The sequence below is a fragment of the Cupressus sempervirens genome, chromosome 10 (genome assembly GCF_028749045.1).
Source record: "Cupressus sempervirens isolate cs-2001-9-10 chromosome 10, ASM2874904v1, whole genome shotgun sequence".
Lineage (NCBI taxonomy): Eukaryota > Viridiplantae > Streptophyta > Pinopsida > Cupressales > Cupressaceae > Cupressus > Cupressus sempervirens.
Genome location: NC_143127.1, coordinates 477,919,888 through 478,208,245, shown reverse-complemented (window position 1 = coordinate 478,208,245; position 288,358 = coordinate 477,919,888). Strand labels below are relative to the sequence as shown.

Sequence of the window (288,358 nt, the reverse complement as noted above, 5' to 3'; positions counted from 1 at the left end):
CATGTCAATTAAAGGTATGATGCTATAATTTCTTCCCTTTTTTCATATTTTTGGTGGAACATGCTACTTTATGCTAAAACCTTCATACCATATAATAATCCACTATTTAGTACTGATCTTTATATCTATATCATCTAACATATTTCAAACTTTTCATAGGTTGCAAGACACATCAAAGGCAACAAAGGTGAGGCTGGAAAAGGTTGGGCAGCACAGACTTGGCTCTGGGGGATATTCAAAAATCAAAGCACGTATTGTAAGTAGCAATAAATGAATTAAAAAGAAAAATGATTTATAAAATGCAAATAATTTTGTTAATTAATAAAAAAATGCAGGGCGCTGATTTTAATCTAGAGGCCACAGAAGAACACAAAAAAATTGCCTTCAAGCAAGGCTATGCAGCGGTGGCTGAATGCCTACAACAAACTTCCATTGCCCCAACCAACAATCTCCTACATCATGTGCACAGGTAAATATGCCAACATTTATATTATAAATTGAATACTTGAGCAACAATTTATTTGATAATAATGTGCATGACATTGCAATGTAGCATGTTAATCGTGACACAGATCATACGCAGCATCATGAAGCCCCTGATGTGCATTGTACTATTGATGGAGGTGCTCATTTGTTATTTAAAACTAATTATATAATTATTAATAAAATTTAACATCTTTAATTGAACTTGGTGTAACCTTTTTGTGTTGAGGATATAGAATCATGTCGTTCTGAACGAGTGCCGGAGGATGGTCAGACTGATCAACAGGTAGATCATGTCGCACATTCAAGTAAAGAAAATCTATGTTTTGTTCTTTTAAATTAATTTATTGATTTATAGTTCCTTTACTTAAATAAAAACTTGTAATTCACTAATATAAAATGGTGTGAATTTAACTCATGGAGTACTTGTTATTGCAGCGGACCCCCCTTTGGTGCAACGGCCTCATGATGTTCCTGAATGGATGAGAAGGAGACATGTGTTAGAACCAGTACAGGAGGGGGATGACGAGGACGTTGATATTCCTCTTAGAAATTTTATGAAAAAAAGAAACGACAAGAGAGAAAAAAAGAAATGATTATTCATGAATGACTTACTCTTGAATATTGTTAATGAATATTGTGTTAATGAATATTATTCATTAATGTTGGGTGTTAATGAATTATTTAGGAATGACTTACTCTTGAATGTTGCGTGTTAATGAATTATTCACGAATGTTGTGTGTTTATGAATTTTATGTGTTAATGAATGTTATCATGTGATTATAATGATTGAATGCTATATTTCAAAAATGGATGAATTGAATGTTATTAAATGTTAATGGGGATGACGAGGACATTGATATTCCTCTTAGAAATTTTATGAAAAAAAGATATGACAAGAAAGCAAAAAAGATTTGATTATTCATGAATGACTTACTCTTGAATATTGTTAATGAATATTGTGTTAATGAATATTATTCATTAATATTGGGTGTTAATGAATATTGTGTTGATGAATTATTCATGAATGACTTAGTTTTGAATTATTCATGAATGTTGTGTGTTTATTAATTTTACGTGTTAATGAATGTTATCATGTGATTATAATGATTGAATGTTATATTTAAAAATGGATGAATTGAATGTTATTAAATGTTAATAGGAAATTTAGAGTGATGTTGGGGGGGGGAGAAGCCAAATGAGCTTCCACCTTCACGTGGTTGGCCCTGTTAAGTAGAGAATATTTAACTATTCTCGAAACCAAGTGAAGCTCAAAATTTAAAGATAAGCTTATAGTTAATAGTGAAAACCAATTAGCAAGTCGAAATGAAGTTATTCGTTACAGGTACCTTTTTAGTTTTTAAAGCACAATATCATGTTTTAATATTGTATAGTTTTTTTTCTTAAGTTAAAGTATTCTTTTACTATAACAACATAATTTATGACCATTTTAGTAACTATTCTAACATCGCTTTATGAAAAATCTTGTTTTGGAAAAGATGGCGATACGTGGTGCTGTCTATTCCTTGGGAGATTGGATTGCACAGGTCTGTATCTCAACATCAACATGGAAAATGGTGTGAAATTGCACTTTCCTTAGTCATGGTTGCATACCTACTACACTCTTTCGTTTGAAAAATGAATAGAAATACCATATCTAGTAGCTTCTCTATGTTGTATTCATTTATTGGTAATGATTCAATGTCATGCCATTTGATGGTAGCTTCTAGAGTTTCATTTAGTTGTAAGGTGTGTCTTATCTTTTCAAGTTTGTATACTCCATTTGGTAGTTTGGTATTAATTGATGATGTCTAGGATCTTCTACCTTCACTGTAGTCTTCATCATCATCCAACTTGTTGTTTGGTATTTTCCATGTTATCCTCTATTTCCATGGTCTTCAGCATGGTTGTGTATTTTATCTATCTAGTTCAAAGACTCTATGCGCCTAAGGTGGAAGCCATTTAGAACTAACAGTTGGAGAGATCATATTTCCCCATGTAAAACTAGAAAATGTCACGAGTTTAAGGTCAAGAAGGAAGAAGTCGTAACATTTTGAGTAGCAAAATATGCTTAAAATTACATATTTAGTTGATTCTTTGGTGAAGTTTCTTATTTCAATTCAATTGATTTTGGTTGTCAACCAAATTCCTAACTCCAATGTATATTGTATTTTAGTGCTACATTTTCATAGGGATCTAAGTAAAATGATAGTTGACTATTATTTATATTTGAGAATTTGTGTTGTGCCTTACTATGATCCTTTGATAATAGAGGACAAATCAATCTGAATTCGTTTCTCATGTCCCATGTTCGATGCTTCTTCTTGTGTAACTAACCACTTTTGATGTGGGTTATGAACTCTAATGCTAGTATGCTATTACACTTCCATTTATTATAGAGTAGATATAATAATTATCTCTGAATATACTGTAAGGGTCTCTAAACATGAGTAAAGCAGTATTACATAACATAGATTTGAACTCAAAATTCATGATGTTTTCCACTCTGGAGAAAGAGGGGAACTTAATATACTCGTAACACACCCCATCAGAAGAGATCCATTGGATGGTTTTTGTTGGGGTTTGACTCTCTTGGTGTAGCGCTAAGCTACGCTTCTAGGTGCTAGGATATTTGCTCTTGTTGGTGGTTCTAGACCTGTTGAATGCTCTAGATAATTGTCTGTCAAATTTTGGTTGAAGGACATATGCTTGGGCTGTCAAGTCTTATGCAAAGTTTGCCCTATTTTGTGGTGATAACATGAACTTTTATCAGTGTAGAAGTATGGTCTATAAATTCTTAGAGTCTCTAGTGCCTCTAAGATTTACACCGTTGGGTGATTAATTCTTTGAAGTCCCTAATGTTTGGTGACATTGAGCTATACCTATGTGAGTTATGTTTGGGTTTTCCTTCCTCATCTTCATTTCACTTTTGTGAGTTGTTTTGCCTAAGGCCATTGGAAATTCCCTTTGCTAGTTCCTAAAATTGGATGGATCTAGTACAATTTTGGGCTATTCTATGTTTGTGTTCTAGTTGAAATAGAGATCTCTCCACTTCAATCGTGGTTGATGAGAGGCCACGGGTGAAGAATTGAATATGAGGGTTTTCCATTTTGTTGTAGAGATTGCATCTCTATAGGATACATGCCTAATGATTTCCATTTTGTGTTGGATAGGTGCTGTCACTTAATGGAGGGCCGTGGAAAATGACCATTTGCAATTAGAGCTTCTGATTTTGTTTTAGATTTTCCTTTTGAGGACTTTTTTTCTAATGAAGAAGAAACTTTTTTTGATTATATTGATGCTTCTCATGTTGTTGGTCTGAGCTAGACTTCTATCGCTTCCATTCTTGTCACAATTTTGGATGTTAGATCGTATTTTAGGTGTGATGCTCGCTAGCCTTGTGGCCTATGTTGTTGAAGTTACTTCTCCCACTTCTATTTTGAACAAACTTCTACTGATAATGTTGACTCTTAAATAATCACTCTTGGGCCTTGTTGACAGGTTGTAGTGGGGTTTCCTTTGTTGCAATCCTAACAATAGCGTTGCTTAGACTTTTGTTCAAGTACATAGGAAAAAGGTTTATTTTGTTGTGTTGTTGATGCCCTATGTTTATGCTTTCATCCCTTGTTTGTGTAAAGGTTAACAACAACTCCTTGTTTTGGTTATTATAGAAAAACAACATATCAATATCATCCTTTCAGATTGAACAACACTAGACAAGTAATGATACTATCTTGAAAAATACAAGAAGCCAAGACTACAATATACACTCGTTTGATGAAGCAAATAAAATCCTTCCAACAATAATTAGTCAGAACTATCAAAGTGAATTTTAGGATTGTATAAACACAATTGGAAAATGGATCAAGAAGATTTCATGTCTTTCTCATGGGTGGCAACTTTGGTTATTATGTGTAAAATTGGCCTCATTCTTTTAACAATTATTTTCATGTTTTCCGTAGAATTTTTTTTTTATCATTTAAGTTTCTTGTTCTTGCAAGATGAACTACGAGATGCAGTGTTACTGGTGTTTGCAAATAAGTAGGATATTCCCAATGCAATGAATGCTGCAAAGATCATGAAAAACTTGGGTTGCATTCTCTTAGGCAGTGACACTTGTGAGTATTACATTCTTTATAATTTTTAGTATTAAAAATTGTAGATACTAATCATCTATTATGCTACACTATTTCTACTTTGCATATAGTTTATCATCACTCTAGTAAACGAGAAAAAAATTGGAATGTTTAGTGTTGCTTGTGAAACAACTTGTATCATGTCCTAAGGTATATACAAAGCATATGTGATTGTTTTTTAGAAATAAATCCTTTTATTTTAGTTCTTATGGCTTTTGTTTTATTTTGTAGGTTTGAAAGATTACAGTTGAATAGGGTTCAAGAATTTTGTATTACAAAAATGTCTTATTTCTTTATTGATACAAATAGATTGAGGAGGTAAAAATTCAGTTTTGATGCATACTCATATGTAGGATGCAAACTTATTTTGATGTGACATTATGTGTGTTCTCTTTCAAATTTTACTATCAATTTTCTATCCAATTTAATGACCCAAAACTATTGAGAAAAATTGTGAAGGTCATAGTTGCTATTAAAATCTTGTATGACCTTTTTATGTTTATTGCTTACCTATCTGCAACTCCACAATCAATATTGACAGTCTCTTGCCCTCACTGTACAATTGAATTACTTTAGTTTTATTGATGCAGCTGAATTGTGAGTGCCTTTTGTGTTCTTGACAAATCATAAGCTTTCAACTTTTGTGAAGCCATTACAAATGCAAATGAACAACTGGTGAGGTGTCAATTTTAAGGCAATTTTTTGTTTCTATAATGTACAGTTCAATTGCTATAAATATTTCATCTAGATTTTTAATTGATAGATTGTTAACTTTTCATGTCATTTTATACTTTGGTTGGGTAGTTCTCCTTGCATTTGTAAATCATAAATCTTGCTGCAGTCTTTAGCCTAATGACAGTTTGGTATTACATCCAAGGCGATAACATAGTTGACTTAAAACTTTGCATTAAAGAAAACATCAAAGGATAATATTTGAATTATGGATATTTGTAAATTATTTTGGTTTTAGACATAGTTATAGTTATATATGCGCTCTTATGATGATGTGATTGGGACTATAAGTTTTTTTTGTCACGTTTATCTGCTTGAAAAATAGATGAAATTATTGGCTTTCATTCCTGATAAATAATTCTTTCCTAATTTTATTCTTCCCTGTAGGGACCAAAATTTAGACTTGCTGTGCCAATTATTGCAAAGGCTTTGCTCTCATAGGAGCCTTTTAAATTGCACAAAATTTGAGTTGTAAAGCATAATTGCTCAGTGGAGACTCAGGATATTGTGCACATTTCTTCCTCCTTCTCATTGTTTTGTATGAAATAAATCATGTGACAAATGAAGCAATGGTGTGGAGGTAGAAATGTGCATGATACCCCGACTCTCATGCAGCGACCAATTATGCTTTAGAATCAAGTTTTGTGTGGTTTAGAAGGCTCCTATGAGAGAAAAGCTTTTACAATAAATGGGATAGCTTTCAAAATTTCTACATATCTTGGTCTCAATTTTGACATAAATGCAATATTTTGGTCAAAATTTTGACGCAAAACTGGTTCGCTTTGGCATCGCTAGTATGGCACCGGCGAAAAAATGTAAAGCGCTTTCGTCGCAATTTTGACAAAAATGCAATATTTTGGTCAATATTTTGATGCAAAACTGGTCCACTTTTGCATCACGTGTATGCCATTGGAGGAGAAATGTAAATTGGATTCATCACAATTTTGACGCACAACTATGAAGGTTTACATCAAAATTTTGACGAGCACCATTGGCAAATGAGGTAATATCACTTCAGCTTGGACCAGGGAAAGCGACGAAATTCGTGTTGGTAAGTCGACCTTTACATAGTCAAAATTTTGACGCAAAATGTATGTGGCGAAAAACCAACCAAAAAAGACTGACGACAAGCTTGGTCACCTTATCGACCTACTCTTGTCAAAATTTTGACCTTTTTACGTCAAAATTTAAGCCTAAATTTACTAGTGTTTAACAATCAAAGTGTATTTTTTTTAATGGGAAGAAGGAATACCGTATTCACATTTGATTTCCTCCCATGTCCCAAACCTATTGTCAATCAGAATAATACTAATATAAGAGATACCTTTTTCAATGTCATTGTTTAGCTGAGCAACATTATGTAAGAGCCAAAGGTTTCTTATTGAGTTTAATAAACCACTAGATGGACATGATTGTAACTAAAAAATATGGAGGGGATCCAAGTGCTACTTTGGATTATAACACCCTCCTTACATGAGTCTATGCACTCCATAAAGAGTTAAACAAATTAGAGCCAAACACTTTTACATAAAAAAATCCCATTGCAAAATTACAAATAGATAGACCCTTCCACTATTTTCCTTTCTTAGCAATATATCTAAAGATGTTATTTTAGATGAGCACTTTCCTTGGTTCATTACCTATGAGGGCCTTTAATATCCATTATAAGGCCAATGCTATGCAACGAGCCTTGAGATCTTTCAATCCTAGGCCCCCAATTGTCTAGGCATACAAAACTAGTCTTAATTTGATAATTAGAAAATAACCATGTAGATGAGAAATAAATAATTGAGAAGCCGATTCTATTTGGACTATATGCACTCTATCGACAAGAGAGTGAGAGAAGGAGAATGTGTTTGCCACTTGTGATGTTTTTGCTCCACTTTAGCAAGTACCCAAGCCCACATTTCTTTGGTAGAGGGGGATACAACAAAAGGTATGTCCAAATATATATTTAACTTAAAAGGAGAAATCTTTACCCGTGAAGCTAAAAAAAAAAAGAGTCTTGTCTTGTAATAACATTATCAAAATTTTGTTTAAATAAATTCCACAAACATAGGTGTATCATCAACAAAAAAAAATTGAGTGTTTAAGAGCTCCTCGTAATTGGGTAAGGTGATTTATTTGACACTAGGACCCAAAGAATTATTCATTTTGGAGATCCTAATTTATCTAGCCTTTCATTAATAGTGGCCAAGGCTATCTATTGGGCATTTAATATCCTAGAAAAATTTGGTCCATTAGTATGACAATTTGACTGGTAATGGGGTAGGGATGTAAAAGTTATAACTATGTTCTTTCCATTAGCAATGACCTCATATTCATCTTTTAATAGAGTATTAGATAGAGAAATAAAATTACTACCCACATCTTCCTTCTACAAAGCTTGAATCTTAGTTAAGAAGATCTCAATATGTTGCATTTATTGTTCAAAGAAGGAATCTTTTCAACATAGTATTTCACTGATGAATTAGGGTTAGGAATTTTACTTATTCCAACATTAATTCATCCTTGTGATTTTTTTAAGAGATGAGAATTCTTTTCAAGTTTTCCCATCTAGCTTGTAGTGAAAGCAAGCATTTAAATTGACTAAGATGGACAATTCATAAGAAAAAAATTTATTGTATATGTATAGCAAAATCTGGTCTAGAATATCAATTTCAAGTGTTAGGGATATTAAAACACTAGCATTGAGGTGATGGAGTCACCCTAGACTGGTCCACCTACCAAATTGTGCCCAACGACTTGAGAATCTGAGAAATAAAAGGCCTAAATTTTGGCTAAATGTTTTTTAACTTGACCCATTGAGTTGAGGAATGAGAAAATATATTTTTTGAGATTGCCTCTAGGAAACCATGGGAAAGCCCTAAAAAGGGACTTGTCGACATTCAAGATTCTATCTTGTATACTATGATTTTTAAAGATAATAACAAATAACCCTACATGTATCATTTTGCAAAAACTAACAAACATGCCCATCTTTTTGCCCCACAAATTTGATAAAATAGTGATCAAATAATTTTGTAGATAACAAAGCCTCATTATTCATGCACACAAAATATAGCCACATTCTTCAACCTTAAGTGTTCATTTTTTATGGCTCTTACCATGTCATTGTTAAGAGAGTCTATCAATGTTTTCAAGGGCAAGGGAGGGGACTTACATTTCCTCTCCCTGTAAGAACTTTGGAACTTGCCTCTCCCTTGATTTCCATCATCTCTGACCCTCACAAATCATTCGGGCTCCAAACTAGAGGTGTTGAAGGAAAACAATCCATTAAATTCCACAAAGGGAGGGGAACATCGACAAATTCTTCAACCAACTTTGTTTTATTAGACAATTCTTCGACCAACCCCATTTTTATCCCCACACACAATAGATACATTGTCATTAATATGTCCCATTAGCACAATAAATGCACCAAATAAGAAAAAGGGCTATAGAGAGCCAAACTCAAAGGGTAATAAGGTAGGGTTTACACATTTAATGACAAAAAATTGAAACAAACTTAATCACACCAATATTAGTGTAACTCACCAAGATGTCTATTATGTTATTTTATTTACAAGTGGTTACGGTCAAGGAAAATTTAAAGAAGCCCCTTTCGTGGAAAAGGGGTAAAATTCCAATGAATCCTACATTATTATGGGCAGAAAAATTTAATTTATATTGATGAAATTTTTTAGTTTGAAAAGGAAAAAAATTATTTGTACAGACAAATTTTTTCAATTAAATGAGAATTCTATAAAATTGTGGTGAATATTTCATTATTGAAGAAAATTGTGGCCTTGTTCAATTTTATTATTGTGATTTCCCCCAATATGATTGAATAGGGGTTTAGGGGTAACACCCCCATGATGGGGTCAAGGGGCAACCATAGTCAAATTTACATCATCTGACATATAATAACCATTTTTTCTATAATTGCTAGATGAACTTAAATCGATAACATGAATCCTATTTTGGCCAAAATGTCAAAAGGATGCCAAATTTTAGATAAATTCTCCAGAATAAAGGCTCATGTCCACAATGAATTCTATTTCGGGCCAAATTTTGAAAGGATAAAAAGTTCCCCAAAAAGTCTCTGGAATAGAGACACATGTCAAATCTATGTACTTAACCTCTAACCTAATTTACATGTTTACCACATATTGGAAAATATAACCATTGATTAAGAAAAGCTTTGGAAACTGTAAGAAAAAATATTTAATTTATTGTGTGGAAATATTAGATTATATTTTGTATCACTATTGGCAATTGGACTATTTGTGGGACTGATGCAAGAGCATCCTAGGCTTTGTTGCAATCCTGCATGTTTGGAGGGATTTTGGTCAAGTGTTGAGGAGCATCGAGCTTGGATTTTGGTGGAGTTATGTTTTCATGGTTAGGGATGTGTTGGAGACACATTGGGGAACCTTTTCTCATGACTTCATAGAGATTGGATGGATTGAGTTGAAGTTTGAGCTGTTTGAACCTTGCTACTTAAATTGTGTTTTTTTCTAGTTTATGGGTGCCTATTTCAAGGCATGTAACTAATTATCCTTAATGAATGAGAGGTTTTGCACTTAATTATTGAAGAGGGCCTAGATTACTTCCTTGTGTCAAGAGCACAAGTCCTAATTCATTATAATTTGGGAGATATGACAATTCTCCTAGAGTATCAATTTCTTGCAATTTCACGCAACAATCTGTTATATGTGATGTTTAGGATGGATGCACACTTTTCCTTGGGGAATCAGCCTTTGTGCATCTACGGTTTTGTAGAGGACATATATTTCTACCTATGGTTTGAAGCACGAGTTCTAATTCAATCAGAGCTAGGAGATATCATGATTTTACTCGGATATCAATTTTTGGACATTTAATTATTGTTGCACACCAACTTGTGACATTTAATTTTTGTATTTGTATTTAATTTGTGTTCTAGGATGACTTGTGGCTTAGATTGGTATAAGTAGGGGTCTTGTGGAGTCTTTTAGTCATTATTGAGTTGGGATGAAAGAAGAAGAGATGCAAATTTGAGGAGCTAGAGCTGTGGCTTAAGAACTAGAGGATCTCTTGGTGGACCTGTGAGTACAAGTGTGGATTCTTCTTGGTGTTCTTATCTAGTTGTGTATCTGGAATAACTAAGATTGGTTGTAAGTTGGATCTTGTTAGATCTTTTAGAATTGATTATATTTTGTAATTGATTTTTGTATTTGGCCCTAACCTGGAAGGCCTTACAATCAGGCATATTGCATGTAATTAGTTATTTATGTATGAATCAAGAATTGTAATTTGGTATCAGATCTTGCATTTTTATTTCTCGGTGTTGTGTTTCCACTGTGTGGTTGTATAGCTGGGGGCTAGGACATCTCCTATGGGGATTCTCTTGCATTGCACTGCATTAGGGACCCAATTTTTATAAAGTGTGGGCAAAATGGCCACCCCTAAAGAATAATTTTTTACCCACTAAAGTTATCCTTGGTTCTGGTCCCATCAATAAAGGGTTTGGGTTGCTCAATATCAAGAAGGGACTTTGGAGTTTGATTTAGTGCTCTTTTTTTTCCATCCTCTTTATTGAGGATATGGATAACTACTTAAATTTCCCTTAATTTGAGATTATTTTATTTCATACTTTGGCCTCTAGACACATCGACCTAGGCAAGTTTTCCAACAAAATTATATATTAGACATTCAACATTCAATTGAAGAAATTGTTTTTGTTTTAAAAAATATAGAAATATACGTCAATTATTTTTTTTGAAACAATACCACTTCTTTATTTCAAGATATGGAAGTTCTCTTATCCTTGGCTTTCTTGGTTGTATTCTATATACCACTCTTGCACATTAGATGCTTCAATACATTCTTAATTGTACAACTAAGTATATCACTTTCCTTAAGCAAAAGCTTCTAAATCCACTTTTTTGTCTTGGTCCAAGTTAAGAGAAACTATTTGATGTAGCATGCTTCTTTCCCCCAATTTGATTTGTCCACATGGAAAACCTAAATTTACTGCCACAATTTCTTTATTTAGTTATTAGTGATAGGAGGTTCATGTAAATTTATATTTCAATTGTACGATAGAATATTGCTCCACTTCATATGATTTTCTTCTTTTGGCCTAATTTCTCCTCAACAACTATTTTGGGTTATCGATGTTTTATCCATGTTTTCAACCTTCTTTAATATTGACACCTCAAAAGAAAAGATCCTACTTCAGCTAGATGAATTTTCATAAAGGATTATTAGTTTGTCTTTGATATTGGTTGTGATTAGATGCTTATATATTTTTTGTAATTATCTTCAGTTGGAATTCAGCATGATACTTCCCCAAATTTTGAAGTAAAAAGGGATAACCAGCTAGTGTGGCTAGCAAAAAAAAAAAAGCATTCTTGGTGTTTGTGTTTGTGGCCACTCTCTTGGCATGATATCATGAGATTGTATGTGTGCATGTAAAGGTTAGCAAACTATTGGAATTGATAAATTGTTACAAGCATGAAAACTTGCCCAATTAGTTTCTTTGTGTCCTATTTATTATTTAGGAATACATAATATGTTCTACACTAGTTTTTCTAGCATACTTTTCATGTGTGCCAGGATTGGATCTTCGAGAGTGTTGTCAGATATGGTGTGTGAAAAGAACATCATAAATAGAGTATGAATTATTCAAATTCCAAAAATAAAAATAATGTTAAGGATATGAGGTGTATATGGAAAATGTGGAAAAAATCACTTTGTGGTTGAAATAGTGCCAAGTTAATGGAAGGTATGTGATGCAATTGATTGATATAGAGGTGGAAATATATTCATAAAAGAGTACAAATTTATGCAAATAGACAATTATTTTTCACTAGATAATGGATCAAGAATATGAAACAAACTTGTGAAATAAAACATTTTCACATAAGGAGTGCAAGTACAATTGCAAGAGAATGTAAGAGAAGAATATTTGCAATCAACATATTAGCTATGGAAATATATAATTATTTTAAGCCTCGAAGCATTTAGGCACATAATTACATTTGATAAACATACAATTGTGCATTTTCATAATAGGGTACCTCATTGTAACTATTAGCATGAATGTTGATGGTATTCCTTTCAAGGAGTTTCCTAAGCATTGCTAGAGCACTTGGGGAGATTGTTAGCATGATTTACATGTTGCATTCATGACTGTGTTTGTCATTGATGTCAACATAGCATTACTTCTATGAAGATTGGTAGAGCAATAGATAGAGATTGAGGTTGTACGGACGAAGCATTGATGATCAAGTCAAGTGCAGTTAGGTATGTGTTCTACATTGTGTCTTGATGAAGTGGTTAAGTCTACATGGAATAAGTCAAAGACATGCATAAGCTATGACTTATTTACAAATGACAATATATAGACAAAGTACTTGATAAACAATTTTTGATGTTTGGATTGTATCTCTTAATAGAGATATGATCATGATAAGCACAATTAGACAGTGATAGAAGACAACCTGACAATAACATCAACGAGTGTGCAAGGTCAAAGGTTGCACATGTGAGAAGTTGTAAAGACTGTGAATCGACAATAATTTGTAATTACAAAAAGATGTAAAGTTTTGTAATATCTTAATGAGGTCCTATTATAATTATTTAGGAAAGCCTCTAAGCCAAATCAAGGAATAATTTTAAGGATATGGTATAAAGGAAGGTATTTTCCTTATTTTTAATGATGTATTCAGGTTGAGATTAAGTGAGAAAGAGCAGAGTTTTTGGTAAATGTGAGTAAGCGATCCAAGGGATTATTGGATGCGATGTTAGTGATCTAGTATCAAGATTAGAAGAGGTTTGGTCTAGTCAGAGGAAAAATAAGAGCTATACATTTCTATTATTCTATAAGGAATAATACAAAGATCACTTGGACAGTGAGTTCAGTGGTCTTTTCCTTGAAGTTGTTTTGAGAGTGGGTCCATCTGCCTTTTACAACTCCTAACAGGGATTCAAGTCTCCTAGCAAGGAATGATATGTATTGAATATATTTCATTAGCTCCTAACAGAGTCCATCCTCCAACAAGGAACTTTTATATTATTACATTTTGTGGGTACCATCCCCACTGGGGTTTTCCTAGTTAACATATATGGTGTTATTGTGTATGAGTATCTTCTTATGGTTGTTGATTATATTATTCACATGCTTAAGGAATAATACGGTTAATAAGTGTTTTGATAGTTGGATAATTGATTCACCCCCCATAGTTATCTTGGTGGAATTTACTTTCTAATAGTAACTTAGGCCTGAAGCTATCGTTTTGCCTCCATTTTATAGTAAGGAAAATCAAGACCAAAAAACGAAGAGAGATTCATTGTAATATATCTTAACATAATGGTGTCTCATTATTTTATAGAGAGCCGAAAGGCTAGCAAACTATTGGAATTGATAAATTGACACAAACATGACCATTTTCCCTATTGGTTGCTTTATTTCCTATTTTATTCTTTATGAATACATCATATGTTCTACACTAGTTTTGCTAGCATACTTTTCGTGTGTGCCATGATTGTGACTTCAAGAGTCCCATCAGTGTGAAAATAACACCATAAATAGAGTGTATGAATTATTCAAATTCCACAAATAATATAATGTTAAGGATATTAATGTATATGAAAAATGTGGAAAAAATCACTTCGTGGTTGAAATTAACAAAAAAAAGATAAAAGCCATAAGTGTTACAACTTTAAATAATTAAAATATTGCGAGAACGTAACATGTGCAAGGGAATATATATATATATATATATATATATATATATATATATATATATATATATTTCCACCGTTATAAGGATTTTACTTTATTAATGAAAATATCATTTGGTGAATCTCTCTCTCTCTCTCTCTATATATATATATATATATATATATATATATATATATATGTATGTATGTATGTATGTATGTATGTATGTATGTATGTATGTATGTATGTATATACATATATGTAAATACATACATACATACATACATAAAAAAAATTCAAGAAGTATAATATTTTCACATAAGGGGTGAAAGTACAATTGAAAGAACATCTAAGAGAAGAATATTTGCAATAAACATATTAGTCGTGAAAATATATAATTATTTTAAGCCTTGAAACATAAATTTGATAAACATATAATTATGTATTTTCATAATAGGGTACCTCACTGTAACTTAGGTTTGAATCAATTGTTACCCCTTCATTGTATATAAGAAGGGAAATCAAGACCCCCAAAAAGAAGAGATATTCATTGTAATATCTTAACATAATGCTGCCTCATTATTTTCTAAAGTGCCTAAAAGAGATGTATATAATGAATTTTGTTCAAATGATATTTTCAATTATTTATTGATTCAATTATAAATATCATTAACATAATATTCAAACTCTATTCTTCTCAATTGTATGAATCAAAGTATCAATGATATGTTAGATTTGTTGTGTGTTTCATTTAATGGGTCTTTTCAAGGAAGATTTAAATCCTATTAAAAGAACATAATGATTTGGAGGGACAAAGTTAAATAAATAAATATGATTATGTAATTGGCATACCTATATGTTTATGTAAGGCATAGAAATATTATTTTCCTATTTTTAAATGCATAAATAGGGGCTAATAATGCTAAGAAAATAGTTTTTCTAAACATTTGACGAGAAAGAAAGCATTTTGACTTTGTAGCCCATGAAAAGGGATGGATATAAGTATAAGGTATTTTTTTAATACAAAATATTTCATTGTATTATCATTCAAGCATTAAGTGGATATGGAAGAGAAAACTATTTAAAGGCCACAAGTATTCCATGGAAATGAAGAGACTCATCTATCACAGTCAGGTGATCACTTTACTTCAACAATCACAATTTCATATTAGAGATCAATCCACCAATTCATCCTAACAAGTGCGTCAATCCCAAATCCTTTAATTGGGTGAACCTAATAGTCCTTTGTAGAAACTCCTAACAGAGTACATACTTGACTATACTGTATAAATCCTTTCACAAGGTGGACCTAACAATCATTATTGCTCTTAACCAAGTAAGATAATTAGAAGTGATTATTTGTAAGCCTTAATAGGCCAATTTTATTACTGCAGTAGTGAAGCATTGTGGGTATCATCCCTACCTCAATTTTACCTTCTACTTGGAGGGTTCTTGGATTACCAATATTGTTTTGTGGTGTTGTTACTTTACTTTTTTATGTTTCATGCATACAAGTAGATTAGACAACTTAACAAAGTGGTTTAGTTGAAAAAGTTTAAGTGGTTCCTGATTCACACCCCCTCGCAAGTTACCTAGCTTGCATTACATTTCCAACATTGATATCATTCATTGGACAAACAACAAGTAGACATTGGTCATAGAGGTTTGGATAACCTTAGAGATTTATAATCTATTATTTGAGAACCAATAGATAATAAAATTTACACATTGACATTGTCTCAGAGTGATAATATAGAAAAGTTGTTTGAAATTTCATATGCAAGATGCAAAACCAGTCTATACACCTTTTCCTATTCATTTAAAATTTTCCAAAGAGATGAACCCCAAGACACATAAGGAGATGAATTACATTTCTAAGTTTCCATACTCCTTAATAGTAGGTAGTTTGATGTATATCATGGTATGTAGAAGGCTATATATTGTACATATAGTAGGAGTTGTAAGAAAGTATATGCTTAATCCTGAAAAAGGGCATTGAGATATAATAAAGTGACTTCTCATGTATTTGAGAGGTATAACAACTCGATTCTTATGTTTTTGAGGTTCTTATTCCACTTTACAAGACTATGTTAATCAAGAATTAGTAGAAGATATTGATAGAAAAAGGGTCATTACAGGGTATATTCTTAATGTAGATTGTATGTAGTAGTTAGATGAATTTCCCAATTGTAAAAAGTTGTAGAACTTTCAACCACATAATCAAAATATGTTGTTTCTATGAAGGCTAGTAACAAGATGATTTGGTTACAAAGTTTTATGGAGGAATCAATCAAGACACAAGAGAAAGTGTGCACTAATAGTTAGAGTATGATTTTCCTTGTAAATAACTCGCTTCTTCAGAGCTAATACCAAAGAACATCCATCTTTGGTATCATTTCACATGTTGGGTTTTAATGATAGCTAGTTGAAGTTGGAGAAGATACATGCTAGCAAGAATCTTGTAGATATGTTTACCAAGGAATTACAACATGAGCTAAATTGAATTGGAACTCAATTTTTATTAGTCTTCAAGCTTAAGCATAGTCAAAATGAGGAAAATTCAAGTTTGGGTGCATCATGTATGCGTTAGAAACTAGTATGCTAAGGATATGAAGAACAAGATAAGTATTCACAAAGATCCAAACAAACAAATGTGATTAATCGAAAGGAAACCCAAATCATAGAATGTAAACCTTGATATCTTTGAAGCTTCTTGATACATAGATGTGGTCGTGATTATGGATGTGTGCTCAATGGTGTGCTCAATGCTTCAACAATGAATGGAAATTGATGGATGTGTGAGAATCTAAATACAGTAATAACACTTTGATAGTATTTAGATCTCAAAATGGTTTAGTAATTCTACTCAAAAGGTGGATGATTTTATAGAAGAAAAGGGTTAAATTTATAGGAAATTAGGCAAGGATGAGAGGATAATTCATAATGGATAGTTAACTAAGTGAGGTGTGAGATTGGCTTCAATTCACTGGGATAGGTGTAGTAGATGGACTTCTATGTTTAGAGATGGAAGAGGTAGATGTGGCATGGCATTGGACTTTGGCTTGAGTCAAGAAGAATAAATCATGCCTTGATTCATACAAGTGATGTGGAGAGGGATTTCAGGCATGGAAGAGGGGATGATGTGTTTCGGTTAAGGTGGGTGAGGTGGCTCAATTAAGGTGGGTAAGGGGGATCAGTTAACTAGATGATGTGGCTGGTGGGTGGATTTGTTAGAAAAAAAGGTTGGTGGGTGAGTTTAATTAAATATATTATTGGTGCATGGGTTGAGTTTGGCTAACTATTGGGTTGAAAGTGAGTTTGTAGTTGGAGGGATTTAATTAATTTAATTAATTAAATGGAGATGGAATTTGGGATTAAATTAAATGGGTTATGCATTTATTGAGTTTAATAGAGAAAGGGGGATTTGATCAATAAATTAGACTTTTGTTTGTCATTTAATTTATAAATCAGACTATAATTAATTAATTAGGGGATAGCGCTAAAATGATTAAATGTTTAATTACAGTTTGCCTTAGAATATGACTAAATATGATTACCTATTTATGCATCAGTTTTAGATGTCTACATTTTCCCCATCTTTGACATAGTGTTGGTACAACACTATTTCAAAGATATTTTTAAATAATAGATGATGCAAATAAGATTTTTAAAACAACTAGGTTGCCTCAGTCTTGAAAAGGGGATAAAATGACCTGACTATGTGATACCCCCTCGAGAAGGTGGTAGGTAGAGAAAATGAGGCCTAACAACATCTTGAAAAGTAAGAAAATAAGGTTGAGAAGGATGCATAAAGGATGAAAGAGGTGTGTATAGTAGTTGATGAAATCCAACTCCACAGCTTGCCAAGATCACCTGCATGCAAATAGCTTGCTAAAGAGAAACCTACGAAAGAGGAAGAGCTTGGAGCAAACAATGGAAGAGAAAATATTTCACAATAGAGAAAATGAAATTACTATGTGAATGGATGAATTTACAATGAGAGAGAGACTGAATATAAAGGCCTCGAAGAAGCTTGTAGAACAAGTTGGAAAGTGGTAGAAGACAAGGTTGACAACTAAGCATCCACAAAAGGGTGGAGCATGCTAGAAGGGAACAAACTCTTGTATTTTCAACAACTCATCACTACAACTATTAACTACTACATATTAAATAAATGCTTAAACCTAAGTAAGCTTAAGTCATAGAATAAATAATTAATAAATAATTAATTATTTACTCTAACACCCCCCCTTAAGTGTAACATAGGGGAATGCCTTAAGCTCACAAAACTAAGATGAAATGCAAAATGGGTTCCAGAAATGAGGCCATGTTAGGTACCCATGTACAATGCAAAGAGATGCAACCTCTGAAAATGGGGAAAGAGGAAAAACCTCATGGGAAAAACCCTCCCCCAAAAAGAGGTAAGTACAAACATGCTAAAAAAATGAAGGAAGGAAGGCCTCAACAAGACCCCCCAAGGACAACTTCCACCAAAAATTGCTCAAGAGACTCTATCAAAATCATAAGTACAAGTAGCCCCCCCATAAGAATAGACACCAAAGCCCCCCTAGAATGATGGAGCTCCTGTAGAAATGATCAAACTAATGAAACTCCAATGCAAAAGGAATAAGGGCACATAACAAGGGAACCCCTGAATGAGGGGAAAAAATGGAAGGCCTAGATGATGCCCAAAGGAAAAAGTATGAGGATCTAGAAATGGAATCCCCAAGGCAGGTGTGACAACACTGTCATGAACGTCTATTGTAGTATCCATAACAAGTGCTCCTGGAGTCTTAATGAATGAAGCTGGAGGATCAGGTAGAGCAGAAGAAGAATCCTGTAGAGGAGAAAAGCCCTCAATTGGATGTGGTGTGGCAATCAAAACATGGATCTTAGGAATAATACAAAGGTTCAAGTATCTGAACTGCACCACATGATGCTCCTACGAAAGGGAAGAGGTGTGCTCTGAAAATGGAGATGGTGGGCAAAAGTGCGAGAAGGTATAGAGATGGGTGGAAGAATCAACTATTCCTGTAGCTATAAGGCCTCCTATGGCACAATCTCAAATGAAAATTGAATCAGCAGTGAACTCAACTGTCTTCCCTAATCCACTGCATGTAATCTAAGAAATCGAGAGAAGGTTGGCAGAGAAAGATGGAACATACAATACATCATTGAATATACCATCCTGGATATGAACTAAACCTTTCCCATAGACTGGTAGGGTAGTGTTATTCCCCATCAGAATATGAGGAATAGGAGAAGCCTCAAGAGTAGAGAAGACACCTTGAGAAGATGTCATATGGTGAGAAGCACCTGAATCTAGTATCTACAAAACCTATGAAGGAGGAAGAGCTTGGAGCAAACAATGGAAGAGAAAATATTTCATAGTAGAGAAAATGAAATTGCTATGTGAATGGATGAATTTACAATGAGAGAGATACTGAATATAAAGGCCTCAAAGAAGCTTGTAGAAAAAGCTAGAAAGTGGTAGAAGATAAGGTTGACAACTAAGCATCCACAAAAGGGTGGAACATGCTAGAAGGGAACAAACTCCTGTGTTGTCAACAACTCATCACTACAACTATTAACTAGTAAATATTAAATAAATGCATTAACCTAAGTAAGCTTAAGTAATAGAATAATTAATTAATTATTTACTCTAATAGTATGAAAGTGGCTCACACTCTCAATGTTGGAGTACGATTCAAGGGGAGATCGGTTGCACAACTTAGATAGATTTGTGAGGTAGGAAGGAGTACATGAGGGGTGTATGGGGGATTTTTCTTTTAAATTGAACCCTTAATATAGGAGTGGGTGAATGGATGAAATTATGGAAATTTGTAGGATCTTTTTAAGATTTTTGAATAGGATTCAAGATAGGATAAGGATGTAGGATTGGTGTTGATAGGATAATTTTGATAGGGCTAAAACACTCTTTTTGTTGTTTCCATTTTGTAAATGGGGCATGAGATATAATCCATTTAAAGCTTGAGTTTGCTTGTATCCATAGGGAGAACCATCATGTAGTTTAGCACTTAATGTAATATATAAATGTTCGAGCCCTGCCAAGGTTACCAAGAGCATCAAGGCCTTGTAACCATCATTACATAGCGTTGACATGTTGTAGCTTCACTTGAATAAATGGTTGCGCGCGCACACACACACATATAGTAGAGATATTGTATATATAATTAATTATAAGATTTTGATTATGTTACTGAAACATGTCTTTTCTTTACTCACTCTCTTATATATATAAGAGGTTGCTGCCATTTGGAAAACACATACCATACACCGATAGTTCTTAGTACATTTACATCGATCCTTCATGAAAATCAACATGGTATGAGAGCCTATTTGTAAATGTATTATAAAAGATTGAATATATTAATAAATCAATATAAATATAAAAATATGCATCATAAAGCATAGGCTAAAGTAATTATTCATAAAATTCGTAGTCAAATTAATAAATTTTCCTTTGAAGATAAATTTATAAGGAGTTGTATTTTTGGTATGAGAACCAAGTGTGGCCACTTAATCTCCAAGGGTAAAGGAAAATTAAAGAAAAAATTGTGTGTGTCAAGAATTGTGGGTTTGGAAATGAATTTGGTTGACAATTCATATAATATGGTAGAAATTTATGAAGAGGAACATTTTGTCATTAGTGGTTGTCATAAATACTAAAACCCATGATCCTTGGGGTCATTAATTCAAAGTGTCATATTTGGCCTTGATGAAATACTAGGAGGATTTCTTGTACCAATCATTTAAGTGGGAGATTTTTAATTTTGTCTAAACCTTGCTACTAAAGATTATTGACCTGATGATTATGCATATGTAAATCAAGTTGGTGGAGATAGAGACACTTGAACTGGAGTTCTATTTTGACCAAATAACATCAACAAATATAGAATGTTAAAACAAGAACCTCATCTACATATGTCAGTTTTGAGTTGGTAGTAACACCAAATTTGTCAAAGGGAAAAGAGGGGTCCTTTCACTCTGATCGAAGGCCATAAGAAAGTGATAGAGAAAAGATTGGAAGGTGCAAGGAGAACAATGTACAACCTCCAACATAATAGTAAACAAGGTGGGTACAAACCCTAACACGTCACCCCCACTAATTGTGACATCCATTTCATTCAAGGAAAGAGATGCCCACCATTCAATTGGTTGGGGGAGGCATGACTTAAGTGAGAGCAGTCCCACCTATAAGGAGAGTGAATTTTTTTGAATGAATATAGAATTGGTGAGAGTGAAACCTAAGGCATGTTCAATGGAATACACATACTAAACATTTTGATCACATTTTGGTGAGTATAAAAGATATACTGAGTTCTATTTATTCACATTATTTTATGACATATAAGATTATTTCATGAGGTTATATATAGATATACAGATTTTCTTATATAAATATAAAGTGTCATTATATACAATAAGATGTAAACTAAAATATATATAGAAGATGATATGTGTGTGTGTGTGTGTGTAGGTATGTATGTATGTATATATATGAATCTCATCAAATGCATATAGAAATGCTTTAATTATCTTGGAACTAGAGGTACTTTCTATATTAAGAAATTGATTTGATTATTATCATGCATTTATGTTTAAAGCATAATTAGTATTTCTCTTATTTGTTTTTCAATACGTACTATAAAAGAGTAATGTACCTTGATCTTTTCCTCAGAGAATGTTATTGCAGGAAGGAGACTAAAATTCAAAGGGAGCCTAACATTTTATTAGATGCAACCTTGAAAAATAGGGAGCAAATAGAGGATATGATTCAGTCAACCTTCGGTTATCTTGATCATAGTGACTCAAAGGGAGTAAACCATGTTGTGATGGATTCTCCAATGATCAATAAATTATAGCAATCAAGAGGATTGTGATTCATGAATATACCTCATGATTTTTTAATTTTAATGGGCCTACCCCTTGTGTACATCACGAGGAAGTGACAACTTACAAATGATTATCACTTGTATTTGTAGAAGTTATACTTTGCATGGTAGATTTTATATGGTAAGCATCATGAGAATGTGTGTGCATGTACCTTATAAACATTTTTTGAGTCCATGGTGAATGTTATGCAAATTGATGTTTAGGGAGGCCATTTGCACAAAGTACTTGGTGAATGTCATGTGACTTGATATTCTAGAAGGCCATTACTCACAATGTACTTGGTGAATATCATGCAACTTGATATTATAGAAGGACATTACTCAAAGAGTATTTGGTGAATATCACTGATATTCAGGGAGACCAATACTCATGCTATCATATGTGATATCAAACATTTTTGAGTAATTGGTGAATATCATGTATTCTCTGAGACCAATACTCATGACATCAAATGTGATATCAAGATCTTTTTTAGTACTTAGTGGATATCAAATGTTAATATTCTAGGAGACCAATGCTCATGATATCAGATGTAATATCAAACCTTATTTGAGTATTTGGTGAATATCATGTGTTGATATTCTAGAAGATTAATACTCTTGATGTCAAATGTGATATCAAAATGTTGAATATCTTCTTATCAAAGATATTCATATATTGCAACGAGGTAAAATGTGGTCATGTGTTTATCCTCCTTAGCTAAGAGGGAGTGTTGATTTTTTGTAGCTTCACTCATTTAAACTGTAGCATGCATGCATGCATACATACATACATACATACATATATGTGTGTATATGTATATGTCTATATTTATGTATCTATATACATATATACACATACATATATACATATACATACATACATACATACATACATAAGAGGTCACTGTCATTTGGAAAATACATACCATACATCGATAGTGCTTAGTACATTTGCAGTGATCCTTCATGAAAATCAACACAAAGGACTAACTAGAAATAGACACACACAGATTGACCCATCACACATGAATCCCAATGGGAGTTAGAGTCGAAATGATACTAGATAACCTACAAGCAAGAGATATTTCCCTAGTGCACCATGTAACCTTAAATGATCACATGTTTGGATACAAAATGGTTATACCCGACTGACTCACAAGCAAAAAAAGATAAACAATAAAAGATTGATCAAGACATTTCTCTCTGATTGCCCCATTTGAAACCCACCATTATATGAATGATTGTGGTGGTCTTAAGGAGGGGATAATATTTTTTTTTGAGAAAAGATAATCAAGAAACAAAATTGAAATCCAACATCAAAATAAAGAGTAAATCTAAAAAAATATAATCGTTTGCTAGAGAGATCAGTATGACTAGATAGTGATGAACCAAAGTCTGATAAGAGGGTAGTTAATCTTGCAAGGAATTTTTAGCAGTACCTAGTGCTTAGATTAAATAGTAGTAGAAAATATTAAGGACAACAATTTAATGACCAATGATCTCACATAATAAAATTTTGGAGTGCAGAGTAGTGAGAACTAGAATTGTGGTTAGACGCAAATGACTGACTGACACAAAGAATGAAACCTAAAGACACATATATAAAAATGAACCCAGGTGGAGACATGAATAACACTATGTAAATGGCACTAGTTACAAGATGGACAAGGGCTTGGCGTTATTGATGGTGGTGCAAAGAAATGCATGATGGTGTCCCAATCAAGTTAAAAATCCAAGATGGAATGATGTTGGATAGGGTGATGTAGATAAGAGGGTCCTAAACATCATAGCAATGCAAGGATCAAGAATGATGCATCCCAATGATGATGATTCAATTTTGATCAAGGCTGGAAACAAGACTAAACTAAGAGTGTGATTGGATGGGTTGATTGATGTAAAATTTTAGATAGCTAGAAAGGAAGGATGGGATGGTGCATGTGATGGTAGATTTCTAGGAGTTTTAGGATATGAATGGATTGAATTGGGTTACATGGGGATATCCTAGAGATAGATATCAATGACAAGGGATATATTAGGTGATGAAAAGACAAAGGAAATATTGGGAGACTGAAGGATGGAAGAAAAATGTATGGTGGATAGAAATATTTGGGTGGAGGAATGTGAGAATATAGGGATTGGAAGATGAAGATGGAAATGGAAAAATAAAAGGGAGCAGGAAGGTGGATAGGATAGGGTCTCCAAGGAATACAATACCCCCAATTATAATATGTCATTCATGAGGAGGACTTAAGATGGGTATGATAGGATGGAAGATATGGCAACAAGATGAGGGAGGTAGATAGAGGATAACTAAGATGGATGGATGGAGCTAAAGGAAAGGAGGAGGTTGGATTATATGGAAGGAAGAATAGGTGGATAAAGGATACGTGTATACATGTTGTGATGGAAGAATGAGTTTCAAAAGGTGACCAAAAGCATGTATGTATGGCGATGGCCTTTTATTTTTGTTTATTTTTAATCAACATCCAAAGGGTGGAGGAGGTGAAATGGATAAGATGTGGTGGACATGGTAGGAAGATGAGATGTGTATGGTACACAGAAGAACTTTGCCCCAAGTGTGTAGAGAATTTGGCTAGAGAGATTACACATGATGCTTTTTTGCAAATTTTTTATCATGGTAGTTATCCAAGGCGCTTGTTTGCCATGTTTTTAGCATTGGATGATTTTTTTTCTCTGCTTTGACTTTTTTTGACATTTTCATTTTTTTGTACTTTTTATGATGTCTTTTATACTTTTTTTTAGGACTCCTAGGATACATTGAGTGGCTTAGACCCAAAAAATCTTGAGGTGAATGATATTTGTGGGATCATTAAGAAGATTTTCTTCTAGAGTAGATAACTGATATGCTCCTGAGCCAAAAGATGTGATGAAAACATATGGACTTGGCCATGTAGGCTCTAATTTTCCTTTATTCTCTCTATCTAATTGGACCTTGATGTTCTCTTTTAGATCCATTTCACCCACTTGGAACTAATGGGGTGAACCTTTTTGTTGAAGTTTCTCTTGAGTCTATTTTGATAAACCACAAGGTTGTCGTAGGCCTGCTGCCTTTTTTCATCAAGTAGATCTAGCTGGGTGAGTCTAGAAACTCTGTGGTCATCATCATATATTTTTTCTTGAAAGGATATACACAAGGATGAGATTTCAACCTCTACTGGTAAGACTTCTTTGGCACCACAAACTAGGGAGTATGCGGTTGTGCTATTGGATGTATAGAATGTAGTGTGGTATGCCCAAAGGGAAGAGTTGATTTGCATATGCCAATCACAACTGAAATTATTGACATCCTTCTTTAGGATTTTCAATAGGGTTTTATTGGTTGTCTCTACCTGGATATTTTTTTGGGGAAGTATGGATTGGAAAAGAAATGATGGATGTGTAAATAGGAGCACTTTCCTCCATATTAAGGTTTTCGAAATTCCCCTCGTTGTCTATGAAAATAGTGGTTGGGATACTGAAGGGAAAAATGATGTGGTAAAGGATGAATTTAGAAACTTGGACACGTGTGGCATTAACTAGTAGTACTGCTTCAACCCACTTGGTGAAATAATTAGCAGTTGTGATGATTCCATTTATATCAATAAGAAGATGAGGGTGTGATTACCCCAACAACGTCAAACCCCCAACATGCAAAGGGCCATGGTGGTGCAATGGGTTGCAAATCTTGTGCTGATGGGTGTATCAAATTGGCGTGTTTCTCACATGGAAGACACTTCTTGAAAAACTCACAAACATCATGTTCTAATGTGGGCCAATAATATCCAATCCTTAATATTTTCCTATCTAGGAATATTCCACTTGTGTGAGCACTACAAAGTCTAGCATGTACTTCCTTTAGAGGCATAGAAGCCTTGTTTAAGTCTAGACATCGAAAAAAAGTATCATGATAACCCTAATGATATAAGGTGTTTTCCAAAATAGTGTGGCATTGGTGTTTTGTAAGATGGGGGGAGATGATACTGTCTTTGAAGTAAGCATGAATTTCATAGCACCAAGGGGATTAGGGACCAAGAAGAATGCAAACCATCATTGATTCATTATTTTTGTAAGCAAGAACATGTAATTTCTCAACTAAGAACTGGTATTGTGAAGCTTCTTGTGGAATGTCAATGAGTGAATGAATAGTAGCCATAGCGTTGACAACCTTGTTTTGAATCCATGGGATTTGGGTGTGCTAGATCTTGGTAAAGTGTTATTTCATCTTGTCTACCATCTCTTTACATGACAAACAATTATCATCCTTTGTCTGATGCTCATCTAAGAATTTTTTGATGATGAGTTGGGAATCAACAAAATTTTATGATTCTATGATGTTCCATTGAATGAGTGTTCAAAGTTCTGTGATCAAAGCCTCAATTTATGCAATATTGTTGGTCTAAAAAAATCTTAGTTTGAAGGATTTGGGGATGTATTCTCCTTAAGGGGTGACCACAAAAATCCCTGCTTCTAATCTGTTAGATGTGTAAGATCTGTCAAAGTAAAATTTCCATGGAGGTTGTTCTTCTATCATGCAAAGATATTCTTCAAGAAATTTTGTAATCAAAGGATGGTCATCTTCTAGAGGTGCATTTATAAAATAATCTACAATAACTTGCCCTTTCACTATTTTTTGGTCTACATACTAGATGCCGAACTCACTAATAAACATGACCCACTTTGCTAGATGCCCTACGAGAGTTATTTGTGAAAGCATGTATTTGAATGGGTTGATCTTTGAGATGAGCTTTAGTATGTGGCTAAGCATGTGATGGAAAAAAAATTTAGTGGAAAAGACCACTACCAAGCATGTAAGAGTATGACTTATGTAGTATACAACTCTCTCTTTTCCATCATCATCTAGTTGATCTAAGAGAACCCTTAGGGCTATTTGTGTAGCTATTAAGTACAAGATCAATAGTTTTCCTACAACTGGTGGCACTAAGATTGGTGGATTTGCTAGATATTATTTGAGTGTTTTGAAGCTACGTTGAAAGATAGGATCCCCCACTTGAATCTTTGATCCCTTTTTAGTATATATGTGAATGGATGACATTTGTCTTCAAGTTGTGAGATGAATTTATGCATTGATTATAACTTTCCTTGTATGATTCTCAGTTGTCTTAGTATCTTGGGAGGAGGCATGTCCATTATAGCTTTGACCTTCATGGGATTAATCTCTATATCTCTCCTTGAAATGATGAATCCTAGAAGTTTTTTTGATGTGACACTAAGGATAATTTTTTTGATTTGACATGAGATGATATTGTACTAGATAGTTGATGGCCTCTTCTAAGTGAAATAGATTATCCAAGTTGTCTAGTGATTTGACCAAGATATCATCTACATAGTTCTCAAGAGTTTTATGGATTAGGTTATGGAAGATAACTGTCAAAGCTCTATGATTGTAGCTCTTGCATACTTTAGTCCAAATGACATCATATTGTAATAGAAGGTACCTCATGTGGTTGTGATTGTTATCTTGTGATGATTGATGAGACTAGAATATGGTCTATTTTATCATTTCATTTTCAGTTGAATTTGCAAAATTTCTAAAAACTTTGATGTTTAAGAACATGATGTTTATGATGATTTCAGATAAATGTGTGCATAGTTACTTTCTAGGACCAAAATGACTATGCTATGAAATAATATGTCATTTGATTACAAAATAGTGAGAATGATGTTTTTCTTCGTTAGCTAGGTTGGGTAGTTCTCTTGCAACAATGTGGCATAGGATAAACTAATTTAGATGACATATTTTGAATTAGTTTTGATGTATGCTATTACTTTGGGGGCACTACTATTTTGCAGATTCAAAGGTAAAGTCAACTAAGCTAAGTAGAGTCAGTAGCCCAAGCAAACAGTGGTGAATTTCATTAATGATCATCCACATCACCAACTATTTCGTCCATAACAGCCAGTGCCCATTTTCAGGAAAGTAGGAGTCAAAGCAGGAAATCCAGGGGTCATGAACTCCTAAATTCATGTTTCATTTGGCGCCAAAGTTAATACATCTCTTGTAATATTCAATGTTGTCCATTGTTTCAATAGTTGATGAAGTCTAAAATCTAGGAATTCTATTCCTAGTTTGTGTTTAAATAACTGGAAGTCTGTGTTCCAGAAAAAGGCATTTAATTAGTAATTTTTAGTAGAAGGAAGAATTTTTCTAAGTTTGAGTACTGAATGTAACCTTTTTTTTTATTAGTATGTATGTTTATTATTGTTATGAATAAAAAGATCATTTCAAGTTTCCATCTGAGTAGTGCTATTTCACTTCTCTCTGGGGGCCCACACAGGAAGTGAACTAATTAATTAGCATAGGATTTACCTTCAATTCATAAAACTAGAATAAAATTTGGTGTTCTTGCAGCCATTAATGGCATAATTAGTGGATTGTTCTTGCAACATAGTTAGTTGAAGTAGTTCTTAGTTGTATTGTCATAATTTGTTAAAATAGATTTGATTCTCAACTTTAGTGTAGATTTCTTGTAGCATAATCTTCTTTAGAATAATTCTTAAGTTGAGAGAAGTTTGAAGCATATACTTTACAGAGACCATTTCAAGTTTATGTCCCTAGTTGATAAATTAAATGAGTCCAAATGAGTTGGGTTAGAAACATTCAGCATGTCCAATCTTGGATTAAGCAGTCCATTGATGTGGTATTTTGATCCCTTTCTTTGGCCAAGCATTTTTGGTGCCATTTTTGGGGATAGTGTTAATTCAAACCAATCTTTGTAGTTGCACTTTTATTCTCGATAGAATAGAATTTAGTATTAAAGAAGCATGTTATGCATAGAAGAAGAGACCACCTTGGAAGATTCCTTCCTCATGATGATTAGGAAGAACCATCCAATTATGTTCATCCTGAACTAGATGAACCCCAAAGAGAGAACGATGAGGAAAAACCCTTTGAAAATTTATTTTCTGATATTCAAGCTGAAATACCTTCTTCATCTTTAGAAGAATCACTCCACTTGAATGAACTTTTTGCTAAGCCTGCATATCAAGCACCACCTTTTCCTCTAGGCATGGCTATGCCTACCTTTCCTTTTCATATTCTACCTCAGCAAGGGAATCAAAATTTGAAGAACATACCTACTGCTGCTCTTAAAAAATTCCATGGCTTTATTACAAAAGACCCTGAAACCTTTCTTTTTGAGTTTGACATTCTTTATAGGAGCAATGACTACACATCTGATGCCCATCAATTGAAATTATTTCCCTATACTTTGAAGAAGGCTGCTCTAAGATGGTTCATGGGGTTGGGTGCAAATGCTAGAGCAAACTAGACTAAAATGAGTAATTTGTTGCTTCAAAAATATAAAGAATATTGCACGGGTCAAGATATGAAGGGGGGTGACATTTTTAAAATGTCATAGAAGGACGGTGAAACCTTGGAAGACTATGTTTCCAGATTCTTGTTCAATGTGTAGCGAAACACACAGCATAACTTAAATGAAGAATCTAAGAAGCATCTTTTTTTGAGAGGTGTGCAAGAAGAAAACATGGAAGCCTTGGACCTAATGGCAAGAGGAGATTTTAGACCAAGGACTTGGAATGATATCAAGGAGATATGTTAGAACTATTCAAGAGCTACTGTGAAGAAAGATAGAGGACTAAGGAGCCTACCACATAAGACCAATGGTTGGTCAAGAGTATCTAAGTTGGAGTTATCTAACCTACTGTCTGACTTTAAGCAAGATATCATTAACGATGTTGCTACTCAGTTGGATATCATGCAAGCCTAGAGTAAAAAGGATGAAGTTGGTACTGTAATAACAGAATTCTGCCCTCGTTGGAAAGAAAGGAAGAAGAATTGTACAACCAATGCCCATTGAGTTCAAAGGAATTGATGATGATATAGGAGAAGTGATCTATATTTCTCAAAGGTGACCATGGGCTTAGAGAAAAGGTATGCCTAAAGACCCTTTGAATAATTTTGGTTATAATAATAATCAGTGACAAGGCACTATTCCTCCAAATTCTGCCCCTCAAGGAAAAAATTGGAACAATAATTGGCCCAACCAATAGCCACAGTATAACCAAGCCTACCAAAAACCACCTCAGTATCCACATCAAAATAATTAATGGCCTCAACAAAATAACCAGTATCCTCAGTGGGGCCCTAACTAGCAACCTATCTACCAGGGGAATTGGTAGCAACCACCTTAGTGGGGGCCTAACCAAATGTCTCAGCAGCAAGCCCTGATGCCTCTACCTCAGTAGCAAGCCATGATGCCTCCACCTCCTTTAGCCATTGTTAGCCCATAGAAGCAACCAAAACTTCCTTCTCAACGAGTATCGAATCCCAACAATAAGCAACACGCTTATTCTTTGTGGATAAATGATATTCATCTAAGGCTTGGAACCAAGTTGCCTCCACCTAAACGACTTATAATAACTAAGGTCATTGATACTGAAAATGTTCCAACAAATCAACCAACTGATGCCTCAATTCCCCCATAAGCATCTACTCCCCCATATCTGCAAATGTTAGTTCCTATAGCTCCATCTAAACCAAATCCTATAGCAACTAATCTCCTAAACTAGCTTAAACAAATGATTATCCAGATTCCCTTATTGAATGCACTTAATGAGATTCCCCTTTACAATAAAGTTTTAAAAGAAGTATGTGTCAAGAAATCTGGTAGAAAGAAAAAAGGATTCTCCTACTATCCATGTGTTGAGACAACTTTCTAATTTGATGTTGAGCAAAGCCCTGATGCCTAAGTATTCTGACCTAGGAAGTCTTGTGGTTATGATACACATAAATGACATCCAAATTTAGAATGTTTTGATTGATCTGGGAGTGTCAATTAATTTCATGACTAGAGAAGTCTTGTTAAAACTTAGCATTATTGGATTAAGCGACACTCCTACAATAATTCAGTTAGCAGACAACTCAATTGTCAAGCATGATGGTATGATAGAAAATATCATTGTAACCTTGGATTCCCTAAATTTTCCTTTAGACTTTGTTGTTCTATTACCTGGAGGTACCCTTGGAGGATATCTATTAATCTTAGGAAGACCTTGGTTGGCCACTACAGATGCATGCATTGCATGTTGAGCAAGAAAAATGACAATATTAGATGGTGCCAAGACTAAAAATTTAACTCTATACTCTCTTACACAACCACAACTAGATATTGACCAAGTTTCTTGGCCAGAACTTGGTGATGATCCTTCAGAAGTTAATCATGTTCAAAATCTCATGATGCTTGACAGAAACCCATTTGTTGTATCCCAGGAAGAAGATGATGTATTGGCTACAATCCTTACTAATCAGTATGATTTTGAAGAGTCCACTTCTGCAAATCCTACTAGATTCTTACAAATTGTATTGCCTAAATGTGACGCATCTCAATCTCTTGTAGCACTTGATTACCTTCATACATTATTACCCCATGAAATTAAATCTCCATCAATAGTAGAGGTTTTGAAGATGGATGAGGTAAAGAGAGCTAAGATTATTGTAGGAAAAGAGTTGAATATCAATAATGACATTACTGCATCTTAGATGACAAGTCTCATTAAACTATTGCAAGATAGTCAAAAATCCTTTGCATGGTACTATACTAACATGAAGGGCTTAGATCCTAGTCTTTGTACACATAAAATATTTATTAACTTAGAATTTAATGAGACAACCCCAGAGGAGAGTAAACCCAACATTAAAAGATATAGTTAAAGTAGAGTTACAAGAACTTCTTAGTGCTAGATTTATCTATCCTATTTCTGATAGCTAGTTGGTGTCACCTCTATTTATTGTTCCAAAGAAGGGATTAAAATGGAGAGTATGTGTAGACTATAGGGAGCTTAATAAAGCCACTAAAAAGGATCACTTTCCTTTACCATTTATTGATCAAGTACTAGATAACCTAGCAAGAAGGAGATATTTTTCATTTTTAGATGGTTTCAATGGATACAATCAAATCCAAATCTCTCTAGAAGATTAGGATAAGAAAACATTCACTGATCCATGGGGAACATTTTCTTACTCTATCTTACCATTTGGATTATGTAATGAACCTGCAACTTTTCAACAAGTTGTACTTAGCATATTTTTTGACATAGCTACTGATTGTGTTGAAATCTATATGAATGATTTCACCACTTATGGTAACACATTTGAACAAGTTCATTCCAACTTGAAGAAGGTATTAAAAAGGTGTCAAGAATACAACCTTTCTCTTAATAGTGAGAAGTATTATTTCATGATGGAAGAAGGAGTTGTTCTTGGGCACTACCTTTCCTCTTGTAGAATTCAAGTGGACCCTGCAAAGATCATTGTAATTACTAATCTAGCAACACCAACCAAGCAAACAGATGTTAGAAGCTTTCTTGGACATGTCAATTACTAAAGGAGGTTCATCAAAAAATTTAGTAAGCTTGCTACCCCCTTGTACAACTTACTCAAGAAGATAGCTGAATTTGAGTGGATAGAAGACTATGAAGAAACATTCCAACAATTGAAAGATGTTTTGACTACAACACCTATTCTTATAGGACCTAATTGGAAGGTACCTTTTGATGTAAGAGCATCTAGTGGTATAAGGGCAATCCTGTATCACCCAAATATATGCGTAGAGATAGTTTTTGTTTAATGTGTTTTTATTTTTGGATACCCATTTGGGTCAAATAAAGGTTCCAACTCTCACAGTTCCATTATTAGTATTTTGGGTTAGATTTTTTAAGCAACTTAGGCACCTTGGGATATGTGTAAATGTAAAAAATAAATTATTTTATAATTAAGCCAAAATTATGATGAGTTAGAGGGTGTAAGTTGGAGGGATGATTATACTTGTAATTTAAAATGCTCTAGAAAAAGAATCAAGTCAAAAGGCTTTACGGTTAGAAAGTTATTGCAATTTTAATTTTCCTGGAGACCTCCTAAGAGCACTTCAAAGTCAGATTCAGGGCACAAAATGGAATTTTATGGGGCCAAAAAATGGGGGGAAAGTGAAGCTTCTCCATATGGCTATAGAGCACTTCAAGAGCTTTCTAAAAATGTAAACGGTTCATCAATTGGAGTCACGGTTCAAAAGTTATGCCTCCCAAAAGTTGGACTACCATTTTTGGATTCTTCTAATTTTATACCAACTTCTAACCCAACTTTTGGAATCTTTTATTTCGGCAGTGGATGCCAACTGGCATATTCTAGAATGTATTCCTAACCCTAAACCATTTGGGGCTTATTTAAGAACACTTCTGGCATTGTAAAGGTAGTTCTCGGTGGAGTTTGAGATAAGGTACTATGTGGAGGATTTATTTCTCCAGAATCATACTATTGTAAGCCCATAGGGAATTTTTCATTCCCTTTCCTATGTGTTCATTCTCGTCTTTGTTTGTGTCTCCATCAAGTGGTATCAGAGTGAGTTTTTCTAAGTGTGTAGACAGAGCACTGACTGTGAGGTAGTTTGCACCAGGATTGTGAGGTTGTGGGTTTGAGACAAGAAGATGCCTCCATGAAGGGAACATGGTGGAAGGGCCAAAGTTGTTACTCCTAAGGTTAGAGCCCTCCAAAGAAAAGTTTAAACATTGTGGGGGGAGATCCGCAGAGGATTGAATGTTGCTGCAGGCAACGAAAGTGAGGAAGATAATGAAGAAGAAGAAAATATTTGATAGGAAGGGGAAGACAAAGGGGAAGTCCTAAATCAAGAAGAGGAGAGGCTTTTTAGGTCCATTTATAAGCTTGGAAAAAGACCTAAAATTGATGTGGATATGTTTTCGAGGAATCTAAACCCAGATGAGTTGATTGACTGGATCAATGAACTAGAGGAGTATTTTGAGTATAAGGATATTAGGAATCTAGATAGGGTTAAGTTTGTGAAGGCCAAAATGAAAGGCCATGCCAAAATCTAGTGGTAAGAGATTTAGATGGAAAGGAATAGAAGAGGAAAGGAGAAAATCACAAGGTGGGATCGCATGTTGGACAAACTAAAGAAGCAATTCATTCCTGTTGATTATGAGCTTGATTTGTTCAAGAAAATGCAAGGATTAAAGCAAGTAGGAAAATCTATCCAGGAATATACGGAGGAATTTTATTGACTTCTTATTAGGGAAAGGCATGCAAAAGAAAATAAGGAGAAGGTTTCTTGTTACCTCAGTGGGTTATGACCTAACATTCAGGAGGAGTTAAGTTTGGTTAGAATGACTAGCATTGAAGAGGCATACCAGTTTGCCCTGTGAGTTGAAGAGAAGCTAAATAAAAGGTTTGAAGGAAGGAAAAGAAGGCACAGTCAAGGAGGAAGGGGTGGTAGTAGGTCATCTAGAGGCCAAAATGAGACCCAAAAGAAAAATGAAGATGTGGGTACTAGCAGAAACCAAAGAAATGAGGGTTTCAACTGCTCTCGTGATCAAAACTTTGGAGACCAAAGAGAAAGAGGTAGAGGACATGGGAAAGGATTAGGAAGAGGAAGCTTCCATGGTACCTATTTTCATTGCAATGAAGGTCATCATGCCTTTGAATTCCCTTAATGACAAGGATATATAGGAGAGCTAATGGTCAAGTAAGGGTTGCTCATGTTGATGAGAATGCACAATCATCGTATTCAAACGATGCAAAAAGAGGAGAGGTTCTTGTAAATGAAAGGGTCTTATTAAGTAGTGAGACTAAACTTGGAAAAAGGAGGAGTTTGTTTCGTACCAGGTGCAAGTGCAAGGGTCAGTGTTGTGATGTGATTTTTGATGGTGGCAACACTAACAACATGGTGTTTGAGGAGATGGTCTCTAAGCTAAAGCTCAAGAGGGAGAAACACCCCCAACCCTATCGAATTTCTTGGGTGAAGGATGATCATAAGGTCCTGGTCAGTGAACAATGTTTGGTGAAGTTCAACTTTTGGAGTTACCATGATGAAGTTCTTTGTGACATCATTCCAATGGATGTCTACCATTTATTGTTGGGAAGACCATGATAATTTGATAGGGATGTTGTACATGATGGTCATGCAAATACATAATCTCTAACAAAGGATGGAGTTCACCACAAAATGAAGCCCTTGATAAAGGAAGGTGAAAAGGTATGCAGTAGTGCTAGGATATGTCTTGTTGATGGAAGAAATTTTTTGGATGGTATGAAACATCAACGAATGTGTTATGCTTTGATTCCTAGAAAAGATAAGGAAGGTATTAGTGAAATTTCACCTAAAGTTTTAGGCCTATTAAGTGAGTATGGAGATGTCATCTCTGATAATGTTTGAGAAGGGTTGCCACTAGTAAGGAAAATCAGTCATCAAATAGATTTAATCCCCAAAGCTAGTTTTCCTAACAAGGCTGCTCATAGGATGACTCCTACTAAAACTGAGGAGCTAAATAGACAAGTTCAAGAGCTATTGAGGAAGGGTTTGATTCGAGAGAGCCTAAGTCCATGTGCAGTACTTGTAGTACTAGCACCAAAGAAGGATGGAGAGTTGAGAATGTGCATAGACTCTTGAGCTATAAACATAATAACCATCAAGTATTTGCCAAAAATGGATGATCTTATGGACTACCTAAGTGGGGCTTAGTACTTCACAAAGATAGATCTCAAGAGTGGCTATCACCGGATATGGATATGAGAGGGAGATGAGTAGAATATTGCATTCAAGACCAAGGAGGGTCTATATGAGTGGTTAGTCATGTCTACCAAGCACCTTCATGCGGCTTATGAATGAGGTACTAAAGAAATTCTTGGAAAAATTTGTTATTGTCTATTTGGATGATATTTTAATTTTCAGCAAGACTTTGGATGAAATTTTTTTGCACATTCGTAGAGTCCATGAAAGGTTGAGAGAAGAGAAAATGTTGATTAATTTGAGGAAATGTAGCTTTGTAAAAAAAGAGTTAGTCTATTTGGGGTTTTTTGTATCATCTGAAGGTCTCAAAATGGATCTAGAGAAGGTAAAAGCCATCTTGGAATGGCCTATTCCAAGGTCTGCTATTGAGGTGAGATCATTTCATGGTCTAGTTAGTTTTTACAAGAAGTTCATTAAGAATTTTAGTGGCATATGTGCACTCTTGACTGAAATAATAAGGAGGGATAGGAAAGAGTTCAAGTGGACTACAATAGCTGCAAGGAGTTTTGAATTGTCGAAGAAGAAGGTGACAGAACAACCTGTGTTGGCACTTCTTGATTTTAGTAAAGTGTTCCAAGTAGATTGTGATGCTAGTGACAGTGCTATTGGGGCTGTATTGAGCCAAGAAGGTAAGCCTAATGCATATTTTAGCAAAAAATTGAATGATGCAAAGAAAAAGTATTCTATTTATGATTAGGAGTTCTATGCAATTGTTCCAGCCTTAAAGAAATGGAGGCATTATTTATTGCCAAAAGAATTTGTCTTGTATACTGATCACCAACCATTGAAATACCTAAATAGCCAAGGTAAATTGAACCAGAGACATTTGAAGTGGGTAAAGTTCATGCAAAGCTATACATTTGTGTTGAAACACAGAAGTGGAAGGTCTAATAGGGTTGTAGATGCATTGAGTAGGAGACAGTTATTGCTGGCAGTAATGTAGATTGAAGTGGTTGGGTTTGATGAACTCAAGAATCTGTACCCAAGGATCCTAATTTTGCTAAAGCATGGAAGGCTTGTAAAAACTTGTTACTGTAGACAAAACCAGGTGGCTAGATTATTTGATTTAGGATGGTATGTTGTTCAAGGGTAGTCAGTTATGCATTCCAAGGAGTTCCATAATGGAAAATTTGATCAAGGAGAAACACAGTGGGGGAATGGTAGGACACTTTGGTTGAGATAAGACCATTTCCATTCTTAGAGAACATTATTTTTGGCCTCAAATGTCATAGGATGTGAAGAAGTTTGTATAGAGTTGTTAAGTATGTCAAGTAGCCAAGGGTTTCAGTCATAATACTAGACTCTATAAGCCATTGCATGTTCCATTGAAGCCATGGGAGGACATAAGTATGGATTTTGTTCTTGGATTACCAAGGACACAAAGGGGTAATGACTCAATATTTGTGGTGGTTGATAGGTTCTCCAAGATGGCACATTTCATTCCATGCACAAGACACATGGTGTTGTACATATTGCAAATTTTTTTTTTTAGAGAGGTGGTGAGACTACATGGTCTCCCAAAAAGTATTGTTTCCGATAGAGATACTAAATTTTTGGGGTATTTCTAGAAGACTTTATGGAAGAAGTTGAGGACAAAATTGAAGTTTAGTTCTACACATTATCCACAAATTGATGGATAGATAGAAGTGGTAAATAGAAGTCTAGGCAATTTTCTGAGGTGTTTAGTGGGAGATAAGCCTAAGGGATGGGATTTGATTCTACCATAGGAAGAATTTTCTTATAATAATTTTTTAAATCAGAGTATTGGTAGGTCACCATTCCAAATTGTGTATGGTAGTATCCCAAGGACTGCACTAGAATTAAGGAAGATGGAGCAAGGGGAGAGGACAAGTGCCAAGGCTAAAGAATTTTCTAAACATGTCAAGAGCCTACATGAGGAGGTCCATGCACACATTACCAAGATGAATCAATAGTATAAAGCTAGGGCAGATCAAAGGAGGAGACATAAGGAATTCCAAGTAGGGGATTTGGTTATGGTACACTTACGAAAGGAACGGTTTCCATTGGGTACTTACAACAAGCTGAAGATGAAGAAATTTGGCCCTTGCAAAATTTTGAAGAAACATGACTTGGGAAATGCATATGAGGTGGAGTTTCCAGATGGGATTCACATTTCTCCTATCTTCAACATTGTAGAATTAACCAAATATCATGATGATGGTGTAGATGAGGGGTTGATGGTGGAGCCATGTCCAATTCCTACTTTTCATAAGGAGGAGTTAAAAGAGATTCTGGATAGTCGTGTGGGTAGGAGTACCAGAAATAGGCAATATGAAGAGTACTTGGTGAAGAGGAAAGGATGACCAATAGAGGCCTCAACTTGGATATCAATAGTGAAGGTTGTCCATTTGGGTTTTCCTCTACCATAAAGTGACAGGGTCACTTTTCAATCTACCCTAGGTGTCTGATGTAGGAGCATCCAGTGGTGTAAGGGCAATCCTATATCACCCAAAAATATGCTTAGAGATAGTTTCTGTTTAATGTGTTTTTATTTTTGGATACCCATTTGGGTCAAATAAAGGTTCCAACTCTCACAGTTCCACTATTAGTTTTTTGGGTTAGAGTTTTTAAGCACCTTGGGATACATGTAAATGCAAAAAAAGAGTTATTTTGTAATTAAGCCAAAATTATGATCATTTAGAGGGTGTAAGTTTGAGGGATGATTATACTTGTAATTTAAAATACACCAAAAAAAGAATTAGGTCAAAAGGCTTTACGGTTAGAAAGTTATTGTTGTTTTAATTTTCTTGGAGACCTCCTAAGAGCGATTCAAAGTCAGATTTGGGGTACTAAATGACATCCTATAGGGTTAAAAAATGGGGGACAAGTGAAGCTAGTCCATATGGCTATAGAGCACTTTTAGAGCTTTTCAAAAATATAAATAATTTGTCAATCAGAGTCACAGTTCAAAAGTTATGCCTCCCAAAAGTTGGACTACTGTTTCTGGATTCTTCTAATTTTACACCAACTTCTAACACAACTTTTGGAACCTTCTATTTTGGTAGTGGATGCCAACTGAAATATTCTAGAATTTATTCCTAACCCTAAACCATTTGGGGCTTATTTAAGAACACTTCTGGCATTGTAAAGGCAGTTCTCTGTGGAGTTTGAGAGAAGGTACTATGTGGAGGATTTCTTTCTCCAGAATCATACTATAGTAAGCCCATAGGGAATTTTTCAATGATAATAATATTTCCCCTTTCTTGTGTGTTCATTCTGGTCTTTGGTTGTGTCTCCATCACCTTTTGACATTCACATAGATGCATTTGATACTGCTTTAGGAGCAGTTTGGGGACAAAAAGAAGGTACTATTGAGCATGTCATTTACTATATTAGTAAGAATTTGTAGGATACTGACCTAAATATACTATCACTGAAAAATAATTGCTTTCTTTTGTGTATGCACTTAATAAATTTTGGAATTATATCACAATCTATGATGTTTTTGTCTACACTGATCACTTTGCTATAAAATATTTGATGAACAAATCTGTTATTTCTGATAGATTAGCACATTGGCTACTCCTCATGCAGGAGTTTAATGTGAAGATAATAGATAAACTAGGGTGAGCCAATGTAGTAACATATTTTCTATCATAACTTCAAGTACCTAATGATCTTGTAGCCATAGATGACAACTTCCTTGATGAGCATCTATTTTCAATAGAAAGTTATAACCCATGGTTCACAATATAGAAAATTACCTTGCTATAGGAAGAACACCATCACACTTTTCACCCAGGCAATACCGTCTCTTGGCGGAAAAGAGTTTCAATTTCTTATGGATAGCTAGGTTGATGTTCTACACTGGACTAGATCAAGTAACTCGCCAGTGTGTGAGGGAAGATAAAACCTATGACATCCTGCAGGCATGTCATGATGAACCATGTGGGGGTCATTTTGCAACAAAGAGAACAACCTACAAGATTTTAACAATTGGATACTACTGGCCTACTCTCTACAAAGATGCAACAAAGTATACAAGGCAATGCGATCGATGGCAATGCATAGGAAGGCCCACTAAATATGATGAAATGCCTCTACAGCCACAAGTGGTGGTCACACCTTTTGACAAGTGGAGTATTGACTTTGTTGAACCAATAGAACCCTCTTCTCATGGAAAATCATACATCTTAGTATGTACTGATTATGAAACCAAATGAGTTGAAGCACAAGCAATGACACATGCTAGAGATCACAAAATAGTAGATTTTCTATATGAATGCATATTCACAAATTTGGAGTATCTAGAGAAATTGTCACAAATCAAGGAGCTCAATTCACATCCAACCTGATTGTAGAACTCATGAAGAAGTACATGATCCATCATGGTACATCTTCCCCATACCATCATCAAGCTAATGGTTAGGTAGAAATCACAAACAAAGAGATAGAAGCAATCCTCACCAAGACAATTTCTATTCACAAACAAGACTGGGTTACCCAGCTTCCTAAAGAAATTTTGGCTTATAGAACTACATGGAAGAGCACCACTGGATTTACCCCATTTGAATTACTTTATCATAAATCTACTTCCATGCCTATAGAATTTTAGCACAAGACTTTAAAAACTACTTTGGAATTGGATGTTGATCTTTCAAAGGCTCAAGAAGATAGGTTACTACAACTGAATGCCCTCGATGAATATCACAAATCTACCCTGCATAATACTAAGATAATTCAATAGTAGCAAAAGAAATGGCATGATAAGTTCATCTATGACAAGAAGTTTTCTATTGGAAACTAGGCCCTGCTATATGATTCCTCTTATCATCAAACTCCAGGAAAATTCCAAACCCATTTGCTTGGACTATATGAAGTCATTTTTGTGTTTGAGAATGGTGCAGTGAAGCTCACTACTATTGATCATGTTCGCTTCAAACTTCTTGTTAATGGGCACTACTTAAAACTCTACCATAAGTCATCTAGTTGTGAAGAGTTTCTGCAACAATTCTAGCCATCTATTGATCCTGCAATTCTTGTAGAAACTATAGATGAGTTTCCTACTCATTTTTTGTCCTCTCTCTAAAAGCATTTCACTCATCATAATAAACTACTTTCTTTGTGAAAGTATTTTCTTTGTAATAATTCTACCTTACTCCATTTTTTCTCATCTTCCACCTCACCTCACCCTTCATCAAATTGCATGATGATATCATGTAACAACATGAATTACAAGGTTCATACACATACTCAAGTTCAAACTTTTTCTTAATGTGTTGTTTTATTTTTAGTTACCTTTGTCACTAGCAATTGCAGGAGCTATTGCCTAATTTAGTTGGGGGGAGGGGTATTATATCTCATTCATTTCTTTTGTGATCATTAAATGTTCATGTTATTCTTTATATGCCACCACATGATAAAAAGAATGATGTGATGTGACTATTACCTTTATGTTACACATTTTTGCAAACTAGTAAGTATGAGTTCCAGTTGAGATACTTAATACAAAATTAAGTGATCTTAAATGCTAAAAACATTAGTTGCTTAAAATAAGTACTATCACTTGTCTTCTCGTCTTGTTACAAGTTTTTCCATTTTTGAAATTACTCCTGTAATCACTTTGGAGGAACAATTGGGGGTGGTTTGAAAAGAAGAAAACTAGCTGACCATACAACATTGTTGGGAGACCTAGTTTGCCTACCTATATTTCAAGCCAAGGGGTAGATGAATTACATGTTCAAACTGTCTGCATGGGAAGAGGAGCTTACCTTAGAATTTTTGTAGATGCTGAGGGATGGTTTTACCATAGTCAGAGGAATAAGGTTTCAATTTTTACCCAAAATTATAGCTAATATAATGAAATTTCCTCTAGCAGGGGATGAGTTTTCAAACACATTGGATGCAGTATCGATCGGCCAGAGCCTAATTTATAGTACACACAAACCCACGGCTTCAGATACACCAAAAATAAGGTATAATACGCACATCTTTACCAAAACCATTTAACAATTGTGCTATCTATATTGTGAGATATTTTACTTGTGAGGGGAGACATTCATATTTGCATGCTACACATTTCAAATTTTTAAGTTGCCTAAGATGTGATGACTACCCTTTGAATGGTCCTCATTTTATGTATCACATTTTGTTAAAAAGAGCCATTATAGTGCAAAAAGGAACCCAAAAAGATGTTTCACACCACTATTTTATTAAGCTCGTCATAGAAAAAGCCCTTAGGGAACAAATTGGGATATCTTGGGATGATTTAATTGAAAACAAAGTGCAAAATCATGTTAGGAAACCTACAGAGAAAGTTGGAGAGGAAGGAGAACCTCAGGAAAATCCTGTAAACCAAACACCAAGCTCTTCCTTGTCTAGACCTAGGAGGTCACAAAGAACCCCAATTTCTACTCTTGTAGCTTCTACCTCTGGGTCAGACCCAACATTTGATAAGGGTAAAAGGAAAATTAAAATTTCCCCAAATATTCGCTCTCCTACAGTTCCTAGGGTTTATAAGAAGAAGAAAGGGAATGTATAGGAAACATCTTTAGAACTTCCTATAGCTTCAAAGGTAATAGAAGTACCCCTCAGGCATAGAAAACAAAGGAGCCAATCATCTATAAAACCTAATGAGGGCATGTCTTTTCAATCCCCTATGTTCGAAAATGTAACTATTGAAAGAGAGCAATCCTCTTCTTCTGATAAGATCATCATTGAAGATGGTTCAAAAGAAGAAAGTGCAAAATGTGTACCTATAGTAGTAGAAACATTCTCTGTCTAACTGCCCATCATTTCCATAGATTTAGAGAATGAAGACAGTGTACCTATTTAAGTTGTAGACTTTCCACCTATTCTTCAGAGAAGATAATTTCATGGAAAAAATATTAGAATAAATCTAGAAATAGTTAATACTATTGCAGAATAGATTCTTTCACGGGCTTGATGTTTTAGCCTCTGTAGCCCAGCAAGTTGTTCCTCTTGGTCCTTCACTCGCATCACATGTTACTTACCATCCTAGTTCCATTGTTTCATTTTTAAGCATTATTTTACAGTTATCTAATTAGTTAATTTAGGTGAGGAAAGAATGGAAAATAGAGAGAGAGCTTAGACACAACTATCTTCAACCAAACTCAAGAATTGATTGAAAAGGATGTGGAGATTGAAAAATTAAGTGGAAAACTTACAAAAGTCACTACCATGATTCTTGAATTGATGTCTTGTTGCTGTCCTCCTATTTATGCTCTCTTTTTGAAAGAACAATTTATCAATTATCAGATGACTTGTATAATGCAAGGTAAAATTTTAACATTGAATACTCCTTAGGAATTCTTCCAAGCTTTTCATTTAGCCCCTGTAGCAATCATAAATTTACTTTGTGAACTTGCTTTACATAATTTAGTAGTCCCTAACAATAGAGATTGGAACCCTCTACTTTATGTGGGTGATATTCAACTTAGGGAATTAATGTCTTGGATCCAAAATGAAGTTAGTAGACAAAATCAAGCCCACCGGTATAGAGAATTAGAGTATGAGATTTCACTTTTTCTTAGGCCTGAAGCCAAAGATGCCAGAACAATGTACTATGATTGGTTAAAAGTTGCTCAATCAAAATTCAAAAATTGGATTATTTCTCCTTTAAGGGAGGCAACCTATCAAAAATATAAAGCTATGGTACAAATAAATCTTCTTGTAGCAAAGTAGGGAAATCAATGACATTGGATAGGATTGGGGGAAGACCTGTAGAAGAAGGAACCTCATTCTCCATTGAATCTTATCATGGACACTCGATAAGCACTCTGGTACATTAAGCTAGGGGAAGAAAGGAAAGGTGATTGGATCCATTTAACTTTTTAACCTCCATTGTTATTGTCCACATTGCTTGCTAATAAGCAAGATTTAGAGAAATTTGATATGATAGAAGAGCTCCGCAGATGGGAAGGGTACATGAAGAGTAAAGACTTTTATTGGAACTATGCTATAGGAGGTAAAGGATAAAGTATTCTCTTGGATTTCAAGATGGCCATGAGGGTCAAAAATTTCATGTTTCCTTGAGGACAAGTGAAAGTTTCAGCTGGGAGGAACGATGAGAGCAAAATATGGTCTATTTTATCATTTCATTTTCAGTTGAATTTGCAAAATTTCTAAAAACTTTTATGTTTAAGAACATGATGTTTATGATGATTTTAGACAAATGTGTACATAATTACTTTCTAGGACTAAATGAATATGCTACGAAATGATGTCATTTGATTAATAAATAGTGAGAATGATGTTTTTCTTCCTTAGCTAGGTTGGGTAGCTCTCTTGCAACAATGTGACAGGGTAAAATAATTTAGATGACATATTTTGAATTAGTCTTGATGTATGTTATTACTTTGGAGGCACTAATATTTTGCAGATTCAAAGGTAAAGGAAACTCAGCTAAGAAGAGTTAGCAGCCCGAGCAAAAATGGTAAATTTCATTAACGACCATTCACATCACCAATCATTTCATCCATAACAGCCAGTGCCCATTTTTAGGAAAGTGGGAGTCACAGAAGGAAATACAGGGGTCATGAGCTCCTAAATTCACATTTCATTGGGTGCCAAAGTTAATACATATCTTGTAATATTCAATGTCATCCATTGTTTTGGTAGTTGATGAAGTCTAAAATCTAGGAATTTTGTTCCTAGTTTGTGTTTAAATAACTAGAAGTTTGTGTTCTAGAAAAAGGGATTTAATTAGTAATTTTTAGTAGAAGGAAGAAGTTTTCTGAGTTTGAGTATTGAATGTAATCTTGTTGTTTATCAGTATGTATGTTTATTGTTGTTATGAATAAAAATATCATTTTAGGTTCCCATCTTTGAGTAGTTCTACTTCACTTCTCTGTGGGGGCCCACATAGGAAGGAAGTGAACTAATTAATTAGCATAGGATTTACCTTTAGTTCATAGAACTAGAATAGACTCTATTTTTCCTATAGCCATTGATAGTAGAATTAGTGAATTGTTCCTAAATCATAGGCAATTGAAGTAGTTCTCAAATGTATTGTCATACTTTGTTAAGATAGATTTGATTCTTGGCTTTAGCATAGATTTCTTGTAGCATAATCATTTGAATTTCTGTAGAATAATTCTTAAGTTTAGAGATGTTTGAAGCATATACTTTGTAGACACCACTTCAAGTTTATGTCCTTGGTTGATAAATTAAATGAGTCCAAATGAGTTGGGTTAAAAACATTTGGGATGTCCAATCCTAGCTTAAGTAGTCCATTGTTGTGGTATTTTGATCCCTTTCTTTGGCCAAGCAATGATCTTCTTCTATAATGTGGATCTAATTATATCTTGAAAATTCATCCATGAGTAACAAAATCTCATGTCTGACTGTAAGGTCTACAACATGTCTATATTTGGTAAAGGAAAGTCATCTTTAGGAAAATATTTTTTGATATACCTAAATTTGGTGTAGACTCTGATGTCACATGATGGTTTCATAATAGGTACCATGTTCAAGATATATTCTGAATCATTAATAAGTCTAATAAATTTTGCAATGAGTATTTTCTCCAATTCTTCTTTTACTAAAAAAGCTACCTTAGGATGCATATTTCACAACTTTTTTTTGACTAGTTTTGTCATTGGATCTACTGCCAAATGATGCACAACTAGCTCTAGATATAATCTTGGCATGTCTTGATATGACCATGCAAATTGACCAATGTTTTCTCTAAGTTTCTCAATAAGTGCTTCCTCTTGTGGCACTGGAAAATATGTTGAGATATGAACAAGCCTTGGGATCTTTGTTGTACCAATGTTGATCAATTTTGTTTTTGTAGTGATGATAGAGGACACATCTGGTCTATTATCCTATAAGGAAAGGATGAAATCTCCATCTTCAAGTGACTCTAGGAGGTTTTCATTGTTAGCTACATCCTTGATTTCTATTTCTTTTTTGATTGAGTCTACTGGTAGAGAGTTTTCACCAAGAGACCCTTTGGTTTTCTATTTTTTTCTTTTATTGTCATTTGTATGACTACAGATTTCCTAGTTTATAGACATATGTTGATGGTATTTTGACCTCCTTATGCGATGTTTTAGCTCCCATAAATCTTAGGAGTGCAGTCTTTCTTGGAAATTCATAAATATGGATTGCTCTTGGTTGGCCCCAATCAATGAGTTTAGGATGTTAAGTGGGAGGTCAATAAGGTTAATGGATAACTTGGAAAGCATAGAGTATCCTAGAAAGATGTCATCAGGGGTATCACTATAGGCTCTCTTTTCTACTTCTTTCAGGATATCTTCAATTCCATAAGTTCATTTTGGATATTAAGGAAAGTGTGGCCATTCTTAGTATAAATTCCCCCAGTTGTGGGCAGTCCAAAAATAACGCCTTTCTTCTTTACATTTTCATATTCTTCTATAGGTTGTGTGATTCCTATTTCTTTTTGACCTAGGCCACCTCTTTAATAGTCTCATTATTTTGTTGCAAGTTTATGTGAATGGGGATATTTATCTTTTGGATAGTTCAAAAGGCCTTGTTCCTTAGAGGTGGTTCTTTGTATAATCAGGTGCTTATGTCTGGTACTATTTATTTTCCATTTAATATGTTATTGGAGACAAATGTGTACTTGCCAACATTTTTGAGTGGAGGGTGGGGTTCTTCTTTTTGCCTTGATGTGATGGGTGCCCTTGTGTATGTGGATTAAGGGACAAGACACCAACTACAAATGCATCTTTAAGGCTATATTTACCACAACCATTGTGGTTGATCTTAATGGTGGATAAAGTGGATGTGAGGATTGTGTGTGGATCATGGAAAGTTTTGGAAGAGCTAGTGACATAAGTGTCAATTATAATTCCAAGACAATAATTGCTATAGGGTTCTTCTATTTCATTGAAATAAAAGGGTTTTGGATCAACATGAATGGTTACCTGAGTGCCCTAATGTATAAATTTAATGTACTAATGATATGTAGATGGAATGAACTTCATTAGATTAATCCAAGTTCATCTGAGGAGGATGTTAAATGATAGGTTTAGATCAACAACATGGCACATTGTTTCTTGAATAACTGGACCAACTTTGATAGGCAATAGGATGGTTCCCTCTGATGTTGTTTCAAGGTTTTTGTGTGCCCGTGTTTCTTTCTTGACATCACCTCATCTATGATGTCAGCATTGATAAACCATGCATGTTTAATGAATCTCAAAGTGCATATGTTTAGGGTTGAACCATTATCTATCATGCCTCTTTTGATGATGAAGTTGGAAACCATGATGACTATGCAAAGTGGGTGGTTTTGATTTAGCTCAATTATGGGAATGTCAGATGGCTTGAAAGATAGTACACATGGTGCAAAAAGGTGTCCCACAAGATTTTTGAATTTATTGGCATTTATGTCTATAGGGATACGAGATTCATAGAGGGTGTTATTTAGGATCTTTTGATGGAGTGGGCTTGTGTGAAGAATATCGAGGATGGAGATTTGGAACGGTATGTTCCTAAGGTGTTCCAATATATTGTATTGGGCTCTTGAGGTAACAGATCTAGATGGACCTTGGGCTCATGAGGTAGTAGTTGTGGTTGGTTCTACAATATGTACCAAAGATTACTTTAACAGTGAATCTTTGCCATTTGGTGATCATGTATCATGGGTCGATCATCATTTGGTGAATAGTGCATGTAATGTAGGTCAATTGTGTCGCTAGATGTTTATTAGATTTGGGTCCAACACCTATGGTAGTTGCCCATTAGTTATCACATGATTGGTCAAAAATATCAGTCCAATCGCCAATGTAATATGCATTTTGGATACATTTATTTTTAAAAAAATTCCATCCTTTTCATATTGTTTCTTATTAGACAACGTTCTTTTTCCATTACTACAACCAAATAATTTTCCCTTGGGTTGGGTGTCACTTACCATTTTCTTGATGTGTGTCAACCACCAGCCCCATTTAGCCAACTCTTTCCTATTGTGGGCTTGCATAGGAAGGTGCATTTTGCCTACATTTGACATTCCTACTTGTTAATCCCGTGTAATTCACTAACCTAGGTTGGACTATAATATATTATTATTCTACAATTCACTCTTTTTTGGTTTGGAGACAGGCATTTCTTATTGCCGCCGAAGTTTCAAAGTGCTGAATGCATTGCCCATTGACTCGTGGACCGTGGTTTTCATAAAAGGCAAGTGATTTTTAATTAATTTTTTGTGGATAGTGGTACTCATACTAGTTATTTTTTTAGTTTTACTATCTAGTGTCCACTGGTGATTGGACATCTCACATGCTAAGATAGCCTATATGATGCAGAGATAAATGCAATGGAAGCAAACACAATAGAAATAGGGACCAACACTAGCAAGAGATAGATTATAAAATTCTTCTATTTAATTTATCAAATGGACAGAACATACATTAGCTCTTCCTATAGATTTCTTCTCTTCGTAACTTTGTATCTAGAAACTTTGCTCTCCAACTTGACCTAAACCTAAACCTAAAACTCTATTTATACTTGCTAAGATAATCTATGAAACCTTCTAGATTATTACAATATAGAAAATTCTAGATCAATATAGATTATTAAAAAATAGGAAAAACAACTTATAGAATACTCTAGATCAATATAGAATAGGGAAGAATGACTCCACAATGGTCTGAACAAATCCCAAGAAAATATCTTATCATAATGACAAAATCGAGATAATTTCTTCAAGTCGGCTCATGCATAAATTATGTCCAAAATTCTTTATGTGGGTGCTCCTACACCATACTCCCTAGGACAATAGAATCCAAGTCCCTTGAAATTTCCTTCCTCTTTCTTGTCTTCCAATTCTGTGGTATTTGTTGTTTGTACTCTTGCCAAGTACCCAAGTCAACTTTCATATTTTCATAAACCTCTTCCACATAAGAAATTAGATAGAACTCCTATAAACTTGTAATAAATGGATTAGAAAAAGAAAATGGGACCTCATCATATATGAATTCATCAATTTTATCAATGCCCTTATGCTGCAATATCTCCATGCTTGGAGAAAAATTCATCACTATTTGATCCTTATCTATCCTCATAGCTTCATCACAAGACTTCTTCCTTGCTACAACTATTATCTTTTTGATAGGCCATACCACTTTCTTTCTTAACCTCAAATGCTATCTCTTGGTTCCATCAAGATCCAACACATCCACCTCTTTTTCATCTTTATGAACCTTTTCGTCACAAGGCTCATCAACCATTTCAACCTCTTTTCTATCTTCAAGAACTTCTGTATCATAAGTTTCATCAAAAACATGTTTTTGCTCACCTTGTATATCTGCTTCACTATGTTCATTTGGTATGTCAGCATCGATCTGTTTATCTGGTATATCAACATCAATGTGATTAGGTTGCTCTTTCAGCAAACAACTCTTCTCTTCCAATGTCTCAGTACAAAATTTTGTAATCTAAATTGGTTGATGATCTAGATCTATATTTTCTTTTTTCATATTTTTCTACAATTCCTCTTTTAGTTGCACTAAATTTTTTTCATTCTTTCTTAGTTCCTGCATTATGAATTCCATTTGTTCTTCTATCTCTTGATCTATTATGGCTTCCTCTTCTCTTTTCTTCCTTCTATCTTATGTTCTTTTCCTTGCTTCTTCCTTCCTCTTGTTTTGAAAATCCCAATATGAATCCCATGCATCGAATAGTATCTTCTGATCACGAGATAAATCTCCTCTTGTGACCATTGTCTCCTATCTAGGTTCTCTCCACTCAACCTAGTCTTTTGACCACACTTACAGGTTCTTTTCTCAACCTGTCACAAAATCCAATTCACCTTAGAAGCTAAAAGCTTTTCCCAAGCTTTTTCCAAGCACCTTAGGATCTTTCCCCAAGCTCTGCTACCAAAAAATAATGCAAAGGTAAAACACAACGGAAGAAAACACAATAGCAATAGGAACCAGCACCAACAAGAGATAGATTATTAAATTCTTCTATTTAATTTATCAAATGGACAGTACATACATTAGCTCTTCCTATAGATTTCTTCTCTTCATAACTTTGTATCCAAAAAAAATTCTCTCCAACTTGACCTAAACCTAAACCTAAAACTCTATTTATACTTGCTAAGATAATCTATGAAACCTTCTAGATGATTACAAAATAGAAAATTCTAGATCAATATAGATTATTACAAAATAGGAAAAACAACTTATAGAATACTCTAGATCAATATAGAATAGGGAAGAATGACCCCATAATGGTCTGAACAAATCTCAAGAAAATATCTTATCATAATGACAAAATCGAGATAATTTCTTCAAGTCGGCTCATGCATAAATTATGTCCAAAATTCTTCATGTGGATGCTCCTGCACCACTATAGGTTTGCAAATTTTATTTGGTAGTACCGTAGATTGTAGTACTATAGCAGTAGTACCCTTTTTATGAAAATGAATCATATTATTGTTATTATATGTAGTTTAAGTAGTCTACTGTCACTGTTCACAATCTTTTGCTTGTCACTATTTGAGTCTTTTATTCAACCACTAAGTTGATTTATTTTTGTAGCCTTTGTCAGTTTGCAATGTTGAATAAGAGGGGTAACAAGGGTTTTGGTAGGATCCCTAAAAGTCAAGAGAGGCCAACATTACCAAAATGTAGAACCATATTCATATATTTTGGTGGTGGAAATGTTGGCAACCTACAAGATTCACAAGTTAGATCTCCAGTGCTTATTGAAAAAAGAGATTCATCACAAGTTGGAGACCATATTGAAGAAGTTCAAGTTGGTGAACCTAATATCTCAGTCGAGGATAAACTTGAACACAATTTGGAGAGACTTCCCCTAAGTAGGGAGTCACAAACTAATATTATAGACTTGGAGTCAATTAATGACCAGTCAGGTGAGAAAACCAAAAGTGATTCTGTTGGTGTAAATAAGTATTTTACTATTTACACTTACTTAAGTTTACTTAGACTAATGCATTATTTAATTATATTGCATTATTTTATTATTTATTTAGGTGAGACACTTAGGAGTTTGTGTACTCTCACAACAATACACAACTCTAATTATGCACATGGTGTCTACACCACTAATTTGTGTGATACACCATTGTAGGCTTATCCTCATATCATCACACTTAATGTTGTGCTTAATGGAGGATAACCCATATCTAGTGGACATGTGCCTAGTTGTATGACTTATCATGATGCTAAATTCTATGCATTCTAGAAGCTCTCTAGAGGCCTTTGTATATAGGCACTCCTAGTGTACTCTTGATGTGGCTAATATGGCATATATGACATATTAAATGAATATATCATCATTCTGATCATACTCTCTCTTTGGTCTACTATTGTGCTTGTGTTTGAGTTCTTTGGTCTTGGGTGAATTCTAGCCTAAGCCAAATTTTTACATGGTATCAGAGCTAAGGGAGATTCTCATCACATAGTCGTTCGATACTTTTCATGCTTCAACACCTCGACCCAAATCTAGAGAAACTGCAAAAATTGGGAGTGTCTAGAGCTAGATCTGACCTCACTATTGCATCTAGAATATCAATTTGGTGAAGATTGACTATAAATTTGCCTAGACTAGGCTAAAGTTGATCGTGAGGCAAATTTTTTTTGCAAATCAGAACTTAGAGGCCCTGATTTGCAGTTCGGGTATGGTCATTTAATTGATTTGATTATTTAATTTTTGGATCTGAATTATTTTTGTTCTCTATATTTTTCAAAATTATTTTTTGAATTTTTTGCCCAATCGAGCTAGTTGTAGAGAATTTTTTTTTTTTTCAGATCTCGACTGTCAGATCTTGGCTTTGCAATTTTAGGTATTTATTATTGCAGGGTATTATTAGTGGCCACCTCTACATATTTTCAGAAATTTTTTTTGCAAATCAGAACTTAGAGGCCCTGATTTGCAGTTCGGATATGCTCATTTAATTGATTTGATTATTTAATTTTTGAATCTGAATTTGGTCATTTAATTGATTTGATTATTTAATTTTTGAATCTGAATTATTTTTGTTCTCTATTTTTTCAGAATTATTTTTTGAATTGCCCAATCGAGCTAGTTGTAGAGAATTTTTTTGTTTTTTCAGATCTGGGCTGTCAGATCTTGGCTTTGCAATTTCAGGTATTTATTATTGCAGGGTATTATTAGTGGCCACCTCTACATATTTTCAGCCTCATAAATCCACGACCAAGGCCTTATCATCAAAGTCCCTACTAAATCCGATAAAGAGCCCATCGGACCAGACGAGCTCCAACACAATCGGTGCTCTTTAGCTTTTGCACATGCATCACGGGTTATTCTATTTATAAACCTGCAAGCTCTTTCCACACATGAATGTGGGATAAACCTTTATAAACTCCTGGTGGTGTCGTTAAACAAAATTTGATGGTCATTGTTATATTTTTGGCGACGACAATGCGCAACTCCAAAATTTTGGCGTGATGTGAATTTGGTGATCGACATAGTCACTGTTTGAAGTCTCCCACGCACAAAGTTTCTGAGCCCATGAGTTTAATAACTTGGCACTGCTGCAACACACAAATCTAGTATTTGTTGTGCTTCCAACCAACCGCAGAGTTCTTTTTCGATGAATAAAAACAAGTGTCTCGGGCCTCACCAGAGCATATTCCAGTGTTGATGAAGGATTTTTGGAAATTTTTAAAATTGGCCACCAAAAACTCCAATCTAGCCTTTGAGCAGTCTCCCACAGCTGACACGTAATCAGCCATGTATTCTACCTGCGCAGACAACCTGCCACGTCATATTGTGACTTAGCAATCCATGTCACACACCTCGTTATATCCGTACAAGACAAGTCAGCTGCCACATATATAGACATGTCATCATATAGATTTTTTGCCACTTGCATCCATACGATACGTACAGGTGATGTCATGCCGATGTCATAACAAGGGTGGAGGATGTTGACATCATCATTTCACGTGCCTAAATTTGAAAGTTGTCTAACCATCCTTCCAGGCCAAATTAGAACTCCTATGACAGTTGTATGACCCTCAAATTCAATCATGTCTTTTGCTAATGCATCCCCTTTCCAGATTGATTTTTGATTTTGCAGTCTAACTTCAAGAGGCCATATCTCAGTCATCCAGACTCTAAAATATGTGTAATTTTTTTTTGAAATTGGGTAGAATTTTCTTAAAAATTTAATGGTGTAGTGTTTTTCTAGTTTTGGTGCACAGATTTGTCAAAATTTGCATTTTTTGGTGACTATCCCTACACAATCCTATATTTTGCAACTTCAAATGCTTCGTACGGGCACATTTGGAGACAAAAACAGGTTCTATTTTTTTTGAAACTGTGTTATTTTTCATCTACTTTCTAGATCCGTAGTCAAATTGTAGGGTTGTGTGGACAAAATTGTCACTTTCAAAAATATGGACTTTATTTGCTTTGTATTGCTTCAGAATTGGAGCAAATTGTAAAGTTTCAGATTTGTAATCCATTAAGAAGTTGTAACAAGAAAAATTAGAAGTCCATGAAGGCCAAAACTGGCAAGTGGCCCATTGTAATTGCACTATTGATAAAGTGCCAAAAGCATCTATTTTGTGGGGGTTCTTGATTTAGTGAAAAGGGGGGGGGGGGGGGTGTTCTTGGTGTTGTGTTCTCTCTTTTTTGTACTTTTTTTAAAAAAAAATCTCATTATGAAAAATTTTAAGTTTTGAAAATTAGCTCAACATAACTATGCTACATGGTCCGTCAAAATGTGGTATCACTTAATGCATAATGGAGTTTCACAGCATGTAGATGGTACTCTTCCTAAACCAACAAGTGATATTTCAGCTTGGGTAGAAATGGATAGGAAAGCCCTAGGTGATATATATTTGGGGGTAGATGATAAGATCATGTATCAAATCAAGAAGTGTTCTACATACAAGGAAGCTTGGAATACCCCCGAAAACCTTTATGGTAAAAGTGTCTGAAGATGATGTTTTCAAAATTAAAAATGAGCTTGTCTCCTTAGATCCCAATACATGATTTCATCATCAAGGTGAATGAACTAAGGACAAAGCTTACTAATTGTAGAAGTCCTATCAAAGATGACAGATTAATCTATCTCATACATAACAAGCTACCATCAGAGTATTCCACATTTATCTTCTTTTAACACCTCAAAAATTACCTTAGGGTCTGCCTATAAGAAAGTCACTTTTCATAAATATGCTAATATGTTCGATACTAAAGAAAAAAAGTTGAAATCAATGGGGATTCTCAAATCACCTACACCCAAAGCATTGGTGGCCAACAATGAGGGTTCTCAAAATTTAGCTGGATAGTCTTCAAATAAATGAAAGGGTAAGAAGAAATGGAAGAACAAATCAGAGGATGTAGAAAATACAACACCACAATCTAATCAACAAGGCAAGTCCTCGAATTCAAATAAGAAGGGTAACAACAATAATGATAAGAAAAAATGCACTTATTGCAAGAAATTGGGTCATGAAGAACATGAGTGTTATCTTAAGAAGATTGATGAGTTGACCAGCATCATGAAGAAACATAATGTTCCATTGCCTAATTCTTACAAGGAGAAAGGATCTTCTTCAGATTCAAAGGGAAAAGAGCAAGCACTCATGGCTAATTCAAATTCTTCAAACAAATGGATATTTGGCTCAGGTGCCTCCTATCACATGGGTTCTTCAAAGGAGGATTTTTCTTCAGTGAAGCAATCAAAGGTACCACACATCTTCGTGGGAGATGATACTAAAATGGAAGTTGAAGGGAAAGGAAATATGGAAATGGAAAATGGAGAGTTTCAAGATGTTCTCTATGTTCCAAACCTAAGTTCAAATCTCCTATCAATCTACCAAATCACTCACCTCAAAGATGGAACCTTCCAGACTTAGTATAGGTGCACAGTCTTAAAGATGACTTATTGGTTTTTGTGGGGAAAGTGAATCATAATAAAATGTTGTACTCTTTCTCCCATTTTGTGCCCAACCCTCCTTCAAAGGCCTTGTTATCTCAATCCAATTCCCAAATCCAATTATGGCATCAATAGTTTGGTCATCTTGCCTTCCGCTATCTTCAACAACTTTGCCCTCAAATCAACTTTTCCCACACTGAAAGTTTAACAGAATCACTGGATATGCATCTAGAGGGAAAGTTACAAGAGGGAAGTCTTCAAGAGCTCCAGGTGTTCTACAGATGGTTCACATGGTATTAGCGGGTCTTTTTGCATTCAGCCAGGGTCACTACATATTGACTTTTGTTGATGACTTTTCAAGATAGACTTGGGTCTATTTTCTTCATAATAAGAATGAAGTGTTGGACAAGTTTCTAGCCTTCAAGACTCATGTAGAATGGAAATCTAGGAAAGCCATCAAAGTTCTTAGAATGGACAATGGAAGCAGATACATGAATAGAATACTTACAAACTTTTGCAGACTCGAGGGAATTGATCTTCAGACTCCACCAACATTCAGTCCACATAAGACAGATATTGCAGCTTTGAGGATATGAACTCTTAAGTCTATGACAAGTTGCATGATACAAGCCAAGTCTCTAGATCCATCACTAGAAGTCAAAGAAACCAGTAGTGCCACTCACATTCTAAATAGGTCTCCTCATCCAGCCTTAGATGGCAAGACTCCTTTTGAGGCATGGTGTGGCAGAAAACCTATTGTGACACACTTCAAAGTCTTCGGTTGTCCTACATGTGCAAAGATATCTTCTAGGCGATGCAAGGCATAGTCACCTCAGCCTTGTACTTTCATTGGTTATGAAGATAGTGTGAAGGCATATAGACTTCTAGATCTAGAGAAACATCAGATTATTGTGGAGAAGGATGTACACTTTCAGTAAAGTTCACCCAGCTTGTCCTCTAATCCTCTCCACGCATCATACCATGTGAAAACTGATAGTGACACCAAGGATAGTGCTTCAATAGATTCAAACACATGGGGTTCTATTGACAATTGTAGCAAGAGGTCACTACATTAGTTCATTCCACATGCATACATAGCCATAATGATAGGTCTAGCACAATAGGGTACATCCAATCTTCCAAGTCCAGCTTCAATGACTGATTTGGGGGACAGTATTGATGATCTAACTCTTCTTCTTGATGTAGAAACACCTTCTTTAGTTGTCATGAGAGCTCCATCCAACTTTCTTGTTCATTCTCTACATGATCAATCATCACAGGTTGAAGTGATTGTGGATACTTATGATCAACACTTGCAGCAGGGTTCTTCATCAATTGCTGAGACAGACAGTTCAGACAGGTTCTTCAGCCAGTTGAGGAAATTTTAGATACATCACTTATCCATGAGATTCTTTCCACTCATGGTGGAAGGATCTGATTTTTACCCTTGGCCTTTTTCTTCCTAAAGGGAGGAACATAATTCTGCAATCTTGGATCAGCTTCTTCATCAAAGCAGTCATTGGTAGACATTCTTCTTTGTGGGGGGTGAGCCTATTATGTCTCTCTTCCTCTTCTCATCATTCTCTTATGTATATACTAGATGTATGTCATAATGGGGGGGTCTTGATTACTCGATCCATCCATACATCGTTTTATCTCTCTTTTGGGGGGAGGGTTTTTCCCATGAGGTTTTCCCTCTTTCTCTGCTTTATGAGAGATTGCATATCATTATGTACATGGGTACCTAACATGGCCTAGTAGCCGAGACCCATTTTGCATTTCATCCTAGATTATGTAAGCTTAAGGGTATTCCCTTAAGTTGCACTTAAGGGGGGTGTTGGTGTAAATAAGTATTTTACTATTTACACTTACTTAAGTTTACTTAGGTTAATGCATTATTTTATTTTATTGCATTATTTTATTATTTATTTAGGTGAGACACTCAGGAGTTTGTGTACTCTCATATAAGTATGCAACTCTAATTATGAAAATGGTGTTTACAACATTGGAGTTTGCATCATTCATTGAGTTGTCATGTAGACAACACAACTATTTGTACTCCTAATTTAGCACATGTTTTCTACACCATTGATTTGCGTGATACACCATTGTAGGCTTATCCTCACATCATTGCACTTAATTCCCTGCTTAATGGGGGATAACCCATTTTTGGTGGACATGTGCCTGGTTGTATGACTTATCATGATGCTGACTTCTATGCATTCTAGAAGATCTCTAGAGGCCTTTATATACATGCACTCCTAGTGTACTCTTGATATGGTTGATATGACATATATGGCATATTGAATGAATATATCATCATTCTGATCATACTCTCTCTTTGGTCTACTGTTGTGCTTGTGTTTGAGTTCCTTGGTCTTGGGTGAATTTTGGCCTTAGCCAAATTCTTACAGATTCCATAAATCATGTTCATACACAAAAGGGAAAAAAAAAAATTGGAATTAAAAAAAGATTGATCTTGCTGGGATTTGTCCAAAAAGAATTTTCAATTAGAATGGGTCAAAAATTACTAGTACATTGAACTAGTGGCCAATCCAATTGATGGTGAGCCTCTTGTAGAATGCAGATGTAAGATTTTCACAGAGATAACAAAGAGGGAGAAGAGGTTGCAACTTAAACTTGATACCATAGAAAAACATGTTGGTAAAGTTTACAAAAAGGAAACTATAGATGGAGTTGAAAAATCCATGCTAACATGGAAAACAAAGGATAACTAGATGCATATTAGAAATGCCAAAATATATGAGTTACACAAGCAATTACGAGAGAATTGTTTTGAGGCAAAAGGTTCCATTGGAGATTTCATTGGGAAAGAAATGGAAGTGCAAAATATGGGAAAAGTAGTTCAATTAAGTGTGATCTTTTATATTTTGAGTAAAGGACATCCTATGATAGACTACCCTTCAATTACTGCCTTATTGTGCTTTTTTTAATTTTGAAACTATCTGAACAGTCACTGGCTAGTAAACAACAAGTGGGAATGAGCTATTTGTCTTGCACAGGTTGAAAAAGAAGATATGCAAGAAAAAATAAAACACTCAAATTTTATTGCATTGTCTCTAGATGAAGTTACAACAATTGATAATACTTCTTGGGTGTGCATGCATGTTTATATTGTAAACGATCTTTCTTGTCAACTCTTTCTACTATCTGTTGCTAAAGTGAATTATAGTGCGACAGCTGAAAATTTATATGATATATTAAAGTACTCTAATTAAATGTGGAGGTTTGGATAACATGGAGATTTCCAAAAAGTTTATGTGTGTTGGAGCGGATGGAGCTTCGGTTATGCAAGATCATAAAGGAGGTCTTTGCAAAAAGATCAAGAATGATTTGACACCCTATGCTATTCCTATTCAATGCATGGCCCATCGAATGAATCTAACTTTATGAATTGTCAACGATTTTGGTCATGTAAGTAAAGTGGAATCTCTAATCAAAGAGATTTACCAATCTTTTTGTCAAAGTCCAAAATGAGTCCGAGAATTTCAACACCTTGCTCAAGGACCTACTGATGGGAGGAAGCTTCTTAAAGACAATGATACTAGATGGATCTCTTTGGATGGACCAGTGCATTGAGTATTCTCTAAATATCCCTCATTACTTGGACTAATCCACTATGTGCGAGACAGATTCCCTTGGCTATATTCAAGTCTAACTAATGTTAAGACAGTCTTAACTTTAGTATCTATTCTCCCCATGCTACAAGACATGAGAAATATTATAAAAAAGGTTCAACAAAGAGCTATGTACATTGCAGAATATAATAAGCTACATAAAATGACATATAATAGCCCGAATATTCTGTATTGATTACTACCATTAGATGAATTAATGTTTGCAAAATGGATAGAAATTACAGATTTGAATGATCCTGAGAACTTTTTACATATTAGTACAAACGATGAGGTATGTGCCAAGGTATGTGGAGTTAACATACCAATGCAGTATTATGCCTATGTCAACCCCAACTCTAACCCCAATGAAGTAGGAAGCAAAGTAGAATCAGAACTAGAGAAGGTATTTTCACATGTTACAAGTGAAGACTTCAAGAAGATCAAATACTTTGTGCTTGACTCTGTCAAGTGAGTTTGCTACAATCTTTCATCACAAATTAGATTTAGATTCCCTTTAGAGGAACTACTCAAAGAAATGCCTATTATTTTTCCTCAATATTGGTCTCTAAACTGTCTGATTGATTGTCGAAGAAGGATGATGAATTTGATTCAACATTTTTACAAACCTAAAGTAATCAATGGAGCAACTATAAATAGAATTTTAGATGAATCTTGATTGAGAGATCAATCATATTCTTTTGTAAACATAATGAAAGAACAATATGATCTTATGGAGAATCCAAATGAAGAGGGAGTGGTAACAAAGCTTTGGAAAAATTTTGGTTAGAGAAATCAATTGAGAAAGTCAATACTAGAATTTTTCAAGCTTACCAATTTATGTTTGACAATGATATTGTGTTCAGTGGAGGATGAGAGAGTTTTTAGTACTTTGGGCTTCTTGAAGTCAAAGTTTAGAAATAAATTAGACAAAAATTTAAATAATTTTTTGAGGTTCTATAATTCTAAGTATGAGGTAGATAGTTTCCCTTATGATAGAGCTCTCACCATTTGGAGAAACAAATGTGGAAAAAGAGGGATGGCCAACATTTCAAACCCAAGTGGCAATGGCAATGGCAGTGGCTGTGGGAGTGGCAGTGGTTTATGTCCTGATATTGGAAGCAATGAAGATGATGTTGATTTTGGGTGCATACTAACCCTAACAATGAATCTAAAGAAAACACAATGAATAATGAAATGTTATATGCAATAAATGAGGAGGATTGTGATGATAGTGATGCTGAGTCAGTCTAGGAGTGACAACTACAGCAACTTCTCAACTTCAAGTTCTAACTTCTACATGAGTCAAGTAGTAGGCTAGTAGCTTTGATTTGAGACTCTATCTACTAATTAATTATGTTTCTAGAAGTTAATTTATAGCCTTCATTCACTGTCCTTTTATAATTGATTAAATTTATTTTTTCAACATGTTGATGTTACAAACTTACATGTTGAGATTTTCATTGAAACTAGTTTTTAATTTTAGAGTCTACACATATTGAGATTTTCATTGATTCTAGTATTAATACAATAATACATGTTGAACTTGAGATTTTCATTCATTCTAGTTTTTACACATTTTTACTTTTAGATTTTCATTGATTCTAGTTTCTTTAAGAAATTTTAATATAATGCATTTAATAGAATAAGCTTTATTTTTAAAAAATTGTATTATAATTTATCATTATAAATCAGCCTGTAACATAATACATTTAACAATTACAACCCTTTGCAAATGACTCAATGTCAAATGACCCTGAATTTCCTTTTACAGATACAAAGGAGCAATAATAGTTGTAGGTTGGTTTGTAATTGTATATATAATCAGATTATTACTACATAATACATTATGTGTGTACAATCACATTGCCAATTCGCCACATTTCCAATTGTACAATTTTTTCAAGTAAGAGTAGGAAAAAAATTTCCATCTACTTTGTGTAGTAATAGTATGCCAATGCCTGGTTGTCCAACTATCTTGATATGCTAGCTCTTGATTCTTGTAACAATAAACAAAGTTGAAAATAAATCCAAAATCTGAAATTAAAGAGCAACAAGTAACAAAATGATTATAGTACTATAACTTACTAAGTTGTTACTTCTTAGTGCTATCAGCTATGACTATCACTGATAGTAATATTAATAATTTAAGAAGATGACCAAGCTTCAATGATGTTCTTTAGGGCACTCCATTCTGCATCATTTGGAAGCTCTATTGTTTTGAGGTTGTATCTAAATAGTTGTAACCTCATCAACAATGAGTACTTTGAAGAGATATTTTTACATGAATCGAGAAATTTATCTATAACTGCATTCATTGTTGATAGTGATTTGATGCAACTTTCAATTCTTTTGGGAGGGGTTTCCTCAGGTAGGTTGCCTAAATCAGAATTCATGGTGTTGTGCAACTTTTTCATGTAATCTTCTTTTTTAATGAATTTGCCATCTGAGTAGGTTGGATTTGGTAATCTAACATTTAGCGAGTTCAGTATGTTGTGATTCATCTTCATTAAGTCTCTAGAAGAAAATTTTAGAGCTTCATCTATTTCCATTACTTGTTCACAATTGTGATAGACAATAAAGGTCATTACAAAGGCATCCAAGTGGTTATTTATTCCTTGGTTTGCCAAATCCCTGTCAATAGATCTTTGTACTTTACTCAAAAAAAAAATAGCAAGATTTTTTAACGAATTGGTGAAGATACTTTTTTTACCCTCAACATATTTTTTTACATTTTCAAAGACAAGTCTAAGATTACTATTTAAATCAAGCCATTCAAACAAACTATCACTATTCTTCATTATTTTGTCTAAATTTTCTTGTTTGATAAGCTTAACCATGTTTATTATAGTATCTTTGACATGATGGTCTTTGAAAGATGTCATTATATTTTGTGCAATTACATTCTCCATCTTTTTATTCATTTTAGACATTTGTATTTCCTCTAGTTGCCCTTGCCAATCAGTTGCTCTCTTCCTTTCATCCTCTAATTTCTTCTTTAAATCTTGGATTGTCTTTGCAATAGTTACCTCTTTTTTCTTCTCATCCTCGAGTTCCCTTTTCAAATCATGGATTATATTTGTAGTAGACACCTCCTTTTTCTTTGCATTGTCCAATTCCTTCTTCAAATCATGGAGTGTTTGAGTAGACTCCTCTTTCTTTGCGTTCTCCATTTCCTTCTTCAAATCTCGGATTTTCTTTGCAGTTGACTCCTCTTTTTTCTTTGCATTCTCCAATTTCTTCTTCATATGGTGGATTGTGTTACTATATGTACTAGCACTAGACTCCATTTTCTTTGCATTTTCCAAGTCCTTCTTCAAATCAAGGATTTTTTTTGCAATTGACTCCTCTTTTTTCTTCATATTCTCCAATTGTTTCTTCAAATTTGGATTGTGTTTGCACTAGGCTCCTCTTTTTTCTTCTCATTCACCAATTCCTTCTGCAAATTATCAATTATCCTTGCCTTAGACTCCTTTTTTTCTTTTCATTATCTGATTCAACCTTCAAATTATTATTTTCCTTGACAATAGAGTCTAGGTTAGTTTTCAATTTATTGTTGACCTGTGCACTACTCTCTATAGACTTGAACAACTATGTAGGAGAAGCCTTTTCAGGTTGAATTATTTTTTTTGCACTCATCCAATCTCAAATTTTTTAGTTGTTCATTCATCTTTTCTTGCTAGACAATTTCCTTTGTAGGAGAAGAATTCTTTATCCTATTTTTCAATTCTTTGAACCTATTGTGTGTTGCTTTCTCCTTGGCCTTCACATTATCAAGGTTTGCCTGTAACTTTTCTATTTTTTTTGTAAGCCTTTTGTTTTCCCTCTTTTCTTTTAGATGTGTAGAGTAGACCATTTTTTTACTCTCTTTTGATATACTAATTTTGTCAATTTTTTTAACTTTTGAGAAATCCATTTGAAGACTAGTAACTTGTACATTGTAATGATTTATTACATTTTCTAGTGGATTATTATCTCTAGCCAGGGGAATAACAGACACAAAGTTCATTATTTTGGTGTTTGGATCATATGTAGAAATATATTGTTAGTAGATCCTTGACATTCAACAACTGCATCACTTCTCAAAGTCTTCATAATTTGCATATTGCTTTTTCTTGTTTGATCAAACTTTGGTGCAAACTCCTTCAAACTAAAATCTAGATTTGTTGACACAATTGAGTGTTTGAAAGGTGAATTATCAGTTGTATTATTGTATGCTCTTCCAACTCCCGTTAAACTTATTCCACCTACAATTGTATTTTGAGGATTGCCAACATACTGAAGATGGTCCATTCCAAATCTTGATACTTTAGGACCATTTTCAAGGTTTTATATAGAAGCTACTGGTGCATACATTGGTGAAATAACTGCTAGCATTGCTTGCAGTGTAATTGTTATAACTTTTTTCTTTTTTGCACAAAGTTCATCCATGCTAGTGCCAGTGGGATCAACTACAATTGATTTTGAAGATCTAACAAATAATGTGTTGGGATGACCTTCAAAATCAAAAGTATAATATTTTTTTCCCTTTCTAGATGAATCGTCTTCAATCTCATCAGAGAGTCCAATGATTGGTTTACTTCCTCTTTTGGGTGGGTCTAGTATTGGAACTAGATTCTAAATCCCTTCACCACTTGCACCAATGGGCCCTATACCTGCATAACCCATTTTTTGTATCACAGTTGCCCTTTCACTATACATTGTTTTAATAGAATCACTCATTTGAAGATTGACAATATTTCTACCCCTAGTTGACCTAGAATCCTGAATACCTCGAATGTCTACATCAGACTTGAGTTCCTTTTGTCTTTAAATATGACTGTCACTACAACTGCCAAAATCATATAGTATAGTAGGATGCTCTTTATTCCAATAATTTCCAAAAGGTTCATCCTCCTCAATTTCCTCAAAATCTGTTGATGTCTTTAGTTCACCCAAATTTAAGATGATCAAACCAAAAATATTCTTCGTTACTTTTTAATCAGCTCTCTCATTTGGTATTAGAGAGGAGATAAAAGGAATGAATATGTGAGGTGATAAATAATTGCATTATATGGTTGTTGAGTTGTTTCATGTTGTCATGGAAAAACAAGGCAAAACTGGAGGAGCTCATACTTCACTCAAGTCAAGTTGCATTGTTGATCAAATGCAGAGGATAAATGTCAGTCCAAAAGGTTAAAATTTTAGATGTCATAAACAACTTAAGGTTAGTAAAGGCATCTGAATTACCCTAGTGATAAACTATGCAAAAATATATTGTTCATGAATTTGAAGGAAAATAAAGAATTATATATATTGTTGCTCGCTCCATCTTGAAGGTGCAAGGATAATATTTGGACAAGAGATGTTGTTTGGCATTTTAAAGAACACTAATTTGTTAACATATTCTTTTGACATTTGTGTCTATCTTTTGTTTTTGATTAAGGAAAATAGGTTTTGAAGGGTGCTTGAAACCCTTTACACAACAAAAAAAATTCAATGGAGCCCGAATAAAAGATATAATAGATTAAAGGAGAAACAAGTCACCAACCAACAAAAGGTGACCAGGATGGCCTGACAAATAACATAGTATGCTTCTGCCACCAATTAAAACTCAAAACAACTAAGACCTCCTACTCCCAAAAGAGTGAGATCTAAGAAGACGGTTAGAGGACTATTGGGAATGTTTGTATTTTTTACCTTTAACCTTTCTCCAACCTTCCTCCACCTAAGAAACCTCCTTCTCCCAAACCAAAATCTGACCCAATTGGAGAAACAAGAAAGATCAAATCTGAAACTTTTTCCATCAGAACCTTACCCAAAAAGGGAGGGACAACTGCAACAACCATATCCAATAACAGATCAAAATCTAGATCAATTGGTGCAAGGCTACTAGAAGCATCGACAACAACAGACATGGGGGCATCCTTAAGGGCAACGTCTTTAAGGATAGGGTAAAATTGACCAGTCCTGGAGCAGACCCTACAATGGAAAGGAATCCCTTCATAATCTAGAGTCTAAAACTAGGAACCATTAGAGACCTCAAGTTTGATCTTCTTAGGTAGTCCCTTTGATGTATCAACCACCACAGAATGCGAGCATAAGTAGTATGCAAGATATCAGATGATTTAGAGTCCACCATTTGGAAGTCATCAATGGCATCTCCCACATCTTTAAGGACCGAATCTAGCCATAGGTGAAGGGAAAGATTAGGGAACCTAACCTAAAGAGGCATATGAGAAAAAGATTCTGTAGCAAGACCAAAACCCTCATGCCAAGGTTGGGCCAATTGAGGGTAACAATCTTCCCAAATGAAGTGACTACACAAAATAGCCCTCCTATTATAAGAAACATCAAATTTTACTATGAAAAAACCCCTAGCCACAAGGTAAATTTTGATAGATTCAAAAATCAACAGGACCCAATGCTTAGATATTGAAGCATGAAGAGCCTTTAGGGAAGGCAAAAAGTCAGTAAATCTAAAAATAGTAAGGCCCACATGGTTGATGGGATGCTTGTGGGGAGAGCCATGTGGGAGTTTAGGGAGGGGCCATGTGCATGGATTAATTAGCAGTTAGAGGTTAGGGGTTAGCGCGTTAGTTAGTGTAAGAGTTATACTATTAGTTAGTAAATTATTAAATGTTAGTAATAACGAAAAGGAAGTTAGTAGTAGTAGGTAGTACAAAATTATTTGTTGGTAGTTAATTTTGATAGTTTAGTTAGTACGTAATGTTATAAGATAGTTATTAGTTGTAGTGTTGTACTAAGTAAGGATGGTAAATGCTATAAGCCATGGAATGACGTGATAATATAATTTGATTAGTAGATTGTAAAAAAAAAAAAATCTAAAGATTAGAATGTATAATAATAATCTTTAGTAATGAATATTATACAATATAATCTATATATTGTCAAAAGGACATACACAAATATATTATATGAAAGAATATTAGTTATAATGGTTATATTAAGTGGTATACATAATTCAGATCAATAGCAATATGATGTTGTAGGCTAATACATAGTTAGTAAGTCCATCACTTCATATTTTGAATATTTAAGAATAAGCAATTAGTAGGTTCTCATAATTATGTGGTAATATATAAATGTATCAATTAATGAATATGGCTGAGATAGTAGATGTCGATTTGGAAAATCAGAAGATTGAGGCAAGTAAAGTTTATACATAAGAATACGAAGTGAATAAAGGGAGAAGGAATTCGTAGGGTGGTATAGCTAGGGTTTAGGAATACTAACGGATAATTCATTTTAGTGAAGGATAGCTAAAGGAAAAATAGTAAATTAGAAATGACTGAGAAATTTATATATGGTGAAGTTACTTTTAGGAAATATATCAAAATTATTGTATTGAGTTTGGATATCAAGTTTAGAAGATAGTTAGGGGTTATGTTAGACAAATAAGAAAGTTTTGAGATAGTTAGTGGTTAGGATATATATGAAAGTCTAGTATTATTAATATGTTGCAAACATTTAATGAGGTATATAGATTTTATATTTAATGATGATGTGGATATGTATTAAAAAAAATGTAGTTGTGTTTTGGCCTATAATTCTGGGCATGACAATAATCAACCTATAAAAAAGGGGGCTAACTATTTATAAAACCTTCTAGGACAGCTAAACCTCCCAATAGAAAGAAAACAAATAGTAAATACTAAGAACAATTTTGATAGGGCATATGATGGCTTCTTGCATATTATGGTATTAAAATACTCATGCAGTTGTGGCATTTTATTTTTCTAAATTTTGTATATTAAGATAGTTCAAAAACAAACAAAGAAGTACATATAGTCATATGGGAGTCAGCAATAGCATAATACAAGGCTGACCAACATACTATATATTAATATAAAAACCTTTTCAATCAAAATTTTGATGCAAGTATTTTATCCATCATTATCATAATTATAAGTGTATTCTCATCCTTCTAAAGTGTCCTAACCATCAGATTGCCTTCTCCCATTGTTGGTAGGATCAATATTGTTATCATATGTATTGATGACATTGTTATTTGGTGAAGGATTAAAGCAACTAGGAGTTACCAAAGTTCTCTAGCATATCAATCCATGTGTAAGTCATGTGTTTGGTCACCTTCCATTGAAATGATTCTTTGGATCTTGAGAATTATCATAGCCCCTTCTTTAAGAAGATCTATAAATATGTCTTTAGGAACTTCAATGATAGTAATAACTTGAGAGACAATGTAAAAATATGTGAATTTGAAGTTAAACTTGGTATGGTCCTGTTTGGTGTTTTGGATAATCTCCTCATTCCTTTTTTTTCCAAATGATCCACATGATTTCATATGTCAACACAAACCAAAATCTATTCAAATTGACATCAAAATTAGGAACATACCTTGCAAGGATTTCATAACAAGAGAGACCATTCTTGTAATCCATGATAATGGGATGACCAAGAAACATAGACCACAACCTTTTAGTAAACAAACAATTAAGAATAGATGCTCAAATGTTTTTGGACACATACATAGAGAACAAATAATGGGTTGAACACCATAGGAAGAAAGAACATATCCAATGGCGAGCTTTTTAAGAAGCAACATCAATCTAAAGAATACAACTTTAGACTCAATAGGAGATTAAAAAAATAAATCAAAGATAAAGTGACGTCTACTATTCGCCCAATTAAAACCCCAAACATGGTTAATTGTAGCAATAATTTCTTCATTATGTTTAAGTATATTATTAAATGCTTACAAGAACAAGTATTCAAACTACTGCCATAAACCCATTTTACTTGTTCCAGCCACTAATGAGAATTCATAGGTTTACTAGGAAAGAATTTTCCCACTGCCTTGGAGATAAGAGTGAAGGTCTTCTTCTGAGAATTTGGAATGTTAAATTTAGAATTGATTTTATCCCAAGACCCCAGACGCTTGTCAATCAGTATGTCTTGAATAAACAAAATACCTAAATTTTGTCATCTTCTAGAAAAGCAACATTGAATTAATACAAGAGGCTTGTTATTAAGGAAAATACCCCACCAAATCGATCTATCTAGCACATCATTGTTGAGTAACATGGATTGGTTTCTACAAATGTAATTATATTGCCATTGTTATAGGTATGTTCCAAATCTAAATCCCAATCTCTTATAAATATGAGAGTAGGGGACATGTCTCTAAGATTAATCATTATTAGTTAATATATATTAACAATATAAATCACAATATAATAGTTGTATTATATATATATATATATATATATATATATATATATATATATATATATATATATATATATATATATATATATATATATATATATATATATATATATATATATATATATAAACATTGTATCTTACAATTAAATCAATCTGACTATAGCTATAATCTTAACACTCCCTCTTAGCTAGGGAGGATTGTTATGGAACACAATATGCTCTCAAGCATATGGAGATATATAATCTCAATGTGATATTCCTAGAATGGTATATTAGTGGATATCAATGTAAATCCATCAACACACACACACACACACACACACACACACACACACACACACACACACACACACACACACACACACACACACACACACACACACACACACACACACACACACACACACACACACACACACATTACATATGGAATTTTCTTCAATTCACTATTAGGCTAAATTTCTCAACACTCCCATTTTAGCAATGAGAGAATTAAAGCATAAATGATACAAGATTTGAAGACCACCTTAAGTGTGGTCTATGATAGATTTAAGTTATGGTGTCCAACAATATCCAACCTGAAGAACCATAAGAAATTGATTTTCGTGGTGTTAGAAAAAATCTGGCCTGAAGAACTGTGATGAATTAATTATCAAGGTGTCTAGCAAAATCGGACCCAAAGAACCATGATAAGTTGGTTATCAAGGCGTTTGGAAAAATATGGCCCAAAGAACCATGATAACACTTGCTCCAACACATTTTGGTGTTAGGAGATAGATCAATTATTGATAAAGTCATCACCTTACAATAGTTACCTTTTGGTTGATACATTTGTTATCATGACTCGCAACACTCTAGGACAACAACTTAATGAAGTCTGATATGATAACAAGTCTACCATTTATAAGATTGTCACCTTACAATGGTTACCTTCTATTTCTATATGCCAATTAAAGATCATCACCTTTCAGTTACTATCATATGTGAAATAGTAACCACCATGAACCCAGTCAGAGGGTTGGTAGATAGGCTTTCACCTTAATTTTCTCTCATCGAGAGGAATGCATTACAAGGAGTCTCACTTAGAACTTCTCCCCATAAAGAATATATCATTCACAAAGGATTGCACCTCAAAAATTCTCCCTCTGAACAATGATCCTGGGAAGTCAAGTATAATAGTTACTCCCTTAGAGGCTCTCTTCCCCAAAGATTCTTATCAGACTCACTGTGAATTTGATAGCTAATCTTCTGGTGATAATTCATTACTTCCTCATGATATACATAAGAGTAAGCCCATCAAAATAATGTAGTCACACACGTGTATTTCTAGACTTGCTCTGAGTATCAAACTTCTAAGCTCTTGTGTTACTTTAGGAGAAGTGTCACACTCCCTCTTAATGTAGAAGAATCTCATAATCTCAATCATAAAAAATGCTTGCTTCAAGAGCCTCATTTTATCCATATTGATCACCAGGGTCTTTGGAGTTGACATCACTAGATTGAGTCTACACAATATTAGGTAGCATATGTAAAATACCAACCTTCTTTTCCTATAAGAATATCCTCAAAGGAAAAGATCAAGGCAAATAACCCTTATAGTATGTATAGAATTACAAATAAGAGAGAGACTACAAAGAGTGGATAAATGTAAAAGATAAAAATACTTATCTGCACATGAAGATTCAAAAATTGTCTTTTTAGATTATTTGAGAATGGAACACTTCCCCTATAAATAAGGTTCAAGTGGGAATGAAACATTGACTATCATTCCCCCTATAATGTAAAATTTTCACTCATTCTTATATTGTTGAACAATTTTCTATCAAATATGAAAACTCCTTTCTAAGTTCCAACTGGCTCTTTTCGTCCATTAAAGGTCCAAACATTCATTTAGTTTAACAATAGAAGCAAACATGTCCTTCCCTTTTCTCAAACTCGTCCACAATACACCAATATCTTGATTTAGTATGATTGTGCCACATGTATGAATCTACAACTCATATGTCGAGTTTCATTCATCAAAGCGAGACTCGTAGATTGTTTAAATGATTTCTTAAAAATTTCATTAACATCTCACAACTCAAATTTCCTTTGTTCATGCAAAGGTATTTGTTTGATCTTTTGATTGAATTTATATTACACACATCTTGTAATCTGTGTATTCCAAATCTATATCATTAGTGAGTCTATCAAAACATGATTTACTCCCTCTTAATTAATAAGACCAAGTTCATTGAAAGTTTAACTAAACGACATCCTCATTCTTCTCCCTCTCTTTCAAGGTTGCCTCTATTGTTAGTCACCCTCAGAATTTCAATCTTTCTCTTCCTGTAATAACATTCTCAAAGAAAAGATCAAGGCACGTAGCTTTTATAGTATGTATAGAGATAAGGGAAAGACTACAAAAAGTAAATAATGGTAATTCTCAAGATATAATAATATTAATTACTTATCTCAATATTTTGGAACTATATAATCCGCTTAAGTCTACACTGATTTGATTTTTGTATTCTTGTAACAATAATAGTGTCATTTTTATGAATAAATAAAGTCCCATGGGTTCTTATGGAGTTTTTTTTTTTTTTTCTGAATTTAGTTTCCTTGGTCAATGTTATGCAATTCCTATTGTGTTCCCTATGGAGTGGGTATGAAAATTGGTATCCAAAATGATGATCTTTTGAAGAGATCATGACTCTTCAATTCCACAAATTATTTGTTTAGCTCACTTATTAATTATTACTATTAATGCCTATGTATTCTCCTCTATTTCTGGTAGGATGCAATTGACATTATAGTGGCCCGAGCTCCACATACAAGCACAGCCACATCAAATGGATTGTATATACAACATGGATGATAGTTTATGCTTTAGAACTACACTCAGCCCCAATAAAAATCATCAAGTAACTATTGTTATTAGTTCAATATTTCGCTTTGCTTTGAATATGACCACCATCCGTTTGCATATAAATTACTGTTTATTAATCACTGGTCTTTAATATGCGTAATACTTCATATATCCTCATCTCTTACTCTTATCATGTGCAATAAAGGATATGATTCTGCAATCTGTAGGAATGAGTCTTAATTATTTCCAAGTTTTGCCAACCACGGATATAGAAACTTGAAGTGGAGTCTTTGAATTGATCAACATACATGTTCTCACTAAGAGTAATTCCATTGATAACATCTTTCCAATTTGTAACATCTCTTCTTTATTACTACTTAAGATCCTTATTGTCAAGCACTAGAACCACTTGTATCAGCTGCCACTCAACTGCCTACATCGTCAAGTGCTGAAGTTTTTGTTGACCATAGAAATCTCCATATTTAATTGCTCTCTCGTCGGCGCTCGCCTGTCCTCCTTCATGCTAGCGCTCTCTCTTTATAATATACTCCCTTATATAGACTTCAATCTTTATCTCTTTTATGAACTGCAAGGTATATGTGATAAATTGCATTCTTTTTTCGTGATTCCGGTTTCAATGTTCTTTTTAATTCCTTTCTCAAATGTTCCGTTGTCGTGAATGGTTCTTATCTGCTTCTGACGTGATGTTCCACATCTTAAGAAACTTATAGAATGTTTGTGGTTTGTGTGCTATTGTACAGGTGCTTGTTTGGATTGCCCGCACTAACTTCTTTAACTCTTTGTCTGCATTCCTTTACTAATTTAGTATATTCGTCATGCCTCTGTCTTTTTGGTGTCATGATTTGTAGTGAGACTTATGCTTTTGTGCAATGATATCTTGTCGTTACAATGATGGATCCTGAATGCTCTGGCTTTATTCAAACTCTTTCACGATGACCCACGAACTTTGAAATGAATAGTGCAGTTACCGTTAATACTTGGTCGGCCTTTCCAAAATGAATAGGTATGCCAAGATCAAGCCCGATAACATAAAACCCCTGATAGTATTTCTGATGGTGTCAAGGAACTCAAAGGCTTGTACCATTTTCCTCCTTCGGCTTGAGCTCTTAGAATAACTTCAACATGGAAGTATAACAGTTGTGATTTTCAAATTATATGTAATAGAGGAACTTGAAGCCATGACACGTGTGACACACACACATATTAACATATATTACATATGGAACTTGTTTTAATTAATTACGAGGTTAAATTTCTCATCTAAGGGTGCAACACCAAGATTTACCGAGAGGGCACCCATCTCAGTACTACTCCGGCCCAAACGTGCTTAACTGTGGAGTTCTAATGGGATCCGATACAATCATAAGATGGGTTTTCCCCAATAGAAAATCTATTGTAAATCAAAGATCTAACTTGACTCAGAGCCTTCCATATGGTAGAGAAGACATTGGACCCAAAAACTTTAATAGCAAAGTCTCTAAAAACAATATCAACTAGAAGTGTATTTTTTCAATCTTTTCCTTTTTTAATGCAAGACATGTTAATATTGTTTCTTATTAGAACCTTCTGGAGTTCATTTCCATTTAAAGCCTTAATGATCCATTTGGGTGCAAGAGCTATGCCTTATATTTTAAGATCTTTAAGACCTAAGCCCCCCTTGTGTTTTGGAGAACAACACCAATCCCATTTAATACAATGTCTCTTCATGTTTCCAATAACATCAGACAAAGGAAGTCCTCCAATGTTTTCTCCAAATTATTAATTTGGTCGTTGGCTAACATCTATGTTGATGCATAATAAACAACATGAGTAGAGGATAAAACCTTTTAAACAATTTGAGCCCTCGCTGCAATGGATAACATGTGAGTTTTCCATTTGATATGTTTTCTTTTAGTCTTTTTAAATATCTAGTTCCACATTTCCTTGGTTAAAGGATTTAAAGAAAAAGGAATTCCCAAATATCTCACAATATTATTAGGGCCTTGCCAGTACCATCTGTTATTAATAGACCAATCTAGAGGACACTCTAACCGTCCCAAAACAATGGATTTCATTGGTGAAATCTTACCTCCTGAAGCTAAGCAAAACAATTGAATTATGTCAATAATGTTATCAAAGGTTTCCTCATTCAATTCAACAAAAATGGTTATATCATCAACAAACTGTTCAATCGAGAGATCTTCCCTATTTGGCAAGATGATACCTTTGACAAGGGTACTAATTTGAGTACTTTTTAGAATGTAAGATAAAGCATCAACAACATTCACAAATAGGGTTGGTGCTACAAGAAAGCCTTGTTTGGTAGATCTACCAAGGGGTATAGGATCTAAAAGTTCTCCATTGACCTCAATGATGGTTGAAGAATCCTCGAAAATAATTTTGACCCAATCACAAAAGTAGGGTGGGAAACCAAAGGCCTTCAACATTTCTAGAACAAATCTTCATTCGATTCTTTCATAGGCCTTTTCAAAGTCAAGCAAGATCGTTGCAACAAATTGACCATCCATCTTAGCCCGATGCATTGTCTTCCAGCTAGTCAAGAAATTGTCAAGGATGTATTTTCCCTTAGTGAAGCCAATTTGGGTTTTAGAGTTAATATCTTTGAGAATATCATATATTCTTCTTGCTAGAATTTTAGCAGTGGTTTTATAAGACAAATTTAACTGGGCTATAGGTCTCTAGTTCTGAACAAGAGAGACATCACCAACTTTTGGTAGCGGCTTAGTGACCCCCTCTATTAATATTTTCCCCCAAGATACCTAATTCTAAAGGTACTTAATTCTAAAGGATACTCATACAATTCAAGAATTCCTGGGCAATCCAATCCTATTGACTTTGTAAAATTATGTAGGAAATCCATCAAGACCTAGAGATTTCCCATTGGCCATTGAGGCAATGACACCTTCAGTTCCTTTAACATCAATATTTCTTTGGAGCAGATTAGCTTGATCTTGGTTTACTCTTTTAGGAATTAGTTGGACACATTGCTCCATAGAAGTAATGTTATTATTATTGAATTCAGAGGCAAGCAAATTTTGGTAGAACTAAACAAAGGTTTTAAGGATTTCCTTGGTGTCCTTAGTGAAGTCATTCTCTCTTTTAATCCCATTAATTTCTTCTTTGTTGTGTTATGCTCTTATAAGGTTAAAGAAGTATTTAGTCCCTCTTTCTCCCTCCTTTATCCATTTAGCCTTGGCTTTGATCTTTTCACTATGAATCTTGTGATTTTGAATTCTTCTAAGCTGAGATTTCTTATGAATGAGATTCTAGACCAAAATTTGATCATCTCTTTTATCTTGAAGGTGTTTTTCTATAGAATTGAGTTTTCTTTGGTGGAAATTCTCTTTCTGGTTCCTATCAATAGTTTCTTCGGTGCTTAACATTTGAAACATCTTCCACATATCCACTAATTGGTCTCATTTATGTCAGGGAGTTCCCTCAGAGGAGTAGAATTTAGAAAGAATAGTGACTGTTTTAATGGCCTCCAGGGAGTCTTCTCATGAAGAAGAGAGGTATTAAGTTTAAAGGAGTCTTGTTTCTAGATATCCTTTCGAGAGTGATCTGAGATACTAGTTGGTTGGACACAAACATGATTAATTCTGAGTTGGTAGACAAAGTCAAACTTTGAATTTCAAATATACTTTGTCCAGTCTATAGTAAATTCTCTTTTTATTAGATTGATTGTTGCACCAAGTAAACAAGATATTGATATACTCCTTCATCCTATTCAAGGGGTCATCGATGTTAAACTTCCTTTCAAAATTGTTCCAAAAGTATAACTCATTACCTTTCCAATCATGCTTGTTACCTCCAAATTTGTTTTGGTTGCTTTCAATCATATTAAAATCAGTAGTAAAGATCCAACAAGCATTGGGAAGATTTTCAGTAAACCAATCCAAAGATTGGTTTTGTCTCTGCAGTCATTGGGGGCATATATATTGTAAATACCAATAACAGTATTATTGTAATTGACAAGAATCCAAATAGCTCTTTCGCAAGGTGAGACACCATTGCTAATAATCTTCTTATCCCATTGAGGCCAAGTTAAACTGCCTCCCACCACCCTTTGCCTTTATCATGACCAAAAAATAATCAAGTGGCTTTATTCCAAACAAACTTAAGGGTATTGATAGCATGATAACCAGTGACCATATTGCTTATGAATCTTATTACACCAATTTATGACAATATATTTTTTGTCTAGCATTTCAAGCCCTCCTATGTTCCAAATGGGGATATTAAACACCATATCTAAGTTTGTTTTGGGGTAAAATTACTGCATAATCTATTAAAACAAGTAGGCAAATCAGAATTTTTAACTTTTTTATGTTTCTCAATGATTTTAGTGTTGTTGGTTTTTTCATAGGACTCTCTTTTTCTTACCAACCATTTCAATGAATGCATCATTCTTCTTATCGTGATTTAATTGGTCTGAGGGGATTATTAGGGTCTCAATGTTATTCTCTACAACATTAGAGGAGGTGTTACTATTGGTCCTCATCTTTTCAATAGATTGTTTATTCTTATCACTATTTTGAATAGCCTTAGCATTATGCTAGAGAGAGCCAACTTTTGAGCATTAAGGGTCAAGGCATTGTTAGCATTAACTTTTTCTCTTTCAACATGCATTTGTATTGGTTGACAAGCAAAAGGATTTGAGGTTTCTAAATTCTCTAAAGAGCTAGCAAGCCTTACCTCAAACTCATCTTCAAACTGTTTATTAGTAAGAGAAACAAATTTCTTCCAAATTATATCAGTATTCTCCTTGTTATATTCTTTATTAACATGTTGACTAGTACTCAACATGTTCAAGCTAGAGTTGCTAGCAAGGGGACATTCTTTTTGGAAATATCTCCTTTAGAGAGATTCGAGCCCAAACTAGGGTTAGGAGCAAAAAAATCTTTCTGGATGTTCTTTAAAGAGGTGTAATCTTTTCTCGTATGGCCTTAGACCTTACAATGGAAACATGCACCAAAATCCCCCAATTTAACCAACTCTCAATTATAAGAATTTATTTCAAATTCAATAGAAATTCTTTTAGGAAGAACAACATCTGGGTTTAAAGAAATCAAGATAGGGGCACTCAAACGGGGAAGAGTAACTTTTGGGTCTTCTACAAGAAGAATGAACCCTAGTGGCTTAAGCATTGAAGGAATAAAGCGCCAGAACTCAAGATTGACTCCTTTCAATTAAATCCAAAAAGGGGAGGTTCGAGATAGAAGATGGTCGGCCATTCTCTTTAGAGACCATGAGATGGCATTAAACAAAGTTTTCCAACATACCAATTCCCTTTTTAAAAAACTCTCTCTTGCATATCATGGTTTTTAAAGAAGATAACAAAGAAACCATTCTGAACCATATGGCTGAAACTTGTGATAATGCCCTTTTTTTAACCCTAAGTATTATTTATCCAATCATCCACAAACTTCCCAGCCGAAAGAAATTTAATATCCATACAAACAAAGAATACATCAATCTTCTTTAGCCTACTTTGTTCAAATTTAATGGCACTAATTGTGTCATCATTTAAAGAAAGGGTAAGGGTCATAGTCTTTGTCAAAACCTTACCTTCCCCACTACTTTCAAGGCTTGGGCTGACTATTTGATTTATGCCTCCAAGTCCTGGTCTATTTCCATTACTGTCAAGCTCTCTAGATATATCTCCTCCATGACCCACTGTCAAACTTGCCCTCAAACCTTGCCAATTCCGAGATGGGTGAAAATTGCTCTACAACCCCAACCTTGTAAGACAATTTGCCAGGATTTCCATCTTTGGGCTTATTCTTATTATCAGGAGCTCCCTTCTTATCTTTAGTGCCTCCCTCCAAGCCATCATTGTCTGGCGATGTAGCCATTCACATCACAAATTGTTTAGAGATTACATGTTCAAACCCTAGATGGCACTACCTTGAAATAATAATGACTCACACATGTGAATACAAGAGATGAAAAAGAAAACTACAAACGAAAACACAACCAAACAATGCCAAGGAATTAAAGGCTCAAGGTTATCAAATAACTCAATCATGAAAAAGACAAACAACCAAGAGTCTGCTAACAAAGCACTCAGGCTACAAGTAGAGTATGCAGAAGGACACGCAGATAGCACCAACGCCTTCAACTTATAAAGCACAAGCATTGAGAATCCTAATCCTCTTATTTTTCTAAATATTGTAATTTTATTTCTTTGAATATAATAGAAAGTGAGTATTACTATTCTTGCAATTGTTCAGATGTTGCAATTTATTAAATTCTTACATTTTAAAAAAATGTGTTTGGGTTGTAAGGCTACTACCTTTCATCAAGTGGTATTAGAGAAAAAATTCCAAGTGTGTACAATTGTCAAATGTGAGACATCTTGCACAAGGACTATTGTTGTAGGTCTAAGAAATAAGGAAAATGCCTCCACAAAGGAATCACGGTGGAACAATTGTTGGTGCAACGGGAGAGGGTTTTCAAACCCTACAAATACAAGTACTCCAAGAGGACTTATGTAGAGAAGTTCATATCAGGGCAAGAGATGAAAGTGAGGATGAATTTGAAGTGACATAGTTTGACGAAAATCAAGAAACAACTCAAGATTTTGATGAAGATTGATTGGATCAATGATATGGAACAATATTTTAAGTATTAAAAAGTATATCATCCTAAGATGGTTCAATTTAGAAAGGTCAAACTGAAAGCTTGTGCTTAAATTTGGTAGGAAGATGTTCAATTGATAAGAATAGAAGAGAGGAGGAGAAGATAACAAGACATAATTACATGGCGGAAAAATTGAAGATGTATTTCATTATTGTTGACTATGAGCTTGAATTTCTTTGAACAAATTGCAAAGGTTGAAGTAGACAAGAAGATCTACCAATGGGTATGGAGAATTGTTATATTAAGTCCTTATCAAAACAAGCATTCTAAAGCCAACAAGGAGAAGGTTACCTGATACATAAATGGCTTGCAACCAAATATTCAAAAAGATTTTTAAATGGTAAGAATATCTACCATTGAAGATGCGTATCAATTTGCTCTAAAGGTAAAAGAAAATTTGAACAATATGTATGAGAGCAAGAAAAATGGAAGAGGTCATAGTGGAAAGCCTAGTAGATGCTAGCACCAAAGATAAATAGTGATTGGAGGGTGTGTACACACTCTTAGACTATTAATAAAATTACTATCAAGTATAGATTATCCTTGCCAAAGATGGATGACATTATAAATTTCTTTTTGTGGAGCTTCGTACTTCACAAAGATAGATCTAAATTGTTGATATCACCAAATCCAAATTAGAGGAGATGAATGGAAACTAATCTTCATGACAAAGAAGGGCTTACAAGTGGTTAGTCATGTCCTTTAAGCTAACTAAAGCATCAAAAACATTCACACAACTTACAAATAAGGTATTGAAAGAATGTTTGAATAAGTTTCTTATTGTTTACCTCGATATTTTTATGTTCAACAAGATATTGGAAGAGCATATAATGCATGTTCATATGGAAAGAGAAGTTGATTAACTTGGGAAGTAAAGTTTTGTCAAGGAGTTCGTGTACTTGAATTTTTTTGCTCTAGTATATGGTTCTAAAACAAATTGGCTATGCAGCCGATAAAATGGCTGAATATTATAATTTATTAATTCTTAGAAATTTACAAAATAGTGAGTTTATAATTTTAAATTAATAATAAATAATAATTTAATAGCCAATTTGTCAGATGGGTAGACGCATCCGTTCTAAAATGAACCCATAGAAAGCGAAATCTACCCTCGAATGGTCCACTCCAAGGAGTACTACAGAGGTATGATCTTTTAATAGTTTGACTAGCTTCAACAAAAAGTTAAACAAAATTTTCAGTACCATATGTGGACCTCTAACTAAACCACCCAGGGGATAGAAAAATATTCAAGTAGACTCTAAAAACATTTTTAAAAATTGATTTATTTTTAAAAAACCAAGGTACAAAGCAACTAGTAGCAATGCAATTATTTTTGCCAAGTAACTATTTCTTGTTTTGAATCCTAAGAGAATGATATGTTGTAAGGTTTTGTGGAAAACAATAAAAAGTAATGTGTGCTTTTAAGAAAACATAAGCATCTCAATTTTCAATTTTGGAGTGGATATTTTAGTGCATTTTTTCAGTTTATATTTTAGTGATGAGATGACAAATAACTTTATGTAGTAATAGAAATGGTTTTAAGGCAATTTTTTAAATAGTGGAACTTATGGTGATGTAAGGGAGATATTGTGTCAAAAGTTTATGTGAAGTTCTCATAAGGCGATCCAACATCATAGGATGGAAGTCGAAGACTTTGTCATGAAAACCTTATTTGATATCACTAAGTTTGTTTATACTTTATTGTTGAATGGCTTTCAAAGCCCTAAGTATATCTTTTTGTGCTACTTTTGAAGGGCAAATGATAAAATGATCACTTTGGAGGTTGGTGGCACCATAGGATAGAGAATTTCCATCATCTCAAGTCTGCTTCTTGCTTTTAGATGATACTTTGTATAAAAAACAAATTGGGTAACATTTCTTTCCTTTAAATTTATTTTTGATGCTGGTAAATTTTGGAAAATACATGTATTGTGAAATTTGATTTTGGAGAGAAGTTCAAGATTTAGTGTTGAGTTAAAGATGGATTGTTGTCCTACAAACTTCAAAGTACATGATCAAGAATTATATCCTTCAGTGTCATCAGTTGATGATAAATCTCTACCAAAGCTCTTAGGAATTGTCGTCAAATAATTCAGGACATTGTGATTAAAGGGTTCAGGACTAAGAGCATAAGAACACAACACGAAGCTACACCTTTCCAAGGATCTAAAAATATCTTAATGGAGTCTTGTTTGGCTTAGGGTTTTCTTCTTCAGGAGAAGATTTTGTTAAAATATGTATTTATTTTATGTAATCAGCAAATTTAGGTCTCTTTGCTAGGATGAATTTGAGGTTTGGATGTTACTTTAGTAGGATGTCGGTGTAACTGTTGTAACTGTTGTAACTTATACATTGTAAATACAGTTATTTGTTTACCTGTTTCTCCTGTTAACTCTACTCGTGTTTAAATAGTGTGCTACACATCGATGGATATGATCGAACATTCGTGTTCTACTTTGGATTCTAATGTGCTCCCTCCCTTTCTCAAACTTACCATTCTACCCTGGAAACCAATATATTATAAACCTTCATCTAGAAAATAAAATCCAAACAAAATCTTTGCCCAGCTACTGTTTTAAGCAAAAACTGATGCATCCATCTAGTAAACTGAGGACTATGTCACTACATTAAAATGCTCAATTACAGGTAAAGAATGCAATTCTATATGAAACACAAATGAGAGAGAAATGTCACAACGAACTCAAAAATACAAAATAGCTTAAAGGTAAATAGTACTTAAAAGACACAAGTAACTTTGGAGCTTCCATTTCAAAATGAACTTCAATTTTGTATACATCTGCAGCACAAAAGATCTGGTAATATACAATCCTTATTCTGTATCTCCATTCACTAGATCAGGAAATCTCACAAAAATAGTCCACTAAATTCTGACCTATAAAATTGGCTCCTCTTGCAGACTAACAAAACTAGGGAACCTCAAAATAATTGCACAGATAGTAACTAATTTGCCTATAAAGGTAAAAACAAAAATGAACTGAAAAAGCCAGTTTTAATCATAGACATGGTTTTGTAGAATTTACTTAGTTGAACCACATTTACATCAAATGATTAACAATTTCTAATTATTCCGCTTGTGTTTCTTCTTCAATGTTTCTCCGTGATTCACTTTTTCTTGCTCCCTTTTCTTTGACCTCCCGTTCCATGATCCTTTCTTTGACTGATCAAAAGAATAAACGGTACCAAAATATTTAAACGATAATGATCTCTGAAGATATTCAAAGAAATTGGGGTAGGAAATAGCATAAGACAGAAGCATGTTTTGACTTTCAGAAACAGAAAATAAAAAGAGGAACTTGAAGATTTTACATTGAGCAATAGAATTGATGAGTACTCACGTCAATTAAGAATGTCTTCAAAGGATCTCCACTCCTGCTACCTCTTTTCTTAAGCCAACCAGAACTCCTATGTTTATTTTGTCCCATTGCTCCCCTGGCAAGTTTAACAGCTTTGCTAGCAGCTTGTGTGGTAGGATCTACAAGGTAATCGGGTATAGCACATAGGTGTGATGAAGGCTGCTTCTTGCTCAGTACTTTGTCATGTTTTAATAGATCTGCATCCCAGGAAAGATTTCCCAGAAAGAACATTCAAATAAAAAATCAGATTCTAAGAATAGAGAACTATGAATAGTTCAAGCAGGAAGAAGTCTCTGTAAATGACTTCCAAATTTGAAAAAGAAATCCAAAAACAGAGATACATGCAAAGGATAAAATTTCCTTACCCAAATCTTTGGGATTGTCCTCAAAATGAGACTTCAACCTGACCAGCCAGAAATATATGACAAATGAACAAGCTAATAAAAAGGATAACATCAGATTTGCACATTAATTAGCAAGACATGTAACTTTACCTCTCAGAATTTAATATTTCATTTCGAAGCTCATTAGCCCGTGCTTCTCTCACTGCTGCTTTGGTCACACTATGACCAACATCCTATAAAAATAGCTAAACATGAATATAACATGCAAGTCCACAACAACAAACAGCGCGCTACTATACCAACAACCTAAAGATGAAAAAGTTGCATTCAAAAGCATGCCTGTTATATTCATTTCTATTATTTAATAATGCAATTAAAATCTCCTCAAAACCTCACACCACTTTACCTGAGCTCTATACCGCAGAGATTCAACCGCATCTTTTGTCAGCAAGGGAAAAGGTGCTATGAATTGAACAGACTCTAAATCTTCATCCCTACCACCACTCAAAGCCATTTTTATTTCTTGAAATATATCTTCTTCTTCTCGAGATACCTGCAGCAACATTATAAATCTAAAGATTATTAAATTCAAGCATACAACCATCCAAGCAATTCGTCATTTGGAACAAACAAAAAGTAGCCAGTATGCTGCAGGACAAAGGTAGGATGTGAATCCGCTTCCACTATTCCTCTCCCTGTTTCAAATCCAGCTAGATTTTGCCAGACAGATCAAGGAGGCCCTTAGGCAGCTAGGAAGTGCAAAGAGGGACGTACAGCATGGAGAACAGGGGAAGTTTGCAATTGTCTTATAATTCTCTTTACATGGCTTTAATTTGAAATGGAATTTCCTGCCAAAAGGGCATATGTTTCATCATCATGTCTAACATGTTGTTCCAGGTTCCTAGCTCAGTGAAAGTGGCTGCCTATATATTACCATCACAGAAGATCAATCACAGGTGTTTATGAGAAGTATTTATTTCCAATCAAGCTTCTGACTGAGAAACTGGATCAAGCCTCTCCAATACAGCAAGCCAGCTCAGGTCCAATAATGACTAATGGATGATATAGATCTTTGTATAGCGGAACTCTCAAATGTTGGGTAAACTTATTTATATGCTAATCTTGTGCATATCTCAGCTCCTGAATATTGGGCAGCCATTTACAGAAAATACTTGGTGCCCTCTAAATCTGTCCCCTTGTAATAGACACCCAGGATGTGGATTTTACCAAATCTGATTTTTTTCCCTGAATTCTGTTTGTTTGTCTGTTTTAGAGTTTGTGTTTTATGACGTTTTTTGTGCTTCTTGAATAATAATATGCAATACTCAAAGTAACTTAACACTGTGATAACTAAGAACAAAATCCAAACTCCAAGAAATGTAACGATGAACTTTATTTAGCTGGAAATGAGAAAATACAACCATAAAAGGCTAGTAATCTGGAAGCAAATATCAGCAAATCAAAGCTTGAATTATTTAGTCTTGTCAACTTCACACTGCTGCCTCTTATTTAGTCTTGCCAGCTTCACACTGCTGCCTCAAATCTGCCAAAGGTGTACATGTGAATACTTGTCTTCTATAATTCTATTTGAGCTTCAATCAGTGTAATTGCCCTCCAGAAAATAAGGACATGGCTCGCCAAGAATTGGTATGCAAGAAGTTTATCATGCCTGGTTGCAGCTAATGGTAATTCTGATCTGATCTGAGATTGCCCCCCTATAAACGATGCAGATCTTAATTCTCCAATTTTGAAACTGTATACTACTGCTGAAACCCAACGTCCAGCCAATGGTCTTTCCTGAGGCTGTATGGCTAGCAGTTGGAAGTCGAGGAGATCAAGAATTTGCCTTGTCAACAACCGATATGTACTTTGATGAATAATATAAATTCCCTGCAATCCGATCTGAGAATTCTTCCACAAAATTCATTGCAACTACAAATCCCAAACTGATCTGAAATTAGTTTCCTGGTAATGGGGCTATGTCCATCTGTGGATTTCCTCCAGAAATTTTCATTCCTGGAAGATGAATAGCTGTTCAAAATCTGAGAGTCCAACCCTCCAATGTTGATGAAGAAAATATTGACCTGGATAGCTCTCAAATGCCTCCAAAATCTTCTTTTATTTCAAAATTGCTTTCCCTTTAGAAATTGTCCCAAATAGGGTTTGATTCATTTATTTTTAACAATTAACAATATGTATTTCAATTTAATTACCCTGCCTGGGAAGTCGATCATAGTTGCATGGGAACGGGGGTATGGGGGTATGGGCATGAGTACAGGTACGACAATTTTCCAAAACAGAGGACGGGGGTACTGGTACGTCAAGTTTTTCATTATAATTTTAGTATTTTATAGAAAACCTGAAAATATGAGTCCTGATATTTACAGTTTTCAAGAATAGTGATATGTTTGCAGATGTGTAAGTTTTCACTGTTTCAGTTTCAAATTTGCAATATGTTTGAAAGAACATATATGCTATGTATGAAAATAAAAAAATCAGAAAGCCTATATGCTTTGAAACTCAATGCATAACAGAGAAGGAAGACTTTAAATATGAACAAGAAGATGATAAATCATTTAGCAACCTATTGCAAATGATAAATATTAAACTTCTAACCTGAATAGTGATAAAGTTTAGCAGTTTATTGTTCAGTGTTAATCAGTTGACAATATTGTATTAAAGTTTCAAACTGATTACATATAAAATAATGCTTCGTAAACAGCAAACTGTTCCACAAACAAAAAATCCAACATGGAATTTTTTTTAATCTTTTCTCCGAAAAAATTAACAAGAGCTGATGTGGCGTTTCCCCTCCAAGGTACATACCCCAAGAAGTACCCAGTATGGGAAACATGTCCCAGTACCTGGTATGCATCCTAGGGGTCCAAGTATGCATACCTGTGCAATTATGAAATCAATCCATATGGGAGGCGTTACTAATCATTATGAAGTGGTCCATTTTGTTATGTCGCCATTTTTGGCGCATTTATGCAGTTGATTGAGTCAGTTCATCATAGCAACCCTTGTGAGCTGACAATTTGATTTGAGGATTTCAATTGTGGATTTACTATTTGTGGTAAGTCTAGTTGAGGCAGTTGCCATATTTGGCAGTGCAGACAGTGGCACTGGCAGTTGGTCATCACCTACAATGGATGGGCCTATTTATTGTGTAAGCTCCTATTTATTAATTAATTATTAAAGTTTATATTACTATAATGACACTTTATTATTCTTATATGTCATCAAGTGATGTTGTGTTGGTGTGGAGTTTCATTTGGGAAACACATGCCTTTAGGGGATTATAAATATGAGCTCATTGTGAAGGAAAAAGCATCCCAGTTATCTATTTTCTTTTTGTTGTCTAGTGAGGATTTCTGAAGTTGATAATTTCTATGTGCTTGCTGAGGTACAAGGGTTTCGTTTTGAGGAAGCATCTGATCTACAGTTGAGTCTTTTTGAGTGCCACTGAATTGTTTGATATAAGGAATCGATTTGAAGAGCTGGGAATTGGGTTGTAATTTCCCAGTCCTGCATTTCATCACTGGCAAGAAATACAGTGTTTAACCTGTGTTCCATGTGAAATAATTTGGGGTCTGTGTATATTGGTCCTGCATTGCTTAGGAGATTGAATTGCACATCCAAGAGGGCTGCGTACAACCTGAAGCATATAGCGTCAACATTGGTGGAGGCTGCCATTATTTCCTGTGACTGCATTTGCACTTTTAATGAGGCTCTGATAACCTTAAAAGCCCCACGTGGATGTTTTTTGGGAAGCACTATCACTAATTAAGACTACATTTGAAGACCAGCAGTTGTGCATATTATATGACTGTGTGAGTTTCGTTAAAGTAACGTGAGGCCCTGTGGGTAATTAGTGTAAAGTTTCTGCAATATTATGTTTCTAATCAGACATTTGATGTATCCTTGAATGCTTGACATAGTGCAAGGCAGGAGAATCCCCAAAGGAGATGTCTTAGCCCCTAGCAAATAACCACACATTGGAAACACAATAACAATGCAAGATCTGATATCAAATCACCACTCTTTATTCATAAAATAACTGTTACATGCAATGTGCCACGCTGTAAGGCGTTCCTGGTTACAGCCAAATACAATAGTAATTACAATAAGAGTTCTGCAAGATCCCTCAAGATCCAATCCAAACCCAAGTTAGTCCAGATCCACACTCTAGTAGAAACCTCCAAGATCTCAACTTGTGCTCACAAGCCACCACGCAACCTCCTTGTTTCTAAACCGTAGCCACTAGCTCTTCTCACAAACTCGCAACTCCACCACAATCCTGCTGTAAACTGCCTCACATTCGGCACTTTGTCCACAAACTTAGGAAAACTCGCTCCTCCTTCTACTAAGAAGAGATCACACCTTGAAGCTTTCACACCTTCCAGCTTTGACACCTTGAAGCTTGATTACAAAATGACCATAAGCCTTGCTTAAAGAGGCACTTACCATCCAAGACATTACAAATACAACCAATGTGGGATAAAAGGTAAATGCAACTACCTTTCAACAAATATTTAATTCCCACCCCAATAAAACTAACCGCCACCATGTGGACCAATTAGAAAATTACATTTCATTTGTGGATCAAAACAAATATTAAATGCATGGTTTAAGGAACTTTCCACAAGCTTCTAAGATGCCATCTACACACTTTGATAAATGGAATGACAACCATTTTCTTATTTTTTCCATTTACGCCACCTATGCACCTTGAAAATAAAAATTCCTCTTTTCCTCTTTTTTCTATTTTCTCTCTTCTTTTTTTTAACTATTATTTTTCTTTCTATTTTCGTCACTTTCTCTCTCCTCCATTTTTTTATTTTTATTTTTATTTTATTTTTTAAATTTTCCCATGCAAGATGCTCCTGCATCAATGCTTAAAATCGAACTTCTTAAATTCTGAAGTAGTTGTCAATCTTCAAACTGATCTGAAAGTATTTATTTCTGCAATAAATCGATTGGACAATACCTTAGTTACCGATTCGGGATACGAATCCGATTCGGGCACGTGAATCGAATCCGTGGATTCATGATTTTTTTTTTCCCGATTAGGATTCGTGGAGGATTCGTGAATATATATATATATATATATTACTGATCTTGCCCAAGCCCCAACTAGTAACAGATATATATTTATTTATTTATTTGTTTCTCTCATTTATTAGCATATATAATGCATAAAAAGGTCATTTTAGCACTAGAAAGCAAAAAAATATATTTAAAAAAGTCATATTAAATAACTTAGACTCACTTAAACCTGTCGATACTTGAGGATTCATGCTGGATCCTTGAGGATTCGTGCCTGGATTCATGCAGATCCGGGCAGGATCCTTGTTTTACACAGTGGATTCGTCAGGATTCGTGGGCCATGAATCCGGACGAATCCACTGTGTAAAACAAGGATCCTGCCCGAATCTGCACGAATCCAGGCACGAATCTGGATCCGGATCGAATCCGGTAACTAAGGACAATACTGATTGAAGAAGCAGACTTGAGAGTGTTTGTGTGTCCTTCAAACTGCAATACTATCCTTCCTAAGTATCCTAACTAAAGGACATGTCCCTTTCCTAAGTCGGCGCATATGACTTCTCCATAAATCGGCTATTTGCAAGTTTAATTACCATTAATCACTAACTAACACAGTGTGTTAGATTAGTGTTTAATCTCAAATAACCTTTTAGGAAGTCGCCGCCTCACAAGAGGAAAACATGGAATATATATATAATGCCATACGTATGATATTTAGGATAGATCAAGTGCGATCTACACATTCAAACCTGTAGATTATCAAGTTATATACATAACACTCCCTCTTAACTTGATAATCATACAGAGAAATATCATATCTAGCAACATCAATACAGATGAATAAGCAAAAATTAATACTCTATATCTATCTGCATCTTCTTAGTATGTGGTATCATAGAACACATGATACAATGTCATATTACTAAACCTATGATATGACAAATCACTGCTACTAGTGATAAGATACAGGATAAATCTAAAGAGTAATCTAATTTTTTCATTTATCCAAGTTGTGACTCATAGAAACTGATATTTCTATATCACAACATGATCCTGAGTTTAAGACCTACCAGAATACAGGATAAATTCAGAGAATACTAAAATTCTTCCTTTATCCAAATTGTGGCTCATAGACACAGCAATGTCTACATCACAATATGATCTTGAACTCATCTAGATCCTACAGTAGAACTCTACTGTTTAGCACATAATCTAAGAGATCGTCATCTCTCATAATGTCTTTTATACAAGTGTTCATTATCTCAGAGATCATCACTTCTTAAATAATGAATACAAATGGTGGAGCCCATAACAGTCAATAGCCTGACAAAAAAAAATTATTGTATTAAAAATTTAAAGAGTACAAATGGATTACAACTCAATCATACCAAGTCTCCTCCTAAAGTGTTCTATCTTCACTCTATATAGAGGTTTGGTGAGTATGCCTGTTGTCTGATCTGCAGTGCAAATGTATTCTAATTTTACAGAATTCCTGTCTACCATATCTCTTACATAGTGGTAAGCAATTTCAATATGCTTGGACCTGTCATGAAAAACTGGATTCACTGAAAGCTTGACGGAACTCTGATTATCACAATGAATAATCGTAGGATTCATGGCTTGCCAAAATAATCCCACAAGTAACTTCCTTAGCCAAACTACTTCTTGAGAGGCCATCGCTGCTGCAATGTATTTAGCTTCTATGGAGCTCTGAGCTACTGAAGACTACTTTCTGCATATCCAAAATATCATCGTTGATCCTAAACTGAAATAGCATCTTGAAGTACTTTTTCTATTTTTAACACTTCCACCCCAATCCGAGTCGATGAATCCATGCAAATCTAGATCAGCTTTCTCATATTTGAGTCCAAAATTAAGAGTTCCTTGGAAGTATCTCATAATGTGTTTAACTGCAACTAGGTGAATCTCCTTTGGTTCACACATAAACTAGCTTAAGGCATTAACAGCATAGCAAATATTCAGTCTTGTATTTACTAAGTACATAAGGGACCCAATCATTTGTTTGTAGAGAGTAGAATCTATGGAAGGTGCTTCTATTGCTGCTTCCTTAAGTTTGTGTAGATTAGTCTCCATTGGAGAAGACATAGGCTTGCAATTCCACATTCTAAATCTCTTCAGAATGTCTGATGTATACTTCCCTTTATTAAGTATGATACTGTTAGAATTTTGCCATACTTCCAGTCCTAGGAAGTAATGAAGGAGTCCCGAATCTTTCATCTCGAATTCTCTAATTAGATCTTTCTTGCACTGAAAAAATAAGATAATCATTACCTGTTATTAGTAAATCATCAACATACCATATCAGAATTACCATATCATCTTTATCTCTTTTATAATATAAATTTGAATCAGCTTCATTCTTGGAAAATCCTAAGCCAGTGAGATACTTATCAATTCTTTTATACCAAGCCTTGGGAGCCTATTTAAGCCCATAGAGAGCTTTCTTGAGCCTACAAACAAAAGTGTTAGGATTATGAGTTTCAAATCTTTCAGGTTGCTCTAGATATACTTCTTCTGTAATCTTTCCATTTAGGAATGTTGTTTTTACATCCATCTAATGCACTTTCCATCCCTTCGATGCTACAATTGCTAAGACTACTCTTACGGAGGTATATCTGGCAATAGGAGTAAAAGTTTCTTCATAATCAATCCCTTCTTTCTGAGAAAATCCTCTAACTACAAATCTAGCTTTATACTTCTCAATGCTACCGTCAGCAGCATGTTTTATTTTAAATATCTATTTGGAAGAGACAACAAATTTTCCTTTAGGTCATGGAACAATTTCTCAAACATCATTTTTCATAATAGATTGGTATTCTTCTGTCATAGCTTCTTTCCAAGTTGTATGTTTAATAGCATCAGAAGGATTGGTTGGTTTTGTTTTGGATAAATCACTCATGTTTGCTATATAACTAGAGAATCTTTTAGGTCTTTTGCTTTCTCTGACTGTTCCTGAAGGTGCAGCAAAGTCTTGAGCTGCCTTGACTATTTTAGTGGCCCAAAGTGGTATTTTCTTTGAATTTTGAGTTTCTTCAAGATTCAGGATTTGAATTTCATCTTCAATTTTTTCTAAGTTCTCCCTCTGGGACCCAGATTCACTGTTTCTTTCAAAACTAGATAAAGGAGAAGGTTCTTCAGAACTTAGGGCTCTTTTGAATGCAAGATCTTCAAAAATCACATCCCTACTAAGTCCAATACTTTTTTGTCCAAGTATGAAAATCCTATATGCCTTAGATGTTTCGTTATACCCTACAAAGATACCTTTCCTCCCAGAGGCTTCTAACTTGGTTCTTTTTTCTTTTGGAACATGGATATATATGGGCACCCAAAAATACTAAGATGACTTATATTGGGTTTAACCTTAGTAAATACTTCTTCAGGAGTTTTATCTCTAAGGTAAGATAAGGACTTTTGTTTTGAATATAGACAACAATACAAGAGGCTTCTACCCAAGGATAATATTCTAGATTTTGATAAAAAATCATAGCTCCAGTAGCTTCTATAATTGTTTTGTTCTTTCTTTCTACTACCCTGTTTTGTTCTGAATTATAAGGAATAGTGTACTCTCTCTTAATCCCTGAGTCTTTACAAAACCTTTTAAACAAGTCTGAGGTATATTCCCCTCCGTTATTAGTTCTACGGGTTTTAATTTTATGTCCTGGAAAGTTTTCAATTAATGTCTTGAATTCTTTAAATCTCTTTAAGATTTCTTCTGATTCTTTACATTTTAAGAAGTAAATCCATGCTTTCCTAGGGAAGTCATCTATGAACAAAATGTAATACCAAAATCCTCCAAAAGAAGGAACAGACATAGGTCCACATAAATCTAAATGAATTAATTCTAATACATTATTTGTTTTCCTAGTACTATCATGAAATGGAATTCTCGTGTTCTTACCCAGAGCACACCCTTTGCATATGCTTGAATGGTCTTTATTTAGTTTGGGTAACCCAGTAACCATCTTCTCCATTGTTGATAAGGTCTTGAAATTTAGATGCCCTAATCTTCTGTGCCAAATTTCATTTATGTCTACAGCTTCATGAATTAAGGCTTGAATAGGTCGACTAGATTTAGTATTCAATTCATACAAATATCCTTTTCTTTGACCAATCAACTTTGCTTTCTTGATTAAGGAGTTCTTTGCCCAAGTTATTACTTTGTCGTCGACGAATGCAACATTATGCCCATCATCTTCTAGTGCTATAATCGAGATTAAATTTCTTTTAATTCCTAGTACGTAGAGAACACCTTTGAGAAGAAGAGAACTCCCATATTTTAGCTTCAAGGTGTAATTTCCAATTCCTTCGACAGAATGTGACTTCACCATTAACTTTTTCTGAAAAAGAGTCTAGTGCTTCTTTGTACCCTGTTATGTGTCTAGAAGATCCACTATCAATTATCCATGCTTTACTTGAAATTTAATTTGATAGCGATGAGTACAATACACGATTCTCAGGATCATAGGTATCTTCTTCTCTAGTAACATTTGTATAGTTTGCTTCTTGTTTAGAATTCTCAGGACAATTAGATTTGTAGTGTCCAAACTTTTCACATTTGAAACACTTTATTTTGGATAAATCTTTCTTGGGTTTCCATTCTTCTGATTTCCCTTTTTCTTCTTGAAATTCTTCTTCTTGCCCTTATAGGAGTTTGTATTAAGAACATGAAGTTCTTCATCTTCTGTTTTCAGTTTCCCTCCTTTTTTTAGTTTTCTAGATTCTTCTCGAAAACAATCATTCTTAAGTCTGTTGAAGTTAGGAAGATTATCTCTGGCACTTATTCCTTGTGCAAAAGTCTCCCATGAATCTAGTAATCCATCTATAGCCACTAGTGTTAATTCTGTGTCACTAATAATGGTTCCTATACTTGACAATTCATCTCTAATGCTGACAACCCTTAGGAAGCAAGAATCTATTGATTCTCCTTTCTTTATCTTAATGTGGTTTAGTTGCCTTTTCAGTGCTAGAACCCTAGTTTCATTGTTGACCTCATATGCATTTTGTAATGCTTTCATCATATCAAATGCAGTTTGATGTTTTGTAAGCATGGGTACGATATCATTTTTTACTCCATCTAAAATGATTTGAATGGCTTTTCTATTTCCTCTGCTCCATATAGATTTATGAGGTTCAACTGGAGGTTGTTTGGATGCTCCATCAACAAATTGTTTTACATCATTCTCTTCAAGAACCATGATGATTCTGAATTTCCTGGCATCTAAGTGTTCTTTCCCATCAAACCTGTGCTCGGGTCTGATTGTGTATGCTATTGAAGATAGGAGATAGTTGCTAGATATATATGCAGTCTAATAACTAAATTTTGCAGAGCCTAAGTTTGACTACTAGAGCTCTGATACCATGTAAAGTTTCTGCAATATTATGTTTCTAATCAGACTTTTTATGTATCCTTGAATGCTTAAAATTGAACTTCTTAAATTCTGAAGTAGTTGTCAATCTTCAAACTGATCTGAAAGTTTATATTTCTGCAATAAATCAATAGGACAATATTGCTTGAAAAAGAAGACTTGAGAGTATTTGTGTGTCTTTCAAACTGCAATACTATCCTTCCTAAGTATCCCGACTAAAGGACATGACCCTCAAAGGGACATGTCCCTTTCTTAAGTCGGCACATATGACTTCTCCAAAAATCGGCGATTTGCAAGTTTACTTACCATTAATCAATAACTAACACAGTGTGTTAGATTAGTGTTTAATCTCAAATAACCTTTTAGGAAGTCGCCGCCTCACAAGAGGAAAACATGGAATATATATAATGCCATATGTATGATATTTAGGATGAGAAGATCAAGTGCGGTCTGCACATTCAGACCTGTAGATTATCAGGTTATATACTTAACAATTAGCTGTCAGCCACACAAGTTGCTATCACTGCATTAGGTCCCTGCCTAGATATATACAGGAGCAGCACCATTCATTTCCAGCCTGTGTTTGAATTTGGAAGAAGTCAAATTCACATATGCCAAGTGTACAGTTAATAAAAAATCAGTGTTTGACTTTGATGATTAAAGCATTCGAAAATCTTTGTAATAATTGGGAAATTCCATATTTCAATTATTTCCTTACTGCGATTTGAGTCTGCATTTTCAGTCTATGCTCAAATGACTACATATATGTGTGTGTGTGTGTGTGTGTGTTACAAAGAACAACACAGAATATATATATATATTCTAGAGAAAATTCAAAGAAGCATAGCACTGCTTGGGGACAGAGTAGGGAGAGGGCTCAAGATGTTTATGTTGGTTCTCATAGATTTCGAATCGATGATAGATCCCGAGACGGTGATAAATACAAAGATGCAGACCAGGTTTGAGTTGCGGATCAGGGCAAGTTAGTTGATAGACAGACTAGCACATTTGATAGGCCACAAAGGCCCACATTTCTGAGACCCGGGGTGGATGCGTTCAGTGTTGAACCCGAGGCTACTCCTTTTGTAGATGACATGGTGGCCCACTTTGTGGAGTGGGATGTTCTACAACAGGTGATAAAAGAAACATTTGAATTTTAATAGGTTCCTGACTCGGAATTGTGAGCATTTTAGTGTGAGCATTTTAGAGTGAGGTCACCACCTGAGAGACAGAGGCCTTGACAAACTAACGTGAGGGAGGTGGCCAATAAGATGGCCCTAGAGCATTTTGATGGTGATGGTAGAGTCAAAGCTCGAGCTTGGGTCCATAAGCTCGGCACCTATTTGGCATTGCATCCTATGTGTAAGGATGCTATCAGGTTTGGAGTATTGCATTTGGTCAAAGTTGCCCATGACTAATGGTACCATGGGTTAGTTTCATTGCAACATAATCAGATCACTTCCTATTAGGAATTTGTAGATTGTCTAATCAAGAGGTTTGATAGAAAGGATCACGAGGTGTACTTCTGTGAGTTGGCTTAGTTGAGGCAGTCTAATAGTTTAGAGGGATATAACAGTGAGTTTCAGAGGCTCTCAGTTATGGTTTATGATATATCAGAGCGCAAACGAGTGATGTTGTTTATGGAGCGATTGGTTGAGCCACTCTATGGATGGATGTAGTCATTGGACCCATCTTCTTTGCAGGAGGGAATAAGGAAAGTGTGAGACTTAGACTCATCCTCTCGAGGCAAGGTTGCTTCGAAATTGTTTATTCCTCCACTTGTTGATGAGGAGTCCCCGCTAGTTGTTGAGTACAAGAGCAAGTCAATGGGGAAGCTTGATGATACATTTAGAGAGGGCTTGAGGAGGAGACAACTTTTCTATTGGTGCAAAGGGTCATTCTCTAAAGGTCATACCTATGCATTGAAGCTGAAGGGAGCAACAGACTATGGCATGTGGGTTTATACTAATGTGATCAAGGGTGAGTCATCACAGTAGTCTGAGGATGAGGATAGAGATGGTCATGTTGGCAGTAGGGTGTATACTATAATGAGTTCTTATAAACTTATGTTCGACTCACACGTTCATGATTTGCAGATCAGGTGAAAAGTTAGTCTATGCCAAAAATGGATTGTTTAAGAGATAATTGGGAAGAGATAGACTGAAGAGGAGTGTGCTAAGATCTCCTATAGAGTTTTTTTTTAGTGATGTCCTAACTCCATCATCAGCACATGTATTGGGTGCTATGTTGCAGGTCGTGTTGTTTTCTCTGATGATGTTATTGGTTGATGATAGGGATATCATGTGCTTCTTATGGGATCCTGGTGGAGATTTCAATATGTTGTCAAATTGCTCGAGGCCAAGCAATCTTGGGGAAGGAAGACTATAATGTCCCCATTTTTGGCGCATCCTTGTTGATTGAGTCAATTCATCATAGCAACCCTCATGAGCTGACACTGTGATTTGAGGGTCTCAGTTGTGGATTTACTATTTTTAGTAAGTCTAATTCAAGCGATTGCCATGTTTGGCAGTGCAGAGTGACATTGGCAGTTGGTCACCACCTGCAGTGGATTGGACTATTGTCTGAGCTCATATTTATTAATTAATTATTAAATCTTATATTATTATAATGGCACTTTTTTATTATTATTATATAATATTCTCATTTTTTATGCATCTCACAATTGATTGAGTCAGTTCGTCATAGCGACCCTTGTGAGCTGACACTGTGATTTATGGATCTCAATTGTGGATTTACTATTTTTAGTATGTCTAATTCAAGCAGTTGCCATATGTGGCAATGCATATCTAGTGCTGGCAATTGGTCATCACCTCCAATGGATGCGACTATTTATTGTGTGAACTCATATTTATTAATTAATTAAGTTTATATTATTATAATGCCACTTTATTATTATTATATGTAATAAAGTGATGTTGTGTTGCTGACGACTCTTCAATGGAGTTCTTCTGTTTGGGAAACAGGTGCCTTGTGGATTATAAATATGAGCTCATTGAAATATCCCTAACCAGATATTTGCTCAATCTTTCCCAAAAATATATTATGAACTAAAATATGCAGATATATTACCAAACTCAAACGAGACCAATAGAAACTCCAAACGATATGTACCCAGCTACTTCTTGAATATAATATTCAAGACTCAAACATAGGCAGAAATAATAAGATACAACAATAAAACCAACAAATTCTCCACAAGAAAATAATTGTTCTTTCCAAGTTACTATTCAGGATTTAAACATATGAAAGTGCACTACAAACCAGTAATATAAAACCCGTAAAGTCTTATACAACTTCGTAAACACATTTTGCATTATACAACAACAATACAATAACTAGCGCTAAAAAACTCAATCTTAAATACAGATTAACAGTCAGATTGGAATACTAGAATAAGAACCTGTAAGTGCATATGAAACACCTGAATTGATGTTTCCTCGAACAATGGGTTTGTGTCCACTGTCTGCCGGCATGAGAGGCTACATCCTCATACTAGCTAAAAGTTGAAGCTTTCCAAATACTCTCACAAGAGAGAACTGAAATCTGAAATAATAAATCAAGCATCCTCAAGAATGAGCCTCTTTCCCCTTTTAATACACAAACTAAGACTCTTTGACTTCCCTTTGGCTTTTCGTCTTATTCCTCCTTGACCTTTTGCCCTCTTTATAATATTAAATTGACCTTTTTATAATTTGAGTCTACGCTCTCCTAGTCAATTTTAACATTAACTATAATAAGACGTCAATATTTCTAATGTCCCAAAAAGGGGACATTACAAATCTCCCCTTCTTAAAATTGCTTGTCCTCAAGCAATCAGTACTAGGATCCCATACGTATTTGCAAGTAGACCTATAGCCCAAACTGAAAGCAAATCCAGACACACTACAAAGCAAGGTGTCACACTGTGACCAATCCATCAACCAAATCCCTAGGTCCCATATAAAACTATAAAATATCACTAGACCTATAGACTGTACAACTCTGCTTATCCTCGCATCCAATCTCAAACTGAGTAGAATTATAACCAACTGCTCAATAAGCCATAGCTGAATATTGTCAACACTCGAATCCCAAACCCTGTTGTCATAACTAGCCGATATGATAAGGTAGAAAAGTATCAATGAACTATGCATAACCCAATAGATAGTGACAACCTGACCTAAATAGATGATGTAATAAACAAGCCGCTCAAAAACTGAGAGTAACACCCTCAGTGCATCAAATACCATACTGTCATCATCAAACTAGAGAACCTTTGGGTACACAAGTACTATGAATAAGAATGAAGTTGAAAACCCATTCCTTGAGATTAGAACATAACTCCCACCGATACTATACCAAAATCTATCCAAAGGTTGGTGTGTGTAATCCAACCAACTCTTGTATGGTGTGAAATCGGAAACCCTACTAGAATTGATCCAATGACGATCAACCGTAGTCAATTCACCACTTCCATCCTGTGACCCATATTCATTGTTGGGAACATACTAGGGTTCCATATCCTAAAATCAGAATCATCTTCTTCATGATAATCGAAACGAGATTCCTCGTTTATCTCAAAAAGGGGATTATCAAAAATCCAATAAGCATCTATTTCAAACACGGGGTTGTCGATTAGTTGAATGTGATCTAAAACTTTGGTACTCGATCTTTAAGGACAATTGTCCAAGTCATAAGTTTGTTGAATGTTATCAAGCTCAACAATGACTTCTTTGAAAAATTCTTGCCTCACCTTACCCTTATGTTCTCGAGAGTGATTCTTGACCCTGATCTGATTTTCTACTTCCTAAAGGGAAATCCGAGCATTATCTAATGCCTCATGAGTATCCTTATGCTCTCTATTGAGCTCCATAATCTCATTCCTTTTTTTATTTAGCTGATCAAAAGTATTTCAGCAACCTTAAGAATGTTATCCCTGTCGGAAAGCAAATACAAATAGTCTGATTTCATAGTTTCAAGAGTCGTTTTGATCACTTGCAAATCAGAAACAAGTCAATCTTCTTCCACTCCCTTTTTAACCTTTCTGTAGAGATCCTCAACCATCTTGTGAGTGTTGTCATAATGTACCAACAATGCCACAACCATGTCATTACTAACCTTCAACTGATTCCTCAAGGTATGCATTTTATTATTGTCATGTTGAGGCGGTTCATCATCTTGCAGTATCATCTTGGATTGTTCCATTGAATAGGCATAAAAAATATATGGTTCATCATGCATAGATTCCAATCTATTATTACCTTGTGTGCAACAAACTCATCAACCTGCTTGTCAAAACTAACCTCCAGATCACCAACGTAGAAACTTGCACCCTATTTAACATCTTCGACGTAATCACGGGACAGCTGCAAATCAATGGTAGTTGACTGATCTTCCTTTCCAAGATCCTTTATTTGATAATTTTGGTCTGCCAGAAATTCTTCATACACACCTTTGCATTGGTCTTTTGCAAGGAGATCCTAAACGACATCCAAGTACTTTCATTTTACCACATCAGTTTTATTTTGCTGCTCCAGATGAAAATCCACGTAATCACTAAATGGTAAAACATTTTGAATTCGAGTAGGAACTTTTTGATACTCCTTGTAATATTGAGTAGTTTTGTTCTTATATTTGCCAATTTTGGCACCCACAATCCAAAGTATTCAGCCCTTTCCATATCTCTTTTTGTGTCTTCGTTTTTCAGACTACACCATCTATATTCATCAAATTCTAGGCTACCACCTCTAATCTCCTTTACATTATTATTACTTCTTGGCAGCAAACTTCTTGTATTTACCTATCTCTTGGAGTAATTGTAAAGTTCTTGCTTTTCCACATAGCAATCAGATGAAGTTTGCATAAGCTTAGTTTTTTGGAACTTGCTTGGACTAGCGTGCCTAGCTGGCCTGAACTCTAAATCTTTGTCAACATTCCTCTCTTCGTGATTTCCATCATTTGATTTTTTTAAAGACATACTCTAAATCTTTGTCAACATTCCTCTCTTCGTGATTTCCATCATTTGATTTTTTTAAAGACATACTTTGAGCCACAGAAAAGTTATTACCAACTTCATTATTATATGAACTTTTTAAAGTTTTGAGGATGTTTTCTCCATTATAATTTTGATGATGATTGTTCTCCATACCTGGCACACGATGAGGATACTAATCCTACTCCATGGAAGACTGCTTTGAATTCTGGATCTGTGAAGAATGCCCATTTCTTCCTTCAATTGAAGACAATTTTCCCACTGTATCTTCTATAATATTATTGTCATTTTTTGCATTGAATAACCTCCTTCATAGCCTGTCTTATTTACACCTTGTTCTTTTTTCAAGTTTGCCTCATATTGTGCTTCATATATGTTGACCTAATTACGACCTTGTTCATTGTATAAGCTTCCTTTTTTAATACCTTGCCCATTTGACATCTTTATAGATTTGTTACCTTTATCCAAATGCTCAGAGTGAGTAGCTACCATCCTTTTATCCACATTATCTTTGTTCACTTCAACCTTTTTGTGACTATTAAACCTCTTTTCTTTAGCATTTTGCAACTTAAAAGAAATGTGCTCCCTCTCTAATTCACTTTGCAACAATGTGTTGCATAGGTGCAATATTTCTTTGGCATATGCTCTGAATGAGATCCCTGCAACTTTGCATGTAAATCTTCACTCTCCTTTTTCTATTGCATAACGATCAGGTCGAAGATGACAGTCTGAGGCAAGAAGCTTTAATGGTAAAGTATCAACACATGCATTTTTTCTCATAAAGAAGTGATGCTCCCGATAATAATAAGAATCAACGACCTTCCAAAACTCTTTTTCTTACACTTCCAGTCATAAGAAAATTAGTTTTGTATTAAGAACTCCCGACCTATTTCATTTTCACCTGTATCTTGTCTTTCTTTAAAATTTATACTGCGTCAATTATAAAGTGGGAGTCGTTACATGTATTCCCTACGCATGATGAAGTGTCTCATCTTGAGATGTGTCATTCTATAGAGCACCTCAACAAATGTTTAATGACAAGTTGCTTATCGGTCACTTTCCACTCCTATGGACCCCACATGACAAATAACTGCTTGAAAAAATAAATTGTGGCTCTTTTAAAAACTTATCAATGATTCACCATTAATTATCGAGAGAATGTGAAGCATCTCAGCCTTTTGAATCATGCACCAATAGCAGCAGACATGATAGTTGGGGAGAGCTCTAGCACTTCACCGTTCTACAAAATGTTTTGACACCTGCCCCTGGTAACACTACGAATCTAGCGTTTCTAGGATATAACACACTATTTAGGCATCACATGACCCCCATGGAAGATGAACGTTAATGCCAATACCAAGAAGGAAAAGAAATCAAATTTCCTATCGTTGCTTGTGAATTGATTCTCTAGTTTGATATCGCATAATAGAGATGCCTGACAGAACGATGCCTTCTTTAATAATTTATTGTGCCATATGACAATTCTCATCCTAAAGTATTGAGGAGGGAATACCAAATAATTATGTGTGCATTAGTCTTTGGCTATCGAATTGGATTTGACTATAGTCATTTTCCAAAATTATTGTTCCAGCCAATCAAAAAATATTGCTCGGCTTCAATATTTAACTATTTCCTCTCCCATGTAGTTCGGTAACAATCATATTTTGAATGTATATAGTCCCTGACTAACTTCAGATTGCAAGTCGTATTTCCTTTCTTCTTATAACCTCTCGTTTTGGATATAAATCGAAAACAATGGAGAGCTAATTCCAATGTAGTGTAGCCTCTTCTTCCTTGGCTATGGATTGTCTATTCTTCTGCCTATCGTTCAAGCACAAATGTTTATCGAGTAAGATTCTCGAGACTGTGTTTAAGCTTGCAACAAGGACAATTAGCCAAGGTCTCCTTATACACCTCGAAGGTTACTTGAGTGGCACTCCAAACTCACTGTTCATTGATTGCCCAACCAAACCCGTGAAGAAGCCCTCCTCTATTCTTCTACCTTATAGAATGAGCGGGCCACAACATGTTTCACACTCCCTTATGGATACCCAGCGGTACAACTATCTGCTCGTATATGCCCAACGTAGTCCCCACTACTGTGACAAAACCACTACCTCACCCTGTCATTTCTCCAGCTGCCTCAAAATTCTGAATGCTATAATCCTTAAACATTCCGATGTAAAAAGTTTGGTTAAAATGCTCACTTGCTCCAATTCTACGTTTGAGAAGTCCACCCCTTGCTTAGAGACCACCCATATAGTGTATCCAACTTCAGGAATGAAGTCGAACCTTCATCAATAAAAGAAAACACTTAATACTGTTCCAATATGATTTTCAAGTATAGAAAAACATTCAGGGTCTTCAAATATTCAGCACACAATTCTGTCATTGGTTCTCTAACAATGTTCACTGCTTCTCCAACCACTATTTACTCCAATACATACCCTATGAAAGCCATGTCATTCCCGACCAATCTTGAACAAACCACAAGATTTGCTTTTCTAGGTCTAGATGTCGAAAAGATTAATATCCTTTCAACCAAGATAAAATATTTCAGGACTGTAAACACTTCATTTTCTTGATTTCACAGGCTGGCAGAATACAGCACTCTGATACCACTGAAATATCCCTAACCCGATATTTGCTCGATCTTTCCCAAAAATATATTCCAAACTAAAATATGCAGATATATTACCAAACGCAAACAAGACCAGTAGAAACTCCATACGATATGTACCCAACTACTTCTTGAATATAATATTCAAGACTCAAACATAGGCAGAAATAATAAGATAGAACAATTAAACCAGCAGATTATCCACAAGAAAATAACTGTTCTTTCCAAGTTACTATTCAGGATTTGAACATATGAAAGTGCATTACAAACCAATAATATAAAACCCGTAAACTCTTATACAACTTTGTGGACACAGTATTGCATTATATAACAACAATACAATAACCAGCACTAAAAAACCCAATCTTGAATACAGATTAATAGTCAGATTGGAATGCTAGAATAAAAACCTGTAAGTGCATATGAAACACCTGAATTGATGTCTCCCCAGAGAATGGGTTTGCATCCACTATCTGTCGGCATGAGAGGCTACGTCCTCATACTAGCTGAAAGCTGAAGCTTCCCAAATATTCTCGCAAGAGAGAACTGAAATCTAAAATAATAAATCAAGCATCCCCAGGAATGAGCCTCTTTCCCTTTTTAATACGCAAACTAAGACTCTTTGACTTCCCTCTGGCTTTTCGTCTTATTCCTCCTTAACCTTTTCCCTCTTTATAACATTAAATTGACCTTTTAATAAATTGAGTTTATGCTCTCCTGGTCAATTTTAACATTATATATAATAAGACTTCAATATTTCTAATGTCCCAAAAAAGGGACATTACACTCATTGTGAAGGAAAAAGCATCCCAATTATCTATTTGTTTTTTGTTGTCTTGTGAGGATTTCTGAGGTTGATAATTTCTATGCCATAGCTAGGGTATAAGGGTTTGGTCTACAACTAAGTCTTTTTAAGGGCCACTCAATTGGTTAATATGAGGAATAGATTTGAAGAGCTGGGAATTGGGTTGTAATTTCCAAGTCATGTGTTCCATCACTGGCAAGAAATACACTATGCTTAACTTGTGTTCCATGTGAAATAATTTAAGGATGCAAATATTGGTACCCGCATTGCTTAGGAGATTGAATTGCATAGCCAAGAGGGCTGTGTAAAACCTGAAGCATATAGCATCAGCATTGGTGAAGGTTGCCATTATTTCCTATGACTACGATTGCACTTGTAATGAGGCTCCGATAACCTTAAAAACCCCAAGTGGATGTTTTTTGGGCATCACTATCAGTAACTAAGGCTACATTTGAAGGTAGACCTGCAGCTGTGCATATATGCCTACATGAGTTTCCTGTGGGTCACGTGACGCCCTATGGGTATTAGCTGTCAGCCACACAAGTTGCTATCATTGCATTTGGTCCCTGCCTAGATATATAAAGGACCTGTGCCATTTATTTCCAGCCTATGTTTGCATTTGGAAGAAGTCAAATTCACATATGCCAAGTGTACACCAGGTTCTTTAATTATAAATTAGTGTTTGACTTTGATGATTAAAGCGTTTGAAAAATCTTTGTAATAATTGGAAAATTCCATATTTCAATTATTTCCTTCCTGGCATTTGAGTCTGCATTTTCAGTATGTGTTCAAAATATATATATATATGATTTAAAAATTGCAAAGCACAACATAAAGAATATATGTGTGTGTGTGTGTGCGCGCGCGCGCACGTGCGTGTGCGTGTGCGTGTGTGGGTGTGTGTGTGTTCTGGAGAAAATTTGAAGAAGCAAAAATGTTGCAATGCACAAAGAATCAAAACTACAACATTTCCACTAGCCTCCTTCAGCATTGGAGGTTGAGTCAGGCCACGGTTATTACACATTCTTAAGTTATCAATTCCCAAGGAAGTGTTCCCATGGTCACTTTATTTTAATTTATTATTTGATTAAACAGTGACTAATAACTCACTTTATTAATATTTAATTAAAATCGTACTTAGGAAATAATAAAAATTATTCCCAAATTATTCATAACCTACTCATCTAGATTTTGAACTAGTTCTCGCTGAAGGTACCAAGTCTAGAGATGATGTTTGACCACTATAAGCTAACTTACTCCCTAAAATGTATGGATCCTCCTAAAATAGGAACTGCACACAAAGTATCCAAGATAATTCTAGAGGTCCCTTTTAAATTTACTAGTCAATTCCAGTAAATCCTAAAAAGTAGGGATCACTCCTAAAATATAGACTGTCCAAAAAAGCTCAAATAGCCTTTTGTGAGTCTCCTCCACAACATTAGGCCCCCTCCTATTAATTAGGAATCTATCCTAAAATTTATGTAACAAACGGTTTTTCATAACAAAACAAAGATGATAACGATTAACTATAATAACGATTAACTATCGTTTTCTACATACAAGGAAAGTATATGCTTAACATAAAAAGAAGAAAAGAAAACATACAGGTATTATCCGGTGAGCCTTTAGTTGGTTGTGCAAGCCTCGGCTTTCAGTAAGAGGAGAAGCACTGACTTAAGCTTAACCTCCCTACCTCAGACCATACTTATCCCCACACAATCTATTGAATTAGAAAGGCCCTCCCTACCCCAAGATTGGGCTTGGGATACTTTTAGTCCAACCACCTGAGCTTTCCGGTGTTTAAAATGTCTGCATAGTTATGGACGAACATGTCTGAATAACTGGCACCACTAACATCAAGTGATCTTAGATGGCAAACTTGCCTTTAAAAAGACCTTGGCCAAGGTTTTTTTGATGGGTTCACTAACCCGATCACCACCGCTCGACTTGAATTTAGATTTATTGTATCATATCTGATTTCACTTCCATGTCATTGCAGATTCCATCTCACCTCTTCACCTTTTCCATGGCTATACAGTCGGTGAGTCCTAGGTGCTCGGAATCTCAAAACAATCGGCTCTGTTTGTTGATTCTCAACTGAATCATGAATATTATATGTTTCCAGCTTTTCACATTCTGTGATTTGAAGAAATATGTTTTTTAAGACTTGAAGAAAATATCATTTGGTTCTAATTATCAATGGCATATACAAAATACAATTCTATGTCATGAATATTTTACTATTGATTTGATAACAACTCCTTAAGAGGGTCAATTGATGATACTTAAGCATGATGATTATACAACAGCTACCTACTGCTACAGAGTTCGGTATACAGTATTAGTTGATAATAAAATTCATAACATTACTGGAGGTTGATGGACCACATAACCTAATATACTTCTGGAAATGTTTGGAGTCTTGCTAGATGCTTATGTATCAACTATTCTTCAATTTGCTCCCCAGGCATAACCACAGTGTATAAATACAATCACGACTTCAGCAAGGAAGGAATAACATAAGGTAGACTGTAACAAGAATGGCACTACTATAAAATGCAGAGGTTTCAAATGGAATTTGTAGAGATTCGAATGGTATTTGCAGAGTATCGGGTTGTAGATGGAAACCGGAAATGAGCAACGAAAATGGGAATAAGAAAGGAAGTTGGGAATGTGATTTTTGTATGTCCACATCTATCCCGACCTCATGATATATAAAAGGTTAAAGGGACTCTTTGGCTTCCAAAAAGCCATAACATAAAAGAAATGCCTTGGCTCTTGGATGCCAAATAAATGTGCTAAGTGTTAAATCGGTTTTAAGCAAGAAAAAACAATAAAAGGATGGAAGAAGATTTGAAGGTTAAAAATCGAAAATATTATGGTTTATATCTCTATATGTACACGTAGGTATATTTGTGAGGTGGCATCATTTTATTATAAAGAAAATAATATTATGGTCACTTTAATTTATATCTATGTACGTACATAGGTGTATATTATAATAATATGGTGAAAGATCATTCAAAATCCTTTGAGGTACGTATTATATTTTAATTAAATTATTTTATGTTTTAAATTGTTTATTTAATAGCTCATGCGGGTCCTTCAGTTGTATCCTAATGTTCAAGTCGTTAGGTCCTTACCAAGGCAATTTAAGTCATACTTGTCAATCCTGATGACTGGACTAAGCTAGTATCCCATTCTGTTGATCTCGTTTAGCAATGCTTTTCCCCCTTCATCTTCTCCTACAATCACCCACACAATACTTCCACGTAATAACAGTTCCATATTAATTTTCATATAAACACTTAAAAAAATTTAATTATTAACCATAATTTCAAAATCAAGTAACTACTAAGCATCACATGACAAATAATGGATAACAACCATCTTCATTAACAGTTAATACAATGGATATAAATAACTACCTAATTCACATGATTTTAAAAGAAAAATCTATTCAATCTAATGGCTATGAACAAATTTAAAATTAGGTCAAAAATTGGGATGTAACAATTTAGTACACTATCTCTAACCTAGTGTTACCAGCCTCGGACTTAGTCAAGCCCAAATTGGGCTTGGACTCTATCTCGGCAACCAGACTCGGCAAATTGAAAAACCCATGAAATTCAAATATTTTTAAGGATTTTAAATTTTTTTCATGCATCCTTTAGCCAATTAACATCAAATGCACAATAATTGAGATAAATAGAAGCTACTTAGCACACATACAACTTTTCATAAATCACATAAGTATAAATGCAAATTTTTGAAAGAAATTACATAAAGTTAAACTAAATAACATAATAGAAATATGAAATATAGTGTAACTGTCAAATGTCTACAATATCCATGGAATATGCAAAATCCATGGAATCAAAAGTTCAAAACATATATCAAAAGAAAGGCTCATAGTAGCCTATGTCTTCCTACGAGTACGCCAAAGATAGGTCATGGAAGCTTCTAGAGCCATTCTCTCTCATGCATTACATCTTGTGGTACCTCCTTACATTTTTTGATATCACGCCTTGGTATTTGTGCAAAGTGATAATTCAATCTATTAATGCATCCCCCATTATACGTTATCATACAATGCCAACAAGTCACAACTCCTTTCTTATGCTCAGGAATAGCATGTTTCCAAGCCCTATCCCTTGCTAGTGCCTATGTCTTCCTACAAGTGCACCTAAGATAGGTCATGGAAGCCTCTAGAGCCTTACTCTCTCATGCATAACATCTTGAGGTACCTCACATTTTTTGATATCACGTCTTGGTATATGTGCAAGGTGATATTTCAAACTATTAATGCCTCCCCCATTATATGTTATCATACAATGCCAACATGTCACAACTCCTTTCTTATGTCTAGGAGTAGCATGTTTTCAAGCCCTATCCCTTGCTACTACACTAAGGTCAATATCAGGGTATGTTTTAGGCCTAGTTCCACCACCCTCAGGTTGAGACATGATGTTGTTGATGTTGCAATATACCACAAATAAATAGATAAAAGCATTTAGAATATAGAAAATCCAATTCACAAACACTAGGGCTGCTTACTTTTCAAGTTTTTCATCACCATACAATGGAACAAATCTAAAGAGTCAAACACATGCAAATAAAAAAAAGATTTGTGAATGCAAAATAATAAGAAAAAAATGTATCTTTCCTCTTCAAATTTTCTCTAGAAATGGAAATGTAACCCAAATTGGAAAAAGCCTCCTCCAAATGCTTCTTTTAACTCCTCTCAATGCTTATATGCAAGCTACAAAGTGGCACAAACAATCAGCAACCAATAGATGAGAGCCAACCGATTTACTAATCTATCTCCCAAACCCCCATTACTCTTCCCTCAACTCTTCTTTCTCTATTCTTTGTGTTTGCAAGTGATAGCATGACCTTTTTAGGTCTTACTTATGCTTTACATAACAAAAAAAAAAAAAATCATTAAATAACTTGTTTTGGTCCTTTTGGGATGCTGACCGTCAACCAAGTCAGGCTGACTGGAATCAGCAAATCAGCCGAGTCAGCTGACTTGGCGAGACAGCCTTGACTCGGTCAGAACTTGGTTGAGTCCAAGGCAAGAGGCCATTTGCCTCGTTTTGTCCGGCTTGCCAAGTCCTATAATGTCGCTCTAATCGTTATTGGCATTAAATAGACTCCCAAAATGCAGTCAAAACATGTCCTAGGTGAATCCACAAACCCTAGGTGAGCTCTCTATGCAACAAACTTGCCTACACAAACCCAAATAAACAGACCAATCCTCCTAGAAACACTAGCACTTAGGAAGGCGCAAAAATGGGGACACTAAACTCCTTGTTAGCACGCTTAGCCAATCCAAAGTCTTAAAATCCCCTCACCTATATGGATAGCCATTGAATTTTACCCCAAGCGGTGAACGAAAAATACATATAGGTGATTTCATTTTAAAAATTGGACAATTGACATCTACATGGATCTCATGTCCCCCACCACTTGTTCATGTTGTGTGGCAATTCCTAGCCTATTAGACATTTCGATAGGCAACTCAAGAGTAGATTAAGGGATGACGTGCGAGTCCAGTATTACAAATGCAGAGCGGTTAATGTGGACTCGAGGTATTCATAAGTTTAAATAATAAATTTTATCATGATTGTCTGGCTTCTAGCATGTCCTGCTCAGGACATTACAATTTTAGCGCACATCCATTTTTTGTAACTCCTTGTTACCATGGCATTGGGCTTGCTTGGGCTTGGTAACAGATTCTTTCTAGAGTTGCATGGAAGTAAAGGAAGACAATTTTGGCATAAGGGAGGCATCGTGATTTGAGAACGGGAAGAAAAAAGTAGGAATTCGATCTGCAACTACAAAGAAACATATTACCTTGTTGATTTTAGAGAAAATCTCAAAAGCAACGGCATTACCTCATTTTTCCACAGTAATAGGGACAAGTATTTTGTTTGCATGAAAGGGAGAACAGCTAACAGACATAGTTGAGAATGATTGAAGTTTGGTGACTGTGTGCAACATCGTGGAGGACATAGCCCCTTCATGCACTTCCCTCCTTCCAAGCATCCATCTATTTGCAAACATCCAATCGTATTAAAGGCACAAAGTTTGAGAAATTAGCAAGGCTGAAGCAAGGATATTGAATGGCACATTTTGGAAACTGGAAATTGCCTATTGATGGTTCACAACACTCTATCTAGGTGGCACGAGTTGTGTTATAGTGTGATTTAGTTGAGAATTTGAAGCGTTAATCCAAACAGGCTACTACCATTCCCTACAGTGAAATTGGTTGACATCAGTAGGCTTTGAGAGTTCAATTCAGTCTACATAGATATTGTAACTGACTGGGCGAACACAACAAAAGTCGTGTCATAGGCTCTTACACTTAGGCGGCTCGGTTTGTGTATTCCACATCCATGTATAGAGATCATAGGTCACCATCTTGCTTCAAATTGCTCTATATATGCGTATGGTCAATTGCACTATTTGCAGTTTGTAGATGAATAGTTAGGTCTTTTTTCTACTACGAAATAACAGCCTGCAATTTACATTATGTTTGAACTTCATCAATATGTCATAAGTATTTTGTATTGCAATAATTTTGAATACTGGTAGAGAATGTCAATTGGACTTCAATATAAATGCATGCATGAGGCTTTTCCACAGACATTTATATGTGGCAGCAAGCTTTCAACACTCAAAGAGCTTGCCTAATTAGCACCATAGATTCTGAGTACAGGATTTTTTTTAATCTCCAAAATCAAGCAGGAACATCTCAGTGGTATCAAAGCAACGAACCTGCTGCCTAGTAGGCTTTCATATTGAATGTGTCAATACAACAGAGAACTGCGTGGAATTCGGAGACCCCAAAAAATACATGAAGGCGTAACAGGTTCAAGCATAACAGCTTCAAAGATTATTGGAGTACACTCAATGGCTGAAAGAGCTCCAAATGTTGCTAAGGAGGCAGATAAAGACGCAAGGGAATTCTTAAGGGCTCTGAGAGATGGGCAAAATCAGGTTGCTAATGTACTGCAGCAACTTAAACAAGCTATACAATAGATGAATATTGGGCCTACAAGACCCCAAAACCATCACAGTATGGGTGGTTGTGTAGTTGGATCACCACAAGGCAAGGAAGCACCCACTCCAACCACAGACAGACCTTAAATGCCAGTTTTTGCTGAACATCATGATGAGGCTAAGGTTATTAATGCTGGAGTTGTAGGAGACATTCCTGATAATGTCATGGCTGCATATGTTGAATGGGATTTGTTTCCAGACAATATTAAGGCAGTCTTAGGCTTTGTTTGCTATATGAACCAGCAAAGGGAATTAGTAAGAGCCAGACAGGACAGGAGGCCAAGGACCCCAAACAGAGATTTAAAACATGCTATGAACAAGCTCTCATTACCAGTATTTGATGGCAGCGGGAAAACTACAGCCAGGGCATGGATACAAAAACTAAATACATTTCTCACCCAAGCCCATTTTTTAGACCGACACAATCAAGTTTGCTATTATGCATTTGGATGGACCATCCTATGATTGGTGCCACCATGGTCTAGTCACTCAAGATCATGGCATGATTAATTCGTATGAGTTTAGTAATAAACTGATAAGCAAGTTTAACAGGAAGGACATAGAAATTTACTAAGGGGAGTTTGCTTAGCTCAAGCACAGTGGAGCTTTGGATACTTATACTGATGAATTTCAAAGGATATCTATCATGGTCTCAGATATGACAAAAAACATGAAGGTAATAATGTTAGTGGAAAGTTTGAGTGAGAGGTTCAAGGGATTTGTCAAAGTGTTGAAACCAAGTGCTTTACAAGATGCAACCAAAATGGCACCTGATTTAGATAGCTCGTCTCTAGCAATTCAGCCTCCCAAAAAGTCTTTTAAGGGAACTAAGACCAACCTGAAATCTTTAAATCAAAATAAGAGTAATCCACCTAAGACTGATTTTGAGTCAAGAAATGAGCTGACTAATTTATGTTTTACATGCAAGGAACCTTGGTCATCGGATTATAGATGTTGGATCAGCCACCTACAGTTGCTACTCTCTCAGGAGTTCCTACAGTTAGTCTCATTCACCTTAAGGGAGCAGTTAAAGGGTTAAAAAAATGTTTGTTTCGTGGATAAAGGTGTCACACATAACTTCGTTAGCACTACTATAGCAGCAAAACGAAACTTATAGGTGAATGCAATCTGTATTTTGATGTAATATCCCTCTCTTAGTAGTAAGGCGGAAAAGATTTTATTAGATGCTTCTTTACTCCTTTCTTGGCATTTGACAAATCAAAGAATCCTATATGTTGGTAGACGTTACTGGGTAATTAAATTACTAACATATATTCTTAAGAAAGTGAGAGGAATAAAGACAAAATAAGGCGACTCAGGCGATGAATAGGTTGTGGCTTGAGTTGCCACCATGGCCTGGGAAATCAAGAGGACATGAGGCATTACAAGTTGGGGAAGTCTTATATGGGAAAGAGCACTCAGACACGGGGGACTTTTTGGAGTTGTTGCAGAGTATTGTAGGGAATCGGATCAGAATTGGCAAGGCTGAATAGAATCACAAATTGGCCATGAATCAAAAAATTTAAAAAACCCTTGAAATTTAGTAACTTATTTCATAAACCCTTTATTGCTGATTCAATTCACCGATTCACAAAAAATCATTTGGCTTGAATCGAATTGCTGAATCACATGAATCATCATGATTCTTGTTACTATGGGAAATACTCATCCAGGATAGACATCTATTACAGGCGAAAAGATGAAGAGGTAGGTCAAGCAACAGAGAGGAAGTTGTGCTTCACAAAGGATGAACTTGTGAACTTCGCATGCGGTAGAACAACACCGCGCAATGTAATGCTTATCTAGTCATGAGCAAAGCCATTGTGGAGGGAACCGGAACCCACTCCTATAAGTCTACAAGACGTTGTAGCTTGCAAACAAGCTTAATGAACTAGTCGTGAATAGCAGGTGACATAGTTGGATAGCAACCCCAAGAAACGAATGCTTGGACCATTAGATGGAGGTGTGCCTAAGGCCCTAAAGTGATAGACTGGCCAAAAAAAATCACTGTAGGGGAAATTGCAATGAGTTGGCGAAGAAGCGCTCATGGGAAGCCATTCTCAGAAATTAGCAAGAAATATTGGGATGCCATCCAACATCGAAGTTGCCGGCCCATGTTAGGATTGGAAAGAGTCAGTTTCGAGAGGATTCACTCTTGGAATTGAGGCAAGTGTGCCGCCTGTCCTTACAGTTATTGATCCCATTGGGTATAGCCTGTATGTTATCACTGTTAGTTTAATGCTTCTATTTTGAAATTTCTGAAAGAATTGATGTCGTTCTAAGCATTAAATTTGGCACAATGCATTAAAACAATACATAACCCTTGTTTGTGGGGATCCAATGATGTATGTTTCGAACTGGTATTAAGGAGTGGGATAGGAAATTTACTAGTGACCGAAGAACAAACTCTCTATTAAGGGTAGTATTTTACAATGGTATCAAAGCTCTGAGTTCACTAGCCTGTGGAGCTTGTATGACTGTTAAAACCATGTTGGAGGATGAATAGGTCAAGATTCAATTTACGAGATACACCAAAACACCAGATTAGGAACCTTGGTGATCAAGAGGCTGAAAGTGAGCCTTCATTCCAGATAGAAATAGAACCAAGTGTAGTAGATTCTGAGGACGTTGTATTTGAAAATATGGGTGAAAGGAAACCAGAGGACAATGAGGCACATATGTTCAGACAATTGATAGAGACCATTAACCATGGGCATGTGCTAGCTGAACATAGAGCGCAATAGCAAGACCAATGAATGGAAATCATGATGCAAAAGATAGCAAGACAAATGGGACTAAATCTGAACCCAAATGGTAATAATGCAACAAATAATGTTGGGGTTAATGGCATAGAAAATGAGAATGAGGGAGGACAAAATATAGGCAACAATGGTGGGGTTAACGCAGCAAACAATATAGACCAGCAAGTTGACCAAAATCGAGCAAATATTTTTGGATAATTTTGGCATTATGCCTAGACCAGCAAGGCTTACTTGCTCGAGACCAAGCATTCCAAACTTGCCTCCTAGAGTTCATGTCCAACAAGGGAAAGAAGTGCAATTACTGGATGTTCAAGGCCAACTAGTGAGAGAATAAGCAGTGGAAGGAGATGAATTCTGAGCATCCATTTCTCTTTGTGGTTGCATGGACTTAAGGATGAGACACATGCCAAGGAATAGCAATAGAGGCCAGCAAACTGATGGGCAAAGGAAGATCAACAAATTTTCCCTTCTCTCTTATGATGGAACAGGTAAGATGACTGCAAGAGCTTGGGTCCAAAAGTTGGATATGTAGTTTCAGCTGAATCCTAAGGCATAAGAGGATGGCATCAAATTTGCAGTCTTACATCTAGAAGGCCATGGCAGTCTTACATCTAGAAGGCCATGCACATGAATGGTGGAATCATGGTATGATTACTTTGGGACATAATCAGATTACTACATACATTAATTTCACGGAGACATTGATTGAAAGATTTGATAACAAAGATCCTGAGTTGTATTTTAAACAGTTAGCACACTTAAAACAACATACAAGTGTAGATAATTACATAGTTGAGTTTCAAAGGCTAGCAGCCCCGGTGATTGATATAGCACCTAATAGGTTCTTAATGCTCTTTATGGAGGGCCTAACAAAACCACTAAGAGATTGGGCCAAAGGACTAAGTCCACCAAAAGTCCTGCAAGCTTATAAGAAAGCACAGGAAATGGAAGCCTCAACTTCTAGAAGGAAGTACTCCTCAAAGATTCTACCATAAGAAAGATAAGGACAAGAAATCCTCCTACAAGAATGTTGATCAGTGGAAAAAATCACAAACCAGGTTGGATGATGAGCAATTAAATGAACTGAAAAAAAAAAAGTTATGCTTCCAATGTAGGGAGTCATGGGACTCTACTCATAAGTGTCCATTGAAGGCAAAGGTGAAGCAATTAGAGTACTTTACAACCCTTGAATCAAGTTCTGAAAATTCAGAACAGTAGTCTAATTCAAGCTCAAGTGGAGGGGATTCTTCTTCGGATGAATCAGCGGGTGAACAAAAAGGCAAGAGATGTATAGCTCAATTAACCAGCTTGCAGAAAATTGGGTCATTCAGAGTAAGGGGACTGTTATGTGGGTAGAGTATAATCACCTTAACTAATATAGGTGCAAAACATAATTTCATTGATGAAGTGGTAGCACAAAGAGGTATGAGTACCGAGGAATGCAACGGTAAATTCTATATTGTAGCTGATGAGTAGAATAGTATCCGAACGGGCGCATGACGGTTGAGTCACCCCTTCGGAAAGGTATATGTACACCATCCGAAATGGACTTTGGATCATCATTGTATTCGGATTGTAAGCATTGAGTGCATATTGCATATATGAATAAAGTATTTGTTCTGTGTTATATTGTGCTATACTACATGCGTTAAGTATTTTTTACCCTATACGGTAAACATTTGACACCATTGCCAAACGAACCTGGAATGAAGGAAATGTTATGAAGATTAATGTCGAATTTGTTTAACAAGGATAGAAATAAGATAAAACACAAAGATGAAATACGTATAGCACAAGAAGTTTTAATTTTAGCATAGCAAGTGGAGCGCAGACAGAAGCTTCAATAGATTGCCAACGGACACCGAAGGGGTGAAGGGGCACAGACAGAGGGAGTACACTCACCTAGTAGGCCGAGGACTCCCGAGGAATTGCTGGAGGAGACTCAACAGTGATTGAATTTGGTGGAAGAAACAAGGGAGGAGTTCCTTAACCTATATACGCCAAGGGTAGAGCATCCGAATGAAAGGGAAGCAACTCACACAGCTCGAAGTGCCGAGGGAGCACGAGCGTGGAGTGAACTCTTCATTCCTGATACACCAAACGAACGGATAGAGGCAGAAAATCAAACAACTTCACTTGAGGAAGATCTTCTTTCACCACGTAACGCAGTTGTTGGAAGGATGATCGAAGCAGTGTGGTTGTGTAAAACAGTACGAGTGCTCAAAACGAAACAGGTACTCTGAACAGCGCAGATGCTCAGAACAGCGCGGGTACTCAAAATAGCACGAGTACACAAGTACCACAGAATCAAAAGAAAGTAGCGATGGTAGGACCCAATGAGAAATTGCCGAAGTTTAATGGTGACAGAATGGCATATCCAATCAGACACTACAAGACGTGTGAAACAATATGGACAGCAAACAATGTAATAGACGAAGTTGATTGGGTTCAGCAATTTCCAACGACCCTACGGGGTGTGGCAATTGATTGATTTGCAAATGCCAACCCATAGAAATTGACTACATGGGCGGATGTTAAAAAGGAGTTCATAGCAGAGTTTTGATTGCTACGAGACGATAATGAAATAGTCGCAAAGATATACAACATTGAGCTAGGAAAGAATGAAACAATCTGTGCCTATGCAAGACGACTGAATGAGCTAGTTGGGAAGATGGAGAGTCAACCAGCTGACGGATTGAAGAAACGATGGTTTATTGAGGGGCTACAGCGGGTTCTGAAAAAGAAGATGAAGATTGTACCACCAGCATCATACGCTGATGCGTATAATCGAGCAATGGACCTGGAAAGCAAATAGAAGACAAGTAAGAAGAAGCATAAATTGTCGGATTTAGACGATTCTTCATCCAAAAGTAGTAGTAGGAGTGATGAAGAATCAAACAAGAAAGTTCGGGCGTTACAGAAAGATATGCTACAAACGATGAAAGAATTTAAGAATTTGAAAAAGAATCTAGCTTCAATGAAGGGAGAATTGTGGTGCACGGACTGTAAACAGGATGGCCACACAAAGTGTTCATGCCCAAAGAAACAATTTTGTGATATATGCCAGAGGGCAGGACATTCTATAAAGGAGTGCCTGTTTAACATGAAGTCAAAAGGATACCGACAAGTATTACTAATGCAGGAAGCATCCGCCGAAACAAACACAAACAACAATGCAACTTCGGGAGGATATAGCAACAATAATGAACGTGGAAGGGGTGGCAATGATAACAATAATAACAATGGAGGCCGGAGCCAGATAGCGTACGATGCAAGTGGACGGCCAATGATACAGTGTTGTGCATGCAATCTCTGGGGTCACTTCGCCAGAGATTGTACCACAAAGAAGACACCGCAACTATTATGCAGATGGTGTGGTTCGAGAGACCACAAGGATTCAAAATGCCCCAAGCAAGGGGTAAATCTATTAAGAATTGAAACATGTGATGAGAAGGTACTAGCCATTACACATGAGCAAGCGAAGAAGGCAAAATACCCTAATGCAGAAGAAGAAAAGGAAAGCTTACAACAAGCACAAACAGAGATGGAAAGACAAAATGAGAATAGGGAAGTTACAAGTAAAAGACACTGCCGATACTTCGAAAAGGAACATAGCTGAACAAAACGTGATAAGGCAGATAATGCAAATAGAAGTTTCTATTAAATTAAATGACCTTCTCACAATGCCACAGTTGCAAATGGCTATCATGAATATCATACCACTCTCGAGAGTGACGGAGGAAATAAGAAGGGACAATAGTGGAACAACAACAGTAGACCCCGTGCTACTGTCACTTACGACAAGAAGACATCCGGCAGTAGTTGAGATGCGCACTCTGGGAACTGTACTGACAAACACAATTGTGGACGGAGGGTCAGGCGTGAACATGTTACCAGAAGATATATGGAAAAAGTTAGGACAACCCACGTTGTGGCCACCTACATTCCAATTACTCACGACAGATCAGCATGGGATCAAACCGTTGGGAACTTTGGTGGCACAGTCAGTACCCATTGGAACACAACCATTTTTACTAGATTTTGTGGTCATTCCACTAAAAAGAAGAGGGTATGACGCTATCCTTGGATGAGATTGGTTGGTGCAACAAAAAGTAAAACATGACTGGAAACGAAACACCCTATCCATGGAACGGGGAGGCAGAAGATTCATAATTGACTTACACAAATGGTAGGGGAAGAGGTAACGTCGTCAAACTTAGAAGGCGAAGGCAAGAGTGATGATGAAGGAAAGAAGAGAATGGAACCAAACGAAGGAAGAGTATTGAGATTAGGAGGAGGATCGATTGGTGACGATCTAGATTCGGTGAACGGACTGCTACACTGGTAGATGGAGGATTACGAGCTCTTCTCGAGCTGCAACATGTTGGGTGTCAAGGAAGAAAAAGAAGGAAACGAGTTTTTGGAGGAGTATAGTGAAATAAAGTAGGGAGAAATGCAGGTGGATGAGACACCGGCCCATACTTTCAATGAGGATAAACCGATTAAGTATGAAGAGCCTACGGTGAAAACAATGAACTTGGGAGATGAGGTGAATCCAAAAAATATTCTTGTAGGAGATGATTCGAACCCAATTTTGAAGGCAGCAGCGTTCAAAATATTTATGGAGAACAAGGACGTCTGTGCTTGGACATATAAAGACTTAAAAGGAGTGTCACCTCAGTTATGTGTTCATCGGATACCGTTGATTAAAGGTGCAATACCCGTACGGAAGCAGCCATACTAAATGAATAAGAACTATGCGGCATGGATCATGGAAGAAATCGATCGAATGCTAGAAGCAGGAATTTATTTTAAAGTGCAGATGAGTGAGTGGATATCACCGATCGTGATATCTCTGAAAAAGGACACCATGCAAATAAGAATATGCGTAAACTTTCGATACCTAAATGTGGTAACAATTAAAGATCTGTTTTCGATACCATTCAAAGATAGCATCCTAGAGGAAGTAGCGGGGCATGAGATTTATTCCTTCATGGATGGATTCTCGAGGTACAATCAGATATCCATCGTTGAAGAAGACAAATTAAAAACGACATTAATTGTGGAAGATGGAGTATATGCATACAACAGGATGCCATTCAGACTGTGCAATGCGTCGGTGACGTTTCAAAGGATTATCCTACAAACATTTGATAAAATTCTGTTGGAAGTTTTAAAGCATTCCTTGATGACTGGTCAATCTTTAGCACAAAGGACAAACACATAAGAACACTCGGAGAATGCATGGAGAGGTGCAAATGAGTAAGATTGGCACTAAATATGAAGAAATGCAGATCATGGTGCCACAGGGAAAGCTGCTTGGACACATAGTCTGCAAAGCAGGGTTGAAGACGGATTTAGACAAGGTTCACGTAATCTTGGAGATGCCACCATCGATGGATGTATCTGAAGTAAAGTCATTTCTAGAGCACATCAGGTATTACAAGAGATTTATTAAGAACTTTGCGAAGGTTTCTTACCTATTGGACAAACTCACTTGCAAGACTGAACCTTACAAATGGGAAGCCGAACAGAATGAAGCTTTCAAGAGATTGAAAACAAGGTTGGCCACGACACCAATTCTAGCCTATCCAAACTGGGACAAAGAATTCCATGTTCATGTAGATGCATTGAATTATGCCATTGGAGCAACACTGGTGCAGACAGGTGACCACGGATTGGACCATCCGATGTATTTTGCAAGTAGATTATTATCCAAGACAAAGAAAAACTACAGTACGACGGAGTGAGAGGCACTAGGGATGGTGTACGCAGTACAAGAGTTCAGACATTATTTGTTGGCGACGCCATTTGTATTCTACATAGATCATCAAGCACTGCTATATCTGGTAAACAAGCAGATTATTCAAGGAAGGATAAGTCGATGGTTATTATTATTGCAGGAGTTCACATTTAAGATCGTGATGTAGCTAGGGAAGAGTCATGTAAGTGTAGACCATTTGTCGAGAATAAAATCGAGGGAGCCATCGGAGGGAGTTAATGATGATTTTCCTAATGCGCAGCTATTTCACATTATAGTACTACCATCCTAGTACGCATGTATCGGGGAATATCTATCGACGAGACAGTTTCCGAGCAAGATGCCACCAAATAAGAGAAAGAAATTGGCACTGAGGAGCCAGACATTTCAGTTAATCAACGGGCTACTATACAAAACAGGACCAAATCAGATTCTAATGCGGTGCATCCTAGAGGAGGAAATTCCAAAGGTACTATAGGAAGTGCATGAAGGACCAAACACAACTGCACAGAAGATACTGTTGGTGGCATTATGGTGGTCAACCATACACAATGATGCCAGAGAGTGGGTCATTGCATGTGACACATGTCAGCAAGCTGCGAAACCATTAGAGGGAATTCATGCCTCTGAATCCTTCACACGCGTAGGAGCTCTTTGAAAGATGGGGATTGGACTTTGTCAAACCTCTGAAGGTAAGCAAAACTAGAAGGTGTTGATACATCGTGGTGGTGATGGAGTACCTAACCAAGTGGGTGGAGGCACGCGCACTACCGGAGAACTCGGCAATAAGCACAACGAGATTTATTTATGAACAAATCATCACCAGGTACGGGATTCCACTGCAGTTGACAAGCGACCGAGGAAGACACTTTGTTAATCATGTCATCCAACTGCTCACTACTGAATTTAAAATCTATCATTCATGGTCGAGCCCATACTATCCGACAGCCAACGGACAAGCCGAAGGCACAAATAAGATCCTGGTCGGAGTAATTTAGAAATCTTGTGCAATTGAGGGACAAGATTGGGAAGAAAAGTTAGCATCAGCCTTATAAGCGTATCGTATTTCATATAAAGTAACTACCAGACATACTCCATTCCAGCTGATGTACAGACAGGTGGCAGTAGTGCTGACAAAATTCATGGTACCAAGCTTGAGGATAGCAATTGAGAACAAGTTGCGTGACATGGAAAGCCAAGGGAGAGATTGTACAACTTGAACAAACTAGAGAAGCGACAACTGCAGGCACAGTGCGCCATGGAAGTCACACAAAACAGAGGGAAGGCATGGCATGATAAGCATTTGAAGTTAAATAAATTTCAACCAGGCTAGTTAGTGTCAGTATAACAGGCCAAATGAAATCAGACTTGAAAAGTTCAAAGTTAATGGGTCGGACCATACAAGATACGAAAAGTTGGCAATAACGAGGCAATCAAGTTATGGATGCTAGACAGGAAGTACCTGACGCAGTAAATAGATCAAAATTGAAAATCTATCACGAAGAAATAATGTGCCCCTGTGGACGAACAACTAAGAATAAATAATAAATATTAATGTATACATGTAAATTAAGTGTAAGATATATTTTTTTTTTAGAAAATAAGGAAATATAAACAGGAGAATAGTAGTTAAAAGAATCAATTCAGAACCGCACAGCCATTAGAAAATGAGGAAAGTATAGATATCACAGAGAAAGACAAACATCCAAACAGAGTATTTCAAAGAAGATGCGGTTTTGTTTTATTTAGGACATCGTACAGTCCGTATCGTATCTTCTATGACCGTACGGCCCGCACGGAATTCATAAGGAGAAAGTACAAACACTAAGAAAGATATTGTTAGAGACCATACAACCTTGGAGGGAAAAGGCATATTGGGAATCGAACGACCTTAGGGGAGGAGAAACAACCATATAGTTCAGCGAGCAAAAGGAAAAACAAGTCACCGTAAAGATGTGTGAAGAGAGGCTTGACTGTACGGTCATACGGTAGAAAGAACAGCTACCATCAAAACAGATCATGAAAGTGACCACCGTACGACAATAAAGAGGAGAATAGAGGCTACTGTCCCAACAAAGCAAAGCAGTATGGCTTAGCACGGCACAAATCATCATTGTACGGCGCATAAGATAAAAAGGAAGGCAATCTTGTATGACGAGGAAGTAAGGAGGCACGAACAAATCACTAAGACCATACGGCAATCAAAATCTTGCCAGGGGAACACCGTACGGCATTAAACTATACAGCAATGAAGGGGAGAGTGATTGCAGTACGACACATCAAGTAAAAACTCCCTAATACACTGTACGGCTAGAAATTTGTTGGAGGTACACCGTATGGCTAGAAATTTGTTGGAGGTACATTGTATGGCTGGAAATTTGCCTAAACCTAGAGGTGCACTGTACAATCGTACGGCCAGATTCCTTACAAGAAGAGGTCGTACAGAAAACTTGTACAACATTGATATCAGGAAACTAAGTTGTAAAGTCCATACAAAATTAGCAACCAGAGTAGGAAGCCCGTACACGGCGAGGAAGTAAGGAGGCACGAACAAATCACTAAGACCATATGGCAATCAAAATCTTGCCAGGAGAACACTGTATGGCATTAAACTCTACAGCAATGAAGGGGAGAGTGATTGCAGTACGACACATCAAGTAAAAATTCCCTAATACACTGTACGGCTAGAAATTTGTTGGAGGTACATCGTACGGCTAGAAATTTGTTGGAGGTACACCGTATGGCTACAAATTTGTTGGAGGTACATCGTATGGCTGGAAATTTGCCTAAACCTAGAGGTGCACCGTACAATCGTACGGCCAGATTCCTTACAAGAAGAGGTCGTATAGCAAACTTGTACAACATTGATATCAAGAAACTAAGTTGTAAAGTCCGTACAAAATCAGCAACCAGAGTAGGAAGCCTGTACGGTATCAAGAGGGTTGTACGGTACCAAGGAGATGCATACATTCGCAAAAGACAGAACTCAGAGCCATTTTGTACGGTAGAAACTAGAGAAAGAAGAAGAATCGTACGACCATCAACATGCATGCATTAGAGCATTCAGGAGGAAGGAGCCGTACTTTTTAGAAAGCAAAGGTTGTACAATCCCTGAAGGAGGGGATACTACAACCATACAGCAATGGATCAAGGCAAATCTAGAGTGAGAGTCGTACGGATGCGAAAGCAAGAGAGGGATCTTGAAACAAGATTGTACGGAAAGGAAACTGACCTAACCAAATTGTATTCAACAAAACAACAAAAAGTGACATTTATGCATTCAGCTGGCAAAAGAGCTTGGAAAAAGAAACTGGACGAAGATTCAACCATGAACAAGAATGTGAACACATTGACATCCGGAGTTCGTGTAGCGGAAGGAACTAGTATAGGGCCAAGTAAAAAGAAAGTGAAGCAACCAACACAGTCGGCTGCTATGGACATTGCTATAACACAGAATGTTACATTCGAAGGGTTGAATGGTGCAGAATACCGAAAATGGTGGCAAGAGACACCAAATAACCATCATGTAAAGGCCAACATTTGGAAAGCACAAGTGGAATGAGTAATACAAAATTCGGTATTTTGTATCAGGGATTATGAAGGGTTTCTACGCATCATAATAAAAATGTATGATAGGTTCTCCCAAACCAGTATGTTTGAGTACCTTGGTTGTAACATGGTGGTGTCATTCAAACCGACCAACTTCACACGAGTATTCGAGATACTTGGCCATGCTCAAGGGGGAAGGAAAATAGAAAGTAAACCTAAGAAGATGAGCTGGGAAGTAAAGATGTAGTTGATACAACCCATGTGTGGGGACCTAACGTAGGCGGAACACGAAGCCCTTTCAAACACATCAAGGGGCAGAGGGTTGAAGAAATCCAATGTGCAAGAAAGTCACTAGCGCTATCTGATGGACGTGGTGAAGAGTCACCTCACAGGCTCTAGCCGTGCCTCAAATATTTCATTTCCACATGTAGCAATGATGAACAAGATTCTACACGGTAGGGTATATGACTGGTCAGCATTGTTGGCCAAACGGATGTTGAAATTCATAACATTACAGCACAAGACATTCGACATGCAAAATTATGCCATCAGCCTATTCTTGGAGGCAACAACACGGATGATCCCCAATGATGCACTGGAGGCCAAACCAAGACCACTTGTGCCAGGCGAACCACCGATTATGTAGTGGAGACATTTGGATACACTTGGCACCAAGACCATTGGACAGAAACGACCACGGCCAGACGGTGTAAACACAAACAGTGGTCAGAAGGAGACTTCTTCCGAGGAGAGTGGGACTAATGGGGAAGAGGAAGAGGACGAGGAGGTAGAGGTGATTATAGCTATGCCATTGAGATTCCCACAACCTGCACTTTCAACGACAGCACATTTGACTCTTGTTGGTATACATGGCATTCCCTGTTTTGGTCAGCTCAGGCAGCAATAGTGATGACGCCAGTTTCGGTTGCGATGCAGCCCACCATAGAGACACGAGCTATTCCTAAGGCAATAGTAGAGGCACATCCATCACCAACAAAGATAGCCACTTCGAAGGTAACAATGGAGCCTACTCGTGAGGCTTTACCAGAGGCTGGAGAGGAGACACTTGTACCTAATACTGAGATGGACACGGAGATAGGAGTAATGAAGGTACCGGCAGGCGAGGGTTTGGGGGCGTTGGGTGTCCAATTGGACGTAGTAGGTCCAGATGCAGTGGTCATGGTGGATACAGCATTGTTAGCATCACTTGAGCGAGACAGAGAGAACCGAACCCAGAAGTTGAGCACATACTTGAGGACAAGGTTCCACCGTACCCTAGCACCTCAAGCGGCATACCTGCAAACACCTACACGGGAAGCAATTCTAGAAGAGAACCCCTTGCAAAAACAGGATGGGGGACTACTGCATAGCGTTGTTGAGCGTATAGCATAAGCAATAGAGAGGGCTATGGGTGTGCAATAGGAACATTCGGTAGCACTGGAAGCAAGGATGAGGGAGACATTCTTCGCTGATATAACAGCTCTAGCGACTCAGGCTCGCCAGGTGGTGGCCTCTGCAAAGATTCAAGCTTTGGACTCAATGGTGAAGGAGCTGGAGGGAGTAATATCCTTCATGAGATTAGGATGCCCGGCTGCCTTTATAGTCTATTTCAAGGAACGGGGATGGCCAAGTGTGGAGACCGCAGAGATGCGACAGGATTGGACCACGACAAAAGGTCCTAGTATGGAGAGCCGAGTAGAGGCTTTGACTTACGAGATAGTGGAGATACATAGGGAGGCATATTACACCCTGCGGAGGAGCTAGGCAGATCAGGTATTAGCTGAGAGGGCTCATGAGGAATCAACTACCAGGTTATCCACAGAAAGAGTAGCCTAGGAATCTGAGAGGGCAGCCCTATTAGATAGACAAAGTCAACTACAAAAGTTGGCAACGGAGAAGGAACAGATTGCAGTAGAGAAGGAGAGAGTATCAGAGGAGGAGGAGAACTGGGAGAGATTGTTGGAATGATGCAATCAACTTTAGAGCTTCAAATGGAGGCAGAAGCAGAATTGAAATTTAGGAAAGAGCAAGTCTATAAGCTACGTGCGGAGCTGAATGAGTTGAAGGCATGGACGGCCACTACGCCAGGGATGCATCCCTCTGTTTAGTATCTATACATTGACGTAATTAATTGTTTATTTTTAAGTTTTTTTGTATTGTCGTCCGGAGACAACTTTTCTTTTGGGGGGGATGATATTGTCGGTAAATTCTATATTGTAGCCAACGAGTAGAATAGTATCTAAACGGGCGCGTGACGATTGAGTCACCCATTCAGAAAGGTATATGTATACCGTCCGAAATGGACTTTGGATCATCATTGTATTTGGATTGTAAGCATTGAGTGCATATTGCATATATGAATAAAGTATTTGTTCTGTGTTATATCGTGCTATGCTACATGCGTTAAGTATCTTTTACCCTGTATGGTAAACAAGGGATTTAGAGTCATGGTAGCTTATGGGTTCACAATCACATGCACACACAAGATATCCAACCTATGCATTCAGCTGGGAGAGTACGAATTGAAGGATGACTTCTATGTGGTCAGCATTGGTGATACGGATGCAATACTTGGCATCCAATGGCTACGATCACTTAGGGAATTTAGAATGAATTTACAGACCATGGAGATGAAGTTTGAAGTTGAAGGGAAGAAGTTTTTTCTTAGGGGAATTACAAGTGGCAGCCTTAAGATTGTTTCCTTTGAAAGGATGGAAGGATTACTAAAGCATGATCATGTGGAGTGGGCAACAGAGTGCACTTTCATACCACCTGATTTAGGACAGCAGACTAAGAGTTATCAGCCTGAAATAAAGGTGCTATTAAATTAGTACAACAGGGTCATTAGTGACATTCCTCATGGTACCCCACCTGATAGAAATTAGAATCGGAAGAGGGTGCTAAACCAGTCATAACTACACCTTACAAGCACTCCAAAAGACACAAAGATGAGATAGAAAAAAGAATCAAAGAGTTGTTGGATATGGGTCGCATAAGGCCAACTAAGAATCCTTTTGCTTCTTCCATGGTTTTGGTGAAGAAGAAAGATGGAACTATACATATGTGCATAGATTAGTGAGTATTAAACAAGAGGACCATCAAGAACCACTATCCTATTTCATGCATTAATGAGCTGACTGATGAATTACATGTAGCTTGTTTCTTCTCCAAGATAAACATGAGATCCAGGGACCATCAAATCAGAGTTAGAAAGGAAGACGTGGAGAAAACCACTTTTAGATGTCACTATCGGCACTATGAATTTCTAGTCATGCCTTTTGCACTGACTAATGCACCAGCTACATTCCAATTGTGCATGAACTGAATTTTTAACAAGCAGCTCCCTAAGTTTGTTTTGATATTTTTTTATTATATTTTGGTATATAGAAAAACTTGAGATGAGCATTTCAACCATTTAGAAGAAGTGCTTAGTATTTTAGAGAGGGAGTCTTTATATGCCAAGGAGTCTAATAACAGAACTGTTGTACCTTGGTCACATCATTAGTTATAAAGGAGTTAGTGTGGACCTGGAAAAAGTCAAGGCAATCATGGATTGACCTCCTCCCACAAATTTATCACAGCTGAAAGGATTTTTTTGGTTTGTGCGGTTTTTATAGAAGGTTTGTAAAAGGTTTTTCACAGGTGGCTGCCCCATTAACTGATTTGACAAAGAAGGGAGCCTTCACATGGTCAAGTGAAGCACACGAATGTTTTGATCAGTTCAAGGAGCTTGTTAGTTCATGTCCTATATTAGCACTACTTGACTTTACCAAGCCATTTGAGCTGGAATGTGATGCTTCAGGTGAAGGTATAGGTGTTGTTCTAACTCAGAATAAACATCCCATTGCATTTGAAAGTAGGAAGCTAAGAGGTGCTGAAAGAAGTTATTCAATTTATGACAAAGAAATGCTGGTTATTATGCATACTCTTGCTAAGTTTAGGCAATATTTGGTAGGAAGCAAATTCACTGTTAAAACATATCATAACAGCCTCAAATACTTCTCCAACCAACAAGATTTAAGTGGAAGACAGCAAAAATGGATGAGTAAGTTGCAGGCCTATGACTTTGATATTGTGCATTGAAAGGCAATAGGAATGTTGTGGCTGATGCCCTATCTAGAAGGACTCATTTATGTTCCCTAGTGGGGATAACAGCAGATTGGAGGAAGATCATAATAGCTGAATATGCTAAGGATGAGTGGGCTTCAAGTCTACTTGAGGCTAAGATTCATGATGACAGCTATAAGGTGCAAAATGAATTGATCCTCTATAAAGACAGAATTTTCTTATTGCCAAAATCCAAGTTCAAATTGAGGTTTTTAAATATTTTTATAATGCCTCTGTGGCTGGACACCTCGGGTTCGTCAAAACAAACGAGAAAGTTAGAGAAAGATTCAGCTGGAAAGGTTTAAAACTGGAAGTGCAGAAATTTGTGCAGAAGTGCCCTATATGCCAACAAAACAAACATGAGAATACATATCCAGCTGGTCTGCTACAATCTTTGCCCATTCCAAATTAAAAAAAAATGGGAGAGCATTTCAATTGATTTCATAACTGGATTACCTGCTGCTCAAGGTAAAAATTGCATCTATGTTGTGGTTGATAGGTTAACCCACATTTCTATGTCATATCATCTACATATACAGCAGTACAAGTCGCAGACCTCTTCTTCAAAAGAATCTTCAAACTTCATGGGCTACCCAAGAACATGGTAAGTGATAGAGATAGCAAGTTTATGAGCTTGTTTTGGCAGGAGCTGTTTAAATTATGTGGAACAGAGCTCAATACTAGCACTAGTTACCATCCACAAATGGACTGTCAAACTGCAATACTTAGTAAGTGGCTGGAAGGTTATCTAAGAAACTTTGTTTCAGCACAGCAGAAAGCATGGGTAAAGTGGTTGTACATGAGTGAGTATTGTTACAATTCAACATATCACATCTCCATCAAGATGTCACCATACATGGCATTATATGGTTATGAGCCACCAAGCATTTTAGATTTTGGCGGATAGTAGGGTACCTAAAGCCTCAGAGTTACTACAGCAAAGTAAGGATATAGTAAAGGTATTGCAAGAGAACATCGAACAAGCTCAAAATCAACAGAAGCAACATACATACCAGCACAAGGTTGAGAGGCACTTCGAAATTGGTGATTTGGTATATTTAAGATTGCAGCCTTACTGAAAATCTACCCTCAAGAAAAAGGTAGCTGAGAAATTGAAGCCAAGGTTTAATGGGCCATACAAAGTAATCCGAAGGGTGGGAGAAGTGGCTTATGAGCTGGAGCTACATGCAAACAGCAAGGTACATAATGTGTTTCATGTATCTAGTATTAAAGGAGCCTTGGGGCACAAAGTAAGTCCTTCAACAGTTTTACCACCTTTGGACGAGGAAGGGAGGTTAGTCCTAAAACCTAAAGCCATCATTGAGACAAGGGGAAGGAACCTTCACAAGCGTGTCATCAAGGAGTACATGGTGAAATGGAAGGATTTACCCCTAGGGGATGCAACCTTGGAAAATGAGCAGGTCTTGACACACCTAGCATTGAAATTGCTTAAGGACAAGCAATTCATGGCAAGGGGTGTTACATCCCAATTTTTGACCTAGCTTGAAATATAGTTGCTGAGGTTCGCATGAAGTCAGTTGGCAGTTTAATTTGATATAAGCTGGTGAAATGGTAAGATAGTTGATCGTTATGATTTCAAGTGAAGATGATATGCTAAGTTAATAGTTAATCACGAATTCATGGAATTAAGAAGATGGTTAACCATTGTGATTATTTAAATAATTTATTATGATAATATAAATTAATGGTGGAGAATTTCCTTGTAGGGCACCTGTTAGTGGGGTGGAAACATTGTTAGAAAAGAATTAGGCAGGAGCATCACCATCACTGGACAAATGGGTAGAGAACCTAGTGACTTGGAACAGGATACATCTGTGGAACCGCATGAGTTATTTAAATAAATAATTTAATTAAAATAATTGAGTTCAAATATAAACATATCTCAAAGGATTTTAATATATCTTTCATCATATTATTTTAATTTATATTTATAAATGTTCATATATGTATAAATGATTTAGCACCATTATAATTTAATAATTAACTAAGTTGCTTGTACATATTAGATTTTAATAATTATAATAACTTTTAAATCCTTTCATCTTCTTTCTTTCTTTCTTTTCCTCCTCCTTTCTTTTTATTCTTTAAGTCGATTTGAGAGTATTCGAATGGTTTCTTGTAACCGTAGGTAGCCGTAGAGAAAAGCTAAATCTTTATTATGGTCTCTCAGCATCCTTTCACATATGCTTCATCGGCTTTCCTATTTTCTCCAACAGTCGAGTTTCCCTGATAGCAATAGAGACAGAACCAGTTTTGATATTAATATTTCTGCATTGCCTTACATCAATACCAACTCCCGCGGGTTACCGAACGAGATAGGCGGGTTAAACAAGTGCGGCCTTCCCAACAATCGGTGACAAAGATTGAGTCACGTAAGGAATCTAAATTCAATATGTATGGTCGTTTATACTTCCCTTTTCATATTACAAATGCAGAGTTTATGGCTACAGATATAGTCGTTTTTCATTTATGGTTTATGACTGTGATCAAAGCTTGAATCCTGTCATTTTCCTTTTAAGGTTGTCATGATCTTTGAAAGTCTATCGTATTTCCATTGCAAAGTTTGTTGTTTCCTCATGTGGTATTATGACATCAATAAATGCTTGAAGTTTGTCAAAATCCATTGACAGTTGGCGTCTCTCCTTTTGTGATAACGTTACAATGATTTATACATAAGCCTGATAATTTTTTTTCTCCATATAAATATCCAAATATGTAGAATTTCTCTAAAACATTTATGGTAAATGGCAAGAAAGTTATAATCACAGTAGTAAATCTTGCATCCAGATATAATATAAATAACTGAGAATGAGATATTGAAACCAGTTCACCAAGGAATTCACCAGGTGAAAATGCCAGTATATGGTGAAGAAGGTGAAGTGTTCTAAGGCAATTATTGTATGATAACACCTGGGAATCATCAGCTTGGAGGCCTGAATAAGGTGAGAAGGTTTAGAGAACCTGCAAATTGAGGTTGACATCAATATTCATAGATATAATACATAAAACATTACTTTAGCTCATGCATGCTCCATTAATGAAGAATGTTGTCAAGAATGTTGTCAATTTTGAGATCTTTTAAGAACATAATCGTAGAATGTGAAATGATGGTTGTATATAATCTTCTTGAATAATTGATAGAGTCGTCAGCTCTAAGAATTTCGAATACCTGGGACTCACCCGGCTGTGTAGTCGAGAAGAAGGCTAATGAGGTGTGAGAAAGGAATCACCAATAATATGACTCAATATCAGATATGACTTTTCAATAGTTATCATTTAATATGAATTAATTAATAGTTCATGCATATTCCTGTTATTGTGATCTTCTGTTGCCAAGTTGTGTGGTGAGTTAATTACCAAGAAGCCTAGTGAATGGCAAGATGACCCCTTCCAATTCTGAGCAGAGAGGGCCTTTCTCGTTAGAGATCGTGTGGGGATAAGATGTGGTCCGAGGTTGGGTGGTTAAGCCCTTGACAATGTTTCACCTCTCCTCAAGATGTTGGACATGCATGAGATAGAGATAAGCTATGCATTCAACTGTTTATCGGAAAACAAGTAATATTACTTTTATTTATGAGGAGGTAAGATTAAATTGAGTTATTTCATTGTTACTGTTATTTTACACCTAGATATAAGAGATAGAATCATGGATTGCTTTCATTTATATGAATATCAAGTATAAGCATATTTCTAATCCTAAGATGCTATTACAATTAAAGATTAGGAGGGAAAGGAATCTGAAGCCCCAATTGATTGAGAAATGACTGGAACCCTAAATGATACAGTGGTATCAGAAGCCCTATTTGAATCCGTGGTATTGAAAGCCCTAGTTGAATCCGTGGTATTGAAAGCCCTAATCGAATCAATGGTATTGAAAGCCCTAATTGAATCCATGGTTGTGAAAGCCCTAAGTGAGTTAGCAGTATCAGGAGCCCTAAATGAACTAAAGGTAAACAATGCCCTAATTGATACAGTGGTATGTGTTGCCCTAATTTTATATAACGGTATTTAATGATAATTGTCATTTGATTTTGGTTTAACAATATTGGATAGAAGTTGTTTTTGTGGTATTGTTATAGAGGTATTTGTGGACTAACCCGAGTGATTGCAAAAGTATCCCTAGTTGATTTCAATTTTAGTTTTCCGAGGTATGTAGTTTTCAATTTCTGTAATAAATTTCATTTGATGGTGTTTTTAAGTTTTAGTTAGGAAATTTTGTTTAACTAATTTTAACAGTAAATCCTATTCACATGAACCTGAATGATATACCTGTCTTTCTACGAAACGAAGTTACAACTGTATTCTCAGAGTGGTAAGGCGAACAAAAATTATTAAATGCTTCTTTACTCCTTTCTTGGCATTTGATAAATCAAAAAATTCTATATGTTGGTAGACGTTACTAAGTAATTAAATTACTAACATATATTATTAACAAAGTGAGAGGAATAAAAACATAATAAGGCAACTCAAGCGATGACTAGGATAGGTTGTGGCTCGAATTGCTAGCATGACCTGGGAAATCAAGAGGACGTGAGGCGTTACAAGTTGGGGAAATCTTATATTGGAAAGAGCGCTCAAACACGAGGGAGTTTTTGGAGTTGTTGCTGAGTATTGTAGGGAATATTATGGTAGTGTTCAACAATGGCTATTCTCAGCACTGGGAGATGTTCCCAAAATAGTATTCGATAGATACAATCTATCTTCATTGCTTGGTCTTCTGTGTGCGTGGAGAGGGGGGGGCTGAGCTCACCAAACATTTCACTATCTTCGGTGATCAAAATACTCACCCAAGATAGACATCTATTTCAGGTGGAAAGATGAAGACGTACGTCAAGCAACAGAGAGTAAGTCATGCTTCACAGAGGATGAACTTGTGAATTTTGCATGCGGTAGAGCAACACCACGCGACAATATGCTTATCTGGTCATGAGCGAAGCCATTGCAGAGGGAACCGGAACCCATTCCTATAAGTCTAGAAGGCGTCATAGCTTGCAAAGGAGGTAAATGAACTGGTCTTGAATAGCAAGTGACATAGCAAGATAGCAACCCCAAGAAACAAATGCTTGGACCCTCAGATGGAGGTGTGCTTGAGGTGATAGACTAGCCAAAAAAAATTACCGTGGGGGAAATTGCAGAGAACTGGCGAAGAAGCACTCGCGGGAACCCATCCTTAGAAGTTAGCAAGAAATATTGGGATGCCATCCAAGTTGCGGGCCCAAGTTAGGATTGGAAAGAGTCAATTTCGAGAGGATTCACTTGTGGAACTAAGGCAAGTGTGTTGCCCATCCTCATAGCTATTGATCCCATCAGGGTATAGCCTTTATATTATCACTATTAGTTTAATGCTTCTATCTTTGACATTTTTGAAAAAACTGATGTCATTTTGAGCATTAGATTTCGCACAATGCATTGAAATAATGCATAACTCTTATTTGTGGGGGCCCAATGATGTATGTTTCGAACTGGTATTAAAGAGTAGGATAGAACATTTACTAGTGACCAAAGAACAAACTCTCTATTAGGTGTAGTATTTTACATTTGATGTTAAGGTTGTTGGTGGAGATCTTAATTGTTTAGCAATGGTTTCTCAGCTTGATGTTCAGCTAGGTAGTTACACTCTCACAACATATTTCTATGTGATCGAGTTAAGTAGAATATACCATTTTAGGTCTGCAATGGCTCTAGACTCTTGGTAGATACACCATTGATCACAATAAAAAATAAATTGAGTTTATGAGAGGAGATCAACAGGTCATTCTCAAAGCTATGATTGATAGGGGTCCCAAGATCATTTCAACCAAAGTAACGAGACTCGGACCCGATTCAGACTTGGCAAGGGTAACTCGACTCGTGACCCGGCTTGGACTCGCCTGTGACTCGGCAGTAACTCAGCAAAGTGATAAAACCCTTAAAATTTAGAGATTTTTTTGGATTTAAATTAATTCCATGCACCCATTCTTGAACAAAGATTAAAGACACAATAACATCATAAAGTAGAAGGTAATTTGATCACATACGTAACATACATCGATTACGTAACTACAAAGGCAAAAAAAATTAAAAATCAGCCGAGTCAAATGAGTCAACCAAGTCAACTAGGCGAGTCAGCCGAGTTAGCCGAGTTGACCCACTGAGCCAAGGTCATAGGTCATTTTGACCCAACTAAGGTAACTTGACTCACCGACTCCGACGACTCGCCCGACTCGCGGCGAGTCTCATTACTATGAGTTCAACCCATAAGATGGAATCCATTTTGAGATGTGAGGATACAAAGTGGGCAGAACATTGTTTTAAGTTTGTTTCAGACTTAGGACAGCAGCACCACATCCATATTCAATCAATGTTAGACAAGCACAAGGTAGCCTTTAGTGATATCCCTCCTAGTATACCTCATAAATGTGGGTTTGAGCATGTGATAGACCTAGAAGAGGGTGAGAAGCTAGTCATTACAACACCTTATCGTCACCTGAGACACTATAAGGATATAGAGAGGACCATTCGAGAGTTACTTGACATGGGGCATATATGGTTGAGTTCTAGTCTATTTGCTTCATCGGTGGTTTTGGTCAAGACAAAAGACGGAACTCTACGAATGTGTATTGACTACAGAGCACTGAATAAGAGGACCATTAAGAACAGGCATCTCATACCTAGTATTGATGAGTTGTTAGATGAATTGCATTGAATTATCTACTTCTCTAAAGATTGATTTATGTTCTGGGTACCATCAGATTAAGGTCCATGAGGAGGATGTGCATAAAATTGCATTTAGATGCCACTATGGCCATCACGAGTTTTTGGTGATGCCTTTTATACTGACCAATGCACTTGCTACATTCCAGTCATACATAAACCATATATTTAATAGGTAGTTGTGTAAGTTTGTTTTAATGTTCTTCAATCACATTCTAATTTCCATAGGATATGGAAGGAATATTTACAGCATTTGGCTGATATATTAAGCATCATGGCATAACATTCCTTGTTTGCTAAAGAATCCAAATGTGGGTTTGGTTTGACAAATATCTTGTATTTGGGGCATGTGATTGGGGCTGATGGAGTCAAGGTTCATTGGGAAAAGATACTTCTGGATTGGCCGCCACCGAAGAATGTGTCAAACTTGAGACAATTCCTTTGATTGTGTTCCTATTACAGGAGATTTGTGAAGAGATTTTCTCAACTTGTAATGTCACTAACCGACCTCACAAAGGCGGGTGCTTTCAGGTGGTCTATAGATTTGGAGATGATATTTGATAGGGTTAAACAAGTGATGAGTACATGCCTAGTCCTAGTATTACCAGACTTCACTAGGCCATTATTTTGGAGTGTGATGCCTCAAGAGATGGGATAGGAGCAATTTGATGCAAGATAGACATCCTATTGCATATGAAAATAGGAAATTGAAAGATCATGAAAAGTTGTATTCCACATATGATAAGGAGATGCTAGCCATAATACATGCATTAGCTAAATTCAAACAATACTTGGTGGATGGACACTTTGTAGTAAGAGTAGATCATAATAGTTTGTGTTTCTTCTTGGCAAAAAAGGAATTAAATGAGAAGCAACAAAAGTGGATTAGCAAAGTTCAGGCATATGACATTGTTATTGAGTAGATTAAAGGGAAGAACAGCGTAGTTGCAAATGTTCTTTCTAGGAGACCAATCAATGCTACCTGATGCGCTATGTCACAGATATCAACTGATTGGAAGTCTCAACTATTAGTTGAGTACTCCAAGAGTAACTTTGCATGTGAGGTCATAGATGGGAAAATTCCAGATGATAGTTACAAGGTCATAGATGATGTTATCTATTACAAGAATAGAATCTATTTGGTTCCAGAATCCATGCTTAAGGAGCAAATCATGCGAGCCATTCATGATAGTCTGGTAGCTGGTTACCGTGAAAACATCAAGACCTACATGGAGATTAGGAAGAGCTTCACATGAAAGGGCCTCTGGGTGATGTCCTACAACATGTTAGGTCTCGTATGACTTGTCAACAAAATAAAATAGAGCATACACATCCTATTTGTTTGTTACAACCACACCCATTCCCAAGTATAAATGGGAGGGTATCACTATGGATTTTATCACAGGGCTTCCAATGGTGCAAGGTAAAGACAGCATATTCGTAGCGGTGGATTGATTGACAAAATATGCCCACTTTTTTTTCACAGCATCTGACTGGACAGCCTTATAGGTGGCAGCATTGTTCTTTTAAGAGATTTTTAGATTCCATGGTCTACCCAAGGTCATTGTTAGCAACAAGTTTAGCATATTTGGTAGGAGTTATTCAAGTTGGCAAGGGCACACCTAACTCCTAGCACTAGTTACCATCCTCAAATGGATGGAAAGACAGAAATAGTAAATAAATGAATAGAAGGGTACCTTCACAACTATGTCTTTGCACAGCAGCAAGCATGGCTCAAATGGCTTTTATTGGGTGAATGTTGCTACTGTATCGTCTTAAAATGCAAGCACTTCTGTATTAAGAGCGTTTAGCCCTCCAAGTAAGTGGTCTAGGGTCATGTCAAGCGCCTTGAATGGGTTTTTGTGTGGATCTGGTTGTTTTCCCCCTGTTCTACTTCTCTCTATTTCCAGCCTATTTCTGACAAACTGCTTTTTGAAACTGAGGACTTTGGCCTCTGGGTCAAGGATGTCCTTCTGAGTCAAGGTCAACCTCGACCCTGACCTAGGTCAAGGACGACCTTGACCCTAACCTAGGGCAGGGTCGACCTCATCCATGACCCTAGGTCCCATTTTTAATTTCCAGGAGTTTCGAGATCTCGGGCTTCGAAAACTTTCTTTTCCCGCTTCTAGGACAGTTGTTTCGCATTTCGGAATGGTAGACTCTTAAATTACATTTAATCTAAGTCCATTCCTAGGCATTAAGGTTAAATGGGATTTAATGCTCCTATGTCGGCCTTCTCTAAGAGTTAGTGCCCTAGATCTCTATATAAGGAAGCCTTCTTCCCTCATTTTGACATCTAAGTTTTCATCCACGCATATCCACCTACATGAATTGAAGATCTTCTATCCACCAAGCATTTAAAACATTCAAGCATTCAAGTGTTCAAGCATCCAATTCATCAAGGAGGTCCATTGTTAGCAATTGAAGGATTCAATCTCCATGGAGCCCTCTTGTTGAAGATTTCTCTATCCATATTCATCCAAGTCTTTTCCTATGCAAAGATACATTCAAGATTGGTGTTGAAGATCTAATGACATTGATTTGAGACATCCTACATATATTTCTACATTCATTTGGAGCATTTGTACTTGTGGATTCAAGGATTTGAATCCTCCACAAGGATTTCCACATAAGCAATGTGAATAGTTCCATTTACTTTGTTTATGCATATATTGTTTCAATTATATTTCAAGGTTAATTCCAAACTAGGGTTTGACTGAGGAAAACACCCCATCCAACAAACAACCATTTTTCTTGCAGATACAGGTGTGGAACAGCGAATTAGAGAGCACCCCCCATCCAACAAACAAACCATTTTTCTTGTAGATACAGGTGTGGAACAGCGAATTGGAGAGCAGATATGGATACCCTTTTTGTCAAACTTGCAAGATCCACGAACAGAAATTTCGTCGAAGTAGGGTAGGTCAAGGTCAACTTTTTGGGGTACAATTGTGCCCCGAGGTAAGATTGTCCCCCACCAACAGGGTCAAGGTCAAACTCCCTTCAAAAAGACAAAAGATTTCTAGGTTTCCTGCGACTTGACATTTCCAGTCTGGAAGAAGTTGCAGAATTCCTCAAAACTGTACATAGACATCAGAAATCAGCATTTTTTAGATTCAAGGTTAGTATTTGTCTTTTATCTATTTCAGGATTTAAGCACATACTCCCCTCAAAATAGAAAGAAGACCAATTCAACCTCTTTTCACCCTTTTCTCTGTCACTTGATCTATTTCTGCATTGAACACTTTCTTGTGCTTAATCAATTTGGATCATTACTTTTGGAAATTAGGGTTGAGAAGAGGTTTCCATTTTCTTCCTATTCATTTTGGTGAACCCAACACGCTTACCCCCTCTCTTTTGTGGAATTAGATGCCCTGTTGTGTTAGATTTCCTTCCATATTATCTTGCGTGTTCACCTTCACTATTCATTTTGGTGAACCCGACACACTTACCCCCTATCTTTTGTGTAATTAGATTCCTATTGTGTTTTGCGGTGTTATAGTTCCTTTCATTTCATTAGGTCTTTTCTTGCATTAAGATTAGATTTAGTTTATGCGCTTGCATTTTAAATTCAAAAATACAAAAAAATTGCAAAATCTCTTTCAAAATACAAAAATATTGTTGTTTTATCTTTTCTTAGTTTAGTTTATTTGCCTTGCATTGATTTATGAGCTTTATTACTTCTAGTCCTACTTCTAATCTTAGGGTTAGACGCATTCGTAGACTTATGGGTACCTTTGAGCTTGAGTCTTCTTCTCCTTACCTTAGGAGTCCATATGAAACTTTGATTCTTCCTAATTTTAATCCTCTTATGCAGCAAAACTCTTCTCGCTCATCTCATGATGAGGATGATGCTTTAAGAGTTCCTCCTAAACAAGTCCAAAAACTTTCAAACGAACTTGATAAAATGGGTAATTGGCTTCTTCATGAAAACTATAATCAAGATTATATTCAAGCTATAGAGGCTCTTAAGAAAGTTCTCTGTGATAGTGACCAAGGTGTTAATCTATTGCATGATATTACTCACCTTATGCATTCCAATGTTAAACCTTTAGCTCAGAAGCTCAAGATTTAGGGTTGACTCCTCCTGTCACTAGTGTAGAACCTTCTTCAGTTCCTTTCCCTAGTGTTCCTACCTATACTCCTTTGTGACTATGACAGTTCCCTCTATTCCTATGAGTGTTCCTCCTATGTCCCTTCCTACTTCACAACCTTCTTATCATAATGTTGCTTTTAATTAATCTAATTCTCTGCCAACTGTAATGTCTAGTGTTCCTCTAGTTGTGTCTTCTACCTGTAGCTCCGTACACTTTACCTAGTGTTTCCAATGTTGCTAGTTCTTCTATTTCTTCTCATGATTCAACAATTATCAGTTTGTCTCAAATTGTGTCATCTTACAACGACGACTTACATCTTTGACTCAAAACAAGTTTAGTATCCCTACATGTGACATGGGAAGTCCTTTGTCTCGGGATATTATTTGTACTCCCCTTCCTCAGCAAGCCGATATGCCTTATCTTGAGAATTATAATGGTAAGGGAGACCCTATTCATCATGTAATAACATTTCAAATCCTTTGTAGTGATTATGCTCATGATCAAAGGATTTTAGCTAAGTTATATGCTCAAACTTTCCGTGACAAGTCCTTACAATGGTTTTGTTCTTTGATTCCTTATTCTATTGATTCATTTCCTCAACTTGCTAATGCATTTATTCAACAATTTCAAAACAATATTGGCCTGCAAGTGTCTTTGACTGATTTGATGCATTGTAAACAAAATTCTAAAGAAAAATTGACTAAGTTTATTGGTAGATTTAAGCATTTGCATGCTCAGATTTCCTATCCTGTTCCTGATATTGATATTCAACATATGTTTATTTGAAATTTGCAAAAGGATATTAGAGATAAGATTATGCTTACTGAATTTACTTCTTTTTAGCAACTTTGTGCAGTGCTTCATCATTATCAATTACAAGTGAATCAATTTGAGAGCACCACTCTAATGGCTCCTATTCTTGTTGATAAAAGTGATGCTGCTCCTAATCCATTTAAAATTCAAAAATTCAACAACTATGTCAAGCTAAATAAACAAGCAAATGCAGTTGTTGATCAAGTTGTTGTTGCATCTCACAATGCCACTTCTACATTCACTACTTTTCGATTGAATCGTACGTTTACTCCTCTCTCTGAATCTTTACATTCTATTATGAATAGGTTGTTAACTGCTGATATGATTACTTCACCTCCTATTTGTCCTCTTTTACCTGCTACAATGGCAGCTGAATCTTTTAATCTGAAAGTTTTTTGTCAATATCATCGCCAAAATGGCCATGATATGAGAAATGTTGTTCTTTAAAACATAAAGTTCAAGACTTAATTGATTCTAATGTTTTATCTATTGATAATTTTGATGGTAATGGGAATAAATTTGTTTCTCCTCCTGATCAAAATTTGCAAATCTATACAAATCCTTTTCCTACACATGATTAATACTATTGCTCAGCCATCTTCTATGGAAATTGTGTATGATTCAAAGATGGATGATCTTAATCATGTTGTTAATCAAGTCGAGCATGTGGTTCCATCTATATCTCCCCCTCAAGCTCAACCTCCACTTCAATCTCAAGTTTCAACTCCACCTCAACTGAAACCTAAGCCTAAATTGAAGCCTCAACCTAAACCTCGACAACCTAAGAAAAAATAACCTCGAGAACTTTTGATTACCTTTGATGATTCTAAGACTATAAGAGCTCCTGATGGTCCCCTTTATATTTATGCTAAGGTTGCTGAGATACCTACTCATGGTTGTCTTGTTGATCCTACCTCCTTAGTTAATGTTGTTATTACAAAAGAAAAAAAAATTATGAAAATTTTGCAAGATGATTGTTATGATCAATCACATGTATGGATTCAAACTTGTAAAGGTTTTCTTTATCCATCATTTGGTTCTAGTGATTTACCGGTTGAACTTTGTGGAAAGATTGTGAACACTACCTTTGTTGTTGTTTCTACTTCTGATCAATTTCAAGTTAAACTTGGTTTACCATAGTTAAATGACACGCATGTTGTTGGTTCACCTATTCATAAATGCCTTAAGTTTGTTTATGATAATGAAGTAAAGATGGTTAATCATAGCTTGTACCATATTTCTAGGCCCTGGGATGTTGTTACCATTGACTTCTTTTGGCCTTAATTACCTAATTCATGTTCTGCTCGACCTGATCATCTTTTCCGTTCATATCAAGTCTATAAGCAATAGAAGATTCTTGAGTTAAGCTTACCTCCTATGGATCTTAACCGTGGTCTTTTGCCTACACCTTCCATACCTCCTTTATCTATGGCTTCTACATTTGTTAATCAAGCTACTCTTGTTGCTTGTTAGTCTCCTATTAATTCTATTAATCCTCCTATAGAACTTGTGAAGGATTCAATAATTGTTCCTCAACACGTTTCAAGTAAGGCAACACATAACCGATCTAATAACGAATGTCGTAAGAAGCATTGTGCTCAAGCTAAAGCTCGTAATTCTATTATTCAAAAATCTTTATATTCTTTGGATACAACTATGCATGATGTGTTAGAAGAAGTTGTTACTAATAATGATGTTAAGTTACCTAATTCTAATGATTTTATTTGTATCTTAGATCCTCTTTTGATTAATCTAGATGACAAAGATACTCTTGATGATACTGATGATGTTAATGATGAATATGAAACTATTGACATTGATGTTGATTTACCTAAAATGCTTTCCTCACAATTAATACTTACACCTAGCATTGAACATTGTGATTCTCAAGAGGATCCTTGTTTGGAACTAGCTATCATTCCTACTATGTTGGATATAGTCCCTCTTACGAGTTACCCACCTTCCCTAAATGATATACAACGAGATGGGGAGAGTAAGCGGCATGCTTGATTGACCTGTCTTTTATGGTAGTCTTTGTTGTGTGTTTGTCTGTTGTACTGTGTTTCTCCCGTGATGTGTTTAAATGTTGTTAGGTTCTTCTATACGATCTTTGTTGCTTCGTTGGTGCAAGGTGATAAAAGAATCGAACCTGTAGTATTATTCCTCTATATGTATTTTTATTCTTCTATATGTTGTTTCATGTTATATTGTACTTGTGCTATTGTTCATACATGTTTCTTTGTGTAATCTACTTGGATCTGCAACTTGGTAGCACTGATTCTTTTTGGTCTCTATGTCATGGTCCGAAAAGATTCTTCTTTGTATTTCTTATATGATCTTTCCTCCTTTGTGATTGTAGTTCTACTTTCTTGAATGATGCCAATTCATTTGCAATAATATCATATATATATATTATCTTATGATAATACTGACCCTACAGTAGGTAGATCCCTTCTGTGTTCTCTATATGTTTATGTGGTATTTCCCTTGATTTGTCTTCGTCTAGGGGCATCTTATAGCAAAAACGTAATCAGTGGAGTTATTTATGTTTCCATCAAAGTCATTGCTCTTCTTAAAGTGTTAGCTATGACTTTAATGTGGAGGCATACGCTCTGCTCACTTATTGCACACACGCACTTTTCAATACATATATATTATTTTTCAAGATAACTTTTCTCCCTTTTCGAATTAGTGACTAATCCTTAAAGCACGGATTTATATTTTAGGATCTTTTGATCCCTTCAGTTTCAAATATTGTTGATCCCTTAAGGTCGAAGGTGTCCTTAAGATTAGATCTCTTTTCATTTTACTCTTCTAGAATAGAATATTCTTAAGAGTAAATCCTTGATTGGTTGACTAGTGAGTAGCCACATTCACTAGGCAGTTCAATTCCAGCTTTCCAGTTACACAGTTTCCTTGTGTGGTTCACAATGGGACATAAGTTCTCATTGGGCAAGATAATCACACTATTTTTCTTTTTCTCTTTTTTCTAGAGATGTCTCTCTTATTGTGATCTTGGAGTTGACAAAGACTTAAGTCTCTGGGGGCTTGCAGATTTCTTTGTCCCTTTGATTTTAATAAGATTATCTTTTTGTTAGAATTTACTTTACCAAGAGTTTGCATTCAGTCCATACTCTTGCTAAAGTGGGGGCTTAATGTATCATCTTAAAATGGAAGCACTTCAATGTTAAGAGCATTTAGACCTCCGAGTAAGTGGTTTGGGGTCATGTCAAGCACCCTGAATGGGTTTTTGCATGGACTTGGTTGTTTTCCCCCTGTTGTACTTCTCTCTCTCTCTCTCTCTCCAGCCTATTTCTGACAAACTGCTTTGTGAAACTGAAGACTTTGGCCTCTGGGTCAAGGTCAACCTCGTCCTTGACCCCAGGTGCCATTTTCAATTTCTAGGAGTTTTCGGATCTCGGGCTTCTGAAAGTTTATTTTCCTGCTTCCGAGTCAGGTGTTTTGGGTTTTGGAATGGTAGAATTTTAAATTGCATTTAATCTAGGTCCATCCCTAGGGGTTAAAGTTAAATGTAATTTAATGCTCCTCTGTCGGCCTTCTCTAGGGGTTAGTGCCCTAGAGCTCTATATAAGGAAGCCTTCTTCCCTCATTTTGACATCTACTTTTTCATCCACGCATATCCAACTACATGAAGTGAAGATCTACTATCGACCAAGCATTTAAAGCATTCAAGTGTTCGAGCATCCATTTCATCAAGTCGGTCCATTGTTAGCCACTGAAGGATTCAATCTCCATGGAGCCCTCTTGTTGAGGATTTCTCTATCCGTATTCATCCAAGCCTTTTCCTATGCAAAGATACATTCAAGATTGGTGTTGAAGATCTAATGACATTGATTTGAGACATCCTACATACATTTCTACATTCATTTGGAGCATCAGTACTTGTAGATTCAAGGATTTGTATCCTCCACAAGGATTTCCACATAAGCAAGGTGAATAGTTCCATTTACTTTGTTTATGCATATATTGTTTCAATTATATTTCAAGGTTAATTCCAAACTAGGGTTTGACTGAAGCAAACCCCCCATCCAACAAACAAACCATTTTTCTTGCAGACACAAAAGTGTGGAACAGCAAATTGGAGAGCAGATTTGGATACCCTTTTCGTCGAACTTGCGAGATCTGCAAACAAAAATTTCATCGGAGTAGTGTAGGTCAAGGTCAAATTTTCGGGGTACAATTGTGCCCTGGGTAAGATTGTGCCTCGCCAGCAAGGTCAAGGTCGACCTCCCTTTAAAAAGACAAAAGATTTTTGGGTTTTCTCTGTCTTGACATTTCCAGTCCAAAACAGGATGCAGAATTCTCTAAAACTGTACACAAACATCAGAAACCAGCATTTTCCAGAGTCAAGGTTAGGATTTGTCTTTTTATCTATTTCAAGATTTAAGCACATACTCCCCTCAAAATAGAAAGAAGACCAATTGAACCTCTTTCACCCTTTTCTCCATCACTTGATCCATTTATGCATTGAACACGTTCTTGTGCTTAATCAATCTGGATCACTCCTTTTGGAAATTAAAGTTGAGAAGAGATTTCGATTTTCTTCCTATTTGGCTACAACACTACCTACCACATATCGATAGGCATATCCCCTTTCGAGGCCTTATATGGCTATGATCCATTATCTTTCGCAGATTTAGATTTGTCGGGCAGCAGAGCTCCCTTGGCAAAAGACTGGCTATAGGAGCAACAAGATATCCTTGTTGCTCTAAAAGAGAATTTACAGTGAGCTCAGAACCAACAAAACATTTATGCTGATCGACATATAGAAAGAACCTTTGAAGTAGGAGATATGGTATTTCCATGTCTGCAGCCCTACAAGCAGAGTTCTTTGAAAAGAATGGTAAGGAAAAACTTAAGCCGAGATATTTTGGACCCTACTGGGTAACAAGAAGAATTGGTGAGCTGGCCTATTAATTGCAACTACCTGAGGGCAGCAAAATCCATAATGTATTTTACCTCTCATGCCTCAAGAATGCACTTGGACAGCACTGCACAAGCCTTCCTGGGTTGCCCCCATTGGATGAAGGAAGACACTTAGAGCTGGTCCCTGTGGAGGTGATTTCGAAAAGAGAAAAATGATTAAAAAACAGAACTATCAAAGAATTTCTAGTGTGATGGGAAGGTCTTCCCATTGAAGATACTTCAAGGGAAGGCGATCACATTGTAGACACCCTGCACTTCGATTGCATGAGGACAAGCAATCCCGGGAAGGGAGGACTTTCATGTTCCCACCCCTTGCTGATGTTGCGTGGTAATTCCTGGCCTATTAGACATCTTGGTAGGCATCTCAGGGGTAGATTAAGGGATGACATCGGAGTCCAATATTACAACTGGCAGAGTGGTTGACATGGACTCCAGCTGCTCATAAGTTTCAATAATAAATTTTACCGTGACTATCTGGCTTCCAGCATGTCAAGCTTGGGATGTTACAGTTTTAGTGCACATCCATTTTCTGTAACTCCTTGCCGTTAGTGTGGCATTGTGCTTGCTAAGGCTTGGTAATGGATTCTTTCTAGAGCTGCATCGGAGGTAAAGGAAGACAGTTTTGGCATTGGGGAGGCATCGTGAATTGAGAAAGGGTGGAAAAGAGAAGGAATTCGATCTGCAACCAGAAAGAGACATTGCCTCGTCAATTTTGGACGAAATCCCAACAGCACTACCTCAGTTTTCCACAGTAACAGGAGCAAGTATATGGTTTGACCAAAAGGGAGAATAGCTGACAGTCGTAGTTGGAAATGATCAAAATTGGGTGACTGTGTGCAGCATCATGGAGGATGTAACCCCTTCATGCACTTGTCTGCTTCCAGGCATCCATCTTTTTGTGAACATATGATCGTATCATAGGCACAAAGTCTGAGAGAGTAGCAAGACTGAAGCAAGGATATTGAAGCCACATTTTGGGAACTGGAAATTGCATGCCGATGGTTCATGGGACTTAATCTATGTGAGACGGACTGTGTTATAGTGTGATTTAGGAGACTGCAAAGAGTTAATTCAAACAGGATACTAACATTGCCTAGAGTGAAATTGGTCACCACTAGTTGGCTTTGGAAGTTCAATTCAGTCTACATAGATACTGTAACTAGCTGGGCAGACACAGCAGAAGTCTTGTTACAGGCTCCTACACTCAGGCAACTCGGTCTGTGTATTCCACATCCACGTACAGAGTTCACAGGTCACTATCTTGCTTCAAATTACTCTGTATATGTGTATGGTCAATTGCACTATTTGCAGTCTGTAGATTAATAGTAGGGTCTTTTTTCTGCTATGAAATAACAGCCTGTGATTTACATTATTTCTGAAGTTCATCAATATGTCATAAAAGTATTTAGTATTGCAATAATTCTGAATACTGATAGAGATTGTCAATTGGACTTGAATATAAATGCATGCATGAGACTTTTCCAGAGACATTTATATGTGGCAGAAAACTTTCAACACTCAGAGAGCTTGCCTAATTAACACCATAGATTTTGAGTACCAGAAAAAAAAAATTAAAACTTAATCTCCAAAATCAAGCAGGGATATCCAAATGGATAGCTCCCACTGGCTTTTCTTCATTAAGGATTGTTTGCCTTTCTTATGGACAACCTCAGAGAACACTAGTCATGGAATAATGGCCAAGGTTTGGCTTCCAATAGGCAAAGAGTTCGCAACTTGTCAACATCCTTAAAAAATCTCTTGTTTTCTAGCAGCTTGCCATCAACCCATATTTCCAACCATTTCTTTTTGGAAATAATTTTCTAACCTTATGCCCAATGATTGTTGTAAGAAGCTGATTCTGGTTACACTTTCCTCACTTTGTTAGATCCATGCCATTTCCCAACATGACATTCCTTTGAGTTTTGTGCAGCTTCTTTTAGTTTGTTTCTAGACTTTACAAACCGACAACCCTTTAATGATGTCAATTGTGCTCCCATAACACCTGCCTTTTTTTAAAGATGAAGCTTTGTACTTGTTGTATGTTAAGTTTTACTTCAAAACTAGTGTGGGTATGAGAAGGAAGAAAGCACTCGTGGGATAATAAATATAGGGTTAGACATCCATTGGCCAACTGAAATATGGTAAGCCGTTCTATGGTCTACCACCACCATAGGATTTATGCCTTGTTCCACCAAGTTTTCAAATGGGGATGGGGGACATATTTCCAGGATGACTTTTCCTAGATGTCATTTTTAAAGAAGTGCCAGAGGACACCAACTAAAACAATAGGAAAACTTCAACTAAGCAGATTTCAACTATTAATACACAAGGCATTCACTATATTCATATTATTCTTATGAAATATTAGAGCTGAAGTCAGCATTCACATAAATCCACATACAGATTAAAAACATTTCAATGTCTAATCATTTGAATTTTCAACATCAATGTGCTCATACAACAAAATAAAATGTTGTTGGTTATCTAACTAGGGATATGATATTGTAGGGTATATAGGAGGACAGAAATGCCAACATATGGCATACATACCTTAGTAATATTGGGTAATGTGGACAACTTCTATAATCAATGTTATTAGCCTTTAGGTAATGAGTAGGCCTACATTGGCTTTGAGGTTTCAACCTCATCATTACCTAAATCAGAGATCTAACACCACTTGATACAATCCATACATATAATATGGTTAACAAGATAATGTACAAAATAATAAAATATATCATACAACACATGAGATGATTATGGACTAAGATGCACTGATATCCAATACATACAGAACAAGAATTAACCCTGTGATAGGGCAGCACTTTACAATACTGAATACTCCTATGGAATAAGCCACTCAACACTATATCTCTACAACATACCACATACATCACATACTCTTCACATGTCCTTACTATGAAGTTCACCTCTTTTCTGTTCATCTCCTCTTAGTTACAAATAGATGGCAACCACCAATTCCAATATGGTCCTATATGTTAGCTAATACAATTAGCTACACAAGTCCACATGACTAAGCGTAATGAACTTAAGGGACATGTATCGCATGTCAACATCTCCATCCACCTATAAACATTGTATAAATAGCACTAGCTACATAACAATGAGAGGTTACAAATACAAAAAGATTAAATGTATACATTTGGATTTACTACTAGTCTACTACTATGCCTTTGCCTCATTTATGCCTTAGGCTAAATCAGAATTAGATTACAAGTCTAAGTTACTATCAATAAAAGGTACTACCTAATCAATTCATGGCATCTTTAGGATCAACAACCTATCACACAGTTAAGGTCTCTCCTAAAGTCACAAGGCACTATGCATGGCCACCAACTTCTCCAATCTAGTTGAGAGGAAAGCCTATTTGACTTGACTGGTTGAATAAAGCCATATATGAACCAATACCTCTCTTTGCTAAAGGAAATGAAAACACCTATAAAAAGGAGGTAACTTGTGACCATTATCAAGTTCAACGCATCCTTGCCCTACCAAGCCCACCATCCAACAAGGCCAAATTGAACTAGTGTAGCACTATCAAACCTCATACTGTAGTAGTAAATGATGTAGTCAACTTAGCAAGTGATTCAAACATATCTTCTAGAGCAAGTACCTTAAGGAGGCTAGTTGGCCTTGACAGTGTCAACTATAGTAAAGGCATTTGTGGGTGTGTGATGCTTGAAGTTGCCATGCACCTATCATCAAAGGAAGAAGAAAGAATGACTAATTGATTCCCCTATTCAATCAGTGTGAGATTAATCTTCGTTAAAATAGCCTTGCTACTCAATCCAATGGCCAAGAAGGCCACCTGGCTAGATCTTGCTAGTGACACCTACAGTCAAGGCATTTGCGAACGTGTGATGCTTAGAGTGGTCATGCACCTATTATCAATGGAAGAAGAAAGAATAACTAATTCATTTCTCTATTCAATCAGCACGAGCTCAATCTTTGTCAAGATAGCCATGCCACTCAATCCAAACGCCAATAAGGATTTGGACCCTATAGGTAGTAGGGATTGGATGTGTGTGAGTAGACTTCTGAAAGCAATTTTGGAATGACAAATGCATGGTAGAGAACTTAATTGTTCAACCTCCTATGCTCTACAAATGAATTGACTAATGCGTACAAACAACAAGATGGAATATTTTGTGCATGTCAAACAATCATAAATGATAAGAATAAACCAATATTGTTGAGCATTCCAACTCCATCTAAATATAATGGGAACCAGACGAATCAAACCCCGTGACTACCTACCTCTTAAGCGATTTAGCTTTCCAACGCCCTATCTATCCTATTTTGACCCCCAAAAGCCTAAGGTTCCTCAAATAAAATTGATACAAAGGTATCCTTCCCTAACATAAGATAGATATCGCTAGAAACTCCATTTACCACATGACTTTTTTTGGAATCCCAACTTCTTTACCTTCCGTACCCACACTACTACTCTTTTTTCTTTTTTTGTTGAGAACACCAAAAACAAAAAAGTAGCGAAAACTTGATATCTTAGAAATTTAATTATTAATATATTATTTAACAAATTCAAATATTTGAATTAAATTTAAGAAATATGATACTGTGTTAGTTTATGATTAACAAAATTAAATGTTGAAATTAAAATTGTAAGCTTATAAATATTTTATTATTATTATAATTCATTTATATTTAATATATTATTATTTTATTTCCTATTATTTTTTTATTTTTTTTTGATAGGTAAACAGTCGAAGCCTAGGTTATTTATTATTATTATTAATAAGATTAATTATTATGTGTTAATTGCGAGTTGATTCGAACCCAAGACCTCGTCGATAAGAGGCTCGCAATTTACCAATGCGTTGTAGGCTCTTGCCTTTATTTCCTATAATTTTAATTTACTCTATAAAAAATAATAAATTCAAATTTTATATTTATTATTTATATATTTAAGAAATCAAATTTACAAAGTCATATTTAATCACAATTTTTTTATTGACTTTTATCAACTAGATATAACTCAAATTTTATTCTTGTAGAACATGGTACCTTGTGACATAGTGCAATAGGATCAAAACATGAGGATAGATCCTCAAGGTTCCATTTCCAATCCAATGTCATTATGGGATGCAAAACAGTATGCAATTGTGATCTTGCTTCCATGCACGATCCAAATTTCCCTTATTTTTATCTAGTAATAAAAGATAAAGAAAGCTTAGCTGCTGTAATGTTTTTGGTAAGTCTATATGGTGAAATAATAAAAAGAATTGGACAGAATTTAACTGTGGACATTTCCTTCAGAAGCAAATGCCAAGTAGATTATCAGCCTATGCAACCACCTGCTATCAAAAATTATAACCGTGTACTATATATAAAAAAATAAAAATAATAACAAAAAGGATAAATTTGTCACAGAAGCATGCCAACCAATCAAATTTACTTTATCATGACTATTTCCTTCTGAGTGTGATAAAGCACATTTGCATGCACTGAATGGAGCCATACATGTGAATGTAGTCAGAAACAGGATGACAACTTACAAGTGAAACTGAAGCACCAGTATTATAAGCTCTTCCAGTTCTTCCAATGCGATGTATATACCCCAAAGCGCTAAGAGGCATGTCAAAATTTATGACCTGCTAAACCGAGGATTAAAAACATTAAATAGATATTATAATTATCATGCTAGTAGTTCTGAATCTAAGAAAAATTCCAAACAATTTATTCTAATAGTACAATAGCAAGTACTTATCCAGGTGCATATTAAGTATGCAAGTTTACTGCTGATTAGAAAAAAATAGATTCCTTCCATACAATTTTATCAATTTTGGGACTGTCAAAAAAATTAAATCAAAGACAAACTTGACATCTTGTGAATCTACTCAAAACAGAGCATGTCCTCAGAATGTGGGGATGATTTCAATGAACTTATGAAAAAACATATTTAAAAGTAAAGAATAAAACCATTTTATTTATTTTCATGATGTATAACCAACTATGGTCAGTAAGATAGATCTACTACTGATTACTACTGGCATGGCAAGTGTTTTTGTTGTCGCTCAACAGAATTAATAAATCTGGAGTTAATATCTACTAATCTTAAATAATGATAAAGCTCCGGGCTGGAGCACCAACATCATGCAAGGGAGAGGACACTTAGTGTCATTCAAGCGTAGTTAATCATTGCAGCACGTTTAGATATAATACTCATGAGACCGAAGGTTGAAGCAATAAAGTCAAGCTAGAATAAACATCATATATCATATTAGTGATAAAATCATAAAAACATAAATCATTTAGATAATTTATATTCTGTCTTACAAACTATGTGCTTAAAAAATGTAAAATCTTACTGATAATGGAAAAAAGGGACCAAACCTAGCTAATGGTGCATGTTTATGCAAAAATACTGCTTTATACTTGGCTTCAAATTGCACAAATTTGCTTCAAGGCTCAGCAGCATCAAGCAATCTTATCATCCCTTTAGAATTTCTAGATGATCAGAAACTTAAGGAAACCCCAGTGCCCAAATAGTCCCTGCTAAAGATCTACACACTCATAATCCTCTGTCATGCTCAAGACTAAAACCACAGGTCCCTGCAGCTTCTCTACAATCTTCCATCGCTTATGATGCCATTATAAATTCCATCCATAACCTGCACTCTCCTAGAGTTGTTTCTATCGAAATGAAGATATAAAAGAACTAGGTCCACATAGACAGCCAGTTCTCTTTGGGTTTGCCTTACTTGTAATGATAAATGCCTACTTATTACATAGTAAATAAGCTAAGTATTTTAAACTCATTCATTTCGGAGAAGCTAATAAAGATGTACAAAAACAATTTTATGGTCTGAGATTTGTCCGACATTGGTCTGATATTTGTGTGCCAGTCTGATACTTAAAGCTAATAATTTTTTATATTTCATATATTCTATTTATAGTTATATTTATATTTAAAAAAATTATATTTCACGTCTGTGTATGACTTTTATATGTTTTTGTATGGAGTAACAAAAAACAATCCTAGCACCACCCCACCCCACCCTACCCCCACCAAAAAAGGTTTGCTGGGACCCACGAACTGATCCCCCAAACCCAAATCAGAACCAACAACCTTGCCCAAGATGATCAAATACACTCAAAAGTACCAGAGATAATTCATGCAAAAGATGCTAGACCTCCTCATATCTTCTATAGCATCCTCAAGATCAACATTCCAACTTACAGTAGCTCACTGAAAATAATCCATTATTTCCCTCTGATTAAGATACAAGCCATTATGAATTCCAACTAGATGCTCTGCTCTCCTTACAGTAGTGTTTCTCTTGATTAAGTACAAGCTGATAGAAAGAGACTGATTCTTGTATCATAGATGAATTAAGATCCTCTAGAAGATCAAACAGACTCGGGGAAAACCCAATAAATCCTTGCAAGAAAATCAAACTTTCCTCCAAACACTCTCACATTCACAAGATCAAAATCTTATCAAGAAGTACATTCCAGAAAATACTCTCTAGCCATTCTTTGATTAGGATATAAGCAAGCTTCACCGATCTTGTAGAGACATGTTCATTTCTCTTCATGGTGCATGATGTTACAAGTGTGCCAGTTTTTCTGATAGAGGAAATAATGACTGAGAAAACGAACAATTAACAAAGCTGTCAAGTTTTGAGTATAGTTTCCATTAATCCACCACTACCTAATCTAGTTCCTTTATGCCAAAACTTCTCCCCCTTTAGCTTTATTCAGTTTTAATTTTTTCTATTAAAATGGTTTATAAAATGAGTGTCATGTCCCCTTTTTCTGGGCCAGTGAGTTTTGATGCGCCATTAGCCCATTTTGCTTTGGTGCCATGGGCAAATGAGGTTTTCTATGAGATCAATGCAGTTTTGGCCTAGGCGGTCTCAATTGCAGGTTAATCGGGATTGTCACAATGGGGTTTCCAGACGCTTAATTTTTTTAGTAAGTCAGCAGGCTCAGTATTCTTGGCATCTCAGGGTTGGACTAGAAGGGCTTCATCAAGACCTTTTTGACGAGCTAACACACATACATATCCGAGTCTATCTGATCAGGATTTTAATGTCTGAAGAGATAATTGATTAATTAATAAAATGACATTATAAAATAAGTTCATTTATTAATTGTCAATTTTATTACCTATGGGCACTTTATTTCCTTAAGTGGGGGGGAAGTATTATTTGAAAAAATGAAATAGAGAAACAGAAATGGGAATGTGAAGAGGCACCTAATTGTTCTTAAAAGGGAAGAAGGAGCTCATTTCCAGCATACTTGGTTTTGTGATTTGGATTTCACTTTCTCTCTTGAGTTATTTCCAAAAGCTTCAACTTTCAACAGGTGAGAGGACAAAAATCCTCATGCTTGGGCAATGGATGGTGTTGAGATTTGAACCAGAGATGTACAAATAAACACAAGTCTAAAAATCAAGCAATCAGAAATATAAATAATTATCCTGGAAAAACCCTTTGGGCGAGGGAAACGACCCAGTCCGCACAAATGCATATCCTTTATTGAGCTTCAACAAAAATATTACAGAACTCTCTCACCCTCAGAACAAATAACATATATGCCGATCCTGAAATTCACTGTTTTACTTAAAATTGATACATGCAACAGAGAACAAAACTCTTTGTCCCAACTTGGCCAGGCTTTGTCATTAATTTCTTTAATTTATCGTTCTCCTTTACAATATCAATAGTTTATCCCTTGACAAACTATTTCAGATTATCTTGTTCTTCATAAAGATTCATGGAGCCTTCGCGAACCAGAATCAGGAATCTCTCCTTGGGAATACCAATAACAACAAAAACCTGTGACACGATGTAAAATGGGTGGGTTTATAGTTAAATTCAGTAAGATCTTGCTTACTCTGGAAATCATCCTCATTCCTTCTCCTCCAAAGATACCATAACATTCCAGTGGACAGAAAAAGCCAAAATTTTAGCAAGAATAGACCCAAAATCATCAAAATGGCCAACAAGGAAGTCAATCCAGGAAGGACCTTTCAGATTATCCCAATTAGAATTACGACCAAGAAACATAGACCAAACAGAACAGGCAAACTTGCATTTAAAGAATAAATGTTCAAATGTTTCACTACAGCCACAAAGATTAAAAAAGATCGGGTTTAACCTCGCAGAGGAAAGAACACTACCCAAAACCAACTTTTTAAACAGAAGCAACCAATGAAAGCAAGATTCTTTCGGTTCAATAGGCAAGTGCCAAATCAAATAAAAAATAAAGTGCCATTCAGGAATTGACCATTTGAGGCCCCAACAGTTATTTATCCATTTAAAATGCAATCATCTTCCTTCAACATATCATAAATCTGCTTAGTAGAAACATTCATAAGAGTAGAACTATCAAACCATTAAACTTGTGAAAGGAATTGACTGTTATTTAGAATCTTGCCAGGAAAAAGGGGCCACACTACTTTAGCAATCAAAGAGTAAATCTTTTTCTGAAAGGTTGATATATTATACTTGTCTCTAAGTTCCTCCCAAGTCCCTAACTGACTGTTAACCAGAATGTCCCTAATATACGATACTCCCTTCTTATTCCAAATTTTAGCGGAACAACTTTGAGTAAGAGCCAGAGGTTTGTTAGTAAGAGTACTTCCCCACCAAATGGATCTGTCAATAGCAAAAAATGTAGGAGCATCAACAGCACCTTTAGAACACAATAGCCCTCACACTTGACACCATGCACTCTAGAGTGAAGAAAAAACTTTAGAGCCAAAAAATTTTATCTCAAAATCACCAAAAATAATGTCACTAAATGGAACATTATGCCACACCTTAGTTTTTCTAATCGTATATTTACACAGATTATTTCTCACCAATACCTTACAAAGCTCATCACCTTGGATGGCATTAATGGCATTAAGAATTCACTTAGCAACAAGGGCAAAGCCATGGGCTCAAGGTCCATAAGACCAAAACCTCCTCTGCTCATATGCATGCAGCACCACTCCTTCACACAATGTTTTTCTGCCACCAATCCCATTTAACCACACAAAATCTATCAAGATTTTTTCCCACAGCTTGGAGTGATATTTGGCACACAACCAAGAAGAAGAGTAATAGATTGCATGAGGACAAAACGTTTTGGACACTGCCAGCAAGGGGTAACATATGTGTATGCCATTTCACATGTTTTTTTTCTCAATTTTAAAACAAACCCCACTTCCACATATCTCTCGTTAATAGCTCAATTGCAAAAATGAATCCCAAGATACCTTGTGATGGTATTCGGTCAACTCCACTTCCAACCCCTTTCAATACTGTGGGAAGGAGATTCATGAGCCCAAGCAATAACAAGGCACTTATGAGGTGCAACTTTGGCCCCAGAGGCCATGCAAAACAAAATTGAAGTCTATTCATTGCATTGTCAAAATTGTTATCATTCAGCTCAAGAAAGAGAGCAGTATCATCAACAAACTAAGCTTTTAGAAGGTCTTCATTATTAGAAAGGGTAATGCCCTTCACTATTAAGAAGGGCAGTGCCCTTTACTATGGGGCCAAGTTCATTGGCTTAGTATAAAGGGAAAAACCATGGGCTCTAAGGTCCTTAAAATCCAAACCTCCTCTACTCTGGCATGCAGCACCAATCCCACTTCACCCAATGTCTTTTTCTGCCACCCATCCCATCTAACCAGAAATGGTTGGACTGATATTTGGCATACAACCAAGAAGAAGAGTAATAGATTGCATGGGAGGACTAAACTTTTTGGACCACTTGGACCCTGTCAGCAAGGGATAACATGTGTTTGCCACTTCACATGCTTTTTCTCAATTTTAGAAAAAACCCACTCCCACATATCCTTTGTTCATGGCTCGATTGCAAAAGGAATCCCAAGATACCTTGTGATGATATTAGGTCCACTCCACTACCAACCCCTTTCAATAAACTGAGAAGGAGATTCGTGAGTCCAACCAATAACAGTGGATTTATGAGGTGCAGCTTTGGCCCCAAAGGCCATGCAAAAAAATGAAGTCTATTCATTGCATTATCAAAATTGTTATCATTCAACTCAAGAAAGAGAACAGTATCATAAGCAAACTGAGCATTTAAAATTCTTAACTGTTAGGAAGGGTAATGCCCTTCACTATGGGACTGAGTTCATTGGCTCTAAGTGTATAAAATAGGGCATCTGCAGCTATAACAAGTAAGGTGGGTACAATTGGGCAGCCCTAAGTGATAGATCTTACTAATGGAATGGTCTCTAAAATAACACCATTAACCTCCACCACAGTAGATGAAATAACCCCAACCGGTTATAACTTCGTCAAACACCAAATTCTTTTATAATTCAGTTGTTTGACATTTCGTCAAACACTTTGCAAGCAAGCTCTGATACCACTATAAGATTCCACCCCTTAATCTAATAGAAAAAATCAATTTCTGACTCTTGTAAGTTTAACAAACAATTGGTGTGCAATCTGGACGTTGAATATGCTAACACTACTGTAGTATTCCTTTTAAGGTTATTATCCAAATTTATAGTTAGGGTGATCACTGATAACCAACAGATTTACCACAGCTAATTTAACTCTTTCCCAGTCATAGAAAGAAAATGACAATGCAATATCATGTACGGTACAAAGCTCAGTATTTGTAATATGATTCAGACATAATCCATGGAATATTAAATCACCAGAGTTACATACAATGAAAACGTTTAGCACAATGTTCAAGCATCTATACAGACCTGGGTCATAAAATGGGCGTTTTACTAAATGCCTTCCATACTAAACAATAGTTATACCTGTCACTGTTAATGATCTATCCCTTTATGCCAAGCATGCTCTCGGATGGATTTCCTCACCACCAATTAGTTCAGACTTCCCTGTGATCTGTACTACACGCCTGATATTCTGAGTGTGCTGCTGTCATTTTACTACCTGTTGTCTGCCCGTGTCCTTCCTTGCGTGACAGTCAGTCTCTAGACTACTGTCATCCTGGGGAGGCCACATTCACTATTGCTGTTTTGAATGTTGTTCCCAACTGTGCAAAAACACAACTGTAATGCTCCATGTTTGTTGATGTTCTGCAGACCTGACAGTACATGGCCCAGATGATCTGTTCTATGGTGTTGGGATATGTTCACCTTCAGCTGACTAATCCTCCTAACTCTGGCTATTGTTACAAATTTCCACTACTACACATGTATGCAATAAATCTAATGTTCAAACAAACCTGATGAGAGCTGAGTTTCGCTCCTCCAATATGCACGTCCAACTGATAATAGTCTTCACGGGTACCTGGTGCAGTACTATGTCTGCCCTATTCCTGCTGATAGAAATCCGACTATCACTGGCTGCTCCTATGTTCTACACAGATATGAATGACTGTTACTGCTGCTACTAAACCACCTCACACAACCATCAAATGTAGTGGGCACTAACTTACGTTTTACACTAGCTGGTATAAAGAACTCCAGATGCCTCCTCTGCATTACTGACTTCCTTCTGATTGTTGCCCACACTATAATCAAAACATTAAGTACGGCTCCATGCCTGGTATGGATGAAGCCTTCAATGAGTGTTGGGGCTATGTCCAGCTTCTCCACTATCTCAAGGGGTTTCGTCCTCAAGATAACTAGTCACATTTAAGCAACCATTTGTATTTGATCAATATTTTCCATGCCCCTAATCCCAATGTAGTTCCACGCTTTTATAACCTCGATATGAGAAAAGACACAAACAACTAGGCAATGTGGGATAAAAGTCACTTTCATCTTAGTCACTTAAGTTACTTTTGTCATAAAGTGACTTTAAATTTGCACATTATAATATTAAAGTGACTTTATTATTGTAAGTTACTTTATAACTTTATAATAATATTAAAATATTTAAATAAACCACTTAAGTCACTTGAACTTTAATATCTCTTGAAATACTTGTCTGATTGCCATGCTGTCTGAAATAGAAATCTCTCCTCATAATTCCCCATGTGACCAAATACACTTTCTAAAAATAGAAAGAGCCCATCTCTATTACTCCTGACTTACCATACATAGAAAGTATAGCAAATGGACTCCAAATCATATCGAACAAAGACCAAATCCATAAATCCCTAAATGTTGGTGATGAATCAATCCTCAGAAGACCCTCTAACCATCCTCATTAGCCTACGAGGGTCACAATAATAGACTAATCCCTGAAATTCTGATGCTAGCAACAAATGGGGACATTACAGTAGATGAGTCTTTGAACAAAATGCAAATCCACTTACAAAAATTTGGGGGAAAGCCGAAAACCTACAACATATTGATCAAAAACTCCCATTCAATCTGGTCATATGCTTTCTCAAAATCTAATAGGATCATAGCAATGTTTTCATTCTCAGCACAAGCCCAATTTATGGCTTCCCAACTTGCAATCAAATTTTCCTATATGTATCTCCCCTTAATGAAATCAATTTTAGCTGAAATAATGCTCTTAAGAGTATTGACAATTCTCCTCGCTAGAACTTTGGCTATAATTTTATATGCCAAGTTCAACAATGTAATTGGTCTCCTATTTTTGACTTGTATCTTATCATCTCCCTCTGGAAGCAGTTCAAATAATCCTTTGCTGATAAGACCACCTACAAACCCTTTTTCAAAAGCATCTTCATACAAGTCTAGAAGTTCGATACTTATCAAATCACAATTTTCTTTATAAAACTGCACAGGTAACCCATCTAACCCAAGAGATTTCCCATTGGCCATAGATTTGATAGCCTCCTTGATTTCATTAATATTAATGCATTGGCTTATTCTAGTAGACTCATTCTAGTTGATCTTTTGTTGGATTAACTAAATGAAACCATCCATAGTTTTTTGGCTATTGTTGTCAAATTTTGAGGTAAAAAGAGTCTTATAAAACTCAAAAAATACATTCTTGATATCATTGGCATTCTTGCTAACATGACTACCAATTTGGGTTTCATCAATTAGTTCCCTTTTTGTTTAGCTCTAATGAGATTAAAAACATATTTAGATCCCCTGTCACGTCCATGGAGCCAATTCATTATAGCTCTAATTTTCTACCCCTCGATATAATAGCTTTGCAGTTTCACTAAGGTTGGTCCACAACTCTCTAGGAGATTTACCATGATTGTCCATTTTGACAAGATTGGTGGACATCCTAATAGTATTAAGATTATCTTGGTCATGGAGCAGGGAAACATTAAGTTTGAATAAGCTCCCACTTCTTTTCATGATATGGTGGCAACTTAGGGCACCCAAATTAAAATTGCATGAAATAGGAGAATGATCATACATACTGATCAGGTGCACTTAAACAAAAGAATGTCTAGCCTTTTCCAAAAAAGAGAAGTGGGAACTCTCTGCATAAACTATATCCGATCTACAGTACACTCTGCTTTTCCTAGATTGATTACTACACCAAGTAAACCAAATATCTTTAAACTATTCTCTTCCCACCAGCAATGAGATCAGTCGATTTAAGCTTTCTCTTGAACTTAGCCTAGAAATACTCTTCATTTCCTTTCCAAGTCAAATAGTTACCACAATATTTATCATCTCTATGTTCAACCATGTTAAAATCACCCATAGTAATCCACTAAACATTTGGAGGATTGGAAGCAAGCCAATCCCAAGAAATTGCTCTTACTCTATAGTCATTAGGAGCATAGATGTTGCATATCCCGAAGAGTTCCTTGTCTAGGATATTTTATTTTTATGGTTTGATATTCGTATGTGGATCGTACATTATCTCCCATGCACAATTGGAGTGGTGCTTGACTGGGTTACCATGAGGTCGGGAGGTATAACTTTTAACCATTTGGGTTCTCGAGCGGGGCATTACATATTGCATATCCTGAAGAGTTCCTCCTGTATTTTAAGGATAATTCATTGAGCTCTATGACATGGGGAGGAATTGTAAGCAATAATCTTCTCCACCCAATTTAGGCCAACTAGAATAGCAACACCCGTTGTTCCTTTGTCGTGACTAGAGAAAAAAACTTAGCATAACCCCAAATGAATTTCAGGGTATTAAAGGCATGATATCCAACCAGCTTAATCTCTTGGAGACAAACAATAGCTTTGTTTTGAAGTTTATCACACCATTTTCTAACAGTGTATTTCCTATCAAGCATTCAAGCGCTCTAACATTCCAACTGTACAGATTCATCATCATCATTAAGATTGAGAGGGTTTTTTGTTCTTGTACAATCTATTAAAACACTCATGCATAGTTGACTGCTTAGGTTTCTCCACTTCCTAAAAATTCTTGGGCTAATGTGTCTTTCCATCACCTTTCTCGTTTTTCATAGCATTTTTGCTTAGTACCTCTATAAAACCCTCATTGTCAAAAGACATGGCATCCACCAAAATCTTTTGTGGCGGTCATTTGTCTCCCTATGGATTTCACATTGTGACATGACACGGTATTGTGATATAAAGGTGCATGCTTATGTTTCCTAATGTGTTTTGTTCTTCAAATAATAGCTTCTAAATGCAATTTGTGGGGCATTTTTGTTAGTGGGGACATTATTCTCAGTATTAACAACATGGCTTCTTGGATAAACTAGTTGGCAATCACTGGGGAGGCACTATCTTTGCTATTGTTAGCAACAATAACCTCGTATTCTTCCTCAAATAGAGGTTTGGCTAAAGTTAAAAACTTTCCTTCCATCTTGTTAGAATCTACATCCTCCTTGGAGGGAGTAGAATTATTATTCAAGATTTCGACCTTATTACCATCACTAGAATTATTAGGACAGTCCACGATCTTCAAATTATCATATTCAAAATTCCTATAAGGAATGTTCAAGCCGTTTTTATCCACCACCACATTAGGGTTAACAGTAAGAACCCTTTGAATATTTTTTAGGGTTGCACAATCTCTACAAGTATGCACATTAATCTTGCAATGAAAATAGGCTCCGAGGTTACCAAGAAAATTAAACCCCCATGGATATTCATTGCCTTCAATGTTCGAAGTAATAAGCTCAAGAATATGAATATCACGCTCAAGGGCAATCAAACCCGAGCATTTGGGTGGGGTAAGGTAACCCTTGATTCTTCCACCTGCATCACCGGACCGAATGGTTTGAGCATTTAGGAATGAACAACCAAAACTCTGCTTGCACATTGTGCAATTCGACCCAATTGGGTGAAGAACGAGTAGCTTGGTCTACATTGCTATTGGGAGACTAGCAAAAGCATAGTTCCAAGAATCACGGCGATTCGCACAATTCAATGATTCGATTCAAGCCAAACAATTTTTTGTGAATTGGTGAATCGAATCAGCGATAAAGGGTTTATGAAATAAGTTACTAAATTTCAAGGGTTTTTTTAATTTGTCAATTCATGGCCGATTCACGATTGATTCGGCCTTGCCGATTCTAATTCTTGTTACTTTGCGTAAAAGGTTCTAAATAAAGATTCTCCAACATTCTAGAAATATTTTTTTTAAAACCTATCTTGCATATTATAGTTTTTGAGAAAAACAACAAATTATCATCTTTGAATCATCCTACTGAAATTGACAATGATGCCCAATTTTTTGCCCCAAACATCGTCAAACCAATCATCAAGAAAGTTTCTTGCAAGAAGAAATTTAACATCCATAAACACAAAAAAGATAGCAACATTCTTATGATGTGTTTGCTCAGATTTGATGACTCTCACCATATCTTCATTAGGAGAAAGAGAAAGGGTTTTCAAACTAGTAGGAAGGATCCTACCCTCTTATCCTCATCCAAGGTTTGAAGTTTTGAAGATGCCTCCACTTCCCATTAGACCTACATCAATTTCAGCTACCATAGATTCTACCTAGTCCTGTATTTTCTCCTCTACAGAACTCACCATTAAACATAGCAGTGTGAACATTCAACAACAAATTTCTCCTCCACCATTGCTTTGTAATATGGTTTGTTATTCTGTTGGTTTTAATCCCCACACTCTTCCACAACACCAACCTTCACCTGGGAAGTATTAATATTCTCATCACAACTTGTGTACTTTCCTCCATTACACTCTACATCCAAGGATCACACACAAGGACCACACAAGCAACCCTTAATAGCACAATATTTTCAAATGGCAGGCCACATGTGTAATATCCAAACTAAACTAAACCAAGGCAAACAAGATTAGCCAAAACCCACACTAAGAAAATCAAATGACATGAGCAAACATAAGAGAAACAAATGCAAGACAAAAGACAAGCCACGCATGCCAACAAGTACGGGTACATGCCACGAGAAGATTCACTTGTCTCCCCCAGTGAGTTCCCAACTTGCAGAGCGAAAAAATTCCCTTCATTCAGTTTGTTGAAAGAGCCACTAGCTTCTATAAAGAGAAGAAACTACTCCCAAAGCTTTATTGCCTCCTCTATATCTTTCAGGCTTCCTCATTATACATCTTGCCAAAAGTATCATAAAAATCTTGATATATCTCATCGTCATCAAAGAAAGTCACTCTTCTAGACCTATCTAAATACTAATTTGTGCTCATCGCATAGTTTGCCATGTGTAGTAATTTGTTACATTTAATAAGGGATCCATTCATCTGATTAGAGAGTTATAATGTGAGATCGTTTCAATGAATCTTCTCATTTACATGGTTAATCATGACATCAAATTTTGGTATGCTTTTTTAAGAGTAGAATGTGCATGTAATGGGTCACCCAGACTATAAGGTCACATAATAAGACTATATTTACAATCTTCCCACCAATCAAAATTGGAAAACTTATTTCTAATCTTTTTCCGTTCTTTGAACTTGGGACTCTTCCTACCCTAACCATTCAATACTTACAACCATACTCCATACAAGTTATTGCACGTGAAGCATCGTCTCCAATTAAATTATGTACCTAAAATTCTAGTATCATTGAGACTGTTGATTTCATCCTCATGTGGATCTTCAATAAGGATGCTAGTGGCTGTAAATAAGCATCTGCACACACCAGGCTGTCTTCCTCCATGTTGCAATCTTATTCCAAACATTGAACATGATTCTGAACATCAAAACACCTGCTTGCTTCCATAGTAAAATCCCAACCAAATCTCATCCTAGGGTGTATCAGACCAGGCAAGGTAATCCTGCCAGTCTGGTAACATGGTACAAGGTAATAAGGACGCTGGTGGCTGTAGAGAAGCATCTGCATACACCGGGCTGTCTTCCTCCATGTTGCAATCTTCTTCCAAACATTGAACATGATTCTGAACATCAAAACAACTGCTTGCTTCCATAATAAACTCCCAACCAAATCTCATCCTAAGGTGTATCAGACCATGCAAGGTAATCCTGCCAGTATGGTAACATGGTACAATGATATTATTACATTTAGTGGCCTTGTAAAATCCTTCAACTTCAAACTAGCTAAAGTACCCAACAACTAACTACCATGGACTTAATAAATTAACCAATAACTAATGTCTATTTGGTCATTTTACATGTATATCAATTTATTATTTATTATTATCAACTCAAGTCATGCACTAATTCCCAAAGTAGACAAGAAAAGTAAAATGATACCACGGTAAATTACAGAAGCTTAACAAAGAATGTTACAGCAATCAGCACCTCATTGAAAAGTGTTTTAAAAATGTGTATTTCAAAGTTTCCTAGTAGAGAAAACCACCCACACAAAGACCAAAAATCTATATTATCAACATTTTGTCTCTTGTTCCCCCTCCTTCGCTATATGCACTAGTTTCTTGACTACCTATGTGGGCAGTACCTTGTTACATATTATTTTTTCTTTTGTTCCTTCCCCTTTATATGGCATTTCTACATTACTCTTCCTCGAAATTTCTATTGTAAGCTGCTGGTTCTTGGCTCCTGTTGACCTGCTTCTGGTTATCCATGGGCATTGATATTATTTATTTATTTATTTATGTAGAAAAAAATGCTAATCATATAAGACTTGAGGCATTTGAGTCTACATGAACACTAAAGCAAAAACAATTTAACCATTATTTTAAAAATTAGGATCATGCATGCTGAAATTATAAGGCCAAAAATCCAGATAACAAGATTGAATCCAAGCTTATTAATAAGTCCAATCAAATAAAGAAAGTATTGATCAGTATACCGTATGAACATTTTTAAAGTCAATTCCTCTAACCACTCCATATTCAGAATCCAACACCCTCTTCTGGTGTTTTTTCGATCTTTTGATAAGATGCAAGACTTGTTCAATGGGCTCCTCTGCTTTTGCAGGTTTACTGTCATCTGTTGCTATCATATAATCAAATATGCCTAAGTTGAACTCCTGCAAGATAGCTCAACATTAGTTCAAGTGAACGCAGGAATAGATGAGAACAATATTCCCATTCTCTGAGATCTTTGCTTCACATCAATAATCTCTCCTTCAGTCTGTTTAATATTCTTAAAAAAATATGCCAATTGGATAGCTTGTATAAACATCAACTCAATGCTTAGTGAACCAAAATATAAAATCTGATATCATAAGAGAACACAGTAACATACTGCCATGTGTAGATCGTATATTTTCTGCTTCGGCTTACATAGAACTATAAATGTATCATACTACAGCCTCTTGAACTTTACATCATAAGAAAGTAACATTATTGATATAAGAATCATATGATGCACATCACTACTGTGAAAATTGTCAACAGACTTTCACATTAAAGTAATAAGAAAAATTTATGCTTAAAGAAGAACTAAAAGCTAAAACATGAACATGATCTCTAAATCTGTGCTTTGACAGATCAATTAAAGCCTTGGAAAAATCTTCAAAGCACAAAGACTGCAAGGGTTAATATCAAAATAAACAAACAAACGGACAGCAAGGGTTGGAAAGTTGTAGGTCATAAGCCAGGCCAGCAAATAAGCAATCAGTTCAATTTAAGATCTGTAGATATTCAAATTTACTTTAGAGCACCCTAGAAATATATCAATAATATATATTAAACCATAGCTGAAATATAAACTGTATGCCTAATATTTAATACAAAAATGAAAATCTACGCCTCGTGATTACATTACAGGACAAATTTAAAATAAGATACAACAAAAATAAATATGGCTAAATGTACCTTCCACCTCAACAAAAGCAGCTGGAATAAAGTTTTAATATTGCATTGCTTTCAAGTAACTTCAATGATAATTTCCATATCCAAGATATGTCTTTGAGGTATTCTGTTTTTGCAATATCCCTGATTATTGTGCAATTTTTAAGCCTTTTCAATCTGAATCATTACAGTTGACTTGAAGACGTGGAATTTAATTGCAATGTTGCCTTTCTTGTGTACATGACAAATTTAGATAATTTCAGATTTGCCAAGCTTATGATAATTTAACAGTAATAGAACACAAATTTCTTTTGGCATCAAAGATTGACTTAAAGGTAAAAATTTAAGCACCTGCAGAAAATTTAAAAATAAATAATAAACTCAGATTTGAATATAATTTCTGGTCTTATAATAGAATAATCAAATGCTTACGCAGGTCTGCAAATACACTTCTTATAAATGCTGATTCAACACCTAGCATGAAGAAGTGAATGATGCAAAGCAACATAACAGAGATATTTATTGCTAATCTTTCACAAGGTTCCAACTGGAGATCAGAGTACTCAGGAAAGTGCACAGAAGCATTCAGTTTGCGTCCCTGCGATTTTCAGCTTAAACTTAATCTATGTCCGGATGCTAGAGAAGGAAGATTCTAGTTTTGTCTTCAGCTACCACAATGAATCCCAGCAACATTTGACCTTCACAGGCAGCTTTATCATCTCGAAGCAAATAAATACCAAGTATGTATTTCAGCTGGCTGGCACCCAAGGAATACACAGTTTGACCAGTCACAATACTCCCTCTGTTGCTAATAGTAATCATAGTTTGATTTGGAAAAGTTCATGCCAAAGAAGAATTGCCTCACAGATTAAAGAAAGAATAACTACCTTCCCAAATATCCCCAGCATTAAAGATTTAATCTCACCCTGCTTAGAATACTCAACAGCAGCTAGATATGAGGGTATTGATCAGACTATAATGAATACTTTATTCATGCTAAAATCTTCTCAGTAGTGGGCACAGCCATCTTTAGACCCACACACATTGCTACGCCACATTTTATTACCAATCCTTTTGTCTTGAAAAGATATGTGTCTGTGTTTCATATATTTCATCCTGACCTTTTCTCAACTTCCAAACCAAATCAAGAAAACAATAGTATCGGCCTGACTTGCTTAAATCAACCCACAACCTAACCACCAAATTAAATGGTTTGATTGAAAACGCATAAAGAAGCAGCGAAGTATTTATCAAAACACCAAAGGACGCTTCAATAAAGCCCACAATTTCTGATCAATCAAACAAGCTGACTCACAACTCAGCCGTGCCAAAACAAGAAAAAACCAACATCAAAATATTCAAATGGCAATAAAGAAACTCCACACCATTTGTATGCTTCAAGCTCCAATGAATTACTTCATAGATTAAACCAAACATAGCAACCACTGTCTTTTCCCACATCTATATTGCAATATAACCAGAACCCTATAAATTTGTCTTTAAGGGACTTCACAGATTTGCACCCAAAAAACCAAAGTAACAAGAATCGGAATCGGATCGGAATCGGCAAGGCCGAATCAAATCATAAATCGGCCATGAATTGGAATCGAATCGCACACGAATCGGCACATTTACAAAACCCTTGAAATTTAGTAAGCAACTTATTTCATAAACCCTAAATCACTGATTTGATTCACTGATTCACAAAAAATCGTTTGGCTTGAATCAAATCGCCGAATCGCATGAATCACATGAATCGCCGTGATTCTTGGAACTATGCAAAAAACTCAACCATTAAAAACATAGTGAAATACCTCAATCGTTGAATCGAACAGTAAAATCTGGATGACTCTTTAGCCACGATATATCTTTTGTCATTGAAGCCAATATTCTCTGATAGAATTTTCATCCTCTAGAAGGCTGCATTAAAACATGTCAAATCCCAGAACCCCAAGGTTTTTCACTCTCAACAGGAGTGGGCTTCCTAGACTCTTAGTAGTAAAAAGAAGGGTCAAATACAAGGACCAGGCCTCCCAAAATATCAATAGGTTAGAGAGAGATCCAAAAATAGACCAAGCCCCAAGGAACTATCCACAGTTTTTGAAAACTAAAAGGAAAAAGAAAATTAGAGAGGCAAAGCAAGAAATACCAATGCATAGATTTGGGTATAGCTTAGGAATCATACCAAGTACTAAAGGCTAAAGTACTCAAAACCATATACAAAATCCATATTTGTATTCCATGGAAAAAGGATGAGCGGAGTGTATGCCACCAAATTTAAGAGATTGCAAATGCCTTAACAGGAGGAATAGCTTTAATAGAATCGTACATGCATCCACAAAAGAATACTTGCATTATGAGATGCCACAGAGAAGAGAAACATATCAAGAGAAACAAGGACGACAAAAAAATAGAGCACAAAATAGATCTACTAACTAAGGGATCATTAAAATCATATGATAACATGCAATTTTCTATCAAGTATAAAAATATTATTCCCCAAAGGAAGTAAAACTATGACACAATGGAGGAAAGACACAAAAGATATGAAAAGAAGAGTCTTTTTGGGCAAATAACATGGAGACCAAAAGGAACTAGTTCTACCATATCATAAGTGACCAAGAATACTACACAAGACCACTATTACGAATAATAGCAAAGGTACAACACAATATGAAACAACATAAAGAAGAAAAGTGATACAAATCAAAGAATGTATATAATGGAGTGACCAGTTTATCCTCTTGTTCTCAATAAAGTAATAAGAATTGTCTAAATCCATCAAAAGACAACACATAAAACAAAAACACAACATGGGAGAAGCACAACACAAGAACTCTAAAAACTATCATGATAAATGGAGTCCACATCAAGAATTCCACATGCCCCCGTCCCCCCTCCCCAATCTTGGTCTGAAATGCTAGGGGAAGGAGGACGACTTGAGAGAGGAACCACATCCATAATAGTAGGTATCACAATGACTTCTATGAAAGGAATTTGAGTCACTATGCTCACTACTAGGAGTGATTGTAAGCTACATTAAAAACAAATTAGGAAAATCACTCTGCATACTAATTAAATATTCATCAATTTACTATCATCTAAGGTATCTTCCATATCTAGATTAATAGAATCTAAAAAAAATACAGAATCATCATGTAAAGCATTACCTTGTGTAGCTTCCTCTAAAGAAGCACACATAGTCTTATCAAAGGAAGGTAAAGGTTTAGATGAAGAAGTAGCTTGGGAAGAAAGAGAATGAGTTTTAGACTTATCATTAGCTTGATAGTTCTTGTGATGCTGACAAGAATGTTGGTTACTAATAGTCTTATGAGGGATAGTAGGAGGAATAGGATCAACGATCATAGGTTTCGAAGAAGGAACATTAATGGGTTGGAAGGCAATAGCTGAAGGAACAAAGACAAAGGTAGAAGGGATAGATGGAGTAGGAAAGCCATGCAAAGGTGAACAACCCTTAGGCCAACTAACTTCCATAATATTATCTATTTTATATTTCATATAGTTTCTATAGAGATGATCAAGATGAGTAGGTGGTTTTTTAGGATGAGATGGCCAATAAAAATCACTCTCAACACAATCTCTAGGACATGATGGTCTATAAAGAGAATGATTAATAGTATAATAGATCCATCATGAATAAATTTAAGACATTTATGAATAGGTGAAGATACAACTTGCATGGAAGAAAGACATGAGATACCAAGCTTAACTTGAAATTTATCAAAAGTAGGAATAGAAACAAAGGTATTATAAACAAATTTCTCTAAAATGGTAATAGATAAAGTGATAGAACCTGGAGGATGATAAAGAAAAACATTACAAGTTTGAATCCACATAGCAATTGAATCATAAGTATCTCTATGCAATCTTTTGTGAAAAAGGTTTTCTTCAATGAAAATATTCACAACAGAAGAAGGATCAACCAAACTACCATGAGAAGGGATATGAGAAACTCTAGCAATGATGCAAAGAGGACCAATAGGTGCCTTAATCATATTAAACTGATTAGAGATAATGATAGGAGGCATTTTTTTAGGATTAGGTGGAGAAGAAATTGGAGGTTGAGAGTCTAACTAAACATGATTAACCACACGATTCATTTCTTCGATCTTTTCATCACTTCCACTCCTCAAATGCGTTTTATACTTTTTCCTCCCAAACTTCTCAAAAACTCCATATAAAATTTAAAATTCACTCTTTAATCAAGATAAAGATTTTAGCTCTTAAAACAACCATTTCATTAATAATGAAATTTGACACAAAAGATCCTTGTTTATGCTCCAATGCACTTATCTCTCTCCCTTGTCAACATTATAGAGGGGTTTCTACTATTGTTGCAAATGCTTCCTATGTTTCACTTTGGAGTGAGCTACATATTTCAAATTTGTTCCTATGTACTAATCAGATGGAGTGGTTGTATATCGATGAGATGGAGCTTTTACCATGTAGATACTTTTACATTCCAATTTCAGTGGAGGTGACTCATCCTCGGTCGACCAATTCTTCAGACTTTTGGCATATGTATTTTCAGCTAGTAGTTTATTCTTGCATGACTAATTAGTGTCGTTGGGGTCACACACATAGATTCATGTTCCATTTGTATCTTCAAAGGACAGATGCTTGCCTTATGTCTATTATTTGTTAATTGTTCAAGTAGTCAAAGGCACTCATGCAAATTGTTGTCTTCTAGATCCTGATCATCATCTTGGTTTTAAATGAGGTTCTTCAGTGCTAAACTATAGTAGTTATCCTTCAACAGTTGTCTACAACCTCTTTGTGCCTCAAGGAAGTCCTTTATGTTCTTATTCTTTTATGTGACATTTTCTCGAAGGCTTCTTGGTCCTGAATACTCTTTTTCTCTCTTTTGGAGAGGAGTTTGTAATATCCCCATCCTAAAATAAAATAAAATAATAACTTTATTTAGGTCTTTAATTTTTCGTAGGCGTAGGTGTCTGTCGTATTATGTGTCAGCATGTTGTTTCTCCCTCGGGAGTTTTCCTTTGACTAAGTATATATGTTCGTCGGATTAATTGTTGTCAGTATGTGATTTTGGATTATCTTATTATACTGCAAATTCCTATTGGAGTTCTTGTTGTTCACCATTTTGGAAGTGAGCAACCTTCCCTACTTGGTTATTCCGATTTCGGTGGGATTCAACCCTCACCCTATTTCATCTGTGTATTACTTTGCTTGGATCTAACAAATCGGAGCGCTATCTTTTGCAATAATATAATTACTATTTTGCGACAAATTGCATATATGCCAATGCGCGATTGCTCTCTTGTTTGGTGATTGTCTAGAAAACTGGTACTATTCCCTTCACATTGGCATTACCAAACACATAGCATATTCTTCGTCATTGAACTCGCTAAACCAAGACCATACCGCATAGTGTTACTCCACTTCACAATAATACACCTTCCTATGTGCGCTAGATACACTGTACGAACATCACCTTTACCCATTGCACGGTTTCCATACCCATCCAACAACACATGCCGAACCTTCCTACTCACACCGTACGAGTGCAACATTCCTCTTCGTACGCCCCTCCCTCCATTCTCCATCGTACTGAAAACTATGACCACGTCATACAAACAACACCCTCCTCATTGTACGGACAATATCCTCCCTACTGTACGAGATTTTGTTTCTCCTAAAGACAATCTTTTGTTTCCTGTATAGACAATCTTCCCACCCTACCTTCCATTTTCAAAGGGTCATACATTACTGGTTGTCACCTACCTTCAAGAGAAATTCAAACTGCGCCGAATGGGGAACATTATAGTGATATCAAAGCATGTGATCCTGCCAACCTGTGGAAGTGAATGCAAGTTTATACCCGAAGGAAAAGGCAAGATCACCTTGCTGGTAGAATGACGGGTCCACCAGATCCTATAATAGAACTCACGATTCTCTTAAGAGAGCTCAGCAGAAACCAAATGCAAATCAATGAAACCAAAGGCTTATGCAGGAGACATTACAAAAATTGGCCTAGGGAAAGGCAACGGGAGAACAAAAATGGGCATAGCGACAACTTTGTTATAGGAAGGGCAAACCCTCAACCCTCTCGCTCTCGACAATCAATATCCATCTTCCTTCCAAAGACGGAAGCACCACTGAAAGAAAGAAAGCCCACTTTTCACGAAATGCAAGAACTTTGAGAACATTGGAGGAATGCAAATATGGAAGGTGATATATCCTGCAAAGACTATGTTGATCTAAGAATGAGATATCTCAATCGCGGTTATTTTAATGATGATCTCAAGAGAAAGATCAAAAAAAGTAAACTTATCACCATTTGATGGATTTGGAGCCATCACTGCATAGGCATGGGTTCTAAAGGCAAACGCCTATTTTCAGCTCAACCCGATGCCCAAAGATGAAGCAATCAAGTTCACAGCACTCCATCTAGAAGGAGTGGCACATGAATGGTGTAACCAGGAATTGGTCACTCTCAGTCACAACCAAGTGACCTCTTATGACAAGATCACTAAGAGACTCATCGATCGTTTTGATGGGAAGGATCTAAACTAAACTTCAAAGAGCCAGCATAGCTAAGGTAATCAAGTACGATAAACAATTACATCACAAAATTCCAAAGGCTATCAGTATTGGTTGCAGACATCTCTGACAGATGTCGAATCGTGTTATTCATAGATGGGCTGAGAGGACCGTTGAGAAGCTCAACCAAAGGGTTCAATTTGTGCACACTCAATGAAGATATTAAGGTGTATGATATGGTCGCATCTTCCTCACATAACTACACCAAATCCTCCCCCATAAGAAGACAAAGAATGGTAGCCCAGCACTCCATCTAGGAGTAGCACAGGAATGGTGGCACCACACATTAGTCACTCTTGGTCATGACCAAGTGACCTCTCACAACAAGTTCACTAAGACACTCATCGACCATTTCAATGGGAAGGATCCTAAACTAAACTTCAAAGATCTAGCATAGCTAAAGCAAATAGGTACAGTAGACAATTACATTATAGAGTTCCAAAGGCTATCATTACCGATTGCAGACATCTCTAAGAGATGTCGAATCTTGTTAATCATGGATGGGCTGAGAGAACTCTTGAGAGGCTAGATTGATGAGTTCAAACCGTGCACACTCAACAAAGCTATTAAGAAGGTGTATAACATGATCACATCTTCCTCCAAAACCCACTTAACTACGCCAACACCTCCCCTACAGGAAGACAAGACAAGGAGCCAATTCATAAAAAACCTCCGTTGGATGAATACTCTAGGCAAGAGCTCGGGAGGAAAAAAAACTTTGTTTCACTTGCAAGGAGACGTGGGGATTAGGTCATTGTTGTCTTGGAAAGGGAAAGATTCATTACATTAAGGTGTTTCAAGAGGATGACAAAGGACAAGTGTCTAGAATAACTAGTGAAGAAACTAACCAGGTAGAGAGAATAAATGCACTCATACTAAAAGGGAGTTCCATTTCTACCCTCACTACAACAGCTGAAAGTAGTATCTTCAGAGTTCATGGCACACTAACAGAAAATGCATTACAGTCACGTCTAATAGTGGTGCTACACTCAATTTCATCAATCCATCATTGGTCGCTAGCAAGGGCTTGCACGCAATAGAGCATGGAGGATTTGAGGTTAATGTTGTTGGCAGAACCTTGTTACCCTGCACTCACATGATTCCACGGCTCGACATTTCCATGGGACACTATACTTTGGCAAATGATTTCTTTGTCATAGATCTAGTTGACACTAATATCGTATTGGGCATCCAATGGATAGAGACCCTTGATCAATACACCCAAAGCTTCAAGAGGATGGACTTTTTATTCGAGGAAGATGGCAAGAAGGTGCTGCTAAGAGAAATGTCAAATAAAGGACCGAGGAAAGTCGCAATCAAGAAGATGGAAGCCATTTTCAAACAAGATATGATCCCAAAATTTAACTTTGACGATGCAATAGCAAGTAAAACCATGACAGTCAACACTTTACCGCATTCCTTGGATGATTGTCAGGCCCATTTGTTGGTCGAGAACTCCAAGAACACTCTTGCATATCAACTAATGGATGACTATATACATAATGAAAGATACAAAGTAATTGATGATATCATTTACTACAATGATAAGAACTCATTGGTGCATGACTCCAAACTGAAGACATTTATTACAGAAGTTTTCCTAGAATCGGATTTACAATTGCTTGAGGATGAGCAATTTTTGGGATGGGAGGATTGTAATATCCAGGTCATTAAATAAAATAAAATAATTGCTTTATTTGGGTCTCGATTACTTTTTGTATATCTCGGACCCATCTTTAATTTTAAGTAGGCTTAGGTGTTTGTTGTGTCATGCGTCGACATGTTGTTTCTCTCAAGAGTTTTCTTCCGACAGGGTATATATGTCTATCGGATTAGTTGTTGTAGGTATGTGATTTTGGATTATCTTATTGTACTACAAATTCTTGTTGGAGTTCTCTGTTGTTCGTCATTTCAAAAGTAAGAGATCTTCCCTACTTGGCTATTCCAATCCCACCCTCACCCTATTAAGTATTTGTATTACTTTGCTCAAATCTAACAAATCGAAGCACTATCTTTTGCAGATATAATTACTATTTTGCAACAGCTTGCATATAGGACGATGCATGATTGTTCTCTCTCTCTCTCTCTCTCTCTCTCTCTCTCTCTCTCTCTCTCTCTCTCTCTCGGTGATTGTCTAGATAACTAGTACTATTCCCTTCACATTGGCATTACCAAACACAAAGCATATTCTTCATCATTGAATTCACTCAACCAAGACCGTACAACATAGTGCTACTCCACTTCACAACCATACACCTTCCTGTGTGCACTAGTTACACCGTACGAACATCACCTTACCCATTGTATGGTTGTCATACCCATCTAGTAATGTACAGAAACCCTTCCTACTCACACCATACAATTGCAACATTCCCCTTTGTGTGCCCCTCCCTCCATTCTCCACTGTACAGACAACTACATCCACGTTGTACAAACATTTGCATCCCTAACGGACAACACCCTCCTCACTGTATGGACAATATCCTCCCTACAGTACAAACTTATGTTTCATGTACACATAACCTTCCCACCGTACCTTCCATTTTCAAAGGGTCATACATTGTCAATTGTCAAGTACCTTTAGGATGAATTCGAAGTGCGCTGAATCAAGAACATTACAAAGCTTTCACCCACTAGGTTTTTCTCCTTTTCTCCAATTTTTAGAGATCCTTTTATTTGTACTTAATACCTCATCAGGTCTTTTGCTGCCAGGATGCATTATTGCATTCATGCATTTAGAGGTTTTTACTTCTCCCTAAATTTCAATTAAATAGGAGTATTAGAGCTGCATATTGTTGCATCATACAAATGTTTGCATGTTGTTGCATTATATATTATTGCACATGCTCATGCACATAGATGGAATACTCGTCGACTAATTGGCGATTAGAAGAAACTCATCACGCAACTTTTCCCAGCTGAGTTTTCGCAAAATATTCATAGATTACTCGGGCCGCATGACAAGGTTTTAGCACTATAAGCAACGTTTTTTTACCAGTTTGTTTCATAGCTTTGTAGACTTGGTGTGGAGGAAGAAAACTGCTTCCAAAGCCCATGCTAGCTAATAACAAGCTACCGAAAGCGGAATCAAGTGGATTTAAGGCAGATTTCAATTGGTTTTGCAAGAAAAATCTCATTCCAAGGTAGGTTTGCTAAGATTGTATTTATTGTTTTAAAAAACATTCTATTCTTTTTTTGTTGCATGTAAATGAATTCAAATCTATTCCTATGTAATTAGAAATGATTTTGAATCATTTGTCGACAATTCCACACCATTTTTAACAAATAAAATTGAATCTATCAATATTTTTTTTATAAATATGTAAATTAAATCAAAAATCAAACCTTAGCAGTTTGTGTAGTTATTAATTGTTGTTTAACTTCGAAAGATACCTAAAAATATTCAAATTAGGTTACATAGTTTATGTTTCTAACTTTGTTAATTAGCTATCTATAAAATTTAATTTGTGTTTTAAATTTATGTGAAGGGTAGTAATTAAGTATTAAAGCCATGACAAGTTCAAAGGAACTGTGGCCACCAACACCATGCCCATTTGGATATATGGGCACCCAACCTAAAAATGCAAGAGATAAGGCATGGAGTTATGGTATGCCTTTGAAGCTCCAGAGGAGCTAGGGAAGGTGATATTAAATGTGAAAAGTAATTTCTAGAGGCATAACCCGCCTCAAATGTCACCTTTCAAGCATAAGGAAACGTGATTCAAATCCTTGTGACAAAGCAACTGAGCAAATAATAAGATTTATTAATGGCCTACTTGCAATTGGTGATGAGAAAAATTTGATTAAGTAGAGGGGAAGATAAGCTATGAGGGCAGCCATAGGTGAAACTCAAGGTGCTTCTATTGATCTTGAAGAAGAAAAAGTCCTTGAGAAGTAAGCTCTCTTCATGGCCGGTGAATCCACAAATAGAGTATCTCTTTTACCGCTTCCACTTCCTCTATTAGAGTACCTAGTTCTTCACCCCCATCAACATCAAGGATAGGCATTTATTCTATGCCCAAGAACACACCTGGACCACAATCATCATTAGAGGCTACCTTATAGAACAAGGAGGTACATGAGAAAATTGATATTGCATATGCAAATCTTTTGCTTTTCAATAATATCCCAATGAGCGTGGTTGATAATCCCTATTGGCCTAAGTTGCAAATTCGGCCCCTTTGTATTGTTGTTTCCAAGTACGAATCGTATCAAAAACGGGTACGATTAAAATACCTTCCAAATTCGCCATGGATGCGTTTTTGGCTAAGCTGAAACGTTTCAGTGAAAATCCCACCAAATCCAATCGAATCTAACATCTATTCGAAAATTTCCAAAACAAATCTGTACGGATTCGAATGATTTTTGGAATGTGTTTTTTCTACAGTGATTCTGGGAAGGCTACACGATTTTGGAAATGATTTTTCCCAATTTGATAGCCGTAAAATAGAACTTCTAATTTGTTGCAACAGGATTTGATAGTTAAATAGACGTCATGCTTAGAATTTGGCCACACCACAAGTCGTTTGCATTTGCAGAGGGCATTTTAATTGTTTTCCGTTTGCAGGACGAAGAGGGCATTTTAATTGTTTGCCGTTTGCAAGACGAAGGGCAGCCAGACAAATCATGACTGTTCACCGTTTGCTGGAGGACAAAGGGCAGCCATAGGACAGGTCACGGCAATAACCAGACGAAACGGAGGTCGCAACAGTGATTGTTGGTCACGGCGTACGTGTTCGCATAACCTGCGATCTGCATTTTAAATTTTGTAATATTTTTAATTTTTGTAAAGTTAAGAAAGAATAATATGGGATTATTATTTTGTAGTTTTGTAAAGTTTTATTCATGCTTTTTAAATTTTGTAAAGTTTTTTTAGAATAATATTTTCAATATTAAGAGTATTACCGTATTTATTTTGTAAAGGTTTCTAAAATAATAGGTAATAGTTGAGTCGTTAATGAATTAAATTTATAAATAGTTTTAATTAAACTTACAAGTTACAAAGCTAACAATGTTTATTAATTTATATTCATATATAATGAAATTTAATATGTCCAATTAATTTATAGTGTTTCAATATTTTTTTTTATCTATAAATTATTTTTCAATGTTTATTAATTTATTTTCATATATGGAATTTAACAATGTTAATTTAAAATATTTATAAACATAAATAAATTTTAGTTATTTACATTATAGTAAAATTAAAAATTACAAATATAGACTAAATTATTTTTTGATAGGGACTAATTTATTATATTGTATAATAATATATTAATAAAATAATTAAAATATTAAAAAAATAGTAATAGAAATGTTAAAATTTAAATAAATAGTAATATAAATCTTGTATTATAAATTATAAATTATATTTTGATAACTGATCAAATATTTCACATTTATTATTTAATAATTGGTTTTTGAAATCTTTGTTAATAGGATTATGGCAACTAATATTAGCTCATCCACCTTCAAAACCGATCCAAAGTCACCTTTATGGAAATATGTACAAATGATAGAACAAGTAAGAGGGGGTGGAACATTTGTATGGATATGCAATTTTTGTAATGTGAGGTACAAAAGTTCATACAATCGTGTGAAAGCCCATTTATGTGCGATTCCCCAATAGGGTATCAAAGCATGTCTTGGAGAGGATGGTAATGGATTACCACCTAAACAAATTGCTAAATATATTAGAGAGCAAGAGGAAGTAGATGAAAGAGTTTCACGTGGCACAAACCATCCTTTGAAGAAAGGGAAGAGATCAGGTAGGCAACCTCCTCCATCTCATGACTTCCCTCATGTTGTAGTAGAGAGCCACCCATTTTTGGATAGAATTGAAGAAGAACATGTCAAGGGAAAGAGAAGCAAGGGGCCATTAGAGAGAGCATTTAAGAATGATGCAAGAGAGATTGCAGATCAAAGTGTTGCAAGATGTTTATATGCAAATGGTTTGTCATTTAATGTTGTACGATCACCATATTGGTAGGATATGTTGAGAAAAGTAAATGAAGCTCCAAAAGGGAACATGGGGCCAGGATATGAAAAGGTGCATAGCACCTTACTAGCAAAGGGGGTAAAAAGCATAGACACTGCCTTGGCTCCTATTAGAAACTCATGGAAACAAACAGGGGTGTCAATTGTTTCTGATGGGTGGAAGGATGCCAAAAATCGGCCATTAATCAATATGATTGCAGTGTGCCCTAAAGGAGCAATGTTTCTTAAAGCTGTGGATTGTGAAGGGCAAGTAAAGGATTCACAATTTATTGCTAACATCCTTATACAGTTCATTCAGGATATTGGCCCTCAAAATGTTGTCCAAGTAATAACAGATAATGCAAAGAATTATGAAGCAGCAGGGATGTTGATTAAGACGCGGTTTGATCACATATTTTGGACACCTTGTGCAGTGCACTCTCTAAACCTCATGCTACAGAAGTTTGGTAGGAAAATAAATTGGATCAAAGAAACCTATGCAGAAGCTGAAGAGATCCAAATGTTCATCACAAACCATCACATGTCACAAGCCATTTTTAGATCATTTTCGCAGTTGGAGTTACTAAAGGTAATTGAAACACTTCAACTTTTGAATTTTGTATTTCACTTTAGTAAGTATGAATTTAGATTTTAAACTTGAATGCATCTTTGTATTTTAATTTTACTTTTTTATGTTAAATAGGTTGCTGAGACCCGATTTGCATCAAACACAATTGTCTTGAGGCGACTTGTGAAGGTGCGAGAATCACTTGCTAGCATGGTTATTAGTCAGAGCTGGTCACTATGGAGGCAATCTAGTACTGAGAGGGCAACAAACGTAAAACGAATGATCCTAGATGACACTTGGCGGGAACGAGTGGAATATCTTCTTAGTTTCACTGAGCCCATCATGAGTATGATTCGTTATACCGACACGGATCATCCATGTTTGGGAGAGGTATATGATGGAATTGACTCGATGCTTGAGAAAATGAGACACGTCATCAATCAAAAGGAGCAAGATCCTGAAGAAACTTTCTTCAAAGAGGTGCAGACAATTTGTGTTGAGTGGTGGAATAAAATGACCACCCCACTTCATCTTATTGCATTTGCCTTGACTCCCAAATTTTATAGCGATGAAATTCTTGCTATGCCATCAAGGGTGCCACCATACAAAGATGTGAAGTTGGTGAAGGATGCAGGATAGCACTTACAAAACTCTTCCTGGATCGTGAAATGGAGAATATAGTTACGAGTGAGTTTGCTGATTTTGTAGCTTCTAATGGTCAAAATGCTTCCGCTTTCTGTGACAAGTATACGAAGGATGCTCATGCTTGGTGGTACCTTAATGGCCATACATCACCGCACCTCCAAACTCTTGCAATCAAAATTTTATCACAAGTAAGTTCTTCTATTTTTATAGCACCCTATAAATTTTTATTTATATTGCTTACTATTTGTAAAATTGACAAAAAATATTAACTTTATTTTGATTGACAATTTTTTATGACACTCCCTTTGACTCAATAGGTTGCTAGTTCCTCTTCATCTAAGCGAAATTGGAGTACATACTCCTTTATTCACTCAGTGAAACGCAATCGATTGGCAGCAAGCAAGGCAGAAGAACTAGTTTATGTGCATTCCAACTTGCGCCTTCTAACTCATAGTCACAATGAGTACAAGGAAGGGGGCATAAAGTATTGGGATGTAGATCCAGAAAGAACTGATTTGGATTTTCCAGCTGCAACACAATCTTTACTGGACATGCAGACGGATAGCAACTGTCCTAGTGCAAGTGATTGTGGGGTTGCCTGTGATTCTAATCTGCATACATCATCTATTGTCAATGATGATGTTGATGAACTTATATGATGCACAGTTAGTAACTACTGTGAAAATTGATGCTGCAGTTAACTAGATGAACAACACCATGGATTCAGTCAGTCACAAAATTACCGTCAATTAGGAATAGCTTTCTTTAGTTTGTTTTAACTTTTATTTAATCTTCGTGTTGTCTGCTCCATGCAATAAGGCAAATTGCTGTTTCCAGCAGTCATTAGTCATTTTTTACTTATTGTTAGTTAGTTAAACCTCAGTTCATTCCCTTCATTAGTTTAGTTTTTACTTAAATTTCTGCGTGCATGTGAATGCATACTGGGCAGTTCAAGGGTGAGAGCATTTGATTGCTCTTCTTCATATATTTTACAGTCTTATGCAGTTCAAAAGATGTAATCAGAAGTTCAAAAAATAATAAATCCTATTTTTCTGCCTTATAACAGAGTATGTTCTGTTCCAAATTATGATTTCTTTTTTGTTCTGATTCTTGAATATTGATTTGGTATTATTGTTTTTCTTTTCTATGCATTGCTGCTTTTCAATCTCCACAACTACTAGATTTTAATGTTGACCCAACAAACACTGAATTTCAATTCGATATATCCATCATAAAATTCAAGTTTTGACATATTGATAGTAAATTATCATATTTTGAATTAGTAATATTAAATTATTAATGAAAATTCTGAGTTTTGTTTATCAAATTATCATGCATGACGTGTTATTCTAAATTTTTAAGGCTTCAAGTATTGATATAGTTATGATTTTTTATTTTTTATTTATTTTTCTTTATTAGCGTACCCAAACGTACCTTACCTCCCCAAAAAAATGTGGCGTACCAGCGTACCGTACCCAAGTACCCGTACCCGTACCTATATCCGTATCGGCAACTTAGCTATTGGCTGAATTTGGTGACCACAATGACATATTTGGGACAAGGGTACAAGGCCCCTTGCAAGGATTTGAGTGGAAGGTTAGTAAAAAATTGAAACCCACTTGAGTTCATTTTTATAATTTAATTGTACTTTCCTATTTATTAAATCAAAATTGTGTACTAAGACTTCATTTCACTTTGATTTTGCAGGTTCCTTGACAATGTGGTTGATAGGGCAAGAATAGTGGTGGAAGAACAAAAACAAGAGAGGAAGAAATATGGCCGTACCATTCTATCTGATGGGTGGACAAATGAGAAAAATAGAGCCATTATTAATTTTTTGGTTGCTTGCAAAGATGATGTAGAGTTTTGGAAATATGTTGATGCCTCCAATAAGGCAAATAATGCACACACATTGGCATTAATGTTGGCGAATGTTGTCATGGAGGTTGGGGTAGAGAATGTGGTGCAAAACATCAGAGATAATGCAGCAGCAAGTCACATTTTTTTTGTTGCATAAGAATAATGATTCTAATTCTATGATATTACTTAATTTAGGCTTTTAGCTTCAATGTAATTGTAAAATATGAAAAGTTGGAAACTAATTATTGAATCTTACTAATATGCCAGATAGAATCCTTAAAGAGAGGCACCCAACTCTGTTTTGGTCACCTTGTGCAGCACATTTCCTTGACAATATTTTGAAGGACATAAGAAAACTTGATTTGGTGACCTCAGTTGTCGAAGATGCAAGGCAAATCACCAAGCATATCCATAATCACCCTTTGGTTCTAAATTTGATGAGATTCTTCACTAAAGAGAAAGATTTGGTGAGACCCGTTGTCACAAGGTTTGCAATGGTTTTCTTCATGTAGCATAGTATTATCAAAACAATATTGTCTTTGAAACAAATGTTTGCTAGTCCACAATGGCTTGAGTCACCTTACTCAAAGAAATCTAAAGGAGAGGTTGTGGCGCACATAGTCTTCGAAAAAGAAATTTGTACAAGGCTACTAAGGTTGTGAGGGTAGCTTCAAAATTTTAAATTTGAAGTTATTCTTGATTCAGGTCTCATTATTAATTTGTAACTTACTATGTTAGTAGCTTCATTAATTAATCTTCTTGTAAATTAATTTGTATTTTTCTAATTTCAATTGTAGATGTATGAGCCCCTCATTAAAGTTTTGAGCTTAGTTGACAGGGAGAAAACCCCAATGGGATGTCTTTTTGAGTTTATGGATAGGTCCAAAGAGTATTTTAGAAATTACTACAAGGGGGACAGACTCGAGTTTGATCCCATTTGGGAAATAATTGATCGGAGGTGGAACAATATGCTCCACCAACCCATTCAGGCAACAGGTTGCTTCCTCAACCCCTGTTTCAAGTACTATGATTCTTATTCAAATTTTACTAAGACTTCATTTTACTTTGTTTTATTAGGTTGTGTCCTAAGACTTGATTTCACTTTTTATTTGTTTTAGGCATGATGATTCCTTTTCAGATCCTAATGGAGGGGTCATGGAGGGCCTCTCTATATGCATTGACAGGATGATTTCTGATTGGTGTGCATAGAGACCAAGTTGTGACCAAACAACAAATCTATGTGGAATCAAAAAGGATAATTTGTTATCTTCTGAACTAGCAAAGAGAGCAACAGTACTCAAACTGCAAGATCCCATTTTTCCCAGCCTTAACTAACAACTATCATATCATTGAACACAGTTACTTTTTCATTATCTTGAGCATGAGAAGGAAGTTATAACAGCTATTTAGATGCACATATGAAAGAGTTTAATGACTATAGCAGATTAAAGAAGCATTCAATTGACAAATGCAATATATATAACTATCATCATAACTAACCATTATTGTAACAAGCTATTTTTCCATAACAATTTAAATATATATTATAGATAAAAGATATATTACTTTTCATAATCATATGAAAGACAATAGTTATAACAACTACTTCACATATTCAAATGAAAGGGATCAACGGTTATAATAGATTAACAGAATCCTAGTCAATTGAAAATAGAGTAACTACTTTAACCATATTAACCAACTAAACATATCTTCAACTAAACTTGCAAGAACATAAAAGTAAAATACCCATTAAAAGAAGATAACTTGAATGCAGATCATATCTCTCTCTTGTCAGGGGCTTAACCTCCTAACCATGGACCCTTAAGTATCCCCACACAATTTCCACTAAGAAAGGCCCTCCTTACCCAGGATTAGGCATGGGACACCCCTCTCTTGCCACTGAGCATCCTGGTGTTATAGTGTTGACTATGTAGCCAACTAGGCTATCGATACCTTCCATCAACCTATCTACCAACTGCTAGCAACCCTGACCTCTAGTTATCATAGCAGCAAGCATGCCACTAAACCTATCGCTCTACTCTACAACAAGAATAGTACCATTTGATCACTATGAGCGGATTCAGTCAATGTTGTTTGTTTAAGCTTATTATTTGTTTATTTGTTTCTGATTTTCTTCTCTTATCTTGGAAATGTATCCCACTATTCAATTATTATCAACCCACACTCTTCATCTCGACCATGTTGGTCAACCTCGATGAATCCCAATGTGGTTACGATGTCATTGATCAATTTTTGTTTATCAAAATCAAATCTTTCTGCCCAGTTTGGGCTTGTAACAGACTTTTTATAAAGAATTTCATCTCAAAGGTATATAGAAGATGCACCTATGTAAGTATCGCACTATATTGGAAATCTTCCCAAATTAAATCAATGTACTGATCAGAATAATCTTTCAGCATGAATCAGATATTTCAGATTCTTAAGCATGTTTTTACACATTCCGCGTTAAATAAATGAGATAGCCCATTCGGACTTGGCTCTATTTCTAATATCAATGATTCTTCAATAACTCCAAGCTAAAGTTTCAAAGCCCTACCATATAGCCAATTAAATATTAGAGGTGCATTCTTTACCTGGTAAAAGATTATCTCTTCCTTGATGCAAATGTGAAGCTGTAATTCTTGGTGCGGCTCCTTGCCCGCAGTTTCCTAGCACTGGTTGCTGATTGGAAACAAGACAAATATTGCCTCACAGCACTGTGGTGCAACCACAAAACATAAAGAGTATGCAGGAAATCTCTAGGCAATGATTTACAACATTGTAGGTATGAAATATCAAGGCAATGATTTATGGTACTGCATGTACCAATCACAGATAAAGCAGAACGACGTAGGAAGTAATCTTAATATGACTCACGATACTGTATATGCAGCGGTAGAGAGTAACTGTATTTGCAGAAGGAAAAACGAATGCAAGGCTGTGATGGAAGCAAGTTCAAAAAGAGCATACAAAGAGCAAATGCAAAAGGGATCTTTTTGGTAAGACTGTGATCGCTAGGCATCAAAAGAGTTATGATCAAGAGCCTATAAGGTTCATAGATATATATGGCAACACAATATTATAAAGGCCTGATGAGAAAAATATAGCTGGTGGAATATAAGGCTGATTTGGATTAATAATATTAAAATATTGCCATTAAATGGAAATAATCATTTTACTACTTATGTTTTATAAATTACAATTGTTCTTAGTTCGTCCAAGCTCAAGTGAATACTTTAATTGTCTTATTAAATATGTTGGGCCGGTTAGCTCATGTTGATCACTTGGTATACCATTGCTTGCGTAGTCCATTTTCCATTGACCATGGTGGTTTATGACTTATACCTATTAACTCAATGGCAGGTGGTGCCCCCATACCCAATTCCCTCTCTGGCAATGCTTCCCCACCTCTTCATCGCATTCATGCAAAAGGAAATTACCACTCCCAAATCATTTTAACAAAATCAAATACCCATGTCAACTAACCATTTCCAATTCATATGACATCATAACAATTAACCAATATTTCTTATTCCCATGAAATCATAACGAATAAACAATACTTCGGATTCACATTAAACGATAACAAATAACCAATTTTCACCAATCAATTCATGTTCGCATGAACTCTCAGCAGCTATATAGAATATTTTGAAATTGAGCAAAATAGGGGATGTAACACAAACCTTAGATAAACTGTAAAAGTTCAAAATATTTGCAATTTTGCCATTTCATAAGTGATGTTTTCTCTTTTCTCATTGCTTTATGACTTATTAATATTTTATTTTGCAAATGCCTGGTTGCAAACTTGGGGTGGCAATACCCCCAGTCTAAAGCAATTTGCTCTCACAATTCTGTACCAGCCTTGTAGCTCATCCCATTGTTAGTGCAATTGGAACTTATTTGAGTCCATCCACACAAAGAAAAGAAACAAATTGACTCCAAAATGCCTCAACGACTTTATTTATGTACAATATAGTCTTAAATTGCCCATAAAAAATGCACAACATAGTCCCCTTGATTTGGACGATATAGATCCTTGTTCTACTTGGACGACACATGACTAAGGTCCATTGTTTTCAAAGGATGACATCACTGATTTGGAGAGGCAAGCCATAGAGGAGGAGGGTTGGATTCGATTTCACATTAGATGACACTAAGGAGGACGATGAGGAGTCATTACAACTGCCAGAGACAGGAGATACGTCTAGGATGGAGAGCAAGTCAGTAAGGAATACCAAGCGAGGGGGCCACAACCACAGGTTGCATAGTCATGCCCGCTGTACGGTTCCTCTTCTAGGACTAGACCCTCTCCCTCTTAGGTTAATAGAGCTAGGAAAAAAAAGACGTGAATGTAATGATGTATTTACTTCTAGTTTGACACAAACTATTTACTATTTTGCTACCAGCCATCAGCATTCCGCATGAGAATGCAATTTTGTACCCACTTTGCATTTATATATATATATAAGCTCTGCTTGTTTCTTTCGTGTTCTTGTTAATTAACTCATTGGATGCATCTTCTCATTGAAATTTGCAAAAAAAGGTATTTTTAATTAAATTTAATTTGTTTTTAAGGTTCCTGAGTATTTTTAAAAACTACCCGAATTTTTCCTGAGTTTTTTTGGGGGGCTTGGCGAGTTTTCGCCGAGTGAGAGTATTCCGTCTATAATATAAATCACTTCAGACAGTACATATTCTCTATTTTCTTTTGCTTGTATATGATCTGCTGATGACTGCATGTAAGTTCATGTAGAGTACTCAATTGTTAACCTAAATATTATGCATATTATATTTTGTTCTGTATTGCATATATACATTTTGTGTCACATATTTGATGTGTATGTTCCAGGTGAATTTAAGTAAATTCCAATTAGGTCTTCTAAACTAGAAATATTGAATCCAATCGGTCAGTAAAATCGGCCCTCGCAGCTGGCTAACTCAAATCTTCTCCAGAAGAAGGCAATAAGCAAAATCCCTCACTGAGATAACTACTAGAATGGACATATATAGATAGAACTTTGCCTCCTATTCTGTTCCAAAGCTATAGTCCTCTTATTCTATTTGTTTATTCTGAGCCAAGTGTGATTGTACATATCAGCACGATGAATGAAAACATTCAGCTTATAAAAATTTATTTACAATCTGATTACAACCACACATATCATAACTAGACAAGAAATTTATCAAGGTCATTGCTAGCAATAAAACATAGATCAGATTGTTCAGATGACACAAAGCACTCTAATGTCATAATTGTAACATGTAGGCAGTATACACTGTATATAATTGATGTTCTGCAATAAACATTTTTGGAAAGGTCAATTACAGCGAGAAACATATTTAAGACTGTTCCAACTGTCTACAAGAACTGCTCCAAGAAAAGCACAAGTTTCTCTATTGTCATAATTGTCTGCAGTTTATATAATTGGTGTTTTCCCATATTTTGTTTTGCCAAGTTCATTGCTTTCCAGATCAACTTCAAATTTTTCACTTCTTTCTAAGTGTAATCCCATTGTTGCTTTTTCTCTTTCAAAGATTTTTAGGGATAAAATCATATCACTACAAAAGCATGAAAAAAATTACATCTCGTTGTACAGAAGATCTTAATCATTTTTAAACCAGAAGGATCAGCTGCTTGTGAAAAGCAATGGGCAATCTATCACGTGTAAATTTGAACAAAGAAGCATATTGTGTTCTCAGCCTATCATCACGAGAATTCATCATGTAAAAGAAAAAATCATTGTTGATGACTACCTCAAGCATGTGAAGCCGTGAGTTTTGTGGTAATTCTGCATTGAAGACGGCAGATCTGATCCCAAACTGTAAAAACACAAATGCCAGTAATAACAAGTGAGTTTCAGACGAAAACATTTCCACATTAAAACCACAGACTGAGGCTAAAAAGCAATTTTGAGAGAGGAAACAGCAATTAATAAAGTCTATGGACCAGAGCAAGACAGAAAACAAAAATGTTTGACTATTAAACTCAAACCAAGGCTAAAAAGCAATTTTGAAAACGGAATTAACAATTGTCAATTATTAAAGTCTATGGATTAAAACTTGAACGTTAGAATCAAAGTAATGAGACTCGGATCCGGCCCTAACTCAGCAAGGGTAACTCGACTCGTGACCCTGCTCGGACTCGCCCATGACTCGGCAATGACTCAGCAATGTGACAAACCCTTGAAATTTAGAGATTTTTAGGATTGTAAGAACATTCCATCGAAGGTAATTTGATCACATACATTTATTACATAAGTACAAAAGTAAATTACTAAGTAGTAGCTGAAGGAAATAGCAAACATGATTGGAGTAATTTATAAATGATGTAACTATCTAAGAGGCATAACTCTCTAAACTTGATAAACACTCTACGTGGTATAATTTCCTACTTCCAAACTATAATTCATAATTTAGTCAACAAAACTTTGTGTCAATATGGGATCCAATTGTAAACAAAGAAGCATACATGAATGTAATAAACACGATGTGCAAAGGCTTGACATTAATTGTATATTCCAAAAATAGCTCCACTTGTTCTAGGGCAAAGGCTTGGCATTAATTCATACATTTATTACATAAGTACAAAATTAAATTACTAAGTAGTAGCTGAAGGAAATAGCAAACATGATTGGAGTAATTTATAAATGATGTAACTATCTAGGAGGCATAACTCTCTAAACTCAATAAAGACTCTACGCAGTATAATTTCCTACTTCCAAACTATAATTCATAATTTAGTCAGCAAAAATTTCTGTCAATATGGGAACCAATTGTAAACAAAGAAGCAGACATGAATGTAATAAACATGATGTGCAAAGGCTTGGCATCAATTGTATATTTCAAAAATAGCTCCACTTGTTCTAGAGCAAACTTTTCCAACCTGTGATGACAATGCTCTAAAATGTTGGATGTCCATTAAGCCATATATACAAAATTTTATTTTACATACTCTTGCACAAAAGTTATTTTTTGTCTATGTTCTTGACCAATACCATTTGATAAAAGCTTGAGAACCAATCAAAGGTTGCAACCCATGCTGTCCAAATTCCAACCTATACAAGGCTTAAAAGAGGTCCTTATGACTACATTCAATTGAGTAGTCGAAGCTCAATACTGAAAATGAGATTCATATACTAGGTGCTACCACAACAAATGAGACCCATTGAATGTATCCAAATTAAATGACCCTAATATCCAACATCTTGTGAAACTTTTATTTCAGCTTGTTTACAAAATGGAGTTTTCTTTGCATGGGCGACGTTTCATTGGATGGGTACCAATTTGATCCATTGTTCACAAGTTCATACTAGCTCAAAGAGCAACTAGACACCCAAACCATTATCTATAACAATTCTTCTTAAACTTTATGAATATTGTGATCTTCATGGCATTCATATCATGTGTACTTTCTTCATGAGGAGGCTGCTTACCACTCCCATAAAATGTACCCTATTTTGACATTAATCAGTACCTCACAAATCCTTAGAAAAAAAAATGTTGCCCAATGGTTGCAAAAAAAAAATAATAATAATTTGAAGTCCGAACTTGCCTAGCCGCCACCAGGTCATGAGCATCATGACCCACGAGTCAAGAGGTGACCCACAAGTCAGGAGAGTCGGTGAGTCAGCCCAATTGACCCTCTAAGTTAGGGTCACGTATCGTTTTGACCCAGCCAAGGTAAGTTGACTCTCCAACTTAGATGACTCGTGGCGAGTCTCGTTACTTTGGTTAGAATAGAAGGAAACTATATTTAGAATGTATAAGAAGAAAAGTTAAAATAAACAAACCACATGATTAAAAGAGGACCCATTAAGAAAATAGAATTTGCCCAAGTGAAATGATGAAGCAAAATCTATAACTTTTGTAAATGGATAAAATAGAAGAGTACAACCAGTATTGTTTTCTGAAAAGCTATTGGAAGATCTTTCACGGGATATGATTCCAACAGAATTTAATGAGGATTCCAAAAGAAAAGCTAGGCAGGAGTAGCAGATGTAAGCATCAACACACTGTATTAGCAAGACGTGACTGTCGAAAGTTGACACTGCACCATATCTCTTATCCTTTTACCCATTTGGAGTTGCAATATTTTCATACTATCGAATATTTCATTTTGTATTTGTCTTTCATTTCTTCACACACACACACACACACATATATGTATATGTATGTGTGTGTGTGTGTGTGTATGTTTATATATATGTATGTATGTATGTATGTATATGCATCCGCATCCATATGCATCAGCATCACCCAAAAAAAATCGCACATCCTGACACCCACTTCCCGCATCTGCATCCGAATCAGTAACTAAATATATAGATATATATAGATAACATACTGACTCTTTGTCATGGGTCAAAATCAGCAATGGCAATTTCAACACTAAGCAACATGAAAAAAGACCCTGCATGGAAGCATGGAACACCAGTTGATGCCAATGACAAGATCCACTTTAATTTCTGCCACCTTCTTAGATTGTTAATTATGCCACTTTACTCAGATTTTTAGGAAGTGATTTAAACCTGAATGAAGTCATTTTATTTGTAAAGTACATTGCAATAATATGTGATGGGTTTTCAGTACTGTGGTATGGCATTTGTTGACTACAATTTGATGTTGAGGCCATAAGTGTGGTGCAAAATACTTGATTTAATACTTAATAACAATGGGAAGATTAAATGAATTGAAAGTGTGATTGAAAATGCTACAAACATTAAGAAAATCACATGCACCTATACTGGGGTACTTAACGAACGAGACCACTTATGGAATATGGAGCTGTGTCATCAAGGGTGACACAATTTGACACAAACTTTATCACTTTGCTCAGTATTACAAGGGCACTAACTTCTCTCAAATTTTTGTTTCTATGCAATCAACACAGTTGGATTTTCCATATTCCAAATATGATGAAGGGAAGGTTGTCAAATAGTGTTTGATGTGGTAAGAGATAAACTTAACTTTTAGACAGAATTTTTATTTGTTGTAATTTTTGTTCATTTTTCCTAATATTTATTTTGCCATTGATGTGAATTATTTATTTTCGGATTTTTAGATGACAATCCTTTGGTCAAGGATCTACATTTGGTTGATGGGGACAAAATTGCTATGGGGATTAAACAATCTAGTGCTTTACTGATCATAGATGAATAAGCCAAGTCTAACCTTCAATAAATAATGGCATACTACTTAAATCCCAAGTATTTCTTCTCAAATCCCTTAAAGCTAATAAGGAAGTCATGGCAAACCTAAGCACGATCATAGAGAGGATGATACCTGGCAAAGGCTTTAAAGAAAAAAAGTTAAATCAGTTGCTTGTCTAGACGATTGTAGAGGCTAAGCTGTTTTCTTCATCTTTATACATTCAATGATGGGCAATCCAACTGCCGCCTAAATTCACAAGTCTTTCAATCACACTTCTTTGATATAGGCAAAATATTAAATCAAAACTACAAAGTCATACTTAACAGATAATTTTTAACTTACTTATTTGTAAATTTGTAGTGGGAATTGTTTCTATGCCCTTTCTGTATTCATGTTTCGTAATTTTTCAGAGCTTTATCCTTAACATAAGTGCAAGATGTAGTGCTTAGATTATATACAGATCCTGATCAGAGGCAGAAGAACGGAAGGACGAGGAGTGACCTAGAAGGAAGGCGGAAATATGTAACTTGGGACTAAAAGCTTTTTATCCGGATCTATCTATATACTTTATGACGTATCAAGCCTTGGGCCATTTATCTATCAAAAAAACAATTGCAGTGGGAATATTGTGGTGCTAAAGACCCAAACCATCAAAGGCTAGTCATTCATGTATTCTATCAACCCCATATTGCTCGTGTTAATAGCAGTCGGTTTGAGAGCATTCACACCAAAAAAATTGCATACTTGAGGATCCCTCCAAAGGATGATTCAATTATACAGTCTAACTCAGAGCTCCATACTACTAGAACTAGGAAGAAATGTGGAAGTTTAAGCCTGTAGTTCTAGAATTATATAGCATTTGAAAATTTCATTTATGAACCTTTCAAGGCCGTTTGACATATATAATCCTTGATATACAACAAAGTGATAACCAAACTTAACTTGTGCTGTCAAAATTCATTCTTTATGTGTCTCATCCATTATTTAAGTTTATTTTGTGTACTAAAGGAAAACAAAATATTTACTAGTTCAAATTTGAGACGATTTTTGGTTGCTGAGATTATTTTACTACAAAAGTGATTATTCATCATCATGGTTATCCCTGGACTACAAACTTTACATTCTTTTTAGATAAAAGCATAAAAAAAATTTCCAACAAGTGAGTGACATTGGCACTTTTGATACACAATATTACCATGTGCAGATTTGTCATTCCCAGTAAATCAACATCAAATATTAGACACATGCAATTTAATGTGTCTTTTGGGCAATTAACAATGTTGATTCCAACTTCATATCTGCTCACCAAAGATAAATATCGTCTTTATTGTCATTTTTATTGTTATTGAATATGGTAAAGTTTCTTGACTTGCATATGGTTCAGGAATTGAATAATAAAGAGGAAAAATCTGCAAGCAGCAACCTTGATTCCATTTGTAGGATTGATTATTAAATTGGCACTGCCAAACACACCTGTTCAAGGAAGAGTTTCAACTTGAAACCTGCATCAATTGAATTAACAAAGATCAAAACTTTCTTCTGAACCAGTTCCAGTTGAAGTAGGCACAGAATGTACAGCAGTTTATCACATTCCTTACATGCAATCTGCAAAATGGGATTTACAATCAAGAATCAGAAAGTTTACACAATAATGCAAGTAGAATACAACATATAAGAGACTTTGGAGGTACAGTTGCTCTTAGATAGACTTTATTCATTGTTCTCTTCAGGAATGAAAAATGCATTCCTAAAAAAAGGCAATCTGTAATTGACCAAGCATACATTCAGGTTGGTCTATAGATCTTTTAACCATGATATAAAGTCAAGTTTCTTGATTGTAAACAAATAATTGATACCCAAAATTGTTGCACACTTTTGGGAACAATTTCATTATCCAGGCTTCCTTGAACTTCAGTCAGTGTCAAAACCACAGGACTGTGAAGCACAAGCTTCTTTATCTTCTCCACATCTGCACTGGCAATAATGACAATATAACATGTTAAAATCTTTACACCAAAGGTAAAAAGCATGACAATCTGCTAAACTGGAAAAGAAATCCAGAGACCATAAACCCCGAAATATCAAAATTCATATGAAACACTAATCTGCGGAACCGATTATTAACTTTTATAGTTTTATGTATTATCTAAACAGAAAATACTGCAAGGCTTTATCCTATTTGTTATAGTCTTATCTTTATCCTAACCATTGTAGACTTGCCTTTAACCTAACTGTTATAAAACTCACAAATAAAGGAATGGCTACTAAATAAATCACATAATTAACAGTAGTACTAAACATACCGAAGTCCCATAGTCTGGGCATAAAAGCACAATCTTGTCATGTAAGGTAAATTGATTATGATTGTTTGTTGTCAGCTCTCTATATTCTTTGTTTTATCTATGTCATTACACATATGAGATTGAAGCAGTTGTAGCTCTATCACCACCGATGTTGCTACCATTTTCTTTCTTATCACAGTTTGGTCTTTATTAGTGATGCATCAGTGGTGTATCAGCTCTCAATTATCTGCCACTGGCAATTATGGAGTTCCTTTGGGTTTTGTGCTAAATGGTGTTAACCTTGCCAAATGGCATCAGTTATGTAGTAATCACCTTCCAATATTTTCAGTCAATTTATTGTCTTATGCCAAAGGTTTAATTCAAGATAAGAGTTATGATAAATCAAATGGCATAGTTTGTAATGGCTATCAGCTGTTTCTCTGTCTTCCTCCAATAATGGTATTTCTGGGCGGTGCCCAATACAGACGAGTTGTAAGAGTGCCAAGATAATTCTAAAAAGAGGTGTGATATTATCGTAGCAGGCATGAGCAATTATGGTGTCAGCTTAGGGCTTCACAGTGTATGCAGTTCTGTTTCATCTCTTCAGAACAATGCACGGTTATGTTTTTGGAGCATAGTGTGAGACATCAGTGTTCAAGGAAGTTGCAATTATTGTGACAAGAGAATGTCTTACTTCTTTAAGGGCCCGTTTGTTCGCTGGAATAGGAATAGGAAAATTGGAATAGGTAACATATTGGCCTGTTTGTTTGCTGGAATAGGAATAGGAAAATTGGAATAGGTAACATATCCCCTGTTTGGTACCCCAAATTGGAATAGGGAATAGGCATACATATTCCAATTTTGCCCCTAAAATGAGCATATGTCCATTCCAAAAAATAGTTGTTATTGGAATAGGCCATTCCTATTCCCAATCTGATTTTTAAAATTTAAAAAAAAAAATTGGTTAATTTTTTTTTTAAATTATTATTATTATTATTATTTTAAAAACATTTTTTTGTAACATTTTTTTTATTATATCTATTTGTTTTTAAAAATGGAATAAATTATATTTCTCATTAACTTCAACGAGGAAAATAAAAATGAAAATATATTAACCTTTTTCAATGAAAAAATTAACCAAAAAAAGTAAATTACAACAAAAAAATTTAAGAAAATATTTTTAAAAATACAAAAGTTAACCTTATTCCTATTTTGTTTGTGTACAACCAAAGAAGGGAGTAACATTATCCCAATCAAATACCAGGTTAACCAAACAAGAATGGGATTGCTCTTTTCCATTCCCATTCCACATTTCCATTCTTATTCTATTTTATATTCCTATGCCAACAATCAAACAGGCCCTTAAGGGTGAGCACTGTATAGGTGAGGTTCTGAATATGATCTGAGCTTGATCAAGTTTTATCTGTGAGATAGTTAAAGCAGTATATGTTTTCTATATGCTGTAAATGTGAATGAGGTGTATATGTTATTCTTTATATGTTAAGAATTAACAGTCATAAGCTTGAGAACATTGTATTTATTTTGTGGATGCAATAAAGGATCTATCCTCTGTGGGGCTAGGTTTTTCACCCTCAAGTGGAGGGTTTTCCCAAGATGGTTTTTGTGTCATCTGTTATTATGTTTCCATGTATTGCATTTATTGTATTCTGCTTCAAAATTTAACACGGTATCAGTGTGGGTCTAAAGAAAAGATCCAGAACCAGAATCATTGGTTCAATTTTGCTAGCTAGAATTCTTGCTTGGAAAGTTCCATAAGAAATGACAGACTGTTGTGTAGTTGCAAGGACTTAAGTCCTTGGAAGAATTGGCAACACCTCTAATTGTTCTTTCCTTCAGAATCCCTCGCTTAGGAGATTCATTCTGACAAACAGTACGGTCTCCAGATGCTCAACAATTGCTATCAGGAGTGACATAGAGACTGTTTTTTTTTTTAATATGCATGAAGTTAAATGGCAATTTGTTGGATTCAAAGAAGTCAAAAGGCAAGGGTAAAGCTGTTGGAAATATATCAGCTTCTACTAATGAGCAATGTCTGTAGGTTATTGTTGAAATTCTTAAACAACTTAGCAAAGAGAAAGCAGGCAAGAAGCAGATTTTTGCAAAGCGAAACTTCATCAGCGGGCACTAAGAAGTTTCACATTGTTTATTGAAGTGGCTCTTTCTTTAAATACATAAGGGAAAGAAGCTCTATGAAATTCTTGGTAAACAAACTACAAGACACATTAGCTTCCTTAGAATGTTTCCCTGTTATCTGAAGCCATGCTCCAAACTCAGCTAGTCGAAATGATAATGTTGCAGCAGGTCTTAGTGCATTATCTCAGCCCCTCAAACTATGGCATTGTAGAGAACAAGGCAAAAAGTGTTTTCATGATTACTCATCCAATGTCATTCTCATCGATCTTTTAGCTAATTTGGCTGATGTGGAAGAATTTCTTTAGCCTCAAATCCAGCGAAGTGAACCTCTGCAGAAATCTCATCAGAAATTGGCACTTCTGATAGTGTTGCAGATCTAGGTCTTTGGTTGGAGTTGGTAATGCTGTTGGCAGAAAATTGGATGATGCCCATGCTAACATATCAAAAGGGGAAGCTAATGCCATCTCAAATGTGGACAATCAAGAGAGAGGAGAATGGTAGACCAGTGGATGAAAGACGGAAGTCTGATAGAGGATTGCTAAATTAATCAACAATTAGGAGATAATATCTTATTAGCATGATATTCAAGTTATTGATATTAAAAGATTTACTACTTATTGCTCAATAGTTAAAAATCAGCATTTTTTTAGTTTATTTATTATGTATTATATGAATGTTTAAAGTACTCTTTCTTCTATGACTTTGTTGCTGACATTAGAAGTGATTGTATTTTATATTATTGAAATTGAATTTGTAAATAAAATTGGTATTTAGAGTATATGATAACTCTTTGATTTTAAGATCATCAGATCATGTCGTATATTGCTGTAAAATGTAGTTATATCTCATGTGAGATACATTGTTATCTGCGTTGCTGTTGCTGGAAGTGATTATTGGATTGCACCTATACACAAACCTTGTTATAGTGAAAGTACATCGTTCATTTTTATTGCCCATCTCTTGTCTCAATCTTTGGCCTTCAAATGATTAGACATGAGAATGAGAAATTATGTAGTTGGGAATTTATTGTGACTACTTATTTGCTGTTGTCTGTAAGTGCGTGTTGCCTTAATATTCTCAGATTGGAGTATAAGATAAAGAATACAAGCACTGGTGTTTCAGACCATTGAACAGACTTCTTGTTTGCAGTAGAAAACATTAACTGCAGATCTTATGCCCTTGAGGAGTACATCTTGTTTGCAGTAGAAAACATTAACTACTGTGCTGCTAAAGATAGAAGTCAGACTATAGTTTTAGGCAAGAACGTATAGACAGTGAGCTTATATCAAGATGTGACTGCAACCTGTGGATTCCTTCTTTGCATTAAGCAAAACATGTCCAATATAGTGCCTCACACGAGTACAAAAGACTTTTCCTTCATATCAGATTAGAGTTTCAGAGGGAGTTAATTTCCAAGAATTCAATGCTCAAGTAGAGAGCATTAAGGTTCTAAAGTCAATAGAGGAGAGTTCACTTCCAGAGAATGTATTTGCAATTTCTGAGGCAGCAGGGATCAAGAGGGAGTTTTGTGAAGAAGTATGTATGTCAGCTAAATGAGTTGCAGTGTTGTAAGGAGAGGTGATAAAGTCTGCAGAGAACAGAATTGCACAGAAAATCTAGACTTGACGTTGGTTGCTTTGCAAACTCTGTATATACTATAAGATGATCTGGGATGAGATCAAGAAGGATAGTCCTGGGTTTTAAAATGTCAGAAGTTTTGGATGTGTATGTTGTAACCATTCCTCTGATGCAAGCATTGCAGGCAACCTTGAATGAGGAGGTCGGGAGGATGATGCAAGTGAGAAAAGGTTCAGAGGAAGCTTGAGCAGCAGATGGAAAGTGCCAAATACTTTGCAGAGGATCAGAAAACTTGTGTAGAAGTGTGACTGCTAGAGCTCCTTGTTTGGTCAAAGATTGGAACCAACTGTAGTTTATTGTGATAATCAAAGTTGTGAGATTGATGCCCCTACTAAGAGGGAGTCTTTGTTAAGAGGGACACTAAACATTCAGTAGCCCTTATAATGCATTTTTCTTTGAGATAAAGAAATTTGAGGTTAAGGCCCTTGTAATGCATTCCTCTCTGTGAGAGAAAGTTTCACGTGTAAGCCCTTGTTAATGCACTCTTCTCTGTTATAAGGAAGTTTTAAGGTGAAAACCTTGTGCCGCCCTCTGGAAACAGCCAAGGTGGATGTCATGTGAGAGATTCCATGACTTAGAATTCACCCTCAAGGAGCAGCCAAGATAGATGTCATGTGAGAGATTCCATGACTTAGCACTTGTGTTTATTCACCCTCGGGGAGTAGCCATGGTGAACATCATGATCAGATGAGAACATCACGTTGAGAGATTCTGTGATGGGCACATATGCCCATATACATTTCCGTACATGGGAGTATGTGATGGTCACTTATGCTCATATAGATTTCCATACATGGGAGTAGCCATGATGGATCCACCCTCTGGGAGTAGCCATGGTGAACATCATGTTGAGTGACTCTATGATGCTTTACATTAAGAGACTATGTGCTAAAAGTTTTTACTTTTGACATGTATGGTGCAGCCATTGTGTTTGTCATGTTGAGAGACTCCAAGACATGAGAATCTCATTTACTAAGAGGGAGTGTTAATGTTTTGTAAGAGCAAGAGACATCATATGTACCTGTAATAGGCATGTTACTTTCCTTTGATTAATGATAAATTAATTTCTCCAGATCAAGATCAATTATGGTTGTTCATTACAAGCTCTCTTTTTTCTTTGTTTTACCTATGTCATCACTGTTAAGGTTGTAGCTTCTGTAGGACTGATTTTAACATGAGATACCTTGTTGATGGTGAATCATCTTTAAGATAAATATCTTATGTAACATAATCTATATTTTATATATTATACATTATATATATTATTATAATATAATAATATATTACATATATGGTTAACATATTAGTATTGCATATATACTTAAGATGAGTTACATATATGGTAATTTATATTACTGTTATATTAATATGTTAACTAGTGATGTTTAACCGTAGAGACATGTCTCGTCCTCTCACATTTATAAGCCTTCGTTTGCATTTGGAACATCATCAATAACAATGGCTATGATTCTACATTTGCAGAAACGATCCTAGAAATTAACAATCACACCTATGAGATTGAAGCATTTGTAGCTCTATGACCATCTATATTTTTTTCTTTCTTATCTCAGTTCGGTCTTTATTATTGATGCATCATTGGTGTATCGGCTCTCTTATTTGTCACTAGAAAATATGGACATTCTTCGGGTTTTATGCTTAATGGTGTTATGTAAGTTTTCTGCAAATTCTGATTTAAGAATACTAATATATTACTTTCAACCTTGCTGGAAATGGTCCTTAGATATTTTGGACAGAATTTTAATTGTTGTTCAAGAATGGTGAATAATTCTGAAAATTGTTTTATTCCTGATATAAAATCGCTTAAGCTAGTAATGCTAGAAGAGCAGACTTGTTTTCAATGTGTGTCTTCTATCCACATACTTGCCTCTCTTTATAGTAAACCCAAGGGGCATGTCCTTAGAAAGGACATGACCTTTCTAGGTCGGCCCTCCATAAAACACCTTCTCCTCTACAAATCGGTGGTCTTAACCACGAACTAATAATTAAATGTTAATTAACTACAATAGTCAAATACGGGGCATATAAGTATGCCTAGCAAATGGACAATTTGTTCTAGGGAGATGTATTTATCATGAGGCCCAATATAAAAGAAATTACATGCATTTTAGATCTGTCTAATCTGAAAAATCAGATCATTAATATGATCAAGTTATCAAGATTTAACACTCCAATGAGAGGAACATATCTAGCAACACCTTTAAGCATAGATTTGTACTCTTTATCTATCTGATTCTTCCAAAAATGTAGTATCATGGTACACATGATACATTGTCATATTACTAAACCTGTAATTCGAATTATCACTAATACTTGTGATGAACACAGGATAAAATCCGGAGAATAATTAAATTCTTCCTTTTTCAAGTAAGTGATTCATAGGTACTAACAAGCCTACATCACAATATGATCTTGAGTTAGGATCTACCAGTATACAGGATAAAATCCGAAGAATGATTAAATTCTTCCTTTATCCAAGTTGTGACTCATAGGCATAGAAATGTCTACATCACAATGTGATCTTGAACTCATCACGATCTAACAGTAGTTCTCTATTGCTTCATACATTATCTCAGAGATCATCATCTCTCATAATGTCTTTTATACAAGTGTTCATTATCTCAGAGATCATCACCTCTTAGATAATGAATACAAATGGTGAAGCCCATAACAGTCAATAGCCTAACAATAATAATTTTAACACAAAATTATTTCATTAATAATTAAAGAATACAAATGTATTATAATTCAACGATACAAAGTCTTTTTCTGAAGTGATCTATCTTCACTCGAGGGAGAGATTTGGTAAGAATATTCATTGTCTAATCTGCAGTGCCAATATATTCTAACTTGATAGTTTTCCACTCTACAATATCTCTTACATAATGGTAACGAATTTTACTATGCTTGGATCTGTAATAAAAAACTGGATTCATAGAATGCTTGATGGTGTGTACATAAAAAGTGTCACACTTCTATAAACCATTATTCTTGATAGAACCCATGGAAGAGGGAGCCAGCTTATAGCTTTCTATCTATGACGTGCAAAGGCTATGAGATGGTGGCTCTCAAATGAACCAAACTATGCAACCCTTGCAAGGTGCACCATAGAATGAGAGATTCAAAAAATAGAGACAAGAGTGCCAATATCCAAGAATCTAGAATAAAATGCAATGCAAATGCAAACGCAAACTATTATAAATGAAATGCAAACTAACATAGAGCACTAAGCTAAAACATAAAGGAAACTAAGCTAAAAACTATGTCATAATGTAAGTAGAATGAGAGCTAAACCAAAATGCAAAAATGAAAGAATGCTCCATGTCTCCAAAATCACCAAGAAAATCTGCAGCATAACAATAGCATGAGAGACTAAGATTTTTGAATGAGAAAAAAGCCCTCCCTTTTAAAGTAAAATGGACAATAGAGATTAAGAGGCAAAAGAGGCATAATTAAGGAAGGAGAATGCATCTTGAGTGATCCATGTGTACAAGCATCTCAAAATGCATCTTGAGTGATCTATGTGCACAAGCATCTCAACCAATCACAATTAATGATTGACTTTTGAGAGGGTTTGAAATGTGTGGAGTAGAATTAATGTTATTTTTTTTAAAATAGAAGATTTCTCTCACATAAAAAATTGTGCATTCATGTGTGTAGAGAAAAATGCATTTTCTTTTATTTCTAAAATATGAATAACACTTTATGTGTGCACAGTTAGGAGAAGTGATGAGTGGGGAATTTTCTTTAATTAAAAGGGCGACATGTTCTATTGATTAAATATGAGCTTAGGATAAAGTGGTCAAACTATAATATAAAATCAAATAAATAGATTTTGGAGATTTGATCAAGGATAAGCATTAGATAAATTATGCAAAAATGCTAGAGAGGGGATTCATAGTCTAGATGACCATTTTTGGGTGATTACATTTGCCCCTTTTTGACTAATGTGTGATTGGTCTGGGAACACATTAAGCCAAAGAATGAAGAAGCCAAGATGATAGACAGATCAGACTCTGAAGAACGAAGCAAAAAGAGATAGCAAGTCCTGAATGTACAGTCTAATAGCGATAGTACTAAACACTAGAATAGGGATGATATTAGAACTCAAGAAGAGTACTAATACCAAGAAAAGCAGATAGATCAAGAGAAAATAGATAGTTGTAGAAGAAAGCAATTTGCAACAATGATAGAATATTCATGCCGTCTCAAGATTGAAATCAAAATGAGATAGAAGAGATGCAAAAATAAGCTAGATTTGATCAAATCATAACAAAGAAAAGTTCATGATGATAGATAAAAGATTAAGCCCAAAGAGTGACACCAAGCAATGTAGATATGCCCCAGTTTGACTAACTTTGACTAAGAAAGATAAAGCATAAGAGTTAGGGCAAAGAAAGAAGAAAGGTGAAATGAAATGAAAGCGAAGAATGGAAAAGAATAGAAATGATGAAGAAAAGAAGAAATGATTATTGCCCCAAAAAGATTCAAAGATTAGGCCTCTCAATAGGTCAGCCAAGTACATAAAAGAAAGAAGAAATTTTGACTAGCAAGATGAACTCGAATTTGGATTTCAATCTTGAAAATGGATCCAAGATATCAAGATTAGAAAAGATACGTCAAAATAATTGATGAGATGGTAAGAAAGAAAAGAAGAGAGAAATAAGAAATTAAGAGATAAGATCGAGAAGAGGTAAGTGAAGGATGAATGTAGTTAGCTGACACATCCATGAAAGATAAAAAAGAGAGCTCTCTCAACATGCAAAATGCAAAGCTAAGCTAGAGTGAACCCTAGAATGCACACTAGTATGAAAAGGTGAAATTGCAAGGGTTACATAAGTAGGTCCTAGTTTTTATCATCGAGCCTTATTAGAGACATTAGAAGATCATACAATCATCACTAGCATAAACTATCAGAATATGAATATGATCTATATCAAATAGGAATGTGGGAATCCAACCTAAGCATCAAAGACATGTAAGTCAAGAGGGCTATGCAATTAGATTCCCTAAGTTTAGTATAGCAAGATTACACATGTATCAAGGCATAGGTGTCAAAATAACCCTTGAGTGGGCTCTTGCAAAAAACAATCAAGGATGATATGTTTGTAAATCAAAGTGTTAAGTAGGACGAGCATGAACACTCGAAACATTGTAGACTAACAAAGTATACCCACAAGCATAAAGCAAGTAAACAAGCCCCATGCCCCTAGTCTTCTAGTCCATGACATCCTCAAAAGACTATTAGGGAGGGAACACATAGAAAAGAAATCGTCATAGATAATACATAAAGAAGATTAATTTCATCATAGCTTAGCTGTTTAAACGTTTTTTTTTTTGTGTGTGTGTGTGTAAGTCACTTGGCCATTTCTTCAAGACTTGATTCTGATAGTGAGAAATATCGCGGCATCTAAGGCTGTAGGTAATCTATCTGAGAAGTGTTGAGAAACACTTGATATCAAGTTGGGGGGTAGTGTTGAGAAACATTGTTTTGTGAGTTGCCATAGAAACCCTAATGCACAAGGAGACCTCAAATAGGCTAAGCAGTTGTGCCCAGGGTAATAGGCAAGCAGAGCAGCAAATAGGCCCCATCGAAACTCCGGGTAAGATCTACGAAAACCCTGTGTCCATATTAATTGATACTGGAGCAACTGAATGCTTTATTTCTCCTAGATTGTTAAGTAGATTCCCGAAAAGATATGGTTTTAAGGCAAAACCATGGACGGTCCAGTATGCAAACTAGTCAAGGGCCAAGGTAGAGCAATGCCTGTTTGAAGCTCAGGTTGATTTCCTAAATTTCTCTACAGAATCGAACTTATATGTAGCTCCGTTTGGGTCATATGACATTATCATTGGAATTAACTGGCTCAATGAACATAAGGTTAAGATAGATTGTCTTGCCAAAACTGTAAATTGTGTGGATGATCAAGGCAGACCAACAAGTATTTCAAGGATCAAACATGAAATTAGATCACAGCAAATTTCTGCGATGCAACTTAAGAGATATGGAAGGAAAGGCTGTGAAATATTCGCAATTAAGATTGAAGATACAAGGGAATCCACCTATGGAGATGATTATATTTATGAAGATGGAGAAATCATGCAAAAATTAAAAGAATCCTTCGAAGAAAAATACCCATATTTGAAAAATTATCAAGATGTGTTTCTTGAGGAACTTCCTAGACTACCCCCTTCTCGAGTGTTCGATTTTACCATAGACTTGATACCAAGAGCGGAACCCATATCTAGGGCCCCATATAGAATGACCACCATAGAGTTAATGGAGTTACAGATTCAGATGCAGGATATGTCAGATAAGAAGATGATCCAACCTAGTGTCTCACCCTACGGAGCCCCAGTATTGTTTGTAAGGAAGAAGGATGCAACCATGAGACTACGTATAGACTATAGAATGCTTAATAAAGTCACCATCAAAAATCAGTACCCATTGCCAAGGATAGATGATCATTTTGACCAAATGAAAGGTGCGACTATATTTTCAAAAATTGATTTAAGGTCGTGATACCATCAAATGCGAATTAAAGATGAAGATATACATAAGACTGCATTCAAAACTAGGTATGGACATTATGAGTTCACAGTACTCCCATTCAGATTAACTAATGCCCCAACAACTTTCATGAATTTAATGAATAGTATATTTCAAGATTGTTTGGATAAATTTGTATTAGTTTTCATTAATGACATTTTAATATATTCTAAGAATGAAGAAGAGCATCAGAGGCATCGAGAAACAGTTCTGCGAAGATTAAGAGAACACAAGTTATATGGGAAACTATCCAGGTGTGCCTTTTACCAAAAGGAAATTCGTATTTTTTGGGCACATTATTTCAGCATAGGGTATAGCAGTGGATCCATCTAAGATAAAAGCGATTAAGGAATGGCCCATACCTCGAAATGTATCCAAAGTTAGGAGCTTCATGGGATTAGCTGGATTCTATAGAAAATTTGTCAAAAATTTCTCGAGGATAGCCTATCCAATCACTTCACTCCAGAGGAAGGGAAAGAAATTTATTTGGACGGAAAAGTGTTAGTCAGCTTTCGAGTTTTTGAAAGAAAAATTGACTAGTGCACCTATTTTGAGGGTACCCGATCCACAGAAACCGTTTGTAGTTATCACTGATGCATCAGGTGAAGGTTTAGGGGGTGTATTAATGTAGGAAGAACAAGTCATTGCTTGAGTCTAGAAAGCTGAAAAATTATGAACAAAATTACACACCCCATGATCTTGAGTTAGTGGCTATAGTGCACGCCTTACAAATGTGGAGACATTACTTAATTGGAAAACCTTTCGAGCTTAGATCTAATCACCAAAGCTTGAAATATATTTTCACCCAACAGAACCTTAATGCTAGACAAAGGAGATGGCTGGAATTTTTAGAGGATTATGAGTTCAACATAAGCTACATTGAAAGCAAGGAAAACAAGGTGGCTAATGCCTTAAGCTGGAGAAGACACATCTCGGCGGTGACTGGTAAATTTCAAGTTGAGAGACCAAATTTTGCAACATCTAGAAAATGATGAGTTTTATACAGAAATCAGCATGGCTCTTATCAGAGATCCACAGGATCCTAAGTATTTAGAGTTCAGTTTAGAAGAAGACGAATTATTAAGATATCATCACAAAATCTACGTGGCTAATAACCCTGAACTCCAAAGGTTGATTTTAGGTGAATATCACTCGGCTTCATACTCGGGACATCCAGGGGTAACAAAAATATTATCTAATATGAAACCTTTATATTTTTGGAAAGGGATGAAGAGGGAAATAATTGAATTTGTAGAAGGGTGTTTAGAATGCCAGAGGGTAAAGGCAGAACATCGGTATCCAATAGGTCTATCACACCCAAATGAAGTACCCGAATGGCAGTGGCAAGTAATATTAATGGATTTTCTGCAAGGATTACCTATGACCCAGAACCAACACAACACTATTTTGGTCGTGGTTGACAGATTGACTAAAGTTGCTCATTTCATACCAGGAAATTTATCTGATGGAGCACCTGAAATTGCTCATAAGTTTATAAAAGAAATTTTCAGGTTACACAGGATTCCAGAAAAAATTATTTTGGATAGGGATGCTAAGATAACTTCCAGATTTTGGTAAACATTATTTACAGCCTTGGACACCAAATTGAATATAAGTTCAACCTATAATCCTGAGACAGATGGTCAAATCGAGCGAGTAAATCAAGCATTAGAGGATCTCCTAAGGGTATATTGTACGGATCGACAGTATCAGTGGGAAACATACTTACCTTTGGTTGAATTTTCATATATAACTCCTACCAATCTCCAATTAAAATGGCTCCTTTCGAGGCTTTGTATAGTCGTAAGTGCAAAACTCCAGTAAGTTGGAATCGATTGGAAGACAGGGTCATTATTGAGCCTGAAATGCTTCAAGAACTGGAAGAATAGATACTTAGATTCATTAGAGATTGAAGGAAGCGAATGACAGACAGAAGAGTTATGTTGATGCTAAGAGAACACCCAAAGAATTCTCAATGGGGGACAAGGTGTTACTAAGGGTTAAACCTCAAGAAAAGTAGATATGTAGGACCCTTTGAAGTTTTGGAGGTTGTTAACCCAATAGCTTATAGGATTGCTTTACCACAAGCCCTTGCCAGGATGCAAAATGTCTTCCATGTATCTTGTCTTAAAAAGTATATTACTCACCATGAACATATGATTGATTGAAAATTATTGCACGTGCGAGAGCAAGGATGGTAGAGGTAAAACCGCTTAGAATACTCGAGGTACGTAAGCTACGCTTACGAAATTGAGAAGTAACACAGTACAAGGTCAAGTGGGACCAGTATACGGAAGATAATGCCATCTAGGAAGATTAACATGATATTTTTCAAAGATATCCCTATCTTTTCTCTGAAGTTGGAAACTGAATATTTTATTTCTTTTCATACAATTGATTAAGTACTATTTGAAGTTGTTACTATTTTCATCAAGGACAATGAAAAATCTAAGCGGGTGGGTATGTTACATCCCAAATTTTGCCCTAAAATTTTAAACTAATGATAGCCGTTGAAAACAATTTATTTTTTATCATGCGAAACAAGTTAGTTAATTATAGTCGTTGTATCGATTTATTTCTCTTCCTGATCATGTTAAAATGAGTTAGTTAATTATAGTTGTTGTATCGATCATGTGAAAATGAGTTAGTTAATTCTAGCCGTTGTATTGATTTATTTCTTCTTCCTGAACATGTGAAAATGAGCCAGTTAATTCTAGCCGTTGTATTGATTTATTACTTCTTCCTGATCATGTGAAAGTGAGTTAGTTAATTATAGCCGTTGTATCAATTTAATTCTTTCTGATCATGTGAAATGAGTTAGTTAAAGTCCATATATGATGATGAGATATTTTCATGGTGATGAAAATCTAAACGGTCACTAGATGATTTTGAATTAACGATTTATAAATCTTGAATTGATGTCTTGGCAAGAATGTTGTTTTGATTGATTGCAGGAAGAAGACTGGAGAGAGAGGGGAAGCATTGCTAAATGGGGTCATCGGAAAGGGATGATCAAATAGCCCAGTCATCAGAGCCGACAAGTTTGTCCTAAAAGCTATCTTGGCAAGACTACTAGGACTTGACAACATATTACATGGTGGAACCGCATGAACTTTAAATGAAACATTAAAATAAATAGTATAAAATAAACATAATTCTTACCTTTAAAAGAATTATCAAATATTATTATTATTTAATTATTATTAAACATTCTTTAATATGAACACATGTAAATAAAAATAATGTGACACCAATACATTATAAATCATAATCTATTGGTGTCACTTTATCAATATGTGCACATGAACGTAGAAAAGAATATATAATAATAATAAAATAACAATAACATTTTAACTTCCAAAGTTATTTCTTTTCTTTTCCTTCTTCCCTCTTTATCTTTAAATCGATTTGAATGAAATTCGAATGGGTTCTTGTAACCGTAGGGAGCTGAATAGTCAAGCTCTCCTTTTTATTTGAATCTCATAATCGAAAACGATTCATTCTTCCTATTTCCACAATATTCCTTGCTAACAAAGCTCCGGAGTCTGATAATCGAAATCTGCTATCTGATCACAAAGCTGTCACCAACTTACCACCTCAATCTCTACCACAGGTCGCAAAATAGTCAGTAGGACAAAAGCAAGCAAGAGTCATGTAAGACCTTTGTTAATTCATGTTTTCCATGTTCTTAATTGCTAAGTCTGAAGCTTAGGAACCAAATATCTTTATTAATATGTTGTGATTGCAATTATGTTTTTCTTTGCTTGTTAATGAGTCTGTAGCATAGGTATGGAATCCTACTGTCATACGTTGTGTTACAACTCATGCCTAACCATGCATTTAAAATTGTGCTTGGAGTAGGCATAGTAGTGCATGAAGGTTGAGGATCTTTAGGCTTAGTATCATGGAAAAGGTTTGCAGCCAAGTGAAGGTTAGCTTAAGTTTTTTTTAGAGGTAGCCCTTGAGGGTACGCATTTTCCATATGGAAAAGACTACGTTCTTTGTTTGATGGAGTCATGTTGGAAAGCTTTGAAGTGTAGGGAAATGCATGAGTGTTGGAAGAAGTAGAGGTGTCAAGGAAACCACCACTAGACATAGGTTCATTAACATGATCTTGCTTAAGAGAAGTATCCTCAACACGAGTCATTAGAGGTATTAAAAATCCCATCATCAATAAGATCTTGGATTTTATGTTTCAACTCTATGCAATATGAAGTACTATGCTCATTATGTCGATGATAAGCACAAAAGATATCCAAGAATGGCTTTCCATATGAGCTAGACTTAGGTAACGTAATGAGCTTGGTGCCAAGAAGTGTTTGCAAAGTGTCATCATAAGAATCTTCCAAGGGAGCAAAAGTTTATCAAAAGTATGTCTAAAGTCCTTTTGTTGTTTCTCAAGTGCATAGCATGCATCCATGCCTTCATCATTGTCTTGGTCAAAGATAGGTCTATCATGAAAGATTGACATAGGCTCAAAGGAGGTATCACTTCCTTGTTCTCTAAAGAGGTCTTTAGATCTAGAATATGAAGACATTTGATGTCTTGGAGTAGAGCATGTAGACCTTGAAGAAGATGACCCATGTGTATGTAAAGGTCTTAAGGGAGATTCATTTAAGAATGCAATCTTCTCCTCTAACCTTTTCTCAAGTTTAATCTTCATTTCTGTCATGCGCTTAAAGAGATGAAGGTAAGAAAGATCATTTGTCTCTTCTAGTTTTTATTGAGCATATAGATTTTGAAACTCTTTAATGGCATGGAGGATATCATGATCATCTAGATTTGGATGAGGTTTGGTAGCACAAGGTTTGAATTCCATAGTTGTAGATAGATAATCAAGCATGAAGGAGGCTAGAGGAAGCTAAGAAGGTGACACAAGATAACTTGATGTCCAAACTAGAGAGGTAGAGTGTTCACTTGCCAATATAGTAAACAGAGTAAAGTGACTTGTCAAGAAAGTGTCCAAGAAACTTACAACACTAGTGACTCAAGTCAAGAGCTAGGCAAGAAGCCCAAATAACCAAATAGATAGGGCATGCAGGGTGACAAGTGAAAAACTTTACCAACCCAAGAGTGTAGTCAAGAAATCAACGTAACCATTTCAGCAAAAAGATAACTAGCAAGCGGACATAGACCATGAAGATAGAAAGACCAAGAGCACTAAGACCAAAGAGTCACTTTAAGAATGTTCAAGCACTAGAGACATGGAAAAGAAAAGTCAAATGATAAGACTCCCCTTAGCAAGCAATACAAGAAAATGTTTGCACTCAATGTTTTGAATTGTTTGACAAAGTTTGACAATAGTTGATAGCATAGCAAGTTTGATTTTCAAAAGAATTTTTTTCCCAAGCAAGATAGTGACACATGGAGTAGTCTTCAAGAAATCAAGCAAGGTGCAAAGAAACCTTGCATGATACAAGCATATGTGAGGTCTCAAAAGAAAACCCTAGAACTATCGTCATGTGTATGTTCAAATAGATTTCCATCGGTCCAGCACATTCGAGAACACATCAAGAAATATCTACCTAAAGGACATGGTTAATTACTCAACTTGGCCCACACTAAGTGCTCATTCGCCTCACACTAAGTGGTTGCCCACAAGAGATATTGACTTTGTCATGGAAATGTCATAAGCATAACCAAGGAAACATAAATGGTGAGTCTAAAATCTTGGGGTGATCCAAATAATCCACTAAGATTGATCCTTGCACCAAGAAATGAAGCGGAAAAAAAATAGGGTATCTACTAACCTAGGGTGTTTAGAAAGGATTTCCGTTCACAGCACTCCTCTTAGTCCTGATAAGGACACCTCACCTTGAGATGAGTAACTGGTCTCGCAACCACAAGAGTACCTTAAGCATTCTTCCCCAGTGATCTCCTCATGGTCGCAATCTCATAAGAAATCATGCTAGGTAAGATAAGTGCTACGTCTACCAAAGTTTTGTGTCCTCAATAGCCTTGAGATTATAGTGGGTTGGAATAGCCGAGTTTGCTCTTCCCCACTTGGGCATTCCTTTTGATTGCCCAAGAGCAAGCCCTCTAAAAGATTCTAGACTAAACAAGAAGCGGATCAACTTTTGAAAGTCAAGATTTCTGATTCACCACTAACGTGAAGAACATACTCTCCTATCTCAAAAGCCTTTTCCAAACATGTCAAACAATTTTCAATTGACCCTCTTTCTTTCAAAATCTAGAGGTGGGTCAATATTTCTAATTCACCACAAGGATGAAGAGCATACTTTTCTACCACCAAAAGACTCTAATGAAAAGATCTTAAGTGTCTAATAAAATGAACCACTAGTATAATGTCGCACTTAAAAATGAAAAGAAAGAACAAGCATTTTGTTGTTTGGTTTTTATACTTTGGGCAGCCCTACAAACAAGTGTTACTAGCCCTTGCGCATTTGAAGCTTTGACATGCATTCTCTTTAGCAATGAGATGAGAAACTCCCTACAAAACAACCAAGGTTAGGGCATAATAACCAATTAAGACCTACAACTAAAAGTGGTTAGTTGCGTCAAAAATCCAAGTTATCTTCCAACCAAGTGTATGCAAAGAAAGTGCAATCTAATCACAAAATGATCTCTCTTTTACTCTTTAATTTTGACCTAGTCAACAAGATTGGACTTGTTTGTATTGATTTTGGATCCAACAGCAAAAATGAAAAGAAGAGACCCCTGCTAAAAATTAGAGAGCTTTCCAAAAATGGAAGTGATTCAAAAAAATCTCTTCATTTGTGCCCTAGGGATCCATTTTCTCAAAACAGACCACATTTATCAAATAGAGTTTTTGAGGCCTAATATGAGTTGAAAAGTCAAAACACAAAGAGATAACCCCCTGTAGATTTAGAAACATTTCCGAAAATGTAGAGTTTTCCAAAACAATCGCTGATTTGCGACCAGAAATGATTTTTTATGAAAAACAAAGAAAGTTTCACAATGGAAGGAAATCAACTCAAAACAATCTGCAAATTGGACCGAGACATTTTTGATGCATATCCAACTTGCAAAAAAAAATTCAGATCCTAACTCAAAGCGATTTGGAAGATATGCTCAAATCTTTCAAAACTAGGGTTTTGGCCTTCAGACAAATCTGCACAAGGGTTAGCCTTAAAACCAAAGTAAGAAACCTGCAAAAACCACTTGATTAGATCTAAGAAGTTGCTGTAAAAAATCAGAAATGATAATGTAACCAAAATACAAGCAAGAAAATGGAGCTAGAAACTTGATTCTAGCCCCACAGTGAGCACCAAAAATGTGTGCATAAAAAGTGTCACACTTCTATAAACCATTACTCTTGAGAGAACCCATGGAAGAGGAAGTCTCAAGAGCCAACTTATAGCTCTCTATCTATGATGTGCAAAGGCTATAAGATGGTGGCTCCCAAATGAACCAAACTATGCAACCCTTGCAAGGTGCGCCTTAAAATGAGAGATTCAAAAAGTAGAGGCAAGAGTGTCAATATCCAAGAATCTAGAATAAAATGCAATGCAAATGCAAGCTATTCTAAATGAAATGCAAGCTAACAAAGAGCACTAAGTTAAAACATAAAGGAAACTATGCTAAAAATTAAGTCATAATGTCAATAGAATGAGAGCTAAGCTAAAATGCGAAAACGAAAGAATGCTTCATGTCTCCAAAATCACCAAGAAAACTTGCAGCATAACATTAGCATTACTGACTAAAATTTTTGAATGAGAGAGCCCTCCCTTTTAAAGAAAAATGAGCGGTAGAGATTAAAAGGCAAAAGAGGCATAATCAAAGGAGGAGAATACATCTTGAGTGATTCATGTGCACAAGCATCTCAACCAATCACAATTAATGCTTGACTTTTAAGAGGGTTTGAAATGTGTGGAGGAGAATCAAAGTTATTTTAAAAATAGAGAATTCCTCTTGCATAGAAAATTGTGCATTCATGTGTAGACAAAAACACATTTTCTTTTATTTCTAAAATATGAATAATGTTTTATGCGTGCACACTTAGGAGAAGTGATGAGTGGGGAATTTTATTTAATTAAAAAGGGGACATGTTCTTTTAATTAAATATGAACTTAGGATAAAGTGGTCAAACTATAGGATAAAATCAAATAAATAGATTTTGGATGTTTGATCAAGGATAAGCATTAGACAAATTATACAAAAATGCTAAAAAGGGGGTTCATAATCTAGATGACCATTTTTGGGTGATTACAAATGGAACTCTGATTATCACAGTGAATGATTGTGGGATTCATGGATTGATCAAATAATCCCACAACTAACTTTCTAAACCAAACGGCTTCCCGAGAAGCCATTGCAACTGCAATGTATTCAGCTTTTGTGGAACTCTGTGCTACTGATGACTACTTTCTACATATGCATCATATCATTGTTGAGCCTAAACTGAAACTGCATCCTGAAGTGTTTTTCCTATCAGTAATACTTCCACCCCAATCTGAATCTGTAAATCCATGTAAGTTTATGTCAACTTTCTTATACTTAAGCCCAAGGTTAATAGTGTCTTGTATCTCATAATGTGTTTGACTGCAACCAAGTGAATCTCCTTTAGCTCACACATAAACTGACTTAAGGCATTAATAGCATAGCAAATATCAGGTCTTGTATTTATCAAGTACATAAGAGACCCAACCATCTATCTGTAAGGAGTAGAATCTATGGAGGGTGAATTTGTTGTTACTTTCTTAAGTTTGTGTAGATTAGTCTCCATTGGAGAAGACATAAGTTTGCAGTTCCACATTCCAAATCTCTTCAAGATGTCTAATTTATACTTTCTTTGATTAAGTATGATGTTGTAAGAGTTTTTCCATACTCCCAATCCTAAGAAATAATGAAGGAGTCATAAATCTTTCATATCAAGTTCTTTGATTAGATCATTCTTGCATTTATTTATAAGATGATCATCACCTGTTATTAGTAAATCATCAACATATAGTATCAAAATTATCATATCATCTTCATCCCTTTTATAATAGAGATTTGGATCAGCTTCATTCTAAGAGAACCCTAAACTAGTGAGATATATATCAATTCTTTCATACCATGCCCTGAGAGCCTGTTTAAGCCCATAGAGAGCTTTCTTGAGTCTGCACACAGAGATTTTTGGATTATGAATTTCAAATCCTTCAGGTTGTTCCAAATATACCTCTTCAATAATCTTTTTGTTCAGAAATATTGTTTTACATCCATCTAATGTACTTTCCATCCCTCTGATGCTGCAATAGCTAGGAATACTCTTACAGAGGTGTATCTAGCAACTAGAGCAAAGGTTTCTTCATTATCAATTCCCTCCTAAGAGAATCCTCTGGCTACAAATCTGGCCTTATATTTTTCAATGCTACTGTCAGTAGCATGCTTGATCTTAAATATACACTTAAAAGAGACAATCGATTTTCCCTCGGGCCTTGGAACAATTTCTCAAACATAACTCTTAATAATGGATTAGCATTCTTCCGTCATGGCATCCTTCCAAGTTGTGTGTTTGATAGCATCCGAAACATTTGTTGGTTTTGATTTAGATAAGTTACTCATGTTTGTTGCATAGATAGAAAATATTTTAGGTCTTTTGCTCTCTCTGAAAGTTCCAGATGGTGTAGAGAAATCTTGTGCTTCCTCTACAGTCTTAATAGCCCAAAGTGGTCTTTTCTTAGGATTCTAAGTTTCCTCAAGATTAAGATTTTGAATCTCACCTTTGATTTCTTCAATGTTCTCCGTTTTAAACTCAAGAACATGATTTTCTTCAGAAATAGGTATATGTGAAAGATCTTCAGAACTTAGGGCTCTTCTGAATGCTAAATCTTCTTCAAATATTACATCCCTACTAAGTTCAATGTTTTTTTGACCAAGTATGTAAACTCTATATGCTTTGGAGGTTTCACTATACCCAACAAAAATGCCTTTCCTTCCTGAAGGTTCTAACTTAGTTCTCTTTTCTTTTGGAAAATGTATGTATACAGGGCACGCAAATATCCTAAGATGACTTATATTTGATTTAACCTTAGAAAAGACTTCTTCAAGAGTATTATCTCTAAAGTGGGAATGAAGACTTCTATTTTGAATATAGACAGCTGTACATGAGGCTTCTGCCCAAAGATAAAATTCTAAGTTTAGATCAAGTATCATAGCTCTTGTTGCTTTTATAATTGTCCTATTTTTCCTTTCTACTACCCCATTTTGTTAACGATTATAAGGAACAATATACTCTCTTAATTCTTGCTTCTTTACAAAAATCTTTAAACAAATATAGCGTATATTCCCTTCATTATCAAACCTAAGAGTTTTAATTTTATGTCCTAATAGGTTTTTAGTTAATGTTTTGAATTCTTTAAATCTTTTAAGGATTTCTTCTGGTTCTTTACATTTCAAGAAATAAATCCATGTCTTCCTAGAGAAGTCATCCATAAAGCGTACATGGTACAAAAATCCTCCGAGAGAAGGAACAGACATAGTTCCACATAAATCTGAGTGGACTAATTCAAAAACATTGTTAGTTTTTCTAGTGCTATTTTGAAATGGACTTTTGGAGTTCTTACCTAGTACACATCCTTTGCATATGCTTGAATGATCTTTGTTCAACTTAGGTAAACTAGTAACCATCTTCTCCATAGTTAATAAGGCTTTGAATTTTAGGTGCCCTAACCTTCTATGCCACACTTTGTTTATATCAACAGCTTCATGGATTAAGGCTTGAATAGGTTCTAAATTTAATTCGTACAAGTATTCCTTTCTTTGACCAATCAACTTTGATTTCTTAAATGATGAGTTCTTAGACCAAGTCATTACTTTACCGTCCATGAATGCAACCTTATATCCATCATCTTCAAGTGTTGTAATAGAGATTAGATTCCTCTTGATTACTAGTACACAGAGTACTCTTTTGAGATGAAAGGAAATACCCGACTTCAATTTCAAGGTGCAGTTCCCAATTGCTTTGATAAAATGAGTGGAATTATCACCTATGGTAACTTCGTCATTAACTTCTTCTGATATTGAGTCTAGTACTTCTTTGCATCTTGTAATGTGTCGAGATGATCCACTATCAATTACCCATGCTTTGCTTGATTCTTTATTTGATAGTGCTGAATATAATATAGATTTCTCAAGATCATAGTTTTCCTCTTTCCTTGTAATGTTTGTACAATTTACTTGTTTTGTATTCTCTGGGCAATTTTCTTTATAGTGTCCAAATTTCTCACATTCAAAGCATTTTACTTTGGATAAATCTCTCTTAGATTTGTCATTTCTTTGATGAGCCTTCTTTTTCTTGAAGTGTTTCTTCTTACCTTTGTAGGAATTTGTGTTGAGAACATGAAGTTCTTCATCTTCAGTCTCAATTTTCCTCCTTTCTTGAGTTGCCTAGATTTTTCTTGAAGGCAATCTCAATTAAGTCTATTGAAGTCTAGAAGTTTGGCTCTAGCACTTACTCCTTGTGAGAATGTTTCCCATGAATCCGGTAAACCCATCTATAGCCATAAGTGATAGCTCTTTTTCTTCAATTATGGTCCCTATACTTGCAAGTTCATCTCTTAGACTAGCCACCGTTAGGAAGTACGAAATCATAGATTCTCCCTTCCTTATCTTTATATGATTTAGTTGTCATTTTAGTGCAAGGGTTCTAGTTGCATTGTTAACCTCATATATATTTAATAATGCACTCATCATATTAAATGTTGTCCGATGTTTCATTAGCATAAGTACTATTTCATTTTTAACTCCATCTAATATGATTTTCATGACTTTCTTGTTTCCTTTAATCTAGAGAGTTTAATGAGGATCAGCATCAAGTTGCTTGGATTCCTTATAAACAAATTGCATTACATCATTGTCTTCGAGAGTCATCATGATTCTGAATTTCCAAGCAATGAAGTGTTCTTTTCCATCAAACCTGTCTTCAGGTTTGATTGCACTAGCCTTTGAAGGTAGAAGGATGTTGCTAGATATTTTTAAATCTAATTGTCAATTTGCAGAGCCTAGGTTCAACAACCTAGCTCTAATACCATGTAAGTTTTTTGCAAATTTTGATGTAAGAATACTGATATATTACCTTCAACCTTGTTGGGAATGGTCCTTAGATATTCTGGACAAAATATTAATTGTTCTTGGAGAAAGGTGAATAATTCTGGAAATCATTTTATTCCTCATATAAAATCACTCATGGCAGTAATGCTAGAAGAGTAGACTTGTTTTCAATGTGTGTCTTCTATCCACATACTTGCCTCTCTTTATAGTAAACCCAAGGGGCATGTCCTTAGAAAGGATATGACCCTTTCTAGGTTGGCCCTCCATAAAACACCTTCTCCTCTACAAATCAGCGGTCTTAACCATGAACTATAGTTAAATGTTAATTAACCACAATAGTCAAATACAAGGCATATAAGTATGCCTAACAAATCGGCGATCTGTTCTAGGGAGATGTATTTATCATGAAGCCCTATATAAAAGAAATTACATGCATTTTAGATCTGTCAAATCTGAAAAATCAGATCATTAGTACGATCAAGTTATCAGGATTTAACATGTTAATCGTGCTAGTAGGCATCGGTCGTGTAATGATTGTCTACCATTATTTCCAGACATTTTATGGGTTTATGCTAAAGGTTTAATTCAATATAGAGTTGGAGTGTCTTATGATATATTGAACGACATAGTTTGTAACAACTATTGGGTGTTTATTGTACTTATGCAATGACTCTATATCTTACTTTAGTTATGGTCTTTTTGGGTGGTGTCAAATATAGGCAAAGTTATAAGTGTATCGAGGTCATTCTAAAAGGAGGTGTGATGCTATTGTAACAGGCATGAGCAATTATAGTATCAGCTTCAAGCTTCAAGGTATTTGCAGTTCTATTTTATCCCTCCAGAAAATCGCATGGTTATGTTTTGTGACAAGAGAATGTCTTACATCTTTTATAATGAGCAATGTATAGGTAACAAAGTCGTTCTATATGGTCCGAGCTTGATAAAGTTCTATCTATGAGATAGTTAAAGCAATATATGTTTTGTATATGTTGTATGTTTTACAAATGATAAGTTTGAGAATATTGTATTTATTATGAGAATACAATTAAGGATATATCTTTTATGGAGTTGGGTTTTTCAACCTCAAGTGGATGGTTTTCCTAGGATAATTTTTGTGTCATCTATATTTGTATTTCTGTGTATTGCATTTCTATTATCCTGGTTCAAAGTTTAATAGTTCATGTGGGAACCAATGGGTTTTCCCAAAATCACAAAATTCCACATTTTATTTTTCCACGTTTTTGAGAGATCCTCAATTTGTGTGGCCTCCAAAACCGGATTTTAGGCATGGTTGCCATGATATGAGTATTGATTTTGGTCATTTCCTATGGTTGTGGTTATTTCATAAGGTAGGGATTAGTTGAGGAAATTTTGACTGTAAACTATAGCTATACAAACTCTCAATTTTATATCATTTGAGTGTGTTTGTGTGTTTTATCAGTGGAGGTTGGTGATTCATTTTCTTTGGTAAAAAATTTGAGAGCTTCATCTATGTGGTTTGGTGGTCAGATGTACCTTGGATCATGAGGGATTTGTGCTCTTGGTGTTATGGCCAATTGAGCTTATTGTCATGTGTCGACATTTGGGTTTTTGGGAGAATGGTTTGTTAATGTTTTACCCAGAAATAATGATAAACAACAATAAGGAACAAATAGAATAAAATACGCACAAAAGACACGAGCTTATCCTGGGAAAACCCAACCACACCAAATGTTCAAGTGCAATTCTTTCCACCTGATGTAATGCTTTATCACACAAAACAATTATATATTTTTATTGAATTGAGAGACTCTCCATGTCACAACTGAAGGTCTCTTCAATTTCAAAAAACAAGTCTCGTCACTGCATGTCTCTTCATATAATGAGACACCTAGCACACGTTGAATCTCACATTATGCTCACTTATCATAAATATCTTCTATAGTTGACACAATACCCTAGTTACCGGATTTGTACAAAGGAGGCCGGATCTGGATTCGGATCCGAATTTGTGCCAGGATTCGTCAGGATTCTTCCTATAAAATAAAGAATTTTTTAAAAAAATTATTTTAGTTTTTATTTTCTTTATAGTCATATTGACTTTGATTCATAGATTCATACTATAAAATGATTTAGAATCATAGATTCTTACTACAAAATGATTTAGTTTTAGAATTATCAATATTTCTCTTATTTTTTAGTATATATAATGCATATATATAACCACAAACACTTATCCTCCACGAATCATAATTGGGAAAAAATGTCACAAATCCACGGATCTGATTCACGTGTCTGAATCGGAGATGTATTGTCCCAATTTCAACATTTAGCAAAATCAAAATAGAAATCTGCATCGCAACTACAATCTTCAACAGTCCCTCTTAGCAAGAGAGATCTTTAGTATGGCAGGCATAGATAGTTGCAACCAAAGATGTCAACAATTAATTCTTGTCATATAGATTCTCATTAAAACATTATTATCTCAACATAACATTATTCATCATAGTTACTACATAAGCACATAAAATTAAAGTCATGGAATCACACACAACTTCCACCATGCCTACTTGCAGAAGGTGGTCCATCATACAAACTTGTAGAGGGTGGAAAGGCTTTGACCTCAAACTTCTCCCAGAGAAGAATGCATTTCCACCATACCTACTTGCAGAGGGTGGTCCACCATAGCTAGACGCAAAGGGCAGAACAAGGGCTTTCGCCTCAAACATCTCCCAAAAAAGAATAGATTTTCACCATGCTTACTTGCAGAGGGTGGATCCACCATACCTACTCACAAATGGTGGAAAAAGGGATTTCACCTCAAACTTCTCTCACAAAGAAGAGCTCATTAACAAAGGATTTCACCTCGAACTTCTCCTTCACAAAGAAAAACTCATTTACAAGGGATTTCATCTCGAACTTCTCCTTCACAAAGAAGAAATAAATAGTAGTATGTATAAGAATGGCTAAGATTCTCTCTCAACAGAGACTTCATCTTAGCACGGATAGCTTTGATTACCACAATAAGATGGCGAATTCCAATTTGACCAAACAAGGAGCTTTAGCAATTACACTGCCACATAAGCATGCAAAGAATTAGACATCTCCCTCTATCGCGTAACCTTCCTCTGAAGCTAAATAAACTTCCCCTGAATATCATTTTTTGTATATGATCTTCCTCTTGTAATGAAGCAACGTCCCTATATTAATAACTTCTGCATATATTCTCTCATCATTTTGTTCTTGATGCATCCTGCAACCAAGAGAGATTAATAATAACTCATAAAATCAACCTATCATAAAGAGAAATATAAAGATTTACGCATACACTATTCCAAGAGTTATTAATGTAAATTAATAAAAATTCATGATCAATATTCAAAGAATATGAAAAACTTTCTCTTGATTGTCTTTTCAGATTTTGATCTCAATATTGTTTTGTGCTAACAGTGACACAGTCTCTTTCATCGTAAAGAAAATTCATATGCCTTCACAAAAAACACATTGTATTGAAGAGAGAACATACACTAAACTATTTAATCTTACCGATGAACATCCCATAGCACTACCCACACATAACACACCTTATGTTGATGTGTTTCCTTAAGAAAAATTACAATAACGTTGGACTCTTCAGCAACTCAACATAAACAAGACCAAGAAAATTTCCTATCATGCCAATACCAAGATGATGAAATGGATGATTATATCCCTTCCATAAATTCACAGAAGTTGCAACAAATTGTTGGTACATACTCAAGAGCTATGCAGGCACATAAACAAATTGCATATACAAGTGACCACACTCTATAGGAATACACAATAATTTAGCCCCTAAATCAAGGGTCACGGCAGTGGTACTCTTGCCTGGCCCTCTCCTCCATTAAACGTGCCTAGACCAGATAAAAGGTGTATGCATCACAAGTGGAAGGTCATTGGCTCAGGTAGTTTAGAGTGTGCATCAAAATGCTTCGTACATACACCATATCAATTATCTTGAATATGTGGAATGATGTCGATAATAATTCTCTTAAAAATAATGATTCTCTTCACTGATAGCAAACTCAAGTAAAGTTGAAAAGACTACTCTTGCAAAGAAAATGGACCAAAATGTTAAATTCATGGATCTTGGTCAAATGTTTACACTCCTAAAGATGATCCTATTTGGGCAAATTGCTAGAAGAGAAAACTTATTGATTTCGGTGTGTCTTCTAATCTGCAATCTAGCCCTCCCTTATACCTAACTCAAGGGACATGTCCATTGAATGGACATGTTCCTCTCTAGGTTGGCCTATTTAACAACATAATTGTTTCCTCAAGATTGTTGCCCATTCCAAGAGTTACTAATGGTTAGTAACTAACTAACCACATAAGTAAATAAGAAGGCTTATAAAAGCCACAAGGAAAATGCCAATCTATCTAGATGGGACAATATGTTCTAGTGACCAATACTTAAGGAACTCATCCATCCAAATCAGACTGATCTAAAAATCAGAACACTTGTCTTGTCAAAGTTACAAGGAATTAACACTCCCTCTTAACTTGATAAGATAAGTGATAGACACATATCTAGCAACATCAATAGAGATGACTAAGCATTGATATACACTCTATACCTTTCTAAATTTCAAGCATGATGTATCATTATACATATGATACTTGAAAACACATCATATTACAAATCTTGTAATATAAGTTATCCCCAGAGCTTGTGATAAAATCACTAAGCATCGTTCGTAATACAAACTATCAAATCACCTAGGCTTGTAACACAGAGTGTTTGACAAGGCTTGTGATATGAAGTATTACCTACACTTGTGATAACAATATTATATAGAATGCAATACTCAGGATAAAGACTAGAGAATAATTAAATTCTCCCTTTACCTAAGTTGTGACGTCTAGAGTTTTAAAAAATGTCATTGTCACAACACGACCTTGATTTCGTCAAAGATCTAGATTCTACCAGCAATCCATTACTAGAATGCCTTATACGGGATAAAATCAGAGAATAATTAAATTTTATCCAAGTTGTGACTCATAGGCACACAACATGATCCTAAATTAAGATCTGCCAGTACATTGGATAAAATCCGGAGAATAATTAAACTCTTCCTTTATCCAAGTTGTGATTCATAGACATAGAAATGCCTCCTTCGCAACATGATCTTAAATTCATCCAAATCTACCAGTAGTTCTCCACTGGTCAGAACATTATCTCAGAGATCGTCATCTATATAGTTTCTTTACTGAACCCCTCAATATCAAAATTGACACATGCAAAATATCGCAAACTCGAATATCATCTTGAATATGATTTGGGTTTTCAATTTTGCCATGTTTTGCTTCATTACAATCATAATGATATAAACCCATAATGCTTACAACCTGCCTTGCCATTGATTTGCAGTTTAAGTTAAAATCATAATTCACCTGCCAACTAGCATTAAGAGTCAACTCCTAAGGCAAATCTCTACTTTTCCTGAGTCATGAGTCATAATATTTATGCTGGAAGATTAAACTTTGATGCATAATAAAGAAGGCAAACTTTAAATATGCACAAGAAGATCATAAATCATAAAACAACACATTGCAAATGATTAACTTCTAGTTTTCACTCAAACATTAAAAATCGAAAAAAGTTAAGTAATTTACTGTTATCAATATTGTATGAAAGTTTCAAACTGATTATATATTGAATTAAGCTTGATAAACAGCAAGCTAATATGCAAATAAAAAAATGAAACAGAAATCAGACATCTTAATCTACATGCCACTTTTTTAATGTTTTGAAGGAGGGGGGGTACTTGTGAGCTGACGTGGCATTTCTGGCTGCAGTGTACATACCCAGGCAAGTACCTGGTATGCATACCAAGTGTCTGGGTACACATACCCCTGTAAACTTGTTGTAAACTATCAACATCATGAATAGGCTGAAATAATCATTATATGTCCTTTAATAAATTAGACATCAAATATTGGAATCATTAAAGACTGCATCTTAACAAATCATCAACAAACAATCAAGCACGGAAATCAGCAAAAAGAAGCAGACTCACAATTCAGAAATATCATACCAAATACAATCATCAGATCATAAACGATATTATTCCAGGAACCAGTGTTGTCACTGTTTGACATCTCTACCTGCAATTTTGGGCCTTTGTGCCATTGGACTGAGACTGTCAACAGAGAATAGAGCTAATCTTTGGATCGGCATATGTGCTTGTGGATCGCCACCTGTGTCGATTGAAATATTCGTCTACCTTCAGCACCTATGCCTAGTTTGATTTATGAGCTGGGCTTTGTATGTCAAGAAGATTGTGCTTGCTTCCACAGTGATTTCAAGCTGGTTTTATAGCTTGGTAAATGAAGATTTCGTGCTTAATCACTGTAGGAACACATTTATATTGACTGATTAAAATAAATCTCAGCTGAGATAGATTTGAGGATTGACCTAGTCTCCTCTATTGGCAGGTGTGAGTAATTTACCAACTCGGTTTCCTTGTAGCTCTTGTGAGGCAATTCAAGGAATCTATACCCTACGCTCTATTTGTATAGTTAGGTTGTCTTGGAACCTAGGAAGTGTAAGAAGACTTCCACTTGTACACAATCGTGAAACAATCATTGTACTTGTATTGCATTTCTATATTATGTTATGAACTTAAAGGTAATTGTTTAAAAAACGTGAATGTTATATCCTTATATTGTTGAGGGATCCTTGGCAGAGCATTGCACATAGCAACATGGATATATAAAAGTAGAAGGCTTGATTAAAGAAAGGCATCAAAGATGAGAAAGGGAGATCAAAATCAGTAAGCATCAAGGAACTCCAAATTAAATTAATATGGCAATTTCTATACAAATAAAGGAATATGTTGAAAACTATCAACATCATGAATGGGCCGAACTAATAATTAATATATACTTTTATATGAATTACGGATCAAAGATAGGAATCATTAATGAAACCATCCTAAAAAATCATCAAGGAAGAAACAAGCACCGCAGTCAGCAACCAGAAGCAGACTCAAAAATTGGGAATATGGTACGAAATAAAATCATCAGATCAAAAGCAATTATATAAATTAAACAATAAGATGATATCTAAATCAGGCATAGCAAAGCAAGAAACCCATGGGTATTTCAAAACTATTATTCTCAACATCTATGAATCTAACAATTGCACTTGTATTAATATTGCCTAAATATTATTTGTAAATCAATTAGCTTTTAGATACGTTTATGACCATATATAAAATTCATATTAAAAGTTTGTAGATCCGCATCAGGTATAGAAGGAAGGAGGTCTAAGGAAAGAGGGAATCATGACGATTGCCACCTAGGTAGGAAGCCCCAAATGGATGTCCATATTGCCTACCAACAGGACAAAGAAGGCCAAAGCTCTGCTCTTGTGGGCTTAGATAAGACAAACAAGGAACATCTATTACAATCTCCTCTCTGACTATAATGATGGCTATTAATCTTAGGAGATGAAGCACGGATAGGGAAAGAAGGTACAAGAACCCCAATAGGTAAAATATCCTTGGTGGATGTCCAAGTTGTCTGTCATCGACGTCAAGGGAACCAAAAATCTGCTCTTGAGCTTCATGTGGGGTGGCTTCAAGTAAACCTATCGTGCTTATGTAAGTAAACTTGCAACCAACCAAATGACAATTTCCACATAACCCATAACAAATCTTATGCAAATAAACACTTACAATCCACATGCGAGAGAAAAGGAAATGTACCTATTGAAATGTAACACATGATATACCCTAAGAAAATCCTCATGAGGGAAAAACCTAGCCTCCAAAAGCATTCCATCACCATGTATTGTTCAACAAAACATCATTGCAATACAACCATGGAATTCTGCAATTCCTTAGCCACAACCAAACACTCCATGTGAAAAAGCATGAATCCGCACATCCCATGCCATACTTCCAACCTTGACAAATGCTATCCTAGCTAACCTTTCTAACCTCAACAACCACCCTTGGGTTTGGTTTTATAGAAACAAGCTCCCACAAAACCACCAAGTGGTTTACATAAAACCATATGCTAAAACCATGCACTATCGAACCCCTTGACCATACATTTGATATTGGGTACATTTAATTTATTTCCCCAATATTAAATTAATTCATCGAATAATATCATAATCTTACAATACAACTCATCAAGAATATTCTATGGGAATCTCTACATGTTGCACATTCATCTAGGTGCAACATTTACATAATAAAATAGAATATCACAATAAAAACATTATTATGCAATGTATACAACAAAGCAATCTCCCACTTGTTGTATACATTGCATAGGGGTCAATATATAGCCACATAAATGACAAGGGAACAATCCCTCCTAACACATATGCCATCATAAATCAAATTGCACCATGTGCTCCATCCAACTACCCGCAATAAAATTAAAGTATCCACCACCTTATAAATGAATGGTCCCACCCATTAGCCACTGCCACCAGACATACATAGAAGCCATTAAAAGAGAAAATCACACAACCTATCACATAATAACCATAAAATCTTATACCAACTGAAATGTCAAAGCATAAACACTCGAACCAAAGGTAATAGCAAGTAGCAGTAGTTGTCAAAACCATAGCTGAAATAGCACCCACGGCTAGTGCTAACCCATCCAACTATCCATACCTCCAAGTTATATCAAGTGAATCCCACAACATCAACATATCCAACTTGTAACCTGCAATCACATGCCTCAAATGCAATACCTACCGCATACACACCAAGAAGCTCCCACTACAAAGGTAATGTCAAATTTGAAATGAATCCACTAACAACATTTTATAGAAGTGAATCCATGTAGTATCAAGGACATCCACAACAATATGCAACATATAAACCAACATCCTACAAACAATTCTGAAAACAAGTCTCCAACCTTCTGCCAAGTTCTCCATAACCAAGGAAGGAAAGAGATAAAGGAACAACTAGTTAAGTTTGTAGCTTTAGTCAGATTGATTCAATCATGAGATACATTGTTGATGGTAAATCATCATTTAGACAAATATTCTTTTATATATATATATATATGGTTATCTTATTCTTAATATATTATTATTATCTAATGACGATTAAACATAAAGACATGTCTCTTCTATCTCTTCATGAGACATGTCTCCCCTCCTCATATTTATAAGTATTCAAATCTGCACTTGGATAACACCAATAACAATAGCAATGTTAGTACATTTGCAGAAATCGATCAACATAACATTAACATGGTTTCATTTACATGCTATCAAAGTGCCAAGTTGCAAAATGTAGAAAATGGAATGAGGAAATATAGAATGAGGGAAGGAGATGGAAATAATCAGATGCTGCAAATCATGGGGAATGAAGGTCATTACAATAATATCTTTCTAGATTGATACAGAGTAGAATATAAAAGATAATTGACATGGAGAGGAGTGCCCAATCAGATTATTTGACACATTTGATAAATGCAGAGGATACATGGGCTTTGCCTAAGCTTATGAAGAAAGAGATACTGGAAATAACATATCGTTCGCAAAGAAATACAACAAATTAACATTGGAATTCAAAGACATATGAGTGAAGGTCTACTAAGCAAATAAAAATATCAATCATTGTTTGCAAGTCTAACAAGATACACTGGGACAAAAGATGGCAGTGCAGCAAACATAATTGAGTGACTGTGAACACTCGCATTTATTCATTGCAAAACCTTTAATGATAGAATTGGTATACGCAATCAATATGCAATGTGGGAGAAGATGAATCCAGCGTATAAGAGTATTAATCAACATACACGTAATGATCAAAATCCAAATTGGCATCTTGTAGCATCGAATCGAATAGCAAGGAAGTGAAAACATGTCTCATTCTGGAATATTCATGTAAAGATGTTCTCCCTTATCTTATTGGAAAACATAGGATGTGGATAAAATAAAAGGTTAGTTACTCACAAAGTGAGCCAGTCACTGAGATGCCAAGAAGATATATTAATTACTGTCAATGAGACTTACAATACCGATGGGCATACCCAGTGTGTGACAACTAACAAAATAGAGTTAGTAAAGGGGAACGACCAAGATGAAGACCAAGACGTAGTCTACAGCTAAGCTGAACTGCTCGTGAAAAGTGGACATGATGGATGAAATTCCAAGCACAATAAATGTTTCAATCATAGCTACATATAATATAATCTTGTGAACGTGTGACGGAGATGAAACTCATGATCATACCACATTACATATCAGAACAAATGATGCAACTAACCATTCATACATATAAGTAGTATCTACTCATTGTGGGGATGAAATAGAGTATTGTGCTTGAGAATATATATTGAGTAAATGAAGGTTGTTTAGAAATTCAAGATCATATCTCATCATTAATGATGTATTTTGATCACTGGAAAAATTATATCCCATGGTTACGGGGAGACCCATCTCCCCCCTAAAAGACACGTCTCGAAGATGGAGACGCATCTCGGAGACTTTTCGCGTCTTCGGAGACCTCAAAAAAAGGTTGTAGACTTCATGACGAAGTCTCCCATTCTCCTAATCAAAATAGTGAAGTTTCCCCTAAGTCTCTTGATAAGGAATAAATGTAAAATATAATATTAAATCATTTATGTATTTTAGCCCTCATTTTAATGTTTTTAATGCAAAAATTAATACCAATGACAATTTAAATGATTTTTTGGAGAGCATGATAACTGAAGACCTTGAGATGGATGATCACAACCTTGTGGAGTAGATGATAGTACCACCAACATACTAGTACTAAATAGATTCTAGTTCCTGTTTACTGTACTAAGTTTTGTGATATTGCTATCAAGATTTAACTGTGTGATTTTGCTATCAGGATTGTACTAAGTTCGTTCATTTTAGTTTGCATATTGACAATTTAGCATCAAACTATACTTTTTTAATTTAAAATTTGAATATGTAATGATAATCTCAGCGATTATCAATCTGATATGATGATGATGATATGCAATATTCGAAAAACAAGTATGATTGTGAGGTACAATAATGTGATTATGTGAGTTTTGAAATATTTGACTCTATTTTAATGTGACATTACTATTATTATTTACTTTACTCTTTTAGTTTTTCAATATTAGTATTTTGTATTTAGCATGAGAATATTTAAACTATTAAAAAAATTGTTGTCTCCAAGTACCCCAATCTCCTATTTTTGAAAAATTGGCATACCAGTACCAGTATCAGAGACCTCCAAGTCTCCCCATCTCCCAGTGACCTTGTTATATCCGCATCAATTGAACTAAATCTTTTAGGAATCAATAAAGGAGGATTGCTAGTCTTGGAGATTATAAGATCCACTTCGTTTTTTCAATAAGTAATAAATATTAAATTGGATTCAACCCCTCTTTGTGATTAAAGGTTAGTAACAAACACAAAATGACAATTAAGTAGAGGCTATTTCATCAAGGACAAGAGAAATACTCGACAGTGGAAAAGGGGACATTATAGGAAGTAACAACGCTCGAAAATATGAGACTTTCGAAAAGAAAAGAAAAACATATATTCCAGAACTAGCATTACTTGAACATGAACTTTCAATTGCAAAGGAAGAAGAAGATGCGATGCCCAAATGTATAGTATTTTGTATGCACGAATGGCACATCGACGATGAGGAAGCTGAAGGAACATAATGGAAATCTTGAACGATTCATCAAATAGGGGAAATATAGATGAAAGAATAGTTAAATGTAAATATATATAGTATTATAGCTACGTTTAGTAGAGTTTTATGATGCTTGGCAATAACTTATATCCAACATATGGTCTACATAATATAAAATATAAACCTAAAGATATAAAGATTAAAAGTGTGAACTATGGATGAAAATCAAACTACGAAGGCATATGCATTCATTGTGAATTTGGTGAATTTACAAAGACAGATGCATAAGTATAGTGGAAAGTTGTAAAGAGAGATAGCCCAAGTTGACAATGTTAAAAGCATGAACGTAGCTTGCCTTAACTGAAAAATATCTCGTAAAAGAAAGAAGGATATTGAGGTTCATTTGATAGAAAAATTGGAGAAGGGAAATATTGAAGCCATAACAAAAGATTATCATCCTTGGAAAAGACTGATTCTACTCATAGCAAGGAGAAATAATTATTGTTATGGACTACTAAAAGAATGATTACTCTAACGACTAAGATTACTACCACTTATCAATTCGTGTTTTTCTAATTCTTAGCACTAATTCAAGTGACTTTTGAAAAATGATATGCAAAACAATATTATTCCTTAGTATGGAGCAATGTAATACCCAACACAAACATAATGATAGCCTTTTTGGTGTCGCTAACAAAGATATTCAGCAGTATCATGACAACATACTACTAAGCTTTATAATCTATAGAGGGACCAATAAAGGCAAAGCCATACACTTGTGAATCTGTCCCATGTTTTACCAGAAGGGATAAAGACTTATGAAGAAAACTTTAACCTCTTCCGATCCCTGAAAGGTCGAAAACTCTATAAAAATGAAGTCTGTGGAAATTTTACATTATAGGGGCTGAATAATTACCTTTAACCAATGTTTCATTCCCATTGAAGACATTTTCTGATTTGATGCATATGGAACTCCATTGGAGAAATTAATGTCAAGGATGTTAATGTACAAATAAGTATTTATTATTCTTAACTATTACATTTATCTACTCATTATAGTCTCTTTGTCATTTGCATTTTTATATGTACTCTATGAGTTATTTTCCTTGATCTTTTTCTTTGTATCTAAAGTTGATCTTGCAAGAAAAGAAGAATGGTACATTAGGCAGCTTATGACAATAGCTTCAAAAAAGTTGTGATCAGACTGGATAAATTGAGGGTCTTGAAGCAAATATCTACATTAAGAGGGAGTATGACACTTCTTCAAAGGCAACGCAGGAGCTTAGAAGATTGATACTCAGAGGAAGTCTAGAAATACAGCATTATTTTGATGGGCCTATTCTTGTGTACATCATGAGGAAGTAATGACTTATCACCAGAAAATCAAAAAATCGATATCAAATTCAAAGGGAGTCCGACAGACATTCTTGGGCGAAAAGAACCTCTAAGGGAATAACTATAGGACCTAACTTCCTACGATCATTGTTTAAAGGGAGAATTTTGAGGTGTAATCCCTTATGAATGATATCTTCTCTATGAGGGAGAAGTTCAAAGTGAAATTCCTTGGGCAATCTTCTCTGTGAGAGAGAAGTTAAGATGCAAGCCTTTGTTCCACCATCTGACTTGATTGATGGTGGTTACTATTTTGCATTTGTGGATTATGTCATGAAACGTGATGATCTTTCATATATATATATATATATATATATATATATATATATATATATATACTTGGAGGGTTGCTACTGTAAGGTGACAATCTTATTAATAGCTTGACCTGTTATCATGATACACTACATTAAGTTGTCATCCCAAAGTGTCAGTGGTCATGTTACAAATGTATCATGATCAAACTACATTAACTTGTTGTCCCGGAGTTTCGGAGATCATGATACTTGACATGATAGAGTTCATGACATGTTGATTACTAGTTACATAATCGACTTCATTAAGTTGTTGTCCTGGAGTGTCGGAAATCAAATAACTCATATCCTACTAGGATATAACATATTCTTTTGGTAGGCATCAAGGATTTGATGCCAGTGCACATACCATAGGAATATAAGTATGATGAATATCATATGTTAAATATTTCTTGTTGAAACATACATCGAATTATGTTAAATATTTCTTGTTGAAACATACTTCGAATTATATTGAAAGATAACATCTAAGTTGATGGATATATGTTGATATCTGTAATGTCCCCTTTCTAGCATTCATAGCATGATGTTGTCGTTAGCCTATTTCCCCACAGTCCCGTAGGCTAACTAGGACATTAAAGGGGCTTAGAGGCCATTTGGCCTAGACAGTTTCAGTTGCAGGTCTTTCTGAGGGGTTCTGGGGCAACTTTGGGCATACTATTTATAGTAAGTCATCTTGGACATGGCCGGACATTCAGTCACAGTGGTATATCGATGGTAATTGTTTAAAATTGACAGGAAAACTTATTTATCATTGATAAGATTTGTTATGCATTGATAAAGCCATTTTATAAAGTTAAATTTAAATATTTAACTTTATTAATGCATAGACTATAGTTTGTGGAAAATATTTAAATTAAAAGAGTTCCTTTTATTTTTATAACACGTTGGAGACATAAGGTACATAAAGGGAGTTATGTTTTATCCCACATTGAGAAAACGAAGGGTTGAGCTCTTGTGAAAACAATATAAAAGAAATGGAAGAGCTTATTTTTTGTATGCTTGGATGAAGATTAATGTTATGTTGCTGGATATCTGATTATCGGGCTTGGAGGACGGAATCCCTCTTTGCTAGCATTCTCTTCGCTGTTGGAAGACACAGTCAGGAGGATCAAGGGTGTTTTCACTTCAGGAAATACATTGGGTTTCATTTGGGGCGTTCGCATAAAGAAATTTACAAGGGTTTGAGGTGCAGATCTGAAGTTAGTTATTGCTATAGTGCCGCATGAACAGTACTTTGCTGCAGTCGGCATGAACGGTATTTTGCTACAGTACGGCGTGAACGGTGTTGGTATCAAGTTTACTTGTTTTTCCAGCTGATTAGAAGTTTGGAGGGCTGCCGACTACATCTGCAAAATACTACGGCAACTAATTCCAGGTTTCTTCTGCCAAATTTTGATACTTTGCATAATAATTGTTGAATACAAGTCTGAATAGTTGTTGCAGCCTTTAAGGCAGCTGTAAGTGCACATCTACATTTAAAAATCACCCTTTTATCAGCAGATTGAAAGAGTTTCCAGATTTTTCATATACTGTTGAATGTGTGCCAAGTGTTTGTGAAAATGTTATGATGTGTATTATGCATTTTAATGTCACTTCATAGTTGTTCGTAAATCTACTCATTGGAAAGCAATTTATTGAGGAAATAAGCTTTATGAGTTTGCATACAAAGTGTTTGACAATATTCCTTAAGTTAAATTTCTACAAGTCAAAGTTCAAATCAGGGGAGGATATTACAGTGGTATTAGAGCTATAAGTCCTACCATCCTGTGGAGGTCTTATAGGAAATTTGGAACTGGCGGATAGAGGGGAAAGTGTTTGATGAAATGTCAAAACACTAAAATCAGAGCATTTATGTTTGAGCATACGACAGGGGCCTTATAATTTCTGCAATACCAGAGCAAGACAAAGTAGGAGTTCAGACTTGCAAAGCAAACAGTCTAGTTCATCCGTACAGGGGGGTATAGAATCCAGTCATACAAACACAGCGGAGGTATTCTTTGATCAAGATAGTAATATGGGTGACCGAGATGACAGGAATACAAGATTAGGTGGAGGTGGGAATGTCGGTCCAGAGCCTGGAGAGGAAAGATTCTTACAGTTATTAGAGACCTTGGTACAGGGTCAACTAGTAGCAGAACAAAGGGCACAGGAACAGAATCAGAGATTGGATCTTATGATGCAGATGATGGCTCGTCAAATGGGGTTGAATGCTAACATGGGTGGAGGAAATAATCAGAATGGTAACAATCAGAATGGAAATGATCAGGATGGGACACATAATGGAGATGAACAAGTTGGGAACAATTTCGGTCATGCACCCCAGCGAGCTAGGACAGTGAGTTCAAGGCCTATGATTCCTACATTTCCTCCTAGAGCTCCAGAGCAGCTCGTACCAGAGCCCCAGATTACTGATATACAGGACCAGTTGAGGAGAGATTGGGAAGCCGGAGGGCCAGATTTTACTGCTGCAATTACCTTTAGGGAGTATATGGATGTGCGGATGAAACATATGCCACGTGGACATGACAGGAACCAGAGCTATGAGCTACGGAAGAAAGTAGGGAGACTTGAGTTACCATATTATGATGGCTCAGGAAAGTCTACAGCAAGAACTTGGGTTCAAAAGCTTGACACATACTTTCAATTGAACCCTATGCCCGAGGAAGAAGCTATTAAGTATGCAGCAATTCATCTGGATGGGTTAGCACACGAGTGGTGGCATCATGGTATGGTCACTATGGGACATGCACACATTACCTCATATGTGGAGTTTATAGAGAGGCTGATTGAACGTTTTGATAGGAAGGATCCAAAACTCCATTTCAAGGAGTTAGCTCAGCTTAAACAGTGGGGATCATTGGAAACATACATTTCAGAGTTTCAGAAACTTGCAGTGTTAGTAACAGATGTATCTGAATGGAGGATACTAGTTCTATTTATGGATGGGTTAGCTGATCCGTTGAGAGGGTGGATTAAAGCTCTCGACCCTCCCACTTTGCAGGAAGCCATTAAGAAAGCTCGTGACATGGATTCCTCTTCATCTTCAAAAAATAAATTCCAGGCAAAGAGTTTCCCTTCAAGGAAAGATAAGGACAGGAAACCTTTTCATAAAGAGGTTCAGCCAGCTAAGGAGGAAAGTAAGAGGTTGGACAATGAGACACTTAATGATCTCAGGAAGAAGAAGCTTTGTTTTCATTGCAGGGAGCCTTGGGATTTGTCACATAAGTGTCCAATGAAAGCAAAAGCTAAGCAGATGGAGTACTTTTCAGCCGAAGAGTCAGTAGATGGAGATTCAGAGCAGTCATCCGAATCAGATGGAGATGATGATAGTTCTTCACAAGAGGAAGCACGCGGTGATAGCACGATAGCTCAATTGTCAAGTATACAGGAGGCCGTCACTTTCAGAGTTAGGGGAACCTTGGATGGACAGAGAGTTGTGGCACTCATTGATACAGGGGCGACACATAACTTCATTGATGAGAAGTTTGTGACACGCAGAGGGCTACATACAGAGGAGCATAGGGGATTTAAGGTGATGGTTGCCGATGGCTTCAAAATTGAATGTACCAAGAAAATCTCCAACTTGCAGCTTCGTTTGGGAGATTATGACATGACAGGAGATTTCTTTGTGGTCAACATTGGTGATCAGGATATGGTGCTTGGGATGAACTGGATGAAGTCTCTGGTAGAGTTTACATTTAACCTTGAGAAAATGGAAATGAGGTTTGAGGCAAATGGTAAGAAGATAGTGCTCAGAGGTTTGTCAGATGGGAGACTTCGAGTAGTGTCACTCAAGCGGATGCAGAGTTTCTTTAGACATGATCAGGTGCAGTGGGCAGCAGAGTTTAGAGTAATGCTTGAGATGACAGAGCAACATAAACAAGAGTATCCACGGGATGTACAAAAAATAATAACCAAACATACTAAGGTGTTTGGTGAGATACCTCCAGGGAGAACCCCGGATAGGGGAATCGAGCATGTTATTGAATTAGAGGAAGGGGCTAAGCCAGTTATCATCACACCTTACCGCCATCCGAAGAGATGTAAGGATGAAATAGAAAAGGCAATTAAGGAGTTGATTGACATGGGGCACATACGGCCAAGCAAAAGTCCTTTCGCTTCTTCAGTAGTATTGGTGAAGAAGAAGAATGGTACAATGAGGATGTGCATTGATTATAGGGAGCTAAACAAGAAGACAATCAAGAACCGTTACCCTATCCCGTGCATCGATGAGCTTATTGATGAATTGCATGGTGCATGCAACTTCTCCAAGATTGATTTGAGATCCGGCTACCATCAGATACGGGTTAGAGAGGTGGATGTGGAGAAGACAGCTTTTAGATGCCACTATGGACATTTTGAGTTCTTAGTCATGCCCTTTGGGTTGACAAATGCCCCTGCCACTTTCCAATCCTGTATGAATAGAGTGTTCAGAGATCAGTTGAGGAAGTTTGTGTTGATATTTTTTGATGATATACTGATATACAGCCGTACTTGGGAGGAACATTTGAAGCATATTGATACAGTGCTCAGTATTCTAGAGAGGGCGTCATTATATGCCAAGATGAGTAAATGTGAGTTTGGGATGCCAGAGTTGCTCTATCTAGGGCATATTATTAGTGCAGGAAGTGTTCGGGTTTACCCAGACAAGATCAAGGCCATTCTGGATTGGCCACCATCGAGGAACACTTCACAACTCAAGGGATTTCTTGGGCTTTGTGGGTTCTACCGCAGATTTGTTAAGGTTTTTTCACAGATAGCAGCACCACTTACAGATTTGACACGGAAAGATAGTTTCAAGTGGTCAGAGAGGGCTCAGGATTGTTTTGACAGGTTTAAGGAGCTGATGAGTACATGTCCTGTTTTAGCCATTCCAGATTTCACCAGGCCCTTTGAGCTGCAGTGCGATGCCTCGGGAGAGGGCATAGGAGTTGTTCTCATGCAAGACAAACATCCCATCGCATATGAGAGTAGAATATTATGAGGAGTGGAGAGAACCTACAGCATCTACGACAAAGAGATGCTAGCAATCATGCACGCGTTAGCTAAGTTCAGGTAGTACTTAGTGGGAAGCCGGTTCACAGTAAAAACAGATCATAATAGCTTGAAACATTTCCTTGGACAGAAGGACCTTAATGACAGGCAACAGAAATGGGTGAGTAAATTACAGGCCTATGATTTCGACATAGCCTATGTCAAAGTGAAGAAAAATATTGTTGCAGATGCTTTATCTAGAAGGCCTCATTTGCTTGCTGTTGGGATAGTCATGGATGATTGGAGAGAGATGATCTTGGCAGAATATGCTAAGGATAGTTGGGCATCTAGCATTATTGAGGGAGCTATTCAAGATAGTCGATACACTGTCGTAAATGATCTGATCATCTACAAGGAAAGGATTTATTTAGTACCCGGGTCTGCTATGAAGCAGAAGATTTTGAGGGCATTTCATGATTCACCGATGGCAGGACATCCCGGATTCTTTAAGACATATCGACAGGTGAGAGAGCGCTTCACTTGGAAAGGACTCAAATCAGAGGTGCTTCAGTTTGTGAGGGAATGCCCTGTGCGTTAGCAGAACAAACAGGAACATTCTTTTCCGGGTGGTTTACTACAGCCCCTACCCATACCAGAGAAGAAGTGGGATAGCATTTCCATGGATTTTATCACAGGCCTCCCCAAGGCATAGGGTCGGGATTGTATCTTTGTTGTGGTAGACAGATTGACGAAATTTGCACATTTCTTTGCAATTTCGTCTACATATTCAGCAGCACAAACAGCAGAACTATTTTTTCGAGAGGTATTCAGACTACATGGGATACCACGGAGCATAGTCAGTGACAGAGACAGCAGATTTATGAGCCACTTTTGGCAGGGGTTGTTCAGGTTATGTGGAACAAAGCTCACTCCGAGTACCAGCTACCATCCCCAAACTGATGGGCAGACAGAGATAGTGAACAAATGGGTTGAGGGGTACCTTCGAAACTACATTGGAAGAGAGCAGAAGGCTTGAGTGAAGTGGCTACATCTAGGGGAGTACTGCTATAATACCTCTTTCCATATGTCTATTCAAATGTCCCCTTTTATGGCACTGTACGGGTATGATGCTCCTAATTTTTTGGATTTGTTATTTGGGGACAGCAGGGTGCCTAAGGCCAAGGATACTTTGCAGGAGTGCCAGGACATTATGCGATCCTTGAAGGAAAATTTGCAAAAAGCACAAAATCAGCAGAAGCAATATGCTGATTAGCACAGGGTTGAGAGGTCTTTTGAGGTGGGAGATATGGTGTACCTCATGTTATAGCCGTATAGACAGTCCTCTCTCAAGAAGAGTGGAGCAGAGAAATTGAAACCACGCTACTATGGACCGTTCAAAGTAATCAGGAGAGTGGGCGAAGTAGCTTATGAGTTGGAGTTGCCTGCAGACAGTAAAGTGCATAATGTGTTCCATGTGTCACGCCTTAAGAAGGCATTGGGTCACAATGTGGTGCCTTCAGTAGTATTGCCACCTCTTGATGATGCGGGAAAGCTTATCTTGGTTCCCGAGGCCATACTTGACTCCAAGGAGAGGGTGCTTCGCAGGAGAACTATTAGGGAGTATCTAGTGAAGTGGAGGAACCTACCTGTCGAGGATGCTACTTGGGAAAATGAGCAGATATTGCAGCATCCAGAGCTGAAATTGCTTGAGGACAAGCAATTTTGGGAAGGGCGGACTGTAATGTCCCCTTTCTAGCATTCATAGCATGATGTTGTCGTTAGCCTATTTCCCCACAGTCCCGTAGGCTAACTAGGACATTAAAGGGGCTTAGAGGCCATTTGGCCTAGACAGTTTCAGTTGCAAGTCTTTCTGAGGGGTTCTGGGGCAACTTTGGGCATACTTACTATTTATAGTAAGTCATCTTGGACATGGCCGGACATTCAGTCACAGTGGTATGTCGATGGTAATTGTTTAAAATTGACAGGAAAACTTATTTATCATTGATAAGATTTGTTATGCATTGATAAAGCCATTTTATAAAGTTAAATTTAAATATTTAACTTTATTAATGCATAGACTATAGTTTGTGGAAAATATTTAAATTAAAAGAGTTCCTTTTATTTTTATAACACGTTGGAGACATAAGGTACATAAAGGGAGTTATGTTTTATCCCACATTGAGAAAACGAAGGGTTGAGCTCTTGTGAGAACACTATAAAAGAAATGGAAGAGCTTATTTTTTGTATGCTTGGATGAAGATTAATGTTATGTTGCTGGATATCTGATTATCGAGCTTGGAGGACGGAATCCCTCTTTGCTAGCATTCTCTTCGCTGTTGGAAGACACAGTCAGGAGGATCAAGGGTGTTTTCACTTCAGGAAATACACTGGGTTTCATTTGGGGCGTTCGCATAAAGAAATTTACAAGGGTTTGAGGTGCAGATCTGAAGTTACTTATTGCTATAGTGCGGCATGAACAGTATTTTGCTGCAGTCGGCATGAACAGTATTTTGCTACAGTACGGCGTGAACGGTGTTGGTATCAAGTTTACTTGTTTTTCCGGCTGATTAGAAGTTTGGAGGGCTGCCGACTACATCTACAAAATACTACGGCAACTAATTCCAGGTTTCTTCTGCCAAATTTTGATACTTTGCATAATAATTGTTGAATACAAGTCTGAATAGTTGTTGCAGCCTTTAAGGCAGCTGTAAGTGCACATCTACATTTAAAAATCACCCTTTTATCAGCAGATTGAAAGAGTTTCCAAATTTTTCATATACTGTTGAATGTGTGCCAAGTGTTTGTGAAAATGTTATGATGTGTATTATGCATTTTAATGTCACTTCATAGTTGTTCGTAAATCTACTCATTGGAAAGCAATTTATTGAGGAAATAAGCTTTATGAGTTTGCATACAAAGTGTTTGACAATATTCCTTAAGTTAAATTTCTACAAGTCAAAGTTCAAATCAGGGGAGGATATTACAATATCCTTAAATATGTCATTCCAGGAATATCATACTGAGATGATATCTCTTCATATACTTGAAAGCATAATATGTTCTATTACAATCCTCCCTAGCTAAGAGGGAGTGTTAAGTTTGTAGCCTCAGTCAGATTGATTCAATCGTGAGATACATTGTTGATGGTAAATCATCATTTAGATAAATATTCTTATATATATAATATTATATATATATAGTATTATAATATATATTATATTTTATATCAATGTAACACCAGTATGGGGTGTGTTGAGATGGCAGCATGTCGAGACAGGGGAAAAATGAGCCTCATTTTCGAGACAGGGGGGGACGGCTAGGGGACAACGTTAAGGGGAGGAAGGGGCGAGGAGGGGCGATGTATAGTATACATATAGAACTTGAAATGCTTGTTATGAAATGATGTTTCTGTAGAACATACCAAACTAAAATACTTGAAAAAACCAAACTTGCAACATGACCTAGAACCATTGAACATTCAGACATAATAACATATTACATACCCAATAGTAACATTCAAAAATCAAATTTCAAATAGAAATTCAAGTCCCCAATCCAGTGGCATGGTTACCAAACGACAGAGGTGGGGGTACTTGAGTACGCGAGTACTCGGTGTGGGGACATCTCGGGGACAGGTACACCAAGGTTTAGGAGGGGGGTGTGAGTCCCCGTGTAACACTGTTTTATATATATTATTATATATATTATATATATGGTTATTTATCTTATTGTTAATATACTATTATTATCTAGTCTCTCCTCATATTTATAAGTCTTCAAATCTGCATTTGGATAACACCAACAACAATGGCAATGTTAGTACATTTGCACAAGTCGATCTATATAACATTAACATGGTTTCATTAACACAACCTTGCCCTTACCAACATGACACACATGAACACAAACCAGTGATTACAAGCTCCAACGAATCCCAACCCAAAGAAAGTGAAACCGCACATCCAAGAAGATAGCCAAGACTAAAGAGAAACATTGCAAATCATAAAATGTAGCATGTCCTCCACACCTCTAAATGGTAACTATGTCAAGTATGATCTCCTCCATAAAACCCCAACCAAAAAGCCACAACACCCAAAACCATACCATAACCAATCATGGATGTAAGCCTCTCGCAAGAAAGTCAAAATCATTACCATTCCTAAACCAAAACATATGCCCAATAAAACAATCTCCTAAACTCAATCATAATGATAGCATAACAAAAACATATGCACAAGGAGATAACCAATGGCAAACCACCTCTTGAATGAATCCTCCAAAACGGACTCACGCCATAGCTCAAGACCTATGTCAAAAAAGTTGGGCATAAACACAATGCACTTGAAAGGAACAATGGGTTATACCTCTCAAGTAGTAAACTGCTAAGTAGACCAATAGTAGGAAATGAGAATGTTCATCAAGATATCCAAATCTCCAACCAAAACTAATCTAAGAACACTCTCCTTTCAAGTCCATACCAAATGAATGCTCCTCGCTCTTCCTGCTTAAATCATCAATTGTTGCAAAACATACATCTCTAATCCCAAGAGAAATCAACATCACCACTGTCTCTCAGTGTCCATGAGCACCTATAATCAACCAATCCATGCCAACTTCAAATGCAACATAGCAATATCAAGAAGTGTCTAGGAAATGATTAATGTCCTCAATACCAAAAAACTAAGCCAAGATTAATGTCACCAATCCAACCTAGGAATCAAGATCATAAACATGACAACATAATCTAACCATCTCAACCAAAGAGATAACATGCTCCATATGAGCATCCCATAACATGTCAAACTTTTAAATGCACATCAAGAGTATAACATGACATAATAATGAAATCATCCTAACACCAAGGATAACATTTCAAATGAAAACATAAACTATACCTCTACCAAGGACCCCATGAATCCTCAAGATGTCAACATCTCCACACACCATGAAGATAACCACCACCTACAAGCACACCAAGGATAACATTTCAAATGAAAACATAAACTATACCATAACATCCCATAACATGTCAAACTTCTAAATGCACATCAAGAGTATACCATGACATAATAATGAAATCATCCTAACACCAAGGATAACATTTCAAATGAAAACATAAACTATACCTCTACCAAGGACCCCATGAATCCTCAAGATGTCAACATCTCCACACACCATGAAGATAACAAACACCTACAAGCACACCAACATCAAAGATGTTTCTGCTACAACAGGGTCTAAGACACCCTTCAATATCTGCAAGCACTATATACATCTCTCCTAACAACTCCCACTCAATCGTGGTACCAAGTCACCCATGGCATCTTGATTTCCAACTCCTACATGTATATCCTCCATGTCTACATGCATAGAACTAAAATGTTAGTACCAACTGAACCCAAGATCTCCAAACCAAAAAGATACAAAACTGCCAACCAACAAACCAATAACCAATCTTGCACTGTCATATCATCACTATGACAAGCTCCTAAACAGTGTATGCAAGCTATATCTGTAACATCATGATAAAACACCATCCTCTAACATGAGAATCAATCAAGGCATCAAACCATCAAAGAACTCAAAACATGCATTTGAGCTCCCAAAAGAAACCAAAGTAACCAAGATCCTCAACCAAGAAGATATGCTGTCATAACCAAATCAAGAATCCAAACAAAAAATCATCAACTAAAGTATATGTCTACATAACTTAGCAATAATATCTCATCCCCTCTACATGAAAACAAATCAGCAAACCATGTCATAAAGAAAATCATACCACCAATCTGAGTATTTATCAATAATGAAAGATATATGGAAATAGACAACTCATATCCAAGCCATAAATGCAACTTGTAAGTATAGACCACTTCCAAAGTTGCACAACTTGTAGCCCCAGCAATGCAACATACATATCCAAATCAAATACTAATAACCATGTCAACATGAGACCAATTTGATATACATACTAGTATACAATGACATCAAATCCAAATCTCAAAAATAAACCATGTCTCACCATAGGTCGATATAATCCATAAACAATTTAGATCAATATATCGTCAAATAAATCATGTGACACCTACACCAAATCTGAACCAATGTGTAGAGCTTTTCAAGAGTTTTTCGTCAACTATTCAAAGTCCAAAATCCGACTCCATATGCCCAAGTTATGCTCCATGAAAGAAAGCCTCCTTGGCCATAAATACAACAATGTGGATTCCAAAAAATCCCAATGCCCCCATTAAAACCACTTTTCAAGTTTTTCTAATATGCCAAACAAATATTTCATTTATTTTCCCCAGTCAAAGGGAACACCTCATGACATACAATAGGCATATAATTTACTACAGCATCAAATATTTTTAAAATGATAAAATACCATTGAAAATATTAACAAGGCAGAATTATATTTCTCAAAGTTTTTATTTAATAAATAAAAATAAATGTGGGTGAAAAACCTTTAAAAGTGTTTTGGTTTATTTAAAAAAATCACCCACCTCGTGAAGGCGCCACACCCCACGACTTGCATGGGAGGGCGACGACTCCCCAAGGGTGGTACCTTCCACGTATACTGCAAGGCTTGCGTACCGACAATCACAAGATCTATGGATTGTCAGTTGTAAGTACCCTGTGGGTACTACCATGGGATTGGGGGTAGTGACCCCGCCCCACCAAAACCTTTTCTTGTTTATAAAATATATATATTTTTCAACCCCAATGTTTTTGGGGGGAGTTTTCAAAAATGACCTCTTGGGTAAAAATGGACCTCACAATTGGATCCAGGTTGACCTTCCAACGAACTTTGACATTAAATATGCCCTATTTAGGCGAAGTTGAAAAGTGATGCAATTGTTTTTTGCCATACGATTGTGTGGATTGTGCAGGTATTGTTGAGTGTCATCAAAAAAAAAAATTGTTGAGTGTCATCAGAAAAAAATGAAAATCTACAGTACGTATTTTCTTTTTTTGATTTTTCGCGTTTTAATAAAATTAACTGTAGATTTTCATTTTTTTCTGATGACACTCAACAATACCAGCACAATCCACACAATCGTATGGCAAAAAACAATTGCATCACTTTTCAAATTCGCTTAAATAGGGCATATTTAATATCAAAGTTCATTGGAAGGCCAACCTAGATCCAATTGTGAGGTCCATTTTTACCCAAGAGGTCATTTTTGAAAACTCCCCCCAAAAACCCTCCTTTAAATGAAACCTCAAAAAAACCCTTAACCAAGAATTTCTCATAAAATTCAGAGGAGGGAGGGGGGAGCAACCCACGTGTACTGCAAGGCTTGCGAACTAATAATCACACGGTCTACAGATTGTCAGTTGTAAGTATCCTACGAGTACTACCATGGGTTGGGGGGTAACGACCTCACCCCACCACGAACTTTTCTTCTTTACAAAAAATAAATTATTTTAGTTTTCAACCCCAATGCGCTCTGCACATTTTCTTTTTCTTTTTTTTTCAAGTTTTAATAAAATTAATTGTAGAATTTTAATTTTTTCTTACGACACCCCACAACACCTACATAGTACACACAATCATATGGCAAAAAAAAATTGGCTCACGTTTCAACTTTGCCTAAATAGGGCATATTTAATATCAAAATTCTTTGGAAGGCCAACCTAGATCCAATTGTAAGGTCCATTTTTACCCAAAAGGGCATTTTTGCAAATTCCCCCCAAAAACCCTCATTTAAATAAAACATCCAAAAAAACCTTAACCAATAGTTTCTCGTAAAATTAGATCTGCAAAACCCCACAAATCCACAATCCCCAAATTTGCAACAAACCCTCATATCATACATTTTCTTAACATTCTTTCATGCACTCCCATGGATTAAACCTAGGGTTACAAGAATAAAACCATAACTCTAATAGCGCTTGTAAGGAAACTTATAGTCAACAGAGTAACAATTTTCACATAACCCATAAGAGATCCTATGCAAATAAACACTTAGAATCCACATGCAAGAGAATTGACAACATATCAACAAAAATGTGAAACAAGATATATCCTAAGCATAGTAACGAGAATCGCCCAAAAATCACCTGAATCGGCAATTTCGCGACCAGATTCATGCTGTGCGATTTTTTTTGAATCATGTATTGGTATCGCCGATTTCTCGGCCATGAATCGCCTAAATTGGCAATTCAGGCGATTCATGTAAAAATCGCCAAAATCGCCTTTAAAAATTGGGTATGAATCGCCCGCGGCATGTAAAAAGGGGAGTTGAATTTTTTTTTTAAATCACTTGTTTTTTTTACTTTGTTTTTAACCTATTCTCTTTTTTATAACCCTAAAGGGCCTTCTATTTGTTAAGCATGAGTAGAAGAGAGGAAAAGTGAGAGAGAAGAAGAGAAAAGAAAAGCCATAGGTTTCCAACCGGCAAGAAGGAAGAGTACCAAAGAGATCAGCAGGCCATTTGGGGAGCCCATCAATTGCTTTGGGAGCATTAAGGAGCCAATATCAACACTCCTCAACTCATTTGCAAGAGGTAAGTGCTTATTTTTTTCTTGCATGTTAGTGTATTATGCATTTTTTGTTAAATTTTTAGTGTATTATGCGTTTTTTGTTAAATTTCTATAATTTTCAAGAATTTTAGTGTAAATCTTGAATGTTCTTTATTTTTACTAAGTTGCAAGCTAGGGTTTGTTGTTTTCTAACTTTTATTAGCTTCAAACTTTGATATTTTACAATATTTTTTTTATTGCAACAGCCTTTGCTCTCATTTTTCGCAAATTCTAATGGGTAAAAAAGATGAATGTTGGAAATATAATGAAGAGTTTCCTAGAAGAACCAAATATCAAACAAAATGCATGTTTTGTAAAGAAAAAATAACTTCCGGGGGTATTTATAGATTGAAATTCCACATTGCTGCTATACCTGGATACGATGTTACAATTTGCACTCACCAAACACCTGAGGCAAAACACACTTGCTCAATGGCATTAGAAAAAATTGAAAAAGACAAAGCAAATAGGAAAATGCAAGTTGAAGGGTTAAGGGGTATTGGCTCCCATGTTCCCGCATTCGCAGCCGCATCCACATCTGCATCTGCATCAGCGTCCACATCCGTAGGTTGTGTTGGAGAGGGTTCTTCTAGGCCTCCTTTTTATCCTAGTTCTTCTACTCATGCTAGTGCTAGTGCTAGTCGGTCACATACTAAGACAGAGTCCCACACCAACCTATTGCAGCCTAGAGTGCGGAAAAACAAAATGGATAGTTACTTTGTGCCCCGCACTATTCCTGGTTCCCAACCCACGCTTGAGGGCATGGGTTTGAACAAGGAGATTCACGATGCTGCCAGAAAGGAGATATGCAAATTTTGGTACTTTTGCAATATTCCATTTATTGCAGCTAAGTAATTGATTCTTTTTTCTTTGTTTTCTTTAAAGTTATAATTAAAAGTAAAAGTAAAACTTTAATTATATCTACTTGTTTTATAATTTGAGTCTTTGACATCTAAACTTTTATTTGTGACAGGGCTCCTTATTGGCAGAATATGATAGATGCGGTTGCTATTTGTGGTCCGGGGTTTAAAGCCCCAACTGAGGCTGAGTTGAGCGGTTACCTCCTGGATGAGATGGTAGAGGACATGAGGGTTGACCTCGAGGAGAACCGAAAAGAATGGATTGCAAAGAGTTGTACCATCATGACTGATGGTTGGACCGATAGGAGGAATAGAACACTCCTCAATTTTCTTGTATCCTGTGGAGGTGATTGATCATTCTACTTTCCTACATGCATAATTGTAAATTTTGATTTGTTGAATGTTAATTCGTTAATGATCCATTTAATATTATAATTCGTTGTTTTGTTACTTGTAGGATATACCATGTTCATAAAATCCATTGATGCTTCCACACATGTGAAAAATGCCACATATTTATGTGAGGCTATTGAGGAAGTTATAGCAGAGGTGGGGGAACAAAATGTGATCCAGGTGGTGACGGATAATGCAGCAAATTATGTTGCAGCAAGTAAACTTTTAACTTTTCAAGTTTTGAAAATAAATTTATTTGAATTTTGAAACTTGAGTTTCTAATTGACTTAAAATTGTTGTAGGTAAACTTTTGATGGAGAGGCACCCCACCATATTTTGGTCCCCTTGTGCGGCACACTGCATTGACCTCATGTTGGAGGAAATTGGCAAACTTGAGTTTGTCAAGTCATGTGTGGAAAGGGCAAAAAACATATGCAAATTCATTTATAATCATGCATTTGTTCTTAGCACAATGAGGAAGTACACAAAAGGCAAGGAGTTAGCTCGCCCAGGTATCACGAGGTTTGCCTCGAATTTCATCACCTTGCAGTCCTTGTTGACATCAAGGGATGGATTGAGGAGCATGTTTGTTGGGGAGGAGTGGATTTTCTCTTCCTATGCTACGACCACTGTAGAGTTAGATGTGGCGGATTGCATATTTGATGAGGATGGTTTTTGGAAACCCGCTAGAGAAATCCTTAAGGCAAATTTATTGCAATTTAACATTTAGTATTTTTCTTTTACTTTAAGTTATCTTATTTTATATTTAAGTTTTGACTCAAATTTTTCGTTTTACTTTATATGTAGGTCACTGAGCCCCTTGTAGCTTTGCTATGAACTGTTGATGGGGAGAAGCCCTCTATGGGCTACATTTATGAGAGCATGGATAGGGCCAAGGAGGCCATCAGAGCCCAATATGCAGGAGTGCAAGAGAGGTATGGCCCTATTTGGGACATCATCGATAGGAGATGGCAGAATCAGCTCCATCGACCCATCCACGCAGTAGCTTACTATCTGAATCCGGCATTTCGTTTCTGTCCTGAGTTCAAAGCGGATGTGGAGGTTCTCACTGGCTTATACACAGTGATTCAGAGATTGAGTAGCGATGAAAATAGCACTGCTACGATTGTTGAGCTAGACCAGTTCAACAATAAGGAGGGGCCACTTTTCTCTGGTAGAATGGCCATAAGTGCTCAGACAACACTACAGCCAGGTAAAAATTAAATAATATATTCAATGTTCATGAATCTAGATTCTAAACTTAAAGTTGATTATATAATGCATTAATTTTAGAGTTGTAATTTGTAAATGAGACTAATTGTTTTTGTTTTTTCCTTATTTCAGATAGATGGTGGCAAATGTTTGGGGCCACAACCCCAAACCTTCAAAAAATTGACATCCGCATTCTGAGTCAGCCAAGCAGCGCTTCTGGATGTGAGCGCAGTTGGTCCATGTTTGAGCACATCCACTCGAAGAGGAGAAACAGGTTAACAATGCAGAGGTTGAATGATCTTGTCTTTGTTCATTACAACCTTCGTCTTAGGATCAGACAGATTTTGGGCGCTGACTCCTCTCCGATCATTCTGGAGGAGATTGATCCAGAATCAGAGTGGATCACAGAGACCGTGGACCCAGTCTTCACTGAGGAAGACCGCGCGTGGGTTGACCAGGTGGATGTAGAGGCTGAGGTTGTGGCCAGGGCAGAGGAGGCAGCTAAAGCACGTTCAGGCATTGGTAGACGCACGCACGCACAGACGCAGGCCCTAGCGACGTTATTCGTGAGCCCATTGCCCATGCAGGGGACATGGCTTGGCGGTCCTCTAAGACCTACCTTACACGCCTTTCTCATAAGCAAACTGGATACTCAGAGGCTAAGGTTGAGGCTGCAACAAAGCTAGAGGATGATGATGAGGATGATGAGGCTTGAGCTGGAACCTTGTTTTTATATTTTGTTTACACTGTATAGATATTGATAGTGATACTGAATCACTGATAGACATATGTTTCAAACTTTCATGGATCTTCATCTTAGATTTATACATACATTTATGATTTGATGTCTTATAGATCTTCATGATTTCATCTTACTGATTCTATGATTTGAATCATTATGATCATTTGATTTTTATATACTTCAGCTAGCATACAATTTACATTTTAGTACATAATGATAACATAGTTACGTATTTGATGGATTTTATGTTTCATGTTTATGTATGTTAGATTCTATTTGATGATGTTATAGTGTTTTCAAGTTATATTCAATAAAAGGTGCATGAAATAAGTCTTAAATTGTTAAAAATTTTACATTTAAAGGGTTTTTTCAAATTTGCCGATTCACCGCCAATTCACCGACAATTCACCCTCGATTCACGATTCGATTCGGCCGTGCCGATTCTGATACGATTCCAATTCATGTTACTATGATCCTAAGAAACCCTCCTAAGGGAAAAACTCAGCCTCCAAAGGCATCCATCGTCACATAAATACTATTGCAATACAACCATGAAAGCCTTCAAAGCCCTAGCCACAACCAAGCACTTATGTCAATAAGCATGAGATCACACATCCCACACCATGTTTCCAAGCCTCACAAATGTTACCCTAGCTAACTTCTCTACCCTCAACAAGTGCCCTTGTGGTTGCTATTATAAAAACAAGCTCCCAGAAAACTACCAAATGGTTTACATAAAACTATGTGCTCACTGACGTCTTGATCTCACATCCAATATTAGGTGCTTCTAATTTATTTCCCCAATATTAAATAATTATGTCAAACAATATCTCAATGTTAGAATACAACTCATCAAGAATATTCTACGGGAACCTCTACAAGTTGCACGTCCATTTAGGTGCAACATTTACATAATAAAATAAAATATTAGAATATAAACATTGTAATGCAATTTGTACAACCCACATTTTTCCAACAGCTTCTTCTCTCACACCCTAATGTATTTAATAGATAGTTGCACAAGTACTCGTACCTATACCCCTAGGACACATAACAAGTACCAGTATGCATACCCAAGCACCCAATACTTAGTGGGTACTCAATAGAGAACATTATAGCTAAGCACCTTGGTTAACATTTCTGATTTTTGCTTCAGTGTTTTGTTTGCATAGCAGCTTGTTGTTTATCAAGCTTAATTCAATATATAATTAGTTGGAAACTTTGATATAAAATGATTAATAGTAAACTTTATCATTGTTTGAGTCAGAAGTTTATCATTTGCAATATGTCATTGTTATATGCTTTATGATCTTTTTCATGTTCAAAGTTTGCCTTATCTGTTATGCATTTAAACATTTTGCATATATTATTATTACGAACATATTGCAAAACTTAAACTAAAAACAATACATTATATCTGCAAACTTTATCACTGTTCTTGTTCTGAAAACTCATTGTTATGACTCATTTTCAGTTTTTCTATGAACTAATAAAATATTTAAAAAATTGACGTGCCTAAGTACCTCCATCCCCTATTTTTTAAAAATTGTCGTACTCGTACCCATACCCGAAGCACCCCCATTCCCGTGCAACCTTGGCTTAATATGATGATGTAGTTATTATATGAATATCATCCATCCCCTATTTTTTAAAAAATAGCCATACGCATACCCATACTTGAAGTACCCCCATCCCCGTGCAACCTTGGTTTAATATGATGATGTAGATATTATATGAATATCATGTGTTATGGACTAATTCTAATAATGGATATATATACATTAGTACAAGTTTCTTATGTAATGAATGAAGGAATTTTTATGACTTACATGAGACTAACAGTCAAAGGACCCAGCATCAAAAACCCAGACCATTTTCATATTCTTTTCAATGTCATCTCTCATGTTATGAATCTTTATCAGAAAACCAACAGTTTTGTGCAGCCTTGCTTCATCAAGAAATTCATTAAGACAGCCCTCCTTCACGTTGTTCTTGTACCAACCATGGATATTTTGGTAAGCAGGACATATGAAAATAAAGTGCCATTCAGTTTCACCAACCCCTTTGCTACACAACATACATTTTTTCTTCTGAAACCTCCTTGGAAACTATCAATCTAACTTGCGTCATAGATGATGAGATCCAATTCTTAGTTGTGCACTAGCAATTCAGCTATACCTTTAATTGTCACCTGTAAGTAGTCTTTATCCTCATGATTCCAAGTGTGATCGAACTCTTTCACATAGTGGATTTTTTTCCACCCCATTTGCTTTGTGCACATGGTAGCCCTGAAAATTTTCCAACCACTTCATTGGTGTTGGGTTATAAGTTACTGTATTCGTTCAGGGAACATGAAAATCGATATTCAATTCGATGCAAAGTCGAAGTCGGTTCGAATTTGAAACCAAATCACTTTTTCTCTGACATATTCGGTGGAAATTTGCCCAATGGGACCCTAGTCGACTTTTTGACCAATTTCAGCAAATTTTAAAACCACCTACAAACTTGGGAGGAGTGTCAAATGGTTTTGAACGAATTTCATGCAAATTTGGCAGAGTTGGGTTGACTTTCAACGGAAATGTTATAACATTATTTTAATGTTAAATGATATATTGATATTGTTAAACCATAAACCTAAAACATAAATACATTGTAACTTAGTTTATTATTGTTAAAGATTAGTTGCCCGCAAAACAAGAGGTTTATCATTGTTGCCATTTTACTCCTTCCTTACTCCATTCACACCAATCGAGAATTATATCTACCGAAGACCAAGTACTGGTATTATCAATCGCAGTTAACATTAATCGTTTGTATAGTGGTTAGCATTGTACAAGGGACTTAATAAATCCATCAATGCGTATTAATGAAAATTTAGTGAATAACAATATTGCCATGTAGGTTTCATTGTGCAAGACTCCAACTAGATTATTATAGGTTTACCCGTAAATATGACTAGCCCTTTATTTGTATATGTATTACTTATATTGACTGACAATCTTTTGAGTCCCTTGGTTACCTAAGTTGATCATAGATATTATTGACTTGACTTTATGTTTGTAATTTATTTCATTATTGTTCATTACTTTGTAATATCCTTATATATATATATATATATATATATATATATATATATATATATATATATATATATATATATATATGACTTGGCATCTCTTTTAAGTGTGTTTTGGAAGATAAAACAAATATATATATATTGTATGAACGAACCAAATCCAGCTCAAAAACAATTCGAGCGAATGTTGAACCCAAATATCGAACCTACATATGAACTAGAATCCGAACCGGCAACTAAGGTATTGGGTAATTTTTGCATGTCAATGTCACATTCATTCAACCATTCCTTGTTCAGCTTCAGCCGCATCTTCTTTCTACGGGTACGGATTAACCTTCCCTAACAACCAACTTGTGCCAGCAATGTTTATCCATACTTTCAACTTTGTTTAGATAGCTTGACAAACGAATAACTATTGAAGCTTCCATTGCTTCAGCCAAGAAATCTCATATGGAATTGTTTATTTGACTTTAAGGCTAGTGATGGTAAGATGTTTTTGTCATCTTTTAATTTGTTTCTGCTTGTGGTTTGAAAGGTTGCTCCCCCATACCTCACAATCATATGCCAAAACTGAAGTGAACAGCAGGCCAAAAAGAGCCTTCTTGGTTTTTCAATCCCTCAACTCTGCTTGTCTGTACCTGTTTGGCAACAATAAAAGTTGTACATCCCCCTTGCATCTGTTCAGATCTACAAGTTTCCCAGCTGAGGTTGTTGTGAAAATCAATTCCCAAGTACTCATATTCCTCCATAATCTCTAGCAAACTTCTGTCAAAAAAGAAGTTTATTGGCTGCTTCTTCCTCTTTCAAGAGAAAATCATGATCATAGTCTTGTTAGTGTCATTTGCATCCAACATCTTGACAAAAACTATCTAGAGCTCTCAAGTGTTCTTCAAATCCTAGGCTGTTTGTGCAATTACAATGAAAACATCTGCATAAAGAAGCAACTTCACCACATGCCTAGCAAGCTACGTGCCCTCCCCTACAGTATTGCACCCTCCCCTACAATTTTGTTTAGCCATTCTTCAAGTTAATCAATATACAAGCCAAATAAGGTGGGTGAGAGCGGGTATCCTTGTTTTACCCCAACATTACTGCCAATAATTGAAAGATTCAAATCCAGAATCACCCTATTTGAAGAGATATTTTACTTGCTAAGATGTAACCCTAACCCTAATTTGTTACAATTGTGATTCTAGGGAAAATTCAAGAGCGCATCAAGAATGGTATATTACATCCTTCCTCTTTGATTTACTCTAGATTGGAAAGGCCATATTTCCCTCCTTAATTTTACCCTCAAATCATATAACTGCATGTATTTCTTTCTTCCATTTTCTACATCTAAAACCAAAGCTAATATAATTTTTGACATAATATTCCCAAAAGTTTGTATAAAGATTAAAAGGTATTAGTAGCATTAAATGTCAAATTGGACTGAAGAAATTAAACATTTAATAATTGTTAGCAGATTTTATTCAGCTGCAAACAGTTCTATATTTTATTCTTTTAATCATACCCATTTATGAATGGCCAACCTTTTTAAGATAAGGAAGTTTAACAAGAATTAGATAATGCAAATCCATTGTACAAGGATTTATAGGTTTTTAAATGTTTTTGATGCTATGGGTGTGGTAATAGTTTGAAATTATTCTATTGTTGCTTGAGATACCTTGTGGGGTTCTATAATGTCCCTTTCCGCAGAGTAAGTGCAGGACTTATTAGCCTATTTAATTCTTGTACGCTAAAGTTGTGAGAAAAGAGGAATACTTAATTTAACTATTTTGAATAATTCCTCAAACGTTTATTAGGGGTATCATTATCTAATTAATTCAATAAGTGTATAAAGTAACTCTAAAGGTAATTTTAAAAAGAATTAAATAAATGAGCAGAAATTTGAGAGGTTTTCCAGAAGCTTCCAGTATTGTCATTAAAGAGCAGTTTATGGTTCATTTGATATAGCAAAGGGATCATCATCCTGAAAAGAAACCATAGCACTCTACTAGCAAATTGCCTTACAAAGCAGTGATATCATTCTGTGCAAACTAACAACTAGATTACCAAGGCTAAATATGAAAATAACTCTGTCAAACAAGTTCATTAATTTTGTTGCAATAACTAGAGAGGTCCTAATCAAAACTAGAATTGCAAATGCTAGAGAAAAATCAAACACTATTAAAGAAAGACATGACTCATGCTTACAAATAATAAATCCTTAAGCGAAAAACTGAAAACACGGGCATTCATCTTTTGAACCCAAAACAATTGTATTCTTTGTATAACTACTGAAAATCCCTAAAGTTCATAAACTTTTATTGGAGAAAAAATCATCAAATTCAGACCCACTGCATTGTGGGCAGTTCCAAAATATGTTCCAACATGTGAAGACAAAACACTTTGCTATTATACTACATAAACCTGGTAGTTGCAGACATCAAAAGGCACTGACAACGAGACGGAATGTGAGGAACCAAAGATTTCAGGTCATCTTCATAGCCATATGATAAAAGAAGATCAGCCTGAAAAAACAATAATTAGCTGAAATCTTCAAAAGGTTTTCACATTGAAATGCTTGAAAGAACTTATTATAATGTAAAATTTATGGCAACACATTCCAAATAATAGTTTCATCATAGATATGAAATGAACAGGAAAAATAGGTAATAAAAAGGTCAACTGCTGTCCATTAACAATTAGAAAGCTATACATGATACATAATGCTCTCTATTTATAGAAGATCTTAAATTACTAGAAGAGATGCAAAGCAAACATGCCAGTTACAGACTCTGAAGTATTTATTTGGCAGATTCCACTAGACATTGACTACTTCCAAACTTGTACCAGGACACAAGTTATTGTATAATATAAATATTCAATTAATAATTTAACCATCATGTAGAATATGCTGTACTACACACTAAAAACTCATGATGACCAAAATAAACTAGACCATGTGTTACCAGATGAATTACAAGAGAAGATGAAATGGCAAGCCTTCTTTGAAGAAAGTGAAGCTCTTGATCTAAATGTTCCATTTGAGGCCATGCATCCATTAAAGATGCTTCAGAGCTCAAATAGATTAAACTCTCTTCAAGGAAGACATTTCCCACAAGAACCACTTTGAATGGCATCAAAGAACATAAGCTTTAATAAATTAAAACTTTCAATCTGAGTCCTCAGACTCATTTACTGAACTTATAAGTATCAAGAGCAAAATGAGCTTAGGAGTTATATGCCTATAATATCAAGTTATATTAAATGCTATGAGGTGTCAGAAATCTTAATTATGAAGGCAGAATAGTTTCACTGTGTATTGTCATTAAGCAATCATATTTTAACCATAAAAGCTATCGCAGAAGAAAAGACCATCTATTGCCATTCTGTAGACTTTTTCAAAATTCTACGGATTCCAGACCTACTGTTCTAAGGGTGTAAAGACCTGAACTTTTGAAAGGAGGTTATTAAGGCCATACAATAGTGAGCGAAATAGCCACATGCATATTTAAAATCAACCAGAAAACTAAATTCATCACTAAAGAACATCAAAGCTGTTAAACGGAAGCAATAATAAAGAGGTCAAGATAGCTGTTTTAACAGGTTTCCAAGTTTTCGTCAGATTAATAAAAGAATTCTAAAGTTAGTATGATTTAATAAATAAATCAAAGAAAGTCAAGACATTTGATAACATAAAAAATTATCCAATATAAAAATTTACATGCCCCAAGAAACAATTACTTAATCAAATTATAGACTATGAAGGTAATTGCACATAAATGGTAGTCAGAGACATTCTCATTGTTCATGAGGTCATAAATCATCAACTTTTGATAAATAGACTTCCCTTTATTTCTTTCTATTATTATTGAAAAATTTAAATCAGATTCAGGCCTCAGTACAAGCAAACTTAATAAACCCATGAGGTTCAGGTTGGAAGCAACCTCTACTAGATATGTCTGAGTCACATAACTATTGTTTACCGTACAAGGTAAACGGATAGCTGTTGCATTCAGAGACTAGAATATGACACAAAACAAGACAGTAATTTATTCATATAAGCTTAGTTTACAATCACGAGTACAATGATGATTCATAGTTCAATTTGGACAATGTACATATATATCCCGAAGGGGTGACTCAACCATCACGCAACCTTTCAAACAGTAACTAATTCCATCGGCTGTAGTATAGTTTTTACCGACAAAATCATCCCCCCCAAAAGAAAAGTCATCTCCGAACGCCAAAATAGAGACAACTAAACAACTAAGTACATCAAAACAAGACTAAGAAGATGGGTGCGTCCCTAGTGGAGCAGGTGAAGTAGTTGTCCTATGTGCCCGTAACTCATGCACCTGTTGCGTTGGGGTGTTCAAATCCGCCTTAGCCTACATTTGAATCTCTAAGGCTCTCTTCATCATCTCAGATATGTTTTGAAGCTCCACCTCTTTTGCATCCGACACCATCTGTAGCCGACTGTTGGCTTGCTTTACCTCCTCCAACTAAGATACGAATGTTGCCTTCTCTAATTCCCTCTCAACAATGAGTGTTGCTTGCTCTATCTCCCAAGCTGACTACTGCGTAGCCAAACTGGCTTCTACAACCACTAATCTGGCAGTTGTCTCCTCTCGAACCCCCTCTCTACTGCTACCTAATCTGCCTGACTCTTCTGAGGAGCATAGTATGCATCCCAATATACCTGTTCTATCTCCCATGTCAAGTTCTCCACTTGGCTCTCTACCACGGGCTCTCCAACGGTCCACTCCTACCGCATCTCTGGAGTCTCTGTGTTCGGCCATCCCCATGCCTCGAAGCATACTACAAACGTCGTTGGGCAACCAACTCACATGAAAGATAGAACCTACTCCAACTTATGCACCACTATCTCCAGTGCGCATCTCTACGCAAAAATCACTACTAGGCGACTTCAAGTCACCATGTCAACCAAGTATGCCTCTACATCCTCCACCATGGTTGTCTAGGGAACTGATGTGGACTGCTCCTGTGTGCCCAAAGTTGTCTCCACTGCCTCTAACAACCTTTGAGCAATGTCATTCGTTGGGGATGGAAGTGGTGGCTCAACTATACAACTGCGATGACTCCCCTCCTCCGAGACTATCAGATCCATCTCCTGGGATACTTCTCTCGTAGGCGAGAGAAGACTAGATGTCGGCGCTATTGGTCTAATGCAAAAACTCTGACTCATGCACGCACTCAAGTCCTACTCACTCAAATCCTGCAATATATTAGTACCCTCACTGGTAGCCAATAACACAATATCTATAGTGACCACAACATCTAAACCAACAATCTCCAATCGAACCTGAGGAGCCCTCGAACTCTGATGGGGGAGACCCTGTCTGTAATGTAGCCACTGCCTCTGGAATGGGTGGGACCTCTACAAGTATTGGTGGAGTTGTTGCTATTGTGACAGGAGTCATAACTACAACTTGTCTGAACTATCCAAAACTTAGAATATGCGTACCTACAGGGGTCAAATGAGTTGTCGTTGAGAGTGTAGGCTGTAGGAATAGCAGTGGTGTCGCAATAATGACTTCAACCTCTTTGTCATCTTCCATATCCTCTTCCTCTTCGTCTGTCTCACTATCGTCAGATGATCTCTCCTCTCGACCGCTATCTGTATTCCCATGTTCCGAACTTGCGTCCAACTCCTGCCTAGGTCGCTTTTGCCCGACCATGGCATTTTGCCCACCTAGTGCGTCTAAATGTTCCCATTGCATGATGGGTGGCTCACCTGGAGCGAGTGAGCCAGGCTTGACCTCTAACCTATCAAGGGGAATCATTCGTGTTGTTGCATCAAGGAATAATCCAATAGCGTAATGGGGCACGTAAAATGTCCTGTGTTGTAGTGTCATGAACTCATACATGCGTTCCACCAGTAATACGGCCCAGGAATAATCCAATAGCGTAATGGGGCATGTAAAATGTCATGTGTTGTAGTGTCATGAACTCATACATGCGTTCCACTAGTAATGCGGCCCAGTTATACACCCTCCCAATCATGATCTCATTCATCATTGCTACCTGCGAGAAGGAGATATCAGACGCGCAACTCGATCTCGTGAGCCTTCTCCTAACCAAGTCCATGAGGCAATGTCAATGTTCTTCCTGAATATTAGACTTTTTAAGTCCTCTCCCTTTAGAAGTGTCCATCAATGCTTCTTTTTCTGCCTAAGACAATTCACTGCGCACAAGCTCTATCAGGCACACCTTCACCTCTCAACTTTATTTCTTTGGTTTGCTATCAATTTTACTGCCTCCTTGTGCATGGTCAGGTATGCCAAATACCCTAGTGAAGTCTGGTGCTCTGAAGGAGATTACCAAGTCTCGCCCTAGGTAGGAAAACGAGTTGATTTTGGAGAATCGGTCATAGGTGTCCACCATCGTATGCAAAAAGCCCTCGTAATCACTAATGCAAAAAACTGGCACTCAGATTGCCCACTCTACTTGCGCCTTTTGGATTTTATTCTTCACCGGATAGTCCTCAGAAGTATCTTGCCACCATTTCCTACACTCGACTCCATTCAGGCCTTCAAAAGAAATGTTTTGTGGTGTGAGTTGCACTGTTGCAGCCGCTACCTATGCTGATTGTTTGCCCTTCTTTTTCCTTGTGCTTGTGCTTGTGCCTACTGCAACTCAGATGCCTGAAGGCAATGTCTTCACATTTTGATTTATCCTCTTACTGGTAGCTAAGTCTTCTTCCATTTTTTTCTTCCAAGCTCTCTTCCCTACTGACTAGATAATTGTCTTCTCATTTGTTTTTTTGTGTGCCAGAAATGGTTTATTTTGTATTACTTCAAGTCCATACAATGTTGTTCAATTTGTAATGGGTATGAGGTCCGTAAGGTGTCTCTCAAGGATGTGCAGCATCTGCTGGTCGCATGAGGGTGTTTGCTTTTCTATGGTTGTACAGTATTCAAGCTCTTTCTAACCTGTGGCCATATGTTGTGCTTTTGAGTGTGCTTAACTAATGCATGTACAGTGTCTGCATAGGTGTACGATTCTTACCTTGGTCGTAGTACGGTCGTACTGCACACTATGAGCTCTACTGTTTCAACTTATGCAATGATTCAAGATCATACGGTAAAGATTGTGCTCCATACGGTATCACCAATCTATTTCGTCGTGGTTGTACGCTTATTCCTGCCCAAATGGTTGTACGGTATATACTTGCCCCTTCTTGCTCTACGTGCTCAGTTCATATACTTAATCAATTTGTGTCCATACAGTACATGACGTTGATCCTCTATATTACTGTACGGTGTTCCATCTCCTTATTGTTAGTTGTATTGCGTGGTTGTATGGTATTGGGCTTCCCTTCAATGTCCTAAAACATTGTACGGCTGGCACAATGCTTCTTGCGAAAGGTTGACTATACTGTCCATACGAGACATGTGGCAGCTTGAAATGTTTTGGATCCTTGACTATACAGTTGTACAGTTCATTGGTTTCGTACAATTCTTACTTGTAATAATGTCATGCAATGGTTTCTAGAGACTTCAAAAATTCTTCTAAGGCTTAAAATCGCATCCCTCGACTACTTGGATGAATTATTTCATCTTCCCAATATTTATATATTGGTCGCTGTCCCATATCACAATCATAAATTAATTAATTCCTATGGTGCTCGCAGTCTTTAATTATTTTTATTTATATATTATTATTATCTTTATTTACTATTATTATTAAATATTCATATTCTATCTAGATCTTTTGTTCTGCATCTCATTCTCTTCCTAGCCTTCATTCCTTTCATGGTAAATTTTTAACTTCAAACCATTTATCGAATCGATCACTTTCTTCCCCTCCAGCGTCCACAGTTTGATTGCTCTGTTATCACCCACTTCACAAATCTTGTATGGTCCAACCTACTTTACTTTGAATTTGCCAGGTATGATCTCATTCCATCCGTTATATTTCAATAATAACTGGCCTGGTTGGAATTTGTTTAACTTCGAGTGCTTGTCGTGCCAAACTTTGCACCTACACTATGAAACCTCAATGGCCCATTGTGCTTTTAGTCTCCATTCGTTGAGCTTATTCAAGATATATAACCTCTCTCTAAGACTCTCCATGACTCCCAACTTGTTTTTGATGGCTATTCTTAAGCTTAGTACCATGAACTCTATTAGTACTACTGCCTCCTGACCATACATTAGCTAAAATGGAGTGTGCCTAGTAGTGACTTTGTAGGAAGTATTGTAAGCCCATAAAGCTGATGGCAACTTCTCTTTCCAATCTTCACCTTCAACACTGCACAATTTATAGATCAATGAAACCAAAATTTTGTTTTTTGATTATGCTTGTCTATTTGATCTCGGGTAGTACAGGCTTGAAAGTGAATGGTAGAACAAATTTCGTTGTAAGTAGTCTAATGACATGATTAACAAAATGTCCTCCTTGGTCACTTGTCAGCTAAAGTGGAATACCATACCTTGTAATGATTTGTTCATAGATAAATCTCACCGTGCTCGGTACAGAGTTGTCTAGTAGGGCTCGTGCCTCTACCCACTTTTTGAGGTACTCAGTCGCTATGACAATAAATCAACATCTATGAGCTTTGCTTATCTTCAAGGGTCCAACAAAGTCTTGTCCCCACCGTTTGAACAAATCTTGTGCATGTGAGGGGTTTAGAGGCATGAAAACTCTTTTCATTGGTTTTCCGGCTCTTTGACATGTGTCACATCCAACGACCCACTCTCTCGTGTCATTGTGCATGGTAGGCGACCAAAATCTTGAGAGAAGTATATTGTGTGCGGTTCTGTCTAGCCCCATGTGTCCCCTACAGGCCCTTGATGTGCTTCCCTCAATACTCTCAATATTTCCTCCTCGAGAACACATTGTCGAGGGATTTGGTCAAGTCCCATCTTATATAGTAGCCTGTTGACCAATTGGAATGTTTGGCTTCTTAGTATGAATTTTCGTCTTTTGTTTGGTTGCATTTCCCTAGGGAACTGACCCGTTGAAAGATACTTTCCATTACTTGTATACCACGATGATAGTGCGTCAATCTAAAACAATTGTATCTAGAAAGTCATCATTGACTCCCTCAGGTGGTTCTCCTGACTTGATTTTGGAGAGGTGGTTTGAGCTCACATGGCTTTTCCCAGGCCATACTACAATCTTAAATGTGAATTCTTGCAGAATAAGTAACCATCTACTTATCCGTCCTTGAATGATTGGTTTATTTGTCAAATATAGCAAGGCTTGATAGTCTACATAAAACACAAACAAGGTTGCTAGTAAGTAGTGTCTAAACTTTTGCACAACATATACCATTCTGAGAGCTTCCCTCTCAATCATGTTGTAGTTCTTTTCTGCTTTTGACAAGAGTCTACTTGCAAAGTACACTAGGTGGTCTAATCCATGATCACCTATCTGTGCCACTGTTGCTCTGATTGCGAAATTTGACACATCAACATGTATGTGGAACTCCTTGTCCCAGTTTGGGTAAGCCAAAATAGGGGCTATGGCTAATTGCGTTTTCAATACTTGAAAGGCCTCATCATGTTATGTTTCCCATTTGTAGAGTTCCCCTTTGCAAGTTAGTTTGTCAAGAGGGTAAGATGTTTTGGTGAAGTTTTTAATAAACCTCTAGTAGTACCCTATGTGTCCTAAGAATGATTTTACTTCGGTCACATCTGTCGAAGATGGCATTTCTAGAATCATGGACCTTCTCCAGATCTGTCTTCAAGCCTACCTTACACATAATGTGTCCAAATGTTTTCCCTAAGGCACCATAAATCTGCACTTCTAATCGTGCCTGTCTGCATCTTCCCATATATTCCTTCTTCAACCCCTAACATGTGACAACCCAAAAGAGTTCATAGTCCTCCATTTGCCAATGGAGTAGGCCATTCACAAAGTCAAAGTCGTCATTGTAGGATCCTCCTTCCAGTTTTAGGATTCCTTCTTTGTTGGATTCCATTCTCTTCTTTCCTTCATCGTCTCCTTCACCTTCGAAATCTGACGCCGCCACATCTTCGCCCACATCTGGTTGTGTAGGTCAATTATGAACCTGCGACCCCCTGTTTCCATGGAAAGAGCGTTCCTTTACTAGTCATGTTTTACCCATGCTTGTACTAGCAAGCCCCTTTTGAAGATGGCGTTGTAACCTTTTCTTTTCAGCAGAATAACCACAAAGTCTAGTAAGAAGGGTTGTGTCCCGATCGTTAGGGTTTGCACCATTAGAGTTTCGAGAGGTTTGATTTCACGTTGATCGATGCTAGGCAGTTAGAATATAGACAGCTATAGGGTAGGTTGACCCAACTTCTTCCACGTTTCCTCAGGCAATACATTTACGCCTAACCCCCCATCTACGATGGTGTCCGTGAGAATGGTTCCAAGAATACCCATCTCAAATTTTGCAGGGTGCCTTCCTATGTTTAATGCGAGTAGCATTGGGTCTACCATGGTAGTTCCGCTTCCACTGTGGGTGTTCTTCCTTGGCTAGTCCACTGCCTTTGGGGATGGCGTCATGTTTAAGATTGTTGTCTGTAACTGAAGCATTATAAAAAGGTCATTCAGATTCGTAGGAAACTCAGCTTGCATTACCCGTCATATTATGTTTTGTTCTACCTGGTTCCTCCTTAAGGTGTCGGTAGTGTCCTTCATTTGCATTCTTTCAGCCTCCATATCTTTTTCTATTTATGTTTTTGCCTATTGCATTCTTTTCTTTTCCTCTTCCAGATCTGGGTATGTTGCCTTTTTCGCTTGTGCGCGAATGATTGCTAATGTTTCTTCTTCACACCTTTCTATAGTCAACAGGTTTACCCCAAGCTTAAGGCATTTTGAGTCATCATGGTCTCCGGGACCACACCATCTGCACAATAGTTGTGGTGTTCACTTCATAGTACAATCCCTGGCAAAGTGGCCCCATAGGTTGCACATGTAGCATTGTAGCATTGGTCGTCTGGTTGGATCGTATTGTATCCGGCTACGGCCCCCATTACTATTGTTGTTATTGTTGTTGCCGCCTCTTCCGCGTCGATTGTTGTTTCAATACCCTCCTGAAGTTGTTGCATCATTGTTTGTTGGTTAATTGTTGTGACACTTATCAATTATTGTTGTTGTTTTTTTATATTTTGATTTAAAATGGAGGAACATGTTATTATTGTGGAAATATGCATTTTGGTTGCAAGAACAAACAAAGGGGTGAAGCATTGCTAAAGGAGATTCAAGGAATGGGGCACCAAAACAAAAAGGTCCATCAACAAATTATCAAGTATGAGCTCTAACCACCTTGATGAAGGATTTAACGACTAGACAACATGGAATGTACCTTGGACAATCATGAGCTACCCAGTCAGTTCTTAAAACAAGTAAACATTTAAATAACTATTGGGAAGAGAGGTGTTACCATCTTTTGATTTTGTTGGGACTTTAAGTTGTCATGGGCATGTGAATTTATATATTGACACCATGGTATTTTAACACCTATAATTGCACCTACATGTATGACCATATATACATATGTATGTGTCTATATAAATAATATATAGTGAACCACATGATTTTAATTACACACGCATATGTATATATACATAGGCATAGGTGTACGTACAATCATAGGTGACATCAAACAACAAGATGCCAATATATAATTATATTTTGTATATGCATCAACCTTGAGCAATTATAGCTATTTGTCTCTCATTGATTCCATAATGTTGAAACTTGAGATATTGCCACCACCATAGCAGTCATAATCTTCTTTTAAAATTTATTTTAAAGATTATTGAATTACTTTTGCTCAATGAAAGATCATGTCACACAACTCCTCTTTCTTGTAACGAAGGGAGTGTGAAGTATTATATGGGAGAATGCTGCAACCAAAGGGTGCTACCCTCGTTTCTACACCTATCTTTTTCATAATCATAAGAACATTGAATTCGAGCAAATATATTTACGCAACATTGATATACCATTCTTCTTGTTGCATATGCAACATTGATAAGCCTTCATTCTTATTGTACTTTGACACCATCAAACTGCAAGTAATCAGTGTTTGCTCAAAGTCCAGTAAGCAAGCTTAAGACTGAGCACTTGGTGACGTGTTGCAATCACCACGTTAGAATCAATATCTAGGTCATGATACCATCTCCCATTGTTTCGCTTTTATATGCATCCTGTCTTCTTTCAAACATATCGATGTTAATGAATGTCCATAATGACATCCTGAATTCACAATCCATGGATTTAAAAACACCAGTTTTATTGGAAGGCATGATTAATGAATTAGAGTGAGCTATGCTATTTCTTTTCATGCTCTATTTTTGTATATCGAGTGATGGATGTCATACAAACCCGATCAACTGTCTTTTTTTTCACCTTTATTATATTTGTTTAGCAATCTGTATGGTGTACAACAAATGTATATAGAGAGATTGTCCTAATATTACTCAGGAGGTCTAATTTATAAAGTGGTATAGTCTACATACCATGGAGATAAGAATCAGACTCGAGAAAGGAATTTTGGTTACTATAACAAAGATGCATTAGTATATGTTGAAACCTCCCAGGATACACCCTAGACCAAGAAGGTCAAGTAGGAATGGGTGAGAAGGAGAAGTACCCTTGCAAAAATAACTTATAAATCAAAACAAGAACCATTAAACAAATCAAAACTGTACAAGTTGGGTCAGCTCATGATTGTCCATATGTATGTACGTTCTGGTTGTCAAGTCGAGCGGTGGGTGATCGGGCTTATACAATGCCCATCTAAATCCTTGGCCAAGGTAGGTTAGAGGCATGTTTGCCGCATTTGATCACCAGAGGTTTGGGTGCTAGCTGACAGAGGAGAGGTTGATGGAGGCTATCCACTGCCTTCTCTATTCTTAGCCGACACTCTTGGGATGCTCAAATGGTAGGACCATGGTGCCCCAAGCCTAACCCTAGAGTAGGGAGGGTCTTTCTTGTAAGAGATTGTGTGGGTATAAGTTAAGGTCCACGGTTGGGAGGTTAAACCCATGCCAATGCTTCTCCTCTTCACCAAATGTCGAGGCTTGCACAACACATTATTAGATATCAATACTTATATGATTCTTGAACTTGAGTATGTTCCCTCATCTTATTTTCATGTTATCCCTTGAAGTGTATATTTATTTAGTTATGCTCATCGTAGTATCAAATAATTACATGGTAGAATTAATTATGGAAGTAATATTAGTTTCTTTTAATGTAACCAGGAAAAGGATTGTTTATTAACTGTTGCTTACATTTCTTGTACATTGAACTCAGTTGTTAGTTTTTCTTTTTAAATAAGTAACGAATACAACTACTTTATGTCATTATGTTATGAAGAATAGATTTATCTCTAGAAATAATCTTTATTTTTCCAGCATATGAGAAATGGTATGTTACAGTTGTTTTGTGAGGGGTGTAGAGTGTTGTTAATTGGCACTTTATGCCATATTGTTCATAGAAATGGTAGAGGACCGAAGAAAAAATTTCTCCCCCATTGTCAATTTGAAGAGTAACAATATGTTGACCACACTGTTTTCTACAAATGCTTTGAACATTTGAAACAACACAAACACCTCTGATTTCTAATAAAGGAAATAAGCAATCACCGACAAAAAGCCATAGGTCCACAACTATCAGCATGGACCGATTGCAATACCTTAGAGGCTCTACAAGAATCGCTATTTGAGAATGGAGTGTGATGTTGCTTCCCAACCTAACATGCTCCACAAACTCCAAGCTTCTAGGTCTGAATTTTCGTCAATCCAATGACAAGATCTTCCCGAACAAGCTGAGAAAGATAGTGCACATTTAAGTGCCCATATCCTTGATACCGAAGTGTACTAACAAAGGAGCATTGGGCTCAAAGGCTCCTGAGAATCACCAAGGTTAACAACTTTGAAAAGAACATAATCCTCAAGACTGACAGCAACAATATAGATTAACTCTCCCGATCAATAGCACTGCACTGATGTGAGTTGAAGGTCACATCTAGCCAAGGAGAAAGAGAAGGTTGAGTCCCATATTTGGAACATAGTACACATCGAGGAAAAACACTTTCCTCCCTCTAGATCATACTCTTCCCCTCCAAAAATACTTCAATCTGAGAATGGTTGGAAATTTGTGAACCAATTCCAACGATGATTGAAGTGGCAGTGTCATCACTGGAACATAATACACATCAAGGAAAAACAATTTCCTCCATCTAGATTGTTCTCTTCCCCTCCAAAAATAATTGAGTTTGTAAATGGCTGAAAATTTCATGAACCAGTCCCAACAATGAGTATGAAGTGGTGAGAAGCGTTTGAATCAATATGCTAGGCAAAAGATTTTACATGATCTACGGGACTTTTACTTATGAAAGCATAAAAGGCAGACTTGTCCTATTGAATGTGCTCTACAACATGCGCTTAAAGCTATGAACTAAATTGCTTGGCTTGAGAACTAAAGTGTTTATGACACTCAAACTTCATATGACCAAACTTATGGCGGTAATTGCACTAAGGATGTTTCTTCTTCAAGCCTTTTGATGATTAAGCAGAGGGATTCTACTACAAAGACTGAGAGAACTGCTAGTTGCTTGTATCATTATGAGTGGAGTTAGCTGAGAAAGCTTCTCTGTTTGAAGATGAACTAGTACAACCATCAAATTGTTGTTTCCAGCAATCTTGGTTTAAAAGCATTATGCACAGATTGGAGTTGATATATCAACATGAGTGGAAGCAATGTTGAGAGTTTCAAAAAAGTGCTCATAGGCAGACAATAGACACTTTAGGGTGATTGCCACCATGTCTTCTTCTTCCATGCATCCAAAGGCTTCCAAATAATCTCAACTGTGCTTGATTTTATTGAGATGATCCTGAAAGGACGCCTATTCATCCATCATGGTCGTGGGGAGCATACACTTCAAGAAGAACACACAACTCTTATCAGAGGTTTCATGTGAACCTTTTAGATGCCTCCAAATTTCTGCAGCTATTTTGTTAGAAGGAAGTGGTGGCAATTGATCATTACTGACTAAGAGTTTGATGAGCATTGCAGCTTCTCAATTTTGTTCATCCAATTTGTCCTGCTCATTGCCTTCATCTGTAGGGCGAACAATCAAGTGCCCAAAACAATTTTGTCAAGACATTTGTATTCAAAGGTCATCATCATACGCTACTTCCAAGTATTGTAGTTTCTCCCATTGAATTTTCAACTCCTCTCAGGCAGAATATTTTCAGAGATGCCATAGTAGAAGATTAAGGTCAAAGGTGGTTGACCAAATGACAACACTCAAACATAAAATAGGCACTGATTTCAAGATTAAAATTGCAAATTTTCAAGCACGGACCCCAATGCACGAATTTCAAAAGACCCAAAAAAGGGCAAAGACCTAAATATTTGAGAAGAAAACCCATCAAGAATATGTGATCAAAATGTGAGACCAACCAGAAAACACAAGATTTTTGGCAAAACCCTAGTCAACTAGAAAAAATTTGTTTCCCAGAGCAAATGGAAAAGAATAAGGATCTAAACTACTGCAAATCACAATTTTAGAAAGACGAGGAAATCCTAGCTGCAACAGAAAATGACTGAGAAAAACGTCACAATAGACCATGCCTAATGTTTGCAGCAAAAAAGCCCTAGTTGCAGATAGAGAAAGACAGTATCTGCATGAGAAAGAGGGCTTGTTTGCAAAAAAAACTAAGCCAGAAAATGGTTGTATAAACAAAAAGTTGTGTTCTCAAGACACAGAGTTGTGGTGAAAGACGACATTTGTAAAGAAAACACCACGAAATCACAACGGCAATCATAGAAACAATCTTGTCAAGCAAAAAGAAGCCACACATTTTGCTAAAAATGCAGACAAGAAAGGGAAAGCAAAGCTGGTAGAATTTGCAAAGGTATGTTGCGAGCACAAAATACTTAAAACAAAGAAAAATTTATCATCTTTCTCAGCACAAGCCACTGATAGTGAAGAGCTGAAAAACAGCCAAGAATGGCACCAGAGAAAATTGTACAAAATGGCGTCAAGAAGATGCAAAACCCTAGTCGAGTTGTGAAAAGGAATTTCTACAAAACATACTAGAATAGTTCCAAAAAATTGTAGTATATTATTTCAATAAAGAAATTATAATTTATTCAAATAATATAATGAGGCTCTGCTACTATATTACACATGTAATTGGTAAAATATTAGATAAGTTAATGAATGAGCAAGACTGTTCATTTATAGTTTACAAAGATTATGTTTCTATAACAAAACAATTATTGTTGTTAGAAACATTCTAATAACGAAAGAATAAAATACAATATTAGAAACATTTTAATTTATACAAGATTTACAATATTGCCCATTAAAAGAATAACATACAAGATATTCAAAGATAAGTTTCTAATAAATACAAGACCAATAACTGATCTTCAGGCATCATAAATTTGCAATGTATCACTATCAATTACCTTGTCATCATGAGAGCATTTGTTTTCAACAAAAGGGTTATGAAAATTTGTATCTCGATTATGCAACATAGACATAGAATTCAATAAGTTGTCAAGATTCATATATTAATTTACACACATAATATATGCATTCAATACAATTGAGTATTGCTCTTCGGAAACCAAAATTACTAGAGATTAAAGTCCCATTTCATTATCTGAACTAAAATTATGAAAGAGACCTTAATAATCCAGAGCCTGTGACTAATAAGACATTATATTATTTTGGCAGCCACTAGCAATCTAGTCCAAAACAAACTATTATTTGACTGCTACTGGCATCCTAGTCCAAAACAAGAAAGAGAACATAGTAAATTTAATGGAGCCATATCAACTAACATTTCCCTGCAAACAATCATCTAAGTTGGTCTAGCATATAGGCTTAAGTATAAATGCAAATGTTCCCATAACTCTTGAACTAGAAGAATCATATTTATGTCCAAAAAAAATTAGGAAAGTACCTCATCCAAAACTAATGTTGAAAGAGACTCCCGAATAGACGACATGTGTAAGACTTTCTTTGCAATACAAGTTGCAATACATGATGGTGTTGCCACTACAATGTCTGGTGGCCCAACCATTGCAGTCCTCTGCAAATGGAAAGACAATAAGCAATTTCAGATTTACTTTTGGTTACCAATAATATGCCAATTTACATTACTCAGAAGGGTAAGGAAAAAATACATTCACCAATTTGGTGCTAAAGTGAATATAAACCATCACAATACTTAACCATTTGTATCCACTAGCCATAACACAATTTATTTCCTACCATAAAAATGCTTAAAAGCAAAGTTCGTCAATTATTTTGATGACCCGTGTTATTTTAAATTGGTAAATACTAAACATCTTTGCAATTTATCTTAACCATCATAAGAGGCTCTAAACTATTTCCAAAATCTAATTTGAATTTCCAAGTAACAAAATTGCATTCGTTATCCATCAAATCATACGACAAAAAAGCTACCAAATTGGAGATGGACATGCTGCTTGTCAATTGAACAACTTTCCAAGAACCTTTGCAGTGCTCCAGCAAAGAAGAAATCTCGGTGTGAACCTGAAACAATCAAGTTCTGACTTGTTAAAGTTCTGGCTTGTTAAATGTCTAAATGCAAAAATGCAACACCATTGATCTGAGAGCAATCCGAAAATTCATGCATACAATGCTTCTGCTTTGATTTAACTGAGCGAAATTGAGTTGGTATTACCTGTTGGCAAAGCTCTCTGGTTGGGACAAGGACAAACGCACTTGGACCACTCTTAATTTTATTGTTGCATGAGAACAATTTTTGAAGCAATGGAAGAAGATATGCAAATGTCTTCCCTGAACCAGTTTTCGCCCTTGCAACCACATCTCTCCCTTCCTATTAAAACCAAAAACCAAAGATTAAAAACACGCTGTTAAGATCTTTTTCCCCACACAGGTCAAAAATCAACAATGCCCTTCTGTTCATTGAAGTGAATTTGCCCTCTTAAATCAGACTTCCACAATGGACTGAAGGATAATAAACATTTCTTAATAGAACTAGTTATTAGTTTATAAGTTGGTTGGAGTTCTCACCTATGTTTTAAAATCTATATACACAAAATTGTATGGTGGAAATAAAGGCACAATGAATACAATGTATTATTTTTAATTTAATATTTGAACTACATTGTATATTATATTGTCTAATTTCAATTCCGCAATTAATTCTATATTCCTACAATTGTTATCAGAGTGCAAGTGAAAGAAGATAGTTAGATTTGTAAAAATTGTTTGAATTATTGTTGAATCCTCTGTAAAAATATTGCACCACAGAGTAAAAAACTTTGGGAGGTAATTTGCTATTGAAGGATTGCAAAATGATTCATGGATTCATGGAAGGAAAACCTAATTTATTGCAGTTATAACTTATGGGAGTTTTAATTTTTTTTTTTTTGGGGGGGGGGGGGGGGGGGAATAAGGAAGTTCACAAAATCCAACATTGCTGGTTCAAGGACTGTGGAAATCAATTGGAATTCAAAGCAACGTATAAACTCAGTAAGGAATTTGTGGAAAATAGTATTGAAGGTTGTAAAAGTATTTGCAGATTGGGAAAGTTGGGACCATTATGAATTAAATTGCTGATCTCTGTTGAAACTGCCAGAAATCACTCTCAAACAAGATGCCACGTCACTGATTGGATTGTGCTCAAATGAATGTGGAGATCAATAATCCAATTGTGATTTATTGTCTATCTAAGAAACCATATTGGTCACAGATGATAATAGTTTTGTAAATAGATTGTCACATTTAATTTGCTTTGGAATAATTTGTTTTAATGGGTAAGATGGGGAAGATTAAAAAAGAAAATGAAATTTTGCTTTCTGAAATAGAGAATTTAACACGAGAATTATTGGAAGTGAAAACATGCAATTCAGAAACGATAGAAGTTATTGGGCAGAGAACCAAGGGAAAAGGCAATTTTTTAAATGAAATCATTAATCTCAGAACATAATTAGAAAAGGTTAATGGGAAAAATGCAAAGCTGGAAAAGAGGGTGAAATAGTTTGATGATATTAAGAAAAAGAATGATGATCTTGAAGAGCAGTTCCAAAAATTAAATGAGGAAAACAATTTACAAGTGAAAGAAATATTAAAATTGAAAGCAGAGAATTAACTGTTAAGAATGTAACGTGGATAATTCTACAGGTCTGTTAGTACAGACCATACCTTCTTTTGTGGATAATATATCCAAAGATTGGCAAGTAAAACATATTTATGCCTCTCCTATAGGTGCCGGCGATTTCCAAATAGGTGTTCTTGTTTTGTTTTAAATAAACTAATACTTAGTTTTGTTACTTCTAATTAGAATCCTTGAAATCGCCGATTTAGGGATAATCATGTTTTAATGCCAAAACTAAGGGTCATGTCCCTTGAGGGACATACCCTCTTGAAGGATATATATATGGATTGAGAATGTAGTTTGGAGAACACACATACACACAGCAGTCTGGTTTTCCAAGCATTCTCCTTCCTTCATAGCAGAGATATATTCAACCATCCAAGATCGAGTATAGAGGACTGGACCTGCAGTAAACATTAGTGATATCTGCATCAATAAAATCTGAATATACATATCATTTAAAGGATCATTCTCAGCATCTTGGAACTGAACTATAGGTCTGATTCAAGAACAAAATAATTTGCAGAACTTTACATGGTATCAGAGCCAGGTTATCAAATCTAGGTGCTCTGCAAAATTTCAGTAATCAGACCTTATGTATATTCAAGTAGTTTTCTCCCATTTTCAATGGCATATACAATCAGACCTGAAGACAGATTCTATGGGAAGGAACACTTTTGAAGCCTGGAAATTCAGAATCTTGATGATTCTTGAAAAGAACAATGTTAAACAATTTGTTGATGGAGCATCCAAACAGCCACCAGTTGAACCTCACAAATCCATATGGACCAATGGAAATAGAAAAGCCATTCAAATCATCTTGGATGGAGTTAAAAATGATATCGTACCTATGCTTACGAAACACCAAACTGCCTACGATATGATGAATGCATTACGGAATGGATATGAAGTAAACAATGCAACTAGGGTCCTTGCACTAAAAAGACAACTAAATCACATCCAGATAAAGAAAGGAGAATCGATAAACTCTTATTTCCTAAGAGTTGTTGGCATTAGAGATGAATTATCAAGCATGGGAACCATCATTAATGACACCGAACTAACGCTCATGGACATAGATGGATTGCCAAAATCATGGGAAACATTCACACAAGGAATAAGTGCTAAAGACCAGCTTCCGGACTTTAAAAGACTCAAGAAAACTAAAGAAAGGAGGAAAACCAAAAGTAAAAGATGAAGAACTTCACGTTCTTAATGCAAACTCCTATAAAGGCAAGAAAAAGCACTTCAAGAAGAAAAGGGGAAATCAGAAAAATGGAAAGCCCAAGAAAGATCTATCTAAAATAAAGTGTTTCAAATGTGAAAAATTTGGACATTATAGATCTAATTGTCCAGAAAATTCCAAGCAATAGGCAAATTGTACAAATGTCATTAGAAAAAAAGAGACTTATGATTTGGAGAACCATGTTTTGTATTCCTCTATCAAATGAAATCTCAAATAAGGCATGGGTAATTGATAGTGGATCTTCCAGACATATAACGGGATACAAAGAAACTCTAGATTCCTTATCAGAGAAAGTTAACAGTGAAGTTGCTATTGGTGATAGCTCTGCACACTCAGTTGAAGGAATTGGAAACTGCACTTTGAAACTAAAAACAGGAAATACGCTTCTTCTTAAAGGTGTACTCTATGTACCAAAGATTAAAAGAAACCTAATCTCAATAGCAGCACTTGAAGATGATGGACACAATGTTGTGTTCGTGAATGGCAAAGTATTAACTCGGGCTAAGAACTCTTCCATCAAGAAAGCTAAATTAATTGGTCAAAGAAAGGGATATTTGTATGAATTGAATACAAAATCCAGTCTATCCATTCAAGCCCTAGTTCACAAAGCTAAAGATTCAAACGAAATATGGCACAGAAGATTAGGGCATCTAAACTTTAAAACCCTATCAACTATGGAAAAGATGGTTACTGGATTACCAAAATTAAATAAAGATCACCCTAGTATTTGCAAAGGGTGTGCTCTAGGTAAAAGTACTAGAAATCCTTTTCATGAGAGTACTAGAATATTAAATAATGTACTAGAATTAATTGATTCAAATTTATGTGGACCTATGTCTGTTCTCTCTCTTGGAGGATTCTGGTATTATATCTTGTTCATAGATGACTTCTCTAGGAAAACATGGATTTGTTTTTTTAAATGCAAAGAATCATAAGAAATCCTACAAAGATTTAAAGAATTCAAAGCATTAACCGAAAAAATTTCAAGACAAAATTAAAACCCTTAGAACAGATAATGGAGGAGAATATAACTCACACTTGTTTAAAACGTTTTGTAAAGAATCAGGGATCAAGAGGGAGTACACTGTTCCTTATAACCTAGAACAAAATAGGGTAGCTGAAAGAAAGAATAGGACAATTATAGAGGCTGCTAGGGCTATGATTTTTGACCAAAATCTAGAATACTATCTTTGGGTAGAAGCCTCTTGTATTGTTGTATACCTTCGAAACAGAAGCCCTTACTCCTATCTTAAAGATAAAACCCCTGAAGAAGTATTTACTAAAGTAAAACCCAATTTAAGTCATCTCAAAAATTTTGGATGTCTTGTATACATTCACGTTCCAGAAGAAAAGAGAACCAAATTAGAACCATCTGAGAGGAAAGGTATTGTTGTAGGGTATAGTGAAACTTCTAAAGCATATGGAATTTTCATTCCTGGACAGAAAACTATTGAACTTAGCAGAGATGTAATCTTTGAGGAAGATCTTGCAATCAAAAGAGCCATAAGTTCCAATGAACCTTCTCCTTTATCAAGTTTTGAAAGAATTAGTGAATCTGAATCTCAGAGGGAGAACCTAGAAGAAGTCGAAAATGAAAACATGAACCTTGAGGAAGATTCAAAGAAAAGACCACTTTGGGCCATAAAAACAATTGAAGAAGTAGCTCAAGACTTTGTTGCACCTTTAGGATCAATCAAAGAAAGTAAAAGACCTAAAAGATTCTCTGGTTATACAGCAAATATGATTGATTTATCCAAAACAGAGCCAACCAATCCTTTTGATGCTATTAAACATCCAACCTGGAAAGAAGCTATGACAAAAGAATATCAATCAATTATGAAAAATGATGTTTGGGAAATAGTTCCAAGACCAAAAGGAAAATTTGTTGTTTCTTCCAAATGGATATTCAAAATAAAGCATGTTGCTGATGGGAGTATTGAGAAATATAAAGCCAGATTTGTAGCCAGAGGTTTCTCTCAGAAAGAAGGGATTGATTATGAAGAAACCTTTGCTCCTGTTGCCAGATATACTTCTGTACGAGCTGTCTTAGCAATTGCCGCATCTAAGGGATGGAAGGTACATCAAATGGATGTAAAGACAACATTTCTAAATGGAAAGATTTCAGAAGAAGTCTATCTGGAGCAACCAGAAGGATTTGAAACCCATGATCCTAACACCTTTGTTTGCAAACTCAAGAAAGCTCTCTATGGGCTTAAACAGGCTCCCAATGCCTGGTATGAAAGGATTGATAAATATCTCACCAACTTAGAATTCTCTAAGAATGAAGCCGATCCAAACTTATATTATAAAAGAGATAAAGATGGTATGGTAATACTGATATTGTATGTTTATGATCTATTAATCACAGGTGATGATCATCTTATAGATCAGTGCAAGAAAGATCTAACCAGAGAATTCGAGATGAAAGATTTGGGTCTTCTCCATTACTTCCTAGGATTGGAAGTACGACAAAATGCTGATAGTATCATACTAAATCAAGGAAAGTACACTTCAGATATCTTGAAAAGATTTGGAATGTGGAATTGCAAGTCTATGTCTTCTCCAATGGAGACCAATTTGCATAAACTTAAAGAAGCAGCTGCAGAATCACCTCCAATAGATTCTACTCTCTACAGACAGATGATTGGATCCCTAATGTACCTAGTAATTACAAGACCTGATATTTGCTATGTTGTTCATGCCTTAAGTAAGTTTATGTGTGAACCTAAGGAGATTCACCTAGTTACTATTAAACACATTATGAGATACTTACAAGGCACTCTTAAGTATGGACTCAAATATGAGAAAGTTGTTTTAGATTTGCATGGATTCACCGATTCAAATTGGGGTGGAAGTGTTAAAGACAGGAAAAGCACTTGAGATGTTGTTTCAGTTTAGGATCAGCTATGATTTCATGGATATGCAGAAAGCAGTCTTCAGTAGCTCAGAGCTCCACAGAATCCAAATACATTGCAGCAGCGATGGCCTCTCGAGAAGCAGTATGGCTAAGGAAGTTACTTGTGGGATTATTTGGGCAAGCCATGAATCCTACAATTATTCACTGCTCTCGGTGAATCCAATTTTTCATGACAGATCCAAGCATATTGAAATTCTTTACCATTATGTAAGAGATATGGTAGATAGGAATTCTGTAAAAGTGGAATACATTTGTACTGCAGATCAAATAGCAGACATACTCACCAAACCTCTATCTAGAGTAAAGATAGAACATTTCAGGAAGAGACTTGGTATGATTGAGTTGTAATTCATTTGTACTCTTTTGATTATTAATAAAATAATTTTATTTTTGACAAGCTATTGACTGTTATGGGCTCCACCATGTGTAATCATTATTTAAAGACGTGACGATCTCTAATATAATGAATACTTGTGTAAAAGGCATTATGAGAGATGACGATCTCTTAGATGATGTACTAAACAGTAGATTTTACTGTAAGATCCAGATGAGTTTTAGATCATCTTGTGACATTGACATTGCTATGTTCATGGGTCACAAATTGGATAAAGGAAGAATCTTAGAATTCTCTAGGTTTATCCTATATTCACATAGATCTTAAACTCAGGATCTCGTTGTGATATAGAAATACTAGTTTCTATGAGTCACAACATGTGTCTTATCATTAGTAGTAGTGATTTGTCATATCACAGGTTTAGTAATATGACTTTGTATCATGTGTTCTATGATACCACATACTAAGAAGAGACAGATAGATATAAAGTATTAATTCTTGCTTAAACATCTGTATTGATGTTGCTAGATATGATATCTCTCTATAGGATAAACAGGTTAAAAGGGAGTGTTAAGAATGTATCCTGGATAATTACAGACCATACCTTCTTTTGTGGATAATATATCCAATGATTGGCAAGTAAAACATATTTATGCCTCTCCTATAGGTGTCGGCGATTTCCAAATAGGTGTTCTTGTTTTGTTTTAAATAAACTAATACTTCGTTTTGTTACTTCTAATTAGAATCCTTGAAATCGCCAATTTAGGGATAATCATGTTTTAATGCCAAAACTAAGGGTCATGTCCCTTGAGGGACATACCCTCTAGAAGGATATATATACGGGTTGAGAATGTAGTTTGGAGAACACACATACACACAGCAGTCTGATTTTCCAAGCATTCTCCTTCCTTCATAGCAGAGATATATTCAACCATCCAAGATCGAGTATAGAGGACTGGACCTGCAGTAAACATTAGTGATATCTGCATCAATAAAATCTGAATATACATATCATTTAAAGGATCATTCTCAGCATCTTGGAACTGAACTATAGGTCTGATTCAAGAGCAAAATAATTTGGAGAACTTTACATTAACAGTTAAAATCAAAATCAGTTGTAAATAATGTTGCATGTGGAACAGAAGATTTATGTTCTTTGTCTAGTAATCGTGATTTTAGTAAAGCCATTTGTGAGCAAAGTGATGATACTATATTTGATTATGCAAATGGTGCTAATTGATTTGATATAATGTTGGCTTAAAATGATATAAAGAATGGGTTATAAAGGTCAGGAGTTAGGCAGTCATGAACAAGGAATGACAGAACCAATTGATCCAACAATAAGGCCAAAGTTTGTAGGCCTGGGGTACGTCTCAAGACACAGAAACAATGTTTCAAGTTCCAACAAATTTATTCCAGATATTAAATGTAAGATCTTATATGTCTCAGGTCACAGAAATAATGTTTCAAGTTCCAACAAATTTATTCCAGAAATTAGATGTTCTTATCGTAACAAGGAAGGGCATACAGAGGAAAACTGTTTTGATTTGCATCCATGTAACTTATGTGGAATAAAATAATAGTGAAAAGACATGTTGGAGTAGAGCACTGGAGAAATAAACCTAATTCAGAATGCATTAAAGTGGAATGCAAATGGAGTTTTCGGTCAAGTTGGTACAAAATATCAAGTATGATTATATTTGTTTAAGCACAAGTATTCCTATGTCAGACAAAAATTGTTTTGCAAGGATTACGTTGGAAGAAGCAGGCTTTAGAGTTTTGAGAATTGCAAACAGTGAAGAGATGACCATGTACGGTCCCTATTAGAGTGAGCACTAGCAACGTGACTCATAATGGTCAACCACAGGCTGATCATTTTGATTTGAAGAGCGATTACATTGTTGATTTCTATTTTTTTGAGATGGTGAAGGAGACCTACATTAGAATAGTGCAGCAGCACCTATGTTTTGGGATTTTTTTCCCAATGTTTATTATGGGGGAGAATGAAGGATAGCAAACATTGTTTAATAGAAATAGTTATTAGTTTATAAGTGGGTTGGAAGTTTGGGCTATGTTTTAAAATCTATATATACAATATTGTATTGTGGAAATACAAGCATAATGAATACAATGTATTATTTTTAATTTGATATTCAAACTGCATTCTATATTATATTGTCCAATTTCAATTTTGTTATTATTATTTCTATATTCCTACATGGACAACTATAACCGAAGCTTGCCAACAGACTGACGCTTCAAACAATGGTAAAAAATAAACGAAATTTATCAGACGCATGTGAAATCTAATCCATCATTCATCCTAAGAACACTGATATTTCACGAAAGTATGACCGGGCTGAAATCATACGCTTCCAATGAATATACATAATAAATTTATCCAATATGCAGAACAGAACAAATATGGAAGGGTGCACTTATTCAATATGCAGTATAGAGCATATACGGAAGGGTCTATTTATTCAATATGCAGTATAGAGCATATACGGAAGGAATTTATTCAAGATGCAGTATAGCAACCATGAAAGGGTGCTAGATCAAAAACTGTAAATGCGGCTGGATAACTCACCAGAATTAAAGGAATAGCTTTTAGCTGGATAGGAGTAGGTTTTGTAATATTCTTTTTGACGAGGGCTCGAATCAATCGGGCGTCCAACCCCATGTCCTCGAAGCTTACATCATCTTCTTCTCTGGAACCATCCATCGCCTCTTCCTCCCCCTCGTTGCAGTATTTCTATTTATGTTTATATGTCTTAGCTGCTTCACTACTCCGTCGTTTTCTTTGACCAATGTCACCTGGTTTCGGAGAAGAAAATTCGTGTCCTAAATTATCTCTAATCCAGCTATTTCTCGAGGAGGCTGAATTGCAGAATATCGAAACCCTGCCAAACCCCTCTTCTCGAATCTAAATTGATCGATTTTTGAAAATATGAATTGAAAGTATCGTGTTTCGGGAATCTCGCTCATCGGCCGGTAGCATTAGGTTTCAAGGTAAATAATGTTTTCAGTAGACCCTCCCAATTAATTTTTGTAATTCATTTTTATTTTATCTCTAAAGTGTAACGAACTTTTATTAGTTCCTCCCTATGCCTACGAGAGGTAACTTATGCTTTCACTTAGTCTATTGTATTAATTTTTAGATTTCATTCATATATTAATGTTTGCAAAAGATTTTGTAATTTGTATGATTTTTTAAAATTGAAAAATACAATTTTTTAAAAATTTTATTAGCTCGTGATGAAAAAGACAATGAAAAAATTTAATTTTCTTCAACAAAAATACAAATATTTTTTCCAACACCTCTATTAATGCAAGCATTAATTGCAACTTTATCTTTTCTTTTCTTGTGACAAATGGATAAATTTTATTAGGAAAAAATCATTTTTCTAACACCTCATGAATGCATTAATTTCAATTTTATCTTTTCCAAATTTGTGACTAGTGGACAAACTTTTTTTTAAAAGACAATCACTTTTAATTGATGTTTATTTTTGTAATTTGTAAAATGCTATTAAATATAGATATTTTAATCAAGTATAGGTATTTTAATCAAATATAGACATTTTAACTCTTTTAAATTGTCAATTTTCAAAAATTATTTTTTAAATAGCTTAATTTCATATTTATTTTAATTTTAATTTATATATAACTTTAAATTAGAATTTAGTTTCTTTTATTTTGACATACCTAAACCAATGTTTTTAATAGATTTATTGTTTATTTTTTATTTTTATATATAATTTTTATTTTTATATATAATTTTTATTATATTGATATTTTTAATTTATACTTTAAAATACATAATACTGATTTTGTATCAATTTTAATAAAGTTCAAATTGTTTAACTTTGTATATTATCAACTTTATTTATGATAAGTGTGTTTGATTTTTTTAAAGCATAAATGTTATTTTTAAATTAATTTATGTTTATTTATTTTTATGCATTAGATTTAAGCTTAAGAATATTGTCCACCTTTTTCAATTAGATGAATTTATAGCTTAAACAAGATATATCAAACAATTTCATCATTAAAATTAATCAATTTAACTCTTTTTTAAAAAAATTATATAATTTTATCTATATCTTATATATAATTAGTTCATAAATATCTTTGGTATCATAAATGTTCTTTACGATGTCATCTAATTTTAATTTACCATGATACTATAATATTTATTTATATATTCTTTTACTATTTTAATTAATATATATCATTGCAGTTATATAATTTAATAATATACTGACTATACCCTATAATTTAATTTAGCTTACCACTATAATATTATATTTGTCATTACTATTTATTTGTTATTTTATTAAACTAAATACATTATATTTTAACCAAAACCTACTTCAATCAACCATAAAATCATGGAGGTAGGAACTTTGGCGCTTGCGGCCCTTGTTTTTAAATTAATTTCTTTGCATTAATTTATGTTTTTTCATTGGTTCTTATGAATTTTCCTGGGGTTTAATTTATTTTCTCAATTCTAAAAATAGATAAAACAGATAAACATTATGTTAGTTGTTTTCAACATTTTACTTCTACGTATAAGGTACGATGTTTTTTATAGTCAACTTCCCTACATGACATGGCAAAACTATCCTGATCCTCCATCTCATATGGTTTTAAATTGCAACCACACATAACTCGCTTTCCCTTACCTGAGATTATAATATATAGCGTAAAATGGAGTTTTAAAAAAATTTAAATAAAAGAGTTCTAATTTTTTAGATTTTTTATTATTTATTGTAGAAAATGTAAAGAGCAAATCAAAAGTATGAAGCATAATAATCACTATGTTTTTTTTACCTTCTTTTCATTTCGTAAATATTTTAAAATAGAGCTACTAAAAAAAAATAATAATAAAATCTTAATTTAAACTTTTTGAATTTTAAGCTTTTTCTATATATAGTTTTAAAAATATTTTTTTAATGTAGTAAAATAAAATATTAATATTGTATTGAGTATTTAGCAATTTTTTTTAAACTATACATATGTAAATAGTTTTATTGATTTTGTTTATATATTCTATAGTTATTATATATTCAAATTCATTTTACATGATTTTTTCACAATATTACAATAACTATTAGTATCATATAACACACAATTGATTGATAGCTTGAATAATTTTACCAAGTTATTAAATTATAATGTAAAAAATAATGAAAAGAAAAATAAATATTTTCCTCTAAAATATAATGTTCATTTAGAGTCCTATAAATCATTCAACAATAATTCTCTTTTTTTGCATAATGATGCAACAGTTTGTTATGTCATAATATTTTTTATGTTCAAATTTGTTTGTTAGATACTTGATTTCCATGACGAATATGTATGATTTTTAATTTTACTTTAGCTATGTAAAATGTAATACCCACCCGTAGTTTGTTTTTATGTTTTGATTGTCAAATTCGTTTAGACCGATTTTATGTATTGATTTGTTTAGAGATACTGGATTTACAATATTATGATATTATTTCATATCTTGAATTACAAATATATTTGTTATAATTGCTTAGTTGATTTCATTTCACGTGTTGTTAATGATGTCTTGATGATTCCTAATTAGTAAATGTGGTTTCTTTCATAACAATGTTAACGTGATGTCTTTAATGATGATTATGTTTGTATTGATAGAGATGCATCATTATACCTGAGCATTTGATGTTGACTTGTGATTTTTATGATACTTACCCCATACTCGCATGTGTATGGTACGTGTGTTTATTTTATCTTTTTGTCTGACATGTTTGATGTGGTTAAGGGAGGGAGTCGTAGTCACCTACTAGTCGAGATCTACGCGATGCACCACTCCCTGCCATTTCCTGTTTAGTTTAGATATATATTATATACATGTACATGCTCATCTTTTATGCAGAATGCAAGTACCGGGCATCGACTTCCCTGAATTGCCAGGATGAGCGTGCCCAATTACAAATACTCAAATTGTGAGAATGAGAAGATAATGATCAGGTCCAATCCCAGCCATAGCCTAAAATATTTGTGGAGCACTCGTAACAAACTGTCTACCCTTTTTAAAACCCGTGAGTCTTTTGTGCGTATGTTATTTTATGAGTCTTTGATGAATTTTCTATTAATTAAGTCTAATTAAAAGATTAAATTAATGATTTAATTTAATGAAAAATTACTATGACATTTCAAATATTTAATTATATTTAATTAATTGAGAAATTAATTAAATAAAAAGAATGGAATTCGAACATAAAAGTTATAAGATTAAATTTACAATGTGATAATATTTATTTAATTTAATAATAATATATTTAGAGTTTATTTTTAAATAAATGCTAAATATTATTGTTATTTAAGTTAATAAATATTTATCAAATTAAACATTCAAAAATAAATTAAGAAATGAAAAGAAATTAAATTATGAAAAAGTTTTAATCAAGTGGAAATTAAATAAAATAATTTAACAATTCATTTGATGTGTATGAAAGAAATAATAAAATAATATTTTAATCAAAAAGCAAATTAATTATGCATGAAAGAATTAATTAAATTAAATAATTGTAATTTAGTGCTGGTGGAGACAAAAATCCTAAAAAGGTAATTAAAGTTTATATTAGAGGGTTTTCGGGTCATTATTACACACACAGGTTTCAGGGAACACACTTTTGGAAGGGGAACAAAAAAATCTTTGGAAGCTTTGAAGGGTTTGGATTAGCAAGGGTTTCACCAAATTGTTAGCATCAAATCAAGGTAGGGTTTGTGAACCATTGTAAAAATACTTTTGGATCTTTGTCTTCTTCGTGCTTGTTGAAAATTGTTTCTCAAATTTTGTTATATGAATCTTGCCACCCTTCGTTCTAAATCTTTTACTATTTGATTTCACCTGTGAATTCGGATTGAAACAACTATTTAGAAAACTTCATTCTACATTTGAAAGAAATTAGTATTAAATCGAGATTTGGGTTTGCATTAAAATGGAAGTGAGAAATTTAAATTTGAAAAGGGTTTGATTTTGGAAATGAAAATCCTAGATTGAAAATCTGATTGGTTCAACTTATCTTTCCTATTAGACTAAAATTTCATATATATATATGTGTGTGTGTGTGTGTGTGTGTGTGTGTGTGTGCATTTTTAATGTGATCATGGAGGGGGAATTATCTAAAAATGATTTTTTTTTTTTAAATTAAATATATATATTTGGAATTTATTGGAGGGGGGAGTTTTGAGTTTATTTGTTTAATTAAAAAAAAATGAATTATATTAAAAACAAAATTTTAAATTAAAAAAAATGTGATGGGGGAGGGACTAACCCAACCCCCCTTACCTCTTTTTAGTGCGTTGTTGTGTGCAAGCGTACTACTGCACGCAGGCACTACCTGCGGCAGCAGTCAGCCTGCCACACGGTAGGTGCCGTACTCTGTGGCCGATGGGCCTTAATCGCATATGTAATTTTATTATTATAATTTTTAATTAAATTTTTTTTTTAATAATTTTTAATTGTTAAGTTTATTACAATCAAATTATATTTAATATAATTTATTAAATATTAGTATTATTAAATTTTAATTGTATTTAGTTTAAATGTTTAACTATCAATGTTATTAAATGAATTATAACTAATTGAAATTATTAATTATTTATTTTATTAATAAATTTTAGTAATACATATCAAATCAATGTATATTAATAGATGAATAATAATGATGAATATATATTGTATTAATTTAATAATTTTAATTGAATTAAACAATATTGGAAGTTATGAAATTAAATGTTGAACTTATTATTAATTAATGATATTGAGTTTTAATTAAATTGCAATTAAATTTATTTAAAAATCAATAATTATTATTTTAGTGTTTTAAATAGATAGTTATCCTTATATCATTTGGAATATGGATTTAAAGTCGAATAAGGGTAATTATGTAATCATTCAAATATAGTAATGAGTTAATTATGAGGGTTAACTAGGAAACTTACTTACTCAAAAACATGTATTAAACTAGAGATTTAAACCTTAATTCAAACAAATATACCGATGTATTGTATGTGTAATGTTGAGAATCATATGCACTTGAAACGTACATTGAACACAAAACTGAAACTTTACTTTTTACTCTATTGTGTATTTTCAAATCAAACCCAAACTATGTAACTATACTGTTTGCTTGTACTATCTATGCTTTGGGATTTTGGAGTTGATTAGATGTTGACCAGTCTAGGATGTACACCAGAGGCTTTGTGAGATTTCTTTTATACCATTTACGTGGCTGAATGTCATGATGTGTCTTACGATTCAAATTGAAAATTATATATATATATATATATATATATATATATATATATATATATATATATATATATATATATATATATATATATATATATATATATATATATATATATATATATATATATATATATATATATATATATATGAGGTTTACTTTGTGGAACATTTATATGTACTTGGGTGGGAGAACCATTTTATTTTCGAGTTGCCTGTTAAGGAACCGAGCTTGATCATTATGGGTGTTGTGGTACGGGACACAACTGTGATTTTATGTGCTTAGGAGAGGTTGTCCAAGTACATGACTTGGGAGTGGCTTGCAATAGGGGTCCGGGACCTAAAGTAGTCAGTGCCAGGGTAACCTATTGTAAGTTATGTAATAAGTGATAATCTAATAACTAATATTTTGGGGGGGGGGGGGGCACACTAAAAAGATAAGTTAGAGATATTTGATCCACCCATGCCTTGAGTGCCTGTATAGACTAAGGATGAGAATGGGATGACAGTATTACTGGTTGCCTCGTCTTCTTCAGAGGGATTTTTGATTCCACATGTGTTATGCTGAGGGTCTGGAGTTTAGAGTAACCAATCCAAGGTAACTCAACACTTGAGGGTCTGGGGTCCACTAAGAGACCAGTCTAGGGTAACTCAAGTAGTTTGACCATGTGATGACACTCCCTAGTATGTAGCCTGAGTCTCCTCTGTAGATTTTGTGTACCTCTGGTGGTGTACTTATTGTTGGATGTGTTTATTGTGGTTATTTACTTTCATTGATGATGATTGGTGATTCGTGGATGATGTACTTTTGACATGTGGCTTTTGACTTGAGGTGATTATCTTTCGTTGACTTTATCTTATGATCTTGGTATTTGATTTATACTTTATTCATGTATGATGTTTGATTGTGAGGTGTTGGTATTGGATTGAGTGTTCTTACTTTTGGATTATTTTATCTTCTTGAGTAGTATGTGTTACCTTTGAGGTAGTTTTGGCTATTAGGAATTCTTTGCCTAGGAATGTTTTATGTTTGATTAGCCATATGAGGATCATTCATTATCTTCCCTGCACAGTGGGAGTGGAAGCCTAACTAGGTAACCATGCGGTCGGGAGGTAGTGTCTTCTTACCATTTGGGTCCCCCTCACTTTGCTAGCTGTTGGATGTTCGTTGCAAAAGATGTACCTTTATCATTCTTATTTTTTATCTCAGAGACTTCTTTTCAATGGATGTAATAATGCTATCATGTATTCTGATGTATTGTATCTATTCTCACATACCCTGCGACATGTGCAGTGGATGTTATTAATTGGATGTACTTTCATTGTATTAGTCATACTTATGCTTTGCTTATGCAATTATGTATATGTTATTTCTCTATGATCATGAGGCATTGTACTTGAAACTTAAACTAATTAATTTAAAATTATTAAATGTGACTCAATGTAAAAGAACCCTTGAGGAATTGAAACTATATATGTAATTGCAAATGTGTATTTGATGTGCATGATTATATTGCTTCTGCATTAATGTTAGCTTGATGTTGTTCAAACTTTTTTTTTTTTAAATAGTTTAGTAAACATTGTAACATGTTAGGTTTATTTCTCTTGGGTTCCCAAGTGGGGCGTTACATAAAATATATACATTTAACATTAATTTTATTATATTGTAAACTTTTAGTTTTCCAAATTTATGTAAGCATTTATTGATCAGTTATGGCATCCACCTTTTGCAGATTAGTCATTCTAATAGTATATTTCCTTCTATTTTCCCCAGCAGGGACTCATGCTCAAATAGAGCTCTTATTTAGCTGATAGGCTATTTGTGGAAACTTTGTTCCTGAAAATTAAATTTTCGACAGAAAATTTGCAAGTTGGTCGGGAAAGTTATTAGTTTGGATGAAAAATTGAAAATCATTCCCATTAATTATTTATCAGCCAATTTTTATCTCCCTCCACCTTTAACTCTTGTTTTGATATTTAATAGTTGTTATCTCCACTTTTAACTATTGTTTTTCTTTTTCTATTTATTAGTTGTGATCTCCACATTAGTTTATGTTGTGATTTATTCATTTAACTTTTGATTTTAAAATTGAATTAGATTTTAGTTTTTAAATTATTTTAATTTATTTTTTATATTAGTTTAATTTTTTCTTTAAATATTATTTTTTAGTTTCTATAATTTATTTAGTCAATAGAATATTTGTTAGACATATTAATTTTTTGTATTTCTGTTATTAATTTTTCATCATAGATTTTTTGATGGATTCTTTTAAATGCTTTTTTTTCATATTTGATGAATTTAATTTAAATAAATAATATTTATTAATCTATTTAAAAGATTTTAGTAAATATTATGTTATTTAAATTAAAAATTATTAATAATATAATTTGTTCATATAACATTATATTTTAAATATCTACTTTAAACTATTATTTTTTTTTTCTTATTTATTTAAAAAATAATTACTTGTGATCTTCACATTAGATTATGTTGTGATCTTTATTTATTAAACTTTTGATTTTTTAAATTGGTTTAGGCAGGGGTCCCATTGGAGAGGCTTGGGCTCTATTTTTGTGGAGCGGGTGGCTCTAGGATACTTTTTTTGTGAGGGCTAAAGAGTTAATTGGAATCTTTTCCTATAAAATAGAAGCCCCAAATTTTTAGCCCTCTCAATTTGAGCGGGTGAAAAAAGGGTGGGGTTGAATTTAGCCCCACCAGCTTAGGAAGGAAATATGTCATTTGTCAACAATCTACATTTTATTTTTCCACCAAACAAATTTATGAATAAATTTATTTTATTTTATTTAAATTCATGAGACAAAAGAAGGAAATATGCCATTTGTCAACAATCTACACTTTATTTTCCCACCAAACAAATTTGTGAATAAATTTAATCTATTTTTTTAAAAATTCATGAGACAAAAGCTTCCTTAAATGTAGTAACTATTTTTTTTAAGTGGATTTACTTGTAAATCCATAAGACCACTTCCCTTTTTAAATATCCCTAAAAAATCTCAGCAACACCCGCTCTATTTTTAAGGAAGTGGGTGTCCATGGGACCCCAGCCTTAGGTTTTAGTTTTTAAATTACTTTGAATTGTTTTTTTTATATTAGTTTAGTTTTTTCTTTAAATATTTTTTTTCAATTTCTATAATTTATTTAGTCAATAGAATATTTGTTAGAGATGTTATTTTTCATATTAATTTTTTTTGTATTTCTCTTATTAATTTTTTTTGTATTAATTTTTTTGATAGGTTTTTTTGGTAAATGATTTTTTTTTCATATTTGATAAATAGAATTTAGTTGTAAAATATTGAAATTATCGAACACGTTTCTTAAGTAATATTCAAATTTCTTAAATATTGTAAATTTTATATCTATGTTTTAATCTTCAACTTTTTCATTTTTGTATTTTGATTTTTAAAAAACTTATATTTACATTATTTAATGTTTATTCTATATTTTTCTCTTAAATCCCATTTTCTATTGGCGCACTTGTTGCATGTACAAAAGCATGTGACTGCTAGTTTTAGTTATCTTTTAGTCGATATGCTATTTGTGGAAACTTTGTTCTCGAAAATTAAAATTTTGACAAAAAATTTGCAAGTTGGTCGGGAAAGTTGTCAGTTTGATCGGAAAATTGAAAATCCTTCCCATTAATTATTTACTAGCAAGTTTTTATCTCCCTCCACTTTTAACTCTTATTTTGATATTTATTAGTTGTTATGTCCACTTTAACTGTTGTTTTTCTTTTTTATTTATTAGTTTGATCTCCACATTAGCTCATGTTGTGATCTATTCATTTAACTTTTGATTTTTAAAATTGATTTAGATTTTAGTTTTTAAATTATTATTTTTATATTAGTTTTTTTTTTTTCTTTAAATATTATTTTTTAATTTCTATAATTTATTTAGTTAATAGAATATTTGTTAGACATATTTTTTTTGTATTTCTCTTATTAATTTTTCATAATAGATTTTTTGATGGGTTTTTTTAAATAATTATTTTTTTACATATTTGATAAATTTAATTTAAATAAATAATATTTATTAATCTATTTAAAATATTTTAGTAAATATTATGTTATTTAAATTAAAAATTATTAATAATCTAATTTGTTCACATAAGATTATATTTTAAATATTCACTTTTAACTATTTTTTTTTTTCTTATTTATTTAAAAAATAATTACTTGTGATCTCCACATTAGATTATGTTGTGATCTCTATTTATTAATTTTTTGATTTTTTAAATTGATTTAGGTTTTAGTTTTTAAATTATTTTAAATTATTTTTTATATTAGTTTAGTTTTTTTTTTAAATATTATTTTTTCAATTTCTATAATTTATTTAGTCAATAGAATATTTGTTAGAGATGTCTCTATTTTTCATATTATTTTTTTGTATTTCTCTTATTAATTTTTTCTAATAAATTTTTTGAGGAGTTTTTTTTCTTAAACGATTATTTTTTCCATATTTGATTAATTTAATTTAAAATCCTAAAATTATTAAACACGTTTCTTAAGCAATATTCAAATTTCTTAAATATTATAAATTTTATATCTATGTTTTAATCTTTAATTTTTTCATTTTCATTTTAAAAAAACTTATATTTACATTATTTAATGTTCATTTTATATTTTTCTCTTAGATCTCATCTCCTATCTACCCACTCATTGCATGTACAAAAGCATGCGACTGCTAGTTTATTGAGAATCTCTAGTTTGTCACTTGTAGGAAAACATTTGAGAAATGTGCTCTGCTAGAGTTTGATGATTTCCGTCTGAGCCCTTACTACCATGATGCTTGTCATTTTGCATTAAGTGTGAAAACTTCTTTTAGGTTCTAATGGCCTCGACCCTCTCTGACCTAGCAGTTGTTGCTAGTGTTGGAGCTATTACTGCCTGTGAGAATGGCCCTGTCAAGCAAACGCCCACGCAAGTTTGTCCCTAAAGTGTTCCATGAGGTAATTCCTCTACCAACCTAGTTTTGAATATCTTTGCTTTTGAAACTGCTAGTCATTGGCTAGAGACCCAAACCCTTATTGGATATTTTGTGGGCCTCACTCCATCCGAAAACATGTTGCATTAATGGGTTACTAAGGCCTAGACCCCCTAGGGGATTCGCCTTGAAGGGATTCAAAGCCTCACTAAGGGCTTTTTTTTTGTTTCATTTTGGTAACCCCTCCCAGGCTGAGGGCATCTTCAACCATGGACCATGGACAATTCACTCATCACTATTAGTCTTTCAGAGATGGTCTCGAGACTTTTGTGTCTCGGATGACTGCAAACTTAGGGTTCTAGTTTGGGTGGAGTTCCTTGGGTTGCCCATCCCTTGCTGGTCTTTCCTCCCAAAAATTGTCCAAACTGTGGGCAAAGTGATTTGCATGGAACCAGACAAATTTTTTAATGTCCACCCTTAGCAGAGGGTTTGTGTTGAGGTTGACCTATCTAGGGACCTTAAAGAATCATTGGAAATCCAGATTGGTGCTACCACCTTTACCCGAAAGGTGCTTTACCTGAACCTCCTAAATACTTGTTATTATTGCCAATCTGCTAGCCATAAGATAAAGGGTTGTCCTCTACATGAGCACAATCGCTCTTTAGTCCAGGAAACCAAGCCGACTCTAGCTGCTAAAAAAGATGAATGGACGACAGTCATTAAGAAAGGCAAGGACGTTGCTAAGCCAAGCCCTATTTTTCAAGAACCTAGCCGTCCCAATTCTAGTGTGGCTCGTCTTGCTCCTGGCTCCCAAGGTTCCCATGGTCATGTCACTGTCTATTTCAAACCCTACTTTGTAGGGGACAAAATAGCCGAAGGTTCAAGCTACTTGGGTTTGTGCGCCTCAAGTAGCTTCTATGATTTCCTCTCAATCTCTTTGTCACTCTCGCAGCCTTGAAGGTTAGAATGTTATCTCTATCAACAGAGATAAACAAAGAGTCATCTCTTCTGGTGACCCTTCGTTTAAATCCTCTGCTTTCTTGCATAATAACTTCTCCTCTCTTAGGGACAAGGATGACATGCAAGCTGGTTTATAATGAATTTCCTCTCATGGAATGTGTGGGGGCTAATAGACCTCCCTCAAAAATATTTTGTTCATGATACCAAACTTAGGCTTGGCAATATTGATGTGTTGTGTCTGTAAGAAGTCAAAGTTTTTGGGTTTCTTCTCAACTCAACCTGTCGTGTTATATGGTCGGATGGTGTTAGTTTTGCCTCTCAGCATGAAGCTGGTCAACATGGTGTAGTCACTCTTCTTTCCCCTTGACTTCTTCCTTTTGTTATTTCTCATGGTTCTAACCCCATGCAACGAATTGTTTGGATTTTGTTGTCTTTTCAAAATCACTTTTTCGCCATTGTCAATGTTTATGCTCCTAACGATGCGGTTGAGCATTCACCCTCATGGAGGTGGCTAGTTGATCATCTATTGCTTGCCACCTAGATATTCTGCGAAGATTTCAATATGGTTGAGCTCGCTATTGATAAAGTGGGTCTTCTACCTTTTCAATGGTCAACTAGAGAGAAGGAAGCCTAGTTTTACATGCAAAACAAGCTAGGTCTTTTTGATCCCAATGTTAATCGTTGTTGGCCTGATGGCATCTGGTACACTTGGTCCAACTTTTGAGAGGGATCTAACAAGGCTCTCAAAAGGTTGGACCGTGCTATGATTTATGCTCAGTCCTTTTCTTTTCTTTTCTCACACAAGTATGCTACCTATCAATCATCTTTCTGATGTGACTCTTTCTGACCATTTTCCCATTCATTTCTCCATTAGTTGGCATTCTGTCCCTCCTTGTAATTGTAAAACTCGATTTTACCTTAATACCTCCTTGTTGTTACATTCACCCACTGCCTCTCATATTTTAAAAACTTAAAATCTTGAACCTAGGTCCGAATCCACTTATGGGTGGATTCAGTGATGGAATGATGCCATTGCCTGTACTACAAGGTTTGTTTGCATTTATGGGAGACAATTGGCCACTTATCGTAGGAGATCATATGAGGTCGCTACCAAAGATCTTTGTACAACCATTGAAGCTCTTGCCATGAATCTGTTTGACACAGATCTCTAGGTTTGACTTGCCAACCTCTACCACTAGAAGCAAGTTGCAGACAACTATACTACCCAGGGAGCTTAGCTCAAAGCCCGCCTACACTAGCTGGAGGTTGGAGATCAAGCTTGCAAGGAATGTTTTAATGCATTGAGGACTTGCCATTTTGCGGTTGGGATTAAATGCATTCGGGAGGGTCAACACTCATTCTATGAGCTTCCTGACATCATCTAAGCTTTTGTATGCCACTATGAAAAAGTTTTCACAGCATAGGGCCATTTGAAAGCTCAAAATCAAGCCTTGTAAGCTTGTTTAGATGTCACTCCTAAAAGGCTTGCTCTAGAACAATATGTTTTTTGCAAGCAGAAGCTCACTTTAGTGGACCTCAAGGAGGTTGTTTTCTCCATGGCGAATGAAAAGGCCCCTGGTTGTGATGGTTTCCCTTGTGAATTTTACAAGGCCTTTTGGGAAGAGATCAAACCAGACATGCATAAGGTCTACCTTGAAGCCTATAATTCTTACTCTTTGGGCAATATTATTAACAAGGGAAATATCAAGTTCATACCTAAGGTGGGTGACCCGAAAGATATTTGTAATTGGAGACCCGTCACCTTGTTAAATGTCTTTTACAAGATCATTGCCAAGGCTCTCTCTCTCTCTCTCTCTCTCTCTCTCTCTCTCTCTCTCTCAAAATCTATCATCTTCTTCCTCATATTATTCACCCTGAGCAAATGGGTTTTATCAAATCCTGGTATATTCTGGATAATATAATTATTGTATGGGAAGGGATGGAATGGGCTCAACACTTCAAGCAATAGACCATCTTTTTTAAGATTGATTTTGCCAAAGCCTATGACCAGATAGAGTGGCCCTTCATTCTTGCAATGCTTCAGGTGCTTGGGTTTGGCCCTACTTTTCTGCAGTCAGTCTACATGCTTTTTAGGGATGTCTCTGCTTGCATCTCTATCAATGGTTAACAATCTCAAACCCTTGGGCTTTATCATTCAATTCAATAAGGCTATCCTCTGGTGCCTTCACTATATGTGTTGGTTGCTAAAGGCTTTGGGTACTTGCTTGCCAATGCCATTTCACAAGATAGGATCTCTGGTATTTCCCTTTTGAACTCTCCTGATTAGCTTGTGAATGGCCATTTTGTGGATGACTCCTTCCTCACTCTCATTGAGGATGAGGATAACATTGCCACTGCTCTACAATGTCTTGACACCTTTTGTCTTATCTCTGAGTCTGCTATACAGTGGCACAAAACCCTCTACTACAGGCAATCTTCCCTTCCCAAACTGAGTGGTTTAAAAAATATCAATAGAAATGGGTCCAACATGGTGAAATTTTTCATTTTCTAGGCATCCCTTTTTCCTTTCAAACTTTGGTTATCAAGCTCTGGAATGTGGTCCTTGCGCAAATAGAGAAGTAGCTAGAGTATTGGATCACCAAGCTTCTCTCCCTTGCGGAAAAATTCCATATTTGTTCCAAGGTGTTGGCTGCCACCCATATGTACTATTCTTCCTATTGGGATCCTTCAAAGGCCTCTTATCTCAAAGTTGAGTGTCTACTATGTGACTTCCTCTAGGCTTCAGCTACTTCTCATCAGGGCTTTCATAGAGTTACCTGGGATTTATGTTGGCTTCCTAAAGAGTCTAGTGACCTTGGCTTGCTCTCTACCCAAAAGCTAGAAACTGCTCTTTGTGCCAAACGGGTTATTAGTGCTCTCACTGGCAATGAAGCTTAGAAGATTTTGTTGTGGCATTGCATCTCTTCAAGCTTTCCAGTTCACTGGCTAGCTTAGAAGGGGATTGGTTTTTAGACCCTTCTTTTGACCACTGAACCTATTTATATTTAGGGCACTTTTGTTGACAAAAGCATTTGGAAAGCTTAGGAAACCGTTAAGCCCTAACTTCATTGGGTTGGTGATGAGTTCAAAGATGGGCTCTCCATGAACCAACACAATCTCTGGTGGTCACCATTATTTACTATTCAAGATGTTCCCCTAGCCAAAGTACATGGGGCTAGTAGTCTACATTTTTTCAAATGAGGCATAAGAATCCCTAAAAATCTTTTCTCCAAAGTTACTATGAGTTTACAGTTGTGGGAGGACATGAAAGTCCAATTCCGGCTCACCCGTCCAGATCATCAAACTTTTGATCTTCTGGTTTTTGCGGTGTCTCCCCATATGTTGCATAAACTTGGCATTCAGTCTTCTCACCCTTGGTGGAAAGAGTGGAAGTGGTATCCAGCCACTCCAATAACCAACTACAAGCCTAGGCTTGGCTATCGGTGGCTGGTTCCTCACCTGCCCATGGTTGAAGTTATCAATCAAAGATGACATTTGTAATCTTCTCACCATACTTGGAGTCATAAGTTTTCCACTGTGTAGAAAACTGTTACTGAGCCTAAAATTGCACATTTTGTCTGGCATATTATTTTCTAGGGCTTGCCTTTGGGCCCTCGACTGTGGTACCTAGGAGTTCTTGACCCTTGTTGCCCTTTATGTGGTCAACTAGAGACTTTTTTGCACATTTTTTGGTTTTGTAGATGGGCTCAGAATTACTAGCGATGGATCCATAATCTCTTTCACCCCATCCTCCCATAACCTTTCTCTTGGAATATGGTTATTATGGGAGACAACACTCAGATTCCCTTCAAGTACTCTTCGATATGGCATGCTTTCCAATTGGAGATCTTATTTACCATTTGGAAAGGTCGCAATGTTGTTATCTTTACTAATAACACTCTTAACATTAATGTTGCTATGTACACTAAAACATGAATTTATAATAATGTCATGATGCAGATTCAAGTACAAACATACAAAGTGGCTCTAGAGGTGGCTTACCTACAAGAGCTGTTGGCACATTGGGGAAATGCCCTAATAGGGTTGCTTGTGTTTCGTTAGATTTTGCCTCTAGTGATTTACCCCTCCTCACGGTCATTGTCGAGGATGTAGAAACTCTGCTTGCCACTCACACATGCCTTATTCTTAGCCACGCCACTCTCCCAACGATAATGCTTTTGGTCTACACTGCTCTCCTGGACGCTCTAATGGTCGACACCGCTCTGCTTTGCCCCTACAAAGGTTTGGATTGGGGTGGTCCCCTATGGCTCCTCCTACTGCTCCTACTACTGGTTGGCCCTCAACTCATTCAGACCCCAAGTGGGCGTTCCCTCGGTTGAATTTAGCCATTTCTCCTCCCATACTTGAGGGAGAGAAAGAAGATGATAATGCTACTACTAACAGATGGGCTCCCCTTGAGCCATCTGCTCACCTCATCCCTAGGTGGGGATATGATGATAAGGATCCTCCTCCCTCAGGTGGCATTGCATTGGCAGACTGAGGCTTTGTGTTTTCTGTATTTTTTTTTTATGAATAATAGATATTCGGCCTTGGGCCATATGAACTTGTCGGGTGATCCTGTTTCACCTGGCCCCTTTTTTTGTGAATATGTAACTTAATTATATTTGTTTTAATATAAAAAAGAGACTATTCATCACAAAAAAATGTCTAGTTTGTTTATGGCAATTTTACCTTTTCATATGACAAAGATGTGTGAAAGGTCACTTTTCTTGTTGAAATTTATTTCAATAAGTTTACTTGTTTATTTGATTTGAGATTTTTTAATTGTAAATTTGTAAATTTTTGTTTAGTTGTTTGTTTGATTTGAGTCTTATTAATTACAAAAAAAAATGTTTAGAAATTTGAGTAGGCTTTAGGGGCAATGTTGTTGATTAACTCTTTTGGTCTTATTGAGTTGTCATTTTGCACGATGTTTAACGGCAAAAATTCTTTCAAAATCCTCTTTTGAAAAGTTAATCTAGGATCAACTCCTAGGTTCTGAATGATCTTGCAACCTACTCGAATCTGCTAAATTGAAAATAAATGTATATGTTCATGAGGAGGCCTTTGCTGGTTCCAATCAATTTCAAACAAGATGTTTGATCTATTGTTTTGAAAAGTAACCACGAAAGAGACATATTTTTTGGTTTTTTTTTTTTTTATGATGAATGCAATTTATCGATGCAACTATATGAATTCCTATCTTGACCACTTGTTCGCAAATCAAATAACCAAGATAAGGTAACGAGAAATTAAAGCGAATATCTTGAAAGGGAAATTTCTAATAGACATAAACCATGGTAACAACATGTCTGCGAGTTAAAATTGTTGAAAAGATTGAGTAGGAAACCAACGAAAATAGGAGCAATGCTTCCTCAATTCCACTGATGTAATCATCAATGGGAACTCAATAATAATTGAAAGATGTTTCACTTCTCATCAAATCGCAAGGCCATGGAAAGTGTGCTCATACGAGATAAGAAGTTATGCAGGAACAATAGGTGATCTTTTCTCTAACTCAATATGTTAGTGGAATTCATTAACACGAGGCAAACACTAGAACTAAAAGGTCACACAATCAAATCAACACAACAAAACCATTGGCTCCATTATTATTCATGAACATACATTGACAAAAATAACATGCTCCAACAAGAATAACTACACTTAGAATGAGAGCACCAATAGCATATATTATTGTATCAAAATAATAGCCTGGAGTATATATTACATCCATGTATTTATAAGAAATCATCTCTCTCTTTTTGTGTTGAGAGTGAGAGTTCTTAAAATGTAAACACATTCTAAGAACTAATAAAACAAATCTAATTATATACAAATTGACTCTCTGAATGGTACTAAGTAGGTCTTCACCCTTGTTTATATCAATTAATGGTTGCATAAGCCTTTACATGACTTAAAACAATGAAAGAAGAAGTAGATAAGAAGAAGGAAGGAAGCTGCAAGACAATATGAGAGTCACTAGAAGCTCTAAAAATGGAAACTTGACCTTCTCTGAATGTTCCTAGGAGTTGAACTGCCATCAAAATGTGTTTTTGGTGCATTGACTACTCTTCAAATAACAACTAACAGTTAACTATCGGTGCACTATTGTTTCTTCAAAAGTTGTTGGCACACCTCTGAGAATAACACACCTGCACACCTTGATGACAAGTTAAAAAAAAAAATGCAAAATTTTCTCCAAGTGTCAAAATTGAATTTCCAACATCTGGGTTTTCTCCCCCTTTACACCAAAATGATGTTTGGATGTTTCCCCTTGAACTTCTCAATTATTTTCGTTACTTGGGTAGCCTCTAGTAAATCCAAAGCTTCATATTTATCCATAATAGCCTACCAATAATTACTGACCTCTATCTGAGTTGCCAAAAAATCTTCAAGTTTGGTGTCTAGCTCCAACAACATCTCCTCAGTCTTGAATGCTTGCCTAATATCTTCATCTAACAGAGCATCTTTGAAGGTTGTTCATAATTGTTGGACCACTGATTACATTGAGTTGAGTTTGGTTTTTGACTCATCTTTGAAAATCTCAAGCAACATTGTAATACCTTTCTGCTTCCAAAATTTACTCTTGAGTTTGATCCATTATTCTCTGAATATCTTTGTGCAATCCCTCCATGACTTTATTACCAACATATATTTTCTCTATCCAATCATCAAGCTTATCAAGCTCATCCATTGTATAAAATTCCATGATTACACCATACCCTTGACCTTTTATTGATGTCAAAGCTTGTAGGTCTTTTGCCCATGTATGTACCTCATCCATCAATCCAAATTCCTAGTTCACTATAGACACCAGCTTATCTACACTTGACTGAATATGATGTAACATGTTCAAATTGCCCTATATTATCTGTATACCTTTCTCCTCAAAATTGTCATGCCATTGCTGACATGCATCCAAAAATGGGCCCAACTGTACATTGTCCTTCTCTTTTCTCTATAGTGTCACAGTAGGAGTGATCTCTGGATGATCTATGTCTATTGGGCCCAGAACTCCACGCAAGTAACCTCTTATAAGCTCATTCTATTTCCTCAACATAAACAACTTATACTTATCTCAATCCATGTCCCTAAACACCTCATTTATGCCTATGGTAATCCTTACTTTTGTTGTATCTACTGTGGGCCTTCCTAACATGACCTCCTTGATTTGGTAATCTTTAGGAGTCAATTTCTCTCTGTCAGCATGCGGAGGAGGGATAGCTATGAGTAAAAAAAAGTCCTAATCTTGATTCTTCATAATGAAGGTCAATGGTCATGCATCACCCATAAGTGGCTTAGGCTTCTTGATAGCTTTAATGAGCTCTCTCATTCCCTCATCGACAGTTAGATCCAACTACTTGTTTTGCTGAAATAAAACCTCCCTCTTCAACCATGTTGATGTGGTGCTCATTGGAGAAATGTATTTGACTGAAGAGGTGGTTTCTACTGTAGGCCCCTTTCCCTTATCCATCCTCTCTAGAGTCTTCTCTCTTTGAGGTAGATCAATAGTTGGAGTCTTTATATCTACTTGGGCTAAGGTCCTAGCCTCCGTATTGTGAGTAGTTTTCTTAGGCTCTTCAGGTATTTACCCCTCCTCTGATACTTCATTGGCTTGCAATTGTTGGGGCTTTGCTTCCTCCATTGCTTGTTCTTCTTATTCTATAGCAAGAGGAGTGGTGTTACTAAGCCTTTATTCAAGAAAAACAAATCTCAAGATGGTGGTGGTGGTATTCTTAGAGGTCCTTGAGGTAGAGGTGACATTTGATTCCAATCCTCTCCTAAGGATTCATTCATGGGAGTGTCTCTTATCTTCTCACCCACCATCTCAGTGCCTACTTGCATGAAATCAAAATCAAAGAGGTCAAAGACATTTGTTTCTTGCCCTTGCATATTCTCAATCCATTGTTGT

The 288,358-nt window shown here is 35.6% G+C and overlaps 1 protein-coding gene across 1 annotated transcript; it reads right to left on the bottom strand.

Annotated features, from left to right (window-relative positions):
* Window positions 1-79,432: 79,432 nt before the first annotated feature.
* LOC149534760 (P-loop containing nucleoside triphosphate hydrolases superfamily protein) lies at window positions 79,433-269,184 on the bottom strand. The gene is made up of 15 exons (XM_089803073.1): window positions 268,842-269,184; window positions 260,315-260,470; window positions 260,074-260,163; window positions 259,568-259,696; window positions 245,064-245,164; window positions 186,720-186,837; window positions 186,337-186,468; window positions 181,468-181,533; window positions 159,128-159,307; window positions 145,592-145,687; window positions 80,790-80,936; window positions 80,534-80,616; window positions 80,405-80,442; window positions 80,022-80,236; window positions 79,433-79,843 (listed from the first exon to the last, which is right to left on the bottom strand). The coding sequence occupies exons 1-15, from the start codon at window positions 268,974-268,976 to the stop codon at window positions 79,745-79,747; spliced, it is 1,785 nt and encodes a 594-aa protein (XP_089659199.1). The 5' UTR covers window positions 268,977-269,184; the 3' UTR covers window positions 79,433-79,744.
* Between the last annotated feature and the right edge of the window lie 19,174 nt (window positions 269,185-288,358).

Coding starts and splice junctions, on each gene's coding strand:
- LOC149534760 (XM_089803073.1), bottom strand. CDS start 268,976: ATGGATGGTTCCAGAGAAGAAGATGATGTAAGCTTCGAGGACATGGGG. Junction 186,469..186,719: donor AAAGTGTGCAACAATTTTGG/GTATCAATTATT, acceptor CCCATTTTGCAG/ATTGCATGTAAGGAATGTGA. Junction 159,308..181,467: donor CACGGCTTCACATGCTTGAG/GTAGTCATCAAC, acceptor GCTATCTTGCAG/GAGTTCAACTTAGGCATATT.